Source organism: Mobula hypostoma, chromosome 8 (assembly GCF_963921235.1).
Source record: "Mobula hypostoma chromosome 8, sMobHyp1.1, whole genome shotgun sequence".
NCBI lineage: Eukaryota > Metazoa > Chordata > Chondrichthyes > Myliobatiformes > Myliobatidae > Mobula > Mobula hypostoma.
This window is the reverse complement of record NC_086104.1, coordinates 117,176,163-117,464,520: the sequence shown is the minus strand read 5'-3', so window position 1 is coordinate 117,464,520 and position 288,358 is coordinate 117,176,163. Positions and strand designations below refer to the sequence as shown.

Below are 288,358 nucleotides of genomic sequence, written 5' to 3'. Positions count from 1 at the left end.
TTTCGTAGTTGTGGATCGATTTTCTAAGGGTGCCAAATTCGTTGCCCTCCACAAGCTCCCATCGGTTCGTCAGACTGCCACACCCATGGTTATGTGTTCAGCCTCCAGGACTTTCATCAAGACATAGTGTCTGATCGTGGACCACAGTTCACTTACCGCTTTTAGAAGGCTTTCTGCTCCCTTGTAGGAGCCACAGCTAGATGTTCATCTGGCTTCCACACCCAATCTAATTGCCCGACTGAGAGAGTGAACCAGGAGTTGGAGACAACCCTGCGTTGTCTTGCCTCTTCCAACCCCACATTCTGCAAATCCCAAATGGTTTGCGCAAAGGTCGCCCACTATAACCTCCAGTTGTCTGTCTCCAGTATGTCTCCCTTTGAATGCCAGAAGGGAGTCCAGCACCCGCTCGTCCCTGACAGGAATTGACATAGGAGTCCCTGCTGCTGAACTGCTGATCCAGAGGTACAAGCACCCCTGGAGACGAGACAGAAACAACACTCCCGGCAGGCTCATCGGTTCGGTCGACAGCTATTCAAGCCAGAAGAGGAGTACTGGTTTGCATCAAGGGATTTTCCAGCGGAAGTAGAGAGCCGGAAATTGGCATCGCGCTATGTTGGACCGTTTGTGCCGTAAAAGGTTGTCAACAAGTTGTCCTATAGGTTTCGTCTAGCAGCATCATTGAAGATCCACTCAGCTTTCCATTTTTCCCAGCTCAAGCTGGTTACTACCTCTCCCCTGGTCCCAGTCATCTCACCTGCACCTCCTCCCCGCCTCGTAGATATTTCCCTTCTCTATACGGTGCGGCGCCTCCTGGCATCTGGCTGGATACGTCGTAAGGACCAGTACCTTGTGGACTGCGAACGGTATGGTCCTGAAGAACGTCCTTGGATCGCGGCGAAGGACATCTTGGACAAGTCGCTGATCCGGGACTTCCAGTGGAGTCAGGTCTGCGGCACCTTAGGGGCTGCTCCTAGAGAGGGGTGCCCTGTCACATCCCAGGATTCGGCAGCGCAGTAGGTACGGTAATTGCCTTTGTGAATATGCACGTGTCCGCTAATTATTATTTCATTGTGATAGTATTGAACTCCATAGTTGTCGTCGCAGTGCTTTTCGAGACTTCAACAAAGCACAGTAACGCTTCGCTCCCTGTTTGCATTCGGCATTACCTGAGAAATTGGACGTCAAGCAACTGGCTCTGAAGACGAGTGGTATTCGTTTTATATTATTGCTGTTCTTTTCAGCTTCGTTTTCCCATTTGAGAGTGTTACTTACCTGTTTGGCCTAGCGTTTATTGTTTTCTTTCCCCTTCAATATTGTTTGCAGTAAAGTCTGTGAACTATCGACCCGCTTCAGTGTCTCTCACTCCGCACGTGGGCCAGATGCGAAACGTGTAACAGTCTTGTTTAAATATATCGACTGTCGGAAGAGTCAAATATAGTGGATTGCAGAGGGTGTTTACTCAGGACCAGAAGGCAGAGCCTCCGAATACAGGGACTCCTACTTAGAACAGAGATTACGTCACTGTTTTTAGATGTAGGGCGTTCATTAGCGCAGACGGCTGTGGGAGCTTGTTCATTGGTTTCTTTAAAGCGTAGGTTTCAGAATATGGTGGAACTCGTGAATGAGCGCCACGCGAAGTGTGTGCAACGTACATCATAAAAGGTGTAATTTCTTGTTGGACTAACTCATTTATAATTTTTACGTTGAAGTAATTGCAGGCCAGGTAAAATATGACCAGCTTCTTAAATCACATTAGATTTATCAGCAATATGGTAATCGATTGGACTTCATAATGAAAAACGTCTAGGAAAAGAAGCAATTCTGATGCTAATAAGTATGACAATAAAAATAAATACATTTATTGTAACGCAGGAATAGCATGAAGATATAAGTGACAATTCAGATAGTTTGTGTTGCTTAATGGTAATTATTCGAAGTAAATTACGATCAAGCAGTGAATACTGAGATGTATTCATCACATTAGACTAAAGGCAATCCATTATATTGTTTCCAACTCTCGATTATATGATTTTTTTAAAGTTTATACCAAACAGGATGAAGATTAAACCATTATATTGTTGGATAAATGGAAATAAAAATGAGGCTCCAAATTATATAGGAGCATTTCAGAAAAAAAAAACGAGGTTACCTTTATTCGATTTGTATCAAAGGAACAATTGACTAATATAGTTCGCACCTGGGATAGAGAACAAACAGGAAATATCAATACCAATGTGTAAAATATGTGTTCTCAATAAGCAATCTGAGTTAAACTTCAAAATCCGTTATACACCTGAGAGTTGATTGCCATTCTAATGAAATAAAAAGAAAAAAAAACAACTTGGAATTGAAAAAAAACTGAAAAGGCTGGTTATAAGCCATGTCAGAGGTAAGGGTTAGATTTTTCTTGGAGTAAGGTGAAATGTGGATACAACATCGGAGGCCAACTTTCCATACTGTGCTCTGATCTTCGTTGTTTCATGTTCTATGTTGTAAAAGCAGAGATACGTTCGTACGTAAGTGATTATTACATGTAAGGTAATATTCAGTATTAGTGGCATGATAAGGAACTAAGACTGCAACAGAGGAACTTGAGCACTTTACCGGAAATTGTTGAGAGAGCAATTTACCAAATCTCTATGAATCAAATGCAGTGAATGCAAACTGAATCGAAATTGTGTATAGCAGTGTTCGAATGAGGCATCGGATGTTTATTCGGGAGTGTGCTGCGGGCATGAGCATCGAACCCAGAGGGTAAAAATCCAATAGATACGCAATGGAAATTATTCAGGTTGAGAATGATGTACTCTGTTGGGAAGTCAATTGCTACATCAAGTATTTCGATTAACTTCCACTGAGTGCGATGAGGATGATTGAATATACATGGGTTCATGCACTAATGTTATGAAAGCCATCTGGGGGAAAAAATGAATGGCTTTTGAGCGATTCATGGAAGGGATTATTTGCGATAATGCATTCGTGATTGCGGAATTTCGCATGGATTGAAAGGAGAGAAATAAGATTGTTCTGTAACTGTCTATGGTGCATACGGTATTTGATTTCTGAGGACACCTACGGCCAAATGTGAACATAAATATTTGTATGCTGTGTTATTAAGTTGAACTCGATTTCGTAAGACGTTGTGCAATTGGAAATGACGTCAATTACGAGTTGTGCTGATGGTATACAAGCTATTAAACACAATTCATCTTATGTTTAACGTTCATTTAGTATGATATCAATGTCCATCTTTGAATTACATTAGCGGTATGAATCATTCGATATACGAATATTTTCGTTATTTCGTCTCTGAACTTACTTTGTGTAACTGCGTAAATAAACGTACTCGTGCAGCAACTCAGAAGCAGTAGCACAGATCCAGTCTCCTGAAAGACATAGGCAGGATCACTGTGACCTGTAATAAAATACTGGTTGGTAATCCGAATATATATGCAGTTTATTAAGAAAGGGAGCCACAGCGTTATGAAGTTGGCTGATACAGCAAAGAGTGAAATGATAGATCTTCTCCGGTTTTCTATCTGGGGGTCGGCAATCCCTTCTGTCTCCATCTCGCCCCGCAGTGTTCGGCGAATTCTATTTGCCAATATTATACACTTCACGGTCAAAGTATTGAGACACAGAATGATAAAAATTGGAAGAAAAGGAATACATATCCAACCAAAATAAGAATATGATTGCCAAAATGGTGATGTGTGAAAGACTGGTCTTAACCGACAGTACCAGGGTAGGTTATTCATTGAATACATACTTTCCAGTGCGAAGAACCAGGGGATAATTTTTTAACAGCCCAGAGTTGCCACTGTTCCTATAATGGTAGCGGATGCTTTGGTCGTGCAAAATCTAGCGTTCATTTTCTAACAACAGATGACTAAAAAGCGGTCGAAAGTAAACGCGACTGTTAACCAGACTGAAGCATCCCTGGTTGCATAAATTAGAACGGTTTTGGCCCGACATGCGGTCGTAAGTGACAGGTAGTTCCCAGGAAAATAAATGCCAACGATGCGATGCAGTATAACGCTGGTGAAAACAACCAGAATGTCTGCCCACGACATGGCTATCAAGTAGCAAGTAATGCATTTCGAAAGTCCGCACTTGTCCTTATACAGGATCGCTATCGCCATGGCATTAACTGCAGAAACGAGAAGGACACAACGAAATTGCAAGATTTAAATAACTGGGCAATCATAGGTATATTTCAGGACGTTAACCGATCTATGCCGACCTCTGTCAATGATAACTGTTGTGCTCTATGACTCTATAATGTAAGGATCATTCCAGTTCAGTGCAGATTTTTTTTTTTTGTTTTTAACTTTTCCTGACACGTGACTCATTTCCGTTCGGGTATTCTGAAATCAACATTTCAAATTAAACACTAACAGTGCCTCTGTAAGTGCAGCTAAACCTCATGCTACGTAATTCCTATTAACTCACAAAAAATCATGGCGCAAAAATGCACTACGGAGCGGAACCAAGCCGTTCAGCTTATTGATTCAGTGAGGAACTATTTTTCTGCCCAGTTTTAAAAGTGTCAGTAACAGCTTGGTCCCTTCCTCCAGTAGATTTCTGAATGGGTAATATCATTTCTCGTGCTCTTTTTGCACTACTTATTTAATTTAATTGTATATGTTTATTGTAATTGATAGATTTCAGTTATTTTGCATTGCAATGTACTGCAGCAGCAAACATTGATTTTCAAGACAACTAGATGGTTAACACAAAAAAAAGGCAAAACAAAATACACAACAAACGTCCAACAAATTCAAGAAAAAGAGAAAATGTAAGGGCATACCAGAAGCGTACCTACACTTTATAGGATCCTATAGAATGTTAACTCGAGCTAATTACAATCAAGTGGCAAAACCCATGAAAATCAAATGGCAAAACTCATTCCCCAAAACCTTGATTTAACAGTGAAACTCATGAAACACACTATACCTTGTAATAAATCCATGCATGAACCGCGTTTTAGAGCTAGAGTCTTACAAATTATATTCCGATCGATACATTATTACAGAAAAGACAATCCACAATAACCGCCATGATATAATATTATAGATAAAAAATCACGAAAAGAAAAATGAATAGAGCCACCTCAAACACGCACAACTCGCAGAGATCAATAACTGAAATTATCAGAAATATGTTGAATGAAGTTCGAAAACTGAAATACTATGGAACATGAATAAGGTATACATTATCCAAATAAGAATTTTTACAACTTTACTAGCTACAGCGAAATTATCAATTCAGAGACCTAATACACTGAAATAAAACAGGAAAACGAAAGACAATGGAACATGAGCATAGTATACTTTATTCTAATAGTAATACCAACAACTGGTAGAATTAAAACTTCACTACAAAATCGCATCAAAACTTAGGCCACATTAAAATGTGTATGTAAATCTCCAGAACACCGCAATGCTAATCACTACTATTTTTTTTCACAAGTTCCTATCAATTGAGGAACTAGTGTGCTTGGCTCTGCCCGTACATTAGATTTTAATCGCTTAAGCTGAGAAAAATCAAAACGTTCATAAAATACATCAATAATTAGAAATATACGCACGGAGTGAAATAGGTGCATATTATGCCTCACAAGTCTGAGTTAGATTGCATTTTCCATTTCCATTCATTTCTCAGCTGATCTAGATCCCACTTCCATCTTTCATAGCCTTTCCCGTTGTCCACTACATCCAAAATCTGCTGTCCCATGCCGTTGGTATGCATAACAACAACGTACCTTGCACCGATCCCTACAGCGCACTACCAGCCAACAATCAAAGAGACAACTATCCGCTATACAATTCACAAAGCCAATCTCAATTCCAGCTTTCAAGCATTCCAAAATGAAATGTAACTTGACCGTCTTGAACGACTTTGCAAAAACTTTACTTAAAGCCATTTGGACTATCTTTTCTTGGTCAACTATCCTGGTCGGTACCTTGCGAAGCTCACTAAGACATGTCCTAAGATCACAAAACCATGTTCACTATTGGTAATTAGTCCCCACCTTTCCTAATACTGTACTTACATAACGCACGCCTTAGAATACTTTCCAATAAGTTAACAACTATTGACCTCCGGTTCACTGGTCTACATGCTGTATTCCATCTCACCGCAACCTTTCTGGTCTATTGAGGAATATAGGGAAGCAAGAAATGAGCTTAAGAAGGGGCTGAGAAGAGCAAGAAGGGGGCATGAGGAGGCCTTGGCGAGTAGGGTAAAGGAAAACCCCAAGGCATTCTTCAATTATGTGAAGAAAAAAAAAGGATGACAGGAGTGAAGATAGGACCGATTAGAGATAAAGGTGGGAAGATGTGCCTGGAGGTTGTGGAAGTGAGCGAGGTCCTCAATGAATACTTCTCTTCGGTATTCACCAATGAGAGGGAACTTGATGATGGTGAGGACAATATGAGTGAGGTTGATGTTCTGGAGCATGCTGATATTAAGGGAGAGGAGGTGTTGGAGTTGTTAAAATACATTAGGACAGATAAGTCCCCGGGGCCTGACGGAATATTCCCCAGGCTGCTCCACGTGGCGAGAGAAGAGATTGCTGAGCCTCTGGCTAGGATCTTTATGTCCTCGTTGTCCACGGGAAAGGTACCGGAGGATTGGAAGGAGGCAAATGTTGTTCCCTTGTTCAAAAAAGTTAGTAGGGATAGTACGGGTAATTATAGACCAGTGAGCCTTACGTCTGTGGTGGTAAAGCTGTTGGAAAAGATTCTTAGAGATAGGATCTATAGGCATTTAGAGAATCATGGTCTGATCAGGGACAGTCAGCATGGCTTTTTGAAGGGCAGATACTGTCTAACAAGCCTGATAGAGTTCTTTGAGGAGGTGACCAGGCATATAGATGAGGGTAGTGCAGTGGGTGTGATCTATATGGATTTTAGGAAGGCATTTGACAAGGTTCCACACGGTAGGCTTATTCAGAAATGTTAGAAGGCATGGGATCCAGGGAAGTTTGGCCAGATGGATTCAGAATTGGCTTGCCTGCAGAAGGCAGAGGGTGGTGGTGGAGGGAGTACATTCAGATTGGAGGATTGTGACTAGTGGTGTCCCACAAGGATCTGTTCTGGGACCTCTACTTTTCGTGATTTTTATTAACGACATGGATGTGGGGGTAGAAGGGTGGGTTGGCAAGTTTGCAGACAACACAAAGGTTGGTGGTGTTCTAGATAGTGTAGAGGATGTCAAAGATCGCAGAGAGACATTGATAGGATGCAGAAGTGGGCTGAGAAGTGGCAGATAGAGTTCAACCCGAAGAAATGTGAGGTGGTACACTTTGGAAGGACAAACTCCAAGGCAGAGTACAAAGTAAATGGCAGGATACTTGGTAGTGTGGAGGAGCAGAGGGATCTCGGGGTACATGTCCACAGATCCCTGAAAGTTGCCTCACAGGTGGATAGGGTAGTTAAGAAAGCTTATGGGGTGTTAGCTTTCATAAGTCGAGGGATAGAGTTTAAGAGTCGGGATGTAATGATGCAGCTCTATAAAACTCTAGCTAGGCCACACTTGGAGTATTGTGTCCAGTTCTGATCACCTCACTATAGGAAGGATGTGGAAGCATTGGAAAGGGTACAGAGGAGATTTACCAAGATGCTGCCTGGTTTAGAAAGTATGCATTATGATCAGAGATTAAGGGAGCTAGGGCTTTACGCTTTGGAGAGAAGGAGGATCAGAGGAGACATGATAGATGTGTACAAGATAATAAGAGGAATAGATAGAGTGGATAGCCAGCGCCTCTTCCCCAGGGCACCACTGCTCAATACAAGAGTACATGGCTTTAAGGTAAGGGGAGGGAAGTTTAATGGGGGATATTAGAGGAAGGTTTTTTTTTACTCAGAGAGTGGTTGGTGCATGGAATGCACTGCCTGAGTCAGTGGTGGAGGCAGATACACTAGTGAAGTTTAAGAGACTACTGGACAGGTATATGGAGGAATCTAAGATGGGGGCTTATATAGGAGGCAGGGTTTGAGGGTCGACAAAACATTGTGGGCCGAAGGGCCTGTATTGTGTTGTACTATTCCATGTTCTATGTTCTATATCTATGTTCTATGAAACCACGTTAGCTCTCGTTCAGTCCTCCGGCTCTTTGCCTGTTTAAGGACGTGCTAAATACTTCGACTAAGACTTCTGCGATTTCGACACCAGCCTCCTATAAGGTCCGATGGAAAACCAAGTGAGGGCTGAAAATCTATCCATCCAAGTTTAACTGAAGAGAATAAGCACCTCCTCCTCTGTAGTCTTTATATGGCCCATTAAGTCGCTGTTTTTTTTTTTTGTTTTTTTTTACTTCTGTGGGCTTGGTCTCCGTCTCCCAAATAAATACAACAGCAAATTATAAATTTAAGACTTATCCCACCATTGTCAGCCACATGCATATATAACAAGCTGGATTTTCAAGAGCACCAATCTTGATACTTGCTATAATGTTGCTCTTAAAATACCTCGAATCCTTATGTAGCTAAGAAGTTCTTAATAGCACGCCTCACAATAAAGTCTCTCAATGTTAGTGTTAATGACTTCAGCCTGAAACTTTATTCATTACAATCCAGTATTTTCGGGCTAAATGATGATTTTATTTTTTTTTCCAAGCATCTGGGCAGACGAATTACTTTACCAAATATCAATCAAGAACAGTTAAATTATTTCAGCCTTACTGACAGTACGGTTGAGGTCAGAACTCACCGGGGATGCCAACGGCAGCCAGTATCGGGTAGTAAATTGCATAAACCTTGCAGGCTGGGGGCTCATGCAGTATATATTTGGCGTACAGAAGTGAATACAACGATTATGCAAACCCGGTGGGAAAATCACAACACCGATGTTAATCTTGCCAGCGTTACTAACAATATGTATTATTCTTGTGTAAAGACCATTAAATAATTATTTGTATTACCATTCAAGGGAAAGTCTCCATAAACCTCTGCAGACACAATTGCTGCCCGACCATTAAATGATTGGAACAATAGCTTTAAATATATTGAACAGTAGAGGATGAATGCCAATCACGCAAATGCAAAAGTAGAATTAAGTGATTTTCTTTCATTCTACGTAAGTGAAATCATAATTATAAGGCCATAAGAAATAGTAGCAGAAGCAGGACATTCGGCCATCGACATTGCTCTGCCATTCAATCATGAGCAAATCGAATAAATCGCGTTATCCCCATACCCTTTGATGCCCTGGCTACTCAAGAACCTATCTACCTCTGACTTAAATACAGCCAATGACTTGGCCTCCACAGCCGCTCCTGGCAAAAAAATTCCATAGATTTACCACCCTCTGACTAAGGTAATTTCTCCGCATCTCTGCTCTAAATTGACGTCCTTCAATCCTCAATTCGAGCTCTCTTGTCCTATGCTCCCCTACCATGAGAAATAACTTTGCAATAGCTAATCTGTTCAGGCATTTTAACATTCGAAATGTCATCATGAGATCGCCCGTCATTTTCCGGAATTCCAGAGTATACAGTCCAAGAGCAGCCAGACGTTCCTCATACGGTAACTCTTTCATTCCTGGAATCATTGTCGTGAATATTTTCTGAACCCTCCCAAATGTCAGTAAATCCTTCCTAAAATAAGAAGCCCACAACTGCACACAATACTCTAAGTGTGGTCTCACGATTGCCTTATAGAACATCCACATCACATCCTTGCTCTTATATTCTATACTCCAGAAATGAATGCCAAAATTGCATTCGCCGTCTTCACCACAGACTTAACCTGGAGGTTAACCTTTAGGGTAACTTGCACAAGGAGTCCCAAGTCCCTTTTCATCTCTACATTTTAAATCTCTGCCCATTTAAATGACAGTCTGCCTGTTTATTTTTCCCTCAAAGTGCTTGACCATACACATTTCAGCACTACTTTTATTTGTCACTTCTTTTACCCATTCCCCTAAACAATCTAGGTCTTTCTGTTTCCTCAACGCCACCCACTCCTTCACCTATCTTTGTATCATCGGGAAGTTTAACTACAAATGCAATAGTCCCATAGTCATATCATTGAAACATATCGTAAAAAACAGCGGTCCCAACAGCGACCCCTGTGGAACTCCATTGGTTACCTATAGCCAGCCAGAATCGGACCTCTTTTTTGCCCACCCTCTGCTTTCTGCCGATTAATCAATGCTCCACCCATGCTAGTAACTTCCCTGTAATGCCATGGGATCTTATGATGCTAAGCAGCCTCATGTGCGGGACCTTGTCAAAGGCCTTCTGAAAATCCAAGGACACCACATCTATTGCAACTCCTTTGTCTACTCTGCTTGTAATTTGCTCAAAATCTGCTGCAGGTTTGTCAGGCAAGATTTTTTTTTTCTCTCAGGAAACTATGCTGGCTCTGGCCTATCTTGTCATGTGCCTCCAGGTAATCCGTAATCTCATGCCATACAATCTCTTCCAAAAACTTCACAAGCACTGAGGTCAGACTAACAGGTCTATAGTTTCCTTTCTGCTGCCTCCTACCCTTCTTAATTTGCGGACTAACATTTGCATATTTGCAGCCATCCGGTACAATGCCAAAATCTGTCGATTCTTGAAAAGTCGTTGTTAATGCCTCCACAATCGCTCCCTTCCTTCAGAACCCGAGCGTGAATTCCATCAGCTCCTGCAGACTTATCCACCTTCAGACATTCAAGCTTCCAGAGCACGTTCTGATTCGTAATTTTCACTGCACATACTTCATTTCCCTGACAATCTTGATTGTCCAGTATAATGCAAATCTTTCGCTGTGAAGACTGATATAAAAAACGCATTCAGTTCCTCTGTCATCTCATTCTCTCATTAGGATATCTGCAGCGTCATTTTCTACCAGTTCTATAACTACCATCGACTCTCTTTTACCCTTTATATACTTGGGGGAAAAATAAACCTTTTCGTATTTTTGTTAGATATTAGTCCCCAGCTTCCTTTCATAATTGATCTTTTCCTTCCTACTGAACTTCCTATTTTCATTCCGCACGATTTTAAAAGCTTCCCAATCCTTTATCTTCCCACTAGCTTCGGTTTCCTTGTATACCCTCTGTTTTGCTATTACATTGGCTCTGACTTCACTTGCCAGCCACGGTAGTTTACTTCTTCCATTCGAAAATATATTCTTATTTGGAATATATATATGTCTTGCACTTTCCTCATTTTGCACAGAAATATCAGATATTGCGGCACTACAGTCCTTTCTGCCAGTATTCCATTCCAGTAAACTTTGGCCAGTTCCTCTCTCATGCCGTTATAATTTCCTTTATTTTACTGAAATACCGAAACTTTGGACTTTAGTTTCTCCTTCTCAAATGTCAAAGTGAACGCAATCATACTGTGATCACTGTTTCCTAAGTGTTCCTTAAACTTACGCTCTCTTATTACCTCATGGTCATTGCATAACACCAAATCCAGCACAGACTATCACCTGGTGGGCTCAATAAAAATCGGTTCTAAAAAAAACAATCCCTTAGACAATCTAAGGATTATCTGTCTTGAAGTCTAGTACTGACCTGGTTTTCTCAATCCACTTTCATGTTACAATCCCGAACGATTCTCATGATGTTGCCCTTCTGACAAGCCTTTCTGTTTCCTGCTATAATATGTAATCCAAATCCCGACTGCTGTTTGAAAACCTGTGTACAACTGCCATTAGGGGCCTTTTCTTATCTAAACCCACAGAGACTCGACACCTTCAGAGCCTCTGTCATTCCTTTCTAATGATTTAATATTATTTCTTATACACGGGGCAACAACAAGACCTCAACCTACCAACCTATCTTTCCGATACACGGTATAACCTTGGACATTCAGCTCCCAATAGCAGCCATCCTTTACCCAAGTTTCAGAGATGACCACCACGTCATACTTGTCAATCTGTAGCTGAATTTCAAGATTGTTCATTTGATATATCATGCTGCCTGAATTGAAATATAACACTTTCAGTCTGGTGTTTGTTGTGCTCTGTTTTAACTGCACCACGGCTGCATTGTCCTGTCACTCATCCCACAATGGCCTTGCGGAGGTCACATGATGTAATTTTCCCGCTTGTGAGGTCACATGATAACCTGTTCTCAACAAGTATATAAGAGGGAGACCCCTGGTGACTCAGGTTAGTTTTCAGTTTACTTTTGTGTTAGACACTGTGTTTTGCTGCGTATTCAGCTGATGACGCAGTTCTGTTTTAAAGTGGAGCTCTACTTTCTACTGTAAGTAGTATTGGATAGTGAAGACCTTACCAAAATACAAGAATTCGCCGAGTCGAGTAAAGCTGATATCGTTTGGCGGTTTTGGAGAGAATCGACCTTCATTGAATCTTCGTTCAAGTAAAAGTGACCTGCAACTGAGATATCCCCTGCAAAAGCAGGAAGGATAGTGCAGAGTCTATTCGCCAGAGGAAAAGGTCAGTTCAGTTAAAATGTTTTATTTCCATCATCGTGAATCCTGCAGACAAAGCAGGTTCCGTCTGGGATCAGCAGTAACCTGATGTCTTCGAGGAAAGCTTTACTTCAGGAAAGTCTCTCCCAATTGACTGTATAAATATCTTGGACTTTCGAATTTACTATTCTAAAATCTGTGTTCGAATTTACCACTTTAAGAACTGTTTTCGCATTTACCCTTTTAAGACCTGATCCAGAGTTGCTGTACAGCAGTTAACTTCCAGTAAAGTCAGTCGTTTAAATATATTTCGCTATACACTTGAGCAGAGTTTAATAAATGCTTGTTTCTTTATATAAAACCTGACTCAATTCTATATTCATTGTTGCCAGTCACGTGACCAGACTCAAAGGTAGACCAAAGTCAAAGTGTAATTTATTATCAGAGTACATAGATGTCACCACACATAACCCTCAGATTCTTTTTCTGGTGGAATTCTTCACAAATCTATGGAAGAGTCACTGTAAACATGATCAACGAATAACAAGTTTTGCCAATGCTGGCAGTTAGTCAGCACAGGTCGTCATTTTTCGGCAGGTTCTCCACCCGGACCGGATATTTTCTTGAAATCCCTATCGTGACGGTTACCAGTCGGTCACTTTCAGAGACAGAGACCAATGGCCACATGGGGGTGCTAGATGGTTCCTCCTGTCCTGGTGATAGACTTGAGCATAGCAATCATAGAGCTCATCTGGAAGAAAAGTTCTGCTGCCCCTATGTCGGAAGATATAACTTTGTAGGACGTCATGGCATTCAAAACCTTGCCACAGCTGTTGAGAATTCCTCGTCGGTTCGAGCCTTGATGGGAATCTGTACTGCGCCCGAGATAAGACTTTCCGGAGATCCTATATACATCTCTTGTAGAATTCCTAACCTCCAGATTTGAATGCCTCTAACTTGGCTCTCAGCAGATTCCGGTTTTCTTGTTGATCCAGGGCTTCCGGCTGAGAAAGCCCTGACAATTTCGATGGGTAGACTCATCCATAGCTTTTTTAATAAAGTCTATAACGGCCTAAGTGTGGTCTAGTTTGATAAGATACACCCTTGATCAAACAACGTCCTGCGGAGATGACTAAACGTGAAACACGGTCTACCTTTCGTTGCCATAGATGCCGACTGACCTGCTGAGTTTCTCCAGCAATCGCTGTGTATTGCATTGTATATCATTGTAGTGTTAACAGTTTTATGCGTGTAGTGCATTCTTTATAACTCCAATGCTTTGTTCTGTATTCTGTTATTGCTTTCTCCTGTACAACCTCAAAGCCGTGCTGTAATGCAGGTCTGTATGGATGGCATACATTCGACGGTATCTTACTACAGAATGTCTTACTAGTAGTGATTACTAGTACTAGTAATCTCTTACTAGTTCTTCCTTCAGTTAGTGCTGACGAAGGGTCTTGGCCTGAAACGTCGACTGTACCTCTTCCTGGAGATGCTGCCTGGCCTGCTGCGTTCACCAGCAACTTTGATGTGTGTTGCTTGAATTTCCAGCATCTGCAGAATTCCTGTTGTTTGAGGACTAAAGGAAGTTGCGTGGTTGCACAAACATACAAAGTGAATGATAATCTCAGGGGTTTATACAGATATATCCAGAGCAACAGGATAACAAGGGAAATTGTGATCCGCATAAAAACCAGAACGATCATCTATGCATGGTGCTGAAAGAAATGACGGTTATCTTAAATAAGTCTTACATTATCAATTTACTGGGAAGACGGACATGGACCCTGTACAACGAACAGAAAACGTTAGTGATGTAATGGACCATATCTGGCCTATAAAATAGGTGATGCTGCAGACATGTGGCAAATTATGGTAGATTAAGTACCTAGCGTATGACGGTGTCCTTTTCTGCTACTGGAAGAATTGCAGGGGAGCTATCAGAAGAATTTCAAATGTCATTTGTCATGGCTGAAGTGCCGGAAGACTGGATGATAGTTACTGATTAACTATTCTGTTGTCCAAGGAATTCACCGTGCCAGGTAATTATAGGACAGTGAGTATGGTATCAGTAGCAGGAAAATTATTGGAAGTTAATTTTAAGGCACAGGTGTTCCAGCATTTATGTTGACAAGAAGTGTGGCGTTGTGCTTTGTACATCTTGTTTAAACAATCGTAGAGAGTTTTTCGATTAGGTTTCCTAAAAAGGCAGTCGACTTTGTCTATATGGACGTTCTTAAGGCCTTTGACAAAGTCACAAAAGGTAGGCTTGTCAGGAGAGTCAGTCGCTTTCCATTCAGGCAAAAGTAATAAATTGGAGAAAATATTGGTCTAGCAGCAAAAGCCAGATACTGGCAGGGAAACTGTCTGAAGATTGTGAGTATCGTGTGCCGCTGAAATCATTGCTGATTTTGTTGTACTTTAGGAGATTAGGATTTCCATAGTGAACTCAACAGTGCAGCAGAACAAAGATATCTCGGAATACAGACACATTATTCATTGAGAGTGGTGTCAGAAGTAGATTGGGTCGTAAAACGAAATACTGAGTACAGACGTTGCGATGTTGTGTTGACGAAGACTTTTGTGAAACCAAATTTGATTCCTGCTTCTCCTCTTTTATAATGACCCATCTACAAGATGATATCAATAAAGTTGATGGATTACAGAGAAAATTTTGGACTTTACCAGGAATTGAGTATCTGAGTTATGGAGGAAGTTTAAATAGTTTAACTTTTATTTCCCGGAACGCAGAGAATCACTTCCAATATTTTAGTGCTCCATTACTCTATTACTGTCTTTGGGTTTAGTCGAAATGCAAAGCAATTTCAAATATAGATTAATATCACACCCAGTTTTGACAGGAAGCGAGACAAAACTCATAGTATTGCCGCGTGCATTAACTCTGAATAAACTGCGGAAGGGGTTAAATTGAAACTCTATTTCTTACTGCGATATACTGAGATACAGTAAAAAAAAATCGTAGCATTGATCGCCTGCAAGATGTAATGCAGAATAAAGTGTAACCGTTACGAAGAAGGCAGACAATGTATAGTAATACAAAGTTATAGCCGAATGCACTGTAAGGTAATGAGTCCAGATGATCTTACTAGAAGAGCATTTAACAGTTTTTGTGTTAACACCAGAGTAGAATAATCCATGAACTTCAAGGACTCCATGGAGGCTGCATTTAGACTTCAACATCATTTGTCCTATGTGAGGTTATAGGCAGGGTCTGTGGAGAGAATGGTCGGTGCAGACGAGGTCTTTGATCATGTTTGCTGTTTCAGAGGCAAAGTACTCTGTATTCAGTTGAATATTCCCTTTATGACATCCATCCAAATTGACATCATATTCCGTGATGGTTCAGATGTAGAGGGAGAGACACAGAAACGGAATGAATAGCTCGCTGAGTTTGAATAAGAACTGTACAGAACAAAAGAAAAGAAAACTGAGACTAACAAGATTACGAACTAAATCTTTCATACTCAGTTGCAGGAGAGGAGAGTAATGGAAATACGAATAGACAGTTAGGGCAGAGATGAACTTCCAGGGGAATAGCTCGGAGACCGGATTACTGGCATTGAGCATAGATCCGTGATGCACAAGGGAAAGATTGAGAAGGGAGCGGTAGTGATAGGGAATTCAATAGTCAGGGAACAGACAGCGGATTCAAGGAGGTCTTCGATCCGGTGCACAGAATTCTATAGGGGGGCGGATAACAACCAGATGTCTTGGTACGTATTGGCACGAATAACGTAAGAAGGAAAAGCAAAGAGGTCCTGAAAGAGAATTTAGAGAGCTGTGTAGAAAGTTCAGAATCAGGACTTGTAGGGTAGTAATTTCTGGATTGTTGTCTGTGCCACACGCCACTGAGATTTGAAACAGCATCATCTGGCAGTTTGATGCGTGGCTGAAAAACTGTGCAGGGCCAGAGCTTCAGGTGTTTGAATAATTGAATAATTTAGATCTCTTCTGGCTGAGGGCTGAGGTATAACCTGATCAAATCTGATGGGTGCACCTGAAAATGAGGGAGACCTATATTCTCGCGGGCAGCTTTATTAGAGATGTTGGGCAGTGTTTAAACTAACTTGGCAGGGCTATGAACCAGAGTAAAGGGTCTCAAGATAGGACAGATGGTAAAAAACAAAGATAGCGTGCAGTCAGGAAGGATAGTCAGACGATAGCACAAAATTGCGGTCAGCATGGTAAACATCAGCACATTACGGATGCAAAATCAGAAAGGGTAGCACTTAGTGTACTTAAAGTGTTATACCTCAATGGACAGAGTATAACAATTAGGGTGGATAATCTTGTTCCACTATTACAAATGTTACGACCATCAATGATTCGTGGCTGAAAGATGGTTGTCATTGGAAGTTGAATGTTCAAGGTTACACGTTGTATGTGAAAATAGGCGGAGTGTATGGTGTAACTTTGCTGACAAAGAATGTCATCACTTCAGTACAAAGATGTGACATAGAATCGGAAGATGTTGAATCCTTGTAGATTGAGCTCAGAAACTGCAAGTGCTAAAGGGCCCTCATAATAGTTCTGTACAGGCCTCCCAACAGCAGCTGCCATGTGAACCACAGATTACAATGTTAGATAGAGAAAGAGTGTCAAAAGAGAAATGTTATCATAGCCATGAGAGATTTCAACATGCAGGCCATTTAGGGAAATTAGGCTGGTCACTGATGTCAAGATAGTGAGTTTGTTGAATACTTACGATTTGGGTTTTGAGAGCAGTTTTTCGTTGAGCCTACTAGGGACTCAGTTGTAGTGCATTAAGTGCTGTATAATGAACCGGAGGCGATTAGAGAGTTTAAGGTAAATGAAAACCTTAGGAAGCCGTGATCCCAATATGATTGAGATCAACTTGAAATTTTATATGGAGTAAGTAAAGTCTGTCATAAGAGTATTCCAATGGAGTAAAGGAAATTACAGATATATGAGAGAAGAGTTGGCCAAAGTAAATTGGAAAGGGATGTTGGCAGGGAAGAGAGCAAAACATCAATGGCGGGAGTTTCTGGGAAGAAATCTGAGGAAGGTGCACAATAGATGTATTCCAAAGCAAGGAAATACGCAGATGGCAAATAGTAAAACCGTGGCTGACGGGGGAAGTCAAAACCACTGTAAAAGCAAAAATAGATGCATACAACAAAGGAAAAAGTAGTCGTAAGTGTGAGGACTGGGTAGCATTTATTATACAGAGAGCAATTAAAAAATTAGAAGGATGAAACATATAAATATGAAGGCAAGCAGGCAAACAATATCAGTGTGGAAAGTAAATAGTAAATTTTTTTTTCAAATATGTGGAAAAAAAAAGAAAGACATGAGTGGATATAGGACGTCTACAAAATGAGGCCAGAAAAATAATAACGAGAGTCAACGAGATGCAAGATGAACTAAATGAGTATTTTGCATCAATATTCACTGTGGAAGACACTAGCAGTGTGCCATAAGGGTGTGAGGGAAGTGAAGTGAGTGCAGTTTTAACTACAAGGAGAATGTGCTAAAAAAAAAAAAAATTGACAGACCTAAGGGTTCGGAAGTCATGCTGAACACATGAACTGCACCTTAGGAAAAAGGTAGAAATTGTGGATGCATTAGTAATGTACTTTCAAAACGCATTGAATTCTGGCATGGTGACACACGACTAGAAAATTGAAAATGCCACCCTTGAAGAAAGGAGGAAGGCAGTAGAAAGGGTATTACAGACCAGTTAGGTTGATCTCAGTGGTTCGGAAGATGTTGGTGTCAATTGTTAAAGATGTGTTTATGAAGTATGTGGTGACATAGGAAAAGATAGGACATAGCTATCGTGGTTTCCTTAAGGTAAAATCTTATCTGACGAAACTGTTTGAATTATTTGTGGAAATTACAAGTCGGATAGATAAAGCGGTATCAGTGGATGTTGTATATTTGGACTTCCAAAAAGCTTTTGACACAGTGTCTCACAAAGCTGCTTACCAAGTTAAGACCACATGATACCACAGGAAAGTTACGGCCTGCTAGGAGCACTTGATGATTGGGAGAAGGCAGCGAGTATCAGTATCCTTTTCTGGTTGGTTGCCAATGGCTTGTGATGTTCTGCAGGGCTCAGTGTTGTGACCGCCTCTTTGTTTACGCCTCTTTGTATCAATGATTTAGTTGAGGGAAAAGATGACTTTGTTGCCAAGTTTGCACTTGTTACGAAGATTTAAAGGGGGTTATGTACTGTTGAGGAAACAGATAAGCTGCAGAAGGACAGAGAGATTAGGCGAATGGGCAAGAAAGTTGCAAATGAAACAAAATGTTGTAAGATGCATGGTTTTGCACTTTGTTAGTTGAAATAAATGTGCAGACTATTTTTTTTCTAAACGGGAAGAAAATGCAAAAGTCTGAAATGCTAAGAGACTTGGAAGTGTTTGTGCAGAATATTTTAAAGGTTAACTTTCAGGTTGAGCCGGTGCTGAGGAAGGCAAATGCAATGTCGACATCCATTACACAAATTCTTCAAGAATGCAAGAACAGAGATGTATGCTAAAACTTTTCTATGCTATAATGTTTGTATTAGGCACTGAAGAGGCCTCACCTTGAGTATTCTGAACAGTTTTGGGCTCCTCATCTAAGAAGAGGAATGCTGGGATTGGAGAAGTTTCAGAGGAGGTTGTCATGGTGAGGTCTGTGAAGTCCGCATTCCAGTTTATGGTCCAGTCCCTCATTCCTTATTCAAGGTTTTCCAGTTTTCCTTTGTTCTGTTGTATGCCTAAATTGAAGCCTACGATTCTGATCTTGGGCTGGCTGCATAAACAGCTCCTGGGTTCAGCTTCAGTTGTTGGACTGTTCCCTTCCTTTCCCTTTATCTTCCTCCCGGAGCCGTGCCTGAAGCCTTACGTTGCCTTGTCTTGCCTCGTCCTGCCTCGTCTGAAGCCTTGCCTCGCCTTGCCTCTCCTGTAACCCTCGCCTGCACCACTGAAAATGTCAACTTCCAGAGCTAGATAAGGAACAGCCTATCGTTGTTTTGAACTGTCTCTGTGTCCACGTCCTCACTAGGTAGGTCCGGCCGTTTGGCGCTATCTAGTATTTGGAACTGGCTCTCTGTGTCCACACCTTCGCTAAGTAGGTTTGGCTGTCTGCCGCTACCTAGTGTTCGGAACTCTTTCGTCGTGTTCAGCATTCTGTGAATGAGTCCCGGCCCTACATCCTGTTCCCAAGGAGGACTCCCGGCTCTGTGTTATTTTTATGAGTCCTGGCCCTACGTCCTATTCCCAAGGAGGGATTCCGGTTCTATGTTCCATGTCTCTGTGTTCCTGTCTCTCCCTCAACCGAGGCTTTGCATTCCTGTCTCTCACTCGACCAAGGCTCTACGTTCCTGTCTCCCCCTCGACTAAATGAAGGCTTCCGGCTTTGCGTTCCGAGGTTGCTGTTTCCCAAGTCCACGTCAAGTTTTCGCCTAGTTCCGGAGTCCGAGCCCGAGTCAAGACCCAGGTTTTGGGTCCTTGTCCAGTCTTTGTCCGAACACAAGTCTCGTCATGTCCTCGCCTCGAGGAACCCAAACCACGTCCAGACTTGTAGCCACGACATGTCCTCGCCTAGATTCGGGGTCTGAGCCCGAGTCAAGACCCACGTTTCGAGTCCTTGTCCAGTCTCTTGCTCGGAATCCTTATCCAGGTTCAAACTACCTAGTTCCTCGACCAGGTCCTGCTTTCCTAGTCAAGTCCCAGACCAAGTCTTTCACATTGGGAGCGTTTAGAGGCGGACCCAAATGCAAGACACAGACTCTGAAATACAAGGAACAGGACTTGACAAGAATAGGGACGTGACAGGATACAGGCAAGGAGCAGGGACAAGAACGCGGACTTGGACTAGGACCCCGAGCCAGAGACCGGACAAGGACCAAGAACCTGGGTCTTGCCTCGGGCTCGGGCCTCAAAACCAGACATGGACGTAACATGACTGCAGGACTGGAGGCTGGGGTCCTGAGGCTTGAGGATTGGAGACAGGCATGGGATCTTGAGGCTTGAGGGTTGGAGTCAGGCTTGGGGACTTGAGGCTTGAAGCCTGGAGACAGCACTGGGGCCATGAGGATTGAGGCGTGGAGAGAGGCTTGGTGTCTTGAGGCTTGAGGCCTGGACCAGGATTGGGGTCTTGACGCTTGAGGCCTGGAGACAGGCTTGGGGACTTGAGGCTTGAAGCCTGGAGACAGGATTGGGGACTTGAGGCTTGAGGCGTGGAGACAGGCTTGGTGTCTTGAGGCTTGAGGCCTGGACCAGGCTTGGGGTCTTGACGATTGAGGCCTGGAGACAGGCTTGGGGTCTTGAGGCTTGAGGCCTGGACACAGGCTTGGGGTCCTGAGGTTTGAGGCCTGGAGACAGGCTTGGGGTCTTGAGGCTTGAGGCCTGGAATCGGGCTTGAAGCCTGGTCACAGGGTTGGGGTCTTGAGGCGTGAGGCGTGGAGACAGGCTTCGGGTCTTGAGGATTGAGGCCTGGAGACAGCCTTGGGGTCTTGAGGCTTGAGGCGTGGAGACAGACTTGGGGTCTTGAGGCTTGAGGGCTGGAGACAGGCTTGGGGTCTTGAGGCTTGAGGCTGCAGGCTGGGGTCTTTGGTCCTGGGTACTTCAAGGCTTGGGTATGAATTCCAAGCCAGAGACTGAGTAAGGAGCACAACCTGGGACTTGACTCGGGCTCGGACTCCAGAACTAGGAGAGAACAAGGCGAGGCTATAGCACTAGACATGGCTTGGGTGAGGAACTCCTGGGTAGGGCGAGACACAAGGATAGGTAAAGGCACATGGACAGGACTTGGATAAAACTGGACTAGGAATGGACTGGACGAGGGCCTTCAGTGGCACGGTGCCTTGGACTAGAAGAGACGGGTGCACGGAGCCAAGGACTAGGAGAGACGGGAGCATGGAACAGAGAGCGGGGACACCTCCTATGGCACAGTGAGGAAGGCCGGGAACCCCTCCTTGGGAACAGGACGTGGGGCCGGGACTCATACACAGAACACTGAACATGAAGACACTGATCCTAACACAAGGTGGTGGCAAGCGACCGGACCCACCTAGCGTAAGGCGAGGGCACATAGACAGTTCCAAATACTAGGTAGCGGCAAACGGCCGGACCTACCTAGCGGAGGCATGAACACAGAGAGCAACTCCACACAACTAAAGACAGTTCCAAATCTTGACCTAACCAGTCTTGCTCCGGCAGCAAAACCTCAACGATATAGGCGGTGTATGCAGGCGCGGTATCCAGGCTAGGTGAGCAGGCAGACAGGCAGGCGAGGTATCCAGGCAGAGAGTCAGGCGAGGTATCTAGGCAGAGAGTCAGGCTTGCGGAGAAAGACAAGGAGAGGAAGAGAACAATCCAGCAGGAATGCCTGGTTTGCAGAGGTATTTATGTCTCAACCCCAAAACGAGAATCATGTGCCCACAACAGAAACTGGGGAAAAAGAGAAACCCCGGAACAAGGAACCATGGACCGGACCGTGAACTGGAACACGAACTTTACGGACTGGACCATGACAAAGTCTGTGATCTTGTCCCAGCTCCTAGTCTGCTTCCAGTCCCGTCCCTACTGTAGTCCAGTTCCTAGTACTTCAGTGTCTGTGTCTTGCATTTCGGTCCGCCCCCAGCGCCGCACCCCACTATGACAGTAGTTTACAAGGATGATTCCGGGAATGACAGTTTTATCATAGAAGGAATGTTTGATAGCTCTGGGTCTATATTCGCTGGAATTTAGAAGCATGATGGGAGATCTCATTGAAATCTTTCAAATGTTGAAATGGCTGGGCAAAATTGAAGTGGAAAGGATGTTTCCAATGGTGGGGTGTTTAGGACAATAGGGGCGCCCATTTAAAACAGAGACGAATAGGATGGTGAATGTTTAGCCAGTGGGTGGTGAATTTGTGGATTTTTTTTTCCATAGATAGCTGTGGAGATCAGGTCATTGGGTGTATTGAAAGCAGAGCCTTTTATGTTCTTCATTGGACACAACATCAAAGGAGAGAAGGCCACAGATTGTGGCTGAGGAGGGGAAAGGGTATCAGCCGTGATTTAGTGGCAGAGAATTCGAAGGGGCCAAATGGCCTAATTCTGCTCTCATGGCATACAGTATATCATATGAATGAAATCTAATGGCTTCCCTGCTGCTCGGAATCAGTAATTTAGTACTAAGTTATTACCGCTCCTTTACTACTTAGATCCAAATTGTAATGTTTATTCCTGCTTGGTGAACTAAGGTTAGCCGGGGGCTGGTGTGGGGGTCGTGCGTCGTTGATTCAGTCGACATGGCTGAAGCGAAAGGAAGTGTGTGAAATGAAACTACCAATATACTCAGTGCTCTCACTTTTCATAACTTATGTAACCGGAACTATCGATACCCCAAGGACCTTGCATTTTTTAAATCGTTTGACGTGGGTTCCCATTTCCGATCATAAATCCTCAATGGGAAATATGGACATTGTTTTGCTCAAGCAGTTCAGTTTTGATTGTTATATTTTTTTTGTTGTTTATTTCATTGTCTGCTTTGAACTTCTGGTTCCAGATACCTAATTTTATAGTTTGGGTTAATTCTTGAATGGTTTCAATATACATGTTGTATATTGAGCAGAGTGTAGCAAACTGGGAAAAACTCTACATGAGGTTGACCCGCGCTCCAACGATTGATTCATGGCGTTGCAGCATAAGCTCCCTGACTCCGGAAAAAATCTGGAGAAGCCTGCAGTTAAATATTGCTGATTATTTTTGAGAGTTAACGTTAGAATCTAGATAATAGGTAAGTGCACAGAAAAACGAGAAAGATTTTATATTGGGTTGTGTTGCTGAATATCTATACAAATCCACCTTAAGAAATACCTCTTGAATTCAATGTAATTAACGCAGATTATTGTCGTTGTCGTTGTTTTAATTGTTGTTGATAATAACAATGTTCAGAAGCGGAAATAATGCAACCAATATAAATGAGATAATTTAACTCTAAGTAGACAATGTATAAATAGAGTTTTCCTATTGGGCAATAGTTACTTTTTATTCAGCTCAATGAAATTCAGTAAAAACAAACGACTGAATGATTCCACACCCATCCGTCCAAAAGCTTTGCAAGGTGAACTTACCAGGGCGTCTCTCAAATATGTCCATTATTGCATTGGCACAACTGATGTGTCCAATGCCTCAATCGGATGAAAATGCCACGAAACTTACAGAACTGCAACGCCACCTTTCCCACAGAAACAGGATTACTTTTTTTCTGATTACTTGAGAACATATCTGTCATCAAGCAACCTGTGCACATATTTCTCCTTATGAATCGTGATGCAGACACATACAAAAATAAATTTCAGAGCGAATTTGAATTGTGCGCTGACAATGATAGTTAAATTCAATAAACGAAAATGCACAGGGTGATCAGTCTGTCCTCGTTATGTATTAATTATTTTCAGTAGGAATAAAATTACTTATATTTGATTACATCGTGCCTGATATATACATTATCCATGCTGTTGGATCGTCTGAGCCGTGTGACACGCATGACGACATTGAAATGCACGATTCATCAGCTATTATTTACAGAATGAATTAAATAGAATTGTCTATAATAAAGAAATGCAGATGGAAGCAATGAGAGATGAAAAATTATTGGAAAAATTATGAAATAGAATCACAGAATGAATGTGGGAAGAAGATAATGAATGAAGGCAGAAGACAAGAGAAGAACAAAAATGGGAAAAAAGACAAAGAGAAAAGAAAAAGGAAAGACAAATGAAAGAAAGAAAGAAAAGGCGAGAATAAAAGAAGAAGCTGTTGCGATCCCACTTAGAATCCTTGAGCCACAAGCCGACGCATAACTAAATTCGTTCCACGTTTTCTATTATATCGGTAGTGTGATATTGTGCGAAACACATTAAAGCCTAAGTCATAAATACATTTAAGGAAAGCAATCTAAATTAACAAATCTTTAGAACTACCTTGGCAATAAATCTTCACTTCTTATCATTACTTTCCACGGCGATCTATGAACATAGAGTCAAAATGTCATAGAGAAGTAAAACACCGAAACAGGCTCTTAGGCTAACCTAGACCGCCTTGAAACACTTGAATTGCCTTGTCCCATCGACCTGCACATGGATCATGACCGTCCATTGTGGACTGCAGAAAGAGTAAGACAAGGGGATACACACCAGTACACATAGCGGAATCAGAAGTGCAAAGGATGAGCACATTGAAGTTCGTTGTTGTTAATATCTCTAAGAATCTACCGGGACGCAAAATTCCGTTGCCTCTAAAAGGGAAAGCTCGGCAGTTGCGATATTTCGTTTGGAGGTTGGGGAAATTTGGTATGTTACCTAAAACACTCGCACGTTTCTACAAATACATTGTGGAGAGGATTCTAATTTGCTGAATCACCGTCTAGTACTGGAGGCAGAGGGTTGGGGCTACTGCGCAGAAGCAGTAACCTCCTAAGTGTTCAGGACATCTTCATGGAGCGTTGCCCCAAAAAGGTGGCGTCCATCATTGAGGACGTTCATCACCCAGGACATGCCCTTTACTCATTGAGACAATTCGGAAGGAGGTACGGAAGCCTGAAGGCACACCCTCAGATAATTCCAGAATAGCTTCTTCGGCACTGCTATCCGCTTTCTAAAAAAAAAATGAACCCAGGAGCTCAACCTCTTTTCTTCTTATTTCGGTTTTTAAGCTACTAATATATATATATATATATATATATATATCGAGCTACCATGCTACCATTCGCTCTGGCAGCTCGTTCCACGCTTTCACGGCCCCAACATGTTCCACTTAACATTTTACCTTTGACCTTAACCTATGACCTCTTGATGTAGTCTCACCACAGATCAGTGGAAAAAAGCTGCTTCCACTTACCCTACCCATATGCCTTGTAAATATGCATACCTCTATGAAATCTCCCATAAATTTTCTACTTTCCAAGACCTCAATTTCCAGCAGCAACCTTGTAAAATTTATCTGCACTTTTTAAACATTATTTACAACTTTACCACGGGTAGATGACCGGAACTCCACAATACCGCAAATTGGGCTTCACCAATATCTTATAAAACTTCAAAATATCATCGCATCTCCTGTACGCAATGCTTCGATCTCTGATGGCCAATTTGACGAAAGTTTTCTTTACGACCCAATATGCCTTGACGTCACTTACATTGTTCCACTGCAGTCCTCTTGGCCCTCCCGCTCAGTATGAAAGGCCTACCCAGCTTGGCCATGTCAGATTGAAACCTTGTATTTCTCTACATGAAATTCCATATGCCAATTATTTTTCGCCCATTCTACCAGCTGGTCCACGTACCGCTGCAAGTTATGATGTTTTTCCTCACTGTCCACCACACGCCCAGTCTTGGTGTCATCTGCAAATTTGTTGCTTGACGTTAATTTAATTGTAACCCACATTATTTGTATACATGACAAGCAACAACGAATCTGGCATCGATCCTTGTGGCACTCCAGAAGTAACAGGACTCCAGTCAGAGTGACAAACATCTACTACCGCTCTCTGGCATCTCCCACAGAGCGGTAATCCACTTTAGTAGTTCAGTTGGAATGCCAAGCGAATAAACCTTTCTGACCACATCACCAAAGACGACCTTGTGATATTCCTTACTAACCTCTATGTAGACAACATCCACTGGCTGCCTTTATCAAGTTTACTGGTAACTTCCTTGAAAATCTCTTTGAGATTGGTTAGATACGACCTGCCAAGCCCAAATCCATGCTGACTGTCCCTATTCAGTTCATATCTATCCAGAAGCTCATATCTTTGGTCACTTACAATATATTCCAATAATTTTCCCACTACTGATGTCAGTCTCAACGACCTATAATTTTCTGGTTTGTTTTTTAGAGTCCTCCCTAAACAGCGTATCAATATTAGCTATCACCAAATTCACCGTTCCTCACCGGTCACTAAGGACAATTTAAACATCTCATCTAGCGTATTTGCAATTTCCCCACTTGCCTCACATAGTGTCCGAGGAAACACCTTCTCAGGTCCTAAGCATTTATCAACCTAATTTGCCTCAAGGCAGCAAACACCTCTTCCACTATAATCTGTATAGGTTCCATGAACTCGCTGTGAATTTGCCTCACAGCTATGAAATCTTTGTTAGTCACCCGAGGAAATACAAATTCGAATTAATTAATTAATATCTCCTCCATCTCTTCTGCCTCCATGATATATTAGCATTCTGATCTTCTTGAGGATCATTTTTGTCCTTTGTAATTATTTTGTTATCAGCATATCTATAGAGTCTGTTAATAGGTTAGGATTTCCCTTCCCCTTGTCTCCTCGGGCAAAGTCATGCTATCATGTAGCCCTCCTGGTTTATTTCTAAGGGTTTTCTTGCATTCGGCATATCCTATAACACCTCGTTTGTTCCGACCATTCTGTGTACCTGCTATGTACCACATTTTGTTCTTAGCCAGGATCTTAATATCTCTCAGAAAAAAGGGCCAATTCACTTGTTACTTTTACCTTTTATTCTGAAAATCACACAAAGTTTGTGCTCTCTCATGTAACTCTGCCAGAAAATAGCCAACCCAATGCAAGCCTGATTACTTCTGATAACAAAATTGTCCGTTCTCCAAATTAGCACGTTAACTTTAGGACAAGACTTAACTTTTTTGTTTTCCATATTCACTTTGAAACTAATGGCAGTATGATCACTGGACACAAACGTCATTCACCTACCCCGTCTCGTTCCCCAGTATCAAATTAAACATCGCACACTATCTCGTTGCGAATTATGTATACTGATTAAAAAAAAAATAACTGGGCACGTTTGATGCACTCAATCCCAACTTCTCCTCTTCCAGTATGAGAGCCTCAGTCAATATGTGGAAAGTTAAAATCACCTACTGTTATAACAACCTCATACAAGATCCTGCTATTTCTCTAAATTTTGCCTCAAATTGTGCGGACTGTTGGATGTTCTATAATGCAGCCCAGTTACCCTGGTGGTAGCTGTCTTGGTCCTCATTTCCCCACATAAAACCTCACCGGCCGAGTTATTTAAGCTGTCCTGATTGAGCACTGCAATGATGAATTCCTTGCTTAGAAAAGCCACCCAGCCCCTTTCATCTCTCCCACTCTGTCGATGTCGACGACAACTGAACCCCGGAATATTGAGATGCCAGTCCTTCCCCTGCATCAACACAGATCATCTGCTCTTCATGAAATACATATTGCATTGAATTATATGCAGCTCAAAACGTTAGCTGCACCATGCTCAACCTTTTGATTCCTGGCTTTGACTGAGGTCAGAACATTTTTCTCCCTAACATTCCCACCTTCAATAATGGCATTCTAATACTCGACTCTTTGCAAATCAACGCATTTAACTTTCTAATCTTCTTGATCCGATGCTAATTTACACGTTGGTCAATTAGTAATGCAGATATTTCTACTTTTTTTTATTCTGCTCTTTAATTTAGTCCCAAATTGCTCAAATCCGCCTAGCAGACTTCTTACCTCGTTCTACCTCTGTCGTTGGTACCTACATGGACCACGACAACTGGATCTTTCCACTTCCACTGCAAACTGCTCTGCAAATCAGATAAGATGTCCTGAATCAGGCACCAAGTTGGCAACACAGCCTTTAGGACACTTTATCTTCGCCACAGAGAACTCTGTCTATTCCCCTGACTATATTCTTCCCGATTATCGCTGCATGTCTCTTTTTCGCCTTTCGTGAATGGTTCCCTGAACTACGGTGCCACAGTAAGGTTGTTCATCGTTCTTACAGACCCCACTGTCATCCACACTGTGAGCAAAAACCTCAAATTCAAGGTCTGAGGTTCCTCCAGCACTGTCTCTCGGATCCCACTATCTGCCTTACTAGCATTTATACCTTATTGACCTTTACCACAAACCGAATTAGAAGCGGCTAATCTCATGTGTGTGCCTATGTCCTAAAATAGAGAATCCAGGTAACTCTCCCCCTCCCTGATGATCCTGAGTGTCTGAAGCTCAGATTCCAGGTCACCAACTTTAACCTGTGTTCCTCAACCAGCGATCACTTACTGCAGATATCACTATGAACCACAATAGGGTCCACAGCGCTCACATCATGCAGTTACAGCACATCGCCTGATCTTGAATAATCCCTACTTTATTTAAACAGCTCTAATTTAGTGACTTTTTATTCAACGACGACAAAACCCTTACTTGCTGCTGACTTGTGCCTCCTCGTCAAAGCCTGAAGTTCCCACTCCCACACTGGTCCACTCGCATAATGGCCGCTCTATTTTGATCCTGCTTTACCTATTTATTTGCACCTGCTAATCAAACGCTCATGAATTGATCTCCCACTAATGCGCACAGCGCCGTGAAAAACTCCCTCTATAAAACCTTTCTCCCCGACCTGTGCGAAGCTCGCTGTCTCTGCAATTTTTTTGGTCTGCCGATAATGCACCGAGTCCCGCGAAACGCTGTTTTTTTTTTAAACACTTGCACCCGACTTGTGCGAGGCCCACTCACTCACTCACTATCACTTCAAATCGATAGGTCCACGATAATGCAGTCCGCTCAGGACCTGCAGCTATGTGCATCTGGTACAGATGTACTGGAGATCTCCCTGATATCTGACATCCCACACACAGTATATATACAGTGGCATGCAAACGTTTGGGCACCCCTCATCAATTTTTTGTTACTGTGAATAGCTAAGCCAGTAAAAGATTACCTGATTTCCAAAAGGCATAAAGTTAAAGATGACACATTTATTTATTATTTTAAGCAAGATGACTTTTTTATTTCCATATTTTACAGTTTAAAAGTAACAAAAAAAGTAAACAGGCCGGAAGCAAAAGTCTGGGCACCCTGCATGGTCAGTAGTTAAAAAAAACACCCCATTGAACAAGTATCACAGCTTGTAAAAGCTCTCTGTAGCCAACTGAGTCTTTCAATTCTTCTTTGGGGGATTTTTGACCAGTCTTCCTTGCAGAGGGCTTCTAGTTCTGTGAGATTCTTCAGCCGTCTTGCATGCACTGCTCTTTTAAGGTCTATCCACAGATTTTCGATGGTGTTTAGTTCGGGGGATTGTGAGGGCCATGGCAAAACCTTCAGCTTACGCCTCTTGAGGAAGTCCATTGTGGATTTTGAGGTGTCTTTAGGATCATTATCCCTTTGTAGAAACCATCCTCTTTTCATATTCAGCTTTTTTACGGACAGTGTGATGTTTGCTTCCAGAATTTCCTAATATTTAATTGAATTCATTCTTCCCCCTACCAGTGAATTTTCCCCGTGCCACTGGCTGCTACACAAACCTAAAGCATCATTGATTCACCCCCGTGCTTAACAGATGGAGAGGTGTTTTTTTTTCATGAAATTCTGCACCTTTTTTTTTTCTCCAAACATACCTTTGCTCATTGCGGCCAAAAAGTTTGATTTTAACTTTATCAGTCCACAGGACTTGTTTCCAAAATGCATCAGGTTTGTTTAGATGTTCCATTGCAAACTTTTTCCGATGAATTTTCTGTTAAGAACGTAGGAAAGATTTTCTTCTGATGACTCTTCCATGAATGTCATATTTGTGCAGGTGTCGCTGCGCAGTAGGACAGTACACCACCATTTCAGAGTCTGCTAAATCTTCCTGAAGATCTTTTGTAGTCAAACGGTGTGTTTCATTTGCCTTTCTAGCAATTCTACGAGCAGTTCTCTCGGAAAGATCATCCTCGTCTTCCAGACCTCAACTTGACCTCCACCGTTCTTGTGAGCTGCCATTTCTTAATTGCATTACTAACTGAGGAATCGGCTACCTGAAAACTCTTTGCTATCTTTTTATAGCCTTCTCCTGCGTTATCGACATCATTTATTTTAATTTTCAGAATGCTAGGCAGCTGCTTAGAGGAGATCATTGCTGCTAATTGCTGGGACAAGGTTTCAGGAGTCAGAGAATTTATAAAGCTTTGAAATTTGCATCACCTGGCCTTCCCTAACGATGACTGTGAACAAGATAATGCCCTAACAAGCTAATTAAGGTCTGAGAGCTTGGTAAAAGTTATCTGAGAGCTCAAATCTCTTGGGGTACTCAAACTTTTGCATGGTGCTCCTTTCCTTTTTTTCACTCTAAAATTGCACAAAACAAAAATAATACACAAAGCTTGCTTAAAATGTTGAAAAGATTTTTTCATCTTTAACTTTATGACTTTTGGAGATCAGTCCATCGTTTACAGTAACAGAAATTTTGACTGGGGTCCCTAAACCTTTGCATGCTACTGTAAACACATTACCTCTGGAGCCATTCTCAGTGCTCTAATCCGTTCTAAAGGACGAGGATATTTCACGGTTATCCGCGCATACCCGCCTTACTGGCAACAAATAAAGCGATAGGGTTGCCCTTCTCATCACCTGCCATCTCATGAGCCTCTGCAACCAACACATAATTTTCCGTAAATCCCACCAGTTGAAAAGAAAGCTATCACGAAAGAAACCGCATCCCCCTTTTCTTCACCCTACGAGAGTCGGCTCCCTCAGTGAAACCCTTTACCAGTCACCTGACTTATCCTATCAAATATGAAATGGTTGTCGTTCATCTTATTTTTCTGTCCTGGAGAAGGGTTTAGACCCGAAACGACTGTTCATTCACTTCCATACTGACCTGTTGATTTCGTCCAGCATTTTGTGTTGTTCTGGAATTCCAGCATCTGCATAATCTCTTGTGTAGGTGATTTTGGTACACAAATACCCGTTTGCTGCACCTATTCGATTTGTATAATGCATGTGCTGGTATGACCTAGAACACATTTAGCCAACCGTGGTATTTATAAATAAAATTGCAGTAGTCCTTTAGGGCAGGAAGTAGCGAAAATTCACTTGCTGCAGAAACAGCGAAAGTTGGTGCTGGTATCATGATTATGTCGGCAATAAGCATTTACGGAACAGAGTCATGTTATGTGAGGTTAGCAAGTAGCAACGGGGGATGTGAAATCTAAGAAAGGCCGCGCGTCACTGTGTACTCCTTGAAGCTAATGCTGATACAACCTTAACACGAGATTTTCATCTGCACACTTCACCAGAGATCGCTGAATTGCCTGCGATCAGAAGATGCCTTTTTATAGGCCATAGACGGATTTAGCGACCCATCTTCACGGCTGTATGGAGCAAATAATTCGAACATCCTTTGAAAGAGATATTCAGTACATTCCCGACCTAAGTTGTGACTCCTTACTATGAAACATTGCGCCATGTCCTGGACTATATATAGGATATTCTGAATATCGACTTTTTGGTATTTCGAAGCCATCTGCCTCAGAAACGTAAGCGTTTCAGTAAGATCACATCTAATTCTCCGTACAGGTAGTTTCTGTCTTTGTTCTGCACGTTAACGATCATGCAAAATGGCAACCTGTTGAACCTTCTCTAATGCACTTCGACCTTATGAGCGTCTATGCTGAGACAATGTTGGAGATCCCCGGGTTTGTACTCACTTAAGCGCAATCGGTTAGAGGTCACCTCGCTTTGTGTATGTTTCTTTCTCGTATATGTTCTTTGCTCTGAGGACATTACCAGTATCAATCGTTATAATAGGAAGCAATAAAATTTGAAGCGGATAGACCTGAAGCTAGTTCATCAGAATATTTATTGTAAGCAAGCTAAACCCGCTTTGACTTTTAATTTCAACAAATTTACCAAATGAACTGAAGATAAAACTATTAGTGCCCCTGACTCATGCCCCCCCGGTTCATCAGGGATTTTCCACCCAAACCCATACCTGAGCACCAATGCTGTTGCATAAATGCACTCGAATTGAAATTTCAAACTTGGATGTAAGTCACATCAAAATATGAGTTGCAGTTATGCTTTACTGTTTTATTTGACCATATTTATTTACTGGTTGTACAATGCTCGGGTCATCACTTTCAATGTGCCACCCGGTACGGTCGAAAAGACGTTGCAGATACGCCCAAGTTGCTGAGAAAATCGACTTGAATATTACTCTCCCAATTCTACAGTCATGGAGGATTACAGTATAGAACTTCAAGTTTCATATTTATCATCATTCAATATACGGAATATATCCCAATAAAGCAACATTCCTCCGTGAGCAATGTACATAACTTATTACCAAGACCACGCAGTACACTAAATAAACTATATAGTACAAATAACACACATTGTTAGGATTTCGGGGGGGGGGGGGAGGGCGGGGGATGGGAGGACGGACATAAAGAAACAAGCTAATAGTAATGCAGCCAAATTCCCTGAGTTGTCCTGATTCATTTTGAACTTCCACCTACCGAGCACTAGAGAGCAATACTGAGCCATAGAGTTATAAATTCATGGAGTAGTACCCTACAGCAGCAAGTCCATCGGACCGTCTAATGCTTGCGGAAAGCTATTTAAACTGCCTGCACCCTCTCCCCAACGATGAAGCCCTCCATATTGGTTCTTCCATGTAACAAACCGAACTCTCTTAAACGTTGAAATCGAGTTCTCAATGAACAGCTTGTACTGGAAGTTCATTCCACACGCTCACTGCCGTTTGAGTCTCTGTCTCGCCCTTGTATGCCCCGAAAATCTCTCAGTTTCACCTTTAACCATGACCTCTGGTTGTAGTGCTAATAACCTCAGTGGAAAATAAACTGCTTGCATTTACCGTATCTATACCCCACATAATGTTGTATACCTCTATCAAATCTCTGCTCAGTCTTCTAATGTCGGAAGAATGCCGCGCTAACCCATTCAATATTTCCTAAAAACTCTGGTCCTTCAGACCGGGCAACATCCTTGTAAATTTTCTCTGCATTCTTACAACCTTGCTTATGTCTTTTCTGTAGGTAGGTGACTAAAACTGCACACAACACTCCAAATTATGCCTCGTTGACATCTTATACAACTTAGATATAACGTACATTAATATATCAATAGAAATCATAGAAACCATAGAAACTACAGAACAGAAACAGGCCTTCTGGCCCTTCTTGGCTGTGCTGAACCATTTTCTGCCTAGTCCTACTGACCTGCACATGGACCATGTCCCTCCATACACCTCCCATCCATGTATCTGTCCAATTTATTCTTAAATGTTAAAAAAGAACCCGCATTGACCACCTTGTCCGGCAGCTCATTCCATACTCCCACCACTCTCTGTGTGAAGAAGCCCCACCTAATGTTGCCTTTAAACTTCCCCCCCCCACCACCCTTAACCCATGCCCTCTGTTTTTTTTTTCTCCCCTTGCCTCAGTGGAAAAAGTCTGCTTGCATTCACTATATCTATACCCACCATAATTTTATATACCTCTATTAAATCTCCCCTCATTCTTCTACGCTCCAGGAGATAAAGTCCTAAACTATTCAACCTTTCTCTGCGACTGAGTTTCTCAAGTCCCGGCAACATCCTTGCAAACCTTCTCTGCACTCTTTCAACCTTATTTATATCCTTCCGGTAATTTGGTGACCAAAACTGAACAGAATACTACAGATTCGGCCTCACCAATGCCTTATACAACCTCATCATAACATTCCAGCGCTTTGACTTCCAGCTAAACCCGCTTTGACTTTTAATTTCAACAAATTTACCAAATGAACTGAAGATAAAACTATTAGTGCCCCTGACTCATGCCCCCCCGGTTCATCAGGGATTTTCCACCCAAACCCATACCTGAGCACCAATGCTGTTGCATAACTGCACTCGAATTGAAATTTCAAACTTGGATGTAAGTCACATCAAAATATGAGTTGCAGTTATGCTTTACTGTTTTATTTGACCATATTTATTTACTGGTTGTACAATGCTCGGGTCATCACTTTCAATGTGCCACCCGGTACGGTCGAAAAGACGTTGCAGATACGCCCAAGTTGCTGAGAAAATCGACTTGAATATTACTCTCCCAATTCTACAGTCATGGAGGATTACAGTATAGAACTTCAAGTTTCATATTTATCATCATTCAATATACGGAATATATCCCAATAAAGCAACATTCCTCCGTGAGCAATGTACATAACTTATTACCAAGACCACGCAGTACACTAAATAAACCATATAGTACAAATAACACACATTGTTAGGATTTCGGGGGGGGGGGGCGGGGGATGGGAGGACGGACATAAAGAAACAAGCTAATAGTAATGCAGCCAAATTCCCTGAGTTGTCCTGATTCATTTTGTACCACCTACCGAGCACTAGAGAGCAATACTGAGCCATAGAGTTATAAATTCATGGAGTAGTACCCTACAGCAGCAAGTCCATCGGACCGTCTAATGCTTGCGGAAAGCTATTTAAACTGCCTGCACCCTCTCCCCAACGATGAAGCCCTCCATATTGGTTCTTCCATGTAACAAACCGAACTCTCTTAAACGTTGAAATCGAGTTCTCAATGAACAGCTTGTACTGGAAGTTCATTCCACACGCTCACTGCCGTTTGAGTCTCTGTCTCGCCCTTGTATGCCCCGTAAATCTCTCAGTTTCACCTTTAACCATGACCTCTGGTTGTAGTGCTAATAACCTCAGTGGAAAATAAACTGCTTGCATTTACCGTATCTATACCCCACATAATGTTGTATACCTCTATCAAATCTCTGCTCAGTCTTCTAATGTCGGAAGAATGCCGCGCTAACCCATTCAATATTTCCTAAAAACTCTGGTCCTTCAGACCGGGCAACATCCTTGTAAATTTTCTCTGCATTCTTACAACCTTGCTTATGTCTTTTCTGTAGGTAGGTGACTAAAACTGCACACAACACTCCAAATTATGCCTCGTTGACATCTTATACAACTTAGATATAACGTACATTAATATATCAATAGAAATCATAGAAACCATAGAAACTACAGAACAGAAACAAGCCTTCTGGCCCTTCTTGGCTGTGCTGAACCATTTTCTGCCTAGTCCTACTGACCTGCACATGGACCATGTCCCTCCATACACCTCCCATCCATGTATCTGTCCAATTTATTCTTAAATGTTATAAAAGAACCCGCATTGACCACCTTGTCCGGCAGCTCATTCCATACTCCCACCACTCTCTGTGTGAAGAAGCCCCACCTAATGTTCCCTTTAAACTCCCCCCCCGCCCCAACCCTTAACCCATGCCCTCTGTTTTTTTTTCTCCCCTTGCCTCAGTGGAAAAAGTCTGCTTGCATTCACTATATCTATACCCACCATAATTTTATATACCTCTATTAAATCTCCCCTCATTCTTCTACGCTCCAGGAGATAAAGTCCTAAACTATTCAACCTTTCTCTGCGACTGAGTTTCTCAAGTCCCGGCAACATCCTTGCAAACCTTCTCTGCACTCTTTCAACCTTATTTATATCCTTCCGGTAATTTGGTGACCAAAACTGAACAGAATACTACAGATTCGGCCTCACCAATGCCTTATACAACCTCATCATAACATTCCAGCGCTTATACACAATACTTTGATTAATAAAGGCCAATGTACCAGAAGCTCTCTTTACGACGCTATCTACCTGTGACGCCACTTTTAGGGAATTTTGTATCTGTATTCCCAGATCCCTCTGTTGCACTGCACTCCTCAGTGCCTTACCATTAACCCTGTATGTTCTACCTTGGTTTGTCCTTCCAACGTGCAATACCTCACACTTGTCTGTATTAAACTCCATCTGCCATTTTTCAGCCCATTTTTCCAGCTGGTCCAAGTCCCTCTGCAGGCTCTGAAAACCTTCCCCACTGTCTACTACACCTCCAATCTTTGTATCATTTTGCAAATTTGCTGATCCAATTACCACATTATCATCCAGATCACTGATATAAATGACAAATAACAACAGACCCAGCACTGATCCCTGTGGCACACCTCTAGTCACAGGCCTCCACTCGGAGAAGCATTTCTCTACTACCACTCTTTGGTTTCTTCCATTGAGCGAATGTCTAATCCAATTTACCACCTCACCATGTATACCTAGCGACTGAATTTTCCTAACTGACCTCCCATGCGGGACCTTGTCAAAGGCCTTATTGAAGTCCATGTAGACAATATCCACTGCCTTCCCTTTTTCCATTTTCCTGGTAATCTCCTCGAAAAACTCCAATAGATTGGTCAAACATGACCTACCACCCACAAAGCCATGTTGACTCTCCCTAATAAGTCCCTGTCTATCCAAATGCTTGTAGATCCTGTCTCTTAGTACTCCCTCCAATAACTTACCTACTACCGACGTTAAACTTACTGGCCTATAATTTCCCGGATTACTTTTCGATCCTTTTTTTACACAACGGAACAACATGAGCCACTCTCCAATCCTCCGGCACCTCACCTGTAGACAGCGACATTTTAAATATTTCAGCCAGGGCAATTTCTACACTAGTCTCCTTCAAGGTCCGAGGGAACACCGTGTCAGGTCCCGGGGATTTATCCATTTTAATTTTCCTCAAGGCAGCAAGGACCTCCTCCTTTTCGATTTGTGCAGTTTCCATGATCTCACCACTTGTTTCCCTTAATTGCATACACAAAACATTAATTAATGAAAGTCGTTGTTACAAAAGTGTTCTTTACGATCCTATCTACCTTGCATGCAACTTTCCCTAAATTATAGACCTGTATTCCAAGATCCCATTGTTCTACCACAATACTCAGTGTTCTGCTTTTTACCATGTAAGACGCTGGCTGGTCCTACAAAAGAGCCAATCCTCGGCACTTGTCTATATTAAGTTTGCATCTAATTTAGTGAAGAAATTTGCTCTAGCAAGCATGACAAATGTATGCTCAAAAGAGTGTATAATAAATTTCTGCTGCCTCACTGCATTATTATTTTTTGTTATGTCAACACAAATCCGTACTTGGGAACAGGAACAATGCTCGCACACCAATAAATAGGAAATCTCGTTTAGATCTCAAGCACCCTCGTTGTCTGAAGTTTAACGTTGACTTTGTTCATCAATGGAACTGGTATACACATTGCTGCGATCCGAGAATAGGGCTTGACTCATGGCCTCATATGGATAATGTACCCTTCTTTCTATACACCCAGGCCTTTGAACAACTCTTGATACTGAACATTGTTTAACGTATCCAACCTTGCAATGGGGTTTAGCTTTCCAATGGTGTATCGACCCAGTAGTGATGAGAATATCACGTGAACAACATGGATAGCTTATTCTAACTGTTAACATTTTTTTTTATGGTGGAAGTAGAAAATATTAATTTCACACTGCGCTTATTTTTCTCTGACCCCATGCGCATTTTCTTTGTTGGATTTGGACTAATGACTGCTTCCTTCGCCAGTTTTTTTGTGTTTTTTTTTTGAAAATGGACATTCGGGGATGGATGTGACACTGCCCCCGTGTCCGTTTTGAACGTCACTGTCTCATTTTGCAACTGAACCGTGGTACACCAGCTATGTCTATTAGATCTACAGCCCACAGGAAAGCACTCTTTTCGTCTGATTTATAATCTGCGTTCCTGAAGCACTGCTTTGGAGTGACACCTGCTTCTCTAATGACCAGCTCATTTCCATTAGTGGCAATTCACTTCTTTTGATGCACAGAGCTCTTTGACGTGGAATGGAGACTTGCCACATATCCTGTAGTTGAACATTTTACGTGTTCTTTGATTTGAGTGTTGCTTTTGTTTGAACTGAACTCCACTGTTAGCCCTTTCTATAATATTTTTGACTGCACCTTGATTGTATCTGTGAGGGGTTTCTTCTTTCATATTTCTTGCTAAGGCTAATAAAATGGATTGTCTGTAATTTTAACTGATGAGTTATTGTTCTCTGTAGCAGCATGTTTGGGTTATACTTAATGATAACGGGAAGTGTATTCATTTGCTAACCGATCGGGATAGATATTATTCTTTCTTGTATATCTGAAAGCTGTTGTTTGCGCGGGATTTGGGAAAGAAGGCGCGAGGAGGATGAAGAGAGAAGACTTGGCTTGAAGAGACTGTTGCCCGACCAGCTGGGCCTGAGCTCGCGGCGGGAGCCCAGGGGTCGACGAAGAGTGGAGGAAGATCACCGAAAAGGAATCCGTGAGCTTCAACGTTTGTGCACTAGACATGTTTATGAGATTATTGGCGCTTTTTATTTGTTTTCCTTTTCTTTTGTTTCTCTACTAACCCCGTACATAAGTATAAAATCTTAATCATTTAACAGCACATTGTGGACTGAATATTATTTCGGAGTACGGATGTTACACAGGGGACATCAGAATCAGCATCCACCCAAACAAATGTGTCATGGTCCGGTCCGTGAAGTCCGTATTCCAGTTCATGGTCCGGTCCGTGGACCATAGGCACCTGATTCCCATCGTTGAGCTTGCAATATAAATAGTCTTGGGATTGAGGGTGGGCTGCTGGTTTGTCTTGTCAGTCCCCCTTGGATCAACCTGCTGATGGAAGGCTAGTGACACCATTTGTGATCTCTAGGCCTGGGTGGAGGACCACTGCTTCATGGAGCCTTGTTGCCACTCATTGGAGTGGTCTTTGCGGTATGGATTTGGCTGCTTCACGGGCCAGCTGAGTGGCTGCTAGCCACTCCAAGCTCGTTAGGGATCTGGCTCTTTCCTTAGCCAGCTGAGGTTGCTGGACGAACTGAGCCTCGGAGCTTCACCAGAGCAGAGATGGAACTGTCTGTCGTTCTTTGGTGTCTGTCTTGTCTTGTCCTCGCCTCTGTGGGGTAAGCCAGGCCGTTTTGTCGTTGCCCTGCGGGGGATCTGTCTTGTCTTGCCCTTGCCTCTGTTGGTTAAGTCCGGCCGTACTGCCGTTACCTGACGGAGAGACCTGTTCCACCTTGGTGTGGAAATGAAGTTGAGTCCCGGCTTGTCGTAGGATAAGTCCCGGTTTTATGTCCATGTTCTGTCCTGTCTCATGTTTCTGTTGTGTTAAAGATGAGCCCTGGCTTGTCGAAGGATAAGTCCCGGCTCTATGTTGATGTTCATTTCCCAGTCTGTCTCTCAGCTCCAGTCTCCGAGTTATCAGCCTCCGCATTTCAAGACGAAAATCTCAAGCTTCGAGGATCCCAAGCCATGCTCCAAGGACCCCAGCCTCGAAGATCCCATGCCAAGCTCCAAGAACCCCAGTCTCGAGGATCCCATGCCAAGCTCCAAGAACCCAAGCCTTGAGGATCCCTAGCCAAGCTCAAGACCCAAGACCCCAGCCTGCAGCCAAGATCAAGACCCAAGACTCCAAGCCTCGAGGATCCAAAACCAAACTCAAGACACAAGACACAAGCCTTGAGGAACTCAAGCCAAGCAGAAGTCCCAATACCCCAAGCCTCGAGGATCCCAAGCTAAGCTCTAGACCCAAGATCCCGGCCTCAAGCCATGTCACGTCCCTACCTGGCTCTGGGGTCCGAGCCCTAGGCAAGACCCAGTTTCTGGGCCCATGTCCAGTCTCGGGCTCTGAGTCCAAGCCTTGTCTCCTAGTCGATGCTTCCTAGTCCTAGTCCCGCTTTCCCTAGCCCAACTCTGCTTACTTGTCCCTGCTCCTTGCCTGAATCCCGTCACGTCCCTACTCTAGTCAAGTCCTGTTCCTTGTACTTCAGTGTCTGTGTCTTGCATTTGGGTCCCTTCCCAGCACCCCCATTGTGACAAAAAGTGCCGAAGTTTGGCCGGGTAGGTGGTGCCACAATAGAGATCATGACACAAGGCAAGGCGAGTCTTACATATCCTTTTCTGTATAGCTTCTAGCTTTAGCTCAGCATAGTCTTCGTATCTGTCATTTGTCTGCTGCTGAGGAACAATCTCACTTTGTCTGACCATAGTATTAGCTTTCCCTAGTATGACGATTGCCTGCAAATGAAGGCTCTCTGACAATTGCATGTCTAGTAGACTTACAACAATCCTCCCTCTCCTGAACTCATCTTTCACATTTCGATATGCACAGTTACCTGACAGTGCCATCAAAGCTGAGATTAAGTCATGTACACTGTCACATGGCTCCTACTTTCTAAAATTGGACTTTGTCCTCTCATATATCACATAGTTCTTTCCCCGAAGTTTTACGTTGAATTTGTCCAGACTGTTTTTTTTTACCTTTTTTTCTGAGCTTCTGTCAGTACTAATCCACACAAAATATCATTCGCTGTGTCACCTATGCAGTATATTAATGTGTCTACTCACTGCTCCTGTGAAGCCTGACTGAATTGCTTGCAAACTTAAGTATCTCAGTGCGTCTGAGCTACTCTTCAACGTCCTCCAGTTCAGAGAAGTCAAGTGTCTCCGGAGGCTTTATTAGGTAGATGGATTAAGCTACTGCAGGTATCCACCCCATTGCCTGTTGTTGTTTTTTTTCACTATTTGGACCGCAAAAGTCTTATTTTCTTTCCCCGAGTGTTTGACTGACTTTGGTGTCTTCTCAGCTGTGCCTGTGTATCTGTGCGCTTCCCCAGGTTAGTTGAAATGTATCTAATGGTGGGTGCAGCTGAAAATCGTTGCCTAGCAGCCTTGGTCAGGTCTCCGCCTCTAACCCTAACCTTCCCACGAGAGAATTTACAATGTCCAGTTAAATTGCCTGATATATCAATTGTCAATAAGACAAATCCGGAGCACCCTGGGAAAAGTCACGCACTCCACAGGGCAGTCGTGACGAAAAGCCTTCAATGACGGTGACGGAAAGGAACTCCGAAAGCTGGAGAGCCAGTGTTGTAATAGTGTCGCGTTAGCTGATAAGATACAGTAGCATTAATTACATAAATATATCAATACATGAGTGAATATCAACTACGAAACTACAGTTCAGATGGCATCTCCGGTGAGAAATGTAGGGTTAATATTATAGCCCAGGCCCTTGAATAAGACCGGACAATAGGGGGGGGGGGTAATCAGTATAAAAAGATGAGAGAAAGGGACGGTGCAAGAGATTGCAAGCGACAGGCGGTCCATGTGAGAAGGGCAAACAGAGACTTGAACAAGGGAAAAACGCGAAACCATAGACGGAGACAGTAAAGAACTGAAGAGGGTAGAACCTTAGAAGAGAAGAGAATATAAAATGTAATCAAGTCAGAAAGTTCGGGAGGGTAGAATGAGGGGTAGTGTTCGGAAACGGGCTGACGGACCGATTGAGTGGGTGGTGGAGGGGAAAAAACAGGATAGTGAGCGATAAGGAGGAACTGGAGAATATCAGAGTAAGAGAAAAGGTACAGACGGGCGGCAGTTTTCCTAAATGTATCGCCGTTTAAAATGTCAGAGTGGCAATTGGGCAAACTCGCTGGAGCGAAGGGTTTGTATCTGTGAAGCATAGCACTACGGGCAAAGCAAAATAGCAATGAGAAGAAATGGGGAAAAAATAATCCTTTCAGATGCTAACTGGTATTTTGCTCCCCTCAGCTTCCGAGAGAGAAAACTAAGAATTCAGCTGAAATATGTTTCCTTGATTCGCGTGATTCTTAGAATTTTGGTAACCCAGGGGCGAAATGTACCCACCAGTATGTCTCAGTAAAAGGCAGTTGGAAGGAGCTCATCCGGTGCCCGATTGTGGTCGAAGTTTCCACAGCAACGAGGCTGACGTCAGCAATTAGTGGTTTAATTTTCTCCACGGGTTGACCCAGTTCAACATTGTTGACTTGTGAACTTCTTTTTTCACTTTGTAAAAATAGATTTTAAATATCTACAATGCGGGAGAAATGGAAACATAAGCCTGTTTTGATTTTGCTGTTATTTCAAGTAACATTCAATGGTAAGACATGTCCTTTATGCTGAAACGATGGCAGTTTGGCAAGACTGACGTGACAGACGGTAGTGTTCGACAGAATAGGGTCTGGCGTATGTATAACAATATTAACTAATGCTGAACAGTAATCTGGAATGGAAGTATGAGAGGAATGATATCCCACGATGCTTTTTCTTAACAATATTTTGGTTTTCTTTAGTATAACAAAATAGATTTAACTGGATGCTATCCTGATTTGGAGACCCCATTTACAACTAGAGTTTACGTAGACTTGGACATTATTGTTTGGGGTTTAGGAGATTTGTGGATGACCTGATGGAATTATTTAAAATAATGAGGGGCATAGAGAGTGTGAAGGATATAAACGTATTTTTATTTGGGATTTTGGGGGTGGATGCTTGTTAAAACAATACTACACAAATTTAAGAGGAGTACCATGCAATGTTTAAAAGTTAGTGGATTCAGCCTGGTATATCTGGAATGAAGCTCTTCCAACCATTGAGCACATCTATATGGGTCGGTGTTGTGGGACAGTATCATCCATCGTCAGAGATCCCCGCCAACTAGGCCATGCAGTTTTCTTTTCCCTCGCTACTGACATCACGTAGAAGATACAAGAGACTTAGGACTCCACCACCAGGTTCAAGAACTTGTAATATCCCTCGACCACCTGGCTGTTCAACAGAGTGGATAACAACACTCACTCGCCATCCATTGTTTCGCACAACCAACGCTATCCTTTACCGGCTCTCCATCTTATAATCGCATGTTCTCGTTTTTCCCATTGCTATTAAATTGTATTTGCATTTACACATTCTATTTTTTTTCTTCTACGCTCAAGTTGTTTTGTCACTGATCCTGTTACTACTCTATGGATTTGCTGAGTGTGAATACACACACACACACAGACACACACACACACACACACACACACACACACACACACACAGATATATTATAGATAGATAGGTACACAGATAGGTACATTAGCAGCATTTAATAGCCATCCAGATCAGTACGTAGCTAGAATAAGCTTAGCGGACTATGGGCCAAATGATGCAGACCACAGGGCATGACGTTCTATATCATCTTGTCAAGAAAATTGCCTTGTTAAATTCGGTTCAGTAAAACTTAGACGTTCAGATCAGGAGAAGAATTGCTACCTCTGGTGAGTTTTACTTACCAACCCTACGTTGTTTGGCAAAATCTAACTGTGTATGCTATGTACGTAGGGTCATTCAAGATTGTTTTAAACAGCGTATGAAAATCTATTGCTTCCTTTCATAACAGTGCACTGTACTGCTGCTGAAGAAATTGCATATGTTGCATTATATAAATTAGTAATAATCAGATTCTGATTGTAATCCAATATCCGTGAAATTTTAATCGAATGCTGCATTGGCCATGGGAGCCCATTGCCCAACATACTGTATTACATGCTGACTTGTAAATACATCCTAAATTATTCCTTTCCTAAATTCTCTCTTAGCTGCAATATAACACTGAGTCTGCGTCTTCACAAAAGGACTGATGGGATTGAGCAATATCACCTCTATTGCAAGTGGCAGTTAGGACAAAATACTGGTCAAACCAGCGATGTCTGTACAGAGCAGGATGTGGTCTATTCAATTTCTAATGAGCATTGCAACTGCAATTTGAATCTGAAACTGTTTATTATTGTGACATGTACTGAGATACAGTGAAGAAAATATCTTGCATGAGGTGGCTACAAATCAGATGATAACACTATGCCTTGTGAGAGAACAAGTTTTAAATAAAACAAATAGTGCAGAATAAAATTGTGACAGCTATAGAGAACGCACAGTGCTGGCATATAATAATGTGTAGGATCATAACAGGTAGCTGATAATGCCTGTATTCAAAATTATTGTATTAGGGAACGAGCTAGTTGACTTAATATAGTGGGATAGAAAGTGCCCTGAACTAATGAGACCTGTTTTCGGGATTTTGTAAATTCCGCTGAAAAAATTAGGGGAGAAGACAGAATGCCCAGGCTGGGTATAGACTTTGATAATGCTGCTTAGTTTACAGCATCAACGAGACTTAAAATACAATCAACTCGGGGGAACACACGTAATGTTGGGGGAGCTCATAGCAGGCCGGGCAGCATCTATGGAAAATTATAGTTGGCGTTTCGGGCTAGTTAAAAAAAAAGATGGAGGGACAAAGTTAGATAGTGGGTATGGGGGTGGGGGGGTGGTGGCGAAGCAAAAGATAATAGGTGAAACCGGGAGTTGGAGGGGTGAAGTAAACAGCTGTGAAGTTGATTGGTGAAAAAGATAAAGGGCTGGAGTAGAAGGATTCTGATTGGAGAGGACAGAAGGAAATGCAAGAAGGAAAAGTCGGAGGAGCACCAGAGGGAGGTAATGGACAGGAAAGGATATAAGGCGAAAGGGAATGGGGCAGCTGAATGGGAGGCACTACCGAAAGATCGAGAAATCGCTGTTCATTCCATCAGGTTGTGAGTATTGCTTGTGTATCCAGCATCTGCAGACTTTTTTTTTTTGCTTGCCTGTGGAGGGGAGAGTGGTATCCCGCATGGGCTGAACAGTGTCCACGAGTCTCTGCAGCTTTTTATTTTTCTTCCATGTTCAGTGCTGGTGACATACCACGTCCTTTTATATCCAGAAAGGATGCCTTCTAACGTGTTACAGTGAAATTAATACTAGACGACTGGGTCACTCCAGCATTTTCTAAGCCTATTGAGGAAGCAGAGGCATTGGGGAGCTTCCCTGACAGGACCACAACAGGATATTGTTGATGTTCAAGCTTTGGGACGTGCATATTGCAACCTTGTCAAACCGCTCAAATTCAACACCTTTTGAGTAAATAGGAGTATGTACACTGATGCCGCTACTGAATACAATGTGCAGTTCTGCTGTTGTTTTTTCTTTGAATTGAGAGAAATGCTATTCTTATGAGACCATATTACTAATCTCTAAATCTCCTTCTAACAGAGAGGTACCTCATTATGGTGGTATGTTCTGCAAACATGAAGATGCAATCAGATGTTTTGAGAACATAATTTGTCCACGAATTCATGAGTGTACTTGCAGTATATCCTGTTTTAAAAGCTTCAAAGTGTGCGAAGAGACAGAAACGTGGCCATATACGAGCCGTGGAAATAACCACAGCACCAAGAGCGCCCACGAACTTTAGAAACTGTGACATGTGAGGACATCATTTTGCAGAGCATTTCTATTTCCATCCCTCATAAGATCACCAGTCCGGAACTCGTGACCACTGAGTGCTACGATGGCCAAATAATTCTGTATGTTTATTGTTGCAGAGCTCATTTGGTCCATTTTGGTCCAAGATATTGGGAAACGGTTTGAGAGTGTAGTGGAGGCCGAGATAAGAAAAGTCATGATCTCGCTGCTTAGCCTGATATCCGACTGATATTGCAGAAACTGGTGAATCTTAATTGGTGTATAATTATGGTCACATATAGAGAAGTACTGTGAAAAATCGTTGTTTCGTGTACCATCCGTGAACATTGCAACTGTGCATGGAGGAAGCACAAGGAAAAACCTATAACCGAATTGAGAATAAATTGTTGGTTAGAGAAATTGAAACGCCGTCCAATAATAACTTTGAAAAACGTAACAATATAGAATATGAGGATGAGAGTCTACCTTATCATTATAGGAGACGTTGAATGTTTGCACTAGATTTGATCTGTTTCGAGTGTATGCTGAAGAAATGTTGCGAAAAGTTATTCTGAGTTTCTACGTGTGATTTTAAATGCTAGTAATTATATCAATTATCATTTACCCTATAGATTTCTGGTTACTGTGTCCTTTGTTATATATTGGTATCTCAAGCCCCATTATTCTCATTCCTCAACTGTATCACGATATGTTTCTGATCCTCTAACAGTCAAACAGGTTGTAATCGGAGCACGTGAAGATCACCTGATCGGAATACTGGGTGAATCGGTTTTATTCCACATTCACCGTGCCTCAGGAGAGGAAGTACGTGAAATAAGTTGGGAGAAAGGGAAGCATGCATTTCTAAAGTGCATTCCTAACCAAAATATTTGTCAAGTGTACAAGCAGCAAGAAAGCCGAGTACATTGTTTCCCCGATTGTTCTTTAAGACTCTCCGGCCTCTTGGGCAATGACAGCGGGGTGTATCGGGCTGAAGTTCTTTTCAGTAATGGGCGGCTCGAAACCAAAATCATCTACCTCGATATTCTGGGTAAGTATATTGTTTCCTGTCACTTTGTCATTGTGTCTAATTTTACGACCGACTTTTAGATTTGTCATAAATTTATCATTTTGTTATTGTGCTGTCGTTCAAATTTCTGATTGCCCAGCTGTGCGAACGAAGCCATCAAGGTGGTCAATGTGCAGAAAAAGAATCACAAGACTGGAGAGTGCGCGTAATAGGAAAAGTCTGGATAGGACAGGACTTCATTCCTTGGAGCATAGGAAGCTGTGGTTGACGAGAAAATTCAATATAAAATCAATCAGGAGGGGCGTAGAACAGTCACAGCACTTTCTCAGGTTACGGGAGTTTGGAAAAGGAAGGCACTTGTTCAAGGGAAGAGGACATTGCATTGACACTCTCCAGTTCAACTCAACTACTGGGCATTTTTGCATACAGAAATAAACAAATGTGTCCAATTTTCACCAAATAAACACTACTGTAATGATGTCTGTAAGTTAAGGGTTTCATATAAGACTCCAGGACAAAAGAACAACAACTGTTTTTAGGCTGTAACTAAAGAGCGGAATAGTAACGATAATTGCTTCTTATTAGTTCCAGTTTCGCTTCCAACTATTGTGGTCGGCCGGGTTAACTCAAGTATCCATCGCAGTTTGACCATAACTTGCAACATAACAGAAGGAAGCTTACCGCAGTATTTCTGGGAGAAGGACGGGCAACGATTGACGCTTAGCCAGAGATACATGTTAACGAAAGACAATAGCAGCATATCGATTCATAACTTCTCCAACTCAGACTGTGGGACTTACACCTGCACAGTTCGCAATAGTATTAGCAGGCACAAAGCTGAGCGGACTATGCTTGGTGAGTATGGTCATTGGCATCAATGCACATGAACATATTAATCATGCCATGTATATATGATTGCTGTATTATTCTGACCATGTCGCAGATTCGTTGCTCTTGTAGTTCCTACCATTGGTTAGTATTGGCTGTCCGTACTATTCAACAATGGCAGGAGATCTTTGCCGGTGAAGGTTAAAGTGAAAAAGCCGTTGTACGGGGACAGTTCCTTTCCCTCAACATTGCAAATTCGGGTCCAATGGTCCGAGTAGTCTTAACAAACTGAATTCCTCTTTGTCTGCAGTGGATAGCTGAGACTTCTATGCCTTACCATGCCTATCGCTTCCCAGGGCGCGTTGCAGAATCGCCTTCCTGGTTTTTAGATCTAACTGCTTATACCTTCCGGATAATCCACAGCAGATAACTTCACGCGCTGGGACATGCATATCCCATTCACACCAGTGCATGAGGCCCGCCGGCTTCTCGTATGTGCTTTAGTCTGTCTGTCGATGCGGTGTACCGGGTGTGGGTTCAGCTACATGCAAACAGCTGCTTGGAGACACAGGTGAGAGTTGAGTTTCCGGTGTGGCCCAAACGTGAGTGATCTGTCCCAGGTGGACACGATGTCCCTTCAGCAGAGGTCCTATTCCTCCCTGGAAACACCATACACCCTACATTGCTTAGTAAAGAAAACGTGTCGCTGGGATCTCGAAGATAACCGGAGCACTTCGAAGTAACTCATGCGCAACCGGGTAAATCGTGGCGAACCCTACAGCTCACGATGGAGATATGATACACCAGTTTACTAGTTACACAACAAGTCTATAGTGATTTGCAATTAGAAGCCACGAGTCTTCATAGTGATTTTCCTGTCCACAATACTTGCCTCTGTTGGCCGAAAATCGTGAAAAAAGAAAGGAAGTCATGTTACAGATCTTGAAGTCGAAAAGTCGTCTTTGGTTCCGACACACTTGGGGTGCTGTTCGCAATTGAGATTGTCATGCTAATGGGCGGCTTTGATAAATAGGTACAGAAAGGTTCACCAGCATGCAGCCTATGTTGGAGTCTATAACTTAGAAGGAGTCGGTGATCAACTTGCATTGTTTACCTGAAGCTTCGGAATTTCAATATTCAATACTGTACATTGTCATACCTTTGTTCACAGCTCCACAGAGAACGTTACGATTGTTATGAATTATCGTGCAGCAGTATCAAAAACATAATATGCATGAAAACACAATAAATATAAATACATATGATTAGCTTATGGACATATAGATTGACACTACGTATATAAAATGAAGCTAGCTACACTGGTATCTTAGCATAAGGTAATTCTGTCAGGAAAAGATTAAATAGTGGCGGTGGGGATTATAGTACGATGGGTTTATTGGTGGGGGTGTTGCTCAATCTTGACGGCCTGGATGAAGTAAATATTTTTTGAGTCTGTTCTCCTGGCGGGGATGCTATATAATCCCTTCCCTGAAGGGGTAGGACAAACAGTTCATCCGCATTGTGAGTGGATCCTTTATGATGTTACCAGATTTCTTTCCGGCACTTTTCTGTGTATATCTCTTTGATGGAGGGATAACTGGTACTACGTTCGATGTTTATGTCCTAATTCTAAAAGCTTGACATAGTAGATTTAAGCGCCCGTCCAACTATGTGATTAGAATCCTAATGAGGACTTCTTATGATGAGACTTTAAAAAACGCTATTGTTCGTGAACATGTTAGATGTTCTGCTCAAAGAAAAAATCCAGCACATAATTGTTAACATTTCTTCTCTTTATACCATAGGTGAGGATAGCTTTGAATGTGCGACGTCAGGTTATCTGCTGATAATAATTGCCGCTGCAATTTGTTTCTTCGGGTTCGTTTTAGTCTTTGTTTTCGTCAACAAGAGGAGGACCTCCAGGGCAGGTAAAATGCACACATTGCAAGTCATTAATGGCAGTGCATTTATAAAGGTTCAAAGGTCCAATTTAATTTCAGAGAAATTGATATACAAGATACATCCTGAAATGTTCGGTCTCCGCTAACATTCACGAAAACAGAGAAGTGCCCCAAAGAATGAACGAGAGTTAAACGTGACAACCCCGAAGTCCTACCCCTCAACTCCCCTCCCAGCCGCGTGTAAACGGCAGCAAGCAACAATCCCACCTCAGCCCCCAGCAAAAAAAGCACGCCCGCTACAGAGCACAAGCGTGAGCCTGGCGATAGCAAAGACACAGACCTTTCAGTTACCCCAAAATCTATCGCATTTCATCCGGCATTCGACAAACCAGTGGTTCTCTCTCTCCCTAATAAGAGAGAGGGAAGCGACCCCCATTTTCACACCGAGCGGGAGACATAACAACAACCCGCTGGTTTACGATGTTAAAAAGTTCGTTCCCTGTCTTTTTTCGAGCTCTTTGCCCGAAGATCGCAAAAATATCGAGTTGCCGGGCCCACAGGGAGAGATTTTCCGACCTCCCCGACGACTGACGAATCTCCTGTCGTGACACCGATCCTCGACTCGGCGGTTTCCAGAGCCTCGAGATCTTAGGTTTCTGACTTCGAGCAAAACTCTTAGGCTGAACCCTTGGCACGTTGAATAACAACGGCCGATCCTGAAACCCGGAGAACAGGTCCCATTTCCGCAAAGAACCGAAGTCTGCGTGTAACTGCAGGTCAGGGTCTTAAAAGGATATTAAAGATAGAAATGCAGCTGTTTCCGAAGATGAAAGCAAAGGACTCTCCGTTTAGCTCCATCTTAACTCCACCTCCAACGCCGTGTTATATTTTTGATATAATATTGATTGAAAAATATAATTCCTTCACATTGATACTTATGTTCTCATTCTACAAGGTAGACCTGCGAATTTGGCTTTCACGAATATCAGGTATGAAAAAACTTCGGGTGTGGACGAATCACTGTGAATCATACTTTCGTTTCAAAATCTTGTTTCTAGTTGCTCGTTCTAAAGTAAGACTGCACTAACTCTTCCACTTATCGTATTCCAGCTTTACTATCATTCCCCTTCGACACCCATCTCCCCTTTCATCTGATCTTGCATATCACCCTCCAGCGTGTAATGCTCCACCTCCCCGACATCTTATTTTGGCTTTCCCCACTTTCCCCTTCTGGTCATAATGAAGTGTCTCGTCCCGAGGTATAAGTTGTCTATTTCTCCCCTTAGATGTTGCCTCTCCTGCTATATTCCAGCACTATTTGGTATGCGCTATTTTTCCTTTTCTGTTGCTGTGATCTCATTAGACTGATATAAACAGCCGTTTAAGTACTAATCGAGTAAACATCTGAGGACTGTAACAATCAACAATAATGTTAAGTAAACCCTATACTATTATAAACATTCCGTCCATATGATGGAGGGTCGATTTCGAATGAACATCCGGTTATATAGCAACGGCTCGCTATTTCAGCGAAGTAAATCATGCAGGCAACGTGCAAAACAAAAGCGTAACTGTTTTGTTTCTAGATGATTTCTCCCGCCGACTGCTTCCAAACAACATAATCTTTCTTTTCTGTATACCTGATACGTTCTCAGTGATTATAAAAGCTTTGATTAAAATAGAGGAATAAAATAATTTTATAGTACTTAATTTTAGAGACAAAAAGCTGGACTGCACAGAAGCATGCCCCGTGCATGCTTGCACATATGCAAACTTTTGGCCCATATTTTCAAATAATACTTCCTACCGTGTACCGGCTTAAAATACCGTTAGCCTATTGTTATTGTCCGGCCATTTCCTATCGCAGCTATTTCGATTTAAATACCATATTCTGTGTAAAGATCTTTTGTTCCCCGTAAGGTTCAATTATTGTTTTTTTTTCTTTTGAACCTGAGCCTAACCAATTGAATCAAACAATCTAGTTTTGATCCCCCAACCTGGAAAAAAGCTTAATACATTCCCACTTTCTATACATCTGAAAATTATATATCTCTGTAAGATCACTGGTTCATTTGCTCCAAAGAACAAAGTCTAAGACTGTCTGCCTTTCACACTCCGCCTATCACCCCGCCCACTAGTAAACTTCCCTGTAATTCCTTCCTGCACTCTTTCTATATTAATCGTGTGTGTGTGTGTGTGTGTGTGTGTGTGTGTCTCAGTGTATGCATGTATGTGTACGTAAGATATATATGTGTATAGATAGATAGATACAGATTTCAATGTCCTAAATCTAATTCTCATCAGAATTAAAATCAATTCGCCATTCTTCAACCCCTTTTCAGTTGATCAAGATTATTCTGTACTTTTGATAACCTTTCTCGTTGTTCAGTTAGCTGCTTATATTAGTGTCATCTGCATACGTACACGCCAAGCCTTTTTATTCAAATCCCTGACATAGATGAACTAAAACTATAGGCCAGCACGGACCCTGAGACACACTGCTACTTAGTGGTCTCCAGTCCAAGAAAAATACTTTTCACCATCACCCTTCGCTTCCTGCGATCAAGTTGAATGTGTACTGAATTAGCCATCTATCCATGATTCCAATGGAATCAAACGTTCCAGAAATGTCTACCATGTAGAGATTTATCAAAGACTTTAAAAAGTCCTTATGACCCACATATACCGTGTTTCTATTGCAGACCTTTTTGGTCGAATCATCAAGAAAACTTTGTCGTTGGTCACACAATACTACCCACGATCAAAGCCGTACTGAATACCCATCATTAATCCTTGTCTTGCCAACATCATAACCATTAGACTTCTCCCCAGCAACTTATCTCAATATTAGGTTTATTGGTCTATAGTTCCCTTTTTTCTCCACTCCTTATAATATTTAAGAATAACATTCACTACTTTTCGACGTATTGATAGTTCAACCATGGCTAGTAACGATTCAAATATCTCAGCTAGGGTTTCAGCAATTTTTCCCCCAGCCTTACACTGAGTTGCACTGTGTACCTGGATAGTCAGTGGACATATGTCTACCTTAAAACCCTTTCAGACCACTATCTCCGCCTTAAGTTTAATACGGAGCATCTTCGAGAAAGAGTGAAACCACACACCACACGTCATATAAATTTCCCAACTGCAGGGCATTACATCTTTCTCTACGCTAAAACAATGGAAAAAAAATAATTAAAACCTTGTTCAAATCCTAATCTCCATGACATATATAATAAATATATTGCTCTAAACAAATAAATCTGTTCTGCATATCTCAGAAATTGCATGCATCTTATGTAGACAGAGGTTACATTAACACGAAAAAAAAATGCAGTTCCTGGAAATCCAAGCAACTCACACAAAATGGTTAGGAAATTCAGCATGCCAGGCCGCATCTATGGAAAAGCGTAAATAGTTGAGGTTTTGGATCGATACCTTGCATAAATAAGACCATAAGACCATAAGACAAAGGAGCAGAAGTAGGCCATTCGGCCCATCGAGTCTGCTCCGCGAATTTATCATGAGCTGATCCATTTTCTCCTATTTAGTCCCGCTCTCTTGCCTTCTCACCATAACCTTTGATGCCCTGGCTACTCAGATACCTATCAATCTCTGCCTTAAATACAACCAATGACTTGGCCTCCACTGCTGCCCGTGGCAACAAATTCCATAGATTCACCACCCTCTGACTAAAAAAAAATCTTTGCATTTCTGTTCTGAATGCGCGCCCATCAATCCTTACGTAATGCCCTCTCATACCATACCCGCTATCATGGGAAACAGCTTTGCCACATCCACTCTGTCATTGCCTTTCAACATTCGAAATGTTTCTTTAAGATCTCCCCTCATTCTTCTAAACTCCAAGGAATACAGTCCAAGAGCGGACAAAAAAATGTCCCTCATATGTTAACCCTCTCATTCCTGGAATCATTCTAGTGAATCTTCTCTGTACCCTCTCCAATGTCAGCACATCCTTTCTCAAATAAGGAGACCAAAACTACCCACAGTACTCCAAGTGAGGTCTCACCAGCGCCTTATAGAGCCTCAACGTCACATCCCTGCTCCTATACTCTATTCCTCTAGAAATTAATGCCAACATTGCATTCGCCTTCTTCACCACTGACACAACCTGGAGGTTAACCTTAAGGGTATCCTGTACGAGGACTCCTAAGTCCCAATGCATCTCAGAACTTTGAATGCTTTCCCCATTTAAATAATAGTCTGCGCGTTTATTTCTTCTGCCAAAGTGCATAACCATACGCTTTCCAACATTGTATTCATTTCCCACTTCTTTGCCCATTTTTCCAATCTATCCAAGTCTCTCCGCAGACTCTCCATTTCCTCAGCACTACCGGCCCCTCCACCCATCTTCGTATCATCAGCAAACTTAGCCACAAAGCCACCTATTCCATAATCCAAATCGTTGATGTGCAATGTAAAAAGAAGCGGCCCCAACACGGACCCCTGTGGAACACCACTGGTAAACGGCAGCCAACCAGAATAGGATCCCTTTATTCCCACACTCTGTTTCCTGCCAATCAGCCAACACTCTATCCACGTATGTAACTTTCCCGTAATTCCATGGGTTCTTATCACATGAGGTAGCCTCATGTGTGGCACCTTGTCAAAGGTCTTCTGAAAATCCAAATATACAACATCCACTGCATCTCCCTTGTCTAGCCTACTTGTAATACCCTCAAAAAAATTGTAATAGGTTTGTGAGGCAGGATTTTCCTTTAAGGAATCCATGCTGAGTTCTGCCTATCTTGTCGTATGCCTCCAGGTACTCTGTAACCTCATCATTGACAATCGATTCCAACAACTTCCCAACCACGGATGTCAAGCTAACAGGTCTATAATTTCCTTTTTGCTTCCTTGCCCCCTTCCTAAATAGCGGAGTGACATTTGCAATCTTCCAGTCCTCCAGCACCATGCCAGAATCTACCGACTTTTGAAAGATCATCGGTAATGCCTCCGTAATCTCCACAGCTACTTCCTTCAGAACACGAGGGTGCATTCCATCTGGTCCAGGAGATTTATCTACCTTTAGCCTATTCAGCATCCTGAATACATTCTCTGTCGTAATTGTGACTGTGCACACTTCTCTTCCCTGCCACCCCTGAGTGTCCGGTATACTGCTGTCTTCCTCAGTGAAGACTGATGAAAATACTTGTTCAGTTCTTCTGCCATCTCCTCATCTCCCATTACAATTTCTCCAGCATCATTTTCTATCGGTCCTATATCTACTCTCACCTGTCTTTTACTCTTTATATACTTGAAAAGGCTTTTAGTATCGTCTTCGATATTATTTGCTAGCTTCCTTTCATAGTTAATCTTTTCTCTCTTAATGACCTTCTTAGTTTCCTTTTGTAAGGTTGTAAAAACTTCCCAATCCTCTCTCTTCCCACTAATTTTTGCTTCCTTGTATGCCCACTCTTTTGCTTTAACTTTGGCTTTGACTTTTCTTGTCAACCACGGTTGCATCCTTTTTCCACTCGAAAATTTCTTCTTTTTTGGAATATACCTGTCTTGCACATTCCTCATTCCTCGCATAAACTCCAGCCACTGCTGCTCTGCTGTCTTTCCCGCCAGTGTCTCTTTCCAGTCAACTTTGGCTAGTTCCTCTCTCATGCCACTGTAATTTCCTTTACTCCACTGAAATACCGACACATGTCTCCAACAATTTATGTGTGAGGGCTTACATTGAAATGTATTTAACATATGGAACGAATGCAAAACCGAAAGGAATACGGGACACGATTCATTGTCTTTAACTCGCTTTTGACATTTTCCATGCATTGCAAAATATATTGCTCTCTGGGTGGCGTGGTAAAGATACACCTCAATAAAATGAGGTATAAGGCATTCCTTCCTTCCGCTAGCCTTCAAGTCGCCTTTAGGCAAAGAGTAGAACCTGCTTCGCCCAAAGATCAGGGTCAGGGTTAAGCCATGGTAAGAGTTGGTGAATGGTTGTACCAGCAGCTGGTCCACATCATGTCCTGGTTATGTGAGCAGGGCTGTGGTTTAAACAATCTCTGAAAAGTATCAATAATACTTATTGTCACCCTTCTTGTCAAGACACTGCCCAGAAGAAGCCAAATGAAAAACCATTTCTGTTGAAAGAACTGCCAATAACAATCATGGTGAAAAGACCAGGATCGCCTACAGCACAACACATAATGATTATAATTTATCTAATTCAGATGCTGCCAACGTGAGGACCTATAACCTTTTAGTTAATAATAGTGGTGCATGGTATATAAAACATTTGGTAACCCTGTTCGTGAATGAGCAGCTTTTACTTTTCAGTCATTTAGCAGCGCCAAAAGTACTTGCATGATGTGAAGCAGTGATGATTTTTTTTTACTTTTCCGCATATTCCAACAGAATGGCAAATTGTCAACGAAAGGGATAGATCTAATGTGAGTAGCCTTACCTCTGTTCATAAGTATATACAGTGGCATACAAAAGTTTGGGCACCCCTGGTCAAAATTTCTATTATCATGAATAGCTAAGTAAGTAAAAGATGAACTGATTTCCAAAAGGTATAAAGTTAAACATGACATATTTCTCTAATATTTAAGCAAGAATATTTTTTTTTAATTTCCAGCTTTTACAATAATAAAAATAATTGTAAAAATATTTTTTCAAAATAATAAAAAAGGAAAAGGACCCGAAGCAAACGTTTGGGTACCCTGGATAGCCAGCACTTAGTAACACCCCTTTTGGCAAGTATCACAGCTTGTAAACACTTTCTGTAGCCAGCTAAGAGTCTTTCAATTCTTGATGGGGAATTTTTGCCTATTCTTCCTTGCAAAAGGCTTTTTAGTTCTGTGACATTCTTGGGTCATCTTGCATGAACTGCTATTTTGAGGTGTAACCACAGATTCTCGATTATGTTCAGGTCACGGGACTGTGAGGGCCATAGCAAAACCCTTTGCTTGCGCCTCTTGGGGTAGTCCATTATACATTATCCTGTTCTAGAAGCCATTCTCTTTTCATCTTCGGCTTTTCTACAGACGGTGTGCGGTTTGCTTCCAGAAAAAGTTCTATTCAAAAGCTTCAAAAGAACACCTAAACAAAGCTGGTGCATTTTTGAAACAAGTCCTATGGACTGCTGAAGTTAAAATAGAACTTTTTGGCAGCAATGAGCAAAGGTATGATTTGGAGAAAAAAAGGGTGCAGAATTTCATGAAGAAGAATTCCTCTCCAACTGTAAATCACAGGGGTGGATCGATCATTCTTTGGGCCTGTGTCGCAGCCAATGGTACGGGGAACATTTACTGGTAGAGAGAAGAATGAATTCAATGAAATACCTGCACATTCTGGAAGCAAACATTACAACATCTGTGAAAGAGACGAAGATGAAAAGAGAATAGCTTCTACATCAAGATACTGAACCTAAACACACCTCAAAATCCACAGTGGACTACCTCATGAGGGGCACGCTGAACGTTTTGCCATGGCCCTCACAGTCCCCTGACCTGAACATCATCTAGAATCTGTGGATAGACCTCAAAAGCATACAAGACGACCCAAGAATCTCACAGAACTAGAAACCTTTTGCAAGGGCGATAATCCCCCAAACAAGAACTAAAAGACTCATAGCTGGCTAGAGAAAGCGTTTTCAAACTGTAACACTTGTCAAAGGGGCTGTTACTAAGTACTGACCATGCAAGGGAGCCCAAACATTTACTTCGGGCCGTTTTCCTTTTTTTTTTGTTATTTTGAAACAGTAAAAGATGAAAATAAAAAAAAGGTTTTTTTTGCTTAAGATATTAAAGAAATGTGTCACCTTTAACTTTATGCTTTTTGGAAATCAGTTCATCTTTTATTTGTTCAGCTATTCACAGTAAAAGCAATTCTGACCGGGGTGCCCAAGTTTTGCATTGAAATACTTATATCAATACCTCTGTGCGAAGTATATACATGTAAAAATATCTTTTTTTTCTGCTTTATTCCTTTCTATGCAAGCACACATACAGTGGCATGCAAACGTTTGGGCACCTCTGGTCATAATTTATGTTACTATGAATAGCCAAGCGCGTAAAAGATGAACTGATTTCCAAATGACATAAAGTTAAAGATGACACATTTCTTTAATATTTTGAAGAAGAAAGTTTTTTTTTATTATTATTTGTTTGTTTTCATCTTTTACAGTTTCAAGATAACATAAAGGAAAAGTGCCTGAAGCAAAAGTTTGGGCACCCTGCATGACAGTACTTAGTAAAACCCCCTTTGGCAAGTATCACAGCTTGTAAACACGTTTTGCAGCAAGCTAAGAGTCTTTCAATTCCTGTGTGGGGGATTTCGCCCATTCTTCCTTGAAAAAAGCCTCTAGCTCTGTGACATTCTTGGGCCGTCCTGCATGCACTGCTCTTTTGAGGTCTATCAACAGATTGTCAGTGATGTTCAGGTCAGGGGACTGTGAGGGCCATGGCACAACCTTCAGCTTGCGCCTCTTAAGGTAGTCCATTGTGGATCTTGAGGTGTGTTTAGGTTTATCATCCTGTTGTAGAGGGCATCCTCTTTTCATCTTCCGTGTTTTTACAGACAGTGTGGTGTTTGCTTCCAGAATTTGCTGGTACTTAACCGAATTCATTCTTCCCTCGACCAGTAAGTGTTCCCCGTGCCACTGGCTGCAACGCAAGCCTAAGGCATTATCGATCCTCCCCCGTGTTTAACAGCTAGAGAAGTGTTCTTTTCATGATATTTTGCACCCATTTTTCTACAAACATACCTTTGCTCACTGCAGCCAAAAAGTTATATTCAAAAGTTTCAAAGGAACATCTAAACAGGGCTGATGCATTTTGGAAACAAGTCCTGTGGAATGAAGTTAAAATAGAACTTCTTGGCCGCAATGAGCAAAGGTATGTTTGAAGAAAAAGGGTTGCAGAATTTCATGAAAAGAAGACCTCTACGTCGTTGATCGATCATGCTTTGGGCTTGTGTTGCAGCCAGAGGTACGGGGACAATTTTCTGTTAAGGAGAAGAATGAATTCAATTAAATACCAGCAAATTCTAGAAGCAAACATCACACCGTCTGTACAAAAAGCCGAAAATGAAAAGAGGATGCCTTCTACAACAGGATAATGATCCTAAACACACCTCCAGATCCACAATGGACTACCTCAAGAGGCGCAAGCTGCAGGTTTTGCCATGGGGCTCACAGACTCCGACCTAAACATCATCGAGAATCTGTGGATAGACCTCAAAAGAGCAGTGCCCGCAAGACGGCCCAAGAATGTCACAGAACTAGGAGCCGTTTGCAAGGAAAAATGGGCAAAAATCCCCCAGACAAGAGTGGAAAGACCTTTAGCAGGCTACAAAAAGGGTCTATAAACTGTGATACTTGCCAAAGGGGGTGTTACTAAGTAGTGCCATGCAGAGTGCCCAAACTTTTGGCTCGAGCCCTTTTCCTTTTTTGTTATTTTGAAAATGTAAAGAATGGAAATAAACAAGTTTTCTTGCTTAAAATATTAAAGTAATGTGTCATCTTTAACTTTATGCCTTTTGTAAATCAGTTCATAATTTACTCTCTTAGCTATTCACAGTAACAGAAATTTTGACCAGGTTGGCCAAATATATGCATGCCACTGTATTTTCTGAAACAATTTTCTAAATATATAAATTATTATTCAAACTGTATGGCACACTTGGCACAATTCAAATCAAAGCTTAATTTTGTATTAAGCAACTATTGTTTTGAGTATTTACTTCCCCATTTGTTACGGGAGGGTTCTTTTTTCTGCAAATTAACCGATGAAGAAGGGACTGTATGGATGATCAACGCTACATTGTGATTGAATAAGATAGCATTCGGTTAACCTGGTTGTTTGTCTTAAATGACTATCGGGACGCGCTCATTCAATATATTTCATACATTGTACTGAGGGCCCAGTCTAGAGTTATCAGTCTATTTATCTATTTAGTGATACAGCTCGGAGTGGGCCCTCCCCGTCACTCGAGCCCCGCCGCCCTAGGAACCCTTGACTACCGCAGTTAACCCTAACTTAATCACCGGACAATTTATAATGACGAATTAACCTATTCCGTAATTATTTTGGCTGAGTGGAAATCGGCGGACCGGGAGATAAACCAATTCATTCCAGGGTGGGGATGTACAGAGAGTCCTTAAAAATGTGTATTAAGAATGACAAAGGTAGGGTCATAGCATGGGTAAAGTCACCCTCCTTCGTGGTTAAGTTCAGATTTCCTTTATGATTGTATTGATGCAGCATTGCTCACTCGAGAACTTAGAACTTAGTTTAAAGCGTTCACGAGTATTGGGGCAGAGCCGAAAAGGGCTCTGTTATTCTGTTATATTCATTCCGGAACGAAAGTGGTTTATCTAACATCACCTTGAGTCTGAACACTCTTTTGCTTATTTCATAGATGAACAACGAGGACGGAGGCTGCCAATATCTTGTCATCTCTTTTCCCGACAGTGCACAACAGCCGGACAGAAATCGACAAGAGAATGCCGACCAAGCTGTTGTATATTCAACGACTGCCAGGAGTTGATAAATCAAACAGGACCCTGCACGACTAATGACAACCTGATTACTCGATTCCCCGGCTTATTTTTGGTATCCTTCAGATGAAGAATCTGGCTTCTAAAGTGTCCAAATATATTGCCCGCACGGGTAGCTGAAAATTATTATTCCATCCGAACTTTTATCCTGTGGCAATGCACGTTAACGTCAGCACACGCAAATAAGTGCCAGCTGCTAATAACGGCACTAAAATTGAGATTGAAGTACACTATATATTTCTCAATGGATTTCATTATGAATGGGAATCGCAAATTTAATGATATACAGATATTAAATTTTACTTCAGAGATGGCATAGAAAATAACTATGTAACCGTGTTTCACTTGTTCAAACCCATGTGAAGTTATCCATCCGTAGTTTCCCCTGTGAAAGTGTGACGTGTTGCTTTCTTGTACCGCTGCCGTTCATGACGTGTTTATGGAGGGCAACCATACTTCAATTGCCTTCGAGGTTTGTTGATTTTGCTTTCCGATCTAACCCATTTTATTCAGAAATAAAGTTTTCACAGAAAAGGAAAAAAAAATATATTGCGACATAAACGAACTTTGATTATCAGATCAAATTGATAGGCATTTTACAATATACAACACAACCCAACACCATCAATCCTTCTTCACTGTTACGTACAATGACATTGGTTCAATGGAATATTGTTGTCTTTCAGCATTGGATATCTTCGATTTAGTCACGCATATGTTGCTCATCATGAAAACTTCCTTTTAATTAATCTTAATAAGTTCATTAATTAAATCCATTGATCGAAAGGTACAAGGGCGAAGCAACCTGTGTAGCAATAGCATGTTATGTACACTTAGAAATCAATACAATTCCCGGTAACGTTGTCCAAAGGAAATGCATGCTCAGTTCACATTTGACAAATTATACACTGAGATGCATAATAGGCACAATATTACACCTTGAATAGTAGAGGAAGAAGTATAAACCTATAATTCACGGTTTCAATTACGCCTGAAAGCTTGCAAAGGTCGTCCCATAAATGTAAGTACCATTACAAGTACATGCGAAGTGAATTGCGGAGCAAGAAGACATCCCCGGCCCATTAGGCTAAACATATCCTTCAGCCTGGGAGCAAAGTGCGTTTCAGTGCGAGGTGCGTTTGTTGACCAACATGTACTTCACTGTCAGAATAAACAAATGAAGGAAAGAAAGGAGCAAGAAAACAAGCAAACAAGCCGAGTCCTGTGAATCCACAGCGCTTCATCAAGCCCGGAGAAAAGAGCAAAGACTCAGAAACACAAATAGTATATCCGGAATATTACTAGTGCACTCGCTACCAAAAAAAAAAATCATCCTTACGATTCAACATCGTGTGACCAGTCCCTCACCAGGTCTTTATTTCCAGCGGAGTATCCGGCCGAAACAAGTTAAGATAAGGAAGGCATGTTGTTTCATTGTAACAATGAGGCTGGAAAATATCAAGTATACTCCGGACAGTAATTTCAGTTAAATTCTAACGCACCATCGGTATCAACCAGTCAATACAAGAACATTTTCACTGACCAAAAGAAATATTGAGAGCCTCTTGTTGACACCTGCAAATACTAATGTACACTCGAGAACTTTATAAATATGCACATCCAGACGGGACCCACTAAATACTGACACATACGGGCCACCCTGCAAGTGTCGTCACTCTGTTCACTGCACAGAGTCATCTTGTATACACCGAAACACACCTCGGAAAAGGGTATAACTATTGACACACACACACGCACACTGAGCCCTTGAAAATTAAGACACACTCACTTCAACACACTGCAAGTACGCCCTGGGACCTCCTGAGAACACCCATTATTAAGTACCTAGTACTGTGACTACCATCTTCGTTACAGCCCTCATTAATGTGGTCTATTAAGTCTACCGAACTTATTAACAACATACGGTTTCAATGTTCTCTTGATTTTAATTAATTAGGAATCGGATAATCTAATAAATGAATACATAATGGCGACCAAAGAAGTGAGATGGAAATGAATGTCATCATTCTCTGCATCATCTATCAGACTTTTTTTTTACGTACACCATATAAATGAACTTAAATATATTCAATATTGATCTTTTTCTCACTATTTATTCAGTTGTGTAATTATGTCCAGTAGGTATTCCACCAATGTTTCCAACAAATTTCTGAACCTAGCCTGTGTTATGGTGTAAATATACGCGTTTGTGCAGCAGCTCAGAAAAGTTATATGCATGCAGCTTTTTGGAGGATATGAACAGTGTCACCGTTACCCGTGTAATTGTACGCGTTGGGAATTTGAAGAAATGGATAATGCCCAACAGAAGTCATCCACACGAGGGTGAAACTTCCTGATAAAGTGAGCAGCAAAATAATTGACGTTTTCCGATTTTCCACCTCGAGATTTTTCTGCGCTTCACCTCATATCTTGGAATGGAGAGCCTTTCGGACGATTTTGGGACAAAGATCTGTATCGCCATCATTAGATTGGACAATAAAATCAATATTAATAGAAGAAACGGGATTAGAGTATAGTTAAGAAATGAAAAGGCGCGCCATGGTTCTGAAGAGGAATAATTCCGTTGAAGATGCAATGCCAAGGTGTACTGTCAACAGAGAACAAAAGTCCCAGTGCAAAACTCTATGGAATGTTTCGTAAGCAACTTAGAACAAACACAGTCCCAATAACCGCCCCCGCACTCTTTTGCATGTAGAATTTGCTTGTCAGTTTTCGCAGGTAATTTGCCACAAATCGATCAAAGATGAAAGCGACTGTTAACCAAATTGAAATGTCCTTGGCAGAGTAAAAGCGGGAAGTTTTGAGTTTACACGGAGGTGTAATGGAGAGGAAGCTAGCTGTAAAATAAACACCGATTATTCTGTTCACGTCTACGGCCGAGAGAAGAACGACCAAATAGGCCGCACTTTCCACGGGACAGGATCACCACAGCCAGCACGTTAACCGATCATAGACAGAAGGGGGAAAGATTTCGATATACGAGCGGGCAGAATTAGAGTGACTTAAAAAAAAAGAGTGACACAGGGCACTGGAGAATCTGCAACATGAAAAGAAAAACGGCTGGAAGAACCCAACAAGTCGAACAGTATTTGCAAAGGGGAAACAAATCAGGGTTTGGAAGAAACGTTGTGAGCTTATTGTCTGTGAATACCAAGTTCAGATAAATTCTGACAGTGTCCTGGTGACCTCTTGTAAACACTGACACAGACACAACCAGTGACCATCTGTGCATCCCAAGACACAGGATGTTTCCCATTGTAAATATTGACTCACTCTCGACGACGTCCTATGAAACTGACACATTCGGGGTAATTTTCTTTACCTATTTCTAAGTCATAAATGTTAATCAATATTGTTTTCTTTTTACAGTGCGGGCGAATTTATATCTGATGTTTTTTGTGGATTAATTCGCATTCACTTCGCTTAATAAAAAAAATGTTATCAGACATGTCGCTAAGCAGTCAGGCTGAATTAAACATGCATGGTGATATTCATGCTGCTGTTAATATCCAGTGAGACCAGACGTGAGAATAGTTGTAAAAGGCTAAGATTCCGTTGCAACCCACATGCTCAATTGTTTGTAGCACCAGTTGATTTCATAACTTGGGTGGACTTTTTGCTTTCTTCTACAATACATGATTCTGAAACTGTTGAGAATTTGTATTCTGGATTTCCTCTGTGCGTCGCAATCTAAGATCGCACATGTTACTGCTGTCTCTTTTGCGTCCTTGTGACAATGTGAGTGAGATCAGGGGGTTGGAAGTGCGCTGATGTAGGAGACCAAGACCCCCAATGCCTGACTTTGTTTCGATTTCTCTTAACAGTGGAGTAACGAAAGTTTAGATAGGTATATGATTCATTTGGTTGCCAAAGTTTCGTCCAATTAGATTGTAAAGCGCCCAAATAATTAAATTCCTGCCTAAACAAACAATATTAAAAAGCTGAACTCTGCTGCTCAGTGTTGGATTGTTACAACATTCTAATGACTATATGCCGATATGTACTATATATACTATATATTAACTGAACAATTATCAGAATGGAATTTAATTCACATTATGAACCAACAAAACAAATTTACTGCTTTAGTCTGATAAAAAAAAGAAAGGCCTCATTGCCAAATTATTCAAATGGAAGAGAAGCATTTTACAAGCCACCTTGAAGAGCAAATATCGTTAAATGACTTTCTTTTCTGGCTATCCATCCCATGGGATAATGATAGTTCCTTTCGGTCAATTAGTGGTGTGGTATCCCACTCCTCAAAAAGGACCAGAGTGTGCTTAAAGGGATTTTAGGTGAGGAGGGGTTTGCACAGGTCCAGTCCCACCTTCTCGAAATGCCCTCCTGGATTCAGTGGCATGGTGGGGTCCAAGACGGCTGGGGGAAGTTCTGTTGCAGTGAATAGTCAGACCAAGCTTCGGTGCAAGGGATGTCCTTTCCGCACTTCATGGCACGTGTTTGCTAGATGCCCGTTGACCATACGAGAGAGTTCATCTACCCTTTGACAGGTCTTGCTTTTCGTCCTGGGTGTCTAGCCACTCTCCTCACCAGGCAGGCCTAGTGAGGGACCCGGTTTAGTCGCCGACCACCCGACCATGCGACACATAGTACTGGGTTACATGGTACCAGTAGCACTCAGACGAGTGATCTGCCAGAGAGTAGTTAGTTAAATACACCACCCGTGCTTTTCAAAAAAAACTATTTATATACCCAATGGCTTCCCTTTCCACGCTCAGAAATGGAGATTTCGGATAGCCCGATATTGCTTATTTTGGCGCAAGACGTTGACAAAGGAAAACGTTCAAGAACGCTCTGCCTTCTACAAAAAAGAAATAATAGTAGTGGGAACGACATACAGGCATCTGTGCCAAACTTACTCTCAATGATGACCCTTATACACATAATACTGAAGGTCGGAAATAATGCAGATTATCCCACAGCAACAGGGCTGGCAGAGGGACAACAAACACGATAAATTTCCTGCTATCGACCAACAGCCTTTCCAATAACGCCACACTAAATATTTATCCAGACACATTTTACAACTCAGAAGAACTATTTAAACATTCCTTCTTGTAGTAACATCTACGCTCCTGATTTACGTTGAGTGAAATTATTACAATGTAGTCTCTGTTCGGAATCTTCTCCTTTACTGCCGAAGATTTATCTTCCAGTTTACAGAAATAAAGAAAGACTGCAGGTGATAGAATCACAATCAGAATCGGAATGGCGTTTATTATCACCGGCATGTGACGCGAAATATGTTAATTTAGCAGCAGCAGTTCAATGCAATACATAATATAGAAGAAAAAATAAAATAATAATAATAAATAAAAAAGTAAATCAATTAGAGTATAACTGAATTGAATAAACTAAAAATCGTTCAAAAACAGAAATGCTATACAAAACATGCAAATGTTTGGGCACCTCTGTTCATAATTTCTGTTACTGTGAATAGTTAGGTAAGTAGAAGATGAACTGATCTCCAAACGTCGTAAAGTTAACGATGAAACGTGTTTTTCAACATTTTAAGCGAGGTTAATGTATTGTTTTTGTTTTGTACAATTTTAGAATGCAAAAAAAAAAGGAAAGGACCACCAACCAAAAGCTTAGGCACCCCAAGAGATTTGAGCTCTTTGATAACTTTTACCGAGGTCTCAGACCTTAATTAGCTTGTTAAGGCTATGGCTTGTTCACAGTCATCATTAGGAAAGGCCAGGTGATGGAAATTTCAAATCTTTAAAAATACGCTGACTCCTCAAACCTTGTCCAAACAATTAGCAGCCATGGGCTGCTCTAAGCAGCTGCCTGGAACTCTGAAAATTAAAATAAATGATGCCCAGAACGCAGGGGAAGGCTATAAGAAAATAGCAAAGCATGCCAAGTAGACTTTTCCTCAGTTCATAATGCAATTTAGAAATGGCAGTTAACAGGAAAGGTGGAGGTCAAGCTGTGGTCTAAAAGACGAAGAAAACTTTCCGAGAGAACTGCTCGTAGCATTGCTAGAAAGGCAAACCAAAACACCCGTTTGACTGCAAATGATCTTCAGTAGGATTTAGCGACTCTGGACTGGTGGTGCACTGTACTACTGTGCAGCGACACCTGCACAAATTTGACCTTCATGGAAGAGTCACCAGAAGAAAACCTTTCCTGCGCCCTCACCACAAAATTCAGCGGAAGAAGTTTCAAAAGGAACACCTAAACAAGCCTGATGCATTTTGGAAACAAGTTCTGTGGACTGGTGGAATAAAAGTAGAACTTTTTTGCCCGCAATGAGCAAAGGTGGTGCATGTTTGGAGAAAGAAGGGAGCAGAATTTCATTAAAAAAAAAGAACACCTCTCCAACTGTTAAGCACGGGGGTGGATCGATCATGATTTGGGCTTGTGTTGCAGCCAGTGGCACGGGGAACATTTCACTGGTAGAGGGAAGAATGAATTCAATGAAATACCAGCAAATTATGGAAGCAAACATCACACCGTCTGTAAAAAAGCTGAAGGTGAAAAGAGGATGGCTTCTGCAACAGGATAATGATCCTAAACACACCTCAAAATCCATGATGGACTGCCTAAAGAGGCGCAAGATGAAGGTTTTGCCATGGGCCTCACAGTCCCCCAACCTAAACATCATCGAGAATCTGTGGATAGACCTCAAAAGAGCAGCGCATGCAAAACGGCGCATGAATCTCACAGAACTACAAGCCTTTTGCAAGAAAACATGGGCGAAAATCCCCCAAACAAGAATTGAAAGACCCTTAGCTAGCTACAGAAAGCGTTTACAAGCTGTGATACTTGCCGAAGGAGGTGTTACTAAGTGCTGACTAAGCAGGGTACTGAAACATTTGATTCGGGTCCTTATCCTTTTTTGTTATTTTGAAACTGTAAAAGATGGAAATAAAAAAGTAACTTGCTTAAAATATTAAAGAAATATGTCATCTTCAACTTTATGCCTTTTGAAATCAGTTCGTCTTTTACTTGCTTAGCCATTGACAGTAACAGAAATTTTGACCAGGTGTCCCCAAACTTTTGCATGCCACTGTATATTTAAAAACTGAGCTAGTGTCCAAGACTTCAATCACCACATAGGAATCGGGTAGTAGAGGGTAAGATGCTGTTCCAGGATCGCTGAGTGTGTGCCTTTAGGCTTCTGTACCTCTTACCAGTGAGAAAAGGGCATGCCCTGGATGCCGGAGGTCCTAAGTAACGGATACTGCCTTTCTGAGACACTGCTCCATGAAGATGTCCTGGGTTCTTTATAGGCTAGTACCCAAGTTGAAGCCGACTAAAATTGTAACCTTCCGCAGCTTTTTTCGGTCCTGTGCAGTAGCACCCCACCCCCACCCCCAGCCACCAGACAGTTATGTCGCCTGTCAGAGTGCTCTCTACTGTTCATTTCTAGAAGTTGTTGAATGTAATTGATGACATACCAAATGTCTCCAAGCTCCGAAATGAAGTATAGCCGCTGTCTTGCCTTCTTCATAAATGCATCAATATGTTGGAATCAGGATAGATCCTCAGAAATCTTGACACCCGGGAACATGAAACAGCTCACTCTCTCCACTTCTGTGTTTCTTCGTCTTACTCTTAAGGAATTCGTCAATCGGCTCTTTCGTCTTACTAACATTGAATGCCAGGTTGTTGTTACGACAGCATTCCAGTAATTGGCGTGTGTCACTCCTGTACCCGATCTCGTCACCACCTGAGTTTTTACCAACAATGGTTGTATCCTTAGCAAATTTATAGATGGTATTTAAGTTACCCTTAGTCACACAGTCATCGATATATAGAGAGTAGAGCAGTGGGCTAAGCACACACCCCGAGGTGCACCAGTGTTGATCGTCAGTGAAGTGGAGATGTTAGCACCAATCCGCATTGACTGTGGTCTTCCGGTTAGGAAGTCGAGGATTCAATTGTACAGAGAGATACAGAGGCCCAGGTTCTGTAACTTCTCAATCCGGATTTTGGGAATGATGGTATAAAATGCTGATCTATAGCCGATGAACAGCATCCTGGAAGGTGCTTGTGTTGTCCAGGTGGTCTAAAGTCGTGTGAAGAGCCATTGAGATTGCATCTGCCATAGCCCTATTGTGGCGATAGGCAAATTCAAATGTGTCCATTTCCTTCCTGAGGTAGGAGTTCAGTCTAATCATGGCCAACCTGTCAAAGCATTTCATCACTGTAGATATGAGTACTACCGGGCGGTAGTCATTGAGGCAGCTTACATTATTCTTCTCAGGCACTGGTATAATTTTTGCCTTTTTGAAGCAAGTGAGAACTTCCGCCGTAGAACCGAGCCGTTGAAAATATCCTTGAATGCTCCGCCAGCTGGTTGGCACAGGTTTTCAGGGCCTTACCAGGTACCCCATCGGGGCGTTCGGCCTTGCGGAGAGTTCACTGTCTTTAACATCCGCCTCTGAGACAGAGATCACAGGGTCAAAATTGTCGTGAATTTTGCAGGGGTGAAGAATGTTTGTATAATCACAGAGCTGCAGTGATTAATAATATCAGTGCACATATTTCATCGGAGAAATCAGAAAAAAACCTACAACAACAGTCTGCTGAGGTAATGCCGCCGGTCGAGTAGCATCAATAGAGGAAAAATGAACCTCGATGTTTTTAGTCAAAAACCTGCATCCGAAACGGGTACAATTTTTTTCACCCGCTCACTAACCCGCTATCACCAAGCACATTGTTTGTTGCTATTGATTTATCCCATTCAAAGAAAACAAACCAATCTAGTTCGTCATATGTTGGACAGTTCAGTATCTTCTTTAAATTCTGCCTGACCTCACTCACGCCATCGTTATTCTGGGCCTTATCTGTTCTGAAGATGCAAGCCCAGCTTTGCTGATTGCCGTGACGTAACCTTTCATCTAGCATATATTTATTCTTCTTTCGTGAACTGCCACTTCACCTCCCACATTCTGTATGTTGTATGCAGTGCACTAGCCGAGAACTAAAAGTGTGTCGTTTTGCTGTTGAATCTTTAATCTCCTGATCTATGCAAGTGTTTATGTTGAGTCAATGACGACTATAGTTTTCACTGAATTGCTGAAGACTGATGGTTATAGGTAAGAATCAATGTCCGCAGAAAGCAAAAGAGTTAAATGCTGAACTTTAAAAATGAAAACTGCTGCAATCTGATGCCTTACTTGGGATTTCGTAACCGCAGTAACGATGTATAACATTAAATATACCTGATACGTTAGTGGCTTGTGCATTCTCCTGGTGGAACCGCCAAAGACACACCGGTCCCAGCCCTGTGAGAAACTCACAGGATATTTCTGAAATATGTTAGATAAAGTTTTCCAGAGAACCGATTTAGTAACAATAATGTGACTTCATAAGACTTTCAAAGGAAAAGGCATGCCTGCACCGATTCTTGAATTCAATTTGGTGGAACGTTAGCGATCTCACAATATCAAAAGTATCGTGCATTTTGTAGGGTTGAAGAATGTTAGTACAGTCACAGAGCTGCAGTGATTAATAATATCAGTACGCATAGTTCACTAGAGAAATCAGAGAATTTTTTTTTTCACCTTTTGCAAGGCGTTAGGTCAATATGTCGTAAAATCCGTTGATTTGCGGCAGCGATACCGTGCAAGACATTACAAATATAAATTACAATAAGAGATACAATACATAAATAAATAATGTAAATATGTGAATATTGGTCCATTGTCCATTTTTAATCCTTTTTGCGAAGCAGAGAGGGAAGAAGTATTGACAATGTATTTTCAGGTTCCTGCGCCTGCTCTCTAATTGAAGTGATATGAAAGATCAATTTTTATGTATTCAGTCGAAACATTCATCGTATGTTTAGAGGCTTGAAAGACTGAGACATATTCGCTGGAGAGAAGGAGAACGGGGGTGACCGGGTTTTATAAGAATTTTAAAACCCTATTTAAGGCGAATACACAGACTTTCTTTATCCCCCAGATAAAGGAATTACAAAACTGTAGGGCACTGGTTGGAAGTGAAAGTGGAATTGATTTAAAAGGCCAGGCGTTTAAAATGCAGCATAGTATATGGAATGGTCTGACACAGAATGTATCGATGCAGGTGTATTGAAAGAACACAGGGACAGAATCTGGACAAGAGAGGTCATGGAGAGCTTGTGCTGGAAGTTCATTCCACACTCTCACAACCCTCTGAGTGAAGGTGCTTTCCGTCATGTTCCTATTAATCTTCTTACCTTACCCCCTTAACCCATGATATCTGATTGTAGTCCCTCCCACCATCAGTTGAAAAAGCCAGAAAACCTAACTCTGTCAACAGTGTTTACATAGTTTCTTCAGCTGGGGTCCAAACGAGGTTTCATCGACGTTTATTACAACTTATAGATAACATTCTACCTTCTGGACTCAGTACATTTATTTACGAAGTTCAGTGTGCTAAAAGATTTATTTACCATTCTACCTGTCTGTGAAGCCACTCTCAAAGAGTTATGGACACGTATTCCTAGATCCCTTTTTCAACCACATACTTCAGCGTCCTATCGTTCACTGTGTAATAGCTAAGCTGGTTGCTCCTACTGAAATGCATTTCCTCGCATTTGTCCGCACTAAATTCCTTTTGTCATTTTCAGCCCATTATTCCAGCTGACGCAAACCCCTTTGCAAGCCATGATAGTTATCATCATTGTCCACTACACCTTCAAATTATATGTCAACCTCAAATCTGCTGATCCAATTAACAACATTATCATACAGATCATTGCTATAGATAGGAAAATAACAAAGCAGCGTTGTTTGCGTTACACCACTAGTCTCAGGCCTACTGTTCGAGAGGCAAACCTCTACCGCTACTGTCTGGATTCTCTTACAAAGTCAATGTCTAATCCAAATGTCTGCCTCATTCAGTATTCCAAACGACTGAACCTTCTTGACAGCCTTCCTCTGCGGTACCTTGTCAAATGAGTTACTAAAATCAAAGTAAATAACAGCATCTGTCCGGACTTCATCCACTTTCCTGGCCGTTGCTTTGGAAAAATCGAAACGACTGGTTAGACATGACATAACACGTAGGAAGCCATGCAAACTACCCTTAATTTGTGTATGTCTATTCAAATACGTATTTATCCGGTCACATAGAATACCTTCCATTAACTTTCCCACAGCTGATGTCAGAATCACTGGCTTATAGTTCCCTGTTTCTGTTTATATTCAGATCGGCTATGAATATGTTGAATTGAATTGCAAATCTTTCATGGGCAGGGTGTTTCATGTTATCAATTTATTTTCTTCCAATCAAGTCAATTTGTTCCTACAGACTACGTTTTAGATCCAATTCACCTTCACTCACTTAAGTTAACAGTCATAAATAAAATTCCTCTCAACCTATGCAGTATGCTGTCTGGTATTTATTGGCACTGAATTGAAACAAAATAGCAAATTACCCAGCCATCACATAAATTGGAGTGGGAAATCTCACGGATTTGGCTGGACTGGCGTGTGTATTCCCTAGATTTATGCAGCTCAAGGAAACCGATGTTTCATTATAGGGAGTCGTCCGGGATTAATTTCACTGGATACTGTGTGATTGCCCTGAGCATTGATCCCGTGGCTTCTGTGTTTCAGCTTGTGTTAAACTATTGTTCGGTAAAGTGATTATTTTACGTGGTTATTGACGTCACAGGGGTTGAGAGGTAGTGGAAATCCAAGCGATTACCAGTAACGAATGCGTGTTTATTGAATGTGGTGGACATTCGTAGCCCCAATGACCTGTTGATTAGGACTCTGCGTAAGGTTAAAGCTTTAAGAACAGTTTCCATCGTGGAGCGGAGGTTTGACAAAATGGCGAGCAAATTCTTTGCTTTAGTTCAGACTAGAGCTGATGTAGAGAGATAGTGCAACTGTCCAGTACAACTGGGACCCCGGGAGAGCGAGGGCTGTGCGTTGTCGATACTTTCCTGGAGGAGGGGTGTGTAGACGAGGAGGCTCAATCAGAAGTCAAGTTCCTGGGGACGGAGACTTCGAAAACAAATTGTTCTCGTTTCTGCGGAGCGAGAGGAAGGAGTAGTCTCATTTGAAAGGTTTAATGAGTCCTCCGGCGAGCACTGAGCATTCTAAGTTGCTATCGGCCCTTACCTCTCTGGTGAGTGAATGGTCAAGTACCCAGGTAAAAGTTCCCGATTATCGTAGGATCAGAATATTCTCGGGAATGACGCCCATCCCGGAAGGGGAAGAGGACTATGAGACTTGGGGTGAACAGACCTTTCTGATGCTGAACGAATGACAGTGCTCTGATGATCTGAAAAGACAACGAATGTGAGACAGCCTGAGAGGTCCGGCTGCAGATGTAGTGATATCCCTAAAGACACAGAACTTTTGGCTACTTCAACGGGTTACGTGCAAGCGCTAGGAAGAGCTATTTGCCGCAACAGAAAACCAAATGGAGCTTATGACTCGGCTTCAGGAGAAGCGGGTGAAACTTTCCGCCTAGATTTTTCGGCCAGAGAGACAGTTGAGTTGCTTGCGGCGTTGGGGGTGGGGGTGGTTATTTAGACGGCAGAGGTGAGTCAGTTAAGAATGCATCAAGTGGTGAAAAGTACACAGTGACAGGACATGAGCGATTGGGGTATCCGAATGTCTCGTAAGAGGCAGCACACCCTACTCCCTCGTTTGTCGACCTGTCAGAGATGTCAGAATATAGCAGACTGCGACGGAGGTGCGGTAGGCGTTCGACAGCAGGGTACAGACCTCGGCAGTCGACCTTGTTGCTGAAGTGACTCCTGATCGCCCATCCTCAGGGGTGGTAAAGCAGCCTGTGGCAGAGTTTAGAACGGAGATATACCGGACAAGCAGCGGAAAGGATGAGATTGAAATTCAGCATTGAACGTGGTATGACTCAAAGGATGAGGAAAAGGGTGTGTGGTGTATGCTTCCCTTTACAATCTCCCCAATAATTGACTAAGAGATTCCCAACTCGCGCTGAAGCGGTTGAAATAGCAATGGACAGGCAGGTTTGAGGTTAGAAAATAACGGAAGACTGAACTCTAATGTAACTGAGCATGAAGCTGAGCTCAGCCAAGTGACGAGGGGACATGAATTGTCGGGAGGAACGCGTAACGGACAGAGAGGTGCCTCCCTATGTCGACAGGAAACAGCTCAGGGTGTGTCTCAAGCTGAAGAAGTTGCTGATGGCATCAAGATGTCTCAGAGTGTCAAGAAACCTCCAGACAGACTGGTTTATGTCGCACCCGTGGAACAGAGTGAGGCACCTATCCACTTGGTGAAGTATATCACTGCCATTTACATCTAAGTTAGAGGTCCTTTTATCACGATTTTTTTCTAAGAATTTGTGCTATTTTTGAAGGCGTGATTTTTTTTTCTAAGTCATGAAGACATGACTATTTTTGGTAGAGGGAGAGTGTAACGCCTTGGTAAAAGTCTCACTGCCAACTTAATGTTCTTTCTACAAAACAACTGTTTGTGTTATGGCTAGAGATAACAGGTATTTTGTACTGTGAACCATCCAATCAGCGCAGCTTTTTTTTTGTGTGTGCCGTGTGAGCCGCGATGTTTGTTTGGCGGGAACTGAAGATAGATGACGCTGGAGAGAACCAGTTTTAAGGTTCGAACAGGTTGGGAACAGTGGCTTGATGGAGCAAGTTACGGATGTTTATAGAGGATCAATGAATATGTCATTGGAAATGATGAGCTTCACCTTGTGCAAATTTGACTGGTTAATTATAATGGACTCGTTTCTTGCTTTCTTTTGTTCACTGACACTTTAGTTGCGTCAACATTCATAAATGCAATTGCTTTAATCGTATGCAGTGGGCTGCCTGTAATTTCTTGACATTTACATTTGTACATTTTCAGCAGTTTTGTTCTCCAGTGGATGATGTTCAGAACTTATTTCCTCTTTGTTCGAATCACAAACATCTTGACATACTGGGGTTACGATTATCTCGTGTTTATCTTGCTGGAGGTCGGCTACATGCTCTTGCTCCAGAGATGCTGCACAGCTCCTACACTTATGTAGCAACTCAACATAATTTCAGAGAGGGGTTGAAAATTTTGCAGAAATATCCATTCGAACAGTTCCACATATTGCTAAAAAATTGAAAATCTTGACAACAGCCGTACGTAGGAGGATGGTGGGCCCATGGAACGAGAAGACAAAGGAAATCTTAGAGGGTAGTAGAATTACAACGTTTGAAAAGGATAATGACTATTTCATGGATGGGGAATATTGAGTCAGGCGTGAAACTATGATGACTGGGACTACGTCAGCAAAGCATCTTGCTCAATAAGAACCAATTGGAGCGAAGGAGACTTTATAATTCCTTCCCCATGAAGTATAACACTACAAAAGATCAGCAAGCTATCAAGTAGGAATGGATAACAGATCTCATAAACAGAAACAGAAATAATAGCTTGTCATTCTCGTGTTTATATATGTGTGTGTGTGTGTGTTTGTGTGTGTGTGTGTGTGTGGTGTGTATAGTCATTGTCATACTTTATTGATCCCAGGGGAAAATTGGTTTTCGTCACAGTTGGACCATAAATAATAAATACTAATAGAACCATAAATAGTTAAATAGTAATATGTAAATTATGCCAGTGAATTATGAAATAAGTCCAGGATCAGCCTATTGGCTCACGGTGTCTGACCCTCCAAGGGAGGAGTTGTAAAGTTTGATGGCCACAGGCAGGAATGACTTCCTATGACGCTCTGTGTTGCATCTCGGCGGAATGAGTCACTGGGTGAATGTAGTCATGTGCCCATCCAGTACATTATAGAAACATAGAAACATAGAAAATAGGTGCAGGAGTAGGCCATTCGGCCCTTCGAGCCTGCACCGCCATTTATTATGATCATGGCTGATCATCCAACTCAGAACCCAGCCTTCCCTCCATACCCCGTGACCCCTGTAGCCACAAGGGCCATATCTAACTTCCTTTTAAACATAGCTAATGAACTGGCCTCAACAGTTTGCTGTGGCAGAGAATTCCACAGATTCACCACTCTCTGTGTGAAGAAGTTTTTCCTAACGTCGGTCCTAAAAGGCTTCCCCTCTATCCTCAAACTGTGACCCCTCGTTCTAGACCTCCCCAACATCGGGAACAATCTTCCCGCATCTAGCCTGTCCAATCCCTTTAGGATCTTATACGTTTCAATCAGATCCCCCCTCAATCTTCTAAATTCCAACGAGTACAAGCCCAGTTCATCCAGTCTTTCTTCATATGAAAGACCTGCCATCCCAGGAATCAATCTGGTGAACCTTCTTTGTACTCCCTCTATGGCAAGGATGTCTTTCCTCAGATTAGGGGACCAAAACTGCACACAATACTCCAGGTGTGGTCTCACCAAGGCCTTGTACAACTGCAGTAGTACCTCCCTGCTCCTGTACTCGAATCCTCTCGCTATAAATGCCAGCATACCGTTCGCCTTTTTCACCGCCTGCTGTACCTGCATGCCCACTTTCAATGACTGGTGTATAATGACACCCAGGTCTCGTTGCACCTCCCCTTTTCCTAATCGGCCACCATTCAGATAATAATCTGTTTTCCTATTTTTGCCACCAAAGTGGATAACTTCACATTTATCCACATTAAATTGCAATTGTAGTGGATGGGAGACACAGACCAAGATGGCATGCAACTTGGACAGCATCCTCTTTTCAGACACCACCGTGAGAGAGTTCAGTTCCATCCCCACAACATCACTGGCCTTAAAAATGTGTTTGTTGATTCTGTTTTGGTGTCTGCTACCCTCAGCCTGTTGCCCCAGCACACAATAGCAAACACGATAGCACTGGCCAACACAGACCCGTAGAACATCCTCAGCATCGTCCGGCAGATGTTAAAGGACCTCAGTCTCCTCAGGAAATAGAGACGGCTCTGACCGTTTTTGTAGACAGCCTCAGTGTTCTTTGACCAGTCCAGTGTATTGTCAATTCGTATCCCCAGGTATTTGTAATCCTCTACCATGTCCACACTGACCCCCTGGATGGAAACAGTGGTCACCGGTACCGTAGCTCTCCTCAGATCTACCACCAGCTTCTTAGTTTTTTTTTTACATTAAGCTGCAGATAATTCTGCTCACACCATGTGACAAAGTTTCCTACCGTATCCCGCTACTCAGCCTCATCTCCCTTGCTGATGCAGAGCCATCTGAAAACTTCTGAAGATGACAAGACTCTGTGCAGTTGTTGAAGTCCGAGGTGTAAATGGTGAAGAGAAAGGGAGACAAGACTGTCCCCTGTGGAGCCCCAGTGCTGCTGATCACTCTGTCGGACACACAGTATTGCAAACACACGTACTGTGGTCTGCCACTCAGGTAATCAAGAATCCATGACACCAGGGAAGCATCCACCTGCATTGCTGTCAGCTTCTTCCCCAGCAGAGCAGGACGGATTGTGTTGAACACACTGGAGAAGTCAAAAACATGACCCTCACAGTGCTCGCTGGCTTGTCCAGGTTGGCGTAGATACGTTTCAGCAGTTAGAGGATGGCATCCTGAACTCCTAGTCGGGGTTGGTCGGCGAACTGGAGGGGATCTAAGTGTTGCCTGACCATAGGCCGGACCAGCTCCAGAACAAGTCTCTCCAGGGTCATCATGATGTGGGAGGTCAATGCCACCGGTCTGTTGTCATTGAGGCCGCTGGGGCGCAGCGTCTTCGGCACAGGGAGGAGGCAGGACGTCTTCCACAGTACAGGAACCCTCCGGAGCGTCAGGCTCAGGTTGAATATATGGCGAAGTACTCCACATAGCTGAGGGGCATAGGCTTTGAGCACCCTGGTACCGACACCACCCGGTCCTGCAGCCTTGCTTGGGTTGAGACGTTTCAGCTGTCTTCTCGCCTGTTCAGCTGTGAAGCCCACCGTGGTGGTTTCGTGTGGGGAAGTGGTATAGTCATAAAAGCAGTGTGGGGGACTGTGAGGAAGGGTAGGAGGGGAGAGTGGAATATTTGTTGAGTGGGAGCCGACAACAGATGGCTCATATGGGGGATGGGTAACGGCCACAATGTCAAATCTGTTAAAGAACAGGTTAAATTCATTGGTTCTGTCCACACTGCCTTCAGTTCCTCTGTTGCTAGTTTGCCGGAACCCAGTGATGGTCCTCATCCCCCTCCAGACCTCTCTCATGTTGTTCTGCTGGCGTTTCCACTCAAGCTTCCTCCTGTACTTGTCTTTAGCCCCCCTGATCCTGGCTTTCAGATCCCTCTGTATTGCCCTCAGCTCCTCCCTATTTCCATCTCTAAATGCCCTCTTTTTAGTGTTCCGGATGTCCTTAATGTACTTTGTCACCCATGGCTTGTTATTTAAATAAGAAAAGACAGGTCTTGTCGGAACATCGCAGTCCACACAGAAGTTGATGTAATCAGTGATGCATTGTGTGAGCTCATCAATATCCTCTCCATGTGGCTCACAGAGTGCCTGCCAGTCTGTCACCTCGAAACAACCCTGCAGCGCCTCATAAGCCTCTTCCGACCATTTTCTCACTGTCCTCGGGGTTGCAGGTTTACTCTTCACCAGAGGCACGTAGCACGGTTTTAGTTGCACCAGGTTGTGGTCTGACCTTCCCAGTGGGGGAAGGGGAGAGGAGATGTATACATCCTTAACGTTAGCGTACATCAAATCTAAAGTCCTCTCCCCTCTGGTTGTACTGTTCACATACTGCGTAAAGTTGGGCAGTGTTCTAGCCATGGTAACATGGTTGAAGTCAGCCGAGATGGTAATGAGGGCACTCGGGTGCTGGGTTTATAATCTGGCTATGACGGTGCAAATGATGTTACACGCCGACGTCGGGTTGGCAGAGGGAGGGACGTACACAACAACCACAATTGCATGCAAGATTTCCCTTGGCAAATAATATGGCCGGAGTCCAACAGCAAAACGTTCAATATCTGGGCTACAAACACGTTCCTTGATCGTAATATGCTCAGGATTGCACCATCTGTTGTTTACCAGAACCGCTAGCCCCTCTCCTTTACGCTTACCGCTCTCAGTGCAATTCCGGTCAGCTGGAACTGTCTGGAAGCCCTCTATGGAAACGCTTTGATTGGGTATGTCCTCGTGCAGCCACGTCGCAGTAAAGCCCATGACATTGCTCCCCCGAAATGTTCTCTGACTCCTGACAAGCGCCGTCAGTTCGTCCATATTATTCCCCAGCGATCTCACATTTCCCACGATGAGAGAGGGGACACACAGCTTATGACTTCTCTTCTCCATAAGCCTCTGTTGTCTCGACCCCGTCCTCTTCCCTCGCCTTTTTGATCCTCCTCTGCATCCTCTGTGTGTTTTCCTCCAAATTTAGCTAAACCGGCGGGCATGAGCGCAATCAGCTGGTCCCTGGATTAAACAATGCGGCCATCGTGCTGCCACGCTAACGAGACGTTTCCGAATGTAACTATTTATATTTATATAACGCAGCCATCGAATTGCAGGTTGAAGAGCCACACTACCACCTATGCCTTCCTGCTTCTCTTTTCAATGCAAAATGTGTCCTTCGATGTTAATCTCCCAACTATGGCCTTCTTTCAGCTGCAACTCAGTGATGCCTATGTAGACAAGAAAAGAACCCAGGGAGTGTCTCAAGCTGAAGAAGTTGATGATGGCATGAAGATGTATTTAGAAATGTTTCAAATGTCATTAGAAACAGGGATAGCGCTGGAGGATGGGCATATAGCTCATGTGGTTCCATTGTTTAAAAAGGGTTTTAAGAGTAAACCTAGCAATTATTGGCCTGTGAGTTTGACGTCAGTGGTGGGTAAATTAATGGAAAGCAATTTAGTTATGATATATATATAATTATCTGGACAGACAGGGTCTGATTAGGAACAGTCAACATGGATTTGTGCAAGGAAGGTCATGTTTGACAAATCTTATTGAATTTTTTTTTGATGAGGTTACTACGAAAGTTGACAAGGGTAAAGCGGTGGATGTTGTCTGCATGGACTTCAGTAAGGTCTTTGACAAGGTTCCACACGGAAGGTTAGTTAGGAAGGTTCAATCGTCAGGCATTAATATCGAAGCAGTAACATGGATTCAGCAGTGGCTGGATGGGAGACGCCAGAGAGAGGTGGTGGATAACTATGTGTCAGATTGGAGGATGGTGTCTAGCGGTGTGCCTCAGGGATCTGTACTGCTTCCAATGTTGTTCGTCATATATATTAATGATCTGGATGATGGGGTGGTAAACAGGATTAGTAAGTATGCAGATGACACTAAGATAGGTGGCGTTGTGGATAATGAAGTAGGTTTTCAAAGCTTGCAGAGAGATTTAGGCCAGTTAGAAGAGTGGGCAGAAAGATGGCATATGGAGATTAATGCTGAAAGTTGTGAGGTACTACATTTTGGTAGATCTAATCAAAATAGGACATACATGTTAAATGGTAGGGCATTGAAGAATGCACTAATACAGAGGGTGCTAGGAATAATGGTGCATAGTTCCCTGAAGGTGGAATCTCATGTGGATAGGGTGGTGAAGAAAGCTTTTGGTATGCTGACCTTTATAAATAAGACATTGGGTAAAGGAGTTGGAATGTAATGTTGAAAATGTATAAGGCATTGGTGAGGCCAAGTTTGTGTACAGTTCTGGTCACCGAATTATAGGAAATATGTCAATAAACTTGAGAGAGTACAGAGGATATTTATTAAAATGTTACCTGGGTTTTATCTCCTAAGTTACAGAGAAAGGTTGAACAAGTTAGGTCTTTATTCTTTGGAGCATAGAAAGTTGAGGGGGGAGATGACAGAGTTATTTAAAATTATGAGGGGGATAGATAGAGTTGACGTGGATAGGCTTTTTTCATTAAGAGTTGGGGGGGGGATTCAAACAAGACGACATGAGTTGAGAGTTAAAGAGCAAAAGTTTAAGGGTAACATGAGGGGGAACTTCTTTACTCAGAGAGTGGTAGCTGTGTGGAACGAACTTCCAGCAGAAGTGGTTGAGGCGGGTTCGGTGTTGTCGTTTAAAGTTAAATTGGATAGATATATGGACAGAAAAGGAATGGAGGGTTATGGGCTGAGTGCATTTCGGTGGGACTAGGTGAGAGTAAGAGTTCGGCACGGACTAGAAGGGTTGAGACGGCCTGTTTCCGTGTTGTAATTGTTATATGGTTATAGGGTTATATGCCCGCAATGTCACCCAGAGAAATCTCTAATTACGCCACGAGTATGTCCACCTTCTACCGAATATTACGTGCGTTAATATACAGCACCTTCAGTCCTGCATTCTTCGTCCATTTGGAATTTGACTCTGTGGTACAATTTAACTCTTGGTTCTTCCTACATTTGTACTCAATCATTGGCTTGTTCTTTCTTCCATTCACGTTGCACCCATCATCTGCTTTAAACCTGCTGGCTCATCTTCAGATTCAGCTGCTGGCTGTGTGCCCAGAAACCCGAGTTCTCCAGGCACAGAGCTCGGAAAAGCGACGCAACGGGCTTTTAAAGCAATAAACTGGCGAGTTGTTTTGTTATGTCTCCCCTCTCGCTGGGAACCGGGTACCCTTCTTTTTTTTTCCCTTATCAGGGAGAGAAAAAGCCTGCTGTTTGTCGAATTACCGGATGAACGACTACTCTTTGGGGTACTGCGAGTCTGTGTCTTTATTGATGCTTTCTGTACGCTTGAGTTCTCGGTGGAGGGTGCTGATTTTTTTTTTTTTTTGCTGGTAAAGGAGGTGGTAGTCGTTGTTTGCTGCTGCTTATGCATGGGAGAGTGAGCTGGGAGGGTTTTGGGCTTCTATTATTTATCTCCCAATCGTTCTTTGGTGCACTCCTCTGTTTTCGTGAATGTTTGCGAAGAAAAGAAATTTCAGGATGTTTATTGTATACGTTTCTCTGACATTAAATGCACCTATTGAAACCTAATGAAGAGAATATCACCCTTTATTACAAGGGTTCGTTTACTGAAATGAGAAATACAAAATAATCTGGATTCGAGGAAAAACAAATTGATATCAAAATCATTTTAATTGCAGTTATGGAAGGACCGAATTCCTATGAGATACCAAAATGCTGATAATTCAGGTGATTCCTGGAAAGTGAGAGACTGCGCAGTAACTGCATTTTGGAGTTTTGGAGATTTGAAGAATTAACTTGCTACTATTACCAAAGGATTGCGTAGGGTTGACGTGAGAGTAAAGATGAAGTCATTCCCCATTTTTGGAAGAGCTGGTCCTGAATGTGAAGACTGAGAGGGATTCTCATTTTTTTTCTCTCGTTGATTTGTGAATCTTTAGAAATACTTACCTAAGCCAGTCCCAACGGTGGATAGGAAAGATAGTAATAATATCAAAAGTCATTGTACTTATTTAGATAGGCCCAGCTATCCTGAAAGTTACGAACTGGCTAAACAGTGCCACGGGCTGGGTGGAGGGAGTGGTCCTCAGGCGCCACTTCTGGACGCCTTTCAAATACTCGAGGATACGTAACTCAGAGTCAATCCGATAATATTCCTAATCATGGCAGTAGTTGCCAGTCACATTTACTGCTTGCAATTGATTTTACGCTCAGCACTACAATCCCCAGTTGCCATATTGCTTTTTTTCGACATTTTTATTCTTGAAAGTAGATTAGTTGATGATTAATGATACCTCTGGGGATCTTGTTCAAGTGCACTTTAAAGGACACCCTGCTTCTTTACGCAGCTCTACTGACAGTTGACAAGAACCAAGGATTCCGAATCAAAAGGATGTACGAGCCAGCAAGGGGCTCACTTTACGCTTTTCGACTTTCTAAAATGTTTCCTAATGTTGATAGTCATTGTGATAGATGTAAAACTGAGATAGCTACACTGACACATATGTTCTCGTCTTCTCGTCTTGTTCTATATTGGAACAGTTCTGGAAGTCGGTTTTCTCAACAATTTCCAAAGCACTTAAAATTAATTTACAACCTAATAAATTAACTGTGCTCTTTTGAATAGTTCCTTAAAATATTCATGGTATTTCTGTGCCTGACCAACATGTTATTGCATCTGTAAACAACAGGAATTCTGCAGATGCTGTAAATTTAAGCAACACACATCAAAGTTGCTGGTGAACGCAGCAGACCAGGCAGAATCTCTAGGAAGAGGTGCAGTCGACGTTTCAGGCCGAGACCCTTCGTCAGGACTAACTGAAGGAAGAGTGAGTAAGAGATTTGAAAGTGGGAGGGGGAGGGGGAGATCCAAAATGTTATTGCATTTGTTACATTGATAGCTGGGAGGGCCATTTTGTTGAAGTGGAAGGATACATCAGCTCCCATTTTGTCACAATGGTTCTCCCAAGTGATGCTATGTCTTTGTTTGGAGAAAATTAGAAGTCGAACCTTTGCATCTTTATTTGATTTTGAGAAAAGATGGGTCGCATTTGCTCGTTATTATCATTTGAGTTAATTGAGATATTTTTTCCACGATCTAATTGTAATTTTTTTTAGTATATTTCATTTTCTTGCTGGCGGTTTGATGTTTATTTTTAGAAGCTTTTTGTATGATGCATGGCTCTGGGGTAGTACACCTAATTGGTTCTTTTTTTTTTCTCTCTCACTTTTCTGCTTAGTAGATTTTTTTTGTTGTTATCACAATTCTTTTTTTTTCAATCTTTAAGATAATGTTTTTTGAGGCACTGTAAGTGTTGTTACTTCGATGTATTCATGTTATTTTTCCTGTATATAACAATAAAAAGATTTGAAAAGTAAAGTACTTTACACTATATACTATCCCGTCCTTGCAGCTTTCGGCGTTCCAGGTATGGCGGCGGCTTGATATTTTAAAATGGTGAAACTTTGTTTTTTTAAAAGAACTGTAAAACAGTCGAACGAAAAATATCTTCTTTCGACAAAGGCGACTGTCTGGAGAGGTTGAGAAGAGTGTTCTTTCAATACTTAGGAAGGACAGCAGACATAAACTAGTCAAGTTCGGACAACTGAGCTTTACATCAGTCATTGGCATATTTTTAGAGAAGATCCTTAATAAATATCTGAACACGAACTGAGATTATGAGTGATGGGGATAAAGTGCACGGTTTGTATCTTTTCCGGGGTGTTGAAATGGCTAATACGAGAAAGCCTACACAAAATGCTGGAGAAATTCAGCAGGCCAGGCAGCATCTGTGAAAAAAAGTATAGTCGTTTTGGTCTCCCGTCCTGACGAGGGATCTCTGCCCGAAACGTCCACTGTACTTTTTGTCATAGATGCTGTCTGACCTGCTGAGTTCCTCGAGAATGTTGTGCGTGTTGCTTGTATTCCCAGCATCTGCAGATTTTTTTCTTGTTTGTAAATACGAGAGGGAATGCATTTCATGGAAAGAGATTTATGGGGCAAGTTGTGTGTGAGTGAGCGGTGGGAGCCAGACGTGCATTACCATCTGTTTTGGTGGAGGCAGGTAAGATAAAGCGTTTAATGTGTCTCTTGGATAGCGCATGGATATTCGATATTGCTTAATTCAATATTGTTTAATGTCATTTCCAGAACATAACTCTGACAGGAACGGTTAAAATGTGGGTGGGGCGTGTGTGTTCGCGAGGGACATAATGGCAGGAAGTTTCTAGCAGTCTTATTGATTGGAGAAAGTAAATTTATTGGAGTCTAGTGCTCCTCGAGTGGATACTACGTGCCTTCTTCTCTGATGGGAGCAGAGTAGATTGGAAGCTCTTTAATATTGCTGGCCTTCATCGGGCACATTTGTGTGCATGTAACTTGATGGACGGTGTGCAAGTCCCGGTAATGTGTTGGACAGTGTTGTCACCTATTGTAAAGCCTTTCTGTATGCCACGGTGAAGTTTCCTTACCATTCGGTGATGGAGCGCGTGTTATGGTGCTCTGTGCTCCGCATTGGAAGGATGTCGTGAATACTCAGGGGTGAGTGGCCGTGTGTAAAGAGGATTGTGAGTGGTAACACTCTTCCTAAAGTCGATAACCATTTTAATTGTCTTGTTGACTGGGGAAGAGGCTATTTACCTGGCATCAAGTCTCGAGCTCTTCCACCTCCTCTCTCTATCCGATTTTATCGTTGTTGATGATGAGGTCAACCACTACCCTACCATCGGTGAACTTCGCAATGTGATTAATCGAGCTTGCATATTTCTTTGACGTTGGGAAAATGGTAACTGATTTAACATATGTGGGGACAACAGCCTGGCTGTGTGAGGTGTTGTAGACGTCCGTGAATACGTCAGTAAGTTGTTGTGTATTCATACTGAATACTCAGCTTGGCATGATATGTGGCGCGGTAGTCTTAAGGAGTTTTCCTCTGTAAAGCGTTCCTCTCACGTCTGCTGCTCGTACAGACAGTGGCTGCTCATCTGCAATGAATATCTAGCTTTCGTGCTGGCGTTCTGCTGCATGCATCGAAGTGTCCATACAAGTTGTTTAGAGGATCGGGGAGGGAGGCGTCACTGGTACAGTTGGTGCTGTTTCTGCTTGCGTTATCACTAATGAAGGGAATGGAGGGAGACGGACGACATGCAGACAGAAGGAAATAAATACCATTAGATAAATATCTTGTCACAGGATTATGGGCTAAAATGGCTGTTCCTTTACACTACTGCGCTATGTAATGCATTTTAAGAAGACAAGATCAATGTTTCAGCTTCCACAATTTTGGCAGTGTACCGAAATGACTAGAATATTCAGTTTCAATCTCTCTATCACCAATTTTTGAACGCTCTCCAGACTCCACACTCACCCCCGTCTTGCCCGTGGATAGAAGCGCAGAACAATGAAGTGTGGCCTGATTAAAACGGAGGAGATCTAAATGTTGCTATTGCAGTGGGAATTTTCAGATTACTGTACCTTCCATACGAGTAACGAAGAAGGAAACATATCTTGGGGAAACAGGAGCGTTTTGGAGACAATGATTATAATATGATTAAATTCATACTGCAATTTGAGAGTGAGAAAGATAGAAACAATTATCAGTTTTGCAATTGAATAAAGCGAATTACAGAGGCATAAGAAAGAGGAAAGAGCTTGCCCAGGTGGATTGATAGAGGATACTGGCGGGGATGACGGCATTGCAGAGACGCCAGAGGTATTTGGGAATATTTCACAAGGCGCAGGATAAATATGTCCCGCGGAGAAAGAAGTTCTCAAATGACAGGAGTAGGCAACCGTGGCTGGAAAAGGAAGTTGAATACCGCATAAACACCAAGGAAAGGACATATAATGTAGCAAAAGGAAGTAGGAAGTGGGATGATTGGGAATATTTTAGAATGCAACAACAGGCTATAAGAAGGGAAAGGGTGAAACACGGGGGCAAAATAGCCAATAATATAAAGCAAGACAGCAAAAGATATTTTCAAAGTTATATAGAGTAAAAGGGAGGTGAGAATTGACGTTGGACCACGGGAAAATTATACTGGTGACGTATTAATGGGGGACAAAAAATGGCTGATGAACTTAATAGGTACTTTGCCTCTATCTTCATGTGGAAGGCACGAGCATAGAAGAGATAAGCATGGCTCAGCCAACATTATACTGAATGAGAGGGTTAGATAAGGGGTCTAATGTCTTAAGGCCAGTACGGTCTGAGATCTTGGCGACCACTTTCCAAATCCGCTTCCCTCGCTGTTTTCCTCATTTGTAAAGTGACTATATGCACTCTTTCAAAGTATCTGATTAGTATTGTTATGAAGCTCAACTCTCGAGGACCCTCAAGCTGACTCTGCTAAACTGATATGGATTTTGTTGAGCTCAACAATTTCAGCAAAACAACGTTTATTTGACTTTCCATTTCAAATAGTTTCCTTGCTAATAAAATTTATTCGATCCAATTTACACTGAAGAGGTATACGTTGCACCTGATTCTGTATTGTCAAACTGTTTCTTTTCAGCAAACGTTGCCGCCATTGCGATCCTGCGCCGAGGGAAATGTGGCCTTTCCAAATGCATAACCTACTACCTGGTTGGCATGGCAACGGCGGACTTTCTTGTCGTCGTCACGGGAGTTATACTGAGTAAGATTATTGGTACTTTCTTTCCAGGCAGCATCTTGTGGATCTCGCCGCTCTGCAGCATGAGGCTTGTGGTAGTTTATGCTTGCAGAGATATTTCTGTCTGGTTAACAGTCTCGTTCACATTTGATAGCATTGTGGCCATTTGTTGGGGCAAACTTAAGACAAGGTACTGCACGCAAAAAATTGCAGCTGTGGCGGTTTGGATCGTCTGTTGTCTGAGCCGTTTGCGAAACATTCCCTGGTACTTTAAGAATGAACCCAGGTACATAGTCAACAGTACACCACGGTACTGTCACACAAAATCCAGCTTCTTCACTGACTCCATGTGGACATTCTTTTCAGCTTTAAATCACATTTTAAACCCCTTGCTCCCATTCTTTCACATTGTGCTGCTGAATGTCCTGATGGTTAGATTCATTATAGTGACGAGTAAAATGCGCAAATCGTTCCGCCGCGGCAGTCACCTGGTCGATCACAAAGACCCTGAATTGGAAAACAGAAAAACGTCCATTGTTTTGCTTTCCGCAATTTCAAGTAGTTTTGTGCTCCTGTGGATGACATTTATCATCCATTTCCTCTACTATCGTATCACCAACACTTTGACATTCTCTGGTTACAATGACCCTGTGTTTATTTTACGAGAGGTCGCTTACATGCTCCTGGTCCTGAACTGCTGCACAAACACCTGTATTTATGCAGTGACTCAGCAGAAGTTCAGAGCGGAATTGAAAAATTGTCTGAAATATCCATTCAAGCGGATCCTCACTTTTCTTAATATTTGAAAATCTTAACCATATGGTACTCAGGAGAGTTGTGAGCATGTGGAAGTTCTCAGAGGAGAAGAATGGGCCACTGAAATATCCGATTACACAGATTGCTAGAATTATCAAGTAGGAAAGAAACGCTGTCGAATTTCCAAAGATGTAGCTGAACCCTGTAATGCAGAGAGAAATCCTGGGTCTAGTTGCTCACGAACAAACGTTCCCTCGATGTTCCAATTGCACCAATTTACCCCAGCTTAGGTGATAATAGTATGCGTGTTTGAATCGACAGGACAGGCAAGATATCAGCAGTGGCAAGAATTCCTTAAGCCTTAATGCGCTTTAAGATGGGAGGGACATATGGACAGAAGGGAAGAGGAAACAAAACAACAGTTGCCCATTCGTCCCACTGTACAACGCAACATTCAGTAAAGTTAATGCACTAATTTTACCCCAGAATCCTCAATTAAATTAGTAAAATAGTAATTCGGTTTCTACTGGCACATTACAGAGGCAGAGTGAAATACAGTATATTGTGTTACATGCCATCCACACAGATTGATTATTTACATAGTGCATTGAGGTGGCACAGCGTAAACTGATACGAGAATGCAATAGTATCGGGGAATATCCTGTACAGAACGACGACATGATGCAAGGCAATAAACTCCATATTTACAGTGCTGTTTAATAAGCATTTATTTATCATTTTTATGAGGATGATAATTTGGGTCCTTCTTGCACAGAGAATTCTGAATATTCACCACATTAACTCTTTCCTGAATGCTGTTGACGCATGTTTGGGCTCTGATTTCGAATTCTACAGACACGAGCTCAGAAAGCGTACATTTCAGATCCACCCTGTCAGGCTAGAATAACATACAACGAAAGTACATTTCCTCTTTCTACGCCAGCATGGGGGCACTCATATTACGCTGATTACACTAATAACGTGCGCGCAATTTTTGGCTAGTAAACTCCACTGTGGCGCTTTATGGAAGCCAAGCTTACATCAGATATGACTCATAGAAGTTAGTTGCAGCCTTAGTGAAACTGAAATTCTAACAGATGTATCAAACATGGCTTGCTTTCCACTGATACCGATTTACACTCCCCATTCCCAGTCAACTTTCAACTTTCAGTACTTGTTGTACTACCAGGTACGACGATCTACTAGGTCTATCGCGTACTAGGTCTATACTACGTAGATTGCATCCACCTAACTTAATGTAGTTATCAAAGAAGATTGACAAAGGCGTGACAGTTGATATTGCATCCATGAAATGAGATCATAAATTGAATTAGACATCGGTTTTGTGGTAGAAGCCAGAGAGGGGTAGTAGATGGGTGCCTCGCTGAGTGCAGACCTGTGTCGAGTGGAGTTCCTCAAGGATCGGGGCTGCGTTCGTTGCTGTTTGTGATCTGCATCAAAGATCTTGATGATAATGTGGTTAGCTGGATCAGCAAATTCAAGGATGACACTAAGATTGCGGGTGTAGTGAACAGCGGGTTAGGCTATTATAGGTTGCAGAATGAACTGGATCAGCTGGGAGAATGTCAGATTCCGTTTTACGCAGACAAGTGCGATCAACCAAGGTGCGTCTTATAGCGTGAATGGAATGCGCCTGGCCAAGTAGTTCAGGCGTTGGACTAGCGATCAGAAGGTCGCGAGTTCGAGACTCACCCGAAGCAGCGTATTGTGTCCTTGAGCAAGGCACTTAACCGCACATTGCTCCTACAAGTTTATAGCCCAGCGGCGGCGGTTAGTGCAGTATGGGCAAGACAAGAAGAGCACTGAGGGGTGTGCTAGAAATCAGGGAGCTGGGAATGAACATATCCATAATACATTGAAAAAGGTGTTACAGGTAGAGAGAGTTATAAAGAAAGCTTTTGGCACAATTACCTTAGTATATCAAACTATTGAGCACAGGAGATGGAATATTACCTCGAAGTTTTATAAGATGTTGGTTAGACCTAACTTGGAGTGTGTTGTGGAGTTTTGCTCACCTTCCCTACAGGGAAGATTAGATTAGATTAGATTATGAGGACACTCAGTCTTCGTTTGTTGTCTTTTAGAAATGCATGCATTAAAAAATGATACACTGTTCCTCCAGTATGATATCACAGAAACACAGTACAAACCAAGACTAAAACTGACAAAACCACATAATTATAACATAAAGTTACAACAGTGGGATGCAATACCGTAATTTGATGAAGAGCAGACCATGGGCACGGTAAAGCAAAAGTCTCAAGTCCCGATAGCCCCATCATCTGACGCAGACGGTAGGATGGAGAAACTCCCCCTGCTATGAAGTCCAAACGCCACAAACTTGCCGATGCATTGGAAGCACCCGACCGCAGCCGACTCTGAATCCGTCCGAAAACTTCGAGCCTCCGAACAGCCCTCTGACACCGAGCACCCATCTTTGCCGAGCGCTTTGACCTCGCCCCGGCCGCTGAGCAATAAGCAAAGCCGATGACTCGGGGCCTTCCCCACCGGAGATTCTGGTTCACACAGTAGCAGTGGCAGCGAAGCAGGTATTTCAGAAGTGCTCTCATGTCTGTCTGCATCAAATCAGGATTGTGCACGGCACCCTACTTGACAGATAACAGATATCATTCACCGGAGTGGCCACTGCAAGCTGCGTCGCGCCGCCATCTTCTCCTCCCGTAAGATTGATATAGTACAGAGAAAATGTACACGGATGTTGCCGGATCTGGAGGACCTGAGTTACAAAGAAAGATTGAATAGGTTAGACCTTTATAGGTTAGGACGTCCCCCCCCCTTAGAAAATTGGAGATTGAGAAGATATTTGATAAAGATATATAAAATTATTAGGGGTAGAGATAGGGTAAATGCAAGGAGGTTTTTACTGCTGGGAATGGGTGAGACGGCAAAGAGAGGTCATGGGTAAGGTTGAAACATGAAAAGTTTAAGGGGAACATCAGGGGAAACTTCTTCATTCAGAGAGTTGTGAGAGTCCGGAATGAGCTGCCAGCATGAATTGTGCTTATTTGTTCGATTCCAAAGTTTCAAAGTTTAATTGGAGTTTGGATGCGAACATGGGTGGTAGTCGTATCGAGGGCTGTGGGCCCGGTTTAAGTCGATGGGGGTCGGCGGTTTAAATGGTTTCGGCATGGACGAGATGGGCGAAGGGCCTGTTTCTGTTCTGTACTTTTCTAAGTCTCTCTGATTCTTTGACTCTACCTACAGGAAATGTGTAAGTAATGTTTAACGAGTACCCAGAAATTTTACAAGAATGTTCTCGGGACTGGAGAACTTGAGTTACAAGAAATATGAGACTGATGAGAATAGTTAGAGTGAACTCGGCCTGTTCTCCTTGGAGCGACGGGGGATGAGAGGTGACCTGATAGAGTTGTACAAGATAATGAGAGGCATTGTTCGTGTGGATAGTCAGAGGCTTTTTCCCAGGGCTGAAATGGCTAACACGAAAGGACATAGCTTTAAGGTGCTTGGCAGGAGGTACAGAGTAGATGTCAGGGGTAGGTTTTTTGCGCAAGAAGTGATGAATGGGCTGCCGACGACAATAGGGTCTTTTAAGAGGCTCCTAGATAGGTAAAAGGAGCTTAGAAAAATAGAGGGCTATGGGAGCGCCTAGGTAGTTCTAGGGTAAGGACATGTTCGGCACAGCGTTGTGGGCCGAAGGGCCTGTATTGTGCTGCAGGTTTTCTATGTTTCTCTGAACGCAGAAGACTGAGCAGAAATGTGAGAGCCGTATGCAAAATTAAAAGGTGTGTAGATAGGGTAAATTCAAGTAGGCTTTTTCCACTGAGCTTGGATGGGACCTACACTAAAGATCACGGGTTAAGGGTGAACGGTGAAAAGTTTACGGGTAACATAAGGCAGAGCCATGACAGTATGGCAAGAGCTGCCGGCGCAAGTGGTGAATGCAATCTCGATTTCAATGTTTAAGAAAAGTTTGGATATTTACGTAGATGGTAGGTATATGGATTGCTATGGTACCAGTAGAGGTCGATGGGCGTTGCCAGTTTAAATTGTTTGGCATGAACTAGATGGGTCACAGGACCTGATTACGCGATGTACTTTTCAATGATTCTATGACTCTATTCCAAGATGGCTGATTTATATCCCTCTCAATCGCATTCCTTTGCCTTCTGCTCGTAATATTTGATGTCCTGATTAATCGAGGACCTATCAATATTAGCTTCAAATATACTCTGTGACTTGGCCTCCACTGCCATTTGTGGTAATGAATTCCGCGATTCGTCACCCTCTGGCTGCAGATGTTCCGCTCATCTCCATTCCAAATAGTCAAATGTGCATCCCCTTGTTTGAACGTGTGCACTCTGATCCTAGACTCGTGCACCATAAGAAACACCCTCTAAACGTCCACTCTATCCAATATGTCTCGACAGTCCAGTATTCGATAGATTTTAATGATATACTACTCCTACAATCCTGTTAGCAGAAAAACATGCTTGGAGCCATCAAATGCTCCTCATATGTTACCCCTTTTCTTCCCGCCATCACTATTGTAATCCTCATTTAGCCTTTCTCTAGTGCTTCCAGATCTTCTCTTCAGGATCCAAACTGCTCACAATACACCAATCGTGGTCAGATCAATATCTTATACGGCCGCAGCATAACATCCTTGTTCTTACTTTTCTTTCCTCTAGAAATGAATGCTAACATTGCATCTGTCTTCCTTACCAATGTTTCGACCTGCAAGCTAACATTTAAGAAATCCTCACAAGGACTCCCAGGTCTCTTTGCTTCTCTGATTATTTAAATGTTCTCTCCGTTCAAAAAATAGTCTTATTCTTTATTACTTCCTCTAAAGTACATGACCATAAGGTTCCCTAGACTAAATTCCATCTGACATTCCCTCAACATTCTCCTGATGTGTCTAAGTCCTTTTGCGCAACACTACCAACCATCCAAAAATCTTCGCATTGTGAGCAAACTTGGCAATAAAGCCATCAATTCCGTCATGCATATCTTGGACATATAAAATGAAAAGAAGTGTCCAAAAACCGACCTCTGCGGAAAAACACTTGTCACTGGCAGCCAACCAGAAAAGGCTGCCTTTTCTTCCTACTCATTGTCTCCTACCAATTAGCCACCCTTCTGCCCATGCTAGAAGTACCATAGGCTTTTATCATATTAAGCTGCCTTATGTGCGGAAAATTGTCAAGGTTCTTCTGAAAACACAAGTTAACAACATCCACTGACACTCTTTTGTCTGTCCTGTCTGATATTTCCTCAAAGAATTCCAGCAGATTTATCGGCTAGATATCACGATAAGAGAGATGGTGATAGTTAAACAGAAAGATGTTCAGTTTTTTTTTTCTGGGTCTGTAGTGACTGGAATTCTTACGACTGAGTTTGGGGGGATATCAGTGAAACCGATTGAAAGTTGGAAAACCTCGATAGTGGATGCATAGAGAGCAAGTTTCCTAATGTGAAGATTCCAAGACCAAACGACACAGCCTCTGAATAGGGGTGAGTCCACTTAGACGGTAATGAGAAGGAATTCCATTAGCCATGGTGAAGTGAATTTGTGAAGTTCGTTGCCAGCCGGGCAAGTCATTAGGTATATTTACGCCAGAGGCTGATAGGTTCTTGATTATTCGGACCATGAAGGGATATGGGAAGAAGACAGGAAAATGGGGCTGAAAGGGAAATGGATTAGCCATGACGACACTGTGGAGCAGACTCGATGGGCCAGATGGCCTACTACTCCTCCTGTATTTTATGGTCTTATGAAAACCATGCTGACTTTGACCTATTTTTTTCATGTGCCTCAAGACCCAAAGACTTCACTCTTAATAAGGTACTCACAAGCACCTTGTGCTTGGTAATGACAGTCTTTTCTCAATATACACGTAGTTTTGTCTACATCTATCAAGACTGCCCTTAGAATCTAACACTCCAGGGGGAAAAAAAAGGCGTGTCCTAACTTTCCTCATAGATGACGCTCTGTTATACAGTCAAGAACATTTTCAACTTCTGCATCCACTTTAATCGTTCGATACCATTCCTGTAAACTATTATTGCCCATTCTCTTTTATAATTTACATTCTCAGCGTCCACACGCGGCAAGGTATGATTGAATTGTCAATTGGAAAACATGGGCTCAATGTAGTCAACGCTATCAGTTGAATGTTGCTACACAAACTATAAAGTAGAAAGTATAAAAGTACATTTTAATATCAAAGTGTGTATACTTTATACAACCTTGAGGTTTGTCTCCTTACCGGCAGCGACGAAACAAAAGACGCAATGGAACCCATTAAACAGAGAAAAATACTTCAACACACAGTGCGCAGAGAAGAAGAAGGGAAAAAAAAAACAAATAATGCAAACAATGAAAGGAAACAAGCAGCATTCAGATTTAAGTTCCGAGCTCCAGGTATCACTGCAACCGATCCAGAAGCACACTAGGTGCAAGCCACAGCCTTATTCCAGCACAGAAGCGAACAAATCACGCGCAGCAACAACCCGAACCGGCTCGTCTGTCGCCTCCAACTCCAAAAACAGGAACAATTTAATCGGTCCCCACAACTAAATCGTCCAATCCTCGGGTCATTCCTTGCCCTCTGACTCGAGCTCGGCGGTCTCCACATCGCACTTAAACATGGAACACACATAGAATAGTACAGCACAGTACAGGCCTTTCGGCCCATAATGTTGTGCCGACCCTCAAACCCTGCCTCCCATATAACTCCCCCCCCCAAATTCCTGCATATACCTGTCTAGTAGTCTCTTAAATTTCAAGAGTATATCTGCCTCCACCACTGACTCAGGCAGTGCATCCACGCACCAACCACTCTCTGAGTAAAAAACCTTCCTCTAATGTCCCCCTTGAACTTCCCACCCCTCAACTTAAAGCCATATCCTCTTGCATTGAGCAGTGGTGCCCTGGGGAAGAGTGGCTGGCTATCGACTCTGTGTATTCCTCTTAATACCTTGTATACCTGTATCATGTCTCCTCTCATCCTCCTTCTCTCCAAAGAGTAAAGCCCTAGCTCCCTTAATCTCTGATCAAAATGCATACTCTCTAAAGGAGGCAGCATCCTGGTAAATCTCGTCTGTACCCTTTCCAATGCTTCTGCATCCTTCCTATAGTGAGGCGACCAGAACTGGACACAGTACTCCAAGTGTGGCCTAACCAAAGTTTTATAGAGCTGCATCATTACCTCGCGACTCTTAAAATCTATCACTCGACTGATGAAAGCTAACAACACCCCATAAGCTTTCTTAACTACCCTATCTACCTGTGAGGCAACTGTCAGGGATCTGTGGACATGTAACCCCAGATTCCTCTGCTCCTCCACACGACCAAGTATCCTGCCATTTACTTTGTACTCTGCCTTGGAGTTTGTCCTTCCAAAGTGTACCACCTCACATTTCTCCGGGTTGAACTCCATCTGCCACTTCTCAGCCCGCTTCTGCATCTTATCAATGTCTCTCTGCAATCTCTGACAATCCTCTACACTATCTACAACACCACCAATCTTTGTGTCCTCTGCAAACTTGCCAACCCACCCTTCTACCCCCACATTCAGGTCGTTAATAAAGTCACGAAATGTAGAGGTCCCAGAACCGATCCCTGCGGGACACCACTAGTCACAACCCTCCAATCCGAATGTACTCCCTCCATCACTGCCCTCTGCCTTCTGCAGGCAAGCCAATTCTGAAGCCACCTGCCCAAGCTTCCCTGGATCCCATGCCTTCTGACTTTCTGAATAAGCCTACCGTGTGGAACCTTGTCAAATGCCTTACTAAAATCCATGTAGATCACATTCACTGCACTGCCCTGATCTATATGCCTGGACACCTCCTCCAAGATCTCTATCAGGTTTATTAGACACGATCTACCCTTCACAAACCCATGCTGACTGTCCCTGATCAGACTATGATTCTCTAAATGCCCATTGATCCTATATCTAGGAATCTTTTCGAAAAGCTTTCCCACCGCAGACGTAAGACTCACTGGTCTATAATTACCTGGACTATCCTTACTAACCTTTTTGAACAAGGGGACAACATTCGCCTCCCTCCAATCTTCCGGTACCATTCCAGTGGACAACGAGGACATAAACGACCTCTTAAATCCGATTTTTTTCCTCGCATCGCCTAGTCTCGGCTCTACCAAAACGAGTTACCTGACCATTCCAATTTGCTTTAGTACTTAAGTCGATCGAACTTCAGAGTTTGCTTCGCCTCGGCTCTGCGTATCGAATTTCTGCCAATTCCGCTCCCGCAACTCCAATCTGAACATGTTGCAAACGTCCTGCCCCAGCAACACCGCAGCAAAAAAAAAAGCCAGATCGTGCTGGCGATTCAGATCAGTTCCGACATGAAAGTCAAAGGGCGCTCACTAATTGCAGCAATCGTTTACCAGAAAAGACGTTTGAATAATTAAGTTTTTAGTTGCTTTAGTTGTTTCATTGACCGCAAAAAGTAGTCACCTCAACAAGCAAGCTGCGCCATCTTAAATCGGAGACATTGGATTCGCAATCCTATTAAAATTCGAGCGTACTAGAGGATCCAATTGGTCTCTTCTGCTTCCGCTTTATAATATCTTACTATCATATACTTCACATTGTCCCCTGACTCTTTATCATGAGACCATTACCATGAAAGTATGACAGCCAGAAACAGCATGCTCTTTTTTTCAGCCACATATGCTGCCTGTGCTGCAGATTACTTCCGCTATTTAAACTTTGATGATTACTAGCACACATTTTCGTATTTTGTTTTGATTTATTTCAACTATATACGTTGAAGAGAAGGATCTTGCTGCGGCGGTTAAATTCTGGTGCTGCTCCGCCAGAAGAAGCAATACAGCTAAACATCATGTCGAGACGTAGGGTTTGATTCGGCAGAATTGACAGATGCCGCCTGACATACTGAGATCTTCCACGAGTTGTTTTTTTTTTATCAGGTCACGCGTCCTTAGCCGAGCAGCTCATGCATTTCCAGAGTTCTGTGGGAAAGCAGAAGAATCACCGATAGAACAGCTAATAAGATTACCAGATAGTGCTTGCGTCTCTACAAATGAGAACACCCTCTGTTTCACTAATTCCTCTCGGGAGATAGAATCTGTCATCCCCACATAGTTTATCCTACAATTGAGTCTGGACTCGCTCTTTGAAACTGAGTTTGAAATTTCCTATGAAGTACTCACAGTGATAGTAGACTCCCCGGGCTTAATAGCGATGGGCCACAAATGCTCGTAATTCCATCCTCCAGGAAATGAATGCTGTAAGACACAAAATGCATTCATCACATTCAATTATATTTGTTTTGAATGCCTCTGACGTCATTGAGCATTTATATTAAAAAAAATAAACTAAGTTGAAAGCACGACCGCAGTTTCAAACAATAAAGCAGAACTCTCCATAAACCATAAGGACTTAAAAAGAGGACTTTAGATTGCATTTTTCCCCCTTTTATTCACAGTTATGAAACTCGCGCTTGGTCATTGGACTTGTGTTTCCCTTGTCAGGACTAGTTGTTGACAGCATGTTCAATTAAAGGCATTTACCAGCAAAGTTTGCACCAAAGTGAGATTAAAAATGCACACATTTTGCGCCTGAAGAAATTCCACAATTGTGTTATGAAAATTGGCGTTGCCTTGGGAAATAGGAAATTGCATGCTCTTCATATGCAGCTAGGGTTTGTGCTTAAGTTAGGCAAGCATGCAGATTAGAACAAAGGTTTAATTCAGTTATAATTATATTTATGAATTACTGTCACTGCGGTTGTCATAGTTCTCTCTAATTCCAATACGTTTAAAATGTCATATATCACAATTGTTGTTATTTTCTACAACTGAATTTCCTTTAAATTGGGCATTTAATAGTGAAAAATATTCTCGAGTCCTGGCCTTCCAGCCACCTCGAGCAAATTTCTGACAAATCCCTGCTCTCCTGCAGACTTTATTTCTTTTCAAGTCCAAATTGGATTACACCTCGATCATCTTTTTTTTTTCGAAAACCGCGTAAGTTTATGTTGACATGGGGTTCTGATATCATTGATTGGACATAAAACATTACAATCTCTTCTCTTTCCACAGATATGCAATCTGTCGATCATTGTGTTTCCAGCTTTTTGTGGTTAAAAATATGCTGTACTGATAGGACAGTGTGTGCAACGCCTCAATTAAAAATTCCAATCCACGTTTTCAACTCCAAGAGCTCACCCCACTCCGCTTCGTCATCCTCCATAGACCTCCGATATTCCAGCGTCATTGCCGTTCAAGCTTCTGGTTCATTAGCGAATAGAAGAGCTTCACCACAGTTGGTGAACTAAGTAACTAAAAACTGAGCTTCAGAATGGACACCCCAAGTCTCCACACATCTCTGTCAAAAAAAATGAATATATAATATATAATTTTAGGTGCTATATATCTTTTCAGACCCACAATTCACACTACCACATATGCATACTCATCGATTCCACACCACACCGCCCCCTCAAGGCCCATGGAATCATCATTTACAATTGGTTTCAGCTGTCTGCCGAGACCCGCTTGTTATCACGAATCTTACCTGCCACGTGTAAATAAGTTTTCCTGCTTGTCTGCTTGGCATTGTCTGTGAACCAATACTAAACCTAGGAAACGATTGCTTTTGAATTAATGGCTACATTTTATTTCTTGGAAGATTTTATGCACTAAGTCCAGACAGCCATTCTTCGCCACCTTTCAAGTCATTACTAACCCCTCCTCATGCGCACAATAAATTGCCACACACATGTCCAGACGTTTACGGTACTGCAATGCTGAAAAAAGACCTAGGCTAGTGACAGGGAGACCAAAGTACAACTATAAATGAAGCAACAAAATAAATTTATATCAAAAGTAATTGCTCCCAACGTATTATTTTCAAATGATATCGTCTTGTCTATTATTTAAAATGAGAACTGTTTCAAAATTATAGAGTGAACCTGCCCCAGTGCAAAGGCGTTTCTGTCATCGTCAGACACGATGGGCAATCATCACACACACACACATCCACACATCATTGGGAGTCAATCTTTTTTATATGCGTTTGATTACCTGTTACCCTCAAGCGCAGTGTAAGGGCTGATATCAAGAGCACACGTGATCAGAGCCGCATCAAAATGATAAAGTTCCAATGGTATACCGACAAATTAGTGAAATTTATGTAATGCTCTGGTTCTTTTTTTTACTATTATGCTGCTGCAAGCTACTTGTTTGGGTTACAGTTGAAGATAAGAGATAGGAAAATTGTTTGCCATCCAAGTAGGATGGCCTGATTAAAGGGAGGATTCTGTGGTGAGGGACTCTGAAGTTGAGTTTGGGGTTTTGGTTCGAGGGGAGATTGAGAGAGAAGACACCAGAGAAAAGAGGTCGAAAGATTCGACCCGTGCGGGACCCTGAAGTCCCACACCACTGGGTTCAAAAACACTAAATATTCTTCGGGCAACACACACAACTTTCTTGAACGAAACGTTAAAATCCTAATTATTATAGTTTCGTAACTGTGTGATGACTTTGATCACTTTGTACTAATCTATCCGTTTTTGTTATAACTGTTTCTTTTTCCATTCTTGTATAAGCTATATAATTTTTTTTTTATTTTCTTCTTTTTCTTGTTAATACTATGTATTTGGTGCTCTATGCCTGCATTGTTGATGCAGGTAAGTGTGGCATTGCATGTATGCTCAGATAGACTTGTACGTCTCACAATAAACTCGTCTTTGACTGAACAGGGCTACAAAGCTGGTATAATCAAAACAGAATATAACAATATCCCCATAGAAATCAACTTCCTCCTATTCAACAGTAAACCAGGTTAGCTTCTCAAATCTGAATAGGAAACAAAAAACGGGAACACAATGTTGCTCAAATGTTGCATGCTTTTTTTTCCCTCTCTCTCTCTATCTCTGCGGTTACCTGGCAACGGAAGGAAAGTGGGGTCGAATGTTCGGCCGGGGATGGTAAACTGAGCAATGGGACGAATGGTGTGTGAGAAATATTTGTCACGTCATTTTTATTATTTTCTTTAATATCGAACTGCTTGATGGAACAGTAAGTTATATGGCTGAACAATGTTATTTTTTATGAAAATTTATTACAACAGCTATTCGTCGTTGATCGCAAGACATGGCCAAATTTACGCAAAACGGCTTTCGCAATGTAAGAAACATCTGTGGGGGCTGGAGTGGGTGGAGCTGAGAAACTAGATAACCGTGAATACATCTCTGAAATTTGGGAAGAAATGATCTTCTGTTGGTGACTTGTTTAACCCGTCAGTAAACGACAGCTGAAGGGAGAGAAAAGAAAAGGAAATTTCAGGATTGTGCATTTTTGCAAAGCGACACCATGGCAAGGGGAGTCCTGATTTTGATTGGCGTCCTGAACACCGTGTGTCTTACACGTAAGAACGGTCTTTTATGGGGCAAGAACTTGATCTGTTAATAATTGGTGATCTTCATATCTCAGAAGTCAGAATGGGCAAACAGTTAACTGAGTAAAGGTGTTGTCTGATGTGGTTGGTGCAAACGGATAATCACTAAACTCCATGTATTTCCAAAGGGAAGTTCAGTTTTTTTTTTTCCTTGCAGAACGTAGCATTCTATGGGTGTGTAAAAAGAAAAAAAAATGATTGGAAAATAAAAGATCGAGACCGAGGACGAAAAAAAATATTTTGGGACATGGAAACAGCACAGAAATTAAACAATTATTTTATCTCTTCGTTCATGAGATGAGCTAAGAATACTTGGGGAAACTTAGCCAAAAACCTCAGTAAGAAGCAGTAACGCACACATTAATTAGAATGAAAGGCGAATCATCACATGGCAGAATTAATTATATCTGAGGGTTTACAGTGGATTAGGTATAATGAGTGTATTGGTGTTGTTTTCAAAATATTTCGAGATAAGTATTCAAAAATCAACCAGGGCCTGGCGGGTGAGGTTACGTGTTGTCGTAATGCATTGCTTCTCCGAAGTATATTTCCGTGAGAATGGTATTAAGGTAGCAAATGCACCGTTAGTACTTACACTGCAGGAGAAAGAGTTAACAAGGAACTTTAGACCACGCAATGCGAATGCAGCGGTTGAGACAGAACTTATTGAAGAAACAATTTCAAGGCTCTGAGAAAACACCAATGAACGTTCAGAAATCAAAACAGATTTCTACAATGGATCTCAAATCGTAATATCTGCTACACGTTCTTCAGATGATAGCCAGCATGAAATACAAAATGCGAGCAGTGGATGCGACATACCGAAACGTTCAGAAAACTTCGAAAGGGATATTTGAACACAATTAACAGAAACACGAGAAAAGTGACAGATGCCGGAAACCTAAGAAACACAGGGACAATGCGGGAGGCAAGCAACAGGGCAGGCAGCTTTGGAGAATGGAGAAGCGTAAACTATTAAAGTTTTGGGCCGAGATGCTTCATCGGGACTGGAAAAACAAAAGATGAGGTTCGAGTAAGAAGATGGGGGGAAGGGAGGAAGAAGTAGAAGAGGGTAGGTGATAGGTGAAACTGGGAGACTGGGAAGTTGATTAATGAAAGAGATAAAGAGCTGGAAAAGGGGGAATCTGATAGGAAAGGGTGGAAGACCATGAAATAAAGGGAAAGGTTTGTCACATCAGAGGGAGGGAGTGGTTTCAACAATTAGCGGAAGTTCGGGAAATCAATATTCAAGCCATCAGTTTGAAAGCTATCGAGATGGAATATAAGGTGACCTGAGTGTGGCTTTATCGGAGCAGAATAGGAGACAATGAACTGGCACACCGGAATGGATATGGAAAGTAGAATTCATATGGGTGGCCACTGGCAGATCCCGTGCTTATGGCGGACAGAGCATAGGTGCTTGGCGAAGCGGTCTGCCATTCTTCGTCGGGTCCTGTCGAGACACAGAAGGCGAGAGTGGAAAAAGCGGTTAGAAAAGATGAACCCAACAGATTCAAGGTGAATTATCGCCTCATCTGGACGGACTTTTTTGGGCCCGAATAGTCATGAAGAAGGAGGCGTCGGGGCATATGTGATACTTGTTCCCCTTGCAAGGATAGGTAACAGGAGGGAAATCAATGGGGAAGGCCGAATAGAGAAGTGTGTCGCGTAATAAGCGACAGCTGAGGAAAACGGAATGTGGGGAGCTGGAATGATGTGCTTGGTGGCTGGATCCCGTTGGAGATGATGGAAGTTACAAAGAATTATGTGCTGGGCAGGAACGGTAGTGGAGTGATAGTTGCGGACAAAAGAAAGCCCATCCCAGGTGGGATGGCGGGATAATCGGCTGAGATCAGACGTGCACCAAATTGAAGAGATGCGGCCGAGGGGAGCATTGAAGATGGAGGAGGGAAAGCCCTTTTCTTGAAAGAAGGAGGACATCTCATTATTTCTGGAATGAAAAGCCTTATCCTGAGAACTAACGCGATGGAGACGGAGGAGATGAGAGAAGTAATGGCAACTGTACAAGTGTAGGGCGTGAAGAGGTATAGTCCAGGTAGCTATAAGAATCAGTGGGTTTATAAAATATATCAATCGTTAAACTGTCTTGAGAGATAGACACAGTGAGATAGAGTCACGGGAAGGAGGTGTCAGAAATAGGCCAGCTAAATTTGAGGAGGGGGTGCAATTTGGAGGCAAAGTTGGTGAAATCCACAAGTTTAGTATGGGTGCAGGAAACAACACCGATATAAGTCGTCGATGTATTGTAGGAAAAAAGTATAGAAGTGATACTGGTGTAGGCTTGGAACATTGACAGTTCCAAGCTGACAAACAAGCAGGCATACGCAGTCAGGACCCGTGCGAGTGGGGGTGTGTGTGTGTGTGTGTGTGTGTGTGTGTGTGTGTATAAAACAAATCCTGTTTAACGGTAGAATATGGCAAGGTTTAATTGTTCAGTCTGACCTGGCTGCTGTCGTGCAGGTGTGACTGACATGTATGCTGGAACAATGGGCAGTTAAGGAGGAAGTGGTACTTTGTCAGGTATTGTGAATTGGTCTAGTACAGTAGCAAAGGCATATTACGTGAACTGTTTTGTGTAAAATGTTCCGAGGTCACAATATAAATAATTGTCTTCCTTCATTCAGACAGACAAGTTGGAACAGAAGTGGATCCACGAAGGTTGATGAGATTAGTATGATAGATTCAGACGTCAGAACTTGACACAAGAGTAAAAGTCCCTTCGGTCCATCGCTTCATATCGATAATTAGGCCTATTCGGTCTAATTTCATTTATTTGTATTAAATCCACATCCCTCTGTAAAATATTCATTCAAGTACCTATCCCAAAACCTCCAAAATGCATTTTTTTCCTGTTATTACCACTTCTTCGGGCAGCTCATTCCAGATACCAGTTATGCTTTGTGTGAAACAAAAAAGAACAATTCAGTTCCACTTTAGACTTACTTCTTCACGCCTTAAACCTACTCCTTCTAGTTTAGGAATGCTTAAATGGGAAGCAGATTTTGGCTCTCAAGGGCATCTATGCCTCTCATAATTGCCTGTCTCCTTTTCCTCATGGTAACCCGACCCAGCCTTAGCGTGCCGCTTCGTCTAACGCTTCACAGCGCCAGGGTTAAGATCGGGGTTCAATTCCTTCCGCTGTTAGTAAGAGGTGTGAATATTTTTCCTGTGTATAAAAAAAAAAGAGTGCATGATTTGGAAGCAGTTTACCCTGCGGCATAACGCAGAACTCTTGAGCCGAGTGCTGGGTCGGATGTAAATTCGAAGTCTATTGAACAGAGACATCAGTACAGAGTAAATGGGAGCCCCTTGCATCAGACACGGAAATTGGCAGATATCTGTAGCAAGTTATGGGGAAAACAAACAAAATACAATCCATTGTACTAATCGTGATGGAATGTGGAAATCACGGCATCTGGTTATAAATAGCACAGAACGTAGGTGAGGCCACATATGGAATATATCCTGGAGTTTTAAACTAATTCAATAATGTATCCACTGAGGCTGCACCTCAATACCATATTCGTACTTTCTCCTCACAATCCTTAAAATCACTTACTTTTCTGAAAGAACAATTGGATTTCTAGAACACCCATGCTGAAAGGAACCGACATTTTAAAGAATCGTAAAAGATCAGCGGAACCGAAGAAAGAGTTTTCATCTGAGTGAACAGTGTGTGTTGGGGGAGGCTGAGGTTACTAAACTCTCATATGTCTTCTCCGACTATTTTATGTAAGAATAGTGACAGAGCAGTAACAAAATTTATCGTGTTCGGAAACGGCAGGAGTAGAGAAAGTGCTGTTGCATAGATACATTTCGTTATTAAGTATGGCAAAACCTCCAGGAGGAATACAAATTTGTTGTAGTGTTTGGAGGCTTGCGTGTCTCAATGGTCCGGAGAGCTATGTTGGGCTTTGTTCTTTGGCTCTTAGGAGGGTGCCACATGCCAAAACAGGTCAAACGGTAGAGGCCAGGCTAACAGAGGTCTACCAGTCCTCCAGGTTGGGACGTTCAGCTCAGAGTTAACAACCTTAACTGCCAATATTTTACAAAAGAGCAATGAAGAATCCTTCTATACAGACAAAGATGGAGGAACTTCATTGCTGCAATAAACCCCAGTGGCGTAGCAGACAGTAAGTAAGCAAGTTCGGGAAAAAAAACCTAGTTTATCTTATGCTATTTGCCCAAGTTATTGCAAGATAGTGGTAACACGGTGAAATAATCGCTTCAAGTTACCTTAGGTACTTTGAAGGAGGGAGGATTAAGCATCAAATTCAGGTTTATTGTCAATCAGCCTCATATATGTACACCGCCAACTGAAACAACGTTCCTCTAGACCAAGGTGCAGAATATATTGCATGTAACACTCAAAATACTTACAGTATTATTACCAACCGTAGCGAACGTAGCAACTTGGCGAGCCTGTAGTTTAGGGCTCTGCGGCAAATTGGCTGTGAATTCGCGTGTTTTTTCGAACCTTTGTAGTGGACAAGTAAGTATTAAATGTTGACAAAATCGCAACACACCTCAGAGAGAGATTGTATTTTTCTTGTGTTTCACGAGTTATTCAGTTCACAGTCAGCTCAACTGTCAACTGGAGTTTAATGATCGTTGGTTCAATACCCAGAATTCCCTCCCAATAGCAAATTTGCCACACAGCTTGCAGGCGCCTATGCAAACATATAGCAGAAAGTAGTTAACTTGACAGTCTAATTTTCACACAAACTGACAGGCAGCAGAACAAAGCCTTCGAACATAAAAAAGCAGTTTAGATACTGGCTTGTGCAGTGTGCAATATGTCATGGTTAGGGAAGATTTAGTAGAAATTTCAGGCCAGTTTAACTAAGGGCTTTGGTCGAAAACACATCGTTTTCAATTGTTATGAATCTGCTACAGTGCTCGGTAGCAAGGACTCTGTTGAACACAGGAGAAAATGGTGAACGAAATCCACTTCCACAAACAGCGATCGATACTGGGTGAATGGTTGATGAGAATTCTAAGATGGAATGACATCTGTCAAATAAACAGGTCCGGATCTTGATGCGAGAAATGAAGTCACACAGCACCCTCTGTTTCACTAGATGGTAGTGATCTAATGATATTTATTTTTTAAGTACGTGTTGTGAATTTGTAAGTCGTAACAGTCGAGATTTATCCCCGCAAATTTGCGTTGAAGACGTTAACCGTCACTTAGCGAGTTCAAGATTTTTTTCTCAAATTTTGATAAAAGTTGTTAACACTTACTAAATATTCCCACTGCAGAGTAGAGGGAAGTGGAAAGGCGTTGACTGATTAACGCAGAGTGTGTGTGGAAATGAAAGGAATGTGACTTTAATCATTAGGCACCCGTTAAGCTAACGGAAGGAAGTTTAATGGATAGGAGCAGTGGGGGATGGGATCTGTTGCTGAGAGACGGTGTTTATCTATGTAATTGACTGTTATATTCTGAAATTTACTGAACGAAATTCAACAGAAGCATTTTCAAGGGAAGCGAATTGTAGAAATTTGCTTTCTGTATCGAAAGAGAGGGACAGGACTAAGTAAACCAACCGGTAAAGAAATTTGTTAGTGCTGAGTGATTCAGAATAAAGAAATCATATATTTGAAGAGCACAGAAAAAAATCATTTCTATCTTCCCGGTTGTTCACGCCACGCTGCCCCAGCAACCCGACAACCCGAGTAACTTCATTTTAAACATCTTCTCCTTTCTCCTCTCAGGCAGAAGATTCAAAAGCATGAAAACGTGAACCAGCGGGTTGAAGAACTGTTTCTATCACAGATTTCGTTCCGCTGTTATAGATTATTACACGGTTGTCTATTGAGATGAGGCAGTTTTCGACCACACAATATACATTTGCAAATGAATGTCTGCCTGTGCTGCACTTTCTCAATTCCTGTAAACCTTAATTTTGCATTATGTTATTGTTTTTCCTTTTACTGCCTCCATGCCCTGTTGTAATTAATTTCTCGGAAGGAAAGGGATGCAAAAATCTCGATGCATGTGAGAATAATTGGCAAATCAGTATAGTCTGGAGATATGTCGCATTTTCTTCTCATTTGTTCTCGTCCTTTTTTTTCGTCTTTCCAGGTTTGACAATTATCTTTCACATTTTTGCTTTATTTCGCTTACTGAACCAACCCGAATGCATAATCCAACATTCACCCCTCTGTACTGCCTCTTCCCGAGACAGGATTCATCAGTTAGAAGAATCGTGGCGGTTGCACGTCCCTGATTAGTATTTAGCCCTGCAGATGTAGAATAACCTTGACCACAATACGGACCTCCTGCATATTGCTGTGGATAGCAGGCACAGTACGCTTTCTCTTGCCTTAAAGACAATTAGAACAGTCGTTAAACCGCTTCCCACACTTTATTTCAGACAAATCATTCACGTCAGCTAGACGCCTGTCGTACTTATCATGCACTTCCTATCACTCGGGGGATTACGTCATCTTGGATTGCTACTATTCCGGAGGAGTTCCGTTCCCCACCCTCAGATGGACTGGACCAGGTGGGCTACATGAAGTAAAAGGAAACATCCAACGGCTCACCGTGAATATGTCGAGCGAGGTATTTCTTAACCGGTGGGATACGATCTATAAGTGCAGAGCCACCTACCAGTACACGTCTTCTTATTGCTACATCGGACGTGGTAAGTGTGAGCTGAGAGGGCGATATTGGGCAAAAAATTAGCCGTAATCGAATTCTATGGCGCATCAGCACTGTTCTTACTCCTGTTTGGCAAGATCAATGCCGTTTATCGCTGTTTCCGATAATATGTATGCATGTGTTTATTTATTTATTTACTCGGTGATACAACACGCACCCTCGAGCCATGTTGTCCCAGTGACCCCACAACCCTGATTACTCCTAACCTACTCGCAGGACAATTGACAATGACCAATTAACATACCGGTACGTCTTTGGTCTGTCGGAAGAAACCAGAGAATCCAACTCAAGGTTTCATCAGGCAGACGTACAGAGCCTCCTTACAGAACAGGACCGGAATTTAATTCCGAACTCTGGAATGCCTTGAGTTGTAATACCATCGTGGTAACCGCTACACTACCGTGCAAAGATTTTGACAACTGAAGAGCAGTTCGGAGTGCTGATTTTCTAACATGGACGTGTTTACGACCGTTCCCTTTGGATAATAATTCAGAATATTCGAGCCAGAAAATAGGTTTTGCGAGCTCGCAACGTCACTCTAGTGAATGTTAGAAAAATAATGCCCATTAACGTGACTGAAATGAGTCAGGGCATTGAGCATAGGAGTTAGGACAGTATGTTTGCGTTGTATGAACCTTTTGTAAGGAGTCACTTGAAGTACTGTGCTTAGTTTTAGGCACACTATTGCAGTAAAGATGGTTAAACTGGAGAGTGTGCAGAAAACACTTACAAGGATTTTGCCAAGACGAGAGGGTCTCAGAGACAGATGTTGGCCAGGCTATGTCTTTATTCCTTGGAGCATAAAAAATGAGGACAACCGTATAGAGGGTTTAACATTACGAGATGCATAGGTACTTGGACGGTAACAGCCTTTCCCCCAGGGTGGGAACCATGGTCGGCATACATTGGTTGTGCCGAATGGATTCCCCCCATGCTACATTGCCCTGTGAGTCTAAAATAACTAGTTGTGTAGTGCAGATGGGGACCTATGACATCTCGATGCCTCCTAATAAATCATAGCGTTCTATTGTATTGCGCCAACCATCTCACTCTGGATATCCAGTACAGAGGGAGAAAGATTCACCAGAAGATGGCATTCCCTATCTGACAATTGTTGTGCGTTTCAATCTCATTCCTTCACAGTATTTCGCTTATTGATCAATATTTATTTCGATTAAGTGTTCCCGAATTATGGGGTATAGCTTCACAAGCATATTTCCAAGGAGACACTGGAGAAACTTGAGGCGATTGCTCTTGATCATAAGAGACTGAGGAGTGATCTTAAATAAAGCTATATCTCAGTGAGCAGTAGAGATAAGGTGGATGCTGACAGCCTATTTTGTACCCATCACAACACTGACCTGGTCAGGAGCTAAATAATTTGTTACAGGAGGCCTGACTTCTCACCAGCTCTTGGAGCATCGTTATGTTATATTTAATGTCCATATTTCTACTATGTTGAACGTTGTTTATAATTACAGTTTACTCAAAATCTTTAGTCATATAATTCAACTAATACTGAAATTTTCCCGAAAGTTAGTTATCAATAGTAATTTAAAGTTTAATTATTGTCGTTAACGTGCAGGAATGAGGAGCTACGTGGCAATAGCGTTTGAAGTTCTGGCCCTGCTCATTCTGTTGTGCATCTTCATCGGATGCGTATATAAGGCGTGCCATAAGCGTAAGTTTTCAATCGTCTTAAATCCTTCGTCATCTCGTCCTTACTATACTTTCATTTGTCGTGACAGTGTGGTAGGCTTCGAAGCCTTACGGACTGTCGAGCACAAACCAATTCTGCCAAATAGAAACTTTTGGAAACAATATCCGAGCTAGGCATGAACTACACAGCTCTTCCAAAGTGCAGTTTCGTATACCTCTCCGCCCTGTCTCTCCATGTCTCCCTCCCCATGTCTCTGTTCTCTCTCTCTCTCTCTCTCTCTCTCTCTACCTCTCTCTCTCTCTGTTTCTCCCTCGCGCTCTCACACTCACATTTGCCGCATCCACCCTCTCTCCCACACATATATTTTAATAGACACATATTCTCCCGCAGTCTGCTCTGATACGCAAATACATGCACTAGTGCACATATATTCTCTGACACACAAAGAAAAACTGGGATGTGTAAGAAGGTATTTCGGACACAATCAGCCCGTCGAAATTCTATTTCCCAGAATAAAATATTTCAAGTGCTTATCATTCCTTTTATGTCACAAAATTCATTCGGGGTTTTGCTCAGTATTGCCGACTGTCTGATATGGTTGCAAGTGCTGAAGAGGCTTCGTCAATCGCTCTATTTAATGCTAAGGCATTAATAGATTCCACTTCCCTACGTTAGATAATACCTATTGGCCCATCTTTCTGTCTTATCGACGAATATCTGGAATGAACCAATCAGAAAGTATTTTTTTTCTTGTAAGTGTCTGACAGGTTTAAAGGATGGCAGGCTGAAGATATTAACTCAATATCCAATGTATCTACGGGATATAAAAATCCAACCTACAAGCACGATGCTGAACAAGACAGGAAGGTGCCGGAATGAAACGTATGCAAAACAGAGACGCGGAGCTCAGCAAGTTCAGACACTGAGTGAATGACCGACCAACTTTGAACTAACCGGCACTTGGACGACATATTACAGAGAACAATACTGAGAATGCTGAACAATATTGTGCACCGGGGGGTGGGGGTATTGCATATGCTGGAAGTGACAGGTAGCATTTGTGGGGATAGATTCCGAAAATAGTAAGAAGTTCGTAATCCCGTGGGTGGATGAATCTAAGACAAAAGTTAGGAGGTATAAAATGCAAGTTAGCTAGTTTAGCCGTGCACCAGAGAGGATTTATTTTTCACGCAGAGGGTGTCTGTTTTCTAGAACACTGTATCAGATAAAGGGTGGAAGCCAAGACTCCATTAACATTTGGAAAGCGTCCAGTCTAGCCCTTAACTAACCAAGGCTACGGCCCAGATGCAGGCAAACGGGGATGACAATAATGCAATTAGAGGAACGATAACGGCAGGCCGAAGGGCATGTTTCTGTGCTGTTTTCTTCGGTGTATCAAAATCTAGACATGGTTAAGGTAGCCCGATGCCGCCATCGTAATTACCATAACTAGCATTCCCTTTATCGCTTCTATTCTCGGCACTTGCGGTTATTTTCCTCTGGTATATTGGATTGTCCACCACCCAAGCGCGTATTCTATGCAGGACTCTGGGCAATAGACGTTCCGGATCGTGACTTCAAGTCCATTCATAAGCCCAGTTGAAGAGTCTAGACCTGAATTATTAAATTCCACTCCATCCTTCGAAACAGATATTACTCAACCCGCTGAGACCTTTGGTGTTGTACCAGATATCGGGTATCTGTAGTCACTTGTGTCTTAGTTATCCTCCATTGTTCAATAACCTCTCCCACACTTCGAAACAGTCTGTTTCATCCCTCTCTACCTTTTTATTCACCCCTTCCCAAAGCCCTCCCTTTCTCTTTCCCCCGACTGACACGTTCACCTCTTGAGTTTTCCATTAGCGAGTCACTGTGTAGGGTTCATTCAACATGCGTTGCAACTTTTATAGTTTTAATATAATTCCAAAAACAAGACAATAAGAAAACTGGTTAGTGCTGGTTGGTGATTCACTCTAAGTGGACATTAAGCTTCATGTGATTTCTTCTGTTTTTAAGTTATACTCCTCTTTCCGTGAAGCATGGATCGTGTCATTTTTTTTTTAAGTATGCACTTTCCTTCAAGTAAAGGACACAACTCTGGCGAAAAGAACGATTGGTTTATTCTGCATGTTTACGAAAGGGATGGAGTTTTAAACAGGGATCTCTGCGATTAAGGGAATCGCAGGTTTGTTCGGTGCGTTACTTAGAAGTGTGTGTGTGTGTGTGTGTGTGTGTGTGTGTGTGTGTGTGTGTGTGTGTGGTGCGCGGGGGGGGGGGCGGTGGTCAGTTGTGCTGCTAAGTTAAAATAACGTCCGCGAATATCAAGGCAGACAGGAAGGCCAAATCCTTAATCATTTTTCCGTTGTTCTTTCAAACCGGAGTGAAAATTTAGAAGAGACTTAGGAGACTGTTTTATATACACAGAGAGTGGTGCTTACTATGCTGCTGGGGGTGGCAGATGTAGATATGTTTGCTGCGTTTATATGCATTTAGTCCGGAATATGAAAACGGGGTATCACGAATGCAGGTAAAAATAACAAGATAATTAGATTAGCATCACCGTGCACACAGATTAATGGGCAGATGGGCCCATTTCAGTGCTATACTGTCCTACCTTCGATCTCCGATGAATTCTGTGCGTTAGTGCTTTCAGGAAGGAACGAACAGAATCTAATCTTCCGGTAAGCGAAATGACGAAACAAAACGGTGTGTCACACAGACACATATTTATCGTAGAAACGTCCCAGATTCAGGGTAAATGCAGAGCTATTTCATTGTCGCGAGAGTTTCTGTTGATGTCTTACTCAGAGGGTTGGTTTACTTAACCAAAACTTACCTTTGAAAGGATTCCTCATGAAGTCAGTACCCTCGTGGGGTGAGTGTAGAACTAACAGAGACAATACAGATCAGGAAAATTAGGGCTGATAGTCTCAGGACAAAGTATCTATAGCATCGCTTACTGTGTCGATGTTTATACAATGCAAACAGCCGGTTACCTTGCTCCTGTATCCATTGAGTTTAAAACGTATATAGACAGGTGAACAGATAGAGAATGATCAGAGTGATCTGCACCAGCTCAGGCAGACAGCTAGTTCGGCATGGACAAATTGGGTCATGTTGCACGACCCTATGACTGTTCGAGTTCCACATTGAATTCCACAGCGCAAGAGAGAAAGGATCTCAAGTCCAGAAAGAGCCCTGGTCGGAGTGGGTCCATGGGTGTCTTAGTGGATTTATTTATTGACAAACACTTCCTCATTGGAGAATTCGGAAACTTTTCATGTTATCAATATTTGTGCTTTATCTACATATATTATTCAATCAATTTTACCCTTAGCTCAGCAAAGATGCTCGTGAAAACTGTTCCACTCCTGTCCAGTCGGGCAAAGACGGAAATTGTCCATCTGTAACCGGCACAACGCACGCCTGACTCAGGACGGTCCACCATTAAATATCCTCTGAAATGATCTGACGCAGGAGAGTCTTCTAAACTCAGTTGATACAGGAGCTGGCCACGAGAATGTGTGGCAGCAGGGAGTAATCAACCCTGTGGATAATACCCCGGTACTTTTGACCTTCCTGCCCCCCGTTTTTCCGATGACCGATGATTGGTCAATATTCCTCATTGTTTGTTTTCCTACATAAGGACGCTGCCTTAGTGAACAACGATAATAAGAGCTGGTTAAATAAACATGCTTTCTTTTCAATATATCTCGGTACGTGTGGCAATAATAAAAACAATTTACTAAATCGACGACTGGATAAGCAACAGTTGAAACCATACAGATGATTCCCTACTGCTGTTTAATGTTGGAGGCGGATGTATTTGGGATGGCTAATGAATATGTAGCCTTCCAGTGGCACGAAGCTTACCCAGATGTGCAAAAATCTGTAAAAGACACTTTGCACTCCTGATACAAACACTTTATTGATGCCATTTTACTAAAATAATGTATAATGTGAATACTTGGACCTTTTGCCTAACTTTTCGAACAAATTGGCGCATTTCTGTGTGAAATGTTTAAGAAACTAAGACCAACACTGAAAATTTTATTATTAAACAATGGAACTGCATTTTCGACTTTACTGTATGCTTGTGTGTTCATGTACTTGGCACAAGTTCAATCTGTAACATAAGTCAAACAAGGGCAGGATGTACACAGCGAATGATACAGCAGTGGGGTGAGCAGCGGAACTGAATGACCCAGAAGTACAAGAACATAGATCCTTGAAAATAGAGCGCAGATAGACAGGATAGTGAAGAAGGTATCAAGTGAGCACAAGTGTTGGGACGTCTGTGTTACAAGTGTACAAGTAATTGGTAAGACCACTCTTGAAGAATTGTGTGCAAGTAAGGTCACCTTGCGATATGAAAGACCTGATGAAGCAAAAGATTCTCGCAAGAATTTTAGCGAGACTGGAGGGCATAAGTTACAAAAAGAGTGTGGATAGGCTAGCACTTTTTACTTGAGATCGAGGGGTAACATTAAAGAGCTTTACAAAGTCATGAATGGCTAATTAAGATGATTACATCACTTCTCCCGGGGCTAGTGAGTACACAATTCTGTGCAAATATATATATATATATATATATATATACACACACTCATTGCGGCCAAAAAAGTTTTATTCAAATAGAACTTCTTGGCCGCAGTGAGCAAAGGTATGTTGGAGAAAAAAGGGGTGCAGAATTTCATGAAAAGAACACCTCTCCAACTGTTAAGCATGGGGGTGGACCGATTATGCTTTGGGCTTGTATTGTAGCCAATAGCACAGGGAACATTTACTGGTACAGAGAAGAATGAATTCAATTAAATATCAGTAAATTCTGGAAGCAAACATCACACCGTCTGTAAAGTAGCCAAAGATGAAAAGAGGATGGCTTCCACAACAGGATAATGATCCTAAGCACACCTCAAAATCCATGATGGATTACCTCAAGACGCGGAAGCGGAAGGTTTGCCATGGCCCTCACAGTCCCCCAACCTAAACATCATCGAGAATCTGCGGATAGACCTCAAAAGAGCAGTACGTGCAAGATAGCCCAAGAATCTCACAGAACTATAAGCCTTTTGCAAGGCCGAATGGGCGAAAATCCCCCAAACAAGAATTGAAAGATTTTTAGCTAGCTACAAAAAGAGTTTACAAGCTGTGATACTTACCAAAGGGGGTGTTACTAAGTACTGCCATGCAGGGTGCCCAAACTTTTGCTTCGAGCCCTTTTCCTTTTTTGTTATTTTAAAACTGTACAACAGGGAAATAATAAAAAAAAAAAGTTTTCTTGATTAAAATATTAAAGAAATGGGTCATCTTTAACTTTATGCCTTTTGGAAATCAGTTCATCTTTTACTCGCTTAGCTATTCAGAGTAACAGAAATTTTGACCGGGGTGCCCAAATTTTATCTAATTGAACTGTATTGCCGCCAAAAAAAAAATCACGACATATGCAAGTGATGATTAACTTGATTTCTGATATGGGTCTCTGTTGTGGACTAAGAGTGGGAAAAGGGAATGAAGAGGGGAATGACAGTCGGCGAAAGGGGGAGAGATAGGGGAGGCAGCAGAGAGCACCAGAGAGACATTCTGTAATGATGAATAAACCCATTATTCAGAATGAAATAACGTTGTCTGGTGTGACAGGCTAGGCTGCACCTGTAGCTGCGCCACCTCCACCTTTGTCACTCCTTCTCTACCACTTCCCCACCTCCCTACCACGGCGCTCCACCCTCGCCATTCGCAACATCCTTTGTTCCAGCCAGATCTACAAACTCTCTCCCGGTTCCCCATTAATTAACACAGTACTGTGCAAAATTCTTAGGCATTCCAGTGTATATATGTATCCAAGACTTTTGTAATGTACTGTAAAAATGAAATAGCTGAGTTTTACGGAGGACGGAAACAGGAAATTCCAATCAAAAAACATTGACGACGATCAAACAACTGCTTACTCTGATCCCATTTCATTCACCACATCCCTCTCCTCAACATTTGCATTAGCTAACCCAGCCACAGCCTCCCCCAAATTCCAATCCTTCCCCCATACTGAGGGGGCGACAATTTACAGGGCCGATTACCCGATTATACACACACACACAGAGACACAAACACACACACACACACAAATCCAAGGGGCGTTCTTTCTTATAGAGTTGATGTAATGTGTAGGGGAACACATAATAGGAGGAGAATAAAGCACTCGCTTCCCCCGTCTATCGGGTCCGAGGATTGCCAGCCTATCGAGGTGGAGAGGTTGTGAGCTGCTGAGATCCCCAGAACGCTGCCGCCTGCACCTTAGCACCCGGTAGACTCAATGCAACCAAGATGTGGCGGAAGATGTTGGCACACCACAACGGCAATGAAGGCAGAGGAAGGCTGTAGTAGTAACGTGTCCCTAGTCAGCTTGCACTCCATGGCACTGGACCACGACACCAATAAAAAAACGCCAGTAAGACCAAAGAGGTGATTGTGGACTTCAGAAAGGATAAGACGAAGAAACACACACCAGTCCTCGGAGACGGGTCAAAGTGGAGGGAGTGAGCAATTCAAGTTCCTTTGTGTTAATATCTCTGAGGGAACTAATCTGGCCCCAACGTAAGGATACAGCTCTAAAAAGGCAAGTCAGCGGTTATATTTTATCAGGAGATTTGGTATGACGCTTAAAACACTCGCAAATTTCCATCGATGTAGTAGCAAATAGCTACAGAGCATTCTAACTGGCTGCATCACTGTCTCATATGGGTGGGGGTTACTGCACAGTATCGAAGTAAGCTGTAGAGAGTTGTAAAATTAGTCAGCTCCACTAAGGGCTCTCGCCTTCATAGTACCCAAGACATCTTCAAGGAGCAGTGCTTCAAAATGTTCTGTCCATCATTAAGGACCCTCAACACTCAGGACATCTCGCTTCACTGTTACCATCAATGAAGGTACAGAATTCTGAAGACATATACGCAACGATTCAGCAACAGCTTCTTCCCAGCTCCCATCCGATTTCTGAATGGTCATTGCACCTATTAACATTACCTAACTACTTTCTTATCCTGTTTTGCACGAGATATTTTTTTTAAAGTATTCGTTGCTTTTTTTTTCTATATTATCACGTATGCGCTGTAGAGTTTCCGCAAAGTCAAAAATTTTCACAATATATGCCGGTGATATTAAGCCTGATTCTGATTCTGTCCTCGATCCGTCAAAGCCCGTGTGGTGGCTTCCTACGCATCAGCAAACCCCCGCCCCGCCAAGACCGCACATGATTAACTTTACATTCATGCCTACAGACTGTATTTTGTGATCTCAACCTTGTTAAAACTAATCCTACACAATCACGGTGCGCCAGGGTAGCGTAGGGTATAGTGATTAGACTAGGGTTAACAGAGAACATAGAACATAGAAAGGCATAGCACATTACAGGCCCTTCGGCCCACAATGTTGTGCCGAACCTCAAACCCTGCCTCCCATATAACCCCCCACCTTAAATTCCTCCATATACCTGTTTAGTGGTCTCTTAAATTTCACCAGTGTATTTGCCTCCACCACTGACTCAGGCAGTGCATTCCACGCACCAACCACTCTCTGAGTAAAAAAAAACCCTTCCTCTAATATCACCCTTGAACTTCCCAATGCTTACCTTAAATTGGTATTACTAGGGTGGTTATGGCGGCGCGGCTCAAAGGGCATACTCCGCAAAGTATCGCTGAATATATAAAAAAATACGGCTCATTGAAAAACAAAAACTCGCAACTCTCTAAAGTCTATACTAGAATATACGCAAAACTTATACTGAAACTTCTTCTCGTTTCAACCTTCAACGAACAACCCCTGAGCGGGATTATGTGACCATCCGTTTCCGATTCTCCTCACGAAGATGCTAGCTTTGAGATACGAGAGGCTGCAGATCCTGTGATCGCGAGCAACAATCTGGTGAAGGAACTCAGTGGACTGTGTGTGTTTGAGTGGGAGGGTTGTGGCGGTCCAGATTTGTCAGCATTTTGCTTCGACACTGAATCAGGAGTGAAGGGGAGAAATGAGCAACATAGAAAGGATAGACAGAAACCCGAGGTGATAAGCGCGGGATGGTGATGGGCAAGGTAAAACTGGGGATGGTAGCGGTGAGTGGAGAAAGGAATGGCCGGTGGAAGAGAGATCAAGTCAAACATAAAAACAAAGAAGCAGATGAACTGAAATGTGAAGTGGGGAGTTATGAAGGTCACAGACTCTGCAGAGAGATAAGCAGAAGCATAAAGGGCTAGCAGTGCTGATATCCTATGTGATTGTATGCTGCTAGCGTCCTCGCTGGAGGTACGGCTCTCCAACGCCTGCGCTCTTGTGATAATACGTCTCCTACTTAAACGTTCTTTTCCATCTGCAATGAAGGCCAACGGTTAATTCGCCTTCCCGTTTACATGCGGCATCCGTGCACTAATATTGTGCGCTCGGTGTAAGCCTGCGAACACTTGCTTTGTATCGTAGCGTCGTTTCAAAACTGTGCAGCCGCTACCGGGGTCACAAGTCAGAACGAATAGAAGGTGAGATTATTTCACTCCAGATGCCTCAGCGGGAAACAGAAGAGCATTGGGATAGGAAAAGGAGATTTCAGCTTCATTGTTTACCAACGAATGTAACTCCCGGCCGAGTCAGCGATCTTTGCTCTTAAAAGCCAAACGCGAGCAGCGCCAACCCTGAAACGAGTTGGCAGCTGGAGGAAGATGCAGAGGCGGTCGCTCGGGGTGTTCCTTGCTTCCTTTCTAATATCTGCTGGTAAGAATCGCTGATTCCTGAAGTATATAATCATATATCTGAGATACCGATGCAGATTTAAATTGACTTGGGAGTTTAAGTGATTTATGAGGCAAGTTCTTTTTTTTTTCACTCAGAGAGCGGTGGCTGGCTGAAATGCGCTGCCAAAAATGATGGTGGACGTAGACTCTAGAGAGGCATTCAAGAGGTTTTTAGGCAGGTACATGAATGTGCAGGGAACGCAATCGGAATCGGATCACCGACTTAGATGACCTTATATGTGCTGTTATACGGGAACAATACAGTACAAAGTCGGACTATAAATTACAGAAAAAGCAACAAATATGTTTTGCCAAGACAGGAATAACGAGGTAGTTGTAATAGCAAAGAATAAGGATATTTTATTTTTCGGAGAATTTGCCTTCTTGTTCGGTGAGCATCGTTGGCTGACTGGCATTGCCCTTGTGCTATACTAGAAAACAGAGCACAGAACATAGAACAGAGAACAGTAGCACGCAGGAACAAGCCCTCTGACCGCCATCTTAAGGCGAAATAATTAAGATAATGGCACTTAGATCCTTCTCCCGCCCATATGTCACACCTTCCAATTTTTCTGCATTCATGTGCCAATCCTACAGCATCTTAAACAACTCTGTCGTATCTGCTCCACTACCACCACCCTGTCAGCGTATTTCAGGCAGCAACAACTGTGTATTTAAAAAAAAAACGTCGCCAACTTAAAAATACATCTCTCCTATTTGGCATCTTAGCCCTAGAAAAAAATATACCAACTGTTTATTCTATATGTGCTTCCCATAATCTTATAATCTTCTATCATGTCTCCACTCAGAGAACGAATATTGCTTGCAAATGTTTAACCAAACAGAAATGTTTCCACAGCCCAGCCACAGACTTTCCGTGTCCTTGTCAGCAAAAGTGAAGTGAATGCAGTGGAGGGAGACGCCGTCACCCTGTCCGTGAGACCATCCTTCCCGGTGGTCAGCGGCTTCTGGAAGTTCCGCTCGTCCTCCATCGTAACTTGGACTGTGGAACCTCCTTATTTGAACGTAGCCTACACCAAGCGGAACATAGATCTTCTCTTCAACACCTCGCTCCTTCTGTGGTCCGTGGGACTCGCGGACAGTGGGGTGTACTGGATTACCGTGGACTCACGTACAGGCAAGGAGGCCACAGCAAACATCACCTTGAATGTGTTTCGTAAGTTCAAAGAGGCGGATATGGCTACAGGATTAGGGGAAGTGATTTAAAATGAAGATTCTTGCAAACTGATCGCAGAGTTAAATGGGGAGTGGTAAATTTCTGTTGCACGTGACGAATGCTGGATCAGTGTAAATGGGTGGGTCAATGGGTGGTGGAGTTACTTTACTCCTGCTGGGTGTGGGTGATCAGAGGGAAGTATTGCAAGGTGAGAGGTAACACATTTTGAGAGCGGATTGACATGGAACATAGAACAACAAGGAGACAGACCGCTCGGCCCACAATGTCTGTGCAAACACGGTGATATATTAAACTAATTCCCTATCTGAGAGGATAAACATTTAAGATGAAAGGGAATAAGATAAAAGGATATTCTTTCTTTCTTTTTTTGCACATTTCGTAGTAGTTGCCTGGGATGATATCGCTGAGGGTGTTGCTCGTGGAAGTAGTTGCGACAGCACCGTATTATATTTTGTATTGGCTTTTGTATTGGCGCTAGATTTACAGAGAATCGAGAGATTTGAATGTGGTGTAGGCAGACTTTTTTTTTTATTTAGGCGTCTAATTAATACCTCAATTAGTCCGGCATAGCATTAGAGACCAAAGGGCCTATTCCTGCGCTGAACTGTTCAAACTATTACCCTCTATTCGTATCTGCCTCTACCAGCATCCCTAGCATTCCGTTCCAACACCGACCACTCTCCATAATGGTCTCGCCCAATTCCTTGAAATTTCCCCCTCGTTCACCTTAAGTATATCATTTCCCCAGAACGTAATGGTGTCGCCGAGGAAGGTAAGGCTATGCACCAAATGCGTGTAAATAGGATCAATGTCGGCACTTTCAAACGAGACACCAGAGACTGTAGATAATGGAATCTAGAGTAGCACACAAACTGCTGGAGGTCCTCCGCAGACCAGTAAAGTGCAATAGTCGGTGTAGACCGAGGGGTTTGATTCTGCGCTGTAGATTCCCTTAACTGAGGGCGACAGGTAAGTGATTGACGAGATAAGGCAAAGTTTGGGGCAGATCAGCTAGGATAATTTTGAAGGGCGCGATCAGATTACAGAGGCCAAAAGAACCATCCCTGCTCTGGATGGTTTTGCGATTCGTGTTTCGTCGGCAAACTCCAATAGAGCGACTATGATTGAGAAATACTCGGTAACACCAGTGGCGGTGGGATGGTTGGTGGAGGAGAGGGTGGAAAATCTATTTAAGGGGCAAAAAATGTATGAAGTACAAGACGAAGGAGGTCAGTCAGAGGACAGACAGATCCCTGATTGAAGCTCCCTATCCGTTTTAAGGCTGGCATAGGCTGCGCTGTAATTAAAAGATCACGGTTTGGTGATCTTTTATTTCAGGGAAAAGCTTACGAATTTTTATTTTAAATGGTAAAATGACGAGAAATAACACTCCCACCATGCCTCTCCGTGGAAGCAAAACAGTTTCGCTCTTGACATATATAGCTGAATCTGGAGGCAGAGTTTTACAGTGGGAAAAAGGCAATCAGGTACATGCCAACCAACATTACAACTAAGTTCTTCCCATTTGTGCTAATCGCTACACTAACGATCGTCTTCAAGACCTTAAGATAAATAGATATACACACACACACACACACACACACACACACACACACACACACACATATAGCAGAACATGTCTTGACTCCGGACACAGGTTGCGGGCAAGGCTCCAGACACAGGTTGCAGTCAACATTCCAGACACAAGTTGCGGGTGGGCCTCCAGACACAGGTTGCCTGCAAGGCTTCAGACACGGGTTGAGGGCAAAGCTCCAGACACAGGTTGCGTGCAAGGCTCCAGACACAGGTTGCGGGCAAAGCTCCAGACACAGGTTGAGGGCAAGGCTCCAGACACAGGTTGCAGACGAGGCTTCAGAAGGAAGGTGAAGGGAAGGGAACAGGCCAGCCTCAGGGTAACGGCAAAAACAGTCTGGCTTACCCAACGGAGGCAAGGACAAGAAGGAACAGATCCAAGCGCAAGGTAATGGCAAAGATGACCTGACATACACGACGGAGGTGAGGACGGCATACTGACGAGACAAACCAGAACCCACACGCGAACCCATGGCCACTTATTTTCCCAGCCCCAAGAAGAGCATCAGGTGCCGATGATTAAGCCCAACTGAAACAAGAGACGTCCGGAAGAACCGGAGTGTACATATATGTATATACATGCATACATATGTATGTACATATATAATATGTGTGTGTGTGTGTATGTATGTACATGTACACACACACACACAAACAATCAGAAAATGCCGTCAATTGGGACCTGAGTTTCAAAGAGAGATTGGATAGCAAATGACTTTATCCCCTGGAATGTAGGACACTGAGGTGTGACCTGATCGAATCATAAACGGTCGTGACTGACGGAGACGGGAAAAAAAAACTTTTTTTTTCAGATCGAGGGTGCTAATAAAAATATGGAGTGCATAGATTTAAGATCAGCGTCCAGGAATCTGCAATAAAATGATCATCAGGGGCACCTTACGAAAGGACTGTGCGTATTTGGAAACAGCTGTCAGAACTAGAGGTTGAGCTGAATATATCTTCAATATTTTAAAGCGTCCTAAAGAAGTAGAAGGATGGGAAAGGTTTTGAGAATCTGGAACAACAATGTATTGGGGAACTCATGGGGTTGAACAACATCTGCCGGAGGAAAGGAATTATTGAACCCTTGCAACAGGAGATGCTGCATGACCAACTGAGTTTCTCCTGCAGACTGTTTGTTGGTTTTTAAGATTTTATGTAAATGTAGTGACAGTCTCTACCTCCTCCAGTTACTTGAGCAGATGGTTTCTTCCCCTGATGGTTTCTCCAGCACCACGAGGATCTCCTACTCTCTTCCTCAAATTAGTGCAATAGAGTCCTTTCCCATATGGCCCCTCAGAATAACAGTTCATCTGAAAAAAAACGCACATTTAACTTCGCATCAGGAAATTGGTTGTGCGAGTTCAGAATCTTGACTGAAAGATAAAACCGCAACATAACTGGAGTCAAGTATAATGCCCATGGAATCAGATTTGGCATCCACTGAGTGAGCCCACGGTAATCCTTTCCATTCCAGATGAAGGTCTGGACACCAACGACAGCTTTCCATTTCCCTGTCTGATCCGCAAGGTGCCTCGGATTTCTAGCATGTTATTCCTAAGAGTAGCGTAGCATTATTATTATAGCGCTGACGACAGCGTGCAAGGTACTTTGTAGGCTCTCCGCGTGAACTCTCCAGTATCCAACGTTGTAGCTCTAATTGTTTAAAGCGGGTATATAGTTGGTCCGGAAAGGCTGCTGCTGTGCTGTATTTGCAAATAAATAAGTAAACCACTTCAGTTGAGTAAAGCTCGCACTTCTTCCTTCCCTTCTAGCGAAGCCTGTACCTTTCACTATCGTCACGGAAAGCGCCGAGATCAATGTCACTGAGGGGAATACTATCCAGCTGAAAGCTTCCCCTTCGGAGAAGGTGAAGAACGGGAGCTGGCAGCTGCGTGGGAAGGTGGTGGCCCAGTGGAATGATATAGTAGCGCTGGTCAACACTGAGTATCAAAGTCGAGCCGCCTTGTTTAACAACTGTTCCCTGCAGCTGAAGTCCGCCAGCGTTTCTGACACTGGAGAGTACAAAGTCTCCATGAGCACAGATTCCGGCGATACGAGTACGGCAAACATCCTGCTCAATGTCTTCCGTAAGTGTAACATACTTCCAGAAGAAAGTTTCTTTGGAAATTTATCAGTAAATTGTTCAAAGTAAATGTATTATCAAAATTCGTATATGTCACCACACACAGCCCTGAGATTAGTTTTCTTGCAGTATACTCAGTAAATTCAAGGCACAAATCAATGAAACAGCGTATTCAACAGGACAATCATCAATGGGCAAAATGCAACAAACTATATTACGAAGAAAATAATAATAATAATAAATAAACAAATCATAAATATTATGAATAGTTTAGAGAGGAATAAGACATCAGTTGTAAGAAAATAGCAAAAGAGACTAGACGGGCTGATTGATCGAATTCTGCTCCTACATCTTACGGTTTTATGGAAACTGAGAGACACTTACAAGCTGTTTGTTATATGGGGCGACGCTGAAGGCGGATCCACATGCAAGATACAGACACTGAAGTACTGGGAGCTGGACTCTACTAGAGTTAGGGATGGGACTGGACACAGAGTAAGAGCTGGAACAGGAACACAGACCTGGGCTAGGACTTTGGCGAAGAAAGCGGGAACAGGACAAGGAACTGGGAACTAGGAGCCTGGGCTTGGACTCAGAGCCGGAGACTGGACAAGGACCCAGAAACTAGGTCTTGACTCGTTTACGGACCCCAGAACTAGGCGGGGACAGGGTTCTTCAAGGCTTGGGTTCTTGTACGTGGCTTGGACAGGACTGTCATCACAGGTGCGGCGGGGGGCGGGCACTGAGAGCGGATCCAAATGCAAGACACAGACACTGAAGTACTAGGAACAGGACTTGGCTAGAGAGTTGGGACAAGAACACAGACCTAGACTAGCACATTTGCGGGGCAAGTGGGACGAGGACAAGGAACTGGAAACTAGGAACCTGGGCTTGGACTCCGAGCCGGAGACTGGACAAGGACCCAGAACCTGGGTCTTGACTCGGGCTCGGACTCCAGAACTAGGCAAAGACATAACGTGGTCATGGGAGACAGGACTAGGCGAGGCAACAGGATAGAATGAGGGACTCCTGGGCAAGAGGAGGATACTCCAGTAAAGGACGAGGGACCTCCAGCACAGGACGAGGCACATGGACAGGACCAGAACACGAAGCCTTGACTTGGTACTCAGGAGCAGTCGAGCCTTGGACTTAGGACGACAGGAACCTCGGAACCTTGGCCTTGGAACGACAGAAACGCAAAACACAGAGCCTTGGTCTTGTGGCGGACAGCAATACAGATGCTTGGTCTAGAGCACGGGAACACGGAGCCTAGGACTTGAGGGATAGGAACACAGGGACATTGAACAGAAAGCATGGACCACTCTTTGAGAACAGGAATTGGGGCCGGGGCTCTACATAAAATGCTGAACACGACGAGACAATTCCCAACTCTAGGATGGCAAACGCCCGGACATACCTAGCATAGGCGTGGAGACAGAGACCGTTTAAACACTAGGTAGTGGCTAACGGCCGGACCTACCTAGCGAAGGCGTGGACACAGAGACAGTACACAACACTAGGTAGTGGCAAATGGCCGGACCTACCTCGCACTGGTGTGTACACAGAGACATTTCCATCTCAACGATAGACAGTTCTTTATCTTGACACAGCAAGGTTCCGGTCTCGCGCCGGTGAAGAACATGACAAGATTGCAGGCAAGGCTCCAGAAACAGGTTGCAGGCAAGGCTCCAGCCACAGGTTGCAGGCAGGTCTCCAGGCACAGGTTGCAGGCAAGGCTCCAGACACAGTATGCAGGCTAGGCTCCGCACACAGATTACGGGAAGGCTCCAGACACAGGTTGCGGGCAAGGCTACAGACACAGGTTGCGGGCAAGGCTCCAGACACGGGTTGCTGGCAAGGCTCCAGACACGGGTTGCTGGCAAGGCTCCAGACACAGGTTGCAGGCAAGGCTTCAGAAGGAAGGGGAAGGGAAGGGAACAGACCAGCTTCAGGATAACGGCAAAGACAGTCTGGCTTACCTAACGGAGGCAAGGACAGGAAGGGACAGATCCAACCGCAGGGTAACGGCAAAGACAGCCTGACTTACCCGACGGAGGCGAGGACGGCATACTGACGAGAGGATCCAGCACCCACACTCGTACCCAGAGCCATTTATAATCCCAGCCCCAAGATGAGCATCTGGTGCCTATGATTAAGCCCAACTGAAACAAGTGCCATCCGGAAGTCCCGGAGTGTACACACACACACACACCAGAAAATGTCTTCCGTTGGGGGCCTGAGTTTCAAACAGAGATTGGGTAGAAAATGACTTATTCAGTGGAATGTAGGAGACTGAGGCGTGATCTGATAGAATCATATATGGTCATGAGTGACAGACGGGGTAAAAGCACTTTTTTTTCTAAGATCGAGGGTGCTACTAAAAATATGGAGGACATAGATTTAAGATCAGAGTCGAGAAATCTACAATAAAATGATCATCAGGGTCACCTTACGAAAGCATGGTGCGTATTTGGAAAGAGCTGTTGGAACTAAAGGTTGAGGCGAATATATTTGCTACATCTTATAGCGTCCTAAAGAAGTAGATGGATAGGAATGGTTTTGAGTATCTGGAAAAACCAAGTTTTGGGGAACTCACGGGGTTGAACAACATCTGCCAGAGGAAATTAATTATTGAACCTTTGAAACAGGAGATGCTGCATGACCAACTGAGTTTCTCCTGCAGATCATTTGTTGTTTTTTCAGATATTATGTAAATCTGGTGAGAGTCTGTACCTCCACTACTTACTTGAGCAGATGGTTTCTTCCACTGATGGTTTCTCCGGCACCATGTGGAGCTCCTACTCTCCTCCTCAAATTGGTGCAATAGAGTCCTTTCCCATATGGCCCCTCAGAATAACAGTTCATCTGAAAAACGGCACTTCCAACTTCGCCTCAGTAAATTGGTTGTGCGAGTTCAGAATCTTGGCTGAGAGTTAAAGCCACGGCATAATTGGGGTCATGTATAACGGCCATGGAATCAGATTTGGCATCCACTGAGTGAGCCGACTGTAATCCAGATGAAGGTCTCGACAACAAACGATAGCATTCCATTTTGCTGTCTGATCCGCGAGGTGCCTTGGATTTCTAGCATGTTACTCCTAAGAGTGGCGTAACACTATTATAGCACTGACGACAGCGTGCAAATTAAGTACTTTCTATGCACTCAGCGAGACCGCTCCAGTATCCAACGCTGTAGCTCTAATTGTTAAATAATCATATAGTTGGGCTGGAAAGGCTGTTGCTATGCTGTATTTGCAAATAAATAAGTAAATTACTTCAGTTGAGTAAAGCTTGCACTTCTTGGTTCCCTCCTAGCCAAGTCTGTAGCTTTCACTATCGTCACGGAAAGCGCCGAGATCAATGCCACTGAGGGGAATACTATCCAGCTGAAAGTTTCCCCTTCGGAGAAGGTGAAGAACGGGAGTTGGCAGCTGCGTGGGAAGGTGGTGGCCCAGTGGAATGATACAGTAGCGCTGGTCAACGCTGAGTATCAAAGTCGAGCCGCCTTGTTTAACAACTGTTCCCTGCAGCTGAAGTCCGCCAGCGTTTCTGACGCTGGAGAGTACAAAGTCTCCATGAGCACAGATTCCGGCGATACGAGTACGGCAAACATCCTGCTCAATGTCTTCCGTAAGTGTACCATACTTCCAGAAGAAAGTTTCTTTGGAAATTTATCAGTAAATTGTTCAAAGTAAATGTATTATCAAAATTCGTATATGTCACCACACACAGCCCTGAGATTAGTTTTCTTGCAGTATACTCAGTAAATTCAAGGCACAAATCAATGAAACAGCACATTCAACAGGACAGTCATCAATGGGCAAATTGCAACAAACTATATTACAAAGAAAATAATAATAATAAATAAACAAATCATAAATATTATGAATAGTTTAGAGAGGAATAAGACATCAGTTGTAAGAAAATAGCAGAAGAGACTAGACGGGCTGATTGATCGAATTCTGCTCCTACATCTTACAGTTTTATGGAAACTGGGAGACACTTACTAGCTGTTTGTTAGATGGGGCGACGCTGAAGGCGGATCCACATGCAAGATACAGACACTGAAGTACTGGGAACTGGACTCTACTAGAGTTAGAGATGGGACTGGACACAGATTAAGAGCTGGAACAGGAACACAGACCTGGGCTAGGACTTTGGCGAGGAAAGCAGGAACAGGGCAAGGAACAGGGATCTAGGAGCCTGGGCTTGGACTCAGAGCCGGAGACTGGACAAGGACCCAGAAACTAGGTCTTGACTCGTGTACGGACCCCAGAACGAGGTGAGGACAGGGTTCTTCGAGGCTTTGGTTCTTGTATGTGGCTTGGACAGGACTGTCATCACGGGTGCGGCGGGGGGGGGGTGCGGGCACTGAGAGCAGATCCAAATGCAAGACACAGACACTGAAGTACTAGGAACAGGACTTGACTGGAGAGTTGGGACAAGAACACAGACCTAGACTGGCACATTTGCGGGGCAAGTGGGACGAGGACAAAGAACTGGAAACTAGGAACCTGGGCTTGGACTCCGAGCCGGTGACTGGACAAGGACCCAGAACCTGGGTCTTGACTCGGGCTCGGACTCCGGAACTAGGCAAAGACATGACGTGGTCATGGGAGACAGGACTAGGCAAGGCAACAGGATAGAATGAGGGACTCCTGGGCAAAAGGAGGATACTCCAGTAAAGGACGAGGGACCTCCAGCACAGGACGAGGCACATGGACAGGACGAGAACACGAAGCCTTGACTTGGTACTCAGGAGCAGTCGAGCCTTGGATTCAGGACGACAGGAATCTCGGAACCTTGGCCTTGGAACGACAGAAACGCAAAACACAGACCCTTGGTCTTGTGGCGGACAGCAATACAGATGCTTAGTCTAGAGCATGGGAACACGGAGCCTAGGACTTGAGGGATAGGAACACAGGGACATTGAACAGAAAGCATGGACCACTCTTTGAGAACAGGAATTGGGGCCGGGGCTCTACATAAAATGCTGAACACGACGAGACAATTCCCAATTCCAGGATGGCAAACGCCCGGACATACCTAGCACAGGCGTGGAGACAGAGACCGTTTAAACACTAGGTAGTGGCAAATGGCCGGACCTACCTAGCGCTGGCGTGTACACAGAGACATTTCCATCTCAACGATAGACAGTTCCTTATCTTGACACAGCAAGGCTCCGGTCTCACGCCGGTGCAGAATGTGACAAGATTGCAGGCAGGCTCCAGAAACAGGTTGCAGGCAAGGCTCCAGCCACAGGTTGCAGGCAAGTCTCCAGACACAGGTTGCGGGCAAGGCTCCAGACACGGGTTGCTGGCAAGGCTCCAAACACAGGTTGCAGGCAAGGCTTCAGAAGGAAGGGGAAGGGAAGGGAACAGACCAGCCTCAGGATAACGGCAAAGACAGTCTGCCTTACCTAACGGAGGCGAGGACGGCATACTGACGAGAGGATCCAGCACCCACACTCTTACCCAGAGCTATTTATAATCCCAGCCTCAAGATGAGCATCTGGTGCCTATGATTAAGCCCAGCTGAAACAAGTGACATCCGGAAGTCCCGGAGTGTACACACACACACACACACCAGAAAATGTCTTCCGTTGGGGGCCTGAGTTTCAAACAGAGATTGGGTAGAAAATGACTTTATTCAGTGGAATGTAGGAGACTGAAGCGTGATCTGATAGAATCATATATGGTCGTGAGTGACAGACGGGGTAAAAGCACTTTTTTTTCTAAGATCGAGGGTGCTACTAAAAATATGGAGGACATAGATTTAAGATCAGAGTCAAGAAATCTACAATAAAATGATCATCAGGGTCACCTTACGAAAGCATGGTGCGTATTTGGAAAGAGCTGTTGGAACTAAAGGTTGAGGCGAATATATTTGCTACATCTTATAGCGTCCTAAAGAAGTAGACGGATAGGAAAGGTTTTGAGTATCTGGAAAAACAAAGTTTTGGGGAACTCACGGGGCTGAACAACATCTGCCAGAGGAAATTAATTATTGAACCTTTGAAACAGGAGATGCTGCATGACCAACTGAGTTTCTCCTGCAGATCATTTGTTGTTTTTTCAAATATTATGTAAATGTGGTGAGAGTCTGTACCTCCACCACTTACTTGAGCAGATGGTTTCTTCCACTGATGGTTTCTCCGGCATCATGTGGAGCTCCAAATTATTCTTCAAATTGGTGCAATAGAGTCCTTTCCCATATGGCCCCTCAGAATAACAGTTCATCTGAAAAACGGCACTTCCAACTTCGCCTCAGTAAATTGGTTGTGCGAGTTCAGAATCTTGGCTGAGAGTTAAAGCCACGGCATAATTGGGGTCAAGTATAACGGCCATGGAATCAGATTTGGCATCCACTGAGTGAGCCGACTGTAATCCAGATGAAGGTCTCGACAACAAACGATAGCTTTCCATTTTGCTGTCTGATCCGCTAGGTGCCTCGGATTTCTAACATGTTACTCCTAAGAGTGGCGTAACACTATTATAGCGCTGACAACAGCGTGCAAAGTAAGTACTTTCTATGCACTCCGCGAGAACGCTCCAGTATCCAACGCTGTAGCTCTAATTGTTAAATAATCATATAGTTGGGCTGGAAAGGCTGTTGCTATGCTGTATTTGCAAATAAATAAGTAAACTACTTCAGTTGAGTAAAGCTTGCACTTCTTGGTTCCCTCCTAGCCAAGCCTGTACCTTTCACTATCGTCACGGAAAGCGCCGAGATCAATGCCACGGAGGGGAATACTATCCAGCTGAAAGTTACCCCTTCGGAGAAGGTGAAGAAGGGGAGTTGGCAAATGCATGGGAAGGAGGTGGCCCAGTGGAATGATACAGTAGCGCTGATCAGCACTGAGTATCAAAGTCGAGCCGCCTTGTTTCACAACTGTTCCCTGCAGCTGAAGTCAGCCAGTGTTTCTGACACTGGAGAGTACACAGTCTCCATGAGCACTGATTCCGGCGATACGAGTACAACAAGCATCCTGCTCAATGTCTTCCGTAAGTGTACCATACTTCCAGAAGAAAGTTTCTTTGGAAATTTATCAGTAAATTGTTCAAAGTAAACGTATTATCAAAATTCGTATATGTCACCTCACACAGCCCTGAGATTAGTTTTCTTGCAGTATACTCAGTAAATTCAAGAACCAAATCGATAAAACAGCGTATCCAACAGGACAATCAATCAATGTGCAAAATACAACAAATGTGTTACGAAGAACATCATAATAATAAATAAATAAGTCATAAATATTATGAATGGTGTAGGGAGGGATAAGACGTAAGTTGTAAGAAAATAGCAGAATAGACTAGATGGGCTGATTGATCTAATTCTGCTCCTACATCTTAGGGTTTTATGGAAACTGGAGACTCTTACAAGCTGCTTGTCATGTCAGGGCGCTGAAGGCGGAGCCAATTGTAATACACAGACACTGAAGTACTGAGAACTGGACTGCAACTAGAGTTAGGTTCGGGACAGGACACAGAGTAGGAGCTGGGACAAAAACACAGACCTGGGCTAGGACTTTGGCTAGGAAAGCGGAATCAAGATATGATACTGGGAACAAGGAGCCTGGACTTGGACTAAGATCCAGACAATGGACAAGGACACAGAACCTGGGGCTTGACTCGTGTTCGGACCCAGAACTAGACGAGGACAAGGTTCATGGAGGTGGCTTGGACAGGGCGTGTCATAGCGGGGGGGGGGGGGGGGAGGCGCTGGGAGCAGACCTAAATGCAAGACACAGACACTGAAGTACTAGGAACAGGACTTGACTAGAGAGCTGGGACAAGAACACAGACCTGGGCTAGGACATTGGTTAGGCAAGCAAGACCAGGACAAGGAATTGGGAACTAGGAGCTTGGGCTTGGATTCCGAGATGGAGACTGGACGAGGACCCAGGACCTGGGTCTTGACTTGGGCTCCAACTCTCGAACTAGGCGAAGATATGATGTGGTCATGGGAGACAGGACTAGGCGAGGCTACAGGACAGAACGAGAGACTCCTGGGCAAGGCGAGGGAACTCCAGCAGAGGACGAGGCACATGGACAGGACGAGAACACAAAGACTTGACTTGGTACTCAGGGAACAGCCGAGCCTTGTTCTTAGGAGGACAGGAACCTCGGAACCTTGGACTTGGGATGAGAGGAACGCAGAACACTGAGCCTTGGTCTTGGAGAGGACAGGAACATAGAGCCTTGGCCTAGAGCACTGGAACACGAAGCCTAGGACTTGAGAGATAGGAACACAGGGTCATGGAACAGAGAGCCGGGACCCCTCCTTGGGAACAGGACTTAGGCCGGGGCTCTACACAGAATGCTGAACATGACGAGACGGTTTCCGAACACTAGGTAGCGGCAAATGACCGGACCTGCCTAGCGAAGGCGTGGCCACAGAGACAGTTCCAACTCAACGACAGACAGTTCCTTATATCGACACAGCAAGGCTCTGGTCTCGCACCGGTGGTAGAACTTGACAAGGTTGCAGGCAAGGCTCCAGACACAGGTTGCAGGCAAGGTTTCAGAAGGAAGCTGGAGGGAAGGGACCAGTCCATCCTCAGGGTAACGGCAAAGACAGCCTGGCTTACCCAATGGAGGCAAGGACAGGAAGGGACAGATGCAACCGCAGGGTAAATGCAAAGACGGCCCGACTTACCCCATGGAGGCGAGGACGGGATACTGATGAGACGAACCAGTACCCACACATGAACCCAGGGTCACTTACATTCCCAGCCCCAAGACGAGCATCAGGTGCCTATGATTAAGCCCAACTGAAACAAGGGACAGCCGGTAGACTCAGAGTCCGTAGTCCACAGACCAGTCCGTGAACCGGAACACGGACTTCTCGCTCCGGACCATGACAGGACGAGGTTCTTCGACATGGCTTGGACAGGATGAGAGACTCCAGCACAAAACGAGGGAGCGCCACCACAGGGCTTGGTGAGGTACTTCTAGGCTGGGCGTGGCTCTTGAACTAGATTTGGCTCAGCTCTTGTACTCAGCTTGGTTAGGCCCTTGGGTACGGAGCCAGGACTCCTTCTTAGAGCGCAGGGCCGGGATCCTTCCGAGGATGCAGGGCCGAGCCCCTTCCTTGAACGCTATGCCGGGATGTTTACTAGGATGCGGGACCAGGATGACTGCCAAGGTAAACCACCGAGGAAACTGTCAGGGATTCAGATGGAGAGGGGAAGGGAACAGACCAGCCTCAGGGCAACGGCAAAGATGGCCTGACTTACCCAACGGAGACAAGGACAGGAAGGGTGCTCAATCCGGGGTGGCTCCGAGTCTTGGGGCAGCTAGCAACCCTGACTGGCTACGGAAACAGCTGAATCCATATCCCAAAAACTGCTCCAACGAGAGACAACAAGGCTCCATGAAGCAGTGGTCCTCCAACCAGCCCTAGAGATCACGAATGGCTGCTCTATCCTTCCACCGGCGGGTTGCTCCAAGGGGATACTGACGAAATGAACCAGCACCCACACTCAACCCCAGGGCCTCTTATATTCCCAGTTCCAAGATGAGAATCAGGTGCCTATGATTAAGCCCAACTGTAGTCCACGGACTGGACCGTGAACCGGAATGCAGTCTTCACGGACCGAACCGTGACACTGCTCTCTGCAGATTCACTCGTGCTTCTATTATAATCATTCCATGATTTAAAATCTTATAATTCTGAACAGTCACCCACCATAAGACTCTTCGCCTCACAGCGCACCTCATCTTGCAGTTTATATTCTGCCTACACTGCCCTGTCCTGTACTTTCTCTGGCCTGTAACAGTTGATTTGACATTCTGTTATTGTCTTGCCCTTGTATGACCACAATGTACTGACGTACTAATGGAATGAAATAATCCATATGGGCGGCATTTAAAACAAGTTTTTCAATGTACCTCATTACAAGTGACAGTAAAAAAACAACTACATACCTGTCATCTACGTTATCACCTTGTGCTGTAGCAATCAGCAATACTTGAGAATACACAGTAAGTCTCTGCTATTAGAGTCATACAGCACATAGGTCGTCAGCCAAGCTCATCCACGTGGCAAGGTGTCCATCCACTCCTGTGCTGTGCAGTTTTGCGCTACATATTGATATGATTCAAATTTGTTTATTATTATCACATGTGCTAAGATATAGTGAAAAGCTTGCCTTGCATGTTGTTCATACAGATCTGATCATTACATAGCGCATTGAGGTAGAACAACTTAGAACAATAACAATGCACAAGAAAATGTTACAGCTACCAAGAAATCACAGTGCAGGTAAACAATAAAGTGCAACATCGTAATCAGGTAGATTGTGAGGTCAAGAGTCCATCTTTTCATACAAAACGTCTGCTCAAGAATCAGCTAATAGCAGGATAAATGCTGTTCTTGAATCTGTTGGTACATAGTTTCAGGCTTTTTTATCGTTTCCCCGATGGGGAAGGGGAGAACAGACAATGTCTGAGGTGAATTGGGTCCTTATGGTGGCTGTTTTACTGAGGGAGCAGAAGAGTCGACAGACTTGGGTGAGTTCCTGACCAAGCGAATCTTCTGTCTCTCAGAGGAAGCCCAGCCGCTGAAGGTCACGGCCGAACTCAGCCAAATCAACGCGGAAATTACAGCCGAAGTCCTGCTTTCGGTGAGAGTGAGCGGCGAAGTAAAGAATGGCAGCTGGAGTATAAACAAGTATATCCTCTTTAAGTGGAGTGGCACGATTCCCAACATAACCTTTAACAGTGACGGCAACATGGCACTCCTGCCAAATGCATCGCTCCTCATCCCATTTCTGCACTACGACATGGATGGTGTATACAGCATTTCTCTGACATCACCAGCTGGTATGAAAGCAACAACAAACCTGAATCTCCACATTTTCGGTAAGTAGCTTACTGACAGAATGGTTTGTAGAATTGCTTGGGGGCGTTTCATGGCTCATTTTATTTCCCCCATTCCTCATTCGCAAACAATTTGCAAGTAGAAGGGGAAAAAGGTACTGTACTTTTGGAATTACACACAACATTGTGTGCGACCAAAATGCCACACATGCCCATTTACCACCTCTTTCATTTCATCCTGTGTTCCTGACATAAATTATGGATAATCTTGCCGAGCATTTCTGCTCTACACGGTGAAAAGTGGAATTTCTCAGTGGCCAACATTTTTAATTCCTATGCCCATTCCCATGGTCTGTTCTTTGTGTCATGATGAGGCCAATCTCAGTGTGGAAGAGCAAAACCTCATTTTCTGTCTGGGAAGCCTCCAACGTCATGAAATGAACATTGATTTCCCTTTCCAGTAATTTAATTTTTTGCTTCACCCTTCCCTCTTCCTCTATTCCCTATTCTGGCCTCTTATCTCTTCTTCTTACATTCCTATCACCCTTCATTTTCCCTTCCTCGCATGGGTCTGCCTTCTCTCCTATCAGATGCCTTCCTATCCAACCCATTACCTTTACAGGCCACCTGGCTGCTCCTATCATCTTCCTGCTAGTCCTCCTTTCCTCTGCCCCACACCCCAACTTTTTGTTCTAGCATCTCCCCCTTTCATTGCAGTCCTGGTGAAGGGTCTCAACCTGAAACCTCAACAGTTTATTCATGTCCATAGTTGCTGCCTGACCTGCTGAGTTCCTTTGGCACTTTGTGTGTTTGGCACTCATCATTGTGTTGTACAGTTCTTGCTTACTTATTTACTTAAGCTCATTACACTTGTTAGGGTATAGGTCTCCTCCATCAGAAACTCGCCAGAGTCCTCTATCATGGGTCAGTTATTAAAGGTAACCCAGCTGTCGCCCATGTTCTCTTTCCTTACCAAGGATGATGTCTTTGGAGCTTCTGTTGCAGTTTCATTAGCACTGAGATTTTTACAGGATGCAGTTGTAAGCTCCATGTCCAACCGTACTCCTTTTGCAGCTGGGTTTGGGAACAGTTACCCATCACCTGCCTCTGGTGTCCCTCCTCTTTTTCTTTGTTCCATGGCCTACTGCCGTCTCCTATCATTATTGCTTCCTCCCCTCACCGACCTTCTTACTCTGACTTCTCATCTTTTCTTCTCTGGTCCTGATGAAAGGTCTCATCTTGAAACGTCAACTGTACATATCTTCCATAAATACTGCCTGGCCTGCTAAGTTCCTCTAGCATTTTAAGTGTATTGTTTGGATTTCCAGCATCTGCAGTTTTTGTCTTCTTTGTGATCCATCCTGGGTGTCCCATCACAGAAACATGATCAGGTTTAATATCACTGATATATGTTGTGAAACGTGTTCTTTTCTGGCTGCATTACAGCGCAATACAGTAAAAAAAATTACTATAGGTTACAATAAGAAATAAGAAGAAAATATTTAAATGAATTCTGTATAAAGAGAGTAAATTAGGCTGGTCAGGTTCATGGAATGTACAAAAATCTGATGATGGAGGGGAAGATGCTGTTGAGATAGGATTTATGAGCATTTAGAAACCCATGGCTTAATTATGGAGAGCCAGCATGGCTTTGTGTATGGTAGTTCCTACCTTACCAACTTATAACCATATAACCATATAGCAATTACAGCATGGAGACAGGCCATCTCGGCCCTTCTAGTCCATGCCGAACACTTACTCTCACCTAGTCCCACCGACCTGCACTCAGCCCATAACCCTCCATTCCTTTCCTGTCCATATAGCTGTCCAATTTAACTTTAAACGACAACATCGAACCTGCCTCAACCACTCCTGTTGGAAGCTCGTTCCACACAGTTACCACTCTCTGAGTAAAGAAGTTCCCCCTCATGTTACCCCTAAACTTTTGCCCTTTAACTCTCAACACATGTCCTCTTGTTTGAATCTTCCCCACTCTCAACGGAAAAAGCCTATCCACGTCAACACTATCTGTCCCCCTCATAATTTTAAATACCTCTATCAAGGCCCCCCCCCCCCCAACGTTCTACATTCCAAAGAATAAAGACCCAACTTGTTCAACCTTTCTCTGTAACTTAGGGATGAAACCCAGGTAACATTCTAGGAAACCTTCTCTATACTCTCTCTATTTTGTTGACATCTTTCCTATAACTTGATTGATTCCTGGGATGGCAGGTCTTTCATATGAAGAAAGACTGGATGAACTGGGCTTGTACTCGTTGGAATTTAGAAGATTGAGGGGGGGATCTGATTGAAACGTATAAGATCCTAAAGGGATTGGACAGGCTAGATGCGGGAAGATTGTTCCCGATGTTGGGGAGGTCCAGAACGAGGGGTCACAGTTTGAGGATAGAGGGGAAGCCTTTTAGGACCGAGATTAGGAAAAACTTCTTCACACAGAGAGTGGTGAATCTGTGGAATTCTCTGCCACAGCAAACTGTTGAGGCCAGTTCATTAGCTATGTTTAAAAGGAAGTTAGATATGGCCCTTGTGGCTACAGGGGTCAGGGGGTATGGAGGGAAGGCTGGGTTCTGAGTTGGATGATCAGCCATGATCATAATAAATGGCGGTGCAGGCTCGAAGGGCCGAATGGCCTACTCCTGCACCTATTTTCTATGTTTCTATGTTTCTAACTTGGTGACCAAAACTGTACACAATACTCTAAATTTGGCCTCACCAATGCTTTGTACAATTTCAACATTACATCCCAACTCCTATACTCAGTGCTCTGATTTATAAAGGCCAGCATACTAAAACCTTTCTTCACCACCCTATCCATATGAGATTCCACCTTCAGGGAACTATGCACCATTATTCCTAGATTCCTCTGTTCTACTGCATTCTTCAATGCCCTACCATTTATCATGTATGTCCTATTTTGAGTAGTCCTACCAAAGTGTAGCACCTCACATTTATCAGCATTAAACTTCATCTGCCAACTTTCATCCCACTCTTCTAAATCAGGGATCAGGGGTCCCCAAACTAATTTGCAACGCGGACCAGTTTATTATTGACAATATTCTTGCGGACCGGCGACCCGGTGGGGGGGAGGTAGGTAACGTTGGCAACAGACAAGAGTAGCAGTCAAATTCATTGTGTTTACGCCGAGTAAGATTACAATGACCGTGACGCCTTGCGTGGCACAGGGCGCACATGCGTGTACATGCCGAGTTTTTTCTATAAATCGGTTTTGGCAAATCTGTTCGGGGGGAACGGGGTGCTGTGTGTTAATCATGACTGGAATATAGGTGATAAGTGGCTAATACACTCAATTTTGTTTTTGAAAAGGTTTATCTAACGAATTTAATATGAAACACACAACGCATATTTTCCTTGCATGAATATAGTGATAAGTCAATTATCAGGGGAGGACAGGGGAGCTTGAAGTAAGTTTTCAACAAACTTCCAGTAGAAGTGGTAGAGGCAGGTTCGATATTATCATTTAAAGAAAAAATGAACAGCTATATTGATAGGAAAGGAATGGAGGGTTGTGGGCTGAGTGCAGGTCGGTGGGACTAGGTGAGAGTAGCGTTCAGAATGGACTAGAAGGGCAGAGATGGCCTATTTCCATGCTGTGATTGTTATATGGTTATATAAGTCAATAGCATCATAACATTTTAGGTAACATTTGGATATTAAACACACAGCATATATTTTCCCCGTATGAACATATAAAGTCATTGCAACACAACAATATCGCTGAATCAGTGGGAGCCCTGGGCTGAATACTTGTTCCCTGCAACCAGACGGTTCCATCGAGGGGTGATGGGAGACATCGATAGTCGAAGGGGGTTCATATGTCAAGTCTATTCCGCAATTTAGTTTTCGTTGCATTCATTGCAGAGATATGCTAGAAATGGAAGCAACGTTTTCACTGTTTTCGTGGCTGTCTCAGGATATTTAACCTTGACTTTGATCCAGAATCCCGGCAGAGATGTTATGTCAAAGTTACTTTCCAGCACGCCATCATTTGCAAGCTCGAGGAGTTGATCTCCTTCCGGCGCTGACATGGATGACGCATGGGTAATGACCTCGCGTGTGTTCAAGCTCAACAATGGGCATGACAGGGAATGAGGAAAGGTGCAGCTAACTCAAATCATATAGTTTCCTCGCGGACCGGTCGCACATGTTTTGCGGCTCGGTACCGGTCCGCGGTCCGGTGCTTGGGGACCGTTGTTCTAACTGGCCTAAATCTCTCTGCAAGCTTTGAAAACCTACTTCATTATCCACACCTCCACTTATTTTAGTATTATCTGCATACTTACTCATCCAATTTACCTCCCCATCATCCAGATCATTAATGCATATGACAAATAACAGTGGACCCAATACAGATCCCTGAGGCATACCACCAGTCACCAGCCTCCAATCTGACAAACAGTTATCCACCACCACTCTGTGGCGTCTCCCATCCAGCCACTGCTGAATCCATGTTACTACTTCAATATTAACACCTAACGATTGAACTTCCTAACCAAACAACTTGATAAGGTGTCTATTGACAAGGTGATGAAATAGATTGATGAAAGTAAAGCAGTGGGTGTTGTCTACATGGATTTTAGTAAGGCATTTTAGAAAGTCCCTCACTGGAGGCTAATCCAGAAAATTAAGATTCTGTGATGAATTAGCTGTACAGATTCATAACTGCCCTGCACATAGAAGAGAGAGGGTAATGACTGAAGGGCCATTAGAGCTTGCGGTCTGTAATAAGTGGAGTTCCATGGGGACCTGTGCTGGGACTTTTGCTGTTTGCATGTATATAAATGACCTGCATGAAAATATAGATGAGTGGGTTAGTAAATTTGTGGATGATACCAAGATTGGTGGAGTTGTGTATAGTGTAGAAGAATGGCAAATAATACAGTACAATATAGATCAGTTACAGATATGGGCAGAAAAATAATAGATGAAGTTTAACCCCAAAAAATATGAAGTGCTGCACCTCAGTAGGGCAAATGCAAGGACAAAATACATTTTTAAGGGCAAGATCTTTTAAAAAGATCTTAAGAGGTTGATAAGGTGATTAAGAAGGCTTATAGAGTGCTTGCTTTCACTAGTCGAGGCATTGAGTTCGAAAGTCAGTTCGAAAGTTATGCTGCGGCTTTATAAAACTCCAGACATCTGGATAGTAAGGGTTTGGAGAGGGTGCAGAAGAGCTTTACCAGGATGCTGCCTGACTTAGAGAACATGTGCTATCACAATGGCTGGATGAACTACTGGTGGGTTCCTGGTACGTTCTGCCAGGAGTAGCAGTGAAATCAATTATGATAGAGTTGTTTAAAAGGGTTTTTAGACCGACATATGAACACAGAGAAAATGCAAGTATATGGATCATGTACAAGCAGGACAAATTTAGTTTACTTTGGTGTTGTGTTCAGCACAGACCTGGTGGGCTTTCTCATGTGCTGTTATTTCAAAATTATCATCAAATGTTCTTCAAAATCAGATCACGTACAGACCTAATCTCCTTAGCCTACTAGCTCTGTCACTGAAAACTTTTTTATACATCAAAACTCCTCATTTCCTTTCAATGGCTTTCTCTGTTTCCTCCCTCCTTCATGTGTTCCATAGCTCCAAGGCCATTTGGAAAACTTGTTGAAGCACCAAGCACCCAGATGATTTGTGGTCAAATCCAGAGACAACCTAAATCCAGTTTAGGGTTAGTCTGTCTTTTTGGAATAAATGGATATTTTCAGTTTCACTTTGCTGCCAGTGGAATTGCAAATTGCAATCAACCTGCTAACTGGGAGGAACTGGAGAACCCGGAGGAAGTCCACACTTGAAGGAACACACAAATTTGCTTTCAGTTGATGCTGAAAATGAACTCTGACCTGTGCCACTTTGAGCTGCAGCAGCATTATGCTAACCACTACTCTATTCTGGCGGATATCAGATGTACAAGAACATGGATGCACAAACTCGATTAAAGCATAGGCACATTACATGACATAAGCAGAATTCAGAAGATAAACATAATACTTTTTTTTTACAAGAAAGATCGCAATTTGAGTATCAGAATTAGAATTAAAGATAGATAGATAGATAGATAGATATACTTCGTTAATCCCGAGGGAAATTTGGTTTTGTTACAGCCGCACCAACCAAGAACAGAGCGTAAGTATAGCAATACAAAAAACCCCAACAATCAAACACCAAAATGCAAACCGCCGGATGGAAAATAAGTCCAGGACCAGTCTATTGGCTCAGGGTGTCTGACCCTCCACGGGAGGAGCTGCACGTTCGATGGCCACAGGCAGGAACGACCTCCCGTGCCGCCAAGTGTTGTATCTTGGTGGAAGGTGGCCAAAGTCCAACAGTAAAAAGTTCAATATCCAGTCTGCAAACACGTTCCTCGATCGTAATATACCCCAGATTGCACCATCCGTTGTTAGCCAGAACAGTAAGCACCAAACTCCTTTACGCTTACTGCTCTCAGTGCACTTCCGGTCAGCCGGAACGGTATTACCCACCAAACTCCTCTTAGGTAGGAAATGCAAAAAGAGAAAATAAAAAGTAGTGAGGTAGGTTTCAATGCACATCTAGAAATTTGATGGCAGAGGGGAAGAAAATGTTCCTGAATCATTGAGAGTGTACCTTTAGGCTCCAGTACATCCTGCCTGATGGTGCAATAAGAAGAGGACATGTCCTGGGTGATGGGGATCCTTAATAATGGATGCTGACTTTTTGAGACATCACTCCTTAAAGATGTCCTGGATGCTGGGGAGGGCCATGTTAGAGCTGACTAAATCTACAACTTTAATGTATAAAGTTTACTGCATCTGGGTATGTGACAATAATAAACCTATTATCAATTTCCAAAACAGCTGACTTCATGATTGTGTTGCTTTACACATGAAGCTAATCTCCAAACACTTTTCTGTTACCATATCCAGTATCTAGGAAGCTGTGTGAAGTCTACAACTCCATTCTTGCCCTGCTTGTTCTCCTGATGTTGATGCTCATAGTTTTCTTTACTGTCTACATACAGAGAAATCATCCAAAAAATTACCTTCAAAAGTTTGGTAAGTATTAGAGGCTGTTCATCACAAGGAATAGTGTTCTAGATAAAGTTATCATGACTGCAATCAGCAATAAATACTAAAGTTACTGAAAACCGAATCTAAATATAGATGTACCAATTTTCACTTCAGGACACTATGGGTGGAATGGAGGTTGATGACAGAGAATAGTAGAGAACTTCTTCAGAGAAGGTATTGGGTAGAGTGAGAGCCACCAGTGACCCTACAGTACTGGGGGTAGTGCAGTAGTACAGCTCCTTTACAGTTGCTGGCGGATTTAATACCCACGTCTGGCGTTATGAGGTACATACATATGCATGGCTGTGTGTGCGTGTGTGTTAGTGTGTATGAGTGTCCATGGAGTTTGAAAAATTCTCGCTGAGGAACCTGGTTTCTCCCTGGTTCTCTGATTTCCTCCCCTATCCTTACAGCATCCTGGATTGGGGGAGTTAATTTGCTGTTGTAACTGCTCTACAGATAAGGGGTAGAATCTGTGGAGTATTGAAGGGGATGTGAGGAGATTGAAAAGAGATCGGGTAATAGTTGCATTTGGCACAGTGGGTCAAAAGGCCTGATCCAATGATATATGACTCTACAATGAAAGCAAGCTGAGGACAGGATCATAAGAGTCAGAGAGGAAAACAACACAGATACAGACCCTTCAGTCCCATCGGTCCATAACTGCTAGTGTATCCATCTGGGGCAGTTACTTAGAGTATGCAAAGACCACACAAACAGGGAGTAATGAATAATGAAAGTTCCACAGGGACATCCTAATCATCAATACTCAACACCTCTGTCTTCTCCACCTATTCACTGAATAGCAATCTCATATGAGTTGACATCAGGTGCCTGACTTGCATTCGTATGGGGTCAATAGCCCTGAATACAACTACAACTAAAAGGCGTGATTTAATTTACCTAATTGAAATTTATTATACCATATTTAATTACATTCCAATTACTTCAATTGAAGGTAGTACTTCCATTAAATTGCATTTAATAAAAATTATTTCCATTCATTTTATGTTATTATTTTCGTTCAATAACAGCATTGATTGTTTATACAGTCATAGCAAGGTGTAGCGCGGATACAAAACCTTTTACACAATGAATTCATACCGACCATCAACACTAACCCTATAGAACTCTCCTCTATTTTTACACTCGCACAGTCTCATCGACTACCCCCCAAAATTCTAGTTCACCTCCACACACTGGAGAGAGTGTGAGATTCACAATGGCCGATTCACCCACTGATCCTATGCACCATTGGGATGTGCAAGGGAACCAGAAACCCTGGATGAATGCCACGAGGTTGCAGGGAGCACATAAAAGCTCACACAGGCAGCGCTAGAAGTCGAGATCAAACTGGGAGGTAACTGCCACTCTGAGGCAACAGAATTGCCAGCTGCACCATATGCAGCCCCAGGAAAAAAAAATGCTTGCCAAACAGCTACAGGAACAGCTTTACAAGATGTGTGAATGATGGTTAGGGGAGATACTTGGTGGCAGAGAGGGGACAAAGGGACATCAACACCCTCTGCTCAGTTTGGAAATCAGAAGTCTGCACACTAGAGTGGGTTTGCATGCTGACTACTGGGAGAGGTGCCTGAAGGGGGGCTGGGGGCATGAGGAGAGTCCATAGTGATCCCTCACAAGACTGTGGCATGCATCTCCATGAGGACAGGAAGATTAAAGTATGGGTTGTGAACACAGGTCACAGTGTGCAGAAGATAAGGAGGGAGGGTGGTTCAGGGGGAAAGCAGTGTGACACAAAGTGCAGGGAAGTCACATGCCATCACAGGTAGATAGGATGTTGAGGATGCCATTAGGAAGACTGTCCATTAGTCAGGCCACTAAGTACAGGAGATGGACAATGATGTTGCAGTGTACAAGATAAATGTTGAGTATTAGTAACTCGACTGGGTTGGCTATTTGGAAGCTAGCTTGATCGCTGAGCTAGGCAAAATATTTTCAGAAATGTTTTGATTCCAGTTGAGAACCCATCATCAGTGTGCAGCTGAGGGTGTTGTCTCCTCAGAATGTTGGAAATCAGAACCTTCAACTGTTAAACAGTTCACAGTATTTAGAACCAGCCAATCAGATCATGACTTCTTGTCAATATTCATTCGGACCCCACAGGAGTATATAAGCCAGCATTCTGAGGAGACAACACCCTCAACTATGCACTGAAAATAGCTTCTCGATTAGAGCCGAAACATCTGCAAACATTTTGTTAAACTTGGCGATCTACCCGACTTCCAGACATAAAATTCGCCGGTGAGTTTGCACTGGAATATCGTGTACAGCGTTGGTCACCCTGCTACATGAAAGATATCATTAAGCTTGAAAGAGTACAATTAGGATTTACTAGAGAGTTCCCAGGACATGAGGGTCTGAGTTATAGGGAGAGGTTGGTTAGTCTGGGACTTTACACCTTAGTGTGAAGGTTTCAGAGAGAAAGAGTCATAGAAGGTGTAGAAAATCATGAAGGGCATTGACAAGTTGGATGGTCACAGTATTTTTCTCAGGGTTAGGGATCAAAAACCAGAGAGCAGAGGTTTAAGGTGAGAGAGGAGAAATTTAATAGGTATCTGAGCGACAACTTCTTACATAGAGAGTGTTGGTTATGTGGATCAAGCTGCCAATTGAAGTGGGATAGATGTGTTCAATTACAAACAGTACAATATTTGTAAGAGCTTTGGACAGGTGGGTGGATAACAAAGGTTTAGCGGAGAATGGACTCATCACAAGTAAATGCCACAAAGTTGGACGGGACCGTGGTCAGCATGACTGTTGGACAGAAGAGACAGTTTCCATGCTGTATGACTCCTTAACACCATAATGGTTATTAAGGTGCAATATAGTACAGATATAAGCAACACACATCAAGATTGCTGGTGAACGCCGCAGGCCAGGCAGCATTTCTAGGAAGAGGTACAGTCGACGTTTCGGGTTGAGACCTTTCGTCAGGACTAACTGAAGGAAGGGCTAGTAAGAGATTTGAAAGTGGGAGGGGGAGGGGGAGATCCAAAATGACAGGAGAAGACAGGAGGGGGAGGGATGGAGACAAGAGCTGGGCAGGTGATTGGCAAAAGGGATATGAGAGGATCATTTATTTATTTATCCGTTATTTATTTAAATACACACATTCTTTCTCTCTCTCTCCTTTTTCTCCCTCTGTCCCTCTGACTATACCCCTTGCCCATCCTCTGGGTTTATTTAACGGATAAATAAATAAATGATCCTCTCATATCCCTTTTGCCAATCACCTGCCCAGCTCTTGTCTCCATCCCTCCCCCTCCTGTCTTCTCCTATCATTTTGGATCTCCCTTCCCCCCCCGCCAACTTTCAAATCTCTTACTAGCTCTTCCTTCAGTTAGTCCTGACGAAGGGTCTCGGCCCAAAACGTCCACTGTACCTCTTCCTAGAGATGCTGCCTGGCCTGCTGCATTCCCAGCAACTTTGATGTGTGTTGCTGGAATTTCCAGCATCTGCAGAATTCCTCGTGATAGCACAGATATAGGCCCTTTGGCCCTAACAATCAATGCTAACCACATTGCCCACCTATGAAAAATGACTGGACTGTATCCAGTATCTCATAGCTCAGTAAGTGGAAGGTGTTGATGGGGTAAACACAGGCTGATGCAGCTCAGTCTGGTGGAGAGCAGCAGACACCGTGGGAAGTGTAACCGTATCTGAATGTGAACATTCACCTGGTCTAACGGGGCCTGAAAGAACTAATTCTGCTCCCTTGTGCATCCACTCTCCATTTTACAGATCTCCTGGTTATATTCTTCAAGGGGTACCGGACGTGCCTCTCCATAGTGACAATGGTGACTTTCGTCTTTATCATACTTATTGCCGTTTCGGTGACCAAGGAATCGTGTGTCCTGGGCCAACAGCCGGGTAAGAGAGTAAGTGATGGAAGACTGTGGCCATGTTCGTTTATTCCCAGTTAGCTGTCTCAGAGATGTGGAGTTCTACAGCATAGAGAGAGGCTGTTTGGCCCATCACAGCTATGCTGACCCTTTGCCTATTTACACCCTCCCCTCCTTCAGCACATCAGGGCCATGTCTTCTATTATTGCCATGTATATTGTTCACTCAGCAGCTTCACACAAGCAAGCAATTTCACTGAATACCAAAACACAGCACAATAAACTAATCAAACACAGATCTGGTCAATCCATTTCTCTGTCCAAATGACTCTCAAACACAGTGATTCCAAGTTATTATCAAAGTATGCATAATCTTGGAAGCTGTCTTGCTGCAAGCAGCCACACAGCAAAGAAACAAAATGGAACCCATTATACAGAACCCCACACAACAAAGACCAGGAAACATGAATTCTGTGAAAAGAAGTACAAATCGTGCAAACAAAAAAAAGTTTAAAAAAAAACACGCAGGTTATTAAGTCCACAGCAACGGAGCCATTTCAGTGCTGAGTCAAGTGTTTCATTTTGTGCTGCCTCCAATCCAGAGAAACAATTATAACATTCTACGTTACACTTGTGCTCTGGAACTGACATTAAAGAGCTGGTGGGGAGACAGCATTGGTATAGAGTTTTATGTCAAGTGGGTGTCTAATGTCATCTTAGACTTAGAGAACTAAAAGGTTTGTTCAAAAGTTGCTCGAGTCAGGGCCATATCTGAGAAACAGTCCTGTACTCACCAGACTACAGACATATTTGGATGAATTTGATGTCTATTTTAAGGAACTCACACAACATTCTGGAAAAACTCAACGAGTCAGGCAAAATCTATGGAGGGAAATAAACAGTCAATGCTTTGGGCCAAGACCTGTTATCAGGGCCTCATTTTCTAGATGCTGCCTGATTTGCTGAGTTCCTCCAGTGTTTTGTGTGTGATCCTCAATACTTCCAGCTTCTGAAGAATCTCGTGTCTTTGATGTTCATTTAGAGGGGAAGCCTGAGGGAAACAGTTTTTGCTGTTGGGAAATCTAGTAAATAATACTTCAAAGCGAAATAAAAGGTACATATTATTTCACCAACTAATATGTAGGAGAATTATTTATGTCTAATTGACTTAATTTTATCTGTGATGGATAGATTTTTGCCACTCAAGGACATTCCGATTGAAATCATATCTGACCTATATTTATTGATAACTCTCAAGCCTGGATGCAGGTGAGATGATGGATTCGCTAACAATAGCTATTGATTAATGGCCTCATTAAATCACAGCAAAGGTTCATGAGGCAAAATCCCTGTATACTGCTGAGAACCTGGGAAAATCATAATTAGAAATATGCAAAACGATATTTTTTAAGATTGGTGAAAAATGCACAAAACCTGCAAAAGGCTTGCTTTTGAAATAATAGGTGCATGAGGATAGAGGATTTTTAAAAATATGGTTAATTTGAATGTTCCAAATGCATTCATGGTTCCTCAATGATGTCAACTGTTCAAAACTTGTAATATTTCCTTCTGTTTGTTTCATTGCAGTTTTACATTTTGTGGCAAGCTGAATGAAAACTTAAATTTCAATCCAAACAGGTGAGGTCCCATAAGTTTCACAGACTCTTTGGCAAAACTTTTAATCACAGCCGACCAAATGACAGGAAATGCCACACAGATACAAAATACTGGCAGGAGGTACACAAAATGCCACATTTCTCTGAGAACTGGCACACATATTACAGGTAAAATGACTCATTCTCTGGCATGGTCAAAGAATATTAGCATAAAATTCTGCCTGATACTCAACTGATAATTTTTCTGCAGTATTCTCCAAAAAGGGTAGGAAGAAAGCTAAACACCAAGGAGAAAACCATTGGGTCCCAGGGAGACAGCACGCATACACACACACACACGTGCGCACACACACACACACACACACACCATCACTGGGCCTAAATTGCTCTGTAATGGTACGTCAGCTTGGAGGGGTTCTCTTTCATGGCACCAGTCATGCAGCACAGCATACTGCATTTCAAATCAGACTCTAATTTCATTTTCAATTTTCCACTCAGGAGGAGAGGTAGAAGACCCTGCCACTGCATCTCAAAACAACTGGCCAGAAGCTGGAGGCAGATTTGCGCGCATGGCTATATTATACTGTGTCAATGGATAAATCTACTTAAACATTACTTTTAGTACTAATGGTATTTCTTTTGAACTTTCATTTTATTACTGGAAGTGCTGTTTACTGTTTGAAGAGATGTGCTATATTTTGTTCTAGTTCTGTTCTTCCCTTCAAGGGCAATTGTATTCTCACCCACATGACACTTCCCTAAGCAGTCTGCTCCCTTATGGTTAACATCCTCAACACCCAGCCCTCGAAACTCAAAGCCAACCCAACCACAAGAGCAATGACTTTGCTGTGCAGAGAGGAATGCAGACTCATACAGCATGGGCACAGGCCCTGTGGCCTCTCAATGCTACTCACACACGCATTTAAATCAATCCCATATACATCTCTTCTCTCTCCCAGATTGACCCTCACACACTGACTACATACACCCTTCTCTCTACCACATTGTGACCCTACTTTCTACATGCATCTAGACACGAGTGGGGAACTTGCAGAAATCTCAGTGCTGTACAGCACAGGGTTAGGCCCTTTGCCCCATCACATCTCTGCTGACCAATTTACATCTCACATCCACCTCATGTGGTCAGTGTCTCTCTTTTCCCTGCCTGTTCATGTGACCCTGTGTATACCTACACCTTCAGTGATTGTGGAGGGAACCGGAGAATCCTAAGGGAAACCCAAGGGGGCACAGGGAGAAGGTGAAAACCCACACAGACAGTGCGAGAGGTTGGAATCAAACACAGTCTTTAGGGCTGGGTCACTGAGCTACATCACTGCCACAAACTGGCTTTCTCTATCGCCTCCCAGGTCAATATTTTCTGTCTGTACCATGCAGAGATGAACATAAGGCTTGAAGTGGGGTTTAATCAAGGGTCCAGGTTATTGAGATTTACGTACCGAATCTCCTTGATGCCAAACATTCCCTGGAGTAGGTTAATATCCCTCCTTAGCCACATTGTAGAAAATGTAGCACAGTCTCTTCCAAAACTCTATCTGAAATTACAATGGATCTTGATCAGTTGGGCCAGCAGATCAAGGAAAGGCAAAGGGTGTTTAATTCAGATTAACACAAAGTGTTGCACTTTGGTAAGACAAACCAGGACAGAATGTGGGCAGTAAATGGTAGGTGCCTGGAGAATAATGTAAAATACAAGGAGCCGGGGAACACACACATTGTTAAGGTAAGAAAATCACAGAGGGCAGAAATAAGATAGATTGTCATGGTGATGTTAAGAGTAACTTAAACCAGAGTGCAGAGGTTTAAGATGAAAGGGTAAAGATTTAAAGGGGAGACAAGAGGCATTTTTTTTCGTTGTGAGGGTGGTAGGTTTGTGCAATGAGCTGCCAGAGGAAGTGGTAGAGGTGGGTAGAATTAAAGCATTTGTAATGTTATACAGTATGGGATAGAAAAGGTTTTGAGTGATATTGTTTAAACATGGGCAAATAGGTCTGGCTGACAGGCAACTGGGTCAGCATGGATGCATCCGGCCAAAGCACCTATTTTCTCACTGAACAGCTCAATGAATCTGTGACTGAAGCCCAGTTAGTGTTCTGCCTCTACATCATAAGAGAATGATGGTGGTCCAGACCATTAGGAACCTGACAGCCTGGGTGGAGAACAAATGAGACATTCTTGGATGTTGTGTTCAATTTGTTTAAGACAATTGTGAGGCCAAATTTTAGTGTATTAGAACCATAGAACCATAGAAACTACAGCACAGAAACAGGCACCATAGAAACTACAGCACAGAAACAGGCCTTCTGGCCCTTCTTGGCTGTGCTGAACCATTTTCTGCCTAGTCCCACTGACCTGCACACGGACCATATCCCTCCATACACCTCCCATCCATGTATCTGTCCAATTTATTCTTAAATGTTAAAAAAGAATCCACATCTACCACCTCCTCTGGCAGCTCCTTCCATACTCCCACCACTCTCTGTGTGAAGAAGCCCCCACTAATGTTCCCTTTAAACTTTTCCCCCCTCACCCTTAACCCATGTCCTCTGTTTTTTTTCTCCCCTTGCCTCAGTGGAAAAAGCCTGCTTGCATTCACTCTATCTATACCCATCATAATTTTATATACCTCTATCAAATCTCCCCTCATTCTTCTACGCTCCAGTGATTAAAGTCCTAACCTATTCAACCTTTCTTGTAACTGAATTTCTCAAGTCCTGGCAACATCCTTGTAAACCTTCTCTGCACTCTTTCAACCTTATTTATATCCTTCCTGTAATTTGGTGACCAAAACTGAACACAATACTCCAGATTCGGCCTCACCAATGCCTTATACAACCTCATCATAACATTCCAGCTCTTATACTCAATACTTTGATTAATAAAGGCCAATGTACCAAAAGCTCTCTTTACGACCCTATCTACCTGTGACGCCACTTTTAGGGAATTTTGTATCTGTATTCCCAGATCCCTCTGTTCCACTGCACTCCTCAGTGCCTTACCATTAACCCTGTATGTTCTACCTTGGTTTGTTCTTCCAGCTTGCAATACCTCACACTTGTCTGTATTAAACTCCATCTGCCACTTTTCAGCTCATTTTTCCAGCTGGTCCAAGTCCCTCTGCAGGCTCTGAAAACCTTCCTCGCTGTCTACTACACCTCCAATCTTTGTATCATCAGCAAATTTGCTGATCCAATTTACCACATTATCATCCAGATCATTGATATAGATGACAAATAACAATGGACCCAGCACTGATCCCTGTGGCACACCACTAGTCACAGGCCTCCACTCTGAGAAGCAATCCTCTACTACCACTCTTTGGCTTCTTCCATTGAGCGAATGTCTAATCCAATTTACCACCTCTCCATGTATACCTAGCGACTGAATTTTCCTAACTAACCTCCCATGCAGGACCTTGTCAAAGGCCTTACTGAAGTCCATGTAGACAATATCCACTGCATTCCCTTCATCCACTTTCCTGGTAACCTCCTCGAAAAACTCCAATAGATTGGTCAAACATGACCTACCACGCACAAAGCCATGTTGACTCTCCCTAATAAGTCCCTGTCTATCCAAATGCTTGTAGATTCCGTCTCTTAGTACTCCCTCCAATAACTTACCTACTACTGACGTTAAACTTACCGGCCTATAATTTCCCGCATTACTTTTCGATCCTTTTTTAAACAACGGAACAACATGAGCCACTCTCCAATCCTCCGGCACCTCACCTGTAGACAGCGACATTTTAAATATTTCTGCCAGGGCCCCTGCAATTTCAACACTAGTCTCCTTCAAGGTCCGAGGGAACACCCTGTCAGGTCCCGGGGATTCATCCACTTTAATTTTCCTCAAGACAGCAAGGACCTCCTCCTTTTCAATCTGTACAGTTTCCATGATCTAACTACTTGTTTCCCCTAATTCCATAGACTTCATGCCAGTTTCATTAGTAAATACAGACGCACAAAAACCTTTTTAAGATCTCCCCCATTTCCTTTGGTTCCACACATAGCCGACCACTCTGATCTTCAAGAGGACCAATTTTATCCCTTACAATCCTTTTGATCTTAATATACCTGTAAAAGCTCTTTGGATTATCCTTCACTTTGACTGCCAAGGCAACCTCATGTCTTCTTTCAGCCCTCCTGATTTATTTCTTAAGTATTTTCTTATACTCCTCAAGCACCTTATTTACTCCCTGCTTCCTATACATTTCATACAACTCCCTCTTCTTCTTTATCAGAGTTGCAAAATCCCTTGAGAACCAAGGTTCCTTATTCCTATTCACTTTGCCTTTAATCCTGACAGGAACATACAAATTCTGCACTCTCAAATTGTCTCCTTTGAAGGCTTCCCACCTACCGATCACATCCTTGCCAGAGAACAACCTGTCCCAATCCACGCTTTTTAGATCCTTTCTCATTTCTTCAAATTTGGCCTTCTTCCAGTTAAGAACCTCAACCCTAGGACCAGATCTAACCTTGTCCATGATCAAGTTGAAACTAATGGTGTTATGATCACTGGAACCAAAGTGCTCCCCTACACAGACTTCTGTCACTTGTCCTAACTCGTTTCCTAATAGGAGATCCAATATTGCATCCCCTCTAGTTGGTCCCTCTATATATTGATTTAGAAAACTTTCCTGAACACACTTTACAAACTCTAAACCATCTAGACCCCTAACAGTATGGGAGTCCCAGTCAATATATGGAAAATTAAAATCCCCTACCACTACAACTTTATGTTTCCTGCAGTTGCCTGCTATCTCCCTGCAGATTTGCTCTTCCAATTCTCGTTGACTATTGTGTGGTCTGTAATACAATCCCACTAATGTGGCCATACTTTTCCTGTTTCTCAGCTCCACCCATAAGGACTCAGTAGACAAGCCCTCTAATCTGTCCTGCCTGAGCACTGCTGTAATATTGTGTGCAGTTCTGGTAATGTACCTGCAGAAAAGATATCAATAAGTTCAAAATTACAAGGATGTTGCTGGGACTTGGGGACCTGAGTTATCAGCAACGGTTGAATAAGTTAGAATGTCCTCCACTGGAAAATAATGAGGGGTAATTTCATAGGAGTTTCCATAATTATGAGGGTACAGAGAGAGTGACTGCTTCCAGGCATTTTTCTGTCAGATTGTGTGAGATTGGAACCAGTGCTCATAGATGTAGGGTTTAAAGTTAAGTATTCTAGAGAAACATAAGGAGTAATCTCTTCACTCACTGGGTGATGTGAGTGTGAAATGAGCTGCCAGTGCAAGTGCTATAAATCAGTTCTAACACTTAGAGTGAGAGAGGTTTGGTTAGGGACGTGGAGGGTTATGGTCCAGGTTCGGTTAGATAGGACCAGTCAGAAGACCAAGTCCAGTTGGGCCAAATGCCAATTTCTGTGCCATAATGCTTTATTGGTCAATGGAGAGTTAAAAACTTTTATTTGCCTAAAATCAACGCAGATCATTTGATCACCTGCACTGTGATAGTATGGAAACAAGAAAAGGTAGAAAGATGTACTCTATCTCCCAATGACCTTTCTTCAGAACACAAGAACAGAAGTTGTGATACATTATGGAAAGTTAGCCCACACTAGGATGTATATTCTGAATAATAGGGCAGAAAGGTGCGCATTGAAATAGAGGAACCGAGGAATACAAGCACAGAGTTTATCAAAAGTGGTGTCAGTGGTAGACAAAATGGTGATAAAGGCCTTTATTAGGCTGGTCTCGATCTGCATGATAATGTGGTTAACTGGATCAGCAAATTTGAATATGACGCCGAGATTGGGGATGTAGTGGATAGTGAGGAAGGCTGTCATGGCTTACATAGGGATCTGCATCAGCTGGAAAAATCAGCTGGAAAATGGCAGGTGGAATTTAATGCAGACAAGTGTGAGGATTTACACTTCAGCAGGATGATGCAGGGTAGGTCTAACACAGTGAATGATAGGACACTGAGTAGTGTGGTAGAAGAAAGTGATTTAGAAATACAGGTCCATAATTCATTGAAATTGGCATCACAGGTAGATAGTGTTGTAAAGGTTTTTTTTGGCACATTGGCCTTCATAAATCAATGTACTGAATAGAGAAGATGGGATGTTATGTTGAAGTTGTATCAGATCTTGGTGAGGTCTAACTTGGTGTAATGTGTGCAGATTTGGTTAACTACCTGCAGGAAAGATGCAAACAAGCTTGAAAGAGTGCAGAACAAATCTGAAAGGATGTTGCTAGGTCTGGAGGATCTGAGTTACAAGGGAAGATGGAATAAGTTAGGACGTTATTCCTTCGAATATCGAAGGTTGGGCGGAGATTTGATAGAGGTATACAAAATTATGAGGGGTCTAGACAGGTGAAATACAAGCAGGCTTTTTCCACTGAAGTTGGGTGGGACTCAACCAGAAGTCATGGCTTAAGGGTGAACGGTGAGAAGTTTAAGAGGAACATGAGGGGAAACTCTTCACTCAGAGCATCATGAGAGTGTGGAATAAGCTTCCAGCACACGTGAGCTTGATTTTAATGCTTAAGAGAAGTCTGGATAGGTACATGGATAGGAGGGAAATGGAGGGCTATGGTCCCAGTATAGGTCAATGGAAGAAGGCAGTTTAAATGGTTTTGCCATGAACTAGATTGGCCGGAGGGCCTGTGTCTGTGCTCTACTTCTTTATGACTCAAGAGCTGTGATATTATCTTGTAGATATACAAGTCATTGTTGATGCCACACTTGGAGTACTGTGCAAAATTCTGAATACCTAGATATCATAAAGATGTATTTAAACTGGAAAGAGTGCAAAGAAGATTTACAAGGATATTACCAGGACTAGGCAGACAGTTATATATGGAGAGGTTGACCAGGCTAGCTCTTTTTTTATCCAGTATAATGTAAAACAAAGAGGGATAACCACATATAAGTGTTTAAAATTATGAGTGGCATAGATATGATGGACAGTAACAATCTTTTCCCCAGGGTAAGGGAGTCAAAAATCAAGGGCATATGTTTAAGGTGGGAGGTAAAAGATTTAAAAGGGATCTGAGGGTAAACCTTCTGCGCACATTGGTAAGTATATCGATAAGTTGCCAGATGAATTGGTGGAGGTGGGTACAAGAGTATCATTTATGAAGCACTTAGGTAGGTACTGGGAGGGACAGGGCTTGGAAGTATATGGACCAAACACGGGAAATTGGGACTGGTTGGGTGAGCACCCTGGTTGGCATGAACTTGTTGGGTGGAAGGGCCTGTGTTCATGCTGTATTCCTCCACTGCTCTAAAAGCCTTTTGAGCCTGGTCTTCATTCGCTGGCCAAATCTTTCTCCCCAGTCTCTGAATCATTGACTCTCCTATAATCCACAAACATTACCCTTCACCACATTCCAGTCTTTGGCTTTGGAGTGGGAAGTTCCAAACAGCCTGGGACAAGAGGCATATATCTTCTTGTCCATCTTACTCTGAAACAAACCCCTTATTTTGTAAGCCTCTAGGTCAGGGGTGCACAACCTTTGTTATGCATTGGACCAATACCATTAAACAAGGGGTCCGTGGATCTTAGATTGGGAACTCCTGCTCTCGTCTTTGCCATGACAGGAGGAGACATCCAGCAAAATTTATATGTGACCAGAAAGGTCATTTGTACTCTGTTCGTTACTTAGGTGCACTTTGAGAACAAGTCAGTTTGCTCCAATTATTCTAGGGCCAGAGAGCTTGTAATTTAGTGACTGGGTTGGGGCATTTGATGCACTTGTGTACACAACATAATCGAGTATTTCACAAGACAAATCCTGGCAATAGCTAGCCTCGTGCAAGATAAACTGTTTGATTTTGAGATCATTTACCTGGCATTATTCCCTCAGACTGACCCAGTCTGGATAAAGTAACTCTACGAGTGTAGCGGCTGACACCGTGTGTTCACAGGCTAGTGCAACCCCCATGGAAGTAAAGTTTTTCATTAGGTTAACTGCAGTTGTGGGTTCTGATTTCTCATAGAAAGGGAGAACCAGAAGGAATAAAAAATACATCTCCTATGTTAAATTTGTTACACATACATTGAAACTTCAAAACATACAATGAAATTGTGTCATTTGCAATAATGAGCAATAGTCCAAGGACGTGCTGGGAGCAGCCCACTAATGTCACCAGACTTCTGGGGCCAACATAGCCTGCCCACAACTGAGTAACCCTGAACAATATTTCTTTTGGCATGTTGGAGGAAATCGAGCACCCAGAAGAAACCTGGGTGGTAACAGTGAGAATATACATACTTCTTATAGACTACAGTAGTAACTGAAAGCCAGTTGCGATCCCTGGTGCTGTAAAGTGTTACGCTAACTGTTACACTATCCACCGTGCATCATCTTAGAGATGATGTAGCATTAACTTGCATAAGAAAATTGGGCAGATTGGAAGGAGGTACAGTATTTGCAGGGTTAAGACAATGTGTAAGGACGTGAGAGTGAAAGAAACGATCTTTGGAAGTCAAAATCAAAGTTTAAGATCATTTCTACAAATACGCGATGCACAAGTGAAATGAAAAATTTACTGCCAGCAGCGTCACAGGCACATTGCATAAAATAAGCAGCTTTACAATAAAATAAAACAAACATAAATTAAATGTAAATTCTACGCAACTTTTAGAAGATAGAACACATGAAATTCCATTGCAGTGCCAACTAGTCATATTGTTATACTCTCAAAGAATTAGTAGAGGAATGAAATGAAAGGCTCATTCAGTACTGGATGGTTAAAGTAGCATTAATCAATAGGGCAGAAATTTGTTGCGGCAGGAAAAATTTCTACATTTAAATGATATTTGCACTGATTCATGGAGAAGAAAAGTTCAGAGGGATGTGGTCAAATATGGGTAAATGGGATTAGCTCAGGTGAGTACCTTGGCCAGCAAGGACCAACTGGGCCAAGAGCTTGTCTCGCTGCTATGCGACTGAGCTATTCTACAAATGCTGAAAATCTAGAGCAACACTTTTACAATGCTGGAGGAACTCAGCAGGTCATGGAGCATCTGCGGAGCAGAATAACCAGTTAACGTTTCCGGACGAGGCCATTCATCAGGACTGGAAAGGAAGGGGGAACCAGCCAGAAAAAGGAGGGAGGATACAAAAATGGCAGGTGATTGGTGGCCACAGGTGATGGGGATGAGAAGCGGGTGAAGGGGAGAGGATGATGTAAGAAAGGAGATGGCACGACCATCATATTCTTTGACTTCCAGTAATCACTCCGTCTTTTTTTTATTCCCCTTCTCCCCCATTTCTCTCTTCTACCTTCCTCATTCTGGTTAATCTCTCATTCCTCTCTTCATCTTCTCACCCTCATAACCTGCTCATCACCTCCCTTGGGTTTGCTACCTCCTCCCTTTATTTCATGGTCCATTGTCCTCCCCCATCAGCCCTATTCAACCAATCACTGCCAACTTCTCATATAATTCCTTTTTACCCTCCTCCCCATAGTACCATCATCCCCTCATCTGGTTTCTACATTCATCTCTCAACTTATATACCACCCTCTTATTTACCCCAACTTCTTCATCTGGCTTTTTGCACCACTCCCCCCTCCCTTTCCAGTCCCAATGAAAGTTCTGGTACTGAAATGTCAATTGTTTATTCCTCTCCACAGATACTGCCTGACCTGCTGAGTTGATACAGCATTTTATGCTAATGCTGTGTGTGACTGTGGATCTTATGAGCCTGAAGGGAACAAATGTTTCCCCAAGAGGCAATGCGGAACAATGCACATTCCTGTGGAAATTAAACTGCAGGGTGTGGCTGAATTTGACTTTCCGTCCTACTGGAAGAATCTCTTCCCACAGATATCAAGAAAATACCCAACTTTTGGAAGACACCTTCCTCCATCACTTATCCATTTGCCTGTTCCAGAAATCACTCCATTTCAACTTCTGCGGGGTGCATAGAGGCCATTAATTCCTGGAGTGGAGTTCAGGATACAAAGTTCCTGTCTCCGGTGGTGCTATGGTGGTAGGATGCACCTATCAAAGGCGATATCTGCCGGAAGGCTGTGTAGATTGTTGGGATGTGAAGTGTGAACAAACATAGCGACCCATCATTTGGGTCTTCTGCACAATGCCCATCCCTGGGGAACCAGATTAGTTGTTGTAAACACTAGTGGATCTATGCTCTGAACTTAATGAACAATCACCAAATAAACCCATTGCCAACTTTCATATTGATAATGAGACACTCCCATAGATATATGGAAAAGAACCGTCCAGCACAAGATCAGACCTCTCAATGCACAAGGTGGTGCCTAGTAATTAAATGCCAAGGTACACTAATTCTATCTGCCTACACAATGTCCATAACACTCCATTCTCTGCACATCCATGTGTCTATCACAGAGCCTCTGAAGTTCATCTATCATATTTACCACCACCACCACCCCTGACAGAATGTTCCAGGGACCCACCACTCTATGTTAAAAAATACTTGCCCCACACATCTATTTGAACATATCCCCTCTCACCATTAATGCAACACTAGGCAAAAAAAAGATTGATTGTGTGTTTTTCTGTGACAATCGTAATCTTATAAATGATCTGGTTTCCCCTCAGCCTGTGTTATGGCAGAAAAAAAAACAAGTTTGTCCATCCTGCTGAGTATTCCTAGCATTTTCTGTTTTGACTGTATGAATTTTTCCATCAGGGAAAAACAGGGTGGAATTATGCTAAATTTTAAGATCCAAGACAAGATATAGGAATAGAATTAGGCCATTTAGCCTATGGAGTCTGGTCCCACATTCAATCATGACTGATTTCTTTTCAGAACCCTATTTTCCACCCTTCTCCACGCAATATATAGTCCCCTGCAAATGAAAAACCAATCAATCTCTGCTTTAAATGTACCCAATCACTCAGCCTCCTCAGCTGTCTCTGGCAATGAATTCCACAGGTTCATCACTCTCTGGATAAAGAAATTCCTTCTCACCTCTATTCTAATGAGGTGTGCCTCTATTCTGAGGCTGTGCCCTCTGGTTGTCTGGCTGTCCAACTGATGGAAACATTCTCTCCGCATTCACTTTATCCAGGTCTTTCAGTGCTCACTGGAATTCAGTCACATCCCTCAACACCCTGAATCCAATCCTTCTGAACTCTATTGAGTACTGGCCAGAGACATGAACACTCCACATTAATTAATCTTTTTATTTCCAAGATCATTTTTGTAAACCTCTGGACACTCTCCGACATCAGCACGTCCATTTTTAGATCAGGTGCCCAAACCTGCTTACAATACCCCAAGTACAGCCTGACGAATGCTGTATAAAGACTCAGCATTACATTCTTGCTTTTATATTCTAGTCCTCTTGAATTGAATGCTAAAATTGTAATTGCTTTCCCTACGCCAGGCTCAACATGCAAGTTAACCTTTAGGGAATACTACACAAGTAATTCCAAGTCCCTTTGCACCTCTGATTTCAGAATTTTTCTCCCATTTAGAAAATAGTCTATGCCTTTATTCCTTCTACCAAAGTGCATGACCATACATGTCCCAACACTGTATTCCATCTGCCACTTCTTTACCTATTCTCCTAATCTGTCCAAGTCCTTCTGTAGACTTCCTGCTTCAACACTACCTTCCTCTAGCTACAGTGCCTATAAAACATATTCACCTCCCTTGGATGTTTTCATGTTTTACTGTTTAACAGCATCGAATCAAGTTGATATAGTTTGACCCTGACGAACAGAAAAAAAGACTCTATTGTGTCAAAGTGAAAACAGATCTCTACAAAATTATCTAAATTAATTACAAATATAAAACACAAAATAACTAATTACATAATTATTAACCCCCCCCCCTTAATATGACACACCAAATTATTACTGGTGCAGCCAACTGGTGTTAGAAGTCACAAAGTTAGTTAAATGGAAATGTTTTTGGAGAACTGTATGCAGTCAAGGTGTTTCAATTTACTGTAGTAAAAAAAACCCTGTATCTGGAAGGTCCAAATGCTGTATAGCCAGTGTCCTAGCAAGAACTACACCGTGAAGACAAAAGAACACTCCAAGCAAAATGATTATTGAAAAGCACACCAGGAGAGGGATACAAGTAAATTTCTAAGCCGCTGAATATCCTTTCCAGTACAGTTCAGTCCATCATCAAGAAATGGAAAGAACATGGCACAGCTGTAAATCTGCCCAGAGCAGGCTGTCCTCAAAAACTGAGTGATCATGCAAGAAGAGGACTAGTGAAGGAGACCTATGATAACTCTGTAGGAGTTATAAGCTTCAGTGGCTGAGATAGGAGAGACTGTGCATCCAACAACTGTTGTCTGGGTGCTTCACCTGTCACAGCTTTATGAAAGATTGGCAAAGAGAAAATCACTGTTGAAAAAATCTCACATGAAATCTCAGCTAGAGTTTGCCAGGAGGCATGTGGGAGACTCTGAAGTTAGTTGGTTCTATGATCTGATGAAACCAAAATTGGGCTTTTTGACTATCTTACTAAACACTATGTTTGGTGTAAGCCAATAAACGCACATCATCAAAAACACACTATCCTTACCATGAAACATGGCGGTGTCTGCATCCTGCTGTGGAGATGCTCCAGTACAGCAAGCCCTGGAAGGTTTGTGAAGGTAGAGGGTAAAATTAATGCAGCAAAGTACAGGGAAATCCTGGAATATCCGAGGTAGAGTCCAGACCTCAAACCAATTGTGGATTTGTGGCTGGACTTGAAAAGAGGAGTTCACTCACAATCCTCATGCAATCTGACAGCCTGAGTGGTTATGTAAAGACAAACAGGGAAAAATTGCAGTGTCCAGATGTGCAAAGCTGATATTGACCTATCCACACAGACTCGAGGCTTCAATTGCTGCCAAAGGTGCATCAATAAATAGTGACTTGAAGGTGCTGAATACTTATGCAATCAATGATTTTGTTTTATACCTGTAATTAATTTAGATCACTTTGTAGAGATCTGTTTTCACTTTGACATGAGAGTCTTTTTCTGTTGATCAGTGTCAGAAAAGTAAATTAAATCCATTGTGATTCAATGATGCAAAACAATGAAACATGAAAACTTCCGGGGCGGGGTGGTGAATGCATTTTATAGGCACTGTATCTATATATCCCCCTCCCCCACCAACAAACTCCTATAAATTTCCCAGTGAGACATCCTATGTTCTAGTCTTCTTAAAATGACTGCTAACAACTGCAAATTCACTATGAGATGCATTCTAATTCCCTGAGAACTTGCCCAGTGTAAAGTTGTCTCTCCCCACCTTGTCACATTTCACTCACACCCAGTCTCCTGCAGCAGGCTGGCTCTGACTGATAAGCTGTGCCTTGTGTTCTTTCTGACAGATAACAAAAGCATTAGCTGTGCTTCTGGCACTGAGTTCTACATTGCTACAATGTCAGCAGAGTTAAAGTGCTGAGGCCACACAAGCGTCCGGGCGTTTTCCAAGTGAAAGAAAACTCTTCCTGACCTTACTGAATCATCTGTGAGCTTAGAAAACAAATCTGTGAATCACATTTGACCAGCATTCAGAATCAGTGCATTTATGAAGACAATTTGCACACACTATAGTATCGATCTTGTTACTTTGGCTGTGTAGTAATATTCACTCCAGGACCATTTGAACACTCAGTATCTGACTCTGGGGGTGACATTTCCCATGTTCTTCGGAAATCCATCAAGACCCCATTTCCCAGGCTGCTCTGAAAGCTAGCAGATCTCAGTTACAATGCCATCTCTCTGCCTCCATATATCATGCCTGACTTGCTGCGTTCCCCCAGCAGTTTGATTTACTTCTTCCTGTGTTGTTCACCCTTCCTCTCTCTGGGTAGGACACAGGGGTCCTGCATCCTAAACACTTCAGAGGTAAGGGAGTTCCTTCCAAACTCCCTACTTCATTTCTTGGTGACTCCTACACTAACAAACTCTGCTTCTTTCCTTCCTCACAGAGGGAAATGTGTGCTGATGGAGCCATTGTCTCCCAGCATGCGTGTGTGTGTGTGTGTGTGTGTGTGTGTGTGTGTGTGTGTATGCGTGCGCACGAGACACTCCGTGTGTGTGTGTGTGTGTGTGTGTGAGAGAGACATCGTATGTGTGTGCATGAGAGACCCTCTGTGTGTGTATATGAGACCCTGTGTGTTTCCGTGTGTGTGTGAGACACTGTGTCTGTGAGAGTATGTGTGCATCTGTATTCATGTGTGTGTGTGTGTGTGTGTGAGAGAGACAGCGACATTTTATGTGTGTGTGTGTGTGTGTGTGTGTGTGTGTATGCGCGTCTCCATGTTCATTGGCTGCAATAAACTGCCACCACCCCCAGTGTGTGGGTGTGGTGGGGGTGCTCTGGTGGACACGTGTAGTAGAAGTGAAATCCAGGATTAGTGTCAGTGGATGGATCAGGGCAGCTAAGAGGAAATGGGCTGAAGGGTCTGTTTCTAATCGCATATTCCACACTACTGAAGGCACATTACTCAGCTTTCTCTGAATAAACCTGACCCATCTGTTAACCCTTGTCTGATCCTTTTCCAATAACCACCTTGGGAATCTGATCCTTTCCCTCTTCGGTACCTCCACCTGCTTCAGTGTAAAGTCAGAGCAGAACAGCATGGATACAGGCCCTTCAGCCCAATCAGTCCATGCTGACCGCGGTACTCCACCAGTTAGTCCCAATTACCCACATTCAGCTCATATCCCTCTGAGATCCATCCCTCCAAATGGACCTATCCAACTGCATTTTTAGTCATACTATTGCACCTACTTCAATCACTTCCTCTAGCAGGACTATCCACTGCATGAAGAAGTTGCCTCTGAGGTTCGTTTTAAGTACTTCCCCTCCATCCCTAATCCTATACTGCTTCATCTTGGACTCTGTTACCCTGGGGAACAAAATGGAACCATCTGATCTACTTCTGCCTCTCATAATTTCAAATACCTCCAGCAAGTCATCCCTCATTCTCCTGCTTTTCTATGAATAAAGACCCAGGCTGGCCAATGAACACAACTGCATACAGGGTGTGGTTAACAAAAGAACTTTTTTGATACCAGCTGCTGTGCTACAGGACTTGAAGAAAAATTTCAACAAGCGCACCAGATCTGTTGATTTACACTGCTGACAACTGTGTTTTCCTTTTCCTGACAATCCCAGTTTGTGACTCCCTCTGCTTCCCCTCTCCAGGCATGTGACTAGTACCAGTCCTTGGGTCAAAAGGGAACTGATCCAGGTTTAACTCCTTCCCTGCCTTCCTGCAGATTGAGATTCCCATGTGAATTGAACGCATCAACTTCCATTCAGAGAACATGATGCACACAGTACTCAGTGGAGTGACCCTGTCAACGCGTCTCCCTAACACTACCCGGCTGGGCCTTCCAGCCATTAGCCAACTGATTTTTCCCCATAGAACCAGCGGCAGGTTTTCTGTTCAACGCTCAAAGTCAAAGTGAATTTATTATCAAACTGCATACATGCTATCATGTACAACCTTGAGATTCACTTGCTTGCAGGCATTTACAAGAAAAGTAAAGACTACACTGGAATTTACAAAAAGAAGTTACATCCCCTTGCCTCAGTGTTGAATGGGTTCTGTATCTGTGGCCTGCAGCTACTGGGCTCTGAGACGAGTTTCAATAGGTCACTAGGTACAATTTAATGTCAGAGGAATGTACACAATATACCTCCTGAAATTCTTCTTCTTCAGCTCTAAAAAGGCTCCTCAGCTGTGGCCTCACTTTCGGGGACTCTGCAGTTCACTTTCGATGAACTTTTGTGTTTTTTTAATATTTGCACGATTTGATCAAAGTACTTCAGAATTGAAATGTCTCTGCAGCTATGGCCCTCAACCATTGCCGCTCGCCTCAGCTCAGCATTGAACTGGCTTTGTGGCTGTGGACACGGTTTCGGGGACTCTTGTTACTGTTTTATGTATTAATTGTTTACTTTCTTATTGTTTGCACAATTTGTTCTTTTTTTCACACATTAGGTGTTTGACGGTCTTTGCCGTGCATGTGTTTTTTAATGCGTTCTAATGTGATTCTTTTTATTGTGGTTGCCTGCAAAACACAAATTTCAAAGTTGCATACAATATTCATTCTTTGATATTAAATGTACTCTGAACTTTGATAGACAAAGTCAATGTGCAAATGACAACAAACTGCATATAAAAACTAATACTGACAACACGAGTTGTAAAGAATCATTGAAAGTGAGTCTGTCGGTCATAGAATCAGTTGAGAGTTCTGGTGAGTGTAGTTATCCAAGGAGGTTCTGGAGCCTGATGATTGAAGCATAAAACTTGTTTCTGAACTCGTGGTGCAGGAGCAAAGGCTTCTGTACCTCCTGTCTGGTAGCAGAAGTGAGCATGGTCTGAAAAATGGGTGTTTTTGATGATGGATGCTGCCTTCTGTGGTCGCACTCTTTGTAAATGTGCTCGATAGTGGGGAGGACTTTGCCTGTGATGGACTGGTCTGTATTCATCACTTTCTGTAGTCTTTTCCATTCCTGGGTATTGCCTTTTCCATACCAGGCCATGATGCATCCAGTTAGGATATTCTTCAGTGTGCATCTATGAAAGTTTTTAGTAACATGTCAAATCTATGCAAACCTCAAAGAAGGTAGAAGTGCTGTTGTGCCTTCTTTGTGAATACACTTATATGCTGGACCCAAGACAGATCTTCTGCTATGTTAATACTAAGGTCCTTTCCATATCAGTTCCCTTGAGTAGGACTGGCTCAGGACCTCTGGCTCCTTTAAGACTGGGGTTTTAAAGCACTGGCTTCTCCATGAATATGACCTCATGAGGCAGCAACACCCCAGAAAGAGGCAGTTATGGCGGAGGGCGGAACACAACAGAGATGAACTTTTATGAAATAGGGTCACAGAGTTAAATGGCACAGAAACAGGTTCTTTGGCCTGACTTGTCCATGCCAACCAAGACATTTGCTTGAACTAGTAAAATTTGGCCATAACCCACTCAACTTTTCATATCTATGTACTGTGTAAATGTCTTTTAAACATAATAATTGTACCCACCTCCACTCCTTCCACTGGTAACTCGTTCCATATACCCACCATCCTCTGCGTCAGAAAAACTGCTCCTTAGATCTTCTTTCATCTCTCATGTTAAAGCTGTACCCTCTTCTTTTGGATTCTCTAACTCAAGGGAAAAGATGATCACCATTCCATTATTTACATCTCTCATGACTTTATAAACCTCTAAAGTCACCCTTCAGTGTCCTTTGCTTCAGGGGAATCAATCCTAGACTGTCCAGCCTCTCTTTATAATTCCAACTCTCCCATCCTGGTAGCAACCTCATGAAGCTTTTCTGGACCTGCTCCAGTTTAATCACACCATTGCATAGCAGTCTGACCAGAACTGCATCCATTGTCCGAGAACAGTCTCCCTGACAACTCCCTGAGTTGTAACTCAACAACCTAACTCCTAAAACCTATGCCCTAACGGATGAACACCAGTGCACCGAAAGCTTCCTGCAGCATCCTGTTGAGCTGTCTCTACTTTGAAGAAACTACATATCTAAACCCCTTAGGTGTCCCTATCTGCAAAGACTCTCCAGAAGAGAATCTATACTACCCTGAGATGCATTTTCTAGTGGACATTCATAATAAATAGAAAGAAACACAATAGAATCAATGAAAAAGTGCACACAACAGAGACGATGAACAACCAATGTGCAACATACAATAAACTGTGCAAATAAAAAGAGAAAAGAAATAAAGATAAATAAATAATAAAAATCTAGAACACAAACTGTAGAGCCCTTAAAAGTGAGTCCATGGGTTGGGGAATCAGTTCAGTTTTGGGGTGACTGATCCAAGAGCCTGATGGTTGAGGGGTCATAACTGATCCTGAACCTGGTGGTGTGAGACTTGAGGCAGACTGAGATTCAGTATCAACCGCAGGACAGGACAGGCCTCTGGGCCTCAAGTCCCCAGGCTTTAACTTCCAGACTTCCAATATGCTTCTGGCTTCGATCCATGGTATTATTTTATTCCCCATAATCTTTCACTCTTCTTTAGCCACTGATCACAACAGTATGAAGGGATTAACTGAAGCAGCAAGGTAATATTCTTTGCTCTGTATGACTTCTAAGCAGAGCGATTCAAGATTCAAAGATTCAATATACAATTATTATCAAAGTATATACAGAATATACAACCCTGAGATTTGCCTCCCAGACAGCCCCAAAACAAAGAAAACCTTGGAACCTATTCAAAGAAAAACATCAAACACCTACACCGCATATGCAAAAAAAATTGCGCCAACGGCAAACAAAAAACAAGCAAGAAAGGGAGAATATAAAACACAAAACCAAAAGACTTCAGCCATATTCATTTCAGTTCAATCTAGCAGTGTCATTTGGTATGTGCAGGCCAACCAAATCAAAGCTGCCCAAAATAGCAACAAAGAAAGGAGTGACCAGAAAGCAGAAACAGATCATAACGTGAATTACAGAGTCCACTCTACAAACCACATTGAGGAAGCAAGAGAGAGAGAGAGAGCAACCTTTTGAATGCAGGACTCTTCCTTCAGGAGTAGTGAGAGAGAAGGAGAGAGACTGTCACATGCAGACACCCTACTCCGGCAACAGCTCTGGTAGACAGCGTTGAACACCCACTCGCCTTCTGCACTCGTGTCAATGATTTCAATTTTTCATATAATCATATAACAATTATAGCACGGAAACAGGCCGTCTTGGCCCTTCTAGTCCATGCTGAACTCTTACTTTCACCTAGTCCCACCGACCTGCACTCAGCCCATAACCCTCCATTCCTTTCCTGTCCATACAGCTATCCAATTTAACTTTAAATGACAACATCGAACCTGCCTCAACCACTTCTGCTGGAAGCTCGTTCCACACAGTTACCACTTTCTGAGTAAAGAAGTTCCCCCTCATGTTACCCCTAAACTTTTGCCCTTTAACTCACAACTCATGTCCTCTTGTTTGAATCTCCCCATTCTCAATGGAAAAAGCCTATCCACATCAACTCTACCTATCCCCCTCATAATTTTAAATACCTCTATCAAGTCCCCCCTCAACCCTCTACGCTCCAAAGAATAAAGACCCAATACTTTAATCAGTGAGGTCAGCGAGAATATATATCAGTGAAAAGTAAAAGTCAAAGTAAATTTATTATCAAGGTCACCATTCACTACATTAAGATTCATTTTCTAGCACGCATTCACATTAGAATAAAGAAATAGAATAAAATCAAAATTTCAAATGATGATTGAATTACAAATAGAAAAGAAATTTCAAATGATAGGGCAACATTTTTTTTATTAAACTCTTTCAGCAATGTTAGCTCAGTACACCCTGGTGGTGTACCAGGGACATACTCAATGGGTCACCTCAGGTATTCCCAGGTGGGATACCAGGAATATATTTACCAAGCCAGCTGAGAAGCACCCTGGTACAGTACCAGGGCATATTCAATGGGTCAGCGCAGGAACATCTAGTAAGAATACTAGGAATATATTTATTGGTAACATATTGTACTTACAGGGTCAGGTTTAAATTCAATTTTGATATTGGTCAGCGTGGACATTCTGGGCTGAATGGCCATGTCCCATGCATCCTGATCCACATTCTGACCAGGGTCAGTCAGAAATGAGACTGATTAAATACCACCTGGTCTAAACTAACATGAGACAGAACTTCCTTTAACAGAGGAAGAATCTCTGACCAGGGAGTGTGATGGCTCATTTGTTGAGCCTCCCAGCCTCAGTGACTCAGAGTTGATCCCGACCTCAGGAGCTGTAGGTGTGGCATCCGCATGTTCTCCCTGGGAACACTTAGATTTTCCCTGGGTGCTCCAGTTCCCTCCTACATCCCAATGACGTGCAAGGTGAGTGGGTTGAATGGCCGCTCTAAATTGCCCCTCAGTATGTGAGTGAGGGGTAGAATCTGCAAGGAAATTGATGGATAAATGGGAAAAATAAAATTAGTATTAATATATCTGAGTTGCTGTAACAAGAATATTTTTGTAAATTTATACCTTGTTATTCAGCAGCAAGCAGAAAATAGGAAGGCATTGTACATGCATTCAAGGTTATATGTGAATACTGGAATAATACAAGTCATAAAATGCAGAACAATAGAAACAATAATTAGTGAAACAGTAAAAGAGACAAAATAATCTCCAAGCTACCCTATACTGCGGAAGGGAACCACAGGTGACCTTCAGCAATTTTTCCCTCATCCTCTCTCTTTCTCTCTCGTCACGGCCCAGCCTTAGAATACATCCCCATTTGCACCAAGAGGGTGCTCCATTTTTACATCCCTCAAAAATATAACATAACTTTTATCCTGGTACATTTCCAATACCCAGTGCTCTGTCCAGTCTGTACCTTCTTAACTCTCGTGACCTTCAGTCTAAGAGCATAACTTCGAAACAGACACAGCAGGTCTGCAAGCAAGAAAATATTTATCACCAGCGTCTCAACTCAAGGATGAATAACCATTCAGATATTCAAGCCATTACACAATTCAAGCTGACAGCATTTTGTCTTACAACCACCATTTTGTGTTATATACTACTGCACATACTTAGGAAGAACCAGAAAATGACCTTTGGCTAATTTAACTCATTCCTCTCAGTTGGTATTAATAGGTTTGCAGCTCAGCATGAAATTGATGGGCTGAAGACCCTATTGTGGGTTTGTGTGACTGCAGCATATGGGTGAAAGATTTAAAGAGGACTGAGGGGTAACTTGTTCCCAGAGAGTGACGGAATGAGCTTCTGAGGGAAGTGGTTGATGCAGGTACATTAATAACATCTGAAAAGACACTTGGGCAGGTACATGGATAGGAAAGGTTTAGAGGGCATAAGGGCTAAATGCGGGCAAATGAAACTAGCATAGCTGAGCATCTTGGTCAGTAAGGATGAGTTGGGCCAAAGGGCCTGTTTCATTGTTGTATATTCTGTCTCAGAGACCCATGAGTTTGGATTTATTATCATGGGCATGCACACCCAGGGTAAAAATCAGCATTTTACAGCAGCAACATAGTACATTACAAACATAATGTAGTGGAGCTCGAACAAACCAATGCCGCTGCAAGAGACCACAAGGAAAATTATCCTCTATAGAGCACCTGCTGATCAATCCAATAATAATGTTTCAAAAATGCCAAAGAAATGCAGTCAATCGTTAATGAGCAACTAACAAAACATACAATCTTGAAGCAATTAAACTGAAATGAACAATATGAAATGTATTTAAGTAGACTTAAATAAAGTTAAGTGGTCAACAAAAGAAATGACATGGGGACATCCCCAGCTCTAAACTGCCCAGAATAAAGCAAAAATACGTAACTAAGCCCTTCCCTTTGACCACGTCCGCATCCATGTGACTAGTTAACATAACAAATGCACAGCAAAGAATACAATGCAAATGTAAAACAGATGCATTGCTCCTATACAAAAATATATCAATATCATCTACACACACCTTATATAAGTAAACAGAGTCAAGATGTTTATTATCAGAGGGCATGCATTTAAGGGGAAGGGTAAAATTCAAAGACGTGCAGGGCAAGGTTTTTACACAGAATGGTGGGACTCTGGAAAGCATGGTGGAGGTGGATACAATACAGTTGATGAAGAGGCCATGAGACAGATGCATAAATGTGCAGGGAATGGAGGGAAATGGACATTGTGTCAGCAGAAGAATGATGTTTTATATGGATTTGTTTCATTTGTTTGGCACAATATCATGGGCTAAGAGCCTGGTCCTGTGCTGAACTCTTCCGTGTTCTGCGCTTTGGAGCAAGTTCAGGGCAATTTTAGAGTTGGCTGCACTTCTGTACATGGAGTGCATTTGGGAATGATTCAACAATTCAGAAACAGCTTCTTCCCCTCTGCCATCCAGCTTAGCACATCACGCCAACCAGCCTTGTTATATCGTGTGACTCCAAAGCATACAATGAATTGAAAAAAAAAAGAGCAGAATAACGTGTGTGCTCTAGTTTTGTTTTTACACATGTGGCGTGATGTCATATGCCAGTCAGGTACTTTTTACAAAGAATGCTCAAAAATATATTTACAATATTACTAAAATATTACTGGAATAGGTAAAAACACAACAACCCTCTCCTCTGTGGACTTTGTTTATACTTATTGCTGCCTCAGTAAGGCAGCCAGAATAATCAAAAACAATTCCCATTACAGTAAGAGAGACTATCGACCTCACAATCTACTTCATTATGGTCCATGTACCTCATTGCCAATCTGCACTGCACACTATTTCTATTTTAACACCGTATTCTGTGTTCTGTGCTTGCTTTCCCCTATTCTACATGAATGTACAATGTCAATATGAAATTCAAGTGTATTTTCAGGAGAATGCATCAGTATGCAGAGGTGCAATGAAGTATTGCCGTACCATCAGGCACCGAACATCAAAGACATAGCATCTACGAATAAAAAAGAGTAAACATGAACTATACATAATTTTATGAGAAAAAAGGCAATTTTATTACAAAGGGCTCAATGCAGCAACTACATGTAGGAACACAAACACGAGGAAATCTGCAGATGCTGGAATTTCAAGCAACACACATAAAAGTTGCTGGTGAACGCAGCAGGCCAGGCGGCATTTCTAGAAAGAGGTACTGTCTTCCAAGAGATGCTGCCTGGCCTGCTGCATTAACCAGCAATTTTTATGTGTGTTACATGTAGGAACAGAACTTTCTGCGCCTGAACAGACTGCCAATGTCCATTATGTGATGCAATTAAATATATGGTTGTCAGTTTCTTTTTTTTATCGCTACATGTAACAATAATAAACCATCAAATTTCCACATGGCGCATGAACACATCACTGCATCCTTATTCCGTGAGGTTTTTCATTGATGTTGTAACCGATAAATTTTTGCACTGTACTTTGCCCGCAAGATAATAAACTTAACGTTCAGAAAGACCGATAATAAATCCAAGCCAAACTGTAAGTAGAAAAGTGGTGCTGACACAGTCGATTGCAGAATGGAGTAGTAAAAGTATGCAGGGCCGAATGTCCACGAATTATAATACGTACCCAACGTTATGACGTAAAACGTCGTATGTGAGCGGGACCGATGGCGATGTTGGTGTGTGGAAGACGGCGAAAATTGGGGCCGCTTCGGACAACCGAACGAGTACCTCATTTACCTCAGACCTGCACCCCCCGGGCGTCGACAGCGGCGGATTCACCCTCCTTCCGGGTAGATGGCGACCGTCGGCGACATGCAGGCGAACCGGATTGCCAGAACTGCGAGGTCCTTCAATAGCACCCTCTGGTGTCCAGGAGGAGTGGTGGGAGGTCTCCCCACTCTCACCTTTGGGAGATCTCCAGGAGCGGCCCCATAGCTTCGGCAGCATCGGTGTATCTGGTACAGAGACACAAGAGATCATGCGGATGCTGTAAATCAGGAGCAACACTCACAAGACTCGGCAGGTCAGGCAAGATTTCCGTTCCTTTACCATCCCGAGGAAGGTATTTGCCCGAGATCTGACTGTTAATTTCCTTCCGTAAATGCTGCCTGACATGCTGAATTGCTCCAGCACTTTGTGAGTGAATCAGGGAGCATTGCAGAGAAAACACATGAGAAAGACAGCACAGAAAGAGACCTCTAGGCCTAACAGTTCTATGCCAACCAAGATGCCCTGCTGTGCTAGTGGAATATCAGAATCAGGTTTAATATCACCCATCATGATTCTTTTTTGTTATGCCACAGCAGTACGTTCCAATACATAATAATACAATTTTAATTACAGGCTGCTGTATCTCCTCCCCTGATGATAGCATTGAGAATAGGGCATGTCCTGGGTGATGGAAGCCCTCAGTGATTAAAACCACCTTTTTGAGGCATTGCCCCTTGAAGAGTCTTGGGGAGGCTATAGTCCATGATAGAGCTGACTGCGTTTACAACTTTCTGCAGCTGATTTCAATCCTGTGCAGTGGCTCCCTATGTCAGACAGCAATGGAACCTGTTAGAATGCTCTCCACAGTACGTTCAAGTTTATTGTCATTCAATAGTGCACATGTATGCAACTAAACAAAACAATAGTAATGCAATGATATTAACAGATAATAAAAATGACATGGACATGATGGATTGAAGGGCCTGTTCCTCTCTTGTGTTTTCTGTCAGTCAGGTTGATGGAGTCACTCATATTTAGTCTAGCTGGCCCATCTCATTACATCTCTCTATATGAGATTCAGTGCCCATCACGTTTCGGGAGGCACCCCCCCCCCCCCCCGCGGTGTTGTGGATGATTAACCAAATGATAGATGGGCACTGCTCTGAGCTCCATCCCATCCTGTTCTCAGCTCAGGCAATGCAGGATGCAGCAATATAAACAACTTCTAGAATCACCCCAAACCTCCTGCTTCTAACCAGCCCTGTGTTTGCAACCCCTTTTGATCCCTATATACCTCTCCAATTGTGAACACCCTCTGGCCTCTACACCCCTTTCTGTCCTTGCCTTGAGAGTTATTGAACTGTCGGATATAAAACCGTTGAGTATCTTTATTTATCCTGCCACCTTGGCATCTATGTAAGCTTCTCTGATCCTTACAAACCTACTCATTTCTGTAATCACCTCTGTCCACTATACCTCTCCCTGTCTCTGTAACCCCTCGTGGCCCCTACATCCCTCTCCTTCTCTGTGCCCCCTCCAGCGCCTGTAGCCCTTCATGTTTTGGTCAATACCTTTGGAGAAATCCAGGAAACACAAAATGCTGGACAAGCACAGCAGGTCAGGCAGCGTCTATGGAGGGGAATGAACAGTTATCAAGACTAGAAAGGAAGGCAAAGAAGCCAGGTGAAGAAGGTGGGGGTGGGGAAGGAGTATATGCTGGCAGGTGAATCCAGCTGAGAGGCTGAAGACTGGAAAAAGGAATCATTTTAGGCGAGGACAGTGGTCTATGGAAGAAAGGGAAGGAGAAGTGGAACCAGAGGAAGATATGAAGAGGAGAAAGGGTGAGAGGGTAACCTGAGTGAGGAATGGAAAAAGAGCAAAAAAGGTGGAGTCGGGGAAGGGGCTAGTTTCCTGATGTGCTGAGCTCTATGATTTGAAAATCTCACTTCAGGATTAAGTTCCTGCCTGGCCTCTCTCATCACTTGACTGCCCCCAGCTCCCAGCTCTGGCCCCTCAGCCTCTCCTCCTCACTCTGCCTGTGGCTTATTTTATATCCCAACTGAATTCTTTGGCCAGTTTTCCCTTGTGACTTGTCTGAGCACAGCAGTTCAACAAAAGGCTGTCTGATTAAGCACCACAGCATTTGAAGTGAGAGGAGGATATAAATAACGCAAAGAACCAAAGGGGAACAGAGCACACAGTGCATTTTATTTATATTGGATTCCAGGATAAGCTGAAGTTATGTCTGTGCTCTGAGAGTTTATTAGTCTGTCAGATATGAATGTCTTTAGTTATTCTGTCACCATGCATGGCCAGTAATGGATTATATCTCACTCCTGTCCCAGCTGACACACTGGTGCAAGAAGGTATTTGGATGACCTCTAGAAATATATGTTCGTGATTGTGATATACTGTGTATGATATATGTGACGTGGATGGAAATACACTTGAACACGGCTTGGATTAATAAGTTTAGAGATGACACAAAGATTGGGGGAGTTGTGGGCAGTGTGATGGAGTTGTAAGAGGATACGGTGAGGTACAGATCAGTTACAGTTATGTGTGGAGAAATAGCAGGTGGAGTTTAATCTGGGCAAGTGTGAGGTGTTGCACTTTGGAAGGTCAAATGTAAAGGGGAAAACACGCATTCAGTGTCACTATTTAAAATGCTCTTGTTACTTATGTTCCATACATTAACATTAATACATTCATAAATACATGTAGATATTAATCATTACTTAAACTAAATTATGGATGCATGTGAAGGGGATGATCCCATTATTGGCCTCAGGGGGGAGCCTCTCTCCCAACCATTGGGGATTTATGTGGAATTACATATAAAGTATTGCCCTTGCTGACACCAGAGTTATAACGGCCAGGCTGTTTTCACTGTCACTTTTTTTGCACTTCAGCCTGCTCCATCTGAGCTCTCACTGCCCTTTTAATTCCTAGAGGTACTTTTTAGAATGGTTCTCAAAATTAAGGATTGCAACACAGAATATAAAATACAAGAAACAGTGTTTCTGGTTGTTCCTGCGTCAGTGGTGATCCCAGTGAAATCATCCCATCTGCCCTTATACGGTCTGTTGCTCCCCTACCATACCTGTTCATGTGTTCGTCTAAATGCCTGACAACATCTCTGAAGATCTATCTCAGGCCCAACCTATTGATGTAATTACAAAGAAGGCACGGCAATGGCTGTATTTCATCAGGAGATTAACGAGACTTGGTATGTCACGAAAGACGCTCCCAAATTTCTACAGATATCCTCTGGAGAGCTCGCTAACTCTCTGCATCACTCTCTGGTTTGAAGGGGCTACTACACAGGATAGGAACAAGCTACAGGAAATTGCAAATTCAACCAGCTTCATCATGGGCTTCGGCTCCCTCAGCATCGAGGACATCTGCAAAACTTAGTGCCTCAAAAAATACACCATTCAGGTACTCTGTCACCCTGGATATGTTCTCTTCTCATTACTACCATCAAAGAGAAGATACACAGACTCAACGTTTTCGAAACAGCTTCCTCCCTACTGCCATCAGATTTCTGAATGGACACTGAACCTGTGTAGACTAACTCACTGTAAAAGTTGCTGGTGAACGCAGCAGGCCAGGCAGCATCTCTAGGAAGAGGTACAGTCAACGTTTCGGGCCAAGACCCTTCGTCAGGACCAATTCCAGCATCTGCAGATTTCCTCATGTCTGCTTAGACTAACTCACTATTCTTTTCCTTTTTTTTGCTCTCTTTCTGCATTACTTATTTAGTTTTATTTTATACAGTACTGTGCAAAAGTCTTGGGCACATGTATTTAGCTAGGCTGCCTAAGACTCCTGTACAGAACTGTATGTGTCAATGTGGAGTGGAGAGTGTGTTTGTAAATCTGGCGGGAGCAAGGGACGAAGGGAATGGTAAGTGTGGAGCACCATGGAAGGAGAGTCGGACAAGTGGCAGAGGAATGCCAGGAACAGTGGATGGCATGAGTGCAGACACACCCAGCCCTGAGACACCAGGCAAGGTCATTTGATTGCAAACAATTGGTTTACTGATCTTTGCAGAATGTCCCTCAGGCACTTCCCACTTACTCCCGTCTCCCTTCTTTTCCTAACCATGATGCCCCTCTCCCTGCCACCTTCCCACTCTCAGTCCACAAGAGACCCATATCAGAGTCAGGTTTATTATCACTCACGTATCTCCATAAAACCATCAGATATAGGAGCAGAAGTAAGCTATCACATCCCCGCTCTTGTATTCCATACCTCTCAAAAGGAATGCCAACATTGCATTCACCCTCTTCACAACTGACTCAATCTGGAAGTTAACCTTCAGGGTATCTTGCACAAGATCTCCCAAGTCCCTTTGCATCTCTGCATTTTGAATTCTCTCCCCATCTAAATAATAGTCCGCCCGTTTATTTCTTTCACCAAAGTGCATGACCATACACCTTCCAACATTGTATTTCATTTGCCACTTCTTTTCCCATTCTCCTAAACTATCTAAGTCTCTCTGCAACCTCTCTGTTTCCTCAACACTACCTGCTCATCCACCTATCTTTGTATCATCTGCAAATTTAGCCACAAATCCATTAATACTGTATTCCAAATCATTGACATACATCGTAAAAAGCAGCTGTCCGAAAACCGACCTCTGTGGAACTCTACCAGCAACGGGCAGCCAGCCAAAATAGGATCCCTTTATTCCCACTCTCTGTTTTCTGCCAATTAGCCAATGCTCCACCCACGCTAGTAACTTCCCTGTAATTCCATAGGCTCTTATCTTACCAAGCAGCTTCATGTACGGCACTTTGTCAAAGGGCTTCTGAAAATTCAAGTACACCCTGCCTACTGCATCTCCTGTGTCTACCCTGCTTGTGATTTCCTCAAAAGAATTGCAGTGGGTTTGCCAGGCAGAATTTTGCTTTCAGGAAACCATGCTGGCTTTGGCCTATCTTGTCATGTGCCTCCAGGTACTCTGTAATCTTATCCCCAACAATCGATTCCATCAACTTCCCAACCACTGATGTCAGGCTAACAGGTCTATAGTTTCCTTTCTGCTGCCTCCCACCCTTCCAGCTACTTCCGTCAGAATGCGAGGGTGCATTCCTTCAGGTCCAGGAGATTTATCCACCCTCAGACCATTAAGCTTCCTGAGCAACTTCTCAGTTGTAATTTTCACTGCACAGACTTCACTTCTTCTTCACTCTTGGATGTCCAGTATACTTCAGACATTTTCCACTGTGAAGACTCATGCAAAAATACACATTTAGTTCCTCTGCCATCTCTGCATCTCTCATTACAATATCTCCAGCATTGATTTGTATTGGTCCTATATCTGCCCTTGACTCTCTTTTACCCTTTGTATACTTAAAAAATGTTTTTAGTATCTTCTTTGATATTAGTTACCAGCTTCCTCTCATAATTCATCTTTTCCTTCCGAATGACCTTCTTAGTTTCCTTCTGCAAGTTTTTAAAAGCTCCTCAATCCTCTGTCTTCCCACTAGCTCTGGCTTCCTTGTATGCCCTCTCTTTTGCTTTTACTCTGGCTCTGACTTCACTTGTCAGCCATGGTAGTGTCCTTCTTCCATTTGAAAATCTCTTCTTTGGAATATATCAGTCTTGCATTTCCCTCATTTCGCCGAAACTCCAGCCATTGCGACTCCGCTGTCCTCCCTGCTAGTGTCCCTTTCCAGTCTTCGGCCAGTTCCCCTCTCATGCCATTGTAATTTCCTTTATTCTACTGAAATACCGACACATTGGATTTTATTTTTCCCTTTCAAATTTCAGTGTGAACTTGATCATACTGTGGTCACTGTTCCAAAAGTGTTCCTTAACCTTAAGTTCTCTTATCACCTCCGGATCAATGCACAACACCCAATCCAGCACAGCCAATCCTCTAGTGGGCTCAACAACAAGCTGTTTTAAAAAGCCATCCCTTAACATTATACAAATTCCCTCTCTTGAGGTCCAGTACTGACCTGGTTTTTCCAATCCACTTTCATGTTAAAATACCCAACGATTATCATGACATTGCCTTTCTGACATGCCTTTTCTATCTCCTGCTGTAATTTGTAATCCACATCTCGGCTGCTGTTTGGAGGCCTGTATACAACTGCCATTAGGGTCCTTTTACCCTTGCCATTTCTTAACTCAACCCATAGAGACTCTACACCTTACAATCCTATGTCATCTCTTTCCAATGATTTAATATTATTTCTTATACACAGAGCCACACCACCCCCTCTGCCTACTAACCTATCTTTTCAATATACCGTATATCCTTGGATGTTCAGCTCCCAATGGCAGCCATACTTTAGCCAAGGTTCAGAGATGGCCACAACGTCATACTTGCCAATCTGTAGCTGAACTTTAAGATCGTCCATTTTATTCCTTATGCTGCATGCATTCAAATACAACACTCTCAGTCCAGTACTTGTTGCTTTCTGATTTTATTGCACCATGCCTCTATTGCCCTGTAACTCGTGCCACTGGTTTTGATTATGCCTTATCTGCTGCCTGTTCTTTCCATAATCACTGTTGCATGCTATCTTTGATTTATTTCTGTTCTCCCCTTCCTTAGCCCTATCACTCCCGTTCCCATCCCCCTGCCAATTTAGTTTAAACCTTCCCTAACAGTTCTATTAAATGTGCCCGCTGGGACATTGGACCCCATTGGATTCAGGTGTAACCCATCCTTTTTGTAAAGGTCATACCTCCTGCAGAAGAGGCCCCAATGATCCAGGAATCTGAACCCCTGCCCCCCTACACCAGTCTCTCAGCCACACATTAATGCACCTGATCATGCTATTGTTGCACTCGCTAGCACGTGGCACAGGCAGCAATCCTGAGATTACTACCCTAGAAGTCCTACCACTCAACTTCCTACCCTACTCCCTGTATTCTCTCTTCAAGACCTCCTCCCTTTTTCTGCCTTTGTCATTAGCACCAACGTGTACCAAGACTTCTCGCTGTTCACCCTCTCCGTTCTCTGCACCCGATACGAGACATCCTGTACCCTGGCACCTGGGAGGCAACACACCATGCAGGTATCTCTATCAGACTGACAGAACCTCGTCTGTTCCCGTCACTATGGAATCCCCTATGATTACCGCATTCTTCATCCTCCTCTTTCCCTTCTGCACCACGGAACCGGGCTCAGTGCCAGAGACCCAATCTCCATGGTCATCCTCTGTCAGGTCATCACCCTCAACCACATCCAAAATGAGATAACAATTACTGAGGGGGATGGCCACAGGGGTGCTCTCTGCCATCTGAGCTCTTTCCCTCGCTTCCCTAACTGTCATCCACTTATCTAACTTCTGCAGCCTTGAGGTGACTAACTCCTTGTAGCTTCTTTCTATCTCCTGTTCACTCTCCCTGATAAGCTGTAGGTCATCAAGCTGCAGCTCCAGATCCTTTACACGGTATCTCAGGAGCTGCATCTCAGTGCACCTGGCACAGATGTGGCCATCTGGGAGACTGGAAGATTCCCACATCCAACATCCAGAACAAAATACTAACCCTACCGACATGCTCGCTATTCCTCAAAAAAAATGCAAAGGAAACCCAGAAACAAAGTCCACTTACCCACTTACCTCGCCGAAGCCTGAATAAGCAAAAGCCTGTTGCTTTTACTCTTACCACTGGCCTACTCCTGACAATGGCCACTCCGCTTATCCCTTCTGTACTTTTAACTGCTCTGTCAAGCTCAGTTACTGCTGCTGATAGGCCCCGCACAACGGACTAACTTCCATGAAGCTCTTGTTTTAAATCACCGACACTGACCTGCGAGAAGCACTCCTCTGTTGAGGTGAGTTGTCGCCACACAATGTCATGAAATTTTTTTTTAATATATAATTTTTATTAAATTTTCAAAAAGAATACATGAAAAGATAAAATCTACCCCCCCAACCCTCCCCTCCCCATATATAGTCCTACCTAAAAGAAAGAAAGAATGTCATGAAATTTGTGGGGGTTTTTTTGCAGCAGCAGTACAGTACATTATATTTCTTATTGTAGTTTATAGTTTTTAATTATGTATTGCAATTTACTGCTGCAACAAGACAACATATTTCATAATATATACCAGTGATATTAAGTCTGATTTTGATTCTAAATATTGCTGTCATATTTGCCTCCACCACTGCCTTGGCAGCATGTTCTAGACTCCTTCTGCCCTCTGTGTGGAAAAAAAACTCTTAAATTTATTTTAAGCTTTCCCTATCTCTTTGGAACTGTGCTGTATGGTGTTTGGCATTTCCTGTCACTGTTTCAAAGCACTTTAAGCACATTTCCCATTTCCCAAATGTTTTTGCGTTCACACACAGTTCCATAGGTACATGGGTTCCCTTCATTACAGGTAACTGCATGTACTTTTATTTATTTCTCTCTAGAGATACAATGCAGAATGTGTCCTTGCCCCTTTGAACTCCACTGCCCAGCAACCCCTAATTCTGAGACCCCGACCTAATCTCGGGACTAATTCCAGTGATCAATTATCCAACTGACCAGTATGTCTTTGGACTGTGGGAGGAAACTGGAGTACCCAGAGAAATGTCATGCATTGCACAGGGAGACATACAGACTCCTTGCAAATGACAATGAATCTGAAATCTGAACTCCAGTGCCCTGGGCTGTAACAGTGTCATGCTAACCTCTGCGCTTCCATGGCTCCCAATTCTCCCATATAATTTCAAACCCGGTCAGACAATATCTGCAGAAACACAAACCCTCCCCACCATCGAAGACATCTACTAAGTCAAGGTTACTGTCTTAAATACGTGTATGCACAAGTGCAATGAAAACCTTAAATTCAGCAACATCACAGGCACATCGCTTCAGATAAAAAACGTTCACAAGAATAAACATAAATTACTCATGTTTTTCAGGAAAGAACAAACAAATAAAGCCTAATTTAGTGCAAGGTGATCAAAGAGGTCATTGTGTTGCTAAGCTGCAGTGACCAGTGTTGTGTCAGTTGGTACAACAGGAGAATGGTTGAAGAGGAAGTATCTGCTCTTGAACCAAATGCTGGGCGACCTTGAGGCAGTGTCTCAAAAGGTGGTATTCATCGCTGAGGACCCTCACTGTCCATGATATACCCTCTTACTGTGCTACCATCTAGTTAAGAAAAAATCTCCTCATCTCTGTATTCTGAGGCTGTACTCTCTGGTCCTAGACCGTCTCGCCAATGAAAGCATCCTATCTATGTACACCTATCTGTCATTTCAATGAAATCTCAAAGTTCAAAGTAAATTTATTATCAAAGAACATAAATGTCACTATATACATTGCTGAGATTCATTTTCTTCAGGGCATACTCAGTAAATATAACAGCCATATAGAATCAGTGAAAGGCCATACCAGTTAGGGTGTACAAAAGACGACAAACTGTGTGAATGCTAATATTAAAAAAAATAAATAATAATACGTAAGCATCAAGATCAAGAGTCCATGAAAGTGAGTCCATAGATTGTGAGAACTGTTCAATTATGGGGCAAGTGGCGCTGAGTAAAGATATCCTCTTTGGTACAAGAGCCTAATGGTTGAGGGGTAATAACTGCTCCTGAAACTGCTGGTGTGAGTTCTGGGGCTCCTGTACCTTCTTCCTGATGAGAGCAGTGAGAAGTGAGCATGACTAGTGGGGGTGGGCCACTTATAATGGGTGCTGCTTTCCAGTGACAACGCTCTGCATAGATGAGATCAGTGGTGGGGAGGGACTTATCTGTGATTGCCTGGGCCATGTCCACTACTTTTTGAAGGATTTTCCATTCAAGGGCATTGGTATTTCCCTAGGGAATACAGGCCCAGAGCCATCAAGCATTCCTCAAACATTTAGCTTTTCATTCCCAGGATCATTATTGTGAACCTCTCCTGAGTCCTGAGCCTCTCCAAATCCAGGATATCTTTTTTAGATATGGGCCAAAAATTCTTCACAATACCTAAAGTGAGGTCTGACCAATGCTTTATGAAGCCTCAGCATTATATCTTTGCTTTTATATTCTAGTCCCCGTAAAATGATTGGTAACATTGCATTTACCTTCCTTGCCTTCCTCAACCTGTAAGTTAACCTTTGGGAAAACTTGCATTCCCAAATCTCATGGTACCTCTAAATTCTGAATTCACTCCCCATTCAGAAATAGCCTACACCTTTCTTATACCCTCAGTCATGCCTCATCCTCCTCCTCCTCCTCCTCCTCTGGTTGGTTTTCCTGTTGGTCCTTCTGCCTGTGTGTTTAGGAAGTACCTTCAAAGTTCTCGTTCCTTTTGTTTCCTGCTATTTCCTTTCTTGATATTTTTTTCTGTCCGCACTTAGTGTTTTTTTCTGCTGTATTTAATCCTGATGTTTATAACAGGTTTCCTGTTTCAGAGGTGACCAGGGGATGTCCTGCCTCACACAAACCACTGTGGGTTTGTGAATTCCTAGTGTTCAGTCTGGTCACCGTTTGTACCAGGTTCTATGAGGTGCAGGTTTATGTTTATTCTGTGTTTAAAGTGAGTTCCTTCATTGTTGTCCAACTTTCTAGAATTATTTTCATACACAGCACCGAAACAGGCTCTTTGGCCCAACTGTCAATACTAATCATGTAGTCCAACAGACTAATCCCACCCACCTGATTTTGATCCTCTAAACCTCTCCTAGATTAGATTAGACTATGAGGACACTCAGTCCTCGTTTATTGTCATTTAGCAATGCATGCATTAAGAAATGATAACAATGTTCCTCCAGTATGATGTCACAGAAACACAAGACAGACCAAGACTAAAACTGACAAAAACCACATAATCATAACACATAGTTACAACAGTGCAAAGCAATACAGTAATTTGATAAAGAACAGACCATGGGCACGGTAAGATAAAATCTTAAAGTCCCGATAGCCCCATCATCTCACACAGACGGTAGAAGGAAGAAAAACTATCCCTGCCATGAACCTCCAGCGCGGCAAACTTGCCGATGCAGCACCCTTGAAGCACCCGACCACAGCCGACTCTGAGTCCGTCTGAAAATTTCGAGCCTCCGACTCCGAGCACTGAGCGTCATCTCTGCCAAGCGCTTCGACCCCGGCCCCGGCCGCCAAGCAACAGGCAAAGCGGAGGATTCAGGGCCTTCCCCTCTGGAGATTCTGGATCGCACAGTAGCAGCGGCAGCGAAACAAGCATTTCAGAAGTTTCATAGAAACATAGAAAATAGGTGCAGGAGTAGGCCATTCGGCCCTTCAAGCCTGCACCACCATTTATTATGATCATGGCTGATCATCCAACTCAGAACCCTGCACCAGCCTTCCCTCCACTCCCCCTGATCCCTGTAGCCACAAGGGCCATATCTAACTCCCTCTTAAATATAGCCAATGAACCGGCCTCAACTGTTTCCTGTGGCAGAGAATTCCACAGATTCACCACTCTCTGTGTGAAGAAGTTTTTCCTAATCTCAGTCCTAAAAGGCTTCCCCTTTATCCTCAAACTGTGGCCCCTTGTTCTGGACTTACCCGACATCGGGAGCAATCTTCCTGCATCCAGCCTGTCCAATCCCTTTAGGATTTTATACGTTTCAATCAGATCGCCCCTCAATCTTCTAGATTCCAACGAGTACAAGCCTAGTTCATCCAATCTTTCTTCATATGAAAGTCCTGCCATCCCAGGAATCAATCTGGTGAACCTTCTTTGTACTCCCTCTATGGCAAGGATGTCTTTCCTCAGATTAGGGGACCAAAACTGCACACAATACTCCAGGTGTGGTCTCACCAAGGCCTTGTACAACTGCAGTAGTACCTCCCTGCTCCTGTACTCGAATCCTCTCGCTATAAATGCCAGCATACCATTCGCCCTTTTCACCGCCTGCTGTACCTGCATGCCCACTTTCAATGACTGGTGTATAATGACACCCAGGTCTCGTTGCACCTCCCCTTTTCCTAATCGGCCACAATTCAGATAATAATCTGTTTTCCTATTTTTGCCACCAAAGTGGATGACTTCACATTTATCCACATTAAATTGCATCTGCCATGAATTTGCCCACTCAGCTAACCTATCCAAGTCACCCTGCATCCTCTTAGCATCCTTCTCACAGCTAACACTGCCGCCCAGCTTCGTGTCATCCGCAAACTTAGAGATGCTGCATTTAATTCCCTCATCCAAGTCATTAATATATATTGTAAACAACTGGGGTCCCAGCACTGAGCCTTGCGGTACCCCACTAGTGACTGCCTGCCATTCTGAAAAGGTCCCGTTTATTCCCACTCTTTGCTTCCTGTCTGCTAACCAATTCTCCACCCACACCAATACCTTACCCCCAATACCGTGTGCTTTAACTTTGCACACTAATCTCCTGTGTGGGACCTTGTCAAAAGCCTTTTGAAAATCCAAATATACCACATCCACTGGTTCTCCCCTATCCACTCTACCAGTTACATCCTCAAAAAATTCGATGAGATTCGTCTGACATGATTTTCCTTTCACAAATCCATGCTGACTTTGTCCAATGATTTCACCACTTTCCAAATGTGCTGTGATCACATCTTTGATAACTGACTCCAGCAGTTTCCCCACCACCAACGTTAGGCTAACCGGTCTATAATTCCCCGGTTTCTCTCCCTCCTTTTTTAAAAAGTGGGGTTACATTAGCCACCCTCCAATCCTCAGGAACTAGTCCAGAATCTAGCGAGTTTTGAAAAATTATCACTAATGCATCCACTATTTCTTGGGCTACTTCCTTAAGCACTCTGGGATGCAGACCATCTGGCCCTGGGGATCTATCTGCCTTTAATCCCTTCAATTTACCTAACACCACTTCCCTACTAACATGTATTTCGCTCAGTTCCTCCATCTCACTGGACCCTCTGTCCCCTACTATTTCTGGAAGATTATTTATGTCCTCCTTAGTGAAGACAGAACCAAAGTAATTATTCAACCAACACACATCAAAGTTGCTGGTGAACGCAGCAGGCCAGGCAGCTTCTCTAGGAAGAGGTGCAGTCGACGTTTCAGGCCGAGACCCTTCGTCAGGACTAACTGAAGGAAGAGTGAGTAAGGGATTTGAAAGCTGGAGGGGGAGGGGGAGATGCAAAATGATAGGAGAAGACAGGAGGGGGAGGGATGGAGCCGAGAGCTGGACAGGTGATAGGCAGAAGGGGATACGACAGGATCATGGGACAGGAGGTCCGGGAAGAAAGACGGGGGGGGTGACCCAGAGGATGGGCAAGAGGTATATTCAGAGGGACAGAGGGAGAAAAAGGAGAGTGAGAGAAAGAATGTGTGCATAAAAAAGAGTAACAGATGGGGTACGAGGGGGAGGTGGGGCCTAGCGGAAGTTAGAGAAGTCAATGTTCATGCCATCAGGTTGGAGGCTACCCAGACGGAATATAAGGTGTTGTTCCTCCAACCTGAGTGTGGCTTCATCTTTACAGTAGAGGAGGCCGTGGATAGACATGTCAGAATGGGAATGGGATGTGGAATTAAAATGTGTGGCCACTGGGAGATCCTGCTTTCTCTGGCGGACAGAGCGTAGATGTTCAGCAAAGCGGTCTCCCAGTCTGCGTCGGGTCTCACCAATATATAAAAGGCCACATCGGGAGCACCGGACGCAGTATATCACCCCAGTCGACTCACAGGTGAAGTGATGCCTCACCTGGAAGGACTGTTTGGGGCCCTGAATGGTGGTAAGGGAGGAAGTGTAAGGACATGTGTAGCACTTGTTCCGCTTACACGGATAAGTGCCAGGAGGGAGATCAGTGGGGAGGGATGGGGGGGACGAATGGACAAGGGAGTTGTGTAGGGAGCGATCCCTGCGGAATGCAGAGAGAGGGGGGGAGGGAAAGATATGCTTAGTGGTGGGATCCCGTTGGAGGTGGCGGAAGTTACGGAGAATAATATGTTGGACCCGGAGGCTGGTGGGGTGGTAGGTGAGGACCAGGGGAACCCTATTCCTAGTGGGGTGGTGGGAGGATGGAGTGAGAGCAGATGTACGTGAAATGGGGGAGATGTGTTTAAGAGCAGAGTTGATAGTGGAGGAAGGGAAGCCCGTTTCTTTAAAAAATGAAGACATCTCCCTCGTCCTAGAATGAAAAGCCTCATCCTGAGAGCAGATGCGGCGGAGACGGAGGAATTGCGAGAAGGGGATGGCGTTTTTGCAAGAGACAGGGTGAGAAGAGGAATAGTCCAGATAGCTGTGAGAGTCAGTAGGCTTATAGTAGACATCAGTGGATAAGCTGTCTCCAGAGACAGAGACAGAAAGATCTAGAAAGGGGAGGGAGGTGTCGGAAATGGACCAGGTAAACTTGAGGGCAGGGTGAAAGTTGGAGGTAAAGTTAATAAAGTCAACGAGTTCTGCATGCGTGCAGGAAGCAGCGCCAATGCAGTCGTCGATGTAGCGAAGGAAAAGTGGGGGACAGATACCAGAATAGGCACGGAACATAGACTGTTCCACAAAGCCAACAAAAAGGCAGGCATAGCTAGGACCCATACGGGTGCCCATAGCTACACCTTTAGTTTGGAGGAAATGGGAGGAGCAAAAGGAGAAATTATTAAGAGTAAGGACTAATTCTGCTAGACGGAGCAGAGTGGTGGTAGAGGGGAACTGATTAGGTCTGGAATCCAAAAAGAAGCGTAGAGCTTTGAGACCTTCCTGATGGGGGATGGAAGTATATAGGGACTGGACATCCATGGTGAAAATAAAGCGGTGGGGGCCAGGGAACTTAAAATCACCGAAAAGTTTAAGAGCGTGAGAAGTGTCACGAACATAGGTCGGAAGGGATTGAACAAGGGGTGATAAAACAGTGTCGAGGTATGCAGAAACGAGTTTGGTGGGGCAGGAGCAAGCTGAGACAATAGGTCGGCCAGGACAGGCAGGTTTGTGGATCTTGGGTAGGAGGTAGAAATGGGAAGTGCGGGGTGTGGGAACTATAAGGTTGGTAGCAGTGGATGGGAGATCCCCTGAGCGGATAAAGTCGTTGATAGTGGTCTGCCATGTCCTTGCTCCCCATAATCAATTCACCTGTTTCTGTCTGTAGGGGACCTACATTTGTCTTTACCAGTTCTTTCCTTTTTACATATTTATAAAAGCTTTTACAGTCAGTTTTTATGTTCCCTGCCAGTTTTCTCTCATAATCTTTTTTCCCCTTCCTAATTAAGCCCTTTGTCCTCCTCTGCTGAACTCTGAATTTCTCCCAGTCCTCAGGTGAGCCACTTTTTCTGGCTAATTTGTATGCTTCTTCTTTGGAATTGATACTATCCCTAATTTCTCTTGTCAGCCACAGGTGCACTACCTTCCTTGATTTATTCTTTTGCCAAACTTTCACCAGATGTTCCTCCATGCTTCTCACGTCCTACTTGACAGATAACCGATATTCATTCTGGAGTGGCCGCTGCGCGCTGCGTCGCACTGCCATCTTCTCTTCAGGTATCCATAGGTTCATCTAGATGGCTTTTAAATGTTGCTAACATGCCCAACTCAACTAGTGTTTCTGGCAACTTGTTCCAAATACATACCACCCTCTGCATAAAGAAGGTGCCTCCAATCTACTTCTAAACTCTCTTTGTCTCTGATGTTAAACCTTTTTGTTTTTTGCACCACATCCCTGTCAAAAAAAGACTATGCTTTCACCCTATTAATCTCCTTTTTCATCTTACCTGTTTATCTATGTCCAGGAAATAAAATACTAATCTGCACAATTTCTCATTGTAATTCAAGCCCCCAATTCCAGGCAACATCTTGTCTGCAATCTTAATTTTAAAACATCTTTACAATAGCAGGGTGACCAAAATTGACCAGGACTTCTGGCTGCTCACTCTCTCCCTTTTGAATTCTGTGAACCCAATTAGAGATGTCCCTGACCCTGGCACCTGGGAGGCAACATACCATCTGAGTATCTTTTTAACTTCCATAGAATCTCATGCTGACTCTCATACGCTCATACCTTGCAATTTGAGTGGGAGAAGCTAAAGTCAGGTGTATCAGTTTAATAGTAGAATAAAGGGAATTATAGGGGCATGAGAGAGGAGCTGCTAAAATTTGATTGGAAGGGGAGATTCGCAGAGATGGCTGGAATTTCTGGGAGTAATTCAGAAGGCCCAGGATAGATACATCCCAAAGAAGATGTATTATTCTAAATCCAGGATGACATAGCTGTTGCTGACAAGGGGAATCAAAAACAACATAAAAACAAAAAAGAGAGCATAAAATAGATTTAAAAATAGTGGGAGTCAGAGGATTTAGAAGCTTATAAAAATCAACAGAAGTTAACTAAAATAAACATAAGGTGAGATGAAATATGAAGGTAAACTAGCCAATAATATCAGAAAGGACACCAAAAGATTTTTAAGATATTTTAAGAGTAAAACAGAGGTGAGAGTGGATATCGGACAGCAGGAAAATCATGCTGCAGAAGAAGTAATAGTGAACAAGGAAATAATGTATGAACGAAATAATTACTTTGTATCTGCCTTCACTGTGACAGATACCAGCAGAAAGATGGAATTTCAAGAGTGTCAGGGGGCAACAGTGAGTGCATTTGCTAGTACTAGGGAGAAGGTAGGGTTTTGAAAGAGTTGACTGGGGAGATTGTGGAGATGATAATGATCTTTCAAGATTCACTAGATTCTGGCATGGTTCTGAAGGACTGGAAAATTGCAAATGTCACCTCACTCTTCAAGAAGAGAGAAAGGCAGAAGAAAGAAAATCAAGTGTCCGTTAGCTGACCTTGGTGGTTAGGAAGGTGTTGAAAGATAATTGTCAAGAATGAGATCTCAGGGTACTTGGAGGCACATGATAAAATTGGTCAAAGTCAGCGTGGTTTCCTTAAGGTTAAATCTTGCCTGACAAATCTGTTGGAATTTCTTGAGGAAACAACAAGCAGCATAGACAAAGGAGAATTGGTGGATGTTTTGTACTTGGATTTACAGAAGGAGTTTGACAAGCTGCGCCCATGGGCTGCTTAACAAGACCTGGGTGTTACAGGAAGCATGGGTGGAGCATGGATGTTACAAGCATGGATAGAGCATCAGCTGATTGGCAAGAGGCAAAGAGTGGGAGTAAAGAGAGCCTTTTCTGATTGGCTGCTGGTGATTAGTGGTGTTGTTCGGGGGTCCGTGTTGAGTCCGCTTCTTTTTCTACTTTATGTCAATGATTTAGATGATGGACATGGTGGCTTTTTGGCCAAGTTTGTAGGCAATACATAAATAAATGGAGGGGCAAGTAGAGTTGAGGAAGCAGGAAGGCTGCAGAAAGACTTAGACAGATTAGGAGAATGGGCAAAGAAGTGGCAGATGAAATACAGTGTCAGGAATTGTATAGTTATTTACTTTGGTAGAAGTAACAAAAGCATAGACTATTTTTTTTAATGACTAGAAAATTAAAAATACATGTTGCAAAGCGACTTGGAAGTCCTTCTGCAGTATTAATCCGTAAAGATCAGTTTACAGCTTGAGTTAGTGGTGAGGAAGACAAATATAATGTTTGCATTCATTTTGAGAGGACTGGAATATACAAGCAAGAGTGCAATGCTGAGGCCTCACTTGAGTACTGTGAGTGGTTTTGGCCCCGTTATCTAAAAATGGATGTGCTGACATTGGAGAGGGTTCAGAGGAGGTTCACAGGAATGAAGTGTTATCGTATGAGGAGTGGTTGATCATTCAGGGCCTGTACTCGCTGGATTTCAGAAGAATGAGGGGGGGCTCTCATTGAAACCTATCAAATGTTCAAATGCTGAGATAGAGTGGATGTGGAGAGATTGTTTCCTGGAGTGGATGGATCCATGACTAAAGGGCATAGCCTCGGTATAGAGGGATCTCCATTTAGAATGGAGCTGAGAAGGAATTACTTCTGCCACAGGATGGTAACTTCGTGGAAATCATTACCACAGTGTGGAGGCCAGATTATTGGGTATATTTAAGGCAGAGGATGATTTACTAGACGTTGAAAGATTATGGAGAGAAGGCAGGAGAGGGAAAATGGATCAGCCATGATGAAATGGTAGAGCAGATTTGATGGGCCAGATGCTCCTATATTTTATAGTAGTGATTTGATCTCTGTGAGCAGTACCCAAGACAAGTTGGTCACTGTATCTTTGTACATGTGGCAACAATAAACCTATACAACAGGTCGAGAATGGAGGGATATAGAGGCCTGCATAATGAAGACCTGCGTCTCTAGGCACCACCTTTTGGCGATCTCCTCATTGGTGGGAAGGTTTGTGCGCTTGATGGAGCTAACTGAGTCTACAACCCTCTGCAGCTTTTCTCAGTCCTCTGCAGATGACACGACTCAGTGTTGAAACTAAAGTCCGAGGTATACCGGGCAGACAGGAAGGGAGCCAGTACTGTGCCCCGTGGGACCCCAATGCTGCTTATAGCCATGTCTGACACACAGCTCTGAAGCCACACAAACTGTGGTCTGCCAAATTACCTCAATACCTTCTATGCCCGCTCTGAAAGAGAGAATATGACTACAGCTGTGAAGATCCCTGCTTCAGCCAGTGAGCCTTTTTCAAGGAGGGCGAGCCCTTGCAGGGCAGCAGTCCCTAATGGAGTACTTGGTAAGGTTCCAAAAACCTGTGCCAGCCAACTGCCAGGAGAATGCATGGATATTTTCAAACTCTCACTGCTACAGTGAGGAGTTTCCACCTGCTTCAAAAAGGCAACAATTATACTAATGCCAAAGAGTAGTGTAACCTGCTGTAATGACTATCGCCCATTAGCACTGATGAAATGCTCTGAGAGGTTAGTCATGCCTAAAATGAACTCGCGCCTTGGCAAGGACCTGGACTCACTGCAATTTTCCTATTGCCACAATAGGTCTATGGCAGATGCAATCTCAATGGCTCTTCACACAGCCTTACATCACCTGGACAATACAAACACCTATGTGAGGACATTTTTCCCTCTGCCCTCCCATTTTATGCTTTCCGCAGGGATTGCTCCCTATGCAACTCCCTTGTCCATTCATCCCTCCCCACTGTATCTTTTTCACTAATCAACTTTCCAGCTCTTTACTTCGTCCCTCCCCCTTCAGGTTTTATCTATCACCTTGTGTTTAGCTCTCCCCTCTCCCCACCTTCTTACTCTGAACTCTCATCTTTCTCCAGTCCTGATGAAGGGTCTCAGCCAAAAATTTCAACTCCTTTCCATAGATGCTGCCTGGCCTGCTGAGTTCCTCCAGCATTTTGTGTGTTATTGATTAGTGGGGAGGGATGAATGAACAAGGGAGTTGCGTAGGGAGCAATCCCTGCGGAAAGCATAAAGTCGGGGGAGGGTGGAAGGGAAGATGTCCTCACATAGGTGTTTGTATTGACTCACAAGTGGATCAATTGCCACACCTGCCCCTCCACAACCATGCAGGGCCCCACACAGTCCCTCCAGATGAGCAGGAACTTTACCCGTAAGTCTGCTTGGGTTATCTACTATATCCGGTGCTCCTGATGTGGCCTCCTGTATATCGGTGAGACCGGACATCGATTCGGAGACCGCTTTGCCAAGCACCCACCAGAAAAAGCGGGATCTCCCGGTGGCTACCTATTTTAATTCCACTTCCCATCCCCATTCTAATTTGCCTATCCAAGGCCTCCTTCACTGTCGTGATGAGGCCACACTCAGGCTCCTTAGCTCATAGCCCGCCCATCTTTTCTTTCTTCCATGGCCTGCTGTCCTCTTTTTTCAGACTCCCCCTTCTCCAGCCCTGTATCTCTTTCACTAATCAACTTTCCAGCTCTTTACTTCATCCCTCCCCCTTCAGGTTTCGTCTATCACCTTGTATTTAGCTCTCCCCTCTCCCCACCTTCTCACTCTGAACTCTCATCTTTCTCCAGTCCTGATGAAGGGTCTCAGCCCCTGTTGAAGGGTCTCAGCCAAAAACTTCAACTCTCTTCCATGCCTGGCTTGCTGAGTTCCTCTAGCATTTTGTGTGTTACTGATTGTTACTGTAATTTATTATTTTTTCTGTATTATCGTGTATTTCATTGTACTGCTGCTGCTAAGTTAACAAATTTCACGATACATGCCAGTAATAATAAATCTGAATCTGAATATGTTTCATGATCCTTTGCGATGTATTAGCCTGTTACTCAGTGTTGTTTAAATTTCCATAAATGACATTGGTTCAAATAATATGATTTGTCCTGTCAGCATGAGTCAAGACTACATGAAAATACAGATGCCTTTTTATGGGTAAGGCTTATCCCAGCTTTGGAACTTGCTGCAGGCAGGCAACCTGCCAATCCTTGTGAAAGGGAGAAAACCTCCTGCAGAACAGCGAGGTGGGTGGGGATAGAGAGGCCCCTTTAACTGTCTCAGGGTTACTGTTTAAAAATAGATCCAACAGAGTCACAGTCAGTGATGAATTTATAGACTAAGTACACGTGCATGTGTGCCCAGCTGCAAAGAAAATCTTAGCTGTAGCAGCATTACAGCTACAGAACATCAGATGAGTAACAGTCTCTAGGAAAACATACAGTACACAGCTTATGCACAACTTGAACACAAAAATAGTTAGCTTTCCTGAAAAATGATCCAAGTGTTGCTACTGATATATTGGGCTGAGTTGACTAATTCCTGCAGCGTGTTGTATTCCTGTGCATTCAAATTACCGTACCAGGCCATGATGCAACAAGTCATGTTCACCCATTCTCAAAGTTAAGTCCATTTTAGTATAAAGAATCAAAGTGGTCGTAGTTTTGCTAAACTGTAGTGATTAGTGCTCTGTCAGTTGGTTCAAGAACTGAATGGTTGAAGGAAAGCAGCTGTTCCTGAACTTGTTTCTATACCTCCTGTCCGATGGGTACTGCAAAAAGATGGCATGGCCTAGATAGAACACAGAACAATACAGCACATAACCGGCCCTTCGGCCCACAATGTTGTGCTGACCCTTAAACCCTGCTTCCCATATAACCCCCCCACCTTAAATTCCTCCGTATACCTGTCTAGTAGTCTCTTAAATTTCACTAGTGTATCTGCCTCCACCACTGACTCAGGCAGTGCATTCCATGCACCAACCACTCTCTAAGTAAAAAACCTTCCTCTAATATCCCCCTTGAATTTCCCACCCCTTACCTTAAAGCCATGTCCTCTTGTATTGAGCAGTGGTGCCCTGGGGAAGAGGTGCTGGGTGTCCACTCTATCTATTCCTCTTAATATCTTGTATACCTCTATCATGTCTCTTCTCATCCTCCTTCTCTCTAGAGAGTAAAGCCCTGACTCCCTTAAACTTTGATCATAATGCATACTCTCTAAACCAGGCAGCATCCTGGTAAATCTCCTCTGTACCCTTTCCAATGCTTCCACATCCTTCTGATAGTGAGGTGACCAGAACTGGACACTCCAAGTGTGGCCTAACCTGAGTTTTATAGAGCTACATCATTACCCTGCGACTCTTAAACTCTATCCCTCGACTTATGAAAGCTAACACTCCGTAAGCTTTCTGAACTACCCTATCTACCTGTGAGGCAACTTTCAGGGATCTATGGACATGTACTCCCAGATCCCTCTGCTCCTCCACACTTTCAAGTATCCTGCCATTTACTTTGTACTCTTCCTTGGAGTTTGTCTTTCCAATGTGTACCACCTCACACTTCTCCGGGTTGAACTCCATCTGCCACTTCTCAACCCACTTCTGCATCCTATCAATGTCTCTCTGCAATCTTCAACAATCCTCCACACTATCCAGAACACCACCAACCTTTGTGTCATATGCAAACTTGCCAACCCACACGTCTACCCCCACATCCAGGTTGTTACTAAAAATCACGAAAAGCAGAGGTCCCAGAACCGATCCTTGTGGGACACCACTAGTCACGATCCTCCAATCCGAGTGTAATCCTTCCACCATGACCCTCTGCTTTCTGCAGACAAGCCAATTCTGAATCCACCTGGCCAAATTTCCCAGGCTCCCATGCCTTCTGACTTTATGAATAAGCCTACTGTGTGGAACCTTGGAACCGTGGATTATGCTTTGCTAAAATCCATGTAGATCACATCCACTGCACTACCCGCATCCATATACCTGGTCACCTCCTCAAAGAACTCTATCAAGCTTGTTAGACATGATCTGCCCTTCACAAAGCCATGCTGACTGTCCCTGATCAGACCATGATTCTCTAAATGCCCATAGATCCTATCTCTAACAATCTTCCAACAGCTTACCCACCACAGCCGTAATGCTCACTGGTCTATAATTACCCGGACTATCCCTACTACCTTTTTTTAACAAGGGGACAACATTTGCCTCCCTCCAATCCTCCGGTACCATTCGCGTGGACGAGGACATAAAGATCCTAGCCAGATGCTCAGCAATCTCTTCCCTCGCCTTGTGGAGCAGCCTGGGGAATATTCCGTCAGGCCCCAGAGAACTATCGGTCCTAATGTATTTTAACAACTCCAGCACCTCCTCTCCATTTATATCAACATGCTCCATAACATCAGCCTCACTCATATTGTCCTCACCATCATCAAGTTCCCTGTCGTTGGTGAATACCGAAGAGAAGTATTCATTGAGGACCTCGCTCACTTCCACAGCCTCCAGGCACATCTTCCCACCTTTATCTCTAATCGATCCTATCTTCAATCCTGTCATCCTTTTGTTCTTTACATAATTGAAGAAAGCCTTGGTGTTTTCTTTTACCCTACTCGCCAAGGTCTTCTCATGCCCTCTTCTTGCTCTCCTCAGCCCCTTCTTAAGCTCCTTTCTTGCTACCCTATATTCCTCAACAGACACATCTGATCCTTGCTTCCGAAACCTCATGAATGCTGCCTTCTTTCACCTGACTAGATTCTCCACCTCACTTGTCACCCATGGTTTCTTCACCCTACCATTCTTTATCTTCTTCACCGGGACAAATTTATCCCTGCAAGAGATCCCTAAACATCAACCACATGTCCATAGTACACTTCCCTGCAAAAACATCATCCCAATTCACACCCGCAAATTCTAGCCTTTTTGCCTCATAATTTGCCCTTCCCCAATTAAAGATTTTCCTGTCCTCTCTGATTCTATCCTTTTCCATCATAAGGTTAAAGGCCAGGGAGCGGTGGTCCTTGTCCCCCAGATGCTCACCCACTGAGAGATCTGTGACCTGACCCGGTTTGTTTTCTAATACTAGATCTAGTTTGGCATTCCCCCTAGTTGGCCTGTCAACATACTGTGACAGGAATCTGTCCTGGACACACTTAACAAACTCTGCCCCGTCTAAGCCATTGGAATGAATTAAGGAATTTAAAGTCACCCATGACAACAACCCTGTTATTTTTGCGCCTTTCCATAATTTGCCTCCCAATCTGCTCCTTGATATCTCTGCTGCTAACAGGGGGCCTATAGAAAACCCCCAGTAGAGTAACTGCTCCCTTCTTGTTCCTGACTTCCACCCATATTGACTCAAAAGAGGATCCTGCTACATTACCCACCCTTTCTGTAGCTGTAATAGCATCCCTGACCAGTAATGCCATCCCTCCTCCCCTTTTTCTCCCCTCTGTATCCCTTTTAAAGCACTGACGGCCAGGAATATTGAGAATCCATTCCTGCCCTGGTGCCAGCCAAGTCTCTGTAATGGCCACTACATCATAATTCCATGTATGTATCCATGCTCTCAGTTCATTACCTTTGTTCCTGATGCTTCTTGTATTGAAGTACACACACTTTAGCCCTTCTACCTTCCTACCTTTACACCCCTTATTCTGTTTCTCTTTCCTCAAAGCCTCTTTATATGTTAGATCTGGCTTTACTCCATGCACTATACTTGCAGTTCTCACATGACCTTTATCCTGCTCCACCTCACTATCTGCTCTTACACTCTGGTTCCCCTCCCCCTACAAATCTAGTTTAAACCCCCCAGAGCAGCACTAGCAAACCTTCCCGCAAGTATGTTAGTCCCCCTCCAGTTCAGGTGCAACCCGTCCCATCGGAACAGGTATGACCTGGAACAAAGCCCAATTATCCAGAAACATGAAGCCCTCCCTCCTGCACCAACTCATTAGCCACATATTTAGCTGCATTATCTTCCTATTTCTAGCCTCACTAGCACGTCGCAGGGGTAGCAATCCTGAGATTGCAACCCTGGAGGTCCTGTCCTTTAACTTTGCAACTAACTCCCTAAATGCTCTTTGCAAGACCTCCTTCTTCTTCCTATCCACGTCATTGGTCCCTACATGGACCACGACATCTGGCTGCTCACCCTCCCTCTTGAGGATACTGAGAACTCGATCCGAGATATTGCGGACCCTGGCACCAGGGAGGCAACAGATCATCCAGGATTCTCAATCTCTTCCACAGAACCTCTTATCTGTCCCCCTGACTGTTGAATCCCCTATCACTACTGCTCTCCTCTTTTCCCTCCTTCCCTTCTGAACTGAGGGTCCAGTCTCGGTGCCAGAGACAGGACCACTGCAACTTGTCCCGGGTAAGTCGTCCCCACCAACAGTATCCAAAACAGTATACTTATTGTTGATGGTAACGGCCACAGGGGTGCACTGCTCATTCTGTCTGTTCCCCTTCCCTCTCCTGACAGTCACCCAGCTACCTGCCTCCTGACTTTTAGGGGTGAATATCTCCCTGTAACTCTGCCTCTATCTCATGTATGAGCCGACGTTCATCCAGCTCCATGCCCAGCTCCAGTTCCCTAACTCAGTTTATTAGGAGCTGCAGCTGGATGCACTTTTTACAGGTGTAGTCATCAGGGACGATTGTGCTGGCCCTGACTTCCCACATACTGCAAATGGAGCACTCGATTAATTAGAGTTATTAAAGGAACTTACCCCCTTTACCTCACTGGGAGCAAGCTCGTCCTCAGCCTCTGATGGGCACTTTGATGTTGTTTGTTGCCTTTTTAATGTAGGTGGGAGTGGTGTATGTACCCATGATATATTGGGCTCAGTCTACTATTCTTTGCAGCTTCTTGCATTCCTGTGCATTCAAATTCCCCCATCAGACCATGATGCAACCAGTAAGGACATTTTCAACAGGATATCTGTACAAAGTTTTTTTTTAGTATGCAGTGAACTTTGCTTGCTAACAGTAGTTGACACAGTCAGAGAAAGGCAGTGAAGTCAGCTGATGCTCCTCCCTTTCCTCCTCCCACCCCAAGCAGACATTCCAATGTGCTAAACGTCAATGGAACAACTTGCATTTTTATACATCATAAAATACTGTGCCAAGCCTCTTTCATCGAGACCTACATCTCTGGTGGTGGGCTCAGGGAATCTCAGAGTTACTGACAGCAGCTGAACGGTGCAGTCATACATCACAGAAACAGGCCTACTCAGTCCATGCTGACTATCAAACATCAATTTACACAAAGCCCCTTTCATTCTTCCCCCTGCCCCATATCTGGGACCCCTGCCCCTGCCACCTTCTACCACTCCCCACACATTAGGATTACAATTTATGGTGGCTGTTTAACCCATCTATGTGGAGGAAACTGGAGATCCCAGGAGGAGCGTTCGGGGTGGGGTCACAGGAAAAACATGCCAACTCTACATTCACACACACGCTAACAAACACAATGAACCAGAGGTTGGGATTGAACCTGGACCTCTGGAGATGTGAAGGAGTGGATCTAATTAGACTGTGCCACCACTTCTCTTGTGATTTTATTGCTGATTGCCTCCCCATTTTCCCTTTGTTTGTATTTAAGAAATCATTTCCAGGAACTGTTTAATATTTCTTTGTAGCTGTTTAGTTTTGTCAAGATTTGAAGCTTTGAGGTCTGCATAAATCCTATTTTGAAAACAGTTGAGACCAAACATAAGAAGGTAGTGCTAGTGAACAATGCAACCAGAATTGACGTCCTTGAGATGGTTCACAAAGACATTCCTTTCGTTTATTTTTCATCTTCTGATAATTTCAGATACAGTATGGTTCATCTATCGGGCAATGCGGCGCTTTGCCGTCTCTGGTAGTGCTCCACGAAGCTGCAACTAAAGTGTGAAGCATGGAGGCCAGGAAGCCAGATGGGGTGTGGGCCTGTGAACAGCTCACCAATTAAACCATGGAGGAAGGTTGAAATCATTGAGGCACTGCATCAGTGAGTGTTCAGCACCCTCTACCAGTCTCTCATTCTCTGCTGCCAGAGAAGGTGTCTACGTGTGGCAGTCTTTCATTTTCTCTCACTTGCTGCTCCCGAGTGATCACTCTCTCCCTCATTGCTGTCAGCGGATGGTGCCAGACCAAGGTTTAATTTATGCAGATCGTAGATTTGTTTTTATGATGTGTTCTAGTTCTGGTCCTTCTTTTTTTGTTACTACTTTTGGATGAATTTTGAATTGGGGCACCCGGCAGATAATGAACACTGAGCTAAACTGAACGGAAATGCCGATTGATGTTGTGTTGTAGAAACCATAGAAATATTATAGCACAGAAACATGCCTTTTGGCCTTTCTTGCCTGTGCCGAACCATTTTTCTGCCTAGTCCCAGTGACCTACAGCTGGACCGTATCCCTCCATACACCTCTCATCCATGTACCTGTCCAAGTTTTTCTTATATGTTAAAAGTGAGCCCGCATTTACCATTTTATCTGGCAGCTCATTCCACACTCCCACCACTCTCTGTGTGAAGAAGCCCCCCCATGTTCCCTTTAAACTTTTCCCCCTTCACCTTTAACCCATGCCCTCTGGGTTTTTTTTCTCCCCTTGCCTCAGTGGAAAAAGCCTGCTTGCATTCACTCTATCTATACCCATCATAATTTTATATACCTCTACCAAATCTCCCCTCATTCTTCTACGCTCCAGGGAATAAAGTCCTAACCTATTCCACCTTGCTCTGTAACTGTTTCTCAAGTGCCGGCAACATCCTTGTAAACCTTTTCTGCACTCTTTCAACCTTATTAATATCCTTCCTGTAATTAGGTGACCAAAACTGCACACAATACTCCAACAACAGGACTTCTGCAGATGCTGGAAATTCAAGCAACACACATAAAAGTTGCTGGTGAACGCAGCAGGCCAGGCAGCATCTGTAGGAAGAGGTGCAGTAGACGTTTCAGGCCGAGACCCTTCGTCAGGACTAACTGAAGGAAGAGTGGGAAAGGGATTTGAAAGTTGGAGGGGGAGGGAGAGATCCAAAATGATAGGAGAAGACAGAAGGGGGAGGGATAGAGCCAAGAGCTGGACAGGTGATAGGCAAAAGGAGATACGAGAGGATCATGGGACAGGAGGTCCGGGAAGAAAAACAAGGGGGGGGGAACCCAGAGGATGGGCAAGAGGTATATTCAGAGGGACAGAGGGAGAAAAAGGAGAAAAAGTTAATAAAGTCACTTTGCCTCCAACTTTCACCCTGCCCTCAAGTTTACCTGGTCCATTTCCGACACCTCCCTCCCCTTTCTAGATCTTTCTGTCTCTGTCTCTGGAGACAGCTTATCCACTGACGTCTACTATAAACCTGCTGACTCTCACAGCTATCTGGACTATTCCTCTTCTCATCCTGTCTCTTGAAAAAACGCCATCCCCTTCTCGCAATTCCTCCGTCTCCGCTGCATCTGCTCTCAGGATGAGGCTTTTCATTCTAGGACGAGGGAGATGTCTTCCTTTTTTAAAGAAAGGGGCTTCCCTTCCTCCACTATCAACTCTGCTCTTAAACGCATCTCCCCCATTTCACGTACATCTGCTCTCACTCCATTCTCCCGCCACCCCACTAGGAATAGGGTTCCCCTAGTCCTCACCTACCACCCCACCAGCCTCCGGGTCCAACATATTATTCTCCGTAACTTCCGCCACCTCCAACGGGATCCCACCACTAAGCACATCTTTCCCTCCCCCCCCGCATTCCGCAGGGATTGCTCCCTATGCAACTCCCTTGTCCATTCGTCCCCCCCATCCCTCCCCACTGATCTCCCTCCTGCACTTATCCGTGTAAGCGGAACAAGTGCTACACATGCCCTTACACTTCCTCACTTACCACCATTCAGGGCCCCAAACAGTCCTTCCAGATGAGACAACACTTCACCTGTGAGTCGACTGGGGTGATATACTGCGTCCGGTGCTCCCGATGTGGCCTTTTATATATTGGCGAGACCCGACGCAGACTGGGAGACCGCTTTGCTGATCATCTACGCTCTGTCCGCCAGAGAAAGCAGGATCTCCCAGTGGCCACACATTTTAATTCCAAATCCCATTCCCATTCTGACATGTCTATCCACGGCCTCCTCTACTGTAAAGATGAAGCCACACTCAGGTTGGAGGAATAACACCTTATATTCCGTCTGGGTAGCCTCCAACCTGATGGCATGAACATCGACTTCTCTGACTTCCGCTAAGGCCCCACCTCCCCCTCGTACCCCATCTGTTACTTATTTTTATGCACACATTCTTTCTCTCACTCTCCTTTTTCTCCCTCTGTCCCTCTGAATATACCTCTTGCCCATCCTCTGGGTCCCCCCCCCTTGTCTTTCTTCCCGGACCTACTGTTCCATGATCCTCTCGTATCCCCTTTTGCCAATCACCTGTCCAGCTCTTGGCTCTATCCCTCCCCCTCCTGTCTTCTCCTATCATTTTGGATCTCCCCTTCCCCCTCCAACTTTCAAATCCCTTACTCACTCTTCCTTCAGTTAGTCCTGACGAAGGGTCTCGGCCTGAAACGTCGACTGCACCTCTTCCTACAGATGCTGCCTGGCCTGCTGCGTTCACCAGCAACTTTTATGTGTGTTACACAATACTCCAAAATCGGCCTCACCAATGTCTTATACAACCTCACCATAACATTCCAACTCTAAACTCAATACTTTGATTTATAAAGGCCAATGTACCAAAAGCTCTCTTTAAGACCCTGTCTACCTGTGACGCCACTTTTAAGGAATTTTGTATCTGTATTCCCAGATCCCTCTGTTCTCCTGCACTCCTCAGTGCCCTACCATTTACCTTGTATGTTCTACCTTGGTTTGTTCTTCCAAAGTGCAAGACCTCACGCTTGTCTATATTAAACTCCATCTGCCATTTTTCAGCCCATTTTTCAAGCTGGTCCAAATCCCTCTGCAGGCTTTGAAAACCTTCCTCACTGTCCACTACTGCTCAAATCTTTGTATCATCAGCAAACTTGCTGATCCAATTTACCACATTATCATCCAGATCATTGATATAGATGACAAATAACAATGGATCCAGCACTGATCCCTGTGGCACACCACAAGTCTGAGGCCTCCACTCAGAGAAGCAATCCTCCACTACCACCCCCTGGCTTCTCCCATTGAGCCAATGACTATTATTATGATTATGATTATGAGGACACGCAGTCCCCTTTTATTGTCATTTAGTAATGCATGCATTAAGAAATGATAAAATGTTTTTCCAGAATGATATCACGAAAAACACATGACAAACCGATTTAAAAACTAACAAAAACCATGTAATTATAAACATATAGTTACAACAGTGCACAGCAATACCGTAATTTGATAAGAACAGACCATGGCACAGTGAAAGTCTCAAAGTCTGTTGAAAGTCCCATCATCTCACGCAGACGGTAAACCTCCAGCGCCGCCAACTTGCCGGTGCAGCATCCTGGAAGCATCCGACCACAGTCTGACTCCGGGTCCATCCGAAAAACTCCGAGCCTCCGACCACCTGTTCAACACCGAGCACCATCTCTGCCGAGCACTTCGACCCCGGTCCTGGCAACAGGCGATATGCAAAGCCGAGGATTTGGGGCCTTCGTCTCCGGAGATTCTCGATCGCACAGTAGCAGCAGCAGCGAAGCAGGCATTTCAGAAGTTACTCCAGATGTTCTTCTGCGTTTCTCACGACTGTCTCCATCAAATCCGGATTGTGCATGTCTCCTAGTTACACATAATCGATATTCATTCGGAACGGCCGCGCGCGCTGTGTCACGCCACCATCTTCTCCTCCCTCTGTCTAATCCAACTTACTACCTCACCATGTATACCTAGCGTCTGAATCTTTCTAACTAACCTTCCATGCGGGACCTTGTCAAAGGCCTTACTGAAGTCCATATAGACAACATCCACTGCCGTCCCTACATCCACTTTCCTGGTAACCTTCTTAAAAAACTCTAATAGATTTGTTTAACATTACCTACCACGCACAGAGCCATGTTAACTCTCCGTAATAAGTTTCTTTTATCCAAGTACTTGTAGATCCTATCTCTTAGTACTCCTTACAATAATTTACCTACTACTGACATCAAACTTACCGGCCTATAATTTTCCAGATTATTTTTAGAGCCTTTTTTAAACAACGGAACAACATGAGCTATCCTCCAATCCTCTGGCACCTCACCCATAGATACTGACATTTTAAATATATCTGCCAGGGCCCCTGCATTTTCAACACTGGTTTCCTTCAAGGTCCGAGGGAATACCCTGTCAGGTCCTGGGGATTTATCTACTCTGATTTGCCTCAAGATAGCAATCACCTCCTCCTCTTCAATTTGTATAGGTTCCATGACCTCACTACTTGTTTGCCTTATTTCTGTTGATTCCATGCCAGTTTCCTTCGTAAATACAGACACAAAAAAACTATTTAAGATCTCTCCCATTTATTTTAGTTCCATACATAGCCAACCACTCTGATCTTCAAGTGGACCAATATTATCCCTTACTATCCTTTTGCTCTTAATATACCTGTATTTATATTCTGTGTTTTTGGTTGTTGTTTTGTTGCTGTTTGTACAACTTTTTTTGCAGATGGGGAGGAGGGGAGTTTGACATTTGATATTTTTCTTTGAATGGATTGGTGCTATGGTTCTTCATTCTGTGACTGTCTCTGGGGAAGACGAATTTCAGGGAGGTATAGTGCATAACATACTTTGATAATAAGTGTACTTTGGATCTTGAATCTTTGAGTTGTTTGGCCTTCGGAATTCCACAAGGCTGTTTAGACAGGTTGGTGAATGTTAACAACTTTGACTTCCTCTGTTACAGGGAGGTTTGCAATCTTTGGACTACTTCATGGGTCAGGCGGATTGCACAGAGGCATCCAAAAATCCCTCAACCAGGTAAGGAAGCTTAGCTCTAAATCTGCACTACACTTTCCTCTTAGCATGTTTAAAGTGTGCACTCTCGATTAACCATTGCCACCCTGGAGAGAAGAGAGCTGGGCCACCTTGAATATTCACAAGACTACATCATCATCTAGATCACAACTAACCTTGAACCACCTGTACATCCAACTGAAGATAGATATATTCCATAATGATAGATATATTCCATGGAGTGTCCATGTGTAGTTCTTTGTCTCAATCCATGTTATTATTAGGCTCAGTAGCACAGCAGGGAGAGATGCTGCTTTTCAGCCCTTGAAATCTGGGTTTCATCTTGAATTTTGGAACTGTCTATGTGTGTATGGAATTTGTATGTTCTTCCCATGACCACATGGGTTTCTCCGTATCCCAACAACCTGTGGGTGTTAATCATCTGCTGTGGATTGCTCCTCTGTTGTGTGGTTGATGGTAGTATCTAGCAGTGCGGTGGAGTTAATGGGAGAGTGTGAGCAATTTTAGGCGCCTTATCTAAGAATCGATGTGCTGGCCTTGGAGAAGGTCCAGCCGTAGTTCATGACAATGATTCCTGGAATGATCTGGGCCTGTCCTCTCTAGAATTTAGAAGAATGAGGGTTGATCTCATTGAAACCTATTGAATATTGAAAGACCGAGATAGAGTGGAGTGGTTGTTTTCTATAGTGGAGGAGTCTAGGACTACAGGGCACAGCCTCAGAATAGAGGGCTGTCCTTCAGAACAGAGATGAAGAGGAATTTCTTCAGCCAAACAGGTTCTGTGGAATTATTTGTCACAGATGACTGAAAGTTATTGGGTATATTTAAACCAGAGGTTGATGGGTTCTTGATCAAAGTGTCACATGTTACTGGAGAAGGCAGGAGAATGGGGTTGAAAGGGCAAATAAATCGACCATGATGAAATGGCAGAGTGGACTTGATGGGCCTAACTTTGCTCGTATGTCTTCTTGTCTTATCCTATAGTGCATCAGAATTGGTATAAAAGTCTCAGTAATGATCAACTTTGAGTCAATGTAGCAGAGGGCCTGGTTCTTCTGCTATGTAATTCTCTGCTGCATTACCTGGTAAAATGACCTACCTGCCCTGTGAATTTGCAGTGTGGTTATTAAAAATAGACCATGGATTGCTATATCAGTAACTCAGTGACTGGCTGATGTAGACTGTCTCTCAGTTCAAGCTTGTGCTTCTCTGTGTGATATTCCTCACTTCTCTGTGGAGGCTGTTTTATTGGAGCACATGGCATTAACTATTTAATAACATGCAGACAATAAAGCAGAAGAAATGCAGAAATCACCGGTGAGTGTGTTGGGGTTGGGGATGGTGGTGGGAGTAAACCCTGCCATGGATCTTTCAGAGATGGTCAATAACTGAGGATTTCCTGGAAGATCAGATAAAGGTGACATTGGACGCACGTGAACTCTGGCAGGGTTTGCAGACTATTACGTCCTACAAAGTAAAACCACAGCTATCCAGATCCCTGCAGTATTCAAAGACCCTGTGCTCTCTGTCTTGCAGGGCAATGTCAAGCTGTCTTTCTGGAGGATGAACTGTCGCAAGGCAACAGGGCCCAATGGAGTACCTGGTAAGGCACTGAAAACCTCTGTCCGCCAAGTGGCGGGAGTATTCAAAGATATTTTCTATCTCTCCGATACAGTCGGAAGTTCCCACCTGCTTCAAAAGAGTAACAATTATACTGGTGGCCTAGAAAATAGTGTGAGCTGCCTTGACTCCTGTCATCCAGTAGCACTCACATCTACAGTGACAAAAATACCTTGAGAGGATAGTCATGGCTAGAATCAACACCTGTCTCAGGAAGGGCCTGTGCCCACTGCAAATTGTCTATTGACACAATAGGTCTACAGCAGGAGTGATCTCAATGGCTCTCAACTCAGCCCTGGTTCTCCTGGAAAATGCACATACCTATGTCAGGATGCTATAGCTCAGCACTTAACATTATCATTGCTACAGTCCTGATTGAAAAGCTACCAAACTTAGGCTCTTGTATCTCCCAATGCAACTGCATCCTTGACTTACTAACTGGAAGACCACAATGTGGTTGGATTGGAAATGACATCTCCACCTTGCTGACAATTAACACTAATGCTCCGCATGGATGTGCGCTTAGCCCACAGCTCTGCTATCTTTACCACCCATGACTCTGTGGCTATGTATAGCTCAAACAGCATCTATATATTTGCTGATATACAACCATTGTTGGCAGAATTCTAGATGGTGACAAAAGGGCGTAAAGGAGAGAGGTGTACCAGTTAGTTGAGTGCTGTCGCAGCAACAGCCTTTTGCTCAATGTTAGCAAGACCAAAAGGCTGGTTGTCGACTTCAGGAAGGGTAAGACGGGGGAACACAAATCAATCCTCATAGAGGGATCAGAATTTGAGAGTGAGCAATTTCAAGTGCCTGGGTGTCAATATCTTTTCAGTACCTCCAGTTGAACTCTCTTTTTGTGTGTTTCCCCCTAGCTGTCAGCCTGAGGTTTTGTATTGCCACGTGCTCCTGCTCCACCCCGACTCCTGTATTACTGAGTACTCCGTCTCTCACTTGTTTCTCATTACCTGTTTTGCTGCCACTTGTGTCTCATTGTGCTCCACCTATCATCTGCCTCTCTGTTTCATGCTCAGTGTATTTCAGTCCTGTTTTCACCTGTTTGTTGCCAGATTGTGCCAGTGAATTTTCCTGAGCCTTTCCAGTACAGAGTATCTGTACTCTGTCCGTCTGAATATTGACTCTGCCTGTTTCCCGATTCTGGTTTTTGATTTCACTGGCCATCTTTGTTTGCACCTTGGGATTGTACTCTGTCCGTCTGAGTATCGACTCTGCCTGTTTCCCGATTCTGGTGTTTGGATTTCTCTGGATATTTTTATCTCTGCCTGAACTTTGACTCCAACTTTGTTTGCACCTCGGGATTTGTTACTCAATTAATAACAAATTGAGTAATGTGCACATTACTGGGTCTGCAATTGGATCCCTGCTCCAGCGCCCTGAGATACAATCTGGCCAGAATGGATCCAGCAGACCCCGGTCGTCTGAGAGCTGTCCTGGAACAACAGGGAATGATGCTGGGGAGACACCAGAACCAGCTGGACTCCATGTTCAGGGCAGTGGAGTCGCTTTCTGCCAATGTAGCCGATCTTGTGGCCCAGACTCAGTCACTCCAGCTGTCCCAGAGCGCCCATCAACATTCTGCGACTGCATCTTCCACCCGGCCCGCTACGTTCTCGCTCACTCCTCCTATCCAAGAGCCCCGTCTGCCTCCTCCAGAAAAGTACTCAGGTGAGCTCGGTTCCTACCACTCTTTTCTTTCCCAGTGCACACTCATTTTTGAATTACAACCAACAACATTTCCGACTGATCGAGCCAAGGTAGCCAACATCATCACCCAACTGTCCGGTCAGGTGAGAGAATGGCAAACAGCTGTCTGGGAGGCAGGCTCCCCTTTCTGCAGTAGTTTTCAGTTATTTTTGGAGGAGATGAGAAAAGTGTTTGATTGCTCCAAACATCGGAGAGAGGCTGCCCGTGAAATGCTGCACATGCATCAGGGGTGCAGATCTGTGTCGGATTATGCCATAGATATCCGGACCCTAGCGACCTCCAGCAGCTGGAACTCGGAGGCACAGTACAACATCTTCCTGAACGGCCTCTCCAAAGGCATCAAAGATGAGCTGGTCACCCAGGACCTTCCTGCCACCTTTGAAGCCCTGGTGGATTTGGCCATCCGTATTAATGTTCGCCTTCAGCAGTGCCGCGGAGGAAGGGGTTCCAGAGGGTACTTGGGGGCACTGGGTGACTTCCAAGCTCCTCGTCAGTCTACGTTTCCCTGCCGTTTGCCTCAATCTACAATTCGCGTTCCAGAGCCCGAGACTATGCATGTTGACCGTACCCAACTGGTGCTGACTGAAAGACAAAGGAGAATCAGCATCCACTCTTGTCTGTACTGTGGCCAACCAGGCCATTTCATCTCCACCTGCCCAGTAAGTGCAGCGCTCACCAGTAGGACAAGGAGTACTGGTGAGCATAACCCCTGACCTGCCCTCCTCGACACCACTCACTTTCATACCTGATTCTCTGGAGTGGGGCATCCAACGCTGAGCAGTCTCCATCTTGGTTGATTCTGGTGCGGAGGGTTTTTTTGACCGACTCCGGCTTGGCTGCCCAGTGGGGACTAACATATCTGCTCTCCAGTCACCTTTAATGGCCAATAGCTTGAATGGTCAGAGACCGACTAACATCACCCATGTCACGGCCCAGGTGAGTCTCAGTTTATCCAGCAACCAACATGAACAGTTAACCGTTTATGTTATTGACTCTCCTCAAGCTCCCATTGTCCTGGGCCGTTGGTCCCTGTTTTTCTCAAGACTCAATTTTACTCTGTCCTTTCGCCCCGGTTCCAAGAATGGAAAACCTGATGCCCTGTCCTGAAGATTTCCTTCCTCTGAGACCTTGAGGTACCCGATGTCATCCTCCCTGCTCACTGTCTCGTGGGTTCAGCGCAATGGGACAGCGAATCCATGGTACAAGCTGCTCAACAGAGCGAGGCAGCCCCCAGTCAACGCCCCACTAACCAGGTTTATGTTCCCAACTCTGTCTGCTCACAGGCATTGCAGTGGGGTCCTTCTTCCCGGTTTTCCTTTCACCCTGGAACCAAGCGTACTCAGGCCTTCATCAGTCAGTGGTTCTGGTGGCGTTCCATGGGAGATGACATCCGCAACTTTGTATCAGCCTACTCGGTGTGTGCTCAAGGCAAGAACTCAAACCGGTCACCTGCTAGTCTGTTACAAACCCTATCTATCCCCAAGAGACCCTGGTCCCACATTGCCCTGGATTTTGTCACTGGTCTATCCCCATCAGGTGGTAACACCACCATTCTCACAGTAGTTGATCGTTTCTCCAAGTCTGTACCCTTCATTCCTTTACCTAAACTCCCCTCTACCAAAGAAACAGCCAAATTACTAGTACTGACATGTCTATCCACGGCCTCCTCTGCTGTAAAGATGAAGCCACACTCAGGTTGGAGGAACAACACCTTATATTCCGTCTGGGTAGCCTCCAACCTGATGGCATGAACATTGACTTCTCTAACTTCTGCTAATGCCCCACCTCCCCCTTGTACCCCATCTGTTACTTATTTTTATACACACATTCTTTCTCTCCCTCTGTCCCTCTGAATATACCCCTTGCCCATCCTCTGGGTCCCCCCCCGCTTGTCGTTCTTCCCGGACCTCCTGTCCCATGATCCTCTCGTATCCCTTTTGCCTATCACCTGTCCAGCTCTTGGCTCCATCCCTCCCCCTCCTGTCTTCTCCTATCATTTTGGATCTCCCCCTCCCCCTCCAACTTTCAAATCCCTTACTCACTCTTCCTTCAGTTAGTCCTGACGAAGGGTCTTGGCCTGAAACGTCGACTGCACCTCTTCCTAGAGATGCTACCTGGCCTGCTGCGTTCACCAGCAACTTTTATGTGTGTTGCTTGAATTTCCAGTATCTGCAGAATTCCTGTTGTTTGCGTTAAAATTACTAGTACTGAATGTTTTTAAATTCCATGGATTAGTTGTAGATGTTGTGTCAGACAGGAGTCCTCAATTCACAACCAACTTCTGGAGGGCATTCTGTAATCTTCTGGGTGCCTCCGTGGGTCTGCCTTCAGGCCAGACCGAGCGGGCCAGCCAACAGCTAAAGACTGTATTGCAGTGTCTGGTCTCCCAGAACCTCTCCGCGTGGAGTCAGCAGCTACCCTGGGCCGAGTACACCATAAACTCATCCGTCCTCATCCACCAGTCTGTTCCCTTTCGAGTGCTGCCTTGGCTACCAACCTCCACTATTTCCTGCCCAGGAGGAGGAGGTTGGCGTTCCATCTGCTGAGGTGTTCATCTGATGATGTCAGCAGACATAGAGGTGCACTCGCTCTGCCCTTCTCCGCACCCCTGCTAGGATTAAGTGTCAAGCTGACCATCATCGTTCTGAGGCCCCACATTACCGCCAGGGACAGCGTGTGTGGCTTTCAACCCGAGACCTGCCCCTCAAGGTGGATTCCTGCAAGCTCACCCCCCACTTCATCGACCCCTTTCCCATTGCTAAAGTCATTTGCCCTGCTGCTGTCCATCTCAAGCTCCCTTCCACTCTCTGCCGCATTCATCCCACCTTCCATGTGTCCCGCATCAAGCCTTTCCTGAGCCACCCCTTGTATCCTGTACCCAAACCCCCCACCCCCCATGGCTCATCGATGGGTCAGAGGCCTTTATGGTGCATCGTCGGGGCTTTGGCCTCCAGTACCTTGTGGACTGGGAGGGCTACGAGCCTGAGGAGTGGTGCTGGGTCCCCACCCATAACATCCTGGTCCCCTCTCTCATCAGGGACTTCCATCACCAGCACCCTGCTCTATCTGCCGTGACGCCAGGAGGTGTCGTAGGGCAGGGGGTGGGGGAGTTACTGCCAGTACCTCCAGTTGAACTCTGCCTTTTTGTGTGTTTCCCCCAAGCTGTCAGTCTATGGTGTTGTATTTCCATATGCTCCTGTCCCCGCTCTTGCTCTACTGTGGCCCCTGTATTACTGAGTATTCAGTCTCTCATTTGCTTCTCATTATTACCTGTATTGCTGCCACCTGTGTCTCATTGTGCTCCACCTATCATCTGCCTCTCTGTTTATTGCTCAGTGTATTTCAATCCTTTGCTTTCACCTATTTGTTGCCAGATTGTGGCAGTCAATTTTTCTGAGCCTTTCCAGCATTCGTGTCTATACTCTGTTCGTCTGAATTTCGACTCTGTCTGTTTCCTGATTCTGGTTTTTGGATTTCTCTGGATGTTTTCATCCCTGCCTGAACTTTGATGCCAACTTTGCTCACACCTCGGGATTTGTTACTCAGCTAATATCACTGTGTGCACAGTATTGGGTCTGTGATTGTATCCGTGCACCAGCACCCTGACAATCTTTGAGGATCTAATCTGAACACACAGATTGATGTACCTATAAAGAAGGCAAATCAGCAGCTATATTTCATTGGGAGTTTAAGGAGATTTGGTTTGTCAAGTACAATACTCAAAAACTTTTACAAATGTACCATGGAGAGCATTCTGACTGGCTGCATCACCGTCTGGTATGAGACTTTGGGGCTACTGCATATGATGGAAATAAGTTATGAAAACTTATACAATTAGTCAGGTCTGTTATAGGTACAAGTCTCCATAGTATCTAAGACATCTTCAAGGAGCAGGGCATTAGGGATGAAGGATCCCCACCACCCAGGGCATGCCCTCTTCATGCAACACACACAAAATGCTGGAAGAACTCAGCAGGCAAGGCAGCATTGATGGAAAAGAATACAGTTGATGTTTTGGGCTGAGACCCTTCATCAGGACTGGAGAAAAAAAGATGTGAAGTCAGAGTAAGAAGATGGGTGGAGGGAAGGGAGAAATACAAGCTAGTATGTGATGTGTGAAACCAGGAGGGGAAGTGAGGTGAGGTAAAGAACTGGGAAGTTCATTGGTGAAAGGGATAAAGGGATGGACAAGGAGGAGTCTGTAAGGGCAGAAGGCCATGGAAGAAAGGGAAAATGGGGAGGAGGACTAGAGGGAGATGATGGGTAGATAAGGAGATAAAGTGAGAGAGGGAAATGGGAATAGGGAATGCTGCAGTGGGGGGAGCATTACTGCAAGTTCAAGAAATTGATGTTTATGCCACCAGGTTGGAGGCTACCCAGACAGAATACAAGGTGTTGCTCCTCAACCTGAGTGTGGCCTCATCCTGGCAGTAGACAAGGCCATGAACTGACATGTTGGAATGGGAGTGGGAAGTGGAATTAAAATTGTTGGCCACTGGGAAATCTTGTTTTTTGTCGTGGATGGAGCTTAGGTGCTCAGCGAAGTGGTCTCCCGAGCAATGCTGGGTCTCACCGATATAAAAGAATCCAGACCAAGAGCAACAGATACATTAGATGACCCGAACAAACTCATAGGTGAAGTTAAAAACGCAAACATGAGGAATTCTGCAGATGCTGGAAATTCATGCAACACACATCAAAGTTGCTGGTGAATGCAGCAGGCCAGGCAGCATCTCTAGGAAGAGGTACAGTCGACGTTTCGGGCCGAGACCCTTCGTCAGAACTAACTGAAGGAAGAGCTAGTAAGAGATTTGGGAGGGGGAGGGGGAGATCCAAAATGATAGGAAAAGACAGGAGGGGGAGGGATGGAGCCAAGAGCTGGACAGGTGATTGGCAAAAGGGATATGAGAGGATCATGGGACAGGAGGTCCGGGAAGAAAGACAAGGGGGGGAGGGGGAACCCGGAGGATGGGCAAGGGGCATATTCAGAGGGACAGAGGGAGAAAAAAGAGAGAGAGAGAGAGAATGTGTGTATATAAATAAATAACGGATGGGGTACCCCACAACTTTATTCCCATTCCAACCTTACTCCTTCCAAATGCTCTGCTGTCCACTCCCTCCGCACTACTACTAACCTTACTATAAAACCCGCCAATAAGCGGGGTGCTGTTGTAGTCTGGCGTACTAACCTCTACCTTGCCGAGGCACAGCGACAACTCGCGGACACCTCCTCTTAGTTACCCCTCAATCGTGACCCCACTAAGGAGCACCAGGCCATTGTCTCCCACACCATCACCGACTTTATCCACTCTGGAGATCTCCCATCCACTGCTACCAACCTTATAGTTCCCACACCCCGCACTTCCCGTTTCCACCTCCCATCCAAGATCCACAAACCTGCCTGTCCAGATAGACCCATTGTCTCAGCTTGCTCCTGCCCCCCCGAACTAGTTTCTGCATAACTCAACACGGTTTTATCCCCCCTTGTTCCCTTCCTACCTATGTTCGTGACACTTCTCACGCTCTTAAATTTTTCAATGATTTTAAGTTCCTTGGACCCACTGCTTTATTTTCACCATGGATGTCCAGTCCGTATGTACTTCCATCCCCCATCAGGAAGGTCTCAGAGCTCTCCGCTTCTTTTTGGATTCCAGATCTAATCAGTTCCCCTCTACCTCCACTCTGCTCCGTCTAACGGAATTAATCCTTACCCTTAATAATTTCACCTTTGGCTCCTCCCACTTCAGCCAAACTAAAGGTGTAGCTATGGGCACCCGTATGGGTCCTAGCTATGCCTGCCTTTTTGTTGGCTTTATGGAACAATCTATGTTCCAAACCTATTCTGGTATCTGTCCCCCACTTTTCCTTCGCTACATTGACGACTGCATTGGTGCTGCTTCCTGCACACATGCTGAGCTCATTGACTTCATTAACTTTCCCTCCAACTTTCACCCTGCCCTCAAGTTTACCTCCTCCATTTCCAACACCTCCCTCCCCTGTCCAGATCTTTCTGTCTCTATCTCTGGAGACAGCTTATCCACTGATGTCTACTATAAGCCTACTGACTCTCACAGTTATCTGGACTATTCCTCTTCTCACCCTGTCTCTTGCAAAAATGCCATCCCCTTCTCACAATTCCTCCATCTCCGCCACATCTGCTCTCAGCATGAGGCTTTTCGTTCCAGGACGAGGGAGATGTCCTCCTTTTTTAAAGGAAGGGACTTCCCTTCCTCCACCAACCCCTCTGCTCTCAAACGCATCTCCCCCACTTCACGCACATCTGCTCCTACTCCATCCTCCGACCACCCCACTTGGAATAGGGTTCCCCTTGTCCTCACCTACCACCCCACCAGCCTCCAGGTCCAATATATTATTCTCCGTAACTTCCACTACCTCCAACGGGATCCCACCACTAAGCACATCTTTCCCTCCCCCCCCCCCACTGCTTTCCGCAGGGATCGCTCCCTACGCGACTCCCTTGTCCGTTCGTCCCCCCCATTCCTCCCCACTGATCTCCCTCCTGGCACTTATCCTTGTAAGCGGAACAAGTGCTACACATGCCCTTACACTTCCTCCCTCATTAACATTCAGGTTCCCAGACAGCCCTTCCAGGTGAGGCGACACTTCACCTGTGAGCCAGTTGGGGTGATATACTGCGTCCGGTGCTCCCGACGTAGCCTTCTATATATTGGCGAGACCCGACGCAGACTGGGAAACCGCTTTGCTGAACACCTACGCTCTGTCCGCCAGAGAAAGCAGGATCTCCCAGTGGCCACACATTTTAATTCCACATCCCATTCCCATTCTGACATATGTATCCACGGCCTTCTCTACTGTAAAGATGAAGCCACACTCAGGTTGGAGGAACAACACCTTATATTCCGTCCGGGTAGCCTCCAACCTGATGGCATGAACATTGACTTCTCTAACTTCCGCTAATGCCCCACCTCCCCCTCGTACCTCATCCGTTATTTATTTATATACACACATTCTTTCTCTCAATCTCCTTTTTCTCCCTCTGTCCTTCTGACTAATACCCCTATGGGTTTTCCTCCCCTCCCCCTTTTCCTTCTCCCTGGGCCTCCTGTCCCATGATCCTCTCATATCCCTTTTGCCAATCACCTGGCCAGCTCTTGGCTCCATTCCTCCCCCTCCTGTCTTCTCCTATCATTTTGGATCTCCCCCTCCCCCTCCTACTTTCAAATCTCTTACTCACTCTTCCTTCAGTTAGTCCTGACGAAGGGTCTCGGCACGAAACGTCAACTGTACCTCTTCCTAGAGATGCTGCCTGGCCTGCTGCATTCACCAGCAACTTTGATGTGTGTTGCTCATAGGTGAAGTGTTGCCTCCGAACTGGAAGGACTCCTTGGGGCCCTAAATGGTAATGAAGAAGGAGGTGTCGGGGCAAATGTGGCACTTACTCTACTTGCAAGGATCAGTGCCAGGAGGAAGATCAGTGGGGAGGGACCAATGGACATGGGAATCGCATGGGGAGCAATCCCTGCAAAACAAAAAGTGGATGCAGAGAAGGATGTGCTTGCTAATGGGATCGCGTTCGAGATGGAGAAACTTACGAAGAAATACGTGCTGGACAGTGAGGCTGGTGGGGTGCTAGGTGAGGAAAAGGAACCCTATCCCTGATGGGTGGCGGGAGGATGTGGTGAGAGTAGACGTGCTACACCTGCCTCTTAGTAATAGCTGCCACCTTCTTCAATCACAGACTCGTGAAGATATCCTCAAAGGCATGGAAGTTGGGTCCGTGATGGAGCTAGGTGAGTCGACAACCCTTTGCAACCTCTTTCTATTCCGTGCATTGGAATCTCCAGAACTTAATCAAAGTTTTTTCAAAGTTCAAATCACATTATTTCTTACTTTTATTGTAACTCATTGTTTTCTGTATTTCACTGCACTGCTGCTACAAAATTACGAACTTTCTGACATTTGGCTTATAATAAACCTGATTTTGACATCTCGTGTCAATCAAATCATATTTGATCCTGCCCCTGATGCTGTCTGTGTGGAGTTTGCATGTTATTACTCTATGTGGGTCTCCCGCTGTGCCCCCCCGGGTACTCCAGTTTCTTCTCGCATCACAAAGGTGAGTGAGTCAGTTACTTGGGTGCTCTAAATTAGGTATTTAGTGTAAATTAATTAAACAAGTTATTGATGTATACCTGATGTTATTGATGAAAGAGAATTAGGTGCAAAGGTAAGGGGAAACAAGCAGAAGGGGTGGAATTAATAGGACTGCTTCCCAGGGAGCTAGCATAACCTTAGAGGGCCAAAGAGACTCTTCCTGCCTTGTTATAGTGCCATACGGCATGGACACAGCCCCTTCAACCCATCTAGTTCATGCTATCCAATTTGCCCATCTAAGCCAGTCTCATCTACCTGTGTTTAGCCCGTATGTATCCACCACTTTCTGTAACCTTCTCCACTCTTGGGCATTGGTGTTTCCATACCAGGGCATAATGCAACCATTTTAGATTGGGTTTCTGCAGAAGTTTGTCAAAGATGTATGTGCATGTCTGAGTTTGTGTTCATGTGTGTGTGCATCTTCAAAGTTCAAAGTAAATTTATTACCAAAGTACATACAGTGGCATGCAGAAGTTTGGGCACCCCAGTCAAAATTTCTTTTACTGTGAATAACTAAGCGAGTAAAAGATGAACTGATTTCCAAAAGGCGTAAGGTTAAAGATGACACATTTCTTTAATATTTTAAGCAAGAAAACTTTTTTTATTTCCATCTCTTACAGTTTCAAAATAACAAAAAAGGAAAAGGGCCCGAACCAAAAGTTTGGGCACCCTGCATGGCAGTACTTAGTAACACCCCGGTTGGCAAGTATCACAGCTTGTCAGCGCTTTTTTGTAGCCAGCTAAGGGTCTTTCAATTCTTGTTTGGGGGATTTTCGTCCATTTGTCCTTGCAAAGGCTTCTAGTTCTGTGAGACACTTGGGCCGTCTTGCATGCACTGCTTTTTTGAGGTCTATCCACAGATTCTCGATGGTGTTTAGGTCAGGGGACTGTGAGGGCCATGACAAAACCTTCAGCTTGCGCCTCGTGAAGTAGTTATTGTGGATTTTTGAGGTGTGTTTACGTTCATTTATCTGTTATAGAAGCCATCCTCTTTTCATCTTCGGCTTTTTTACAGATGGTGTGATTTTTGCTTCCAGAATTTCCTGGTATTTAATTGAATTCATTCTTCCCTCTACCAGTAAATGTTCCCCGTACCACTGGCTGCAACACAAGCCCAAAGCATGATTGATCCACCTCCGTGCTTAACAGTTGGAGAGGGGTTCTTTTCATAAAATTGTGCACCCTTTTTTCTCTAAACATAACTTTGTTCATTGCAGCCAAAAAGTTCCATTTTAACATCATCAGTCCACAGGACTTGTTTCCAATATGCATCAGGCTTGTTTAGATGTTCCTTTGAACCTTTTGAATAGAACTTTTTGGCCGCAATGAGCAAAGTTATGTCTGGAGAATAAAGGGTGCAGAAGGATCAAACATCATAAATGGAAGCCTTTGCGATGACATTGTCCAGAACATGATTTTACCATCACCGTGCCTTATAGTTAAGCCTAGTGTCGGGCTTCACACCATTAAGTGGAAACATCACCGATAAGCATTACCCTTAAGTATGCATCCAGCGTCGCATCATTTACTTTCTGTGACAATGTATCGATCCACATGTAATCAGCATAATAATTAGTCCCACCATCGTCTTATGTCCACTGTATTTGCGTCAACATGAACCTTCCCTGATCTCTTTTTGCTTGCCTCATCTCTCCAACCTGCCTCCCACAAATATCCACCACCCAACGCCATGCTCTGAATCCAATTCACAACTTTTCTAATCCTCAGTTCTTTCTGCCTTCTCTGAAGTCTGGTATCTGAGGTCCCCACTCATGTTTGTGTCTGAGAAATGTTGACTGTGAAATTGTTAATGGTCTATGCACCAACATCACTCAGAATGTGTGGAATATCGATACCCATGCAGGTTTTGAGTGGAACATTTATTAATATAATAGACATGCAATATTAATTACTAACCAGGTGTACAAAGATTGAGTTCGATAAACTAATCACTCTGGTGTAAGCAGAAGAGTTTACCACTTTCATTTAAAGAAAAACAGCGTACTTCAGAGTTCATTTTAGATTGTTGATCTGAACCTTGTTTAATCTGACTAAAATGCAATGCTTTGCCACGCTATTCCTTGGACTAGAATTTTGCCTCTAACAAAGCAACTCACTCCTCGGTCATGCACTTATTAACCCTTTCTCATGTGGACTCACATATCACTTTGCTGCTCCTGCCTCACCCTTTCCTCTCTGCTCTTTTCCACAACTGTCATTCTGCTAACTTATCAGCACTGAGGCAGGGTCTGATCAGAAACAACAATTACTCCTTTCCCTCTAGTGATGCCTCCTGCCCCGCTGAGTTCCTCCAGCAGCTTGCTTTTGTTTTTGCTACATAGCTGATCTTTCCTTGACTGTTGGTGTTGCAGACTCAATGGGCTGAATGCCCTAATTCTACTCTTAAGCCTTATGGTCTAATCAGGGAGAAGGCAGGAGAATGGGTTTGAGAATGATAAAAACTCAGCAACCATGGAATGGTGGAGCAGACTTGATTGGCTGAATGGCCTGAATCTATTCCTCTGTCTTATAGTCCTGATGCCATAAAATATGACTTCAATTGTTTGAAACGCTTTGTGCACAGTTACTGTTGTTGGGGGCCTCATTCTCTGATTTTCTTTGTCTGTACGAGGAAATAGTTGATTGTATCTATGTGCCACCCTGAATGCCGCACTACCCATACCTTCTTAGCCTTCTATACGTAACCCTTCCCTGCTTCGTGCAGCTGCATTCAAATTCATGACAACCAACAACAAATCATGCTGAAATCTGTTGAAAGTCAAGTCACTGCAGATGCTGGGAATGTGAATCAAAAGCAGAAACTGTCTGAACAAGTAACGGAAACTTAAAACGTGGAATGCATCACATCGGACATCCATTGCCAGGGGCACTGTTGATACATGCAGTTCAGCAGATTGAAATGTGTACAATGGTTATACCGGAGTTGGGATATTGGCCGTAGTTCAGATTGGCACAATAGGAATAATGTGCTTACACTGGATAGGGTGCAGAAAGGAGTCACCAGAATGTTGTCTGGAATGGAGAGATTCTGGGTGGTGACAGTATGGATACCTCCCCTTTGGAGCGGAGGTGTTTGACTGGAAAAGCTGATATGTACACAGAATAAAGAAGGACAAGCACTGAAAAGTGTTGGAAACTTAGAAGAATATAAAGGGCGCTGGGGTACCCTTAAGAAGGAATCAGATGGGGAACCAAGGGGTGACAAGGTATCCCTGAAGGTAAGGGAGATTCCTGATTCATTTGGTATAGAATAAAAGGCACCAAACAGCGACAATTTCCTCCCTAACCGTCACAACCCTAAATATTGCTGGTCCCACTGAGTTCCTCAAACAAATAGTTTATTGCACCAAATGCCAACATCTGCAGACTCTGGTATCTCTAGAAGGTATAGTCCCCTGTCAATAAATGTGGCAATCCACGGAGAATGATCTAGAACACAAATTAATATCTACCATCTTCAGTTCCTGTGGAGAAGGTAATCGAAGCTGGGGAAACCAAAGGAAAGATCATCGATATTCTGAAATACGTCCAAATTAAAAAGCAGAAGAGTTTTTGAGACCCCAAACTCATAAACTGGAAAAAGCCACCGGGTAGGCAAGTGGAGCTAAGGGTGTTGAAGGGTGACATGATACGAGCTAGGGTTTTGCTTTTTGCAGTGAAGGGGAAAGAGAGGTGACTTGATAAAGTTGTACAAGATTGGAAGAGGCATAGATCGAATCGATAGTCAGAGACTTTATCTCAGGTGGAAATGACTAAGATCAGGGGACATAATTTTAAGGTGATTGGAGAAAAATATAGGGGATGTCCAAAGTAAGTTTTTTACACAGAGTGATGGGTCTGTGGAACGCCCTGCCAGGGATGGTGGAGAAGCACCTACATTACAAGGGAATTTGTTGACAGTGAGGACAATATGAGTGAGGTTGATGTTCTGGAGCATGTTGATATTAAGGGAGAGGAGGTGTTGGAGTTATTAAAATACATGAAGACGGATATCTCCCTGGAGCCTGACGGAATATTCCCCTGGCTGCTCCACAAAGCGAGGGAAGAGATTGTTGAACCTCTGGCTAGGATCTTTATGTCCTCGTCCACGCGAATGTTACCGGAAGATTGGAGGGAGGCAAATGTTGTCCCCTTGTTCAAAAAAGGTAGTAGGGATTGTCCGGGTAATTGTACACCAGTGAGCCTTACGTCTGTGGTGGGTAAGCTGTTGGAAATGATTCTTAGAGATGGGATCTATGGGCATTTAGAGAATCATGGTCTGATCAGGGACAGTCAGCATGGCTTTGTGAAGGGCAGATCATTTCTAACAAGCCTGATAGAGTTCTTTGAGGAGGTGACCCGGCATATAGATGAGGATAGTGCAGTGGATGTGATCTACATGGATTTTAGTAAGGCATTTGACATGGTTCCAATCGGTAGGCTTGATCAGAAAGTCAGAAGGCATGGGATCCAGGGAAATTTGGCCAGGTGGATTCAGAAAAGGCTTGCCTGCAGAAGGCAGAGGATCGTGGTGGAGGGAGTACATTCAGATTGGAGGGTTGTGACTAGTGGTGTCCCACAAGGATCTGTTCTGGGACCTCTACTTTTCATGATTTTTATTAAAGACCTGGATGTGCGGGTAGAAGGATGGGTTGGCAAGTTTGCAGATGACACCAAAGGTTGGTGGTGTTGTGGATAGTGTAGAGAATTGTCAAAGATTGCAGAGAGACATTGATAGGATGCAGAAGTGGGCTGAGATGTGGCAGATGGAGTTCAACCCGGAGAAGTGTGAGGTGGTACACTTTGGAAGGACAAACTCAAAGGCAGAGTACAAAGTAAATGGCAGGATACTTGGAAGTGTGGAGGAGCAGAGGGATCTGGGGGTATATGTCCACAGATCCCTGAAAGTTGCCTCACAGGTAGATAGGGTAGTTAAGAAAGCTTATGGGGTGTTAGCTTTCATAAGTTGAGGGATAGAGTTTAAGAGTCGCGATGTAATGATGCAGCGCTATAAAACTCTGGTTAGGCCACACTTGGAGTACTGTGCACTCATGAGCAAAGAGCATTGTAAGCAGTGTTGGGCCCCTTATCTTATAAAGGCTGTGCTGAAACTGGATAGGTTTCAAAGGAGGCTCAGGAAAAAAAAAATCCAGGATTGAATGGCTTGACATATGAAGAAAACTTGATGGCTCTGGGCCTGTATTCACTAGAATACAGAAGAATAGGCGGTGACTTCATTCAAACCTATTGAATGATGAAAACGCATGACAGAATGGACGTAGAGAGTAGTCGGCAGCTGTGGAGGCCAAGTCTTTATGTATACTTAAGGCAGAGCTTGATAGATTCTTGATTGGTCAGGGCATGAAAGGATATTGGGAGAAGGCAGGAGATTGAGGATGACAAGAAAAATAGATAAACCATGATAAGTGGCGAAGCAAGCCCGATGGGCCAAATGTCCTAATTCAGATACTATATCTTATGGTTGGTGGATCAGGTGACAGAGAATAAATCTTGATTGGCAAAATAACCCAAAAGTGACGGACTGAAAAACAATGTAATAAACACAAACTTTATTGATGTATTGCATAACTGGAGTCCAGAAGATGCTGTCGGGAAAAGCAGAGGCAGCAAATTAAATTGTTATGTTTACAATCAGATGGATAATTTGGAAAGAACATGCCTTGGAAGGCAGAAGCAGAGATAATGGAGAGATGAAGCGCCGTTCGGGGAATCCATGATGCTGAAGGTGATCCCATCATGTTTTGTGAAGGAGGGGTTCTGGAACCATACGAAGCAACCATTTGTACTTGGAAGTAGAAGATTATAGAAGTGAACTATGATTACAGAGCTCAGATTGAGTTTTTGCTCTGAGCGGATCCCTCTTTTTCAAGTCAGTAAATCTATCAGACAATGTTCTGCACAGGCAAAGATCGAACTGAAAATATATGGTACTTCATTTTATACTTAAACTTTTCATACAAAGATAATAGTCAACGATAGTTGCAACAGTAAATATAAACAGTGAATTGAATCAAGATGACGTCTGTGTTTGAGGGATTTCATGTTTGTGTGTCTGTGTGTATGTTCGTGACATATTTTATATTTAACACTATTATTTATTGTAGCAACATTAAATGCAGAGAAATCTTCTATGAAATGAGTAACTGAGTGTTAGGTGCAGTAACTTCTCAAGAGGAACCAACAGTGAGATGGCTTAACGATATCAGTGTGACGTTGCGCGTTCTTTGGACTGTAGTCCGGGAGGTTCTCCCAAGTAACGCAAAAACAATTTTATCTGCCGATTATGTCACATTGGTGATACTAGCTGTCACAGTGGCTGATGCTGGCAAATGCCACCAAACTGCCCCATTAGTCACCGAAAAAAATGAGGCCTGTTCAATAGTAGAGGTGAATATAATCAAAGGTACCTTTTGTTGAGCGATTTGAACTTGATTCATACTATTCAGTTCAACATTATTTAAACAGGAAAGTATTCGGAACTTAATTTCAGATATACTGAGGGATGTTAGGGTCCCCAAGTCTTTAGTTCTCTGAAAATGCATTTACAAGAAAATAGGGTGATAAATAAGGCTTAAGATTTGGTCGCCTTTTCTTGGCAGGGATATTCAAATCTACAGAAGAAATGTTTATTGAACTTTAGTTCAGCTGGATTTGCAGTATTGTGTGCAGTTCCATCCCCCTCATTAAAAGCAGGAGGCTGTGGAAAAGGGGTATAAGCTATAAGCGGAAGACTGATAAACTTGTGTAATTTTCTCCCGATCAGCGGTGCCTAAAAGGAGTGCTGGTAGAAGTTTTTAAATTTTTGAAAGGCATAGATAAGATAGGAAAGTTTGTGAGAGAGATGCAGTTATCCAGTAGCATCCGTATACCGAACTGTTTGACAAGCAGTGTGCAGGATATCAGGATGCCCGAAATGTTTCACAAGTAACATAGAAACATAGGAAACCTACAGCACAATACAGGCCCTTCAGCCCACAATTCCGTGCCGAACATGTGCTTATTTTAGAAATTACTGAGGGTTACCCATAGCCCTCTATTTTCCTAAGCTCCATGTAACTATCCAGGAGTCTCTTAAACCACCCTATCTTATCCACCTCCACCACCGTCGCCGACAGCCTGTTCCACGCACTCACCATTCTCTGACATCTCCTCTGTACCTACTTCCAAGCACCTTAAACTGTGCCCTCTCGTGCTAGCCATTTCAGCCCTGGGAAAAAACCTCAGACTATCCACATGATCAGTGCCTCTCATCATCTTATGCACCTCTGTTAGGTCACCTCTCATGCTTCGTTGCTGCAAGGAGAAAAAGCCAAGTTCATTCAACCTATTCTCATAAGGCATGCTCCCCAATCAAGGCAACATCCTTGTAAATCTCCTCTGCACTCTTTCGCTATTATCCACATCCTTCTGTAGTGAAGTGACCAGAACTGAGTGCAGTCAGGGTTCTATAAAGCTGTATCATTACCTCTCAGCTCTTATACTCAGTCCCACCATTCATGAAGGCCAATACACCGTATGCCTTCTTAACTACAGAGTCAACCTGCGCAGCAGCTTTGAGTGTCCTTTGGACTTGAACCCTAAGATCCCCCTGATCCTCCATACTGCCAAGAGTCTTACCATTAGTGCCATATTCTGCCATCATATTTGACCTACCAAAATGAACCAGCTCACACTTATCTGGGTTGCACTCCATCTGCCACTTCTCAGCCCAGATTTGCATCCTATCAATGTCCCTCTGTAACCTCTGACAGCCACACTATCCAGAACACCCCCAACCTTTGTGTCATCGGTATATTCACTAACCCAACCCTCCACTTTCTCATCCAGGTCATTTATAAAAATCATGAAGAGAAGGGGTCCCAGAACAGATCCCTGAGGCACCCCTCTGGTCACCCACCTCCATGCAGAACATGATCCATTTACAACCACTCTTTGCCTTTTGTGACAAACCAGTTCTGGATCCACAAAGCAAGGTCCCCTTGATTCCCATGCCTCCTTACCTTCTCAATAAGTTTTGCATGGGGTACCTTACCAAATACCTTGCTGAAATCCATATACACTACATCTACTGCTCTACCTTCATCAATGTGTTTAGACACATCTTCAAAAAATTCAATCAGGCTTGTAAGCCTTGACCTGCCTTTGACAAAGTCATACTGGCTATTCCTAATCATATTATTCCTCTCCAAATATTCATAAATCCTGCCTCTCAGGATCTTCTCCATCGACTTACCAAGTAAGACTCACTGGTCTATAATTTCCTGGGCTATCTCTACTCCCTTTCTTGAATAAGGGAACAACATCTGCAGCCCTTCAGTCTTCCAGAACCTCTCCCAGCCCATTGATGATGGAAAGATCAACTCCCAGAGGATTAGAAATCTGCTCCTTCACCTCCACTGTAGCCTGGAGTATATCTTGTTCGGTCCTGGTGACTTATTCAACTTGATGCATTCTAAAAGCTCCAGCACATCCTCTTTCTTAATGTCTATCTGTTCGAGCTTTTCAGACTGTTGTAAGTCATTCCTGCAATCGCCAATGTCCTTTTCTGTAGTGAATACTGAAGCAAAGTATTCATTAAGTAACTCTGCTATCTCCTGCAGCTTCATACACACTTTCCCACTGTCACACTTGATTGGTCCTGTTCTCTCACATCTCATCCTCTTGTTCTTCACATACTTGCAGAATGCTTTGAGGTTTTCCTTAATCCTGTCTGCCAAGGCCTTCTCATGGCCCCTTCTGGCTCTACTAATTTTATTCTTAAGCTCCTTCCTACTAGCCTTATAATTTTCTCAATCTCTATCATTACCTAGTTTTTTGAACTTTTTGTAATTTTTTTTTCTGTTCTTCTTGTCAAAATTTTCAATAGCCTTTGTACACCACGGTTCCTGTACCCTACCATCCATTCCCTGTCTCATTAGAACGTACCTAGGCAGAACGTCACGCAAATATTCCCTGAACAGTTACCTCATTTCTGTCATGCATTTCCCTGAGAACATCTGTTCCCAATTTATACTTCCAAGTTCCTGTCAAGTAGCTCCATATTTCCCCTTGCTCCAATTAGATGCTTTCCTAACTTGTCTGCTCCTATCCCTCTCCAATGCTATGGTAAAGGAGATAGTGATCATAATTCTATCTCCAAAATACTCTCCCACTGAGAGACCTGACACCTTACCAGGTCCATTTCCCAATAACAGATCAAGTACAGCCTCTCCTCTTGTAGACTTAGCTACATATTGTGTCAGGAAACCTTCCTGAACACACCTAACAAAACTCCACTCCATCTAAATCCCTTGTTCTAGGAAGATGCCTGTCAATATTTGGGAAATTAAAATCTCCTACCAGAACGACCCGGTTATTATTACACCTTTCCAGAATTTGTCTCCCTATCTGCTCCTTAATCTCCTTGTTTCTATTGGGAGGTCAATAAAAAACACCCAGCAGAGTTATTGACCCCTTCCTGTTCCTAACATCCAGCTACAGAGACTTAGTAGACAATCCTTCCATGACTTCCTCCTTTTCTGCAGCCGTGATACTAACTCTGATCAACAGTGCCACGCCCCCACCTCTTTTGCCTCCCTCCCTGTCCTTTCTGAAACATCTAAAGCTTAGCACTCTGAGTAACCATTTCTACCACTGAGCCATCCAAGTCTCTGTAATGGCCACAATATCGTAGCTCCAAGTATTGATCCACCCTCTAAGCCCATCCGCTCTTTTCATGATGCTTTCTGCATTAAAATAGAGACATCTCAAACCACCAGTATGAGCACATCCCTTTTCTATCACCTGCCTATTCTCCCTCACACACTGCCTACAAGCTTTCTCTATTTGTAAGCCAACCGCTCCTTCCTCCGTCTCTTCAGTTCGGTTCCCACCCCCCAGCAATTCTAGTTTAAACTCTCCCCAACGAAATGGCTAAAGGTTTGTTCGGCTCATTACATTCAGGGAATCAAGTTGGGTTACAAACCTTACCCTATGTGAGTTCCGATTTAAGAAGGTTGATAAAGAATACGGATCAAAGGAAGCAGTTGAAGTAGGTATGCATTTCTGAAACACTTCAGTTAAAGGCTGGGCATGACATAATGGGAGACATCTGAGTTTTTTTTAAATGCCGTAGACACTGCATTGCATATACTGTTTATAATCTGAGACTAAAGATGTTGAATTGCACTTCTGTCTTTATGAGGAGAGACCAGATTTAATTTGAATATTTCCTTCAATCATGTTAAAATAAAGCAAAAGAATATACACCATGCCTTGGGAAGTACCTTTGAAGTGCCTGTAAGATTCAAGCAGTTAGAAGCCGAAACACCTACCAGCTTCGTGGGCATCCTGGCTCTGATGACGGCAGCGGTTCTGGTACTCAGGATAAGGCAACTGGAGCGAAAGAAAAACCTGGTACGCAGCATTTTTCTTATTTCACATGGTCAGTGGGCACATCTTTTAATGGAGAGGTTGCAACTAGAAGTTTAAGTACTGTCAGACGGCTGATATTCAGCAAAATACACAAAATGCAGTTCTTCACTGGATCTATTTTAGCCCAAAACACTGTTTGTTCATTTCTGTCGATGCCAGCTGACCTGCTGAGTTCATTACGTGTGGATTTTGTTGCTCCAGAGTGTCATTTGTATGTTTTATTATGGATTTCTAGCATCTACACTATCTCTTGTCTTTTTGAATAATGTTGAGACTTGAGGGCATTTTCTCATTTCCGATTTGAAATCCTCATCAAATGGGTGAATTTTGACACCTGACACGAGGAACTCTGCAGATGCTAGAAATTCGAGCAACACACACAAAATGCTGGTGGAACGCAGCCGGCCAGGCAACATCAATACGAAGAGGTACGTCAACTGTACCTCTTCCTATAGATGCTGCCTGGCCTGCTGCGTTCCACCAGCATTCTGTGAATTTTGACAGCTTTGCATCTGCAATCACTGCCTAGTCATACCCTATTGCTTCCAGGCAGACACAGGGTTTATTAATTGCCATACAAGTTCATATAATACACATTGCCTCGGTGTTTTGATGTTTTGGTGACATGTAACATTTGGTAACGTGTCACAGGAAAGGAGCCATTCTTGCAAATCAGTTCACCCTACACTCCAAACTCCTCCTGTTCCCTGATCTAAACCTATCAGCTTAGAGCGATTCATTTGTTTGTCCCATGATTATCCAAACTCAGTAATGTTTTCCTTATCACCATTTTGGTGTCAACTTCTTCCCTCAAGTTATAATTGTATCAAAAGCATCATTTACATTTAGAGGCTACTTTATTAGGTACGCCTGTACACCTGATCCTGAATGCAAATATCTAAGCAGCCAGACATGGGGCAGCAACTCATTGCATTAAAGCATGCAGAAATGGTCAAGTGTTTCAGTTGTTGTTCAGACCAAATGTAAGGATGCAGAAGAAATGTGGTCTAATTGTCTTTGAGCTTGGAGTGATTGTTGGTACCAGACAGGGTGCTTTGCGCATCTCAGTAATTGCTGATTTCCTGGGATTTTCACACACAACAATCTCTACGGTTTACAGAGAATGGTGTGAAGAAAACATCCAGTAAGTGGCAGTCCTGTGGTAGAAAATACCTTGTTAACGAAAGAGGTCAGAAGAGATTGGTCAGATTGGTTCAAGCTGACAGGAAGGCGATAGTACTTCAAGTAACAACAGGTTACAGTAGTTGTTTGCAGAAGAGCATCTTTGAAAGCACAGCACTTTGAAATCTGAAGTGGATGGGGTACCACAGCAGAGGACTACAAACATGCACTCAGTGACCACTTTATTAGGTATAGAAGGAAACTTACAGAGTTGCCACTGAGTGTATAATCATAATCATGAGGAAATTCTCAAGGCTCATTGGTTAACTCTCCCAATACACCTTCTTTGCTCTGTCCATTAGATGAGAGTTTATAAGCAAATTTAGAAAGTTCCCTCCCAAGTCAATTCTGAACCATACTTTTTTTTAAGACTGTGATGAGCATTACACTTTATTGATATTAAACATGAGCCAAATTTCATGTAGTCTCTAACTGAAATTTAAAAAAAGGATATGAGATTTTAAACTGTTTTGTTTTCTCAATTTCCCCGTTCCCAAAAAAAATTGCAGATTCCAGAAGTCTGGAAGTAATCGAGAAGACGCTGTAAAGTTAGCATGTAAGGTTCTCAGTTCATACATTGCCGTCGTCAGTGAAGACCTCGACACCATTAGTCACTTTGAGGTGGGATGCGGTGTGTCAGAAGATGACTGGTCAGGCCAATTCGGGCACGAAATGTCCTGGCACATCATGGGCAGACGTGTAGGCACTGCAGTTGTTGTGCTGATGGCTCTGGGCTTGTGCATATGTTGTGATTCAGCAATACGCCTTGCTTCGTAAGCTTGGCAGCCTTTGTGGATAAGGCCGCGCTAGGTAGGGCAGTTTTGTGCCAGTGATTCCCAGGTGGTCGTGTCTATGGCAAGCGACTTCAGGGAGCCCTTTAGTGTGTCTTTGTAATGTTTCTTCTGCCCTCTGTGCGAGTGTCTTCCAGCAGAGAGTTCCCAAAAAGGATCTGCTTTGGTATGCGCTCGTCCAGCATGCGGATGACATGACCTGCCCACCGGGTCTGTGCTCTCATCAGCAGTATGTGGACTGATAGTAGACTTGCTCTAGAGGGAGCTTCAGTGTCTGGTACTTTGTCTTGCCATTTGATGCCTAATATTCTGCAATGACAGGCCATGTGGAAATGGTTGAACTGTCTTATATGCCTTCGATACACAGTCCAAGTTTTACAGGTATACCAGCGGATTGAGCAGATGAGACCAATGGAAGGTCCAATGGTCCAGAAGGCGGTCTCTGCAAGCGTTATGGAACATGTAGAGCATTACAAGACATAGAAGACGACCTGGTCAACCACTGCGCCTAGTCCCATCTCCAGCCGTCTCGACTCTTGTCTTGCCACTGGATCCAGATGTCCAGGCTGTCTACAAGAAGGGTCAGAGCCGTCTGTTTTTCCTGAGGAGACTGAGGTCCTTTAACATCTGCCGGACGATGCTGAGGATGTTCTACGAGTCTGTGGTGCCCAGTGCTATCACATCTGCTGTTGTGTACTGGGGCAGCAGGCTGAGGGTAGCAGACACCAACAGAATCAACAATTTGCAAGGGGATGGGAACCAGAGTGCCAGAGCTGACAGTGTGGCTGGGGTGAAAATAAATGATGTTAAAAGTTCAAGCAAATCCGCTAATAGAAAGGTTGTGAGTGGTGATAAAAACCTTCTGAGGTGTATATATTTCAATGCTAGGAGTATTGCGGGGAAGGCGGATGAGTTGAGGGCGTGGATTGACACGTGGAATGATGACGTTATAGCAATTAGTGAAACTTGGCTACAGGAGGGACAGGACTGGCAGCTTAATATTCCAGGGTTCCGATGTTTCAGATGTGATCGAGGTGGAGGAATGTAAGGTGGGGGAGTAGCATTGCTTGTTAGGGAAAATTTTACAGCAGTGCTCAGGCAGGACAGATTAGAGGGCTTGTCTACTGAGTCCTTATGGGTGGAGCTGAGAAACAGGAAAGGTATGGCCGCATTAGTGGGATTGTATTACAGACCAGCCAATAGTCAACGAGACTTGGAAGAGCAAATCTGCAGAGAGATAGCAGGCAACTGCAGGAAACATAAAGTTGTGGTGGTAGGGGATTTTAATTTTCCATATATTGATTGGGACTCCCATACTGTTAGGGGTCCAGATGGTTTAGAGTTTGTAAAATGTGTTCAGGAAAGTTTGCTAAATCAATATATAGAGGGACCAACTAGAGGGGATGCAATATTGGATCTCCTGTTAGGAAACGAGTTAGGACAAATGACGGAAGTCTGTGTAGGGGAGCACTTTGGTTCCAGTGATCATAACACCATTAGTTTCAGTTTGATCATGGACAAGGAAAGATCTGGTCCTAGGGTTGAGGTTCTGAACTGGAAGAAGACCAAATTTGAAGAAATGAGAAAGGATCTAAAAAGCGTGGATTGGGACAGGTTGTTCTCTGGCAAAGATGTGATCGGTAGGTGGGAAGCCTTAAAAGGACAAATTTTGAGAGTGCAGAGTTTCTATGTTCCTGTCAGGATTAAAGGCAAAGTGAATAGGAATAAGGAACCTTGGTTCTCAAGGGATATTGCAACTCTGATAAAGAAGAAGAGGGAGTTGTATGAAATGTATAGGAAACAGAGAGTAAATCAGGTGCTTGAGGAGTATAAAAAGTGCAAGAAAATACTTAAGAAAGTAATCAGGAGGGCTAAAAGAAGACATGAGGTTGCCTTGGCAGTCAAAGTGAAGGATAATCCAAAGAGCTTTTACAGGTATATTAAGAGCAAAAGGATTGTAAGGGATAAAATTGGTCCTCTTGAAGATCAGAGTGGTCGGCTATGTTCGGAACCAAAGGAAATGGGGGAGATCTTAAATAGTTTTTTTGCATCTGTATTTACGAAGGGAACTGACATGAAGTCTATGGAATTAAGGGAATCAAGTAGTGAGATCATGGAAACTGTACAGATTGAAAGGGAGGAGGTGCTTGCTGTCTTGAGGAAAATTAAAGTGGATAAATCCCCGGGACCTGACAGGGTGTTCCCTCGGACCTTGAAGGAGACTAGTGTTGAAATTGCGGGGGCCCTGGCAGAAAAATTTAAAATGTCGCTGTCTACGGGTGAGGTGCCGGAGGATTGGAGAGTGGCTCATGTTGTTCCGTTGTTTAAAAAAGGATCGAAAAGTAATGCGGGAAATTATAGGCCGGTAAGTTTAACGTCAGTAGTAGGTAAGTTATTGGAGGGAGTACTAAGAGACAGAATCTACAAGCATTTGGATAGACAGGGACTTATTAGGGAGAGTCAACATGGCTTTGTGCGTGGTAGGTCATGTTTGACCAATCTATTGGAGTTTTTCGAGGAGGTTACCAGGAAATTGGATAAAGGGAAGGCAGTGGATATTGTCTACATGGACTTCAGTAAGGCCTTTGACAAGGTCCCGCATGGGAGGTTAGTTAGGAAAATTCAGTCGCTAGGTATACATGGAGAGGTGGTACATTGGATTAGACATTGGCTCAATGGAAGAAGCCAAAGAGTGGTAGGAGAGAATTGCTTCGCTGTGTGGAGGCCTGTGACTAGTGGTGTGCCACAGGGATCAGTGCTGGGTCCATTGTTATTTGTCATCTATATCAATGATCTGGATGATAATGTGGTAAATTGGATCAGCAAATTTGCTGATGATACAAAGATTGGAGGTGTAGTAAACAGTGAGGAAGGTTTTCAGAGCCTGCAGAAGGACTTGGACCAGCTGGAAAAATGGGCTGAAAAATGGCAGATGGAGTTTAATACAGACAAATGTGAGGTATTGCACATTGGAAGGACAAACCAAGGTAGAACATACAGGGTTAATGGTAAGGCACTGAGGAGTGCAGTAGAACAGAGGGATCTGGAAATACAGATACAAAATTGCCTAAAAGTGGCGTCACAGGTAGATAGGGTCGCAAAGAGAGCTTTTGTTACGCTGGCCTTTATTAATCAAAGTATTGAGTATAAGAGCTGGAATGTTATGATGAGGTTGTATAAGGCATTGGTGAGGCCGAATCTGGAGTATTGTGTTCAGTTTTGGTCACCAAATTACAGGAAGGATATAAATAAGGTTGAAAGAGTGCAGAGAAGGTTTACAAGGATGTTGCCAGGACTTGAAAAACTCAGTTACAGAGAAAGGTTGAATAGGTTAGGACTTTATTCCCTGGAGCTTAGAAGAATGAGGGGAGATTTGATGGAGGTATATAAAATTATGATGGGTATAGATGGAGTGAATGCAAGCAGTTTTTTTCCACTGAGGCAAGGAGAGAAAGAAACCAGAGGACATGGGTTAAGGGTGAGGGGGGGAAAAGTTTAAAGGGAACATTGGGGGGGGCTTCTTCACACAGAGAGTGTTAGGAGTATGGAATGAGCTTCCAGATGAAGTGGTAAATGCTGGTTCTTTTTTAACATTTAAGAATAAATTGGATAGATACATGGATGGGAGGTGTATGGAGGGATATGGTCCATGTGCAGGTCAGTGGGACTAGGCAGAAAATGGTTCGGCACAGCCAAGAAGGGCCAAAAGGCCTGTTTCTGTGTTGTAGTTTTCTTTGGTTTCTATGGTTTCTAACAAACTTATCCGTAAGGCCAGTGATGTTGTGGGGATGGAACTGGACTCTCTCACGGTGGTGTCTGAAAAGAGGATGCTGTCCAAGTTGCATGCCATCTTGGTCAATGTCTCCCATCCACTACATAATGTACTGGATGGGCACAGGAGTACATTCAGCCAGAGACTCATTCCTCCGAGATGCAGCACAGCGCGTCATAGGAAGTCATTCCTGCCTGTGGCCATCAAACTTTACAACTCCTCCCTTGAAGGGTCAGACACCCTGTGCCGACAGGCTGGTCCTGGACTTATTTCATAATTTACTGGCATAATTTATATATTACTATTTAACTATTTATTGTTCTATTATTATTTCTATTACTATTTATTATTTATGGTGCAACTGTAACGAAAACCAATTTCCCCCTGGGATCAATAAAGTATGACTACTACTACTACTACTAAAGATGGGAATTGGGAAGAGAGAGTGACGCTGACGCTGTGCAACTCTCCCTCACTTAAATCCAAATCAAGCATGTAAGGTAGCAGCCGTGGAAATGCTGACTGATATGCTAACCCTATTGTTTTTACATAGAAACATAGAAAATAGGTGCAGGAGAAGGCCATTCGGCCCTTCGAGCCTGCACCGCCATTCAGTATGATCATGGCTGATCATCCAACTCAGAATCCTGCACCAGCCTTCTCTCCATACCCTCTAATCCCTTTAGCCACAAGGGCCATATCTAACTCCCTCTTAAATATAGCCAATGAACTGGCCTCAACTGTTTCCTGTGGCAGAGAATTCCACAGATTCACCACTCTCTGTGTGAAGAAGTTTTTCCTAATCTCGGTCCTAAAAGGCTTCCCCTTTATCCTCAAACTGTGACCCCTTGTTCTGGACTTCCCCGACATCGGGAACAATCTTCCTGCATCTAGCCTGTCCAATCCCTTTAGGATTTTATACGTTTCAATCAGATCCCCCCCTCAATCTTCTAAATTCCAATGAGTATAAGCCTAGTTCATCCAGTCTTTCATCGTATGAAAGTCCTGCCATCCCAGGAATCAATCTGGTGAACCTTCTTTGTACTCCCTCTATGGCAAAGATGTCTTTCTTCAGATTAGGGGACCAAAACTGCACACAATACTCCAGGTGTGGTCTCACCAAGGCCTTGTACAACTGCAGTAGTACCTCCCTGCTCCTGTACTCGAATCCTCTCGCTATAAATGCCAGCTTACCATTCGCCTTTTTCACCGCCTTCTGTACCTGCATGCCCACTTTCAATGACTGGTGTATAATGACACCCAGGTCTCGTTGCACCTCCCCTTTTCCTAATCGGCCACCATTCAGATAATAATCTGTTTTCCTGTTTTTGCCACCAAAGTGGATAACTTCACATTTATCCACATTAAATTGCATCTGCCATGAATTTGCCCACTCAGCTAACCTATTCAAGTCATTCTGCATCCTCTTAGCATCCTCCTCACAGCTAACACTGCCACCCAGCTTCGTGTCATCCGCAAACTTGGAGATGCTGCATTCAATTCCCTCATCCAAGTCATTAATATATATTGTAAACAACTGGGGTTCCAGCACTGAGCCTTGCGGTACCCCACTAGTCACTGCCTGCCATTCTGAAAAGGTCCCGCTTATTCCCACTCTTTGCTTCCTGTCTGCTAACCAATTCTCTATCCACATCAATACCTTACCCCCAATACCGTGTGCTTTAAGTTTGCACTTTTTTTCGCTCAAACTTGTAAAATCTGGGTATGGACACCGGCAAAGACACACATTTCTCAAGTTATGGGAACTTTCGGTTCCTATAGTGATTTGCTAAGCTTTTTGAGCAATATTATTTCTTTTCTCCGCTCAAGCTTGCAAAGCCTGGGGTATCGGCAGAGGCAACCACACTCATTTCTCAATTTATCGGAATCTTCCGTTCCTATAGTGGTTTTACCAGTGGCTTTCTGGAGATTTCTGTAGGCTTAAATGTTTAAAGCTAGTTTCAAGTGATTTTGGGATAATGCCAGTTGTAGATATAACTATTTGGACAATATTGTTCATGTTCCATTGCCATTCATTTTCCTCTTTTAATTCAGCATATTTCTGATATTTTTCACTCATTGATTTCTGTATGTTAGAACAGTGAAAAAGTTTTTGACAAGAACGGACTATTCAGTCTAATAAATCCTACCAAATTCCTGTTCACATAATGTGTTGAAATAGCTATTGCGTTCAGGTTTGGAAGTCTCTAATGTACTCCCCTCAGCTGCACAATTACATAGTTTCACATTCACTCTGTAAATAAATGCTTCCTCGCGTTCGTCTGCAATCTCCCCTTAACTAATCTCCAACTATGGCTCCGTGTCCTTGATGATGGATTAATTTTGAAATATCAGCTGGCATCTACTTTACTTATACCGTTAATGATTTCAAGCAGTTTGTCATGTCTTCTCTCATTCTACATCTATTTAGGCTTCACAATATGGAAACCAAAATTGTACACAGTTTTCAAGGTGTGGCCTCATAAGCACATTGTACTGCTTAAGCAGAAAGTCTCTAGATTTGCAGGTACAGCAGGCGGTGAAAAAGGCGAATGGTATGCTGGCATTTATAGCAAGAGGATTTGAGTACAGGAGCAGGGAGGTACTACTGCAGTTGTACAAGGCCTTGGTGAGACCACACCTGGAGTATTGTGTGCAGTTTTGGTCCCCTAATCTGAGGAAAGACATCCTTGCCATAGAGGGAGTACAAAGAAGGTTCACCAGATTGATTCCTGGGATGGCAGGACTTTCATATGAAGAAAGACTGGATGAACTGGGCTTGTACTCGTTGGAATTTAGAAGATTGAGGGGGGATCTGATTGAAATGTATAAAATCCTAAATGGATTGGACAGGCTAGATGCAGGAAGTTTGTTCCCGATGTTGGGGAAGTCCAGAATGAGGGGTCACAGTTTGAGGATAAAGGGGAAGCCTTTTAAGACCGAGATTAGGAAAAACTTCTTCACACAGAGAGTGGTGAATCTGTGGAATTCTCTGCCACAGGAAATAGTTGAGGCCAGTTCATTGGCTATATTTAAGAGGGAGTTAGATATGGCCCTTGTGGCTACGGGGATTAGGGGGTATGGAGGGAAGGCTGGGGCAGGGTTCTGAGTTGGATGATCAGCCATGATCATAATAAATGGCGGTGCAGGCTCGAAGGGCCAAATGGCCTACTCCTGCACCTATTTTCTATGTTTCTATGCTTCTATGTACTCCAGTGAGCACATTATATAGCCCAACACTTTGTTAGTCATCCCAGACACTTCTGTGCATTGTTTGGATTTGATACTGATTATGACAAGTCAACCAGGATGCCGAAATCCCTTTCAAACAATGTACTTTCTAACTGAAGACTCGCATTGTATACTTGTATCTAATATTTCTACTTATTACATGTATTTCTTTACATTTACTTACTTACATTAAATTTCATATGCCATTTATCTGCCAACATCAGAATTTGGCTTAGATCTAATTGTATTTATCCTGCTGCCAGCATGTTACCAACCATAATTTTGTGTCATCAGCAAACTTTACTAGTATATTTGTTAGATCATTAATGCAAACTAACAACAGCAGTGGCCCCAAAACCGAACCCTGTGGAGCGCCACTTCTAACATCTTCCGAGTGTGAAGATGATCCTCTTACCATAACTCGTTTTCTGGTTTTAACCAATTCACAAAACCTACCCAGAATCCCTACCTTCTATAAAGTGATTATTAACCTCTTGTGGAATACTTATCAAAAGCCATCAGAAAGGCCAAGCAAATTATATCAACCATCCTATTGTTATCATAAATTTCAGTTACCTCTTCTGAGAATTCCAACATATTAGTAAAGCATTATTTCCCTTTCCTAAGCAACATGCATGTTCTTTACAGCTGCTTTCCATCTCATTCTTCATTATTATCTTGCCAGAGATACACATTAATCTTACTGATGTACAGTTACCAGGGTCAGTGTGGTCACCCTTCTTATATACTGGGACAACATTAGCACATTTTCAGCCCTTAGGGATTTCATCAGTCTTCAGTGACTTCAGAAAAATACACGTTAGGGGTATGTATATATAATCAAACACCTCTTTAGGTACCCTTGAATATATGTTGTCTGACTCTGGGGAGTTATTAACTTTCAGCTGAAGCAGAACGTCATTTTTGTCTATATCTTTATCATTCCATTGTTTTTATTGCTTCTCTTGACCTTGAGTATGAACATTTCGTGCACTGCATGTATTACCTCTTGAAGTCATCCCAGTTGTTCTTCTATTGACTCAACGTCAAGCAGTTTCTTGCAGTTTACTTCTTGAATGCTTTGCTGCACTTGCAGAAGCTTTGCCTTTCTGGAATTCGATTTAATGCTTTTGTTTTTATTGATATACTCCTCCCCCTGAAAAAAACTCTGGGACAAAATATTATGTTCACTTGTTCCTAAAGGCTCAACAACTTCCATACTCAAAGTTCTATGCTGATACTGATATCCAGGAAGACCTGCCATCTTGTTGGTACATTAACGTACTGGGTCAAGCAAAACAACAAACAACTCAATAAATTCACTTTCTTGTAATCCATTAATCATGGGGTTCTCCCACTCAATATTTGTGAAATTAAAGTCACCCATAACTGTAACACCACCCTCTGAACTTGCTTTTTTAAAATATTCTAATTGAGTTTATTATTAAAATTACTAACGATATAAGGCAATCTATGACATACACCCAGTTATTCATTTATCCTTATACTTTTCAATTCTCTCACAGATGTCATCACAAAGACTGATTGATCTTCTATCATAAGCAGTCTCACATGTAAGTTCTCTCTTCTGAAATGGCTACTCCTCCACCTTTACAATCTTGCCTACCTTTCCTAAGTGAAGTATATCCTTTGATACCATATTGATCATCCAGCTGGTTTATTTTTTTTGTAATACTTCTTGTATTTATACAGGCCATCCTTGATTTATTGCCAATATTTTTTATCCTATTCCGACCTATTAAAAAAATAGTTTTGAAGCCCACAATCTGATTATGTCCTAATATATTGCTCTCCACTGAGATGCTCAAACAGTCCAGCCTGGTCCATTCTACCATACCCCCTCCCCTTCCCCCTCCCCCTCCCCCACCCAATTCCCATTCATTAGTTTAAACAGTAGTGTGTGCCTGGCATGGCTATCTCTCTTGACGTTCTTCTTGTGTGTTTACCCCACAATATTAAACCCGGACCGTTATTTATGGATTTCCCGATCTGTAATAATAGATTAGTCATAATATAATTTGTACGACTCTGATATAAATCTGAATCAGCCTTGTATTTATAGAAGGTATCTGGGCCTGAAGAAGAGTCTGAGCCTGAAACATCAACTGTTCGGTCATTTCCATGGATGCTCCGGACCTGTTGAGTCCCTGCAGCATTTTGTATTTGCTTTGCAAACCTCAGTGTTTGTTGGAGTTTAAATTGTTTAATTAGTGATCAGAGTATCAGGCCATGAACTCAGGTGGCTGAGTTCAAATTCATCTTTGGCAGTTGCAGAGCAGAATTATATTAAAGAGAATGCTGAATTAGTAAATACGTATGGTTTTAGTGAGATTACTCCAAACAAATTTGCACGACCTATCCCCAGGTCCAAAAGTTTCTTCTTCCCGAACGTTTCGCAGAAAACCTGTTGTGCCTACCAGATCTGACCTCTGTCGGACACTTTGTAACTAATCCTCACCTTTTTCCCCTTAATTTGTGATATAATATAAACAAAGGCATGGTTATTGTAATGTACATAACAAGAAGATGGCGGCGTGACGCAACTCGCAGTGGCCACTCCGGTGGTGATTACTGTTATCTGTCAAGTAGGGTGCCGTGCACAATCCTGATTTGATGGAGACAGACGTGAGAGCACGGAGGAACATCTGGTGAAACTTCTGAAATACCTGCTTCACTGCCACTGCTCCTGTGTGATCCAGAATCTCCGGAGGGGAAGGCCCCGGGTCCTCGGCTTTGCTTGTTGCTTGGCGGCCAGAGCGGGGTCGAAGCGCTGGGCAGAGGATGGCGCTCGGTGCTTGCTGTCAGAGGGCTGGTCGGAGGCTCGAAGTTTTCAGACGGACTAGAATCCGTTGCAGTCGGGTGCTTCCAATGGTGCTGCATCGGCAAGTTTGCAGCGCTTGGAGGTTCATGGCAAGGAGAGTTTCTCCCTTCTACCGTCTGCGTGAGATGATGGGTCTATCGGGACTTCGAGACATTTTTTTACCTTGCCCATGGTCTGCTTTTCCTCAGATTATGGTATTGCTTTGCACTGTTGTAACTATATGTTATAATTACGTGATTTTGTCAATTTTAGTCTTGGTTTGCCCTGTGTTTCTTGTGATACCATTCTGGAGGAACATTGTATCATTTTTTAATGCATGCATTTCTAAATGACAATAAACGAGGACTGAGTGTCCTCATAATCAAAGCTAATCTACATGAATGATAATTGAGAAATAAACAGTGTTATATTTTAAGTTTTCCCCTAATCAATGAACTCTGCCTTTTACCATTGTTGGCAAAATCTCAGATGGAGTCGGTAAGACCAAAGACTGTGGACTTCAAAAAGTGTTAGATGAGGGAAAGCAAACCAGTCCTTATAGAGGGGTTAGAAATGGAGAGAGTGAGCAATTTCAATTTTCTGGGTGCCCGTATCACTGTGTATCTAAATTGGTCCCAACATATCGATGCAGCTGTAAAGAAGGTAAGACAGCTGCTATATTTCATTCAGAGTTTGAGGAGATTTGGATTGTCACCCAAAACCCTCGAAAACTTCTGCAGATGTACCACGGAAAACCTTCTGACAGGCTACATCACTGATTGGTATGGCGCGGATGACGGTGGGGGTGCTACTGCATAAGGTTACAAGAGCCTAAAGGATATTGTGAAATTAGTCCCCTCCATCATGGGTACTACCCTCCGCAGTATTCAAGACATTGTCAATGAGCGGTGCCTTAGAAAGGACCCTCATTACCCAGGATATGCCTTGTTCCCATTGCTGCCATTTTGAAGGAGGTACAGAAGCCTGAAGGCACACACTCAGCGACTCTGGAACAGCTTTTTCCCCTCTGCCATCTGTTTTTAAATGGACATTGAATCCATGAACACTACCTCACTTTTTATTATTTCTGTTCTTGCACTATTTTTAACATACGACTATTTAATATACTTACTGTAATTGATTTGTTTCTATTTTTATCATGTATTGCATTGAACTGCTGCTGCTAACTTAACAAATTTCACTCATATTCCGGTGATATTCAATGTGATTGAGATTCTAATTATTATTCCAGACATTCAACGAATCGTGCTTCATATCCACTCTAATTAAACATTCTGTTGGAGGATGCCGGCTGAAGATTAAGTTCTAACTTCATGGCTATTCATTGTGTTATCCGGAATACAGATGTTTCCCACAGTAGCCAGGAGATGGTCTGTTTGCAGCAACTGTAATCCATTCAAGACGGCTCCAACATAGATCCTTCCCTTGTCTCTCACGGAACATGTGCCTGTTCTCTGTGTTGTTTCTTCTAAATAAGTTAACACGAAAATTCAGCAGGCAGCAAATGGCAATATAAAGTCACACAGAATTTACAACCCCATCGCGGACACAGTTTCATTGAAACAGACAGATCTGAACAGCCGAGGGTGGGGGTTTGGATACTTATTCCATTATTGTCCATTTCTCTTAAGTATTGTTTCTGATTTTTCTGTTAGACTTAGATCGGTTTATTGTAATTTGCAACATGGTGGAATGAAATTCCTTGTATGTCTGAAGTACACAGAGTAACTGGCATACATGATGCATAAATATGACAGATATATAGGAGAGTGCAAAACAATAGACATGTAGAATACAGCAGTGCAATATGGATTAGTGCAACATTAAATCGGATGTAACCGTAAAGATATAACCAACAGATTGGTGAATTACACTCTGGTTCGGAGAAACATCCCGCTTCTATATGTATTATTTATGCATTATATATGTGCATATAGTTAAATGACAATAATCTGGATTTGAGAATGGTGGAGCTAATAGATCGACACTGTGCCACTGCTACCTGAAAGACGGGACTACTTGAGAAGTCTGTGAGCAAAGGAGGAACATCTTATGATTTTTCTGTTTCCTCGCTTGCTGTGTTCTGTATTGTTCTGGCAATCATTGTGGGTATTCTTTGTTGGTGCTGAAGTGTGTGGTGACATTTACTAGCTGCCCCCTAGCATATTATTGGGTGTGTTAGTTATTAACTCAAACAAAGTATTTCACTGTATGTTTCAATACAAGTAACAAATAAATCTGAATCTTTAATCTCTAACCTCACCCCTACATTGTGGTCACTTGCAGAACAGGATGGAAAAAAATAGCATAAGTATTACAATACCAATGGTATGTTTTATCAAATGATTCCTCGGACACCACAAGGAGGGGCAAGTAAACTTGTGGAAAATAACCAGTGTCGGGCTTTTGCTTCTATGTTGATATGAAATAATGGACTGCATTATTTACAAATAAAGCACTTTAATATCATAAAGCAACACATTATGTTTAAGTCTAAGCAAGTACGTCTTGTGTTATCCAGAAGAATTAGGAGCAAGGCCAGGGCTGCCAAACAGAGGATACCCGTAAACCTTCTAAATCCAAAAGTGTCCCAGCATGTTTGCTTTGAGGCAGCAGGAAGAGAGAACTTCGATGTATTCAGCTGGTACAAAGAAAAATATAACTTTAATAAAAATATTAAAGAGCCTGTCATTACAGCAGACCTGCCCCTTTTCAAATAACCCTACGACGCAATTGTTGCATAATCAGGTTAATAAAGGCAAGCCAGGATCCATATTGTACCAGCCCCATCACATGGTATCAACACAAACTTCTCAAATCGAAAGCGACTTTTGACAGTACGATTTCAGCAGGAGATAGACGTCTGGGGTAAGAATTTCCAGCATATTTCTCTTTTTTTTATGGTGTTTAATAGATAGATTTGGTGCACAATAATCTTCCATCCACACCTTTTCCGCCTGCTGGATATAAACATAAGAATGTTAGTTCGAAGACAACCCAGAGATCGTAACAGACTTTATTATGTCAACTGGCAAATTTGTTCCCGCATATTGAATGTAGGGGTGTAGCATTTTGAAAGTGGGTCGGGTGGAAAAATGCATTTAACACACTTGGTTTATTGGTCAGGATTTTGAGTTGGGATGTTATGTTGCAGCTATACAAGACGTTCATACTCCACATTTGAGTACTGCGTGTAGTCGTAGCCTGCCTGCTATGGAGAGGATGCTATTTAGCTCGAACAGGTACACAAAGGATTCACGAAAATAATGCCGGGATTGGTAGGTTTAGGTTAAAAGGAGAGATTGGATTGATTGGAACATTTTCCCCTTGGAGCACTGGACGCTCTGAGGTGAACATGTAGAGATATATGAATTTGTGAGACATAGAGGTACCATGAATAGTCACGATCATTTTCCCAGGATAAAAGAGCCGTAAGTTAACTGGCAGGAATTTCATGTGGGAAGAAAAGGTTTTGAAAGGGACAGGACATCCATCTTCTCACACAAAGGGTGTCAATAAATGTCAGGCCTTGTCAGAGGCATTGGGAGAGTTGGGTACAGTTAGAGAGTTTAAAATACAGATGGATGGGATCTGGATAGGAAATTATTATAAGGATATAGTTTAAATTCAGACAAATTGAACTCGCTCATTTAGACAACCTAGTCGGCATAGGCCAAGTGCTGCATGTCTTTGTGACACAATAATGATTCTAACACCTACTTGGGACATAGGACATCCACACTAGCCACTCGGACCAATCAGCCCAGGCTTGCATCCCCTCTTCAGTCGATGTTTTTTTTTTGCCTGATTCTATTGCAATAAGTACGCAACCAACAATTCATGTCCAGACTCCCATATTGCAAAGGAAACGCCTGTTCCTTCAAAATGTTGATGTTTACGACCTTCGTCTTCCAATTTTAATTACTCTGATCGTCCCACTTCACGCCGAGAAAAGTTTAATTGTAATGTGCTGGAGGGAGAAGGAGCTTACTTTAGTTTCTGTTTCTGAAGCATGCGCAGGCACTGAGAGCAATGATGACCAGAACACCAATGACAGCAGCCGCGATCCAGGATTTATTTCCGTACTCCTCCAGATCATTTGATTCTTCAGGAATTAAGAAATAAGATAGACAATTGGTATAGTTTGAACATCCTATAAGTATGGAACAACCAAATATATTTTCCTATTTAGTGAAGATAATTGACATTTTGTATCATGAAACTTAAAAGGTTTAGAAGTCGAGCGGCTGCTCGCGCATGCAATAAAAGAATGGCTAATTAATTGTTTCATCCCTCTGGTCTCTGAAATATTTCCACATCATTCCTTCGTAGTGAAAATAAGTCATCTTGCAAAACAACTCAAGCTTTTTCTTGGTTCCACACCGCATAATATCGCATTACCTGACATTAACACTGAGTCCAGACTCTATACATTATTGTGCGATTGCTAAATATCTCACTCTTCCCCGTTCAATCTGTGTCCGTGAGATCATATCTCGTCCCGCCATTTATCAGGGATGTCATGATCTCGGACGGTATTCATAATCACAAGATGCCTGCTGCAACTAGTTTATCTGCAGTGCGCTATTGGAAGATAACTGAACAAGCTAAAACATACCTGTTCGTATTTTAGTACGAAAAGTTTGGGTTCAGTAGCAACTTTGCCATATTTTAGGATTAATCCCAAAGTCCTAAATCACCCAGCATGTTTAGCAATTGGATGAAGAAATGACAGAATGGAAATAGAAGGTACTGACCATATTGTTATAAATTAAATAGTTTAGAACGGTAGCCCATGATATCAAAGCTATAAATTAAACGTCTCCGTCACGTTACTCATTCTATAGAATCTTCCAAAAATATGCATCAGCAGACCACGCCAATAACTCTGTACTCAGCGCGGTTTTAATGCCCAGGAGTTTACAGTCTTAGAGAATCCTCGAGCTGTCAAAGTGGCGAGGTTTCTCATTCTATCGCTCTTCCCAACTCTAAATCCCGAGCAGAACACACAGTGAAAAAAAAAGAAAAATCCGGTCTTTCGAATAAACATTATAAACCGTTGTCTCGTGATTTTGAACCATGTGGAAGGATCCCAACAATTTTGTGCCACCCAGCCTCTCAGAATTAAAGTCAATATGTTAATATATAAATCTCAGGCATAACAATACTAGCATTCTCCGAGATAAAATAATTTACTGAGGGTAGAAGGGTAGAAGAGTGTTTTATTGTGGCTGGAGATAATATTCATTCATATTACATGGCTGTCTGTTGCGCTCTTTTCTGGACAGACCAACCCCAACAGCCACGTTGCAAAGCAAATTATAATGTTCCACGGGCGAAGCAAAACCCATCTGGCTCTGGAATCTGCCTAGATGGGGTTACAATTTACAGGAGCCAATTCAACTGCCAGTAGATCTCCAGAAACCGGAGATCTTGGCGCAAATCCACAGTGTCATTGGAGAGAACTTGGAAAAGCCGTAAGGATATTTTCGAGGCGTTGATCAATGCAGTTGTGGAGCCAACGTCTCCAGCTGCATCATCCTCGAAAATGTATGTGGAGTTCAGCCTAAAATGCAAAGTCGCCTTCAGCAAGAAATTACCCTATTTACTATAGTTTTAAAAATACTGATCTTGTTTTAGCTATGAATTGTCAAGTGCTATTTCAATCTGCACTTAGGGACTCATCGCGCTGCCAGTGCAACACCAGCCAATAATTACTACCATGCTCTAGCCTTAAAGGATGAAATAGCCCAGGAACATGTATGGAGAATAAAAATTATGTCTCTCCCGCTAAAGGCTAACGGCGTTGGCGATCGAGTTCAAGGCAACACAGAACAGGTGTTCGCGTTCTCCCCATGACTCATGAACTTCAACCATAATGCAGAGGAATCAATTGGCACTCCAAACCAATATCACAGGTAGACAATCAGTTAAGAAGGTATTTTATATATATGCGTTCGATAGCCGGGGTCATGTAGAAAAAGAAAATTAAATATATGTATACGGTCTCATCGGGAGCATTGTGTGCAGTCCTGGTCGCAACACTATTGGGAGCATCGCACTGGAGTGGTTACAACAGATAGCCATCAGCAGTACCTTACAGTTCCGAGGAGAGACTGGACATGACATACTGTGTTGCCTGTGGGGTGTTCGATCTCTCCACCCCCCCCCCCCCCCCGCCATATCGGTAAAGACGTGCTGGTTGAAGGGTGTCGACGTATAAAGAAGTAGAGTGGAATGTAGGAAAGCTGACATGGATTTAATGTAGTATTAGTTGAAAGGAGTGTTTGGAAGGAGCTTACGGGTACGCTGAAGGTCCCTTTTCCAATGCTCTCTGAGACTCGCACACAATGAAAATCATTTTCTGTTCAATCTTTTCTTTTTTGTTCTCTGATAACTGACATCGTTATCAGGGGAATGCCATAAATGTTGTGTTTCGTGACATCTTCATTATGATTGGCAGCCGGCAAAGTTTAAAGAGTATAGTGCAGGGAGGCTATCTATTTTATCCAGTATTACACAAAAACGGTTGGTCACATCAAATGAAATATAAATTTGCACTTTTTAGAGAGAGGCAGCAGTACAGCATGGAAGCAGGTTCATCACACCACCGTGTCCCTGCCGACTATCAACAAACAACCTATGCGTTCCATATTCTAGCATTCATTTGTAGCCTTCTATACTATGACATTACGAGTGATCGCGTGAATAACTCCAGAAAGTGGTTGGAGTATCGTTTTTCTATCGTCGACTCAGGCAGTGAGACGCAGATTTTAAATACCCTCTACATGAAAAAAATCTCAACTTGTCTTTGTTTCTAGCTCTTTTTACCGTAATCACATTCTCACGATTATTCCGATCTCTGCTAAAAGAAGCTGTTACTTTTTCTTGGACCATCTGGACACTGACAAATGCTAGGTGTCTGTATTTCAATTACATCTGTGACAGCAGCTGTATTATATTCTGAGATTATGATTTGCCCAATTCATCATGGTCACGTCACTCGTCACCATCAGTAGTTTTTCCAGGAGGCGCTGCCGCAAGAAGGCAACATCATTCATCCGAAATCCCCACCATCCAGACCATTCCATCTTCCAGTAGATTACAAACCGGCAAAAATGAAACAAGCCTGATGTTCCACACGGGTAGGCTCAAGATCTGTTACTTTTCTTCAAGAATTTGGTTGTGGAAACACTTTAATCACTGCAGTTATAACATTGTGACCACATTGCACCAAAATAGAGTTAGTTGTGTTTGCATTAATTTTGTTTGCTTCTAAAATATGCATTCCATAACTTAGGTTTAATTTGTTATTATGAATGCTGCTTGCATGATTCTTTATTCCTGTGATGCTTTTGCAAATTTTGATTTGAAACTATACACCTACTTATGCATTGGAACAACTCGACATTGAAACTCTCCGTTCATTTGTCCTACTTGCTGTCCAGGTAGCCCCTTTGCTTCTTTCTTATTCCTGCCCCGCCGAATTTATATCTGCACACTTCGACTCTGTTTGATCCTCCCGGTTTAGTCTCTTCCTACCTACATCCGTGACGCGTCACACGCTCTGGATCTTTTCAATGACATCAAGTTTGCTGGCCCAGATTGTCTCATTTTTAGCGTGGATGTCCAGACCCTATACACATCCATCCCCCAACAGCAGGGGCTTAGAGCTCTTTGCTCCTTTCCAGACAGCAGACGCAACCTGTTCCCCTGAACCACCACTCTTATCCATGTTGCGGAACTGGTCTTCACTTTCAATATTTTCTCCTTCGGATCCTTCCACTTCTTTCAAACAAAAGGTGTAGCCAGAGCCACTCTCATGGGTCCCAGCTATGCTTGCCTTTTCTGTCAGCTACGTGGAACAACTACGGTCTCACTCCTCCAACCTTTCCTACGCTACATTGACGACAGCATTGGTGCTGCTTCCTGCACCCATGCTGTGCTTGTCGAATTCATCCACATCTCATTCTGTTTTCCTGCAATTACCACCCTGCCCTCAAATTTAGCTAGTTCACTCCCGAGATTTCCCTTCTCTTTCTCGAGCTCTCTTTCTCTATTTCTGGAGACAGATTATCTACTGTTATATGTTATAAATCCACTGATTCTCACAACTACCTGGACCATACTTCTTCATACTGTTTTACATGTAAAAATGACATTCACTTCTCTCAGTTCCTCGGTCTCAGCCGCATCTGCTCTGAGGATGAGGGTTTCCATTCCAAAACTAAAGAGATGTCCTCCTTTTTCAAAGAAAGTGGCTTTCATTCCTCCACCGTCATCACCGCCCTCACCCACATATCATCCATTTTGCACCGGTCTGAACTCACCCCATTCTTCCGCCTCTCCACCAGACAGAGGGTTTCTTTGTCCTCACCTATCACTCCACTAGCCTCCGCACCCAGCGTATAATTCTCCGTAACTTCCGCCATCTCTAACGGGATCCAGGCACATCTTTCCCTCACCATAACTTTCCGCTTTCCTCATGGTTTCGTTTCCTACACGACTCCTCCATTTGTCCCTCCCCGCCGATCTCCCTCCTGGCACCTACCCTTGTTGGTGGAACAAGTGCCACCCCTGCTCCTGTTTCTCCTCCCTCCCTACCATTCAGGCCGAAACAATACTTCAACATGAGGCGATACTTCACCTGTGAGTCTGTTGGTGTCATTGACTGTATTCGATACTTCCGGTGTTGCCTCCTATATATCGGTAAACCCGATGTAGATTGAAAGACCACTCTGCAAGGAAATGCAGGATCTCCCGGTAGCCACCCATTTCAATTCTTCTTCCCATTCCCATACCAAGGTGTCAGTTCATGGCCTCCTATACTGCTGAGATGAGGCCACACTCAGGTTGGAGGAGCAACACCTTGTATTCTGTCTGGTTAACCTCCTACATGACGACATGCACATATATCTCTAGAACTTTCGGTAATTGCCGACGCACTCTCCTTCACCGCTGTCCATTTCGATTTCCTCACTCAATTTAGCTCTTTACCTGCCCATCACCTCTTTTTGAAGCTTTTCCCCTTCCCTTTTGTCCTATGGTCTTTTACCCTGTCCAATCAGATTGCCCCTTCTTCTGCGTTATTTCTTTAACATATCAATTTCACACCGCTTTACTTCACCCCGTCGCCTCTCACGGTTTCACCGATGTACTTTTTCCTCCCCTCCCCCCACCTCTCACTCCGACCTCATCTTTTTTTTTCCAGGCCTGGTTAAGGGTCTCGGCCCGAAGCGTTGACTGTACTCTTGTCTATAGATGCTACCTGGCCCGATGATTTTCTCCCGCATTTTGTGTGTGAATACCTTGATAGACTACTTGAGATGCAACATATGAAATCTAGTTTTATCTTATTCCGCCGTACCTTGCCAATATATACATTTTCTGCATATATTGAACTCAATTATTTATTTTCAGAACATTTTACATTTACCTGTCAAGAAAACTTGTACCGATGTCCGTTTCCTGAGTCCGGTTTTGCTGTTAAAGGCCTCGCAGGTATAATTTCCTGTTTTATTTTGGTGAAGGTTGAGGATCACCAGTTGCTCTTCGCTGTGTTGTAGCGAGTTTCCATTGAATAGCCATTGAAATGCCGAAGATGGAAAGGATGATGCATTGCACGTTAGTGTCACATTTAACCCACTGTGAAATGCTGAATCGGGACTCATTAATAGCTGGAGATCATCTGGTCCGTCTGCAACAAGTCAACATGTTAATAAGTTAGCGGACTCAGAGGAAAATGCGTCCAGTTTGCAAGGAACAGAGAAATTTAAATGGTATTCTTTCGAGTTATAAACTGGAAATAAGATTTGATGATATTGCGCCCACCGAAATAACTCCCGTTTCAATCAAGACAAAATATTTCAACATAACACGGTATCATATATCTCATATAATTGCGAGACAGAAGGATGTCATTCGGTCCATTTTGTTCGTGTTTTTCTAAGATTATCGTTCGATTAATTGCAACTCATTCTCACCTAATCGTGCAAAAGGACGCCTTTCTATCGAGCCACTCTAGGCTTCCTATAACACTGCAAGGCAGATTATATTCCTCATAACACGCTGGAGGAACTCAGCAGGTCGGGCAGCATCTGTGGAAATGATCAGTCAACGTTTCGGGCCGGAACCCTTCGTCAGGACTGAAGAGGGAAGGGGCAGAGGCCCTGTAAAGAAGGTGGGGGGGAGGGTGGGAAGGAGAAGGCTGGTGGGTTCCAGGTGAAAAACCAGTAAGGGGAAAGTTAAAGGGGTCGGGGAGTGGAAGCAGGGAGATGGTAGGCTGGAAAGGTGAGGAAGGAATAGTGGAAAACACAATGGGTAGCAGAATCATAAGGGAGGTGATAGGCAGCTGGGGAGGGGGGCAGAGTGAAATAAGGATAGGGAAAGGGAGGGGTGGGAATTGCCGGAAGCTGGAAAATTCTATGTTCATACCAAGGGGCTGGAGACTACCCAGACGGTAGATGAGGTGTTGCTCCTCCAACCTGAGTTTAGCCCCATCATGGCAGTAGAGGAGGCCATATATGGATATATCCGAATGGGAATGGGAAGCAGAGTTTAAGTGGGTGGGAAATGGGAGATCCTGTGTGTTGTGGCGGACGGAGCGGAGGTGCTCGACGAAGTGGTCCCCCAATCTGCGTCAGGTTTCACCGATGTAGAGAAGGCCACACCGGGAGCACCAGATGCAGTAGATGACCCCATCAGACTCACAAGTGAAGTGTTCCCTCACCTGGAAGTTCTATTTGGAGCCCTGAATGGTGGCAACAGAGGAGGTGCAGGGACAGGTGTAGCACTTGCGCTTACAGGGATAAGTGCTGGGTGGGAGATCCGCAGGGAGGGATGTGTGGATCAGGGAGTTGTGGAGGGACCGATCCCTGCAGAAAGCGAAGAGGGGTGGAGAGGAAAACATGTGCCTAGTGGTGGGGTCCTGTTGAAGGTGCCAGAAGTTGTGGAGGATAATGTGCTGGATCTGGAGGCTGGTGGGATAGTAGGTGAGGACAAGGGGAACTCTGTCCCTGTTGTGGTGGCGGGAGGATGGCGTGAGGGCCGAAATGCGGGAAATGGAGGAGATGCGGGTGAGGGCATCATTGATGACGGCAGAAGGGAAACCACGATCCTTAAAGAAAGAGGATATTTGAGATGTCCTGGAATAGAAAGCCTCATCCTGGGAGCAGATGCGGCGGAGATGGGGGAACTGGCAATAGGGAATAGAATTTTTGCATGTGGCAGGTGGCAAGAGGTATCCGAAACCCAAAACGTTGATTGATCGTTTCCACGGATGCTGCCCGACCTGCTGAGTTCCTCCAGAGTGTCGTGAGTGTTGCTTTGACCCCAGCATCTGCAGAGAATTTTGCGTTTAAGGTTATATTCCTCCCCCACCCCTTCAGCATCATTTGAACTAAGTAAACACCCCGATCTATAAAAATAAAGAGTAAAACAATCTAAACAACAACGCAGTTTAAACATAACTAACTAATCAGTTCACAATTAATTGAAAGGTACTCTGTCTTTTCAGCAATAAATGCGTCTTCTGTTATCTATACTATTTATTTGCCGCACATTGGATAACCCGGAATGTTGCCAGCAGACGCCCCAGTAATCAGAGACCCAGTGCAGTGACTGGAATTTCTTTATTCTTGCAAAAAAATCTGTAAAACTCAGCCAGAGACGCTAGCAAAACCCGACTGCAAAAGTAGGAGAGTTGTGCAAGGAACTAGCAACCTCATCCTGTAAAAAACCCAGTGCTACGGTAAGGGCGACTGAAGCTCCAAATACTTCAACCGTCGGATAGGAAGGGTCTTGGACTAGGCGACGTATGAATTCATGTGAAGCGGACGCCACAGGGCTGATCAACCTTCGGCCCAGGACAGAGAGTCTCTGGGAGCTGCCTTTGGTGGCCTAAGCCCCAGTAGGGTTTAATCCCTTAAAAAGAAGTAATATTTGCTGGAATGAAAGGCAGAATGTAAAACAGTTTCTCTATGAAGGAAAAGTATGTGGCAATTTGTTGACAGGGAGAAATGGCAGCAGAAATCAATGAGCGTGTCGGTACTTGTTATGGACAGAAAGTCACGCAGAGATGTCACATTTAAGGGCCTAATAGAACAGAAGGGCATCAGCCGGTGCCCAGATATCATAGAGTGAGGCAGATAACCGCCATGTAACATGGGAAGAGGGGAAGAAACTTTGATAATAACGAGTAGGGCAGATTGCGGTGGCAGGAATTGACCACAAGCCCATGATCCAGAGGTCACATTGCGGCCTTACCATGCGCACTCCGTAACTCCGGACTGTGTACAGTAATTATCATACGACAATTGAAGCGAAGCATGTGAGACGAACAGTGATGCGTCTGAGACAGAGAGAGGGAAAAGCACCTGCAAACATCAGCCCAACAATGGGGAAAATCTTGAAACAGAAACGTTGTGTTATGTCGTTTATACGGTTTAATTATCGCAGCATATCTCGGGACGCTTTTAACATTGATTTTTATTGGTCTGGGATAGGAAGACTTGTTTCGGGACGACGGCCGTGATGTTAAGAATCCTACAATCAATATCAATATGTTGCAGGCGCCTTTCAATAAGCCTCAAATGCTTACTCCGACCGCCAGAAAGATTGTTCAGACTAGCTTCAATAGAAATGAAAACCGCGCCCAACAAGTCCGTTCATTGTTTAGCAATGCGACCTTGTTTACCCTTGGATCAGGGTGACCCACAGTAAGAACAGAACACACAACTCTAATAGCCGATTACTCGGAACTTACAGTAAACTATTAGCTGGAACAGCTTGCTCTCTTTCCATTCGCTCTGACCCACCGCCTCACAGGAGTAGTTCCCCGCGTCATTTCTCTTCACTTCTGTTATCGTTAAGGTTTTATTTCTCTCTGAGAGTATTGTGTTCTTGGTTTCGGGGAGAGCATGCTCGTTTTTGTTCCATCGAATGGAAACTGGCTGACCAGACACGTCACAGGTGAGGGTCACGGTTGTGTTGTACTCAATCGGTTCCTGGGAACTGGATGTGATTTGGGGTACGGAAATGCCTTGGGAAAGAAACAGAAAACCAAATCAGAATTTTAGCGAATTTGATTAAGCTATAGAGTTAATGTTGCTGTGAATAGATGGAGCGACGAACGGTGACGCGTTAGATACACAATAGATCCTAGATGATGGACGCTTGAGCAAATAAGCAATCTGATACAGGGACTCATCATCTTGGCTGAAACCTCTATTTTTCTAAGACATATTTACATCTTTTGAAATAAATTTAAATCGAAGTGAAATGGATTTCCCCAGAATATAAGCAATATCGGAATGGATAACTAGTTCTGTTGTCACATTGGGTCTCGGCTGAGACCCGGTTATCTACTCTTTGTAACTTACATGCCCCAAGACGTTGAATTTAATATATTCAGTGACTCGGCTGTTCCCTTCACTTCCGACAGTGAAAATGACAAAGATTCACGAGAAAGAGAGATAGAGAGAGAGATAGAGAGAGAGAGAGAGAGAGAGAGAGAGAGAGAGAGAGAGAGAGAGAGAGAGGGAGAGAGATAGGGAGAGGGAGAGGGAGAGAGATAGGGAGAGAGAGGGAGGGGAAGAGGGAGGGGGAGGGGAAAGGGAGCGGACGGGGAGGGAGGGGGAGAGGGAGAGAGAGGAGAGAGAGAGAGAGAGAGAGAGAGAGAGAGAGAGAGAGAGAGAGAGAGAGAGAGAGAGAATACCTCATTGCAAGCAGTGTGTTTAGCCACCTGGTCTCAATTTTGGCTCACATGATTCTATGCCTTGCAACTCTATGCAGCTATCCAAGTGCTTTTGAAACGATAGTATATTAAAAGTGCCTTAACCACTTTTTCTTACAGTCCATACCATATATATCCCCCCCCCGCCCCCTCTCCGTGAGAAGAATTAGTTCCTCTGGCTCCTTTTCAATCTTTATCGTCGCATAGTGAGCCTTTGCCGCCTATTTTTGGCCTAATTTGCCACTGGAAAAGCCTGTTGCTATGCATCTTAACTATTCCTTTCGTAATTCTCATGGCTTATCTGACCTAGCGTCATTTTTTCCTACATTCTAAGGAACAAAGATCTAACCTGGCTAGCAAGTTCCTCTAAATCAAATTCTCTAGGTCTTGTAACTTCAGTATGAATCTTTTTTTTTTGTAGTCTTTCCAATTTAAGCACCTCCTTCCTATATTAGTGTGACCTGTTATATCGTTGCTTAATGCAACTGTACCTTAATTCTAAATATCTCAATGTGGCGATGGCGAAAGAAAGAAGGGTCGGCAGGTGGAACTCATTATAGGAGCGATGTCACCAAAGTGAAATGTAGTGATATCAATAAATAACGTTAACGCCATTTTAGTGACAATATAATTCAAGAAATAATTAAAACTAAAACACAATACTTAGATCTGTTTATACGCAGAAAGTCATGGCTCCAAAATAAGTATACACGAACCTTTAAAGATAACAAACAAGTGGAAACGAATTCCACGTCATTCTCTAATGAGGCGCTTTATGCTTGAATATAAACCTTCATTCCCTTGTATTCAGCCATGTCTGCATATCACGATCACAGTCATTTAAACTCGAAGGACTTTCTAAATCATTTACTATTTTATGGTGATCACACACATTGAAAGGGGCACTGATTTTAGCTGAAAATTGCTCTTTAGAGCAGGGTAGTATTTTCCAGTATTCCACCAGTCCGTTTCGATAACGTTTTAATAGCTCTTTTGAATAGCATGGAATCGCTTTTGTTTTGCTGTTGTTGATAAGTTATGTTGGAATGGGCCTGGTTGGTGGAGCTCCATGATGTTGGATAGTGTTTTCCTGCAACTGCTCCTCTTATAGATTTACTCAAAAGTGAGGAGGGCTTTGCCTGTGATAGTCTGGGCTGTACTCTTTAAGTTTTGTAGGCTTCTCCGTTCAAACAGATTGTTGTCTGCATACCAGGTCGTGATGCAACCCATTAATATACTCTCCAACGCACATCTATAGATGCTTGTCAAAGTTTTAGATGACAGGCCAAATCTCAGCAAACTTCTCAGTAGAGGCACTGCTGTGCTTTCTTTGACAGGTGAGGAGGGAAAAATTAATTGACATCAATGCGGATTGTTTTTTAACACGGGATCGTGGGAACGACGTGCTAGAGGAAACTGTACAGACAGGTAGAGTTACAACGCAACCACAGAGAGAGAAACGGTGTATAGCGATATGTGCTAGACACAGGGAGTTTGGGCTTGCATGCTGGAAGGATCTGTTTCTATAAAGTCAAGCTCAAAGAATTCATGGAATTTTAGTGTAAGCTGCTGGCGGGGCACATTGCCTAAATCTTTGCTAAAATCTAAATTAGTAAAACTGTCTTCTCTGTCCAGAGAGGCGTTTATATGAGTGTAAATTTAACTTAAGTTCTCCTTCAGATCAGATCAGAAATTCTATCAAGCAGATCCTTATACCTAAAGACACAAAAGCTAAATACTGAAGTTCACTTAATAAGATTATCTTGCTCTTTTGTTTACCGTTATTTGGAGACTGCACAGCCTGATATGGTTGAAATTCAAATGTATAAGATTCTCTTAATTTAGCAGTAACATTCGTTTTCCAACTGGAAACTTAGTCATAGAAGTTGTTACCTAAACAAAGCAAAAAGAAACAGCTGGAAATGGCCATGGCAACTGCAAGTACCTGGCAAGCAACACTAGATTGGACAGAGGAGGCAAATTTCCCAAGTTAGATTTCAGCAAAGATTTTGGCAACGTGCTGGGAAATTGTTGCTCATATTCACAAACAAGGTACAGATGTAACTGAAAATAACTGGAGAGAATGAGACTGAGTATTGGCCGACATCATTGTACCAAACTTAGCTATGAGCTGTTCTGGGAACAAACTGCTTGGAATGCAACTGTTTCTACACAAAACCAGAGAGAAGCTTCTCTTCTTGGGAGGCAGAGACTTACTCATGAGTACAGAGAACAAAAAGACGGAAACCCAGACGGAAAATCTGCAGAGGCCTAGATGAAGTGGTTCAGGCAAACACATGCAAAACAACATATACAACAAACGATTACAGAAGTCAGTGAGCAATTCATGACATCCAGCTGGTGAGGTTCGAAAATATTGCTAAAACATCATCCAGACAAATGAGGACAATTTTCCTCTGTGAACATATAGTAATATGGAACGTAAATCTAATGAGTAATTCAGCACATTTTATTATATGACTCATTTTCTTGCCATTCATTTTCCGGCGACGTTGCAACAAAGGCATAGGTTCAGTTATAGAAACATAGAAACATAGAAAATAGGTGCAGGAGTAGGCCATTCGGCCCTTCGAACCTGCACCGCCATTTATTATGATCATGGCTGATCATCCAACTCAGAACCCTGCCCCAGCCTTCCCTCCATACCCCCTGACCCCCGTAGCCACAAGGGCCATATCTAACTCCCTCTTAAATATAGCCAATGAACTGGCCTCAACAGTTTCCTGTGGCAGAGAATTCCACAGATTCACCACTCTCTGTGTGAAGAAGTTTTTCCTAATCTTGGTCCTAAAAGGCTTCCCCTCTATCCGCATTCTATAATGCGTTATAGGCAGCACAACAGAGGAATAGCCGTTTCAGCCCATGTTATAGTGCAGAACTGATTAAGCAAATAATTAAATTCTAAGCTCAACTGATCACTTTTGCATGGAAATGTCCATATCCGTCCTGGCAATTAACAGCTTAACAGTGCCTTAAAAACCTCGATCTTACCGCCTCCACCGCTACCCTTGATAACACGTTCTATCTCTCACTACTGCCAGTGTAAAAAATTTTGCTCAGCAAATCTCCTTTTAAACTTGAGATTTCCAAGACCCGAGGAGTGAACATCATTAATTTGTTGCTTTTGTCTAACCACCTGGATATCATGGTCAAGAAAGTCCATCAATGCCTCTACATGTGAGGTGTTTCACTTGGTAGGGCAAATGCAACGAGGCAGCTGTTATCGATAATACCTTTAACAGTTCTGCAGTGCAGAGAGATCTTGAGGTCAAAGTTCATTGCTCCATTAAAGTGGCTACATCGATCGGTAAGGTAGTTATGAAGCCATATGGAATTCTTCGTTTTATTAGAAGAGGTATTGAGTTTTAAAGTCAAGAGGTTATTTTGCATCTTTATAAAACTGGTTATGTCACATCTGGAGTATTGCGGACATTTCTGGTCGCCCCACTATAGGAAGGTTGTTGAGGCTTTGGACTGAGATCAGAGGCGGTTTAACTAGATGCTGCCTGGTTTAGAGGGCAAGTACTGTTATGAGAGGCTAGGCAAAATTCTGCTGTTTTTTTTTGGAGCGACAGAGGCTGAGAGGAGATCTGATAGATGTTTATAAGATTATGGCAACCATGGACAGAGTAGACAGAGGGTATATTTTCAGTCTAATACCAGAGCTGATAGGTTCAAAGGGGATGTGAGGGATATATTTTTTTGAACAGAAAATGGTAGATGCCTGGAATGTGCTGCCTGGTAGTGTGAAAGAGGCAACTACATTAGATGTTTTAAGAGACGTTTGGATAGGCATATTAATATGTGGAAGATGGAGGGATATAGATATTCTGTTGGTCTATTGGAGCATATAGTATCTGGATTTTTTTGGTTTACATTTTAGCTGGTTCCATAGAATATTGTGGGCGAAGGGCCCACAAAGCCTCTGTGCTGTATTGTCCTATGTTCTAAGTAAAGTAATAATTGAATAAATAAATGAATGAATAAACAAATAATTAATTAAACAAACAAACAAATAAATAAATGCACCAATAAATCACGCTGAGCTGCTAGGCACTGAGGAGTATGGCAGAGCAGAGGATTCTCAGAATACGAGAAGAGTCTGTAATTCCTTGTGAGTGGCGTCACATGGAGATAATGTCATAAGGAGAGCGTTTGGCACACTTCAGAAATCAAAGCAATGTTAAGGAAATTGAAAGAGTGCAAAGAAAATTTACAATGATGTTGCCAGGATTTGAGGACCAGAGTTATAGGAAAATATTGAATAGATTTGGACTTTCTTCCCTAAAGCGCAGGAGAATGTGGGGAATATAATTATGAGAGTTGTAGGTACGGCAAAGGCAAGCAGGCTCTTAGGTGAGAGAAGAGCTACAGATGGTGAAAGGTGAAAGGTGAGAAGTTAATGCAGAAATATTTAAGGAGAACATGAGGCGAGACATCTTCACTCAAAAAGTGCTGAGAGTATGGACAAATCAAGCTGCGTAAGTTGTGGATGCGGGTTCGATATCAGTATTTAAGATAAATTTCGATAGATACAAAAATGGGCCGGATCTGCAGGGCTATATTGCAGGTGCAGTTCGATGAGCCAGGCAGACTAATAGCTCAGCACAGACTAGATCTGTCCAAGGTCTCGTTTTCTCTGCTTTACTATTCGACGACTCTGTCTCTGTAAGATATGTTGGGCAAGATTTTACACATTTAATCCATTGCTGTGGTAGTACTGTTGGCGCATGTGATAAAGCCATACACAGGATAATTGGCCAGGCATATGAATGTGCAAGAAATGAAGGAACGTGCAAATTTTATAGATTGGCTGATGGGTTTGTTTAGATGGTATTTGATCACTAGTTTTACAGGTTCCACGCAGCATCTTTAGCTGAATAATCTGTTGCTGCTGTTCTAGTGTATGAGGTATATGTTGCAGGACGCGCACACACTCACAGATATATACACCACAGATACAACACACACGCACACACACACACACACACACACGCACAAACACACACAAACAAACTTTCACGCGCATACATACAGAAGTCATAACAAAATCGGGGTCTCCCTGGGATGCACAAACATGTTACAAATTTTGTCTATGAATGAATCATGAAATACAGGCACCAAATAAAACCTCTGACACATCATCAAGATACATGTCAAGAAAGAAAACACCAACTTAATCCTGCTTCCACAATGAAACTGCAAACTGCAAGTTCAAACTTTGAATATAAATCCAGACTTTTTAAAAATGAGGAAATTTTCTTCTCTGTATCACTTCTTTCAAACATCTGGCATCCCCTGTTCGTAAAAAAAAAAAAAATCCTTATATGATTTCACCGTTTCTCTATTTTGATAACCCTTCTAATTCCTACTTATTTATCCAGACCTAGAATATAGAACATAGAACACAGAAATCTACAGCACATTGCAGGCCTTTCGGCCCACAATGTTGTGCCGACAATGTAACCTAACGTAGAAATTCCGTGGAATTTCCCTACCTCATTGCCCTGTATTTTTTTTTTCTAAGCTCAATGTACCTCTTTAAGAGTCTCTAAAAAAACCCTATTGTGTCCACCTCTACCACCGTTGCTGGCAGCGCATTCCACACCTGACGAGTTTATCCATCTCATCCTTCCTGTTAGGAAATATTCCCATCTGATAAAATTTTCCATCAGTGCTTCTATTGCTGATATCCAGCATCATCCTCTGTCTCCTCTCCAGTGTTTAAGAGAAATTTGAATAGATACAGAGAAGGGCCGGATAATGAGGACGATATTGCAGCTGCAGTTCGAGGAGCTGGGCAGTCTAATAGTTCAGCGCAGACCTGGTATGCCCAAGTTCTCGTTTCTGTGCTGTACTGTTCGACGACTCTGTCTCTGTGAGAACCTTCATCAATACCGGAGAAAAAAAAAGATGAGGAGTTCTGATGAGGGGTCTCGGCCCGAAACGTTGACTGTACTCTTTTCCATAGATGTTGACTTGTCGGCTGAGTTCCTCCAGCACATTGTGTGCATTGCTAGCTGCTATTTTATGTGTGTGTGTGTGTGTGTGTGTGTGTGTGTACTTACACTGATCTATGATGCTGCTAATGCTCTGTGCATTTTTATCACATTCTGTGAACTGTAATTTTATCAACGGTTATTAGAGTCACAGTTCAAACATGCAGTGTCACTCGTTTGAGAATCCTGACAAATGAATAATGCCGTTTCATACTTGATTGATAAAGAGATAATTTCTTACCGTTTGCAACTATTACTTTTGTTGTCGTGACGTATATTTTAGTGATGTTGTTATATGCACGACAGGTATAATTTCCGAAGTCATGTTTGGTCATATTGATAATAACAAGCTCCTGTGTTTTCATTTCAAGACTTTTTCCATTTAGCTGCCACTCAAATTCCGCGGGTGGAACTGAATCCGCAGTACAGTTGAGCGTGAGATTTGATTCGACAGTGTATGTTTCTTCTTCATCTTTAGACGTAATTTTAATTGCATCCGGTCCATCTAAAATAATGTAATGCACAGTTACATGTAAGAAAGCATAGACTATTATAATATTTCTGTACAGGAACGGGCCTTTCAGTCCACAAATGTTGTACTGAAATAATTAAGCTAATGAAACCTAATTAAATTAAAATCTTCTGCCGCACGTTGTCTATATTCCTCAATTCTCTGCATATCCATGTACCTATGCTGAACGTCCCTATTGTATCTTAGTAGATCACCACCCATGGCAGCGAATTCCAGGTACCTAAAGCGTACCAAAAAAAAAAAAAATGCCCACACATCTCCTTTGAGCTTTTCCCTCTCATCTTCAATGTTTGTGTAGAGGAGATTAAACTGGTGTATACTGGATGCCTCTCATATATTATTATTCTTTTATCTAGTCTGACCTCAACCTCTGCCACTGCAGAGTAAACAATCCTAGTTGTCAAACCTCTATTCATGGCATATGCCCTCTCAATCAGGCAACGCCCTTATAGATGCCTTTTGAATCTCAAACGAAATTGTTGTTCAATACATATTTTGTCGTAAAGTCGGAACTGCGTAAAATCAGTATTGCAATTAAAACAATTCTAAAGCCACTTGAAAACATGCAGGCATTTTGATATTGTTTTCATTATACAAATAAATGCAAAACGACTTTGTCGTGACTAGAAGTTCTTGGATATTCAAGAGTCTAACTCAATGTCAAAGTTACGTGTCAACCCCAAAAATGCACCATCTGAATTCCTTTCCATGACGAACATTTAATGCAGATTATTAATGAATATGCATCCGGGAAAACATTGCCTTTTGGAGTATTTACTTCCTTTTGTTATTTCAAGGGACCTTCATGTTCTCAATGTCATGCCCTCCATCAATAGGTGACATATCAAAAAGATGAACGCGTGAAACATTAATGTTGATACCTGGCTGAGTTCGCTGTAAAGCTCCATCTAAATTCCATCCTGACCCTGCAGTACAAAACAATTAAACTTCTACTGATGTAATGGCACGAACTCTCAAATTCAGGGATGTTCCACAACGAATAAAATCCTCTAACAGGTCAAATAGGGTTCCAAGATAGAAAGCAGCCGTTTATCCATAGCGACTTCTTAGGCAAAATATGAACAGCATGATAGTTCCATATCCTGGCTCGTGGATCAGTTCTGAACAGCTTTTGACTCTTTATACACTGATTTCCAGACGTCCCCTCTGGCCCATTATTGATCCTATCGCCTCCACACCGCTAAACCTGCAATCATTTAACTTGAAGTTCTATCCCCTAGAGACAGCGATCTCTGTTTCAAGAGACAGTCCTGCGCGATTAAACAGCTACCGCATAAATTTGCACTCTGTTTTTCATGGCATACAGCATTGCAATGGCACATCGGTCTTTCCAACCAAGCCTTAATCATTTGCGGGTCGAATAATGGTAGCATAATGCGGGTGCTTAATCAGCATATTGAGTACACACACCAATATTTCAAAACAACAACCATTATATTAGCTTGTACTTACAAGACACTTTCACTGAAAAAGGTTCGCTTGTTTCATTGTTAACAACACCCCATGCCTGGCACGAGTATGCACCGGAATATGATCTATCGATTGATGATATAGTCAAATTCACACTGTCAAGTGATGCATTTATCAAGGCAATGCCGTCGGGCAGAATCCACTCAATGCGCTTCACATCCCCGGTAACTTTACAAGTCAACGTCACTGTGTCATTATGTTCGACAGGGTGTGAAACATCCGTGGTAATTAATGGCTTCGAGATTGGCTCTGGAAGATAAAAAAGACACTCGTTGCTTTCCAACAGAAAATCTGCGGATGCTGGAAATTCAAGCAACACACAGAAAATGCTGGAGGAACTCAGCAGACCAGGCGGCCTCTATGGAAAAGAATACAGTCGACTTTTCACGCCGAGACCCTTCCGCAGAGTTGGAGAAAAAAAAGCAGACGAGGGGTAGATTTAAAAGATGGGGCGTCGGGGGAAAGGAAGAAACACAAGGAGAAACCGGGAGGGTAGGTGGTGAAGTAAAGAGCTGGGGAATTGATTGGTGAAAGAGATACAGGGCTGAAGAAGCGGGTATATAACAGGAATGGACAGAAGACCATGGAAGAAAGAAAAGGGGTGATCATCAGAGGGAGGCGAAGGGCAGAGAAGGAGATAAAAGGAGAGAAAGAAAAGTGGATGGGAAATTATGATGGAGGGACGCATTAATGGATGTTCGAGTAATGGATGTTCATGCCATTCTTTATGATAATGCGTAATGCATTTACTTGAGAAGCCTGCGGAACGTTTTAAGAAATGTAAAACATGTTAAAATTAGAGAAATAATAGTCAAAGTGTCCTAGTGTTTGATTTTCACAATATATTCTGATTTATGTGATGCTGTATTGCAATGTTAGAAAGAATGATATCAACAATATGCATACGGATAGTCATGATAACTTTCAATCGTGAATTTAGGCCAACGATGTGAAAAGTCTCGAAGAAATCCACATGCTGGGGTAACATGAAACTGCTGGGGCAAATGATAACATTTTCTGCAAGAATGTTAGTTTGTAGAGTCGCCTTCAGTGAAAGATATGGCGGGACTACAATGGGGCTACCAATAATGACTACAAGTGAGCCTGATCTAAGGCGAAAGATAATGATCAGAGATATATTCTCTTCTGTTGCATTCACAGAGGAGGCCACGAGTCACCTGGATGACGATTATTTCCTGTGAAGGAGAGCATAGATTGCATGTAACAACTCGTTCCGGTACTTTAAAGGGGAAAAGGGAAATTAGAGATTAGTCTTTACGCTGTTTAGTGAGAAATCAAACGTTAATTTTCTTTGGGAAAGAGGGGTGACAGAAGATTTGTCGAGATGGAAACGAAAAGTCTGCGAAGATGGTGGAGCCAAATAACCTCTGAATACTAAATAAATGTTTGTACCAACAATTGATTCACCGGGTACTAGTACATTGGGCTACCATATCTGGGGAATTAATTGGCTGTATCGATGTGCTGGGTCCAAGGCCTTGTATCTGCCCAATGCAATATGGAAATTAAATCAACCGAATCGACTTCATTTCTCTCCCACTTTTCTCTACACTTTACAGCAATTTGGAGTTAGAAGCAGAGAGACACGGTGCAATACACACAGACAACGGTGCCTTCAGCGGAGCTAATCCACACCAACCACAATAACGTCAGTACCGTCCTTCAATGCACCATCGAATTGCTTCTTAAATGATTCCCTTTTATTGACCACCCTCTTCGATGCAACTTATTCCTTATACTCACCACTTTTTGTGGGTAAAGAAAATTACATTCATGTTAATCTCACTTCCATATTAAAAAGAAAATCCCCTCCTACTCGAAGCCTATAAATTGAACTCATGTCCCACCATCCTCCAGCTCCCCTCAGTTTTGGATTTCCATACCCCTAGGAAAAAGAGTTTACAACCTTGTTCACTTTGTTTTCTTTTTGGATATTTGTTCACATATTATTACTGAACTGGTACATAACCTTACCTATCAGGTTCAGTGTCCTTGTTGACCTCATGTAATAGCCCGTCATATTGTTATAGACATGGCATGTATAATTGCCACTGTTATTTCGGCGAACGTCTACCAGATCTAGTTTTGGCCCCCTGTGATCCAACGTTTCACCGTTAAAGAACCACTCGAACTCGGGATGCGGAATGGACTGTGCAGAGCACTCGAAGGTGACATTTGTTCCCAGTGTAATATCTTCATCCATTGGTTTTACGGATAAATTCATATTCTCTGGTCCATCTATAAAACAGCAAAGTTTTCCATTGACAGTATTGGAAACCTTTAACTTTGGCAAAGTTATGATTCAGTTTACTAGATTTCTCAATATTCCACATAGATATTAGTTTCGTTGTTAGTGTAACTAATGTTTGTAGACTCCGTTCCTACGTTTTTGCAGGTTCAGAAGAAGCTGTTCCTCCAAGATAAGCATCAGTCTCTCTCAAGACTCTGTGAATGCTTAAATCTTTAAGGTTGAAAAGATTCACAAGGGGCAAGATTTAAATCAATGCACCCCTGACAACAAACCACCGCTCCTTCAGACGTAACACTTTGTTGTCGCATCTCTAGGCGATTGCAATGTGGACAGTTAATACAAGACCTGTCCACGTGGTCGGCATGAACGAATATTATGAACTTTATGAACATCGGGCAGTTCTCCGTTCGGTCCCAAATTTCCAGAACAACAACAAAAATAATCTATCCTTATTGCTAACAAGAATCTGTGGATTACAGAGCAGTTGTAATTACAACATGCAGTATCCTGCTGGATCGCTTCTGCACCAACTCTAAAGCCCGCACATTCTTAATATAATTAAACTCCGCATAATATTACAAGAGTGATCTAACCGGTTTTATTTTGCATGCAGCGATCAAAAGAAAAAGAGTGCAAGGAACGAGAAGGGAGAGAAGGGAATGGCAGGGAAGGAAAATGAAGGGAAAGGAAGAAAGGGAACTGAAGGATAGGAAGCAGAAGAAAGGGAAGAGAAGGAGAAGAATGTAAAGCGAAGAAAATTGAAAGGAAGGACGGGAAGGGGAGGCAAAAGGTATGTGGGAAAGTGTAGAAGAATGTGAAGGAAGGAAAGGAAAGAGAAGGGAAGTTAATTATAGACCAGTGAGCCTTACGTCTGTGGTGGGAAAGCTGTTGGAAAAGATTCTTAGAGATAGAATCTCTCGGCATTTAGAGAATCATGGTCTGATCAGGGACAGTCAGCATGGCTTTGTGAAGGGCAGATCATGTCTAACAAGCCTGATAGAGTTCTTAGAGGAGGTGACCAGGCATATTGGTAAGGATAGTGCAGTGGATGTGATCTATATGGATTTTAGTAGGGCATTTTACAAGGTTCCACACGGTAGGCTTATTCAGCAAGTCAGAAGGCATGGGATCCAGGGAAGTTTGGCCAGGTGGATTCAGAATTGGCTTGCCTACAGATAGCAGAGGGTCATGGTGGAGGGAGCACATTCAGATTGGAGGATTGTGACTAGTGGTGTCCCACAAGGATCTGTTCTGGGACTTCTACTTTTCGTGATTTTTATTAACAACCTGGATGTCGGGGTAGAAGGGTGGGTTGGTAAGTTTGCAGACGACACAAAGGTCGGTGGTGTTGTAGATAGTGTAGAGGATTGTCAAAGATTGCAGAGAGACATTGATAGGATGCAGGAGTGGGATGAGAAGTGGCAGATGGAGTTCAACCCGGAGAAGTGTGAGGTGGTACACTTTGGAAGGACAAACTCCAAGGCAGAGGACAAAATAAATGGCAGGATACTTGGTAGTGTGGAGGAGCGGGGGGGGGGGGGTGGATACATGGGGGTACATGTCCACAGATCCCTGAAAGTTGCCCCACAGGTGGATAGAGTAGTTAAGAAAGATTATGTGGCGTTAGCTTTCATAAGTCGAAGGATAGAGTTTAAGAGTCGCAATGTAATGATGCAGCTCTATAAAACTCTGGTTAGGCCACACTTGGAGTACTGTGTCCAGCTCTGGTCGCCTCACTATAGGAAGGATGTGGAAGCATTGGAAAGGGTACAGAGGAGATTTACCAGGATGCTGCCTGGTTTAGAGAATAAGAATTATGATCAGAGATTAAGGGAGCTAGGGCTTTCCTCTTTGGAGAGAAGGAGGATGAGAAGAGACATGATAGAGGTGTACAAGATAATAAGAGGAATAGATAGAGTGGATATCCAGCCCCTCTTCCCCGGGCCACCACTGCTCAATACAAGAGGACATGGTTTTAAGGTAAGGGGTGGGAAGATCAAGGGGGATATTTGAGGAAGGTATTTTACTCAGAGTGTCGTTGGTGCGTGGAATGCACTGCCTGAGTCAGTGGTGGAGGCAGATACACTAGTGAAGTTTAAGAGTCTATTAGACAGGTACATGGAGGAATTTAAGGTCGGGGCTTATATGGGAGGCAGGGTTTGAGAGTCGGCGCAAAATTGTGGGCTGATGGGCCTGTACTGTGTTGTATTATTCTATGTTCTATGTTCCATGTTCTATGAAAGGGGTGCAACAAGGTAAGGGAAGGAAAGGAATGGAAAGCAAGGAAATAGAAGGGAATGAAAAATATGGGAAGGGAAGAGAAGAAAAGAGAAATGGATCAAAGGGGATTAAAGGGAAGAGTAGAGACAGAGAAAGAAAGGGAAGGAACGAAAAGGGAATGGCAGTGAAGGGAAGGGAAGAAAATGGAATGGATATGGTGGGAAAGGAAGGGAAGCGAAGCGACGAAAGAGGAAGGAAATGAGTGTAAAGGGAATGGAAGAGACAGGAAGTAAAGGGAAGGGTATGGAAGAGAGGGAAAGGGTAAGGAAGGTACGAGAAGGAAACGGAAGGAAAGGAGATGAGGGTGGGGGGAAGAAACGAAGCAAAAATGGAAGCGAATGAATGGAAAGGAAGGAGAAAGGAAGAGATGAGAAGGCAGAGAAGGAAATGGAAGAGAAGGGAAGGGCGAGGAAGGGTAGGTAGGGAAAGAAAAGCAAGGGGCGGAAAGGGACGTGGCGAAGGGAAGGGAAGGATAGACAAGGGGAACAGAAGGAAAGGGATGAGAAACAAAAGAGATTGAAAGGGAACAGAAGGGAACGGAAGGGAAGAAATGGAAGGAAAAGAAAGGTATGAACAGAAAAAGGAATGGAAGTGAAGGGAAGGGAAGAATATGGAATGGATGGGGAGACAAGGGAAGGAAACAGATGCGAAGAAAAGGGAATGGAAGAAAAGGAAAGGGAAGGGATGGGAAAACATTCAGAAATGGAAGTGGAAGGAAGGGGATAGAAAGGCAAGGGAATGGATGAGAAGGAAGTGTAGGGAAGGTACGGGAAGGAAGCGAAGAAAGGAGATGGAAGGGAAGGGAAATCAAATGGAAGAGAGCAGAAGGGAAGGAAATGAAAGGGAAAGATTGAGAAAGGAAAAACAAAGGAATGGAAGTTAAAAGCAGGGAGAGAAGTGGATGGAAGGGAATGGAAGGGAAGATAAGGAAGGGGAGAAAGGGAAGGAAAACAAAGGGAAGTAATGGGAAGTAAGCAGAAGAGAAGGGGGGAAGGAAAGAAACTGGAAAAGAAGGAAAGAGGAGAGAAGAACAGGGGAGGGAAGGAAAGGGGAGGGATGGAAAGCGGAGTAAAAAGGGAAACGAAGAAAGAGGAAGTTAACAGAAGTGAGGAAAAACAAGAGAATGGGAGAGAAAGGAAGGAAAGGGAAGAAGATAGAATGAATGAGGAGGGAAGGGGAGAAATGGGAATAAAGAGGATGGAATAGAAGGTAAAGTATGGAAAGGCAAGGGGAGTGAAGAAGAGGAAAGGAATGGCAAGGAAATGCAATATAATTCTTCCATTGAATCGAAAGATATTTATACTCACAGAAAACCGTCAGATTTCTTAAATCACTTGTTTGCGTACTAACGGAGTTGTACCCCTCGCACTGATAACCTCCAGAATCGGACCTATTGACTGATGCAATTGTTACTGTCAGATTATCCGCCGAAATGTTCATTCTGTCGTGATATTGGAGCCATTCTCCGTCTTTCAACCAACGAATCGTGGGTGAATCACCAGTGACTTCGCAAAACAGTGTGAGAATCCCATGCCCCTCCAAGACCTCAGAAAAGTTGGCTACAACTATAGGCTTCGAAACGGGAACTGCAAGACAGAGCACATAATTTCGTAAATCCCAGCTTGTTGGTTGATTTTGTTTCATGGAATATAGTTTGATTATAGGAAGCAAAGCGGATTTTACTATTTTCTTATAAGAGGAACGTAAACACCTTTGTTTGTTTGGTACTTATTGTATTGCTGCGATCTTTCTCATCATTATATAAAGAAAATATTGTTCAAGTGTTTGCAACAATAGAGGACGAGAATTTGCGTGCCAGTCATAAACATATATTCCTACCAAACATTGAGAGGTTTAACTATACAAGCTGGCTAAAAACAGAGCTGTTTCCAGCAATATAAATAGAACATGTGGGAAAATATGCTATTGTTACAGGCCACATATTATGAAAGTACAGAGTACTTAGCTGGGATATTCAAAGGGAAATAACAAGTTGTCTCATTGTTCAAATATTGTCTCCATGCAATGCATTGTACTGTTCTGAGCATGCCAGAATTCGCTAGGGAGTATGTAACAAGTGACATTCATTTTTCATTCTTCCAACCAGACGAAGTTGTTGCGCAATGGAGACGGCCGAGGAGCCCAAGTCCAAGTCTCCATGAAAGTAAACGGCACTGTTCAATAAGATGTTACAGATGGTGTTTTGCACTCTTGCCTTCATCAGAAAGGGCACTAAGTATAAATGCTGAGGACGTTATGTTGCAGTTGCTCAAGAAGATCGTGTACATAGATAATGTAAAAGAATATACACTTTTCCAGGGAAAGGAAACTCTAACTCGTAAACACACGTTTAAGCTGATAGGCGGAATATTTAAAAGGGGCCCGAGGGGCAATTTCTTCACACAGAGAGCGGTGAGTACGTGGAACGTGCTTCCAGAGGAACTGGTTCAAGCAGGCATAATAATAACATTTCCGAAACAGTTGAATCAGTAAATGGACAGGCCGCTTAAATTACTCTCTGGCCCTGTCTCCTTGATCCTAGAGGTGACATTATAATGCTTAATAATCCAGTTTTATGACCAACAACTAACTTGGCCCATTAACCTTCACATGGTACGGCACTGCGGTAACTATTGTGCATTAAGTTTCCGCCTTGCTTGTGAAGAGTTGTTCCATAATATTTCGGACATGAGTTATCGCCACAATTTAGGACTTGCCTTGGTTGATGGTGCATTGCTTGACTGCCGGGAGCACCATCTCTCGGGAATGTTTTAACGTAGGGCAGCAGAAAACGTTAGAGACTATTCGGACCATCGAATTTACCCGATTGACCGACAATGCTATACAATGAATGAAATATGTTCTTTATATGTTCGTCTTCCAACAGATCATTTGTTGTCAGCGGGTGGAGCAGTGTTTGTGGGAAAAAGAGATGGTCACATTTTCGGATCAAAGCTCTAGATCAACATAGACTATTTATATCTTCTCACTAGTTCAAATGGACACAATTAATTCCTATAGCAGATTTTTGTTGCTCCATATTCCAACATTTGTCTAAAAATATTGCTATTAGTCTTACATCCACAATATCCTGACAAACTTGTTGACTCCCCTATTTAACACCATCAATCACCAATATATCAAAAATATGATTCAATGTTGATGTCAGAGATGTTCAGGAAATTTCATGTCAATGTATCTGGCTTGTTCCCTATGTTGCTATCGTCGGAACATTGCAAAATTGTTGAAAGATGGACGGACGTTTGGAAGGCTACAGAAAAAAGAGATGTATCACTTAATTTTTTTGTAGGCATCCGTTAGTCTCATGAGACCACGGATTTGCGCCTTGGAAGGTTTCCAGGGTGCAGGCCTGGGCAAGGTTGTATGCAAGACCAGCAGTTGCCCATGCTGCAAGTCTCCCCTCTCCACGCCACCGATGTTGTCCAAGGGAAGGGCATTAGGACCCATACATCTTGGCACCGGTGTCGTCGCAGAGCAATGTGTGGTTAAGTGCCTTGCTCAAGAAAACACACGCTGCTCAGCCAAGGCTCGCTAGCGACCTTCAAATCACTAGACGAAAGCCTTAACCACTTGGCCACACGCCAAACGGTTAATTTCTTAATTTTTAATTAAATACATAGGCTATTATACCGTATATCCTCATAGAGCACATCTGCAAACTATTATTTCTGAAACATCTCTACATATATTTCTAACTTCGTGTGAATGCATTTATTCGCGAGTTTTGTACAATTCCTCTCGCCATATAGTCGTAAAGCATAAACAGAAGGCATTGACCTGAGCATAAGATATTTGCACAGACTGAATAACGCATGGTTTGAAAAAATATACATCTCGACATGTCAGCAGAAATATAAGGTTAAGAAAATAAAATTACGTACTGATTTCAAAATGTCCTCTGACCTCGGTTACGTACAAAGATTGTTATAAATTCGTTGATCCGGATCATAAATTCTAGGCTGATAGTTCTACGATGATGTTAAGGATGGTTCTTGGTATTCACATTAACGTAATTTAGATGAAAACTCAAGCTCAATATAGGCCAGTATTTCACTGGTCAGACCACTCCGCTTGCAATGTTGTGCCTATCTCTATGACAATTCCTAGAAAAAATAGACTTGCCGTCTCTCATCTATATCTATGTATTCATAAATAAGATTTTACAGTCAGATGAACATTGGAGCATAAAGACAACATTATATCTTTCCAATCTCTGATAAAGCGTCAGCATTCCCAAACGCCTGACTCAGATGTTCCCACCACAGACACCGCACGGCCTGCTGAATATTTCCAAAATTTTCTGTATGTTATGCATCTCTTAAATCCAGTTACAGTTTGTCTCGGCGGGTTACTGGAGGTGAAGGGCTTGTTGAAAGAAAATGTTAAAGTAATTGAAAATATACCAATATTTATCAAACTATATTAGAGAAAATTTTCTTAGCAGTTTAACAACTGGTGTGAACAGTCCGCGAAAGCTTTGGAAACATATTGGCGTCAATGGAGTTTTTGTATATATTGTTAGAACTGGATTGTCATCCCTCTGCCCTTGTGCTGGCCTGCCAGTCTGTATGACCCACGGAGAAGAACTGAACAGCCGAATTTAACGGGTTTAATTATAGATAAAGACAGGTCTTGTCCTGGAGTTAAAGTTTTAAATTGGAGAAGGCCCAATTTTGAGGAAATGAGAAAAGATCTAGGAAGATTTAGGAAGAGTGGATTAGGATAACAACAGGAATTCTGCAGATGCTGGAAATTCAAGCAACACACATCAAAGTTGCTGGTGAACGCAGCAGGCCAGGCAGCATCTCTAGGAAGAGGTACAGTCGACGTACAGGCCGAGACCCTTAACAAAATTTGTAGAGTTTTGCGAGGGGGATGCCAAGAAAACTGATAAAGGAAAGGCTGTGGATGTTGTCTGCATAGACTTTAGTAAAGCCTTTGACAAGGTCCCACATGGGAGGTTAGTTCAGAAGGTTCAGACTCTAGGTATCCATTGGAGAGGTTGTAAACTGGATTCGAAATTGGCTGTGTGGGAGAAGACAGGGAGTGGTAGTGGATGATTGCTTATCAGACTGGAGGCCTGTGACTAGTGGTGTGCCTCAAGGATCTGTGCTGGAACCGTTGTTGTCTGTTGTATATATCAATGATGTAGATAATAATGTGGTAAATTGTATCAGCAAGTTTGCTGATGACACTAAGATTGGAGGCATTGTAGACAGCGAGGAAGGCATTCAAAGCTGGCAGAGAGATCTCGACCAAATGGAAAAATGGGCTGGAAAATGGCAGATGGAATTTAATGCAGACAAGTGTGAGGGGTTGCATTTTGGAAGGACAAATCAAGGTACGACATACACAGTAAATGGTAGGGCACTGAGGAATGCGGAAGAACAAAGCGATCTGGGAGTTCATGTACATAATTCCCTGAAAGTGGCATCACTGGCAGACAGGGTTGTAAAGAAGTCTTTTGGCATCTTGGCATTCATGAATCAAAGAATTGAGGATAGGAGCTGGAATGTTATGGGGAGGTTGTATAAGACATTGGTGAGGCCAAATTTGGAGTATTGTGTACAGTTCTGGTCACCGAACTATAGGAAGGATATCAGTAAGTTTGAAAGAATGCAGAGAAGATTTACTAGGATGTTGCCGGGTCTTCAAGAGTTGAGTTACAGTGAAAGATTGAACAGCTTAGGCATTTATTCCTTGGAGCATAGAAGAATGAGGGGAGATTTGATAGAGGTTTACAAAATTATGAGGGGTGCAGACAGAGTAAATGTGAATAGGCTCTTTCTACTTAGATTAGGAGAGATAAATATGAGAGGACGGCTTTAGAGTGAAAGGGGAAAGGCTTAGGGGGAACATCTTCACTCAGAGAGTGGTGGGAGTGTGGAACGAGCTGCCATCTACGTGGTAAATGCGGGCTCACTCTTAACTTTTAAGAATAAATTGGATAGGTACATGGATGGGAGAGGTTTGGAGGATTATGGACTGGATGCAGGTCAATGGGAGTAGCGGAATAATGTTTTGGCACAGACTAGAAGGACCGAATGGCCGGTTTTCTGTGCTTTTGTGTTCTATCGTTCTATGGGTAGCCAACTAACATAAATTCAAGTGCCTTTTTCATGTCAAATGTGGATATTGGTTGAAGGATTTATAGAAGAGTGATAAGGACCTCTGATCAATAAACAAATCTGAAGTGATATAATCCAGCGTTTACATTATTACGTTGCAGCTAAATTTCCTTTGATGAAAATAAAACATATTCTTTCCCCGATAGTGGCTTTACGTTTATTGTAACTGGAACAAGGCAAATTCGTAACTACGAGCACAAGAAACTCTGCTCCTTGGCATAAAATATCACACTGCTCATTTGATCAGCGAAATGTGAAGTCATCTATTATATTACATACTTGCATATCGCACACCACCATTATCTCTGCGCAGTGTTCTGCTGGTAAATTGACAAAAATGGATGTTGATCCACAGCTTATTTATCTGATCATTAGCTCTTATTTACTCGTCACCTCCAGTGTTTTATCGCTTCACCACATTCTTCACACCCCCAACGTCTCCGCATTTGTGTTACTCTTCCCGTCCATTTTCACACACAAGAATTTCTCCATCGATCGCCAACCATTCCATTGGGTTTTAACTGCCGTTCACCCTTCCGATAATAGTCCTCATTCTCACATTCTATGCGTATCCGAATCTAGAAAGCTATCAGCTCCTTTTGTTCCCGCTGTTCTTCCTCCATTACATGTCTGATCTCTTCACATTCCCATTCTAACCAAACTACATCACCTTCTTTTCCTTCGCTACGTCGACGACTGCATTGGTGCTGCTTCCTGCACGCATGCTGAGGTCGTTGACTTTATGAACTTTGCCTCCAACTTTCACCATTCCCTCAAGTTTACCTGGTCCATTTCCGACAACTCCCTCCCTTTTCTAGATCTTTTTTGTCTCTATCTCTGGAGACAGCTTATCCACTGATATCTACTATAAGCCTACTGACTCTCACAGCTATCTGGACTATTCCTCTTCTCACCCTGTCTCTTGAATGGTAAAAATGCCATTCCCTGCTCGCAATTCCTCCGTCTCCGCCGCATCTGCTCTCAGGATGAGGCTTTTCTTTCCAGGAAGAGGGAGATGTCCACCTTTTTTTAAAGAAAGAGGCTTCCCTTCCTCCACCATCAACTCTGCTCTCAAACGCATGTCCCCCATTTCACGCACATCTGCTCTCACTCCATCCTCCCGCCACCTCACTCGGAATAGGGTTCCCCTGGTCCTCACCTACCACCCCACCAGCCTCCGGGTCCAACATATTATTCTCTGTAACTTCCGCCACCTCCAACGATATCCAAACACTAAGCACATCTTTCCCTCGCCCCCCTCCTCCGATTTCCACAGGGATCGCTCCCGACATGACCCCCTTGTCCATTCTCCCCCCCCCCCCCATCCCTCCCCACTGATCTCCCTCCTGGCACTTATCCTTATAAGCGGAACAAGTGCTACACATGCCCTTACACTTCCTCCCTTAGCACCATTCAGGACCGCAGACAGTCCTTCCAAGGTGAGGCGACTCTTCACCTGTGAGTCGGCTGGGGTGATATACTGCGTCCGGTGCTCCCGATGTGGTCTTTTATATATTGGCGAGACCCGACGCAGACCGGGAGACCACTTTGCTGAACATCTACGCTCTGTCCACCAGAGAAAGCAGGATCTCCCAGTGGCCACACATTTTAATTCCACATCCCATTCCCATTCTGATATGTCTATCCACGGCCTCCTCTACTGTAAAGATGAAGCCACACTCAGGTTGGAGGAACAACACCTTATATTCCGTCTGGGTAGCCTCCAACCTGATGGGATGGACATTGACTTCTCTAACTTCCGCTAATGCCCACCTCCCCCTCGTACCCCATCCGTAATTTATTTATATACACACATTCTTTCTCTCTCTCTCCTTTTTCTCTCTCTCTCCATTTTCTCTCTCTGTCCCTCTGTCTATACCCCTTGCCCATCCTCTGGGTCCCCCCCCCCCGCCCTTGTCTTTCTCTGCGGACCTCCTGTCCCATGAACTTCTGATATCCCCTTTGCCAATCACCTGTCCAGCTCTTGGCTCCATCCCTCCCCCTCCTGTCTTCTCCTATCATTTTGGATCTCCCCCTCCCACTCCCACTTTCAAATCTCTTACGAACTCTTCCTTCAGTTAGTCCTGACGAAGGGTCTCGACCTGAAACGTCGACTGTACCTCTTCCTAGAGATGCTGCCTGGCCTGCTGCGTTCACAAGCAACTTTGATGTGTGTTGCTTGAATTTCCAGCATCTGTAGAATTCCTGTTGTTCACCTTCTTTCAGCGTTTTCCTTCATCCCCATCTCCCCCACTCTCTCTGGCCTGCTCCAACCCCTCCTCTCTCTCTTTCTCTCTCTCTCTCTCTCTCTCTCTCTCTCTCTCTCTCTCTCTCTCTCTCTCTCTCTCTCTTTCTCTCACACACACAAAAATTCACATGCATTGTCTCCCAACTCCACTCCGAGCTGGCCTTATCTGCCTGTCACCTTTGACCCCCGCCCAGTTCACCGATCGTGTTCCTTATGGAACCTATCTGCTAAATGAAAGTCTGATGTTATTGTAAGCCCTTTTGCAATAAGCAGAGTTGTTAAACACCTGGGCTTGCGTTTTATTGTTCTGTAAAATGCAATTCCACTTCACGTTTCTGCTTAATTTCTCTAACAGCCCCCGATTGCCGGTTACAGGACTCCCAATATTTCCTTTACGAAATTTCCTTTAAGATTTTATGTCTTTCTATTTGTTGTGGGGGTCATTGTTTTGAAGATTTTAACTGTGCATTCAATTTGTACTGGTGATTTCATCCTGCTCACAATAGCTTTCAACACACCCATTCAAAACATCCCAAATTGCTTTTGGGACAATAAAGAACGTTTTGGCCATCATTATATTCTATACATCTTAGGGAAAAAGCCAACGATTAAGGGGTATCTGAAAAGTCGTTTCGAAAGTAATGGGACTAATTGAGTTTTCCACAAAAAATGTAGACAAGGCTTACTTTGAGGACCATGAAAGGCAGTTTCCAAAATAGAATGGATGAAATAGATAGAGGAATGAAAGGTGATGGTTTGACATTGCGGGTGATTCTATCATTATGTTTGTCCTTACGAACAGAATCGCGGAATTATAGAATGGCTACGGCATGGAAGGATGCTATTCGGGCCATTCGTTCCTAACTGGGTCTGTATAACCAATGAAAACAAGACCTGGTGTCCCACCTGCTCTCCGAATAAACACTACCGATCCCTTCCTGTGTGGTAATTAACCGGATCGTTGTTGAAACATCCTAATAGACAGGAGGAACACCAGAGGATTGGAGGATATGGAATGTTGTTCCGCTGTTGAACAAAGGATATAAACATAAACCAGGAAATTATACGCCAGTGACTCCGACATCTGCTGTGGGAAAGTTACTGGAAGATACTCTAAAGGTCCGGGTAGACAAGGATTGATTAAGGATAATCGGTATGGCTTTGTGCATACCAGATTATGTCTAACCAGTCTTGTAGAGTTTTTTGAGGAAATTGCCAGGAAAGTGGATAAAGGCAGGACAGTGGACGTTGTTTACATAGACTTTAGCAAGGCATTTGACAGGGTCCTAAATGGGAGGCTGCTTAAGAAGGTACAGTCGCTCGGCATTCACGATCAGGTAGAAAATTGGGTTAGACATTAGCTTTCTGGCAGGGGCTAAAGTGGTAACAGAGAGTTTCCACCTCTGTTTGGAAGCGTGTGACTAGTGGTGTGCCGCAGGGATCGGCGCTGGTTCCTTTGTTGTTTGTCATCGTTATCAATGATCTAGATGGTAATGTTCTTAACTAGATCAGCAAATTTACGATGACACCAAGATTGGGGGTGTAGTCGACAGTAAGGAAGGCTATCACGGCTTGCGGAGGAATCAGCATCAGCTAGAAAATGGGATGAAAATGCAGATGGAATTTAATGCAGATAACTACGAAGTTTTGCACTTCCGTCGGACCAACAAGGGTATCTCTTAAACAGTTAACTTTAGGGGGCAGTGGAATGTATTAGACCAAAATGATTTGGGAACAGTGATACATAATTCGTTGAAAGTGTCGACACAGGTACATAGAGTTGTAAGGAAAGCTTTCAGAACATTAGCTTTCATAAATCCATGTACTAAGTACAGAAGCTGCGAGGTTATTATGAAGTTGTATAAGACGTTAATGAAGCCTAACTTGGAGTGTTGTGTACCGTTTTGCTTACCTACCTGAAGGAAAGATGTAACAAGTTTGAAAGAGTGCAGAGAAAATTTACAAGGATGTTGCTGAATCTGGTGACCTGAGTTAAAAGGAAAGATTAAATAGGACTGTGTAATTTAAAACGTAGAAGTTTGAGAGGAAGTTTGATATAGGTATATAACATATGACGAATAAATGCAAGCAACATTTTCAACAGCATGGAAAGGATAAATGCAAGCAGGGTTTTTTTTCCCATTGAGGTTAGGTGGGACTCAACCAGAGGTTATAGTTTAACGTAGAAAGGTGAAAAGTTTAAGGGGGACATGAGAGGAATCATCTGCACTCACAGGGTCCTGAGAGTGTGGAATGAGCTGCCAACACTAGTCGTCTATGCCAGGTCGATTTCAACGTTTGAAAGCAGTCTGGTTTGTTGCCTGGATAGTAGGGATAGTGAAGGTTATGGTCCCGGTGTATGTCGTTGGGAGTAGGCCGTTTAAATGCTTTTGGCATGGATTAGATCGGCCGAAGGGCCTGTTTCTGTCCTGTATTCTCTATGATTCTGTGACTCTCTAATACATGTAGTCAACATCTTCTTCCGAGGGTGGAAAAGTCAAATACCAACGGGTATCATTTTAGGTTGAGTGGACAAGTTTAGTGAAGCTGTATGAAGCACGTTTACCGAAATAGAATTGTTGTGGTTCCTGCCGATGGGAACGTATACGATACTAATTCTCGATGCGTTGAAAGAGGCGCATGAGTAGATAGGATTGAGGGTTATCGGCAACGCACTGCAGTATGTGCGGTTTAAATTAATGGCATAATCTTTACAGCCAGAACGCACAGAAGGGGAAGTTGCTGTGTTGTGTTCTTCAATGTCATTGGTTGCCGGCAAAATTAGGTGATCTCATGTAATTACCATTCCTGTTAGACTGCAATTCAAATTGCAGAAGATTGACAGACATTTTGAGATTTGATTTTAGCCTCATACCAATTCTTTACAAATAACCTTGTAATAACGACTAATTCAAGTTCCTCCAGTACAAGGAAACAGACTTTCAGCATTAGAAACTCATTCGATGTGTGAGATCATACTTTATTCTTGTTAACGTCAATAAGTGCAAACCACTCCTAGAAGACAACGCCTTCAAGCCTGGAGTCTCTGACTCCGAAGTACGGAAATCACCACGGAGGAGAAAACACCAATGGTCTTTCCAAACTGTAACAACACACTCTCACACTTGCATTAAGACCATTTGACAGTTATGACCTATTTCAGACATAACCCTGATGGAATATAAAGGAAGTGGGAAAATACATCAGTCGATAATTAGGGATGACATGTTTTAACAAATAGAAATAGAGAAAATACAAAGGCATAGTATATCTACATTAAAAAGAAGTTAGCTATGGAGGTGACTCTGAATAAAGTATATCACTCATGGGAGACATTGGAGGTACTAAACGAGAGATTCCGCATCAAGTTTCAACGGATAGGACATGGACGATAATGAGACCACAGTGCAGTGTGCTAATAATGCCAGAGCATATTGTGGACAAGAAGGAGCTGCATTGCGTCTCTTGATTAAATTAGTGTGAATGAGTCTTCAGGCCCGATGCAATCCGTCCCAAGTTATTGAGAGAGGCAGGAGAGGAGGTTGCTCTCATCTTGACAAAGTTATTTTCATCCACTATGGCCAGAGGAATGTAGGACTACCTCTGAGCTAATTTGTTCAAGCAGGACAGCAGTGACAATACAGATCACGAAAGGTCTGTGAGCCTCACCAAGAGTGATAAAGGAGCCATTGGAAAATATTCATGCGGACGTGATGTACTTACGTTTGGAAAAAAAAACTTGTCTGTCGCAGATCATGCGCAATAAACTTGATAGATTCTTGAGGTAGTTGAGCAAGAAGTTAAATGACGAGAGGGTAGTTACTGTTGTCTGATTTGTTATTAATAAGGCATTAAAAAAAGTTTCTCCTCATGTTCTGATCGATAAGATTACGATGCATGGAATCCGTGTTGATTTGGTAGATTGGACTGAACATTGGATACAGAAGACACAGACAGAAGTATATAGAACTACGTGAGTTATAGATTGGGTAGCTCGTTGTAAATGTCAAAGCAAAACGTTGAAGTGAAATTTCTGAACTTCTGAAACAAATGTTACCAAAGTAGTACGGAGACTACATTCAATAATGGCCTGGTGGAAGAAACTGTTCCGGAGCCTATTGGTCCTGACTTTAATGCTACGGTACCGTTTCCCGGATGATAGTGGCTGGAACAGTCTGTGGTTGGGTTGACTCTGGTCTCCAATGATTCCTGTAAATGTCCTCAATTGTGCAAAGTTCACATACACAGATGCACTGGGCTGTCCGCACCACTCTCTGCAAAGTCCTGTGATTGAGGGGAGTACAGTTTCCATACTAGGCAGTCATACAACCAATCAGGATGCTCTAAATTGTGCCCCTGTAGAAAGTCCATAGGATTTCGAACTCATGCTGAACTTTTTCAACCATCTGAGATGAGAAGGGCGCTTTTGTGTTTTTTTTTACCACACAGCAGTATGTAGAGACCAAATGAGATCCCTCGTTGATGTGATTATCAACGAGCCTGAAGATGTTCACCCTCTAAACTCCAGATACATTGATGTCAATAGGGGTGACTGTGTCTCCGTGACTCCTGTAGTCCACAACCAGTTCCTCTGTTTTTATGACACTGAGGGAGAAGTTGCTTTCTTGGTACCACCTGTCAGTGTGATGACTTCTTCTCTGTAGGCTGCCTCATTTCAGATAAGGCCAATCAATGTTCTATCAACTGCAAATTTAATGAGCAGTTTGGAGCTGTAGGTGGCGACATAGTGCTGGGTGTACATAGAATAAAGGAAGGGGCTTAAGGCGCAGCCCTGGGGGCTCCTGTGTTGATCGCCAGAGGGGCAGAGGTGAGGGAGCTCAATCTTACCACCTGCTGGCGACCTGACAAGAAGACCGGGATCCAACAACACAAGGCAGGGTGAAGGCCGAGGCCTCTGAGCTGCATGTTGAGCCTGGAGGGAATTAGGTGTCGAATGCTGTAGACCAAAACCAACATGCTCATATGAGATTCCCACCTCTCTAGGCGATAAGGACGATCTGTAGAGCTGTGGCTATTGTGTCATCTGTCGATCATTTGCGCTGGTAGGGAAATTGTAGAGGTCCAATGTGGGTGGCAGCAAGCTGCAGATGTAGTCCTTAATAAGCCTCTCAAAGCATTTGCTTATTATTGAGGTGAATCCTTCAGATATGTTACCTCGATCTTTTTAGGTACAGGGATAATGGTGGATTTTTGAAGCAGGAGAGCTCTCCACACGGTGAAAGGGAGAGGTTAAAATGTATGTAAACACATCTGCCAGTTTTGCTATGCACACTCCGAGGTCCCACCCTGAAACGCCATTCGGTCCCGCAACCTTGTGGCTGTTGAGCCGTTGGAATCACTTGCGCGCTTCAGTCTCAGAGATGACCAAGGTGCAGGTCGTATCGGCGGCTTTCCAGGCGGGCATAGTGTTGGCGAAATCGAACCGAGCGTTAAAAATATTTAGCTCATCTGGGAGGGAGGCAGCGATGTCAGCAGCACCACTGCGTTTAGCTTTGAATCTGAGATAGTGTTCGGAATTTGCCACAAGCTGCATGTGTTGTTGGTGGAGGATTGTGTCTGAATCATGTCCCTGTGTTGTCGCTTCGCTGCCTTGATGACTTTGCATAGATCGCCGCTGCATTTCTAGAGTTCATGGTGGTTACCGGCGGCGAATACTCTGTCTCGCGCGGTGAGTGCAGCGCGCCCGGAACATGTTGCCCCTTTATCTCTTGTTGATCCAGGGTCTCTGGTTTGTATAGACCCTGACCAATTTTTGGGGGAGAACGTCTTTGATGTACTTCCGGATGAAGCTCGTGACCCCTTCCGTGAACTCGGAGACATCTTCATCACGGAATACCTTCCAATTGATATAAACAAAACAGTCTTGAAACATGGAGACTGATTTGTCGAGCCAACAGTGAACGGTTTTAACTGTGGCCGCCTCTTATTTCAGCTTCTGCCTCTACACGGGCAGAAACAGTTTGTTTTATTTTACGAGCTCTGTATTTTCCTGCTGCTTTGAAGAGCGTCGCTAAAAATTGCGGACTCCGAAACCACATTCTATCTACAAGTATACAAGTGTTTAAAATTGAAGAACATGCTATCTAATATTATCAGGAAACGTCTTCAGTTATTCGTGAACAAAGATCACATTTTCATCGAATTGAAGTCATCTGCGTTTCTTTCCTTCATATGATCATCAAATGCTACTTTGTTTTCAACTTTCGAAGAAGTGTACTCATTTCCTTTCTTGTAATAAATTAAATTTACTTCTCCCAGCAACAAAAATTCAACTTTGGCCACCACAAACTGAATTCAGTTCTGCTATGTCACTTTACTTTCTTTCAGACAATATATTGTTCTGGGGTGTTTCTTTTTAATAAAGATGAGATTTAAAATCGTGGATTTCACAGTTCAAGTATTTCGACCTCTCCTGCATTCTTGAATGGAGATTTAGTATTTTATAGATGCTGAAATTTGGAGCAACAAACAATCTGTTGAAAAATATCAGAGGCTCGCAGAGCATCTGTGGCGAGAAAGGTATTGTCCACAGTTGAGATCAAAACCCTGTAACTTTGTTTGTTGCTACTGCATTCCTGTATCATTTTTACACTATATATAACTGAAATACTCCTAAGAGAAAATTATTTCATTTTCCCTTGCAGCCCCTTTTTTGGTCTGCTGTGCAATGCCGGACTTATTTTTATCAGGTAATATTTGGCAACTTTTGTTCTACTTCAAAGTAACTGAGAACTCCTGTGTTCTGTTGGTGATTTGACACGGAATTGTCAAGAATTTCAATCCATTACCACATTATGGAAGCAATAGAGACAATCCCAGATCTGTGTGCTTAATTCTCATTGGTAGAGATCCCCACAATGTAGATACATTGAGTAATGTTAGAAGGAATGGGAAATACGCAGAAATAAGAGAATTAGAATAAATAGTGCAAGTAAAGTACCTATATCTTGTTTTGGTTCTCTTCCATCGTCATACATATTTTAATGAAAATCCTAACTCAATTTTCTTGCCTAAGACATTTACATTAATAGCGTGCAGTCCTCCTAACATTGTAAAATATTAGTAGGCCGGAGGTGAGTGTAGTTCTTTAAGTCTATTTACTACGTGGCAGAAAATAGGAGGCACGGCTGCAGATCGTGCAGTTGAAATGCACAGAATACGCTTTCGTCTAGAAGAGTAAAACACCGACAATATAAGATTGCCGAGATAATATTGTTTACTGTCCAGCGATGGAGGCTGAGGACAATGAAACTGCAGAATGTCGAATATGAATGGACCAGATGGGAAGGGTGCACAATCCTTAGCAATGGGGTAGACATCTAAATAGCGTACGTGTATGTTTAGGGATTAGAGGGAGTTTGTAGCAGAAGATGACAGTGATTTGAACTTACTGGCAGTAACAGGATCTAGGAGGAAAAACTCATGGAACGTTTATTTTACTTAGAATTTCGTCATGTTAAAAAAGACCAAGGGAGAAGAACACGGTGAAACACACAGGTCATTGGGAATCGAAATAAAACAACATTTTAGGTCAAGGCACATCATCAGGCCTGGAACATTCAGGAGTTACGTGGCTGCACCACCGAGGGATGGGGAGAAATGAAGCAAACAAAGGAATTTTGTAACAGGATGCAGATAATAGTTGACAGGGCGCTTCCTGTGCTTGGATTAAAGAAACAAGTACACATCATGTATGGACAAAAAAGAAAGAGAGAAGGAAAATAAATGTAATCCCAAATTTTCCGGGCATATCTACTTACGAGGTGTAAGAGAGCTGAAGGAACAGACGGGTGAAGGTGATAAAGAAACGGAATACAGAGAAGGAGAGTGAAATCTATGGCTGGTTACCGACAATCGTCATGTTCCCGCTACAAAGAGCTCCAACTTGTTCACGGATGTGTTCAACTCGGGGAAAATACCCAGACCCTGTCAAATTCTACCGTTCTTTTCTGTTTAAAGCATGAGTATTTTTACCACTTTCCCAATTCTGATAAAGAGAAAAGGCATTTCAGGATGTATAATGTGCACATTCTCTAACGTTAAATGTACCTTTGAAACCTTTGAAACCTTTGAAAAGTTCTTGACCTGAAAAGTCTACTCCAGCTATCTATCCTCCCTCTCATGCGATCTGACCTGGAGAGTGCTTCACCATTTTTTGATGATTATTTTCATAGCAGGATCTATCCAGTGCAGTGTGCTGGGATTTGTTCAACTTTTAAGGTAAGAAACAACAGTTAGAAAGTTGAAAGATAGAGAAAGTGAGCAGGAGAGCGCAGTTGGATAGCGAGACGCTGGAGGGGAAGGAGAGGGAGATAGGGACAGAAATGATGAGTAAGTGTGAGAAAGAAGATGGGTGGAGGAGTTGGCACGGGAATGTTACCCCTTTATTTCTTGTAAAAATGAATCATTTTCATGCATGTTTTATTATGAAAGCGTTGGAAAGAGTTGACGAAGCGAGTCGGTAGAAGCTTGACAAAGATCAAAACTTCTGAAGACGCGTATTTTAAAGAAGCGAGAGGTGATGATGGTGGACGGAAGCTGAAATGGGACGGGGGGGAGGGAGGGAGAGAGGGAGAGGGAGACTGTGACATAGAGAGAGAAAGAGAAAGAGAGAGAGCGAGACAGAGAGAGAGAGAGAGAGGACAGAGAGAGAGAGGGGGAGAGAGAACACAGAGAGAGAGAGAGTGTGTGTCTGTGAGAGAGAGAGAGAGAGAGAGAGAGAGAGAGAGAGAGAGAGAGAGAGAGAGAAGAGAATGATCAGAAAGCAAACAAGGATCCAGGGAAGAGTTCAGAGTGAGCAAAATGAGATAGACTAATTCTGGATGACTGGATGGTGGAATTTTTGGGGGAAATACAGAGAGTGTGTGTGGTGCCTCTGGAATTTGTGTGTGTGTGTGTGTGTGTGTGTGGGCGAGAGAGGGAGAAAGAAAGAGAGAGGGAGGAATGAGAGATAGATAGCTGGAGAGACATAGAGACAAGGGGAGCTATACAGAGAGAGGGAAAAAAGAGGTCAGAGGAAGAGAGAAAAGGACACGGAAAGAGAATGAGCGTGGGTGAGTGAAGCACAGAGCGTGTTCCGAAACTAAAGAGCTAAACATTTAATCTCTTACTGAACCACTTAAATGACAGTGCAGTCATTGCAATGGAAATTGTTTGCAATTCTCTTCAACTCTAACTGTGGCCTGATAACAGCTCCCTGATGTTCCGGTTAATTGAATCTTGAAAAACACATAACTATGACATAATGAGATGAAATCTATGATTTATGGTAACAAAAAAATCAGCGGTCTACAGAGAATAAGGCCTTCGGCCCATTGCACTCACATTCCCGTGAGCTTCACATATCTCCTGACTCTCTCACATTGAGTTTTGTTGTTTCACACAAATTTGTTAACAATCACAATAGACGCACTCTGCTTACCCAGAACTTTCAGTTCCATGCGGGTTGTGACTGATGAGTTGGAGAACGTCGGGTTCGTGGTAACAACATATTCTCCACTGTCGTTCACTGTCAGATATCTGAGGGTCAGAGACCCGTTACTCAGCAACTCCACTCTGTCCGAGTAATCGTTGTTGACATCTGTCGTGTTACCGATCCATACAGCTACGTCTCTGCAACTGAACCTCCATGTGCCGCTTCGAGAGTCAGCGGATACTTCTGCCTGAAGGACAATAGGTGCCCCCACCGCAGCATAGATCACGTCCGTTTCGTCTTGCGCCGCGAGCGGCTCCGGCCTGACTGTAAATAGAAACGGGCCCCGAATTAGCAACGCTGGAGTAACGTAGAAAAGAACCCCTACACCCCGTCCCACATCGGCACACACTGGGTTTCAGCAGCACCTCTCGCATACACCACCGGGTTTTTGAAACACAAGAGCATTATCTCACCAGCGACTATGCACAAAGAGCAAACGAGCAGAGGGAATCCGTGGTTTTGCATTTCGGCGGAGCAGCATACGTCGTTTGCTGCCGGCCTCTTCGCTACAGCCGCCTCTGTGCGGAGCTCAGCTGGTGAGTCACATCGCCGGAATGCGCCCGTGGCCCACTTCCAATCCTCGCTCTTATCTACGCTCAAACATGCCCCCCCCCCACCCGCGGAACAGTCAAAACAATTCCCAAAAGGGCAGGAAACTCAAAGTAATCGCACTTCTTCGGAACTTCCTTTCACAAGGCTCAGTTGTTTGCACTGGTCATGACAGGGAAACAGCACTGTGTGACTAAACGTCTTTCGCACTCGCACCTCGCCCCAAATCGCACCCCTACCTCCGCCAACTGAACCTGCAGCCTGCGAACAAGTGATTGCTCTGTAAGCATAATCGCAGACTCAATTTTAAATTCACAAGTAACAGTTCGACGCTGAGAAACAAACAGACGTTTGATATAAAAATAGAATTACTGCCTATATAGTTCACGAAAAGTATGAGCCACATATTCCAAATAGTTAACAGAAAGGAAACATTTGGGCGCAGCCGTTCGTGGAAAATTTCTCTCCTGATCGTCTCCAGTTTGTTTTGGCAGTCCGCTGCCCAGCACTCCCAGGAGATATATATTTTTTTCAATTCTGTCCCACCGTTAATTGAAAACAAGATAAGTATCAAAGGGCGGGTAACCCCATCGACTTGCTGCTAAATACTCCCGCAGTGAACCGAAGACAACTTACAACACTATTCTACACATTCCTACCATTCTCCTCCAATGCCCAATTAAAACAGCAACACCCATTGCCAATGCACACATACCCCACCACCAACACCACATTTCACCCAACCTGCGTTTATATCTTCACAGTGCGAGCTAACTTCGGGTCTTCCCAACTGAGAAAAAATATTTACTTTCTGGCCTTCAGTATGTGACAGAGTGTTTTTATTAAATTATGCATCAATGTGCCTCATCGGTCTCGCCAATTCAAAGCGTATAAATAAAAACCGTTAACGTTCAGTATAAGTTCAAAGTTTAAACACGAAAAACATTCAGTATATTTCAGGAAATTTGCCAAATCATCGGTGCTTTTCGTGCTGCAGCAGGTAGTGCCACTGCCCCGAATTCCGAGATATCCACTTTCGATCTCGAGTTCTCGTGCTGTCCGGGTTCTCGCAGCAAAACCGTGGGATTACCCCGGGATCTCCTGTTTTCTCTCGCATTGCAGTGATGTGCACGGTCGGTGGGTCAATCGACCAAAGTAAGTTGCACATTTACAGTTTGTATGTAAATGTCTGGGTGGAGATGAGGGAAGCGTGGAGGTATAATCAAAGTCCTGGGGAGGAGCATGTGAATTAAAACACGTTACTCGGATACAGGAAAGTTTTCTATATTTCTAATCGGCTCATCGAATATCTGCCAGCTCAGAGCAATACAGTAACAGCCCTCCCCACCCCACCAACACCACCGCCGCCCCACGCACAAACAAACACACACGAATTATTTTGCATTTAATCGACGCCATCCACATTGTGGTATATTGTCCCATTGTTCTAATCTTCACCCACACAAAAGAGAAACCATTCTTAGCAGCCGAATAACACATCAACACCGCACGTCGATGAGACGTGAAAGGGAACTGGAGCACGCAGGCTAAACCCATAAGGCCACAAGGAGATGGGTCAGACTCCGGACTGCCAGCGTCAAACCCAGGAGTCTACTCCCGGATACAATGAAAAAATACCCTCAACTCCACATTCTGCTGCACTGATGCATTCGGACTGCTCCGTATAGGCCCAATCAGGAACTCGTCTCGTTAGGTTTTATGGGTGGAACTGAGGAATATGACAAGTGTGACCACATTAGTGAGGGATATAACGGATCACATAACAATCCACGGGGATTTCAAGGACAAATCTGCAGAAATCCCAGATTATTAATGCAAACATAAGGTTGTTATAGGAGGTGATTTTAAATTTCGACATTTTGACGATGACTTCCATACTGTAAAATGACTAGATAAGACTATATAAAATGTGCTCAGGGAAGGATCCTTAACCAGTACGTCGAAGTTCCAACGAGATACTGTGCGATAGTGTGATACAGGCCCTGGTTAGAGAGATAGAAAAAAAAAGATCCATAGTAGGCATTCATACGGAGGATCAAATGAAGTAATTATGTAATATACAAAATGCAAGGGAACATCTAATAAGGACATCAACAGAGCTAAAAGAAGGAATGAAATTGCCCTCGCAAACGAGGTGAAGTAGAATCGTAAGTAATTCTACAGCTATGTTAAGAGCCGAAGGATTGCAAGTGACAAAATTGGTCATCTCGGAGATTAGAATGGTAATCTATGCGTGGAGACAATATTAGATGGGGGAGACCATAAAGTTATATTCTTTTCATCACTATTGATTCGGGTGATGCCTCTCTATGGAAGTGAGGAAAATTAGTAGGAAGGTCGCGGAACTAATATTACAAAGGAGGAAGTGTTTGCTGTCTTGAGAGAAATTATAAATCTCCAGAACCAGACTAGGTATTTCTTCGTTCCCTGTAGAAGGCATGTGCAGAAATTGCATGGGGCATTAGCAGAGACATATAAATAATCTGTAGCGACAGATAAGCTACCAGACGATTAAAATGTAGTGACTGTAGTTCCTCTGTTTAAGAAAGGCTGTGCGAATCAACCAGAAAATTTAACATTGTTGTGCCTTACATCAGTAGTGGAGAAATTATTGGAAGGTGTTCTAGGAGAACGGATATATGAGTATTTGAAAGATAGGGGCTGATTAAGAATAAATAGTATGACTTTGTGTGTGACATATACCGCGTAGATTCTCGAGGATATCACGAAGAAAGTTAATGATGGCAAGGCATTTGGCAAGAAAGTGGACGATTGCAAGGTTGTCTACATGAACTGCATCAAGGCATTTAACAAGATCCCGCATGGCAGGTTAGTTAATAAGATTCGGTCACTTGGTATTAAAAATGAAGTGGTCACGTTGATTAAACATTGGCTTCGTGATAGCATTCAGACAGTGGTAGTCCTTGGTTCATTCTCCGACAGAAGGCTTGGGTCTGCTGTTGTTTGTTGTCTGTATGAAAGATCTGGATGATAATGTGCAAAGACGAGAAAATCTTGAGGTGCTGGAAGTCAAAAGGTTGAGGACTGTGCCAATAGTGTAACGTGCTTCACGAGGTATTGTATGAAATGCGGACAATGCACTATGAAAATGTGGTAGCTGGTTTACAAACAGAGGCAATAGTAGGAAGGAGAGACTGTTCATAGGGTACACTGCAGTCCGCAGGAAGAGGTGCAACGTAAAAGGGGGACACAATCGAAAAGGGTAAATACAGAACTGAAAGTGTTACATTTAAAGGCAGACAGGGTACGGAATAATGTGTATGAAATTGCAGCGCAATTGCAGATTGGCAGTTATGATGCTGTAGGTATCATTAAATCATATCTGAAAGAAGATCATATCTGGAAGCATGATGCCCAAGGACCCACGTTGCATCGAAAGGACAGGCAGGAAGGCAGAAGGGGCGGTTTTTCTGTTGGTAAAAAATGAAATCAAATCATTGGAAAGAGGTGACATAGGGTAAATATGAGCATGAGTTTTCCTCTGAGGTCACGTGTGACTGCAATTAGAAGTCAAGGGTTAAGGGTGAAAGGTGGAACATCAGTGAAAACCTATGAGAGGATAGTGAGAGTGTCGAACAAATTGCCAGCGCAAATGGTGGAGGCGATTTCGATTTCAAGAGAAGTTTGGATAGTTAGATGGAGTGCAGGGGTATAGAGTGTATGGTTTCAGTGCAGGTGATGGAACTAGGCAGTTTAAATGTTTTGGCACGACCTTTATTGTTAATGGGCATTTTTTTCTGTGATGTATTTTTCTATGAATCTACTCTATGACTAACGATATACTAGATTATCTTAAAATAATTTAAAATCTCCGCTTCCAGCAAACTACGAGGAAGGGAATTATAAAGACTCTCCGTCATTTGAGAGGCAAATTACCGAGCGACTGCTTTAATTTAAGAGTGATTGTATCAATGGCGAAGCTATCCATCTTCTGCAGGTCACGCAATTCTTGACGCATTTCGGTCTCCATATACATCACTCTTCCTATAAATCAACCTGATGCACATTGCTTCCAAAGACAAGCTGTACAATCTAGATAGGATGACTTCAACAACTGCGTGGTCGCTATTACAGAGAACAGCTTCCGATTATGCACTGTTAACAAGATGTTTATGAACATAAACATCTTTCGCTTTCACCAGCGGGTCTTTCGCTGGTATTGTTGACACGAAAGGTGTGACATGATAATTTTAACCTGACCTATTTCAATAATTACTGAGGTTGCTCAAACAGGTGTTTAGTACGTCACTGGGACAGCCAGGAAACTGAAGGATAAAGACCATATGCAGGCAGAAGGAATGACGTTAGTAGAGCAGGCATCGCGGATCGAAAGCCTGTCCTTTTCCTGAACATTAATATGTTCTGTGTTTTCTCTCTCAGCTGCAACTAAAACCTGCAAACTCAAAACCACTTAAACGTATCTGAGAACCTTCATGATAGTTCTGATATTTCTGCACGTAGAAAAAAATAAGGAAACGTACATTCTGAAAATCGTATTCCAGTTCCAATTAAAATGCATTTTCATGTTTTCAGTTAAACATTACTTGCTTGCCTAACCTTGACTGTTGCTCAGCATTTACAGATGTAATATTAATTGCAAAAATATCGATTGTAATGGTGTGATACTTACAATTTTTGTTCATCTTCTGTTTATCTATTGTAAATATTCCACAGAAGGGACCAAGAATACAGGTAGAGTGCTGCCATCCTGCCTTCGACTGACAAGACATCAATGTATATTTGGTCCCACCTGTCACCTCAAAAGAAGACTGTGATGCGTGAACTGTTGATGAAATCAGTTTTTTTTAATTTGAAACCAAATGGTTAAATCTGGTCCATGTGCTTGCCTTGTGTGTTACCCTCGAGCTGTCTCTTCAAGGTTGTAATCTTCAAGAGGTAGTGTAGAGTCGTGTTTCAAAAAGATTCTTAATAGCAAATAAGTATAACAACATACATCAAAGTTGCTGGTGAACGCAGCAGGCCAAGCAGCATCTATAGGAAGAGGCGCAGTCGACGTTTCAGGCCGAGACCCTTCGTAAGTATAACAGTCTGTTTTCCTAGGCAAAGAATTAGAGGTACAATAATGAAAGTCGGGGAACACAGTAATAGAAGCATCCCAAGGTTGCCTTACCGAAATTATCTAGAATGGAGACCTCTGCTGGGCTGATCTTGTAAGCCTAACTGACACTGGCACAGATTTTTGCCCTACCTCTCCTTCACCTAATTGTTATCCAGATATATGAGAAACAGAGCTTTCTAGTTCTATGACTGTCATTCCTAAAAGTTCATCCTATGTTGGCTGTAGAACTTTTCTTTTCGTCCTGGAGATATAAAATAAATTGTGAGCCCCATGCTCTACATTATTTGGTCATGTAGTAAGCAGTAAGTCTAATCAACATCTCCACCGCTAACCCACCACGCCACAGCCTAAAACACCATTGCTTTATCGTTCCCTTCAGTCATCTTATGGACAGACACTTCTGCGCTTAGAATCTGGTATGGGAGAGCTACTGCACTGCATCAAATTAACCTGCAGAAAGTTGTGAAATTAGTCAGCGACGTCATGAGCATTAGCCTCCATCGTATCGAATATATCTTCACAGAGCGGTACCTCAAAAAGGTGACGTCCATTATTAAGGACCCCACCATTCAGGACATGTCCATTTCTCATTTTTACCATCATGAAAGAGGTACAGAAGCCTGAAGGCACACACTTAACGGATCAGGAACAGCTTTTTTTCTTCTCTGCCATCCGAATTCTGAATAGAGATTGAATTTGTCAGCATTGTTCAATTTTTTTTTCAAATTTTAACTACTTTTTAAATGTATCTGTAAGTCACGATGATTTCTATATTATTATCTAGTGCCTTCTATTGCTGCCACAAAGTTAACAACTTCACGACAAATGCTGGTGATAATAAATCTGATTCTGATTCTGATTCTGATCACTTTATGGAGATACAATCAATTATTGTATATAAGGTATCTTACGAATACACAACAGAATACAATAGAAAACCTGCAGCACAATACAGGTCCTTCGGCCCACAAAGCTGTGCTGAACATGTCCTTACCTTAGAAATTATCTCGGATTACCTATATCCTTTAATTTTTCTGAGCTCCGTGTACCTGCTCCGGAGTCTCTTAAAAGACCATATTGTATCCGCCTCCAGCACAGGTGTCGGCAACACATTCCACGCACTCAACACGCCCTAAGTAAAAAATACCTTTGACATCTCCTTTTGTACCTACTTCCAAGCACCTTGAAACTGTGTCCCCTCGTGCTAGCCATTTCAGCTCTAGGAACAAGCCTCCGACTATCCACACGATCAATGCCTCTCATCATCTTGTACACCTCTATCACGTCATTTCTCATCCTCCGTCGCTCCAAGGAAAAAGGGCCGAGCTCACTCAACCTATTCTCATAAGGCATGCTCCCCAACCCAGGAAAAATCGTTGTAAATCTCCTCTGCACCCTTTCTATGGCTCTACGTCCTTCCTACAGGGAGGCGACCAGAACTGAGCACAGCACTCCATCTGGGGTATGACCAGGCTCCTATATAACTGAAACATGATTCCTCGCCTCCTAAACTCAATCCCACGATTGATGAAGGCCAATGCACCATATGCTGACTTAACCACAGAGTCAACCTGCGCAGCAGCTTTGAGTGTCCTATGGACTCGGACCTCAAGGTCCCGCTGATCCTCCACACTGTCAAGAGTCTTACCATTAATACTGTATTCTGCCATCATATTTGACCTACCAAAATGACCCACCTCACATTTTTCTGGGGTGAACAACATCTGCCACTTATCAGCCCATTTTTGCATCCTATCAATGTCCCGTTGTAACCTCTGACAGCCCTCCACACTATCCACAACACCCCCAACCTTTGTGTCATTACCAAATTTAATAACTCATCCCTCCACTTCCTCATCCAAGTCATTTGTAAAAATCACAAGGAGTAGGGGTCCCAGAACAGAACCCTGAGGCAGACCACTGGTGACCTACCTCCATGCAGAATATGACCCGTCTACAACCACTCTTTGCCTTCTGTGGACAAGCCAGTTCTGGGTCCAAAAATCAATGTCTCCTTAGATCCCTTGCCTCCTTACTTTTTTCAATAAGCCTTCCATGGTGTATCTTGTCAAATGCTTTGCTGAAATCTATATACACTAAATCTACTGCTCTACCTTCATCAATGTGTTTAGTCACATCCACAAAAAAAATCAATCAGGCTCGTAAGGCACAACCTGCCTTTCACAAAGCCATGCTGACTATTCCCAATCATATTATGCCTCTACGAATGTTCATAAATCGTGCCTCTCAGGATCTTCTCCATTAACTTATCAACTACAGAAATAAGACTTATAGACAGAGTAAGGTCTATAATTTCCTGGGCTATCAGTACTCCCTTTCTTAACTAATGGAACAACATCGCAACATTTCAATCCTCCAGAACCTCTCCCGTCCCCATTTATGATGCAAAGATCTTCGCCAGAGGCTCAGCAATTTCCTCCCTCGCCTCCCACAGTAGACTAGGGTACATTTCGTCCGGTTCCGGTGACTTATCTAACTTGATGCTTTCCACAAGCTCCAGCAAATCCTCTTCCTTAATATCTACATGCTGAATCTTTTCAGTGCCCTGCATGTCATCCTTACAATCGCCAAGATCCTTTTCCGCAGTGAATAATGAAGAAAAGGATTCATTAAGTACCTCTGCAATCTCCTCCGGTTCCATACTGCAGCCCTAAACGAGGTCCCAATTAACCTAGAAATCAGAATCCCTGCCCCTTGCTCCAATCCGTCCACCACGCATTTATCCTTCACCTCACTTTATTCCAATACTCACTGTCAGTGGCACAGGCAGTAATCCCGAGATGACTACCTTTGTGATCCTGTTTCTCAACTTTCTTCCTAACTCCCTGTATTCTCCTTTCAGACCTTCCTCCCTTTTCCTGCCTATGTCGTTGGTACTAATATGTACCACGACCTCTGGCTGTTCTCTTTCCCGCTTCAGGATAGAAACCATAGAAACCATAGAAAAACTACAGCACAGAAACAGGCCTTTTGGCCCTTCTTGGCTGTACCGAAACATTTTCTGCCTGGTTCCACTGACCTGCAAACGGACCATATCCCTCCATACTCCCCCCATCCATGTATCTGTCCAATTTATTCTTAAATGTTAAAAAAGAACCCACATTTACCACCTCGTCTGGCAGCTCATTCCATACTCACACCACTCTGTGTGAAGAAGCATCCCCCCCCCCCCATATTCCCTTTAAACTTTTCCCCCTTCACACTTAACCGATGTCCTCTGTTTGTTTTTTATTTCTCCCCTTGCCTCAGTGGAAAAAGCCTGCTTGCATTCACTCTATCTATACCCATCCTAATTTTATATACCTCTATCAAATCTCCCCTCATTCTTCTATGCTCCAGGGAATGAAGTCCTAACCTATTCAACCTTTCTCTGTAACTGAGATTCTCAAGTTCCGGCAACATCCTGGTAAACCTTCTCTGCACTCTTTCAACCTTATTAATATCCTTCCTGTAATTTGGTGACCAAAACTGAACACAATACTCCAGATTCGGACTCACCAATGCCTTATACAATCTCATCATAACAAATCAGCTCTTATACTCAATACTTTGATTAATATAGGCCAATGTACCAAAAGCTCTCTTTACGACCTTATCTACCTGTGACACCACTTTTAGGGAATTTTGTATCTGTATTCCCAGATCCCTCTGTTCCACTGCACTCCTCAGGGCCTTACCATTTACCCTGTATTTTCTACCTTGGTTTGTCCTTCCAAAATGCAATACCTCACACTTGCCTGTATTAAACTCCATCTGCCATTTTACAGCCCAATTTTCCAGCTGGTCCAAATCCCTCTGCAAGCTTTGAAAACCTTCCTCACTGTCCACTACACCTCCAGCCTTTGTCTCATCGGCAAATTTGCCGATTCAATTTACCACATTATCATCCGCATCATTGATATAGATGACAAATAACAATAGACACAGCACTAATCCCTGTGGCACACCACTAGTCACAGGCCTCCACTCTGAGAAGCAATCCTCTACTACCACTCTTTGGCTTCTTCCATTGAGCGAATGTCTAATCCAATTTACCACCTCTCATGTATACCTAGCGACTGAATTTTCCTAACTAACCTCCCATGCGAGACCTTGTCAAAGGCCTTACTGAAGTCCATGTAGACAACATCCACTGTCTTCCCTTCATTCATTTTCCTGGTAACCTCCTCGAAAAACTCCAATATATTGGTCAAACATGACTTACTACGCACAAAACCATGTTGACTCTCCCTAATAAGCCCCTGTCTATCCAAATGCTTGTAGATTCTGTCTCTTAGTACTTCGTCCAATAATTTACCCACTACCGACGTCAAACTTACCGGCCTCTAATTTCCCGGATTACTTTTGGATCCCTTTTTTAAACAACGGAACAGCATGAGCCATTCTCCAGTCCTCCGGCACCTCACCCATATATGCCGACATTTTAAATATATCTTCCAGGGCCCCAGCAATTTCGACACTAGTCTTCTTCAAGGTCCGAGGGAATACCCTGTCAGGTCCTAGGGATTTAGCCACTTTAATTTGCCTCAAAATAGCAAGCACCTCCTCCTTTTTAATCTGTATTGTTTCCATGATCTCACTATTGTTTCCCTTAATTCCATAGACTTCATGCCAGTTTCCCATTTAAGATCTCCCCCATTTCTTTTGTTCCACACATAGCCGACCACTCTGATCTTCAAGAGGACAAATTTTATCCCTTACAATCCTTTTGCTCTTAATATACCTGTAAAAGATCTTTGGATTATCCTTGACTTTGACTGCCAAGGCAACCTCATGTCTTCCTTTAGCCCTCCTGATTTCCTTCTTAAGTACTTTCTTGCACATTTTATACTCCTCAAGCACCTTATTTACTCCCTGTTTCCTATAAATGTCATACAACTCTCTCTTCTTCTTTATCAAAGTTGCAATATCCCTTGAGAACCAACGTTTCCTATTCCTAATCTCTTTGTCTTTAATCCTGACAGGAACATATAAGCTCTGCACTCTCAGAATTTCTCCTTTGAAGGCTTCCCACTTACCGATCATATCCTTGCCAGAGAACAACCTCTCTCAATACACGCTTTTTAGATCCTTTCTCATTTCTTCAAATTTGGCCTTCTTCCAGTTTAGAACCTCAACCCTAGAACCAGATCTATCTTTGTCCATGATCAAGTTGAAACTAATGGTGTTATGATCACTGGAACTAAAGTGCTCCCCTAGACACACTCCCATCAGTTGTCCTAACTTCTTTCCTAATAGGAGATCTAATATTACATCCCCTCTAGTTGGTACCTCTATATATGGATTTAGAAAACATTCCTGAACACATTTTACAAACTCTAACCCATCTAGACCCCTAACAGTATGGGAGTCCCAATCAATATGTGGAAAATTAAAATCCCCTACCACCACAACGTTATGTTTCCTGCAGGTGCCTGCTATCTCTCTGCAGATTTGCTCCTCAAATTTCCACTGACAATTGGGTGGTCTATAATATATCCCCTCTAATGTGGCCATACCTTTCCTGTTTCTCAGCTCCACCCATAAGGACTCAGTAGACAAGCCCTCTAATCTGTCCTGCCTGAGGACTGCTGTAATATTTTCCCTGACAGGCAATGCTACCCCACCATCTTTCATTCCTCTGCCTCTATCACATCTGAAATTTCGGAACCCTGGAATATTAAACTGCCAGTCCTGCCCCTCCTGTAGCCAAGTTTCACGAATTGCTATAACTTCATAATTCCACGTGTCAATCCACGTCTCCAGCTCGTCTGCCTTCCCCGAAATACTCCTAGCATTGACATATATACACCTCAGAAGACTTTTACCACCACTCACAGCCTTTCTATTTGCAGGTTTGCTTGAACTTTTAACATCATTTATTTTCATCCCAGCTTCACTGTCAGCTCTGGCATTCTGGTTCCCATCCCCCTGCAAATCTAGTTTACTGCCTCCCAACAGCACTAACAAACCTCCCTGAAAGGGTACTGGTCTTGTAGTTCAAGTGTAACCCGTCTCTGTCGTACAGGTCCCAATGATCCTGAAATCGAAAACCCTGCCCCCAACACCAGTTCCTCAGCCATTTGTTCATCCTCCACAGCATCCCATTCTTACCCTCACTGGCACGTAGCACAGGTAGCAATCGTGAGATTACCACCCTCGAGGTCCTACTTTTCAACTTCCTACGAAGCTGTTTCTACTCACTCTCCAGGACCTCCTCACTCTTCCTTGCTATGTCATTGGTACCGATGTGCACCACAACATCTGGCTGATCGCCCTCCCACTTCAGAATGCCATGCAAGCGATTAGAGACATCCTTGACCCTGGCACCCGGGAGGCAAAAAACCATCCTGGATTCTCTGTCACGACCACAGAACCTCCTATCTGCACCTCTAAATATCGAGTCCCCTATCACTACCGCTCTCCTCTTTTTCCACCCTCCCTTTGCACTGCAGAGCCAGACTCAGTGCCAGAGATCCGGCTACTGAAGCTTGTCCCAAGTAAGTCATCCCCCCCAACAGTATCCAATGTGGTACGCTTGTTGTTGAGGGGAATGGCCACAGGGGAACCATGCTCTGCCTGCCCTTCCCTCTTTCCTCGCCTGAAAGTGACCCAGTCTCCTGTCCTCTGCTCCTTTGGCGTAACTACCTCCCTGTAGCTACTATCTATAATCTCCTCATTCTCCCGAATGAACCGGAGGTCATCCAGCTCCTGCTCCATTTCCCTAACGCGGTTTGTTAGGAGCTGCAGCTGTATGCAC

The 288,358-nt window shown here is 43.3% G+C and overlaps 3 protein-coding genes and 2 long non-coding RNA genes across 10 annotated transcripts; 3 read left to right on the top strand and 2 right to left on the bottom strand.

Annotated features, from left to right (window-relative positions):
* Positions 1-41,864: 41,864 nt before the first annotated feature.
* Positions 41,865-59,993, top strand: LOC134350215 (hepatic and glial cell adhesion molecule-like). 2 transcript variants are annotated; one of them, XM_063055214.1, is made up of 7 exons: positions 41,865-41,983; positions 45,878-46,198; positions 46,763-47,032; positions 48,811-48,933; positions 49,866-49,895; positions 55,300-55,334; positions 59,308-59,993. In XM_063055214.1, the coding sequence occupies exons 1-7, from the start codon at positions 41,920-41,922 to the stop codon at positions 59,434-59,436; spliced, it is 972 nt and encodes a 323-aa protein (XP_062911284.1). In that variant the 5' UTR covers positions 41,865-41,919; the 3' UTR covers positions 59,437-59,993. The 2 variants fall into 2 exon arrangements, with proteins under 2 accessions (XP_062911284.1, XP_062911285.1); XM_063055215.1 differs by having other exon boundaries at positions 49,862-49,895; positions 59,308-59,377.
* A 26,863-nt stretch (positions 59,994-86,856) lies between these two features.
* On the bottom strand, positions 86,857-167,097 carry LOC134350877 (uncharacterized). 2 transcript variants are annotated; one of them, XR_010019023.1, is made up of 5 exons: positions 166,975-167,097; positions 96,317-96,476; positions 95,300-95,374; positions 94,275-95,098; positions 86,857-88,849 (listed from the first exon to the last, which is right to left on the bottom strand). It is a non-coding gene; the product is annotated as an uncharacterized LOC134350877 (long non-coding RNA). The 2 variants fall into 2 exon arrangements; XR_010019022.1 differs by lacking the exon at positions 94,275-95,098.
* Positions 115,206-145,363, top strand: LOC134350214 (muscle M-line assembly protein unc-89-like). 2 transcript variants are annotated; one of them, XM_063055213.1, is made up of 10 exons: positions 115,206-115,654; positions 116,534-116,851; positions 120,241-120,555; positions 123,867-124,181; positions 127,241-127,555; positions 131,102-131,416; positions 138,325-138,453; positions 142,234-142,362; positions 143,921-143,971; positions 144,448-145,363. In XM_063055213.1, exons 1-9 carry the CDS (start codon positions 115,603-115,605, stop codon positions 143,941-143,943), a joined length of 1,911 nt encoding a protein of 636 aa, XP_062911283.1. In that variant the 5' UTR covers positions 115,206-115,602; the 3' UTR covers positions 143,944-143,971; positions 144,448-145,363. The 2 variants fall into 2 exon arrangements, with proteins under 2 accessions (XP_062911283.1, XP_062911282.1); XM_063055212.1 differs by having other exon boundaries at positions 142,234-142,370.
* A 137-nt stretch (positions 167,098-167,234) lies between the features above and the next one.
* On the top strand, positions 167,235-234,204 carry LOC134350878 (uncharacterized). 3 transcript variants are annotated; one of them, XR_010019024.1, is made up of 7 exons: positions 167,235-167,373; positions 197,901-197,974; positions 199,508-199,574; positions 209,040-209,091; positions 219,710-219,871; positions 230,392-230,439; positions 232,939-234,204. It is a non-coding gene; the product is annotated as an uncharacterized LOC134350878 (long non-coding RNA). The 3 variants fall into 3 exon arrangements; XR_010019025.1 differs by lacking the exon at positions 230,392-230,439; XR_010019026.1 differs by lacking the exons at positions 219,710-219,871; positions 230,392-230,439.
* Positions 234,205-234,352: 148 nt separating this feature from the next.
* LOC134350876 (carcinoembryonic antigen-related cell adhesion molecule 5-like) lies at positions 234,353-276,528 on the bottom strand. The gene is made up of 10 exons (XM_063056667.1): positions 276,341-276,528; positions 275,874-276,191; positions 259,342-259,620; positions 255,478-255,741; positions 253,465-253,731; positions 251,701-251,964; positions 244,471-244,746; positions 241,144-241,404; positions 235,699-235,812; positions 234,353-234,667 (listed from the first exon to the last, which is right to left on the bottom strand). The coding sequence occupies exons 1-9, from the start codon at positions 276,390-276,392 to the stop codon at positions 235,700-235,702; spliced, it is 2,094 nt and encodes a 697-aa protein (XP_062912737.1). The 5' UTR covers positions 276,393-276,528; the 3' UTR covers positions 234,353-234,667; position 235,699.
* Between the last annotated feature and the right edge of the window lie 11,830 nt (positions 276,529-288,358).

Coding starts and splice junctions, on each gene's coding strand:
- LOC134350215 (XM_063055214.1), top strand. CDS start 41,920: ATGCGGGAGAAATGGAAACATAAGCCTGTTTTGATTTTGCTGTTATTT. Junction 49,896..55,299: donor TTGGCTTTCACGAATATCAG/GTATGAAAAAAC, acceptor ATATTCCAACAG/AATGGCAAATTGTCAACGAA. Junction 55,335..59,307: donor ACGAAAGGGATAGATCTAAT/GTGAGTAGCCTT, acceptor CTTATTTCATAG/ATGAACAACGAGGACGGAGG.
- LOC134350214 (XM_063055212.1), top strand. CDS start 115,603: ATGCAGAGGCGGTCGCTCGGGGTGTTCCTTGCTTCCTTTCTAATATCT. Junction 115,655..116,533: donor TTCCTTTCTAATATCTGCTG/GTAAGAATCGCT, acceptor ATGTTTCCACAG/CCCAGCCACAGACTTTCCGT. Junction 142,371..143,920: donor GCCAACAGCCGGGTAAGAGA/GTAAGTGATGGA, acceptor GTTTCATTGCAG/TTTTACATTTTGTGGCAAGC.
- LOC134350876 (XM_063056667.1), bottom strand. CDS start 276,392: ATGCAAAACCACGGATTCCCTCTGCTCGTTTGCTCTTTGTGCATAGTC. Junction 276,192..276,340: donor CTCTTTGTGCATAGTCGCTG/GTGAGATAATGC, acceptor TTCTATTTACAG/TCAGGCCGGAGCCGCTCGCG. Junction 251,965..253,464: donor TTTTTCAGTGAAAGTGTCTT/GTAAGTACAAGC, acceptor ACATTATTTTAG/ATGGACCGGATGCAATTAAA.